The sequence below is a fragment of the Lissotriton vulgaris genome, chromosome 2_1 (genome assembly GCF_964263255.1).
Source record: "Lissotriton vulgaris chromosome 2_1, aLisVul1.2, whole genome shotgun sequence".
In the NCBI taxonomy this organism is placed as follows: Eukaryota; Metazoa; Chordata; class Amphibia; order Caudata; family Salamandridae; genus Lissotriton; species Lissotriton vulgaris.
This window is the reverse complement of record NC_141687.1, coordinates 1436843506-1437131863: the sequence shown is the minus strand read 5'-3', so window position 1 is coordinate 1437131863 and position 288358 is coordinate 1436843506.

The following is a 288358-nucleotide window of genomic DNA, read 5'->3' as shown; positions in this document are numbered from 1 at the left end:
TAAACAGTTCCCTGGCGGAGTTCTCTTCCTCTTGGATTCTGTCGGCATAGTATGTGGCCTTCTCTGTCCGGATCTTATTGTGGTAAGTACGTCTCTTTGCGAGATAGGCCTCTTTCATCCGGACATCATACGCCACTCTCCACTGTCTTTCTGCGCGTTTGCAGTCTCTTTTGGTGCAACGCAGCGCCTCACTAAACCAGGGAGCTGTTCTTTGTCTGTGGACACCTTTTGTTGGCCGACCCAATGGGGCTGTACAGTCGAGGACAGCCGTGATGCGGTCATTGAGCAATTTATTTGCCGTCGCCACGCCATTGCCTCCTGGGGGTCCTTCCACAGTAAGAGCCTTGTTAAACTCTTGCAGGGAGAATTTTGCCCACCTGCGTCGAGAATAGTTGAGTGGAGTAGGGACGATAGCTTTATATTTGGGCAGATAGATAATAAATGGAACATAAAAGTGATCTGTCCAGGGCAGGGGCACTGGGGGAGCAACTAAGACCTCCTCCCAGTTAGCAAATATTGGGTCTAGCAAGTGCCCATGATTGTGTGTAGGAAGCTGCCCCTTCAGCTCTAACTGTAGGGTGTGAAGTTCTTCACGGAACTCCACCGCTCCTTTATCTGATAAGTCTTCCAGGTGTGTGTTTAAGTCACCTAGCAACAGGAACTTATCCCTCCTGATCGCAGCTTCTGTGACACACTCTAAAAGACTGCCTTTGAATCTGGACATAGGTCCTGGTGGGCGGTAGACTAGTAGTCCCTTTATAGTCATGCTCCCATCAATCTTTATGGTAAAAACACCCGCCTCACAACCTGCCAGATTGATTGGTTCAAGTTTACAGGCCCATTGCTGTTTAAAGGCAATCGCAATTCCTCCTCCTCTGCCTACAGGTCTGTCCAGGCGCACCATCTGGTAGTCGTCTGGTAAGGCCTGGACAATATCGGGATCGGAGTTTACCTCCAACCATGTTTCAGTGATAAACAGCAAATCTGGATGTTTATCAGTGAGGAGGTCATATATATCGTGCTTATGGCAGCTAAGCGACCTAGCATTAATCACGCCGCAGGACAGCGAAGAGCAACTAGCCCTGGAATCTGCCAACACTGTACGGAAGCGGAATTGGCAGTGTTTACACCCTTCATTCTCCCCGACCCTTATGCTATGGTGGCAAGGAGTGCATGTGTGAGAGGAGAAACTTACTAAATCACTCCTACTCCAGGTGATTCTGCCGTTAGTGCCAGGGGTTATGGCCCTAGGCCGCGTCCGGTCGCGGACGGGCACAGATGGGCTTGGCTTAGGCGCGGCTTCGGCGCGCCCGCTGCGCCAGCCCGCTGCGCCGTCTGGCCGGGAGGCACATTATATGGAGTGTGAGGAGGGCGGGGGGCCGGCGCGACTAGAGCGCACCCCCAGCCACACCTAAAATGGCGCCCACCGCCGCCAGCGCCGAATCCCACAAGACGGCTGGGCGAGGCAGGGAAAGAAAGTATCAGCGTGTACAGAAATGTCAGTGTTCCTCAATAGTTTCCCCAGTTAAAATTCTAATGAAAAGCCCCCAAGTGAAAATTCATCAAAACGATCTTTTTCAGCTTTTAAAATACAATTACACAAGTATAAATGCCAGCAAGTAGTTTCTGAGTAAAAGCGCTCGCAGCCCTAGTGTCTCTCGCTAGGGAGAGCTCAAGAAAAGGCCTCATTTTCAATATGGGCAAGGAACAATAAACTCATTATAAAAGAATTGTCTATTGTGATAAATTAAAAAACACTAGAGCATGGACGGAAATCCTGTGTAATGTATAGTTAAATAGAATTGGATAATCCAGCCACTTCAAGATGGCAGGTCCTAAATCTTGTATACGTCATCTTTATGCACCTAAACCATGTGGGTGTGGTATGAGTCAGTATGGTTTGAGGGGAGACGCCATAAATACAGCCCGATGAAACGGCAGCCTAAATATTCACCCCGCAAAATAGACCAGCAGAGACCACGGAGAAAACAGGCCTGTACTTCGAGAGAGGTGAGAAAACATTATAGATTGTGCTAGACCGGGAATTTCATATACCACCCGGTGGTACCCTTTATGATATTGCTGAAATGCTTAATTTCACATGGTTAAACTGGCTTTTGAAGTGTAATACAATATGGGGAGGTTTTTTAATTAGCGAAGTATCAGGGTGACGGTTAGAGTAACACAAGTGACAAAACAGACATGACTTTTATTCAAAGTCAAAAAGATCTTTATTTCGGCAAAATGCCATAAAATCACATATATATATATATATATATAAAAACATACACAAAGCCAAATAGCAATTGCACTTTGCTTTGATTGTGTAAAAGCTCATTCAAATATAGTTAGGGAGTACAGAGCTATGAATAAAAAATATACAATATGCATTCTAACCGAGAAGGGCGGATATATCACAATAATGGATAACATTAAGTTCCAAGCAAGAACAGGGCAAATATACACAAGTTTAAAATCAATTAAAAAGCCAAAGGAATAAATAACGTTAAAATCGATAAGAATATTAAAAAGACTAATAGTAAGAAGCCATTTTCAATTCCTGTTTTCTTCATGGGAGATTGTACAATTTTAAGAATAGCAGCAAACTTATTACATGGGCACACTTGGAGTTAGCTTTGTTTCTCTATAATAGCTCTACGCCTATGCCACATTGCAAGCAAGAATCTTGAAGTTGCAAAAAAAATTAATGGGTGTAATTCATATTTTAGTAACCTATATGCCTCAGTATGATCTCTTATTCCCAGGTTTCTACACAACTGGAGCACCCATTTAGACCTTGAACTTCTATAAGCAGGGCAGAAAAGAAGGACATGAAGGTCGGACTCTTGAGTCAGCATACACCCTGGACAGTCCAAATTTAGGTTACCCTTCCATTTATTTGTAAAAGCTCTAAGGGGAAGTACCCATGTCTAAATTGCAGAAACAGTTTCTTAGCTAGAAGTGGTTGAATCATATCGAGCACTGGTTCGAGCTTATATTGCAGTTTGACATCCAGAAACCCAGAGGTAAAAGTGCAGGATCTAGTGCTCTGCAAGAGCTGTACTAGGGTATATTCTTTAATGGCGAGCTGAAGGGATTTTTTTGAGCTTAAGCAACAAGTCTCCTCAGGCAGTAACCACATGTTTGGCCTTCCCATTGCATAAAGTGTATTGCGAATGAAGGCCAACCAAGGGATATTCCCTGCTCCCAAGATAGACATTACATCCTTCAGCTCCTCCCTATAGGGTAATAGCTTGGGCGTACTCCACAAGTGGGGCCAAAATAAAAGCGGACAGGAAGCAATTATATCACTAATAGGGATAATCCCCATATCCATCCTCAATGGGGTCAGGGGTGTACTTTTGGGTAAGTTTAAAAGTTGTCGTAAAAAGGTGTTCTCTGTTGAGGATAGAACCTTTGAGGGGAAAAAGCCCCAAAGCTCAGCACCATAAAGTGTGGCTCCTCTAGCCTGAATTTTATAAATTTCTGCAGGAGACCCTACCACTTTTTGGATGCATTTTTTGTACACTTTTAAAATTCCCCCAATCGATAGTGTGAGTTTCAGATTTGCTTTGTTCACCTGGGTCCTCCACTCCATCTTGTCATTAAGGGTAAGACCCAGGTAATCAAAAATGGACACCATTTCTAGCGGCTTCCCTTCCATTTGTGGCTGTGGGCAGTTGCTAGTATTTGCGTGAAAAACTATATATTTCATTTTTTGGAGATTGACCTCCAAATCCCTATTCTAACAGAATTTGCTGAACTCCTCCAACACCCGCTGCATACCCATTGGAGTCTTGGAGAGTAGCAGCGTATCATCTGAAAACATTCGTGCAGGAATTTTATGGTTCGCTCACCTTGGTGAGTCTATATCTTTTCCAGCCAGCAGAGTCTCAATTAGGCCATTTAGAGAACAGGGTCGGCGCAAGTACACAGCCCTGTCTCACCCCTTTCTCTACCGGAAAGGGGGCTGTCAATTCCCATTTCTTGCCAAATCTAATTCTTGCATGCTTGTTCTGATACAGACACAGAAGCATACAGCATAAATACACTGGAACTCCCATATCATGGACGGTATCCCATAGCTGATCACGCTTCCCCATATGGAATGCAGATTTAAGATCCACAAAGGTAAGATACAAACTGCCACCCTCCAAGATCACTGTTTTCCAGTGGATCATTTGCAATCTGAAAATCTGGTCAATAGTTGAGATTTTACTTCTAAAACCAGCTTGTAAAGGTGTTAAGATGTTGTTTTCATCAATCCATAACTGCAAGCGACCCAGGAGAGCATTTGCAAATAGCATTTGGGTAACATCGATTAAACTTATAGGGCGATAATTCACCGGATTAGGGGGGAAGCCCTTCTTATAAATGGAGATGATTTCTGCACCTGCCCAAGTCGTTGGAAAAGCCATCCCTTGTAGGATGGCGTTAAATAGTACGCAAAGGTAGGGTGCCCACACAGACCCCTCATTTTTAAATAAATCACCAGGAATTTTATCCAGACCTGGCGCTTTCGCTGGAAGCATTTTAGCAAGTGCTGCATTAACCTCCTTTATAGTACAAGAAGGGGGTCTAGTATCCTGGGAAATGTTGTAGGATGTTAAATCCTTAGCTAATACAACTTCTTCCACAGATCTGGAGTATAAAATTTGAAAATGTAACCTCCGAACTTCCTCCCCCAAATTTGGATCAATTGCTGAGTTGCCTTCCAACTTCCCAAGTCTCACTAGGTTCCAAAAGCCTCTCAGATCTCTATTATCTAGTGCCAATTTTATTGCTTCCCATTTATCTGACTCCCATGCTAGCTTAGCTTCAGCTCCAGTTTTTTTGTACACAGCCTGGTCTCTTTGGTACGTTGAGTATCCTTTTCTTTAACCGCTTTCACTAGTGCGCTCTTAGCTTCCCTACATGTTTTATCATACCAGGAAAGAATATTTTTAGGATTTGGTCGATTATTGTGTTCTCCATTATAAAAAACTTGCCAAGTTTAAAGGTCATTTCCTGATGATTCCTACTTAGTTCCTGATAGTAATATATTTCTTGGTCATTTGCTGACGTTTGAAAGGCAAATTCCAAATAAGGAATAATTTGCTCATATAGGGCGGCTACTTTTTCCGGTGATAGCACAAATGTTCCCCACCAAACTCTCCTTCCTCCTCGAGTTGCTACCAAGTCTGTGGGAGATTGTATGATTGAATTCTGATTTTGCCCCGACTGTAGCAGGATTATTTCTAGGACCAGTGGGTTATGGTCACTTTCACAGTGAGAATTAACTGCAAAATCTACTAATCTGTGCCATAATTCCACATCTACTAATATATAATCAATAATAGATGTTTGGCCCAACTTATTATAGGTAGATCTACCTGGGCTATCGGAGGGGCAACAACCATTACATGCCCTTAGCAAATTGGTAAGAATAAGTGAGCTCATTTGCAAGACCAAGGGAGTCCAGCCTCTTACCTGATAAATATTACATTCGGGGATTGACAAGGCCGAATCCTTCTTACTAGTAATAGTGGTACTCAAGCCGTTTAGTGGTTCAAAGTGGCAATTGAAATCACCCCCAATAATTCTGAATCGTGATTCGGGCAAAGCCTGTAATGTCTTTAGGTTTATGCCCAAGCCAACTGACTCTCCGGGTAAATAGAATCTCGGTGTGTGTTGAGTGGGGCAATGGTCTATTTTAATTCAGCCAGTAGATGATTTTATTTTTTAGCTCAACATATGTTTAGGCATGGGCGTAAAATCCGTTCCGCTCGCGGATTTTGCGGATTTTCGGTAAATCCGCAATCCGCGAGATTCGCGGATTTCCCGCAAAATCCGCAAATCCGCGCGCTGCAGATTTTTTGCTTGTGTTCGCACAGCTCGCGGCCCGCGGCGCGGGCAGCAACAATCTCGCACTCGCGAAATTACAAAAAAAAATAAAAATGGCGGAGGAGTGAAGGAAGGAAGTGGCCCAGTCTCCAACTTCCTGTTCCTGTCCAGCAAGTTCCTCCCATTGGGGAGGGGTGAAGGAAGTGCCCTAGTCTCCAACTTCCTGTTCCTGTTTCCTTTCTTGGCCATTTTGGATTCGATCTTGACTGGGAAGGATTACTTTTTGTGGATGCTGCTGGATATTTGGATTTAAGGCCTTTTGGATTCAAAATTTGATTTCACAAGTAAGTTGATAAGTTGATGTTGTTTGTGGTGATTTTTGTGTGTGTTTTTCGACTTTTGGGGTGGTGTTGGGGGCTGGCTATGTTGGTGGTGGGCCATTTGTATTACTTTTGGATTCGAAATTTGATTTCACAAATAAGTTGATAAGTTGATTTTCTTTGTGGTGATTTTTGTGTGTGTTTTCCGACTTTTGGGGTGGTTTTGGTGATTTAGCGGGTATTTTGCCGCGTTCGCGTCGTGAAGCAACAATCTCGCACTCGCTAAATTGCAAAAAGTGCAATTCTGCACCAGAAAACCACCAGCAGGCAGCATAAACCTTCTGAAACTTGATGGATGGCATTGGATTGTGGTGATTTCTGTTGTCTTTTTTGACTTTTTGGAGTAGGGGTTGGGGGCTGGCTATGTTGGGTGGGGCCATTTTGAGGCATGGTCCTCCTGGCCATGTGGATGGGGGTCAAGCGGCCATTTTGAAGGCAGGCAGTGAGCTTTGTGCCATAGGCCTGCACCCATTTTTCCTTGCTTTCACCCCTTGTGCCCAGGTTGAGTCAGTGGTACATGAAACTACAAGCCTCTCTACCGAAAAACGAGTTTTGCAAAAGGAAAAGCTATGAGCAGGTGCAAAAGTTCAACCTCATCATTTGTAACCATTCCCTGTAGTGCTTCCTGAAGGGGCCCTCCAGAATTCGGTTAGGTTCCTGTTAAAAAAAAAATTACATTGCAACAAACAGGAAAAGGAAAGGAAAGGGAGCAGACAAGCAGGTGCCAGCCTTCATTAATGTCAGTTGGGGCAGGGCAGGTGTTGTTGTAATTTAATTATGAAAAACTTAAGGCACTTAGCAGGTGTGCTTTGCTTTGCCACAATAATGTACACTCACTGGTCAACCAGAGGGTGCTGTGATGACACCGAGGGTGGCATGGGTGTGACAGCCAGAGGGTGGCATGGGTGAACCAGAGTGCCAGTGTTGACAGAGGATGGCAGTGCTTTCTTTGCCCCAATAATGTACACTGGTGAACCAGAGGGTGCTGTGATGACACAGAGGGTGACATGGGTGAGCCAGAGGGTGGCATGGGTGAACAAAGAGAGTGCCAGTGGTGACAGAGGGTGGCAGTGATGAAGAAAGGCTTGCAAACAGGCTGGGCACGTAGAAACAACAAGTTCGCAAAACTGGCGACCTGACAAGTAAGTTCGCAATTTGCGAAATTGCACAAAACCCTCGCGAACTTGCAGAAACCCGTGCGAACACCCCAAAAAAAAAATCCGCAAAATCCGCGAGGATTCGCGGATTTTGCGGATTTTCGCAATCCGCAAATCCGCAAATTCGCGGATTGCGAATCCGCAAAATCCGCCCATGCCTACATATGTTTCCTTGCAACCAGGTTCTAGTGGTGGCACTGCGGCTAGTATTATCACATAAGGTGTTGAAGCTGAGGCAGGTCAATAAAGGGGAGAGCAAGCATTGACGGTCTTAGGTTCGGTAGAATTTGGTTTCTATCCGTGTTTGGCTCTATTACAGGTGTCTGGTGGACATCTGATATTATAATGATAGACTCTGCTGCCCTAGATTTCTGCTGATTATCAGGGGAAAGGGAATGGGGGGCTTTAATATTAGAGCTGCTTGATGGTTGACTCCTATCAGAGGAACAATTATTCTTCATACGCGCATTCGCCTTGGGATCGTTCTTTGGACCCTCGGGTAAAGGATACTGCACAGAGGGAGGCTGAGTAATCTGTATTTTTTTATGTTTGGAAATGTCGGTAGAATTCAGAGCAGCATCAATTTTTGATCCCCATGCCTCTATAGAGAGCTTTAATTTGGCAATACTCTATATTGCATCTCTAATTTCTGATTTGATAAGCTGTTCCATATGTGATTTAAGATCTAATATCAATAGCGATACACAGCCCGGGGGCTCAAATGATTTGTTACTACTTTCAACTAAAACCTCACTCCCGGCTACGGATCATAGAAGGCTGTCGCAACACTGGATTCAGGGCGAGAATACTCAAAGAACCGACCTCATAGGAGAACATCTTGTCACTAGCGAGAGCAGAGGCGAGAGCAACGGAACATGCCAAGGAAATGGAAAGAGGGAAGAATGCTGAAATTGAAAACGCACACTTTACAACAAACAGATATCGCACAGGCCGATGGAAGAATGACTGGAGGGAACAAAAAGAGAGGAGACAACCTGAAGGAACATGCTACAAGTGCGGAATGGAATTTCCACACAGATGCCCATGCCCAGCGTTTGGGCAGACGTGCAGAAGATGTGGTGGAAGAAATCACTACGCCAGTATGTGCCAAGGTGCACAATTCAGAGACAACAAGGGAAGAACAGGAAGACAACAGGAGTCGACAACAAGATACGTCAGGTATGTCGACAACGAAAGGAGAAGTTCATCACGAGGGTCAGGCGAAGAAGAGGAAGAAGAGGAAGTGGAAAGACTATACCACATGTCGGAGGTGCACACACAGCGGAGCGAGGAAGATGAAGCAAGAGAAACAACACACCCAGCAGACAAAAGCACCCTAGGAAAGACGGACTCGGCAAAGATAAGAGTAGGAGCGCATGAAGCAGACTTTGTACTGGACAGCGATGCAACATGCAACGTCATGTGTGTATCAGAGTACGACAGAATGGAAGTAAAGCCGACACTGAGAGCGCCCAAGGTAAAGGTTTTTACCTGGGGGGCAAAGAAACAGATAACTAACTTGGGAAAGTTCACAGAGGAACTGAGATACAAGGACAAAATAAACAAGGAGGACATCCATGTTCTAAAAGGCGATGTCCCAGGACCATGCCTGATGAGCAACAGCACCGCTCAAACGATGGTCCTTATAACGATGACATACGAAAAAGACAAAAGACATACCGAGAGCAAGCGAAGAGAAGACGCAGGGACCAAAGAAAGAGGAAGAGAACAAAAAATAATGATTGAGGGAACAAACACAACAAAGGGCGGCAGTAGAAAGAGAGGAGCCAGAAGCAAAACGGAGAGCAGAGAACAACGATCGAGACGAAGAGAGGCTGGCAAAAGGAGAGCAGACGGAGGACAACTGAAAAACAGAAGCAAGGCTGAGAGGAGAGAGGAACGACAAAGACGAAGAGAGGCTGGCAAACGGAGAGCAGACGGAGGACAACTGAAAAGCAGAAGCAAAGCTGATGGCAGAAAACAACGACCAACGAGGGGATGCAAGGGGACAAAGAGACTACGTAGAAAAACGTAGTAGTCAGAGACTGGGGAGAAGGGTCGACGAGACTTACGGTCTCTCTCTCTCTCTCTCTCTCTCTCTCTCTCTCTCTCTCTCTCTCTGTCTCTCTCTCTCTCTCTCTCTCTCTCTCTCTGTCTCTCTCTCCATCTCTCTTTTTCTTTTCTCACCACAACAATAAGCAAATGGGGTCAAGGGTTGAAGAGGCGGAAATGATCAAGAGAACCGTATCATAAACATTTGTTTGCAACAAAGGGGGAGATGTAGTGACCTGACAAGTAGGGACCGAGGACACTAGGACCCTGTGGGTCATGAGGGAGGTGATCAGGTCACCGGACACCACATCCGGTCAGGGGACAGGAAGAGGATGATATAGCCATGACCAAGGAAGAGGACAGACATGCCATGACCTGCTTCCCACTTGGCAAATAAAAGAAGATACAATCACATACCTGTTGTCCTGTGTTCTATGCGCTATAACACCTTGGTCCGGGCTTGGTCCGGGCTGCGTCCCTCACGTGTCCCACGCCACGAGGGGAGAGGCAGCGCTTTAAGCGTGATGACCACGCCTCCCCCTCACTCGCGGCAGCTGCGCTTACTGTGGTGCAGCCTGGGAGTTGAAGGCTCCCTCCTTGCGGCAGTGTTGGTCCCAGCGATGGTAGAAACAGAAAGGTCACTGTGGTAGCTGCAACGTGCTTGGACAAGGCGGTAGAAGAATCCTCACGGTGGCAGCAGTTGGGACGAGGCAAGTAAAGGAAAGAGAAGGTTCCCGCGCTGCGGGGGTAGAGGCAGTGATTTCGGCGCGATGACCACGCCTCCCCCTCACTCGCGGCAGCTGCGCTTACTGTGGTGCAGCCTGGGAGTTGTAGGCTCCCTCCTTGCGGCTGTGTTGGTCCCAGCAATGGTAGAAACAGGAAGGTCACTGTGGTAGCTGCAACATGCGTGGACAAGGTGGCAGAAGAATCTTCACGGTGGCAGCAGTTGGGACGAGGCAAGTAAAGGAAAGAGACTCTTATTATCTATAAAGGGTACGGTTTATATGTTCAAGTCAGTACGGCTAAACCGGCTCTTGTATTTGTATAAAACGACATAGGGGAGTTTTTAAGTAGAAAACATCAGGTGGTCCGTTTGAGCGGCATAAGTGATAAAAAGGCAAGATTCTCACTTGGTATAAAAGACACGCTACATATGGGCTAGGGGTTCTAAAAACATTACTAGTAGGTAATTTAGATACCAAACAATCCCTCCCTTTGTTGACTCAGACAGTTTTATTCTAAATGTGCGATGTTGAGCGCAAGGTAGGGAGCAGAAGAGGGTATTTGATTTTAAACTATTAAATACTCCCAGGTCAAAGGATTAATTGAGCAATTTTCCTTTATAGGTAATAATTTCCAGCTCTGGGTAAAATAGGCAGAAAGAGTAATTTTACGCTCTCTTTCCACCATTGACATAAAAGGACAACCGAAACGTGTTCCGGTTGGGTCACCACATGAAAGTCGTTGACATCTTCCCATAATTGCCTAATTTTATGTGAGGTGAAAGGTAAATAGTTTAAAAATTGATGTGGTAAATAGGGGCAACTCTGAACACTAATATTGAGCTTTCACTTTTATTTAGGGAGAGAGTGTACCGGAATGGAGTGTTAACAAATACACTGCTTATCCATTCAAAATAAAAGGACAGCAAAGGTTTCTTATTAAGTCCTTATGCAAAAGAAATATTGGGAATAATTATTAATAATATAACAGTTCATTGAAAATTATTTCACATTGATTGTCTTTATCAATACATTTAGTTTATGGGACCACGCCTAAAACATTGAAGTGTGCATCTTTAAAATCCAATTGGAACCACACCATCTCGAGTACTGTTGCATGGGTGAGTGTAGACGAGTATGTTCAGTGGGCTGGTGATGAATGCATGGATAGTTGGTTAGGAAGAACATCCTATTTAAAGATATAGTTGATGATAAAAATATGGGTTCATATTTCTCTATGAAAGCTCTTTCAGGGCGTGGTGTATATTTACAAGATCACACATAGAATGGCCTACGAAATGTTCGAATATAGGAAATAATATATATATATTTTGGTTAATATATGAAGTTGTTTTGATGAATAATAACTGCCATCACTATTTAGGCTGGGGAGTTTTAATAAGGCGATACAAATGTGTTATAAAAATGTGTGTACATTACCAGAAAGAAAAGTTATTATTATGATTATTAGGATTTGTTCATATTTTTATGTATGTTTATTTTTATCTTTCTATGTTGGTACATTATAATCATTTCAGAGTGTAATGTGGATAAGGGAAGAAATCTATTAGTCCTGAAGAAGGTGGATTTATAAATACAGTTTTACTGAAACGCGTCAACGCAGAATTATTTTGTTAAATTTTAAGGGAGTTGGCAACTACAAAAAAGACAGGGAAGTTTCTCCTCCGCCTCCTGTGTGCCGTCTACAATAGCTTCAAATTAACAGTGTTAAGACAAATGTTATTGTCTCTTGTAGATTCCTGTCCAGGGAGGTTTTTTTCTGATGAATTGAAACTTATCTGTTAAGCAAGGTGTTTTTTAACTGTTTTTATTGTATTATTGTTCACTATGATATGTATTTGTAATTAAATATTGTTTATTTATGTCTTAGATTATCTATTAAATATGCACAAAATTGCTTACACACTCTGATTAGAGCTTTTATTTTTTATCTGGGTGGTTGGTAGATTATTAGATGTTTATTGTATGATTGAAACATGACAGAATAAGTGTGCCATTCGAGCCCCAACGAGAACATTTGGTTTTAACTTGAATGTTATATAGGTGTCCTGTCCTTCTGGTGTCTGAGCCTCTCTCCTTGGAGTCAAAGGAAATGGTATACTCTAAAGCTCTGTTTTTAGTATAAAAGCAACCTTCGGTGGTCATATATCTGAAAATACAGGATTTAAAAAAATATTATTTTCTAAGGGTGCTTGTTGAAGTCAATATCTATAGACTGGAATCTAGAGAATGTTAAAGTGATTCTGGTATTTTACTGACCTCTGCTGGTCGTTTTCTGTCAAGACAGTTACATAGAGTCTGTTGAACAGAACAAAAAGTGCCAGATGTACAACGTGATTTTGCATGCGAAACGGGTGTGCGAACTCGTTTGTGCATGCAAAATCACTGTTGGCCATGTACAATTCCTAAATAGCGAATCGCAATGCTATGTGTGAATGGTTTGTGACCGCAATTACTGTCGCAAATTAGCACCCTCTTTAAGAAGGTGGTAACGCAGTCGCAAATTGGAAGGGGTCCCAAGGGGACCCCTACCTCTTTGTGACCGTGTCCAAAAATATTTTTTAAGGGCAGACAGTGGCCTCAGGGACCACTGACTGCCATTAAAAAATTAAACGAAAACTATTCATTTTTTTTCAAATGCATTCTGCTTTCCTTTAAGGAGAACGGGCTGTATTTAAAAAAAAAGAAAAAAGCTGCTTTATTAAAAAGCAGTCTCATACGTGGAGGCCGGCTGAGCCGAGCAGGCCACCATCCCTGGGAGGAATGGCATTACCAATGGGCTCGCAAATTGTGAGAGGCTGATTATTATTATTGAGCCTCGCAATTTGCGACTTCATTGGGATTGGCAAAACAGTGTACTAACACTGTTGTACATTTCATTTAGTGCCTCGCAATTTGTGACTCGCAATGAAAGGGTCATACATCTGGCCCAAAGTCCCTAAGCGGAAGCAGACAAGTTCTAGGGCTGATCTCCAGAGCCCACACAATACATACACATTTAGGTATAAACTAAAGTATATACTAAAGATATATACTAAAGTTAATACTAAAGTATATACAAGAGGTCTTGAATGCTCGACCTTAAAAAAAGATGAAATGTGCAAGCCTCACTTCCACATTAACATTTTTTTAAAAGCATACTATATGCACTTCGTTTTTGCTTTACATTTCTCCTTCCCTATCAACTGGAAGTATGGGCTATTTCAGAGAACTGATGAAATGTTTATGGTCACGATCACAATGCACATATTTTGTATAGGGCCCTGCATTGCTATTAATACAGATTTCATGTTTCTATGGTCCTTTTGATCAAACCTTGCCCGATGGCCACGGGAAAGTAGTTTGTCATAGCTGTAAAGAAATGAGTTTTGCAATAGCGAATGTCCTTTGATTAATTTATAGAAACCATGGATCACTTCATGCCAATCTTTGTGGATTGTCAATTGACTGATGTTTCTCCGCAGCGAGTGCCCAGCTTGCCAAGACCTACGTTTGTTTGTAAACAATCAATATTTTTGTTAAAAAAAAAATGCTGAAGGTGCAGAATGATAAAACATATAATTCAACCACATGACAATATGATAACATAAATAAAAATGTTGAAAGCACATACTTCTCAAGGTGATCGTGTTTTTGTAAAAAAAGAAATACTGAAAGATGTTTAAAAGAACGCGATTTTCAGTTGTTTAATTGGGTCAATTTCATAGACACGGAATAAACAGTAAGCATGCCGGTATTATTTTTGCTGTATGCCTATAGGACATCAAGAAATACACGTTTTAGATTTTAGGATGGCTCAATTATTTATAAAACGGTGCTACTTCATGAAAATGATGGGGATAACATTGCAAATGCGGTACGTATCAGCTTTATTAGGGGACGTGCTAAAGTTATTGGGTAGGTTTGAATCGGGACACCCAGTAGTGACATTTCCATCAAAATGTAATGTCATGTTTACAGGATTCGAAGTGGTAACGCTGGAAGGATGCCCGGGGGTTTGAGCCTGATAACTCATTTTGATTTTCAATTTCACATCTAAGACAGGTTTACTAGTCCATTATAAATACGAGTATTTAAAATGCATTTGCTTTATTTAATTTCGAGCTTTAACAATAAATAGAGCACATCAAAGGCAGGGAAGAAATACAGTTTATTTTACTGTTTGCGAAGATGGTGGGTTTTGTACGGTGCAGTACACTGCAAATGTTGTCATTTTACAGCACTGTAGCTAACAAGGGTACTGACACATGCAACTCACCTTAACTTACCTAAACTATGAGCTTTCAAAATGGAAAGCCAGGACTAAAACTGATTGCTGGAGGTAGGTCTAGCCATTTCCAATGAGTAAGCTGACTAATTCTAATTGTTTACTCTGCATGTGAAAGTAGAAAGCATCAGGAGGAGCAATGCGGTGGAAACCTCTATGTTTCTGCGTGGAACCAATCACAATGTGTCAATTGTATGACGTTGTGGACTCTAGCCTGTTACGGGGCAGGGAAGGTGGAAGCCTTACTGCGAGCCCCACAGTTTTCTAAAAGCTTTCAAAGTTGTCTGGCCCACTATAGCATTAACAAGGATTTGGTCCGGACACTGCACAGGTTTGCAGGGAAGCTGCATGTCTAAAAACTAAGTAGCACCACTGATGTAAATGCCGGAGTCGATCAATTTCAGACCTCAGCAATTTTTATGCATGGAAAGTTGACTTGAGGAGACATGTGGCTAAGCATGGGCGAATTTTGCGAATCTCGCGTTCGCGAATTTTGCGGATTTGCGAATTGGCAATCCGCAAAATCCGCGAATTCTCGCGAATTTGCGGATTTTTATTTTTTTGTGTTCGCAAGTGTTTCTACCAGTTCGCGAGGATTTGGTACTAGTTCGCAATTGCGAACTTACTTGTCGGCTCGCAACGGTCGCGACTATGTTGTTTCTACGTCTGGTTCATCATCACAGCCTCCCAGCACCCTCTGTTTCACCACTGGCACCCTCTCTTTGACCCATGCCACCCTCTGTTACATCAATGCCACCCTCTGGTTCATCATCACTGTAGAAAATGGGGGGGGGGAAAGCAAGCCCACCTGCCCTGCTTGAACTGACATGAATTAATTTGGGGTTAGTTTATTAACAACACCTGCCCTGCCCCAACTGACAATAATGAATTAGGGGCTAGTTAATGTGTCACTGAAAGAATTTCAAGTTCCAGCCTGGCACCTGCTTGTCTGCTCCTTTAGCTGTAAATCAGGACCTTTGTGGCATACAGTTAAGGTCAGAGCAGGGTCACACAATAGTTGCAAGCAGGCAACCGAATTCTGGAGGGCCCCCTCAGGAAGCACTACAGAGAATCGTTACAAATCATGAGGTTGACCTTTTGCACCTGCTCATTGCTTTTGCTGAAATCGTTTTTCGGTTTTTTTGCGCTATTCGCGGGGCGCGGCGTCGTGCGAAACCGACCGCGGAAGCCGCCAATTCGTGCGAATGAGCATTTTATTTTTTTGCGGCTTGTTGTTTCGCGAGTTTGTTTGCAGTATTCGCGAGCCGCTTGCAGCGCAACACGCGAATTTACCCCAAGGTCGAGTACGGGCGCGGCCATTTTGTTTGCGTGACGTATTTCCGTTTCCGCCCGCTATGTATAATCTCGCGCAGTAAGCGCATTGCGAGTAGAGGTTCGCACGAGATCGCGCGGGAAATCTTGAGGTTCGCACGAGATCGCGAGGAAAATCTCGCGCGAACTTACTTTCGCGCTCGTGAACGGGCGCCGGCCATCTTGTTTTTCATTCATTTCCTGTGTCTGGGCATGGTGTTTAATCCTCTTGGTATCTTTGCCATCCTTTGATTGTTTTCAGTTTTTTTTTTACGATTTTGCTTCTTATCTATCCCTCTCTTTTCCTAGCTGTATATTTTTGTCTTTTCTGCTATTTTTCTTTACTTTTAAACTACTTTTTTAAACTCTTTTCTTTTCTTCTTCCCTATCCTATTCTTTCTTAATTTTCTACTTCTTCCTACCTTACCTGCCCAGACCATGGTCAAGCCAGGCGCCGTGAAGCTGCCCAGGCACTTGAGGGCCGCAGCGGCGGCGGGGAGTAGTGCTGGACCCAGTGCCAGGACAGCATGCGGGAGATTGAGGGGGGAGCAGGTGACGCGACGGGAGATATTCAGCCCGGAGGAAGTGGGCGCGCTGGTCTACTTCGTCCAGCGCCGCCTGCCCAGGACCATCGCGGGAGGCGGCAGGATCGCGGCCGGCGGCTACAACATGCGGGAGCGCCGGAAGCGGTGGGAGAAGGTGTGCTGGGCCATATCCCACCTCTACGGGGTCCAGCGCACCTACAGCCAGGTCACCCATCGCTGGACGGACCTCCTGGACCGCGAGCGCGACCTGCTGGACCAGCTCGGCTTGGAGATCCCCGGGCTTGGTGAGTAGTAGTAGCCATTTAATCACTCACTACTATGATGTTTTCTCCTGCTCTGTGTTGTTGTATTGCAAATATTTGTTTTTTACATGGAGCAAGCCAATAATGCCGCTGATGACGATTACATTGTAGTTAAATTATATTTCAAAATCTTCTGTGCATTTCAGGTGCACTGCTCTCCTTCTCAGTGGCGTTGCTACTATGCTTATTTGTTTTCTATTTCGTGGTCTCATTGGCCTGAGTAACTATTATGTATGAGTGTACGTTACAGAACTGCGTAATGCTAGACACTAGGGGGCAGATTACATTTACAAGCCCCTTGCGCCACGTTTACGTTGCCTTGCGTGACGCAACAGCGGCGTAAACGTGCCGCATCCCTGCGAGTCATTTACGACTTGACGAATCTTGGGAGATGCGTCACGTTATAAAGCCATGGGCCTGCACCACAATGGGTGCGTTCCTAGTACGCAGGGTGGGCGGTCCGGCGGCTGTGCGCCTCGCAAAATTGCCTGCGTGAAATCTACAAGATTTAACGCAGGCACTTCTGCGACGCTGCTACGTCAATTCAATTCCTTATGTCTGCTCGAAGCAGGCGAAAGGACTGACAAAGCATGTTAAGTATTGGGTGGCCCTGAGCATTACTGGAGTTGCATTGCGTTGGCGACGTGACTCCAGCGATGCGCCGCTCTTACGTGACGAGATGCGTCACGCAAGTGCCTACCCTTGCGCCAGGGTGCGCCGCATTGTAAATGAGGCGCATCTGCCGTGTCGCAAGGGTAGTTTTGCGTGACGCATTTGATCTGGCGCATCTCTGCAGTTGCGCCAGAACGCGTAAGTAAGTATGCCCCTAATGGGCAGAATTGCAATTAACGTCTCATCCCTGCAAAGTAGCAGGGATGCGCCATTAATTGTGCGGGCCGCTACCACCACCAAACATGGTGCGCCGTATTTGCAATGCGGCGCACCATGGGCCCAAAACGTCACCGAAGCTTTACTGCTGGAGTTGCGTCGCAACGATGGCGCAGCTCCAGCAATGCTCTGGGGTACCCTATCTCCCCAATGCTGGGTCAAGCCGTACGTCTGCTTCAAGCAGGTGCAGGGTTTGTGTGACGCATCATTGTCCTAAAGGTGACTGATTGAAATTTTGTAGATTTCCCTCAGCCACTATTAGGATGTGTTCCAGCGCAGGGATGCCCTCCCTTGCGCCGGAACGCCCCCTGATGGCGCAGGGCTTTATAACGGGATGCATCTCCCAAATGCGTCACGTTGTTATAATATTATACGCCGCACCATGGCGCCCTTTTTTGTTTAGCTGCTGCGTCACAAAAGTCACGCAAGAACGGCGCAAAAGAGCCGCAAGGGGCTTAGATCTGCCCCTTCCTTTGTACCCCTGACAATAAGAAAAATAGTGGCGGTGGATTGATAGTTTGACTATTTAAATGACTGGTAATGTAGCAGGCAACTGTTAGTGTTGTCACTGATCTGACTGAAATCACAATGGAGTTTGTCTGTCACTTTGCGTCTTGCCTGCGGACTGCTGCCTGCCAGTCCTAGGTGAACGTTTCAGTACTTTGTTTAGTGAGTTACGTGACTTTCGAAGTCACAGGTCCGCAAATAAATGAAAACTAACCCTAATCAATATAATTTCGCGGAAATATTTTGTTATTGTTCTTTTGAAATGTTTGATTTGGTTGACATTGACAAGCAACAATCATCCATGTTTTCTGTTCTTTCTTTCATGTTGTACGTCAGCTCCCCTCAGGGACGAGAGGAGGACACAGGAGCAGCAGGCGGCGGATGCTGTTCAACAGGGCCAGGATCGGGCAGGCGAGGGCTTCTCTGCTGGCCCCAGTAAGTTTTCATTTTAGACTAGTACCTATTTTTCCTAGCGTTCCTCATTTGACTTTTTTCAAAATTGTCTTTGCTCTTCTTGTAGACTGTATCTAAATTCTTATCCTGCCTCTACTATGACTCCCTGTGGTATTACTAGATTATTCTTATTAGTCTGTCTGTGTAGCTAACTAAGATTGCACGGTTGGCGAAACTCCCATGATTCTAGTCAGCAATAGCTCTATCAACTTAGTGCAGTCCTCTGGGATTGTCCATAATGTCTTTTGAAGTGTTCTATCTGGACTCATGCTTGCAAAAATTGCAAAACCTTTCGCTCAGTCACTCTAGTCTGGACCAAAATACACAGATTGTATTTAAGTTTAAAAGCTTTATTAAAAGTAAACACATTTATTAAAATGAAGTCATAATAAAACTAAACGTTTAACTGATAATGGAAAAGTGGTTAGTGCTGACGATTAATTGAAGACATTTCTTGTGGTCGAGCCGAGCTCTCACCTGGTTTCAACTTGATCTTGTTGTTAGAAGTCCATCTTCTGTCTGTGTGGAGAAAAATGGTGCGTGTTAAAAAAACAGCCTTCATCAGTTGTGCCAAAAAGTGCAGCAAGACAACCTTCCCTGGAAAAAGGGACATTTTTTTTAACTTTAACGTAGACAGTCACAAATTACATTGTTTTCACATGTCTTCATTCCTAGACCAAAGACTAGTGAGTGCTTTATTCTAACATTCTTAAATGTACTTTGTAGGTGGAACATCTGGTGGCGGGGCCAGTGTGGAGGTGGTGGTGCTCGACACGGAGGCGGAGGGCGATTCTTCAGGGGAGGAGGCGGCGGCTGTGAGAGTTGAGACGGTGGTGGTGGCGGCCAGAGGTAAGCTCTTATATATTCCTTACTTATTTAGATTGAAGACTAGCTGGGAAGGCAAGAATATGAGATGCATGGCTGGGTGAATGATGAAGCAATGATGGGTGGAAGGACAACAGCCTGGGTGGGTGACACAGAAACTGTATGTGTCCATATACCTGGATCATGCTACTATCTGACTCTTAGATAGCATATGTGTATCTAGAGCAGGGGTACTCATAGTACGGCCCGCGGGCCGGTGGTGGCCCGGCAAGCCTTCCTTGGTGGTGCGCAGACCTTGCAGACAATCACTGCTCCCCCGGCCCCCACAGAGCAGAGGCTTTTTTGTATTTCACCTGTTAGCGCCCCTGCATCTCCACTCTGACAATCACTGCTCCCCCGGCCCCCACAGAGCAGAGTGGAGATGCAAGGCCACAAAGAGGTGAAATAGAACAAAGCCTCTGTGGGGCCGGGCAAGCAGTGATTGTCAGGGTGGAGAAGCAGGGGCGCTACAACAAACAAAGCCTCAATAATATGTTAATGGTCTTTTAAAGACCTGTTAAGTACTTTGGTGTTGTTGTCTGTGTGTGCGCGTTGAGGAAGCGGTCTCAACCCGGGCTGAAGGCTGACACAGATAGACACACACACAGTGAGATGACAGAGGGGGAGGTAGAGGGAGGGCAGGAGGGAGAGAGAGATGGAGAGGGAGGGCAGGAGGGAGAGCAGGAGGGAGAGAGATGTATGTAAATGCTGGGTCTGGTGGCTCAGTGGGTGAGGGCATCTGCTGCAGGGACCTGTGTGCAACCTCATGGTCACAAGTTATCGTTTTGCTTTAGCCCCGCCTCCTCTGACTCCGCCCCCACCAGTGCGGCCCTCGGCCCCAAACTACACTGTAAATGTAGCCCCTGAGAGAAAGTTTGTGAGTACCCATGATCTAGAGAGAGTAGACGGTCAGTGGATGAACTAAGTGTAACTTTGAAGAGCATGTAACACTGCACCCGCACGTCCGTTCCAGTGTAGGAAAGGCAAGGAAAAGAACTTTTAATTTTGTCCAAATACTACCATCAATAGTAGCAGTAGTTTGTATTGCAAGCACTGCATAGATCCGGTTATTACGGTGGCCACTCCCTACCTCTCTTAATAAGTTTAGTAGTACTCAGTCATTCATGTGTGGATGTATCACTGGTCACTCAATAAAAAGCAAAGCACCTAATGTCATCCCATATATAAGCAAAAACATCCCATGTGAAGTGATAGATAATCAGATTATTTATCTTCTTCAATTTTCCATTTCTAGTACTCATTTCCACTGTAGGGTGAAAGTTAAATTAATTAAGCAGTAGCCCTTGAGTTGTAACAGAGTATTCTCAGTGCCACCCGTAATAGAAAAGTAAGAGCTTCACCACCTGCATGTACTGGACGGGTACAGTAATGCAACGCAAGTCTAGGTCACTCCTCATGGCGTGCGTCTCTTTTTCTCGGGTGCAAGTTTACTGCGCTGGCATTATGCCAGCTTGCAGAAGATAACGTACCAATTTTCCAAAACAAGAGACAAGAAGAAGAATAAGACTGGTGTACTTTCATAGTCGACTCCAATGGAAGTCCATAGTGCTCGTAGAATTTGTTCCTTAAACTCCCACTAATGTTAGAGCAAGGATGAAGAAGTGTGAGGTTAGATAGATACTGGCCTCAATAGTTATGTAATGCCTTTGCAAGTTGCTAGTTGTAGTGCAACACAAATTTCTGCTGAATGATTGAGTTAATCTTAAGGAGCATTGGTTACAGACTATGTCTTTCTTTCTTCATATAGGTTCTCCTTCCAAACGAACAAGGAGGAAGGAGCTGGCTAGAGCGGCCCGGCAACGGAGGATCGATGCCACTGTGGCCGAATATCGGCGGCTGGTGGCCCTGGAGGACGAAGAAAGTGTGCAGTTGACCACAACAACTACGTCGTCTGCATCGGCCTCCGTTCCCCCACGGGCTGCCAGTGCCACCCAGCACAGTGGTCCACCCAGACTGAGCCGGGCTGCCAAAGCCAAACGCCACCGCCGAGTAGCAAGGACAACAGCTACAGCTTCCTCTCACAGCCGTTGCACCTACAAGGCATTGAAGGCACGCCTGCGCCGCAGTACCGTGATGGTGTCCCGCCTCCAGCAGGAGCTCCACCACTTTTCCAACCAGTTGGAGGGGCTCCGCGTAGAGCACGCCTTGCTCCGCCAGGAGCATGATGCCCTGGCCCAAAAAAGTTGACAGCATCCGCCCATAGTGTCCCTTGCCCCTTTTTTAGAGACTTTTGGGGGGTGGGAATTGGGAGTTGGGTTTTTGGGGACTTTTGAAGGACAATCGTTGGGGTTAGGGAGGGTCTTGCGGGAGATTATTTTGTTAGGGATATAAATATACTTTTTCAAACTTTATCTGAGCATACCCATTTCTTACTGCTTGCCTGGTGGGTGGGGGTTTAACGTTGACTTTGTTTTCCTGAAAGTTTAGTTCCATTTTCTTCCTTTAAGTGTAAATGCCCAAATGTTTTCAACACTAAGTGCCTCTCACAGACGAAGTGAATCCAAGAGTCCTAGGACTTTAGTAGTACTACCTTCAGTCTCTCGTCTCTCGTACTAATACTCCATTATACCCCCAAACCACCAAACGCTTATCTTACCTGTAATTTGTGTTTGAAAGTAGGGCTAGACCCAGGGCTGGCTCCACGGGAAACAGCGAATATGGTTGGCAATCTTGGTCGGATAAAATTTCCTCATAGCGGTGGTACTAGTGGTGTGACACAGTGGCAGTTACATGCCTATGAAAAAAAAGAAAATGAAATCTGGTTTGTCCTCCTGAGCAATTCAACGGTACAACTGAGAATATAGCAGGTGACAGAAGTACAGTAGAACAGTGCCACATTGTAGCCTAACAAATGGTAAAGTATAACTACTAATTCGGTTGAAGTTCTTTCACATTAGCAATGGTTCTTTGTCAAGCAGAGTAAGAATATATCCTCGGATTTCTTCACCAGCCTGTTGCTATCACCTTATCCTCCCCAGCAAGTGTGTGGATTTATTGCTGTCATTTAGTCACACATCAATCAAAACCACACAGCCCGGGGGAAGAGGGTTAGGGTTTGAAAAATGGATGGGTACGGGGGTTTTTGGGAAAGGTTTTGGGAGACAAGAAAAAATAGCACAGCATAGACAAACAATTGTGAACATAAACAAATCTTTGGGTACAAACCTATCCATCAATCTTTGAAAGTGCATGCACTACTGCATACATGTCAGTGAAAAGTAAGTAGTACATTCGACAACTGTGGAAGAAAGAATGCGACAGTACAGGGCCTGTGTGGAATTATTGATAACGATATTCAACATAAGGTCTCTGTACTTAGCCAGATACCCGAGAGCCTTGCTGGTCACTATAAATCCATTCACAACAACACTCAATGGGGTTGGTCTGGAAGGTATAGTAGATAGAAAAGGAGAAATTGCTTTTTTTCTAGGTGTCCCCTCACTCACCAGGGTTGCCCCTTGGTGACATGCTTCATCATTGGGGCCATCCCAGTCCTCTACGGCCTGGTACGTGCTGCGACTTGCGAATTACGTAGGAGCACTTACAAATGACTATGTGTGGTGCAGATGTGATAGTGGAGTGGACTAAGTGATGTGTTAAGGGATCAATTTAGAAGCAGAGAGAGATCCAAGAAATGCAGTCACAATCAGAGAAAAAGGCAAGGGATACTGTATCTATGTGGTTGTAGTGGTCCTGTTGGAAGTGGTAAGTAAGTTGCCTGCAGAAAAAAAATCCTCCTTTTAGCGGCACTCCTCCATTGCAGCCGACGCGTCGTCCATCGATGTTGGTCACCAGAAGACACCCTGTAAAAAAAAGCACAGCATAGACAAACAATGGAACATAAACAATTCTTTGGGTACAAACCTATCCATCAATCTTTGAAAGTGCATGCACTACTGCATGCATGTCAGTGAAAAGTAAGTAGTACATTCGACAACTGTGGAAGAAAGAATGCGACAGTACAGGGCCTGTGTGGAATTATTGATAACGATATTCAACATAAGGTCTCTGTACTTAGCCAGATACCCGAGAGCCTTGCTGGTCACTATAAATCCATTCACAACAACACTCAATGGGGTTGGTCTGGAAGGTATAGTAGATAGAAAAGGAGAAATTGCTTTTTTTCTAGGTGTCCCCTCACTCACCAGGGTTGCCCCTTGGTGACATGCTTCATCATTGGGGCCATCCCAGTCCTCTACGGCCTGGGGCGTGCTGCGACTTGCGAATTACGTAGGAGCACTTACAAATGACTATGTGTGGTGCAGATGTGATAGTGGAGTGGACTAAGTGATGTGTTGAGGGATCAATTTAGAAGCAGAGAGAGATCCAAGAAATGCAGTCACAGTCAGAGAAAAAGGCAAGGGATACTGTATCTATGTGGTTGTAGTGGTCCTGTTGAAAGTGGTAAGTAAGTTGCCTGCAGAAAAAAAATCCTCCTTTTAGCGGCACTCCTCCATTGCAGCCGACGCGTCGTCCATCGATGTTGGTCACCAGAAGACACCCTGTAAAAAAAAGCACAGCATAGACAAACAATGGAACATAAACAATTCTTTGGGTACAAACCTATCCATCAATCTTTGAAAGTGCATGCACTACTGCATGCATGTCAGTGAAAAGTAAGTAGTACATTCGACAACTGTGGAAGAAAGAATGCGACAGTACAGGGCCTGTGTGGAATTATTGATAACGATATTCAACATAAGGTCTCTGTACTTAGCCAGATACCCGAGAGCCTTGCTGGTCACTATAAATCCATTCACAACAACACTCAATGGGGTTGGTCTGGAAGGTATAGTAGATAGAAAAGGAGAAATTGCTTTTTTTCTAGGTGTCCCCTCACTCACCAGGGTTGCCCCTTGGTGACATGCTTCATCATTGGGGCCATCCCAGTCCTCTACGGCCTGGGGCGTGCTGCGACTTGCGAATTACGTAGGAGCACTTACAAATGACTATGTGTGGTGCAGATGTGATAGTGGAGTGGACTAAGTGATGTGTTAAGGGATCAATTTAGAAGCAGAGAGAGATCCAAGAAATGCAGTCACAGTCAGAGAAAAAGGCAAGGGATACTGTATCTATGTGGTTGTAGTGGTCCTGTTGGAAGTGGTAAGTAAGTTGCCTGCAGAAAAAAAATCCTCCTATTAGCGGCACTCCTCCATTGCAGCCGACGCTTCGTCCATCGATGTTGGTCACCAGAAGACACCCTGTCCACTGCCTGCCTGATGCTGAATTGTGGCTCGCTACTGTGAAGCCTGACTCCATCCTTTTTTCCCCATTGCAGAGACTGAAACCCGGCCTGTAATTATTCAACGAAAAACAGGAAGTGATATAATATTACAACACCACTGATAAATAAATATAAGGTATGTAGGCTGTGGAGTGCAAAAAGTCACAATTTGATTTTCCTAGTAGACAGTACAATATTTTTGAAAGTGCGTACTCTGAGTCACCTTTTGAAGGATAAATAAGTATGGGCAAATTAATGTAGCGGATCTTGCCACTCAAGCTAGGTGTACTGTAAACTGTGTTTTAGAACAAAATTAGATCTTCCTAGCAGTGCTCCTACCCAGACCCTTACTAAAGGCAGTCGCAAAAATGTAGAAGACCCCCAATCAAATCTCAAAAAACGAGGCCTAGCAGAAAAATGGTGACAAAACTTACTTTGAAAGTAAAAGTAGGCCGAAGTACCCCCTTCCTAATTACCCCTTACCCACCGTGGATTGCATTCAAACCACTTGCAAGCAACCAAGCAAAAGTAGCCATAGCCAGCATCGCTCCAAGACTCGAAATCCCCCCCACTCAAACACATGCAATAGAAATACTGCTAACCCTAACGAACCCTAAGTTAAGAATAGTGGCAAAGGCTTTCTTTAACTATGCCAAATCCCCCCTTTCCCACCATGGATTTTCTTCAAATGACTTGCAACCAAAATTACACATTCTCACGAGTGCTCTAAGACCCCAGAACTCAGTTGGAAAAATCTAGAACACCCCGAAACACATGCAATCCTGCTGCTAGGGCTAACCCTAACGAACCCTAAGTTACAAAAAGTGCCAAAAGGCTTTTCCGCGAGGATTTTGTCCCAACCACTTCTACCCGGTATTAGACCTTCCCAGGAATGCCCCAAGACCCGCCAACCCACCCGCCAAGAAGCATAACACCCCCAAACAGGCCAAAAGCAAAATCTCATACTTGCAATATTTCTGGGCCTTCGGTCCAAACGCACTGCGTAGCTAGGCCATAAGTCGGGGTTGCCACGACGGATTTCCTGAAAAGCAAATGCAATCAAGATTAGAGTGTCCCAGCAGTGCTCCCAGACCACGAAACTCACCCACAAACACCAGGAAGCCCCCCAAACAGGCCCCCGAAAACGCTACATAGAGCAAAATGTCAGAAATAGCCAAAAAAAAATCGGCCTGGATTTTGTCCCAACCACTTCTACCCGGTATTAGACCTTCCCAGGAATGCCCCAAGACCCGCCAAACCACCCGCCAAGAAGCATAACACCCCCAAACAGGCCAAAAGCAAAATCTCATACTTGCAATATTTCTGGGCCTTCGGTCCAAACGCGCTGCGTAGCTAGGCCATTAGTCGGGGTTGCCACAACGGATTTCCTGAAAAGCAAATGCAATCAAGATTAGAGTGTCCCAGCAGTGCTCCCAGACCACGAAACTCACCCACAAACAGACAGAACCCCCCCTAAGAGCACCTCAAAGGCAAGCAAGTCATCAAAAACACAAAAAATTTTCCGCCTGGGATTTGGTCCAAAACACTTTTATCCGGTATTAGAGCTTCCCAGCAATGGCCCCAGAGCCGTCAACCCAGGAGAAAACGAGTAGAAGACCCCCAAACAGCCAAAGAGCAAAAGTACAAAAATGGGGACTTAGTCAATTTTTCACAAATTTCCCAAATCACTCCGCGCGCGCTCTGCAGCTAGGCCCTAACTCCCCTCTGCCACCATGGATTTGCTTCAAACCTCTTGCAAAGTAAAGTATATATAGCCAGCAGTGCTCCCAGACCACGAAACTCACCCACAAACACCAGGAAGCCCCCCAAACAGGCCCCCGAAAACGCTACATAGAGCAAAATGTCAGAAATAGCCAAAAAAAATCGGCCTGGATTTTGTCCCAACCACTTCTACCCGGTATTAGACCTTCCCAGGAATGCCCCAAGACCCGCCAACCCACCCGCCAAGAAGCATAACACCCCCAAACAGGCCAAAAGCAAAATCTCATACTTGCAATATTTCTGGGCCTTCGGTCCAAACGCACTGCGTAGCTAGGCCATAAGTCGGGGTTGCCACGACGGATTTCCTGAAAAGCAAATGCAATCAAGATTAGAGTGTCCCAGCAGTGCTCCCAGACCACGAAACCCACCCACAAACACCAGGAAGCCCCCCAAACAGGCCCCCGAAAACGCTACTTAGAGCAAAATGTCAGAAATAGCCAAAAAGAAATCGGCCTGGATTTTGTCCCAACCACTTCTACCCGGTATTAGACCTTCCCAGGAATGCCCCAAGACCCGCCAACCCACCCGCCAAGAAGCATAACACCCCCAAACAGGCCAAAAGCAAAATCTCATACTTGCAATATTTCTGGGCCTTCGGTCCAAACGCACTGCGTAGCTAGGCCATAAGTCGGGGTTGCCACGACGGATTTCCTGAAAAGCAAATGCAATCAAGATTAGAGTGTCCCAGCAGTGCTCCCAGACCACGAAACCCACCCACAAACACCAGGAAGCCCCCCAAACAGGCCCCCGAAAACGCTACATAGAGCAAAATGTCAGAAATAGCCCAAAAAAAATCGGCCTGGATTTTGTCCCAACCACTTCTACCCGGTATTAGACCTTCCCAGGAATGCCCCAAGACCCGCCAACCCACCCGCCAAGAAGCATAACACCCCCAAACAGGCCAAAAGCAAAATCTCATACTTGCAATATTTCTCGGCCTTCGGTCCAAACGCGCTGCGTAGCTAGGCCATAAGTCGGGGTTGGCACGACGGATTTCCTGAAAAGCAAATGCAATCAAGATTAGAGTGTCCCAGCAATGCTCCCAGACCACGAAACTCACCCACAAACAGACGGAACCTTCCCTAAGAGCACCTAAAAGGCAAGCAAGTCATCAAAAACACAAAAAAAATTCTTCCTGGGATTTGGTCCAAACCACTTTTATCCGGTATTAGAGCTTCCCAACAATGGTCCCAGAGCCGTCAACTCACCTGCAAAGAGGTACAACAACACCCCCACAAGTGCTGAGTCTTTCTTCATTGGGCGTAAATCAGCCCTCTGGTTTGATGGAAATAGGAGTCTGGAGGAGGAGGATAGAGGAGCATGTTCTTCTGAACTTGTGAACCTGAGGAATGCAGACTGCGGCAACGTCAAATCAATTAGCAAACCAGCGAAGACAGTTCTGCTGATGGGCTTAATTTTGTGATTATCTGATTAAAGTTTGAAATATATTAACTGTGCACAACAAAGAAAGACAGACACACAGGAATAAAAGTGAATAGGGACGAAAAAGAAAGTTATTGATTCGTTGTCTCATTTTCAGGGCTCGGTATCACGGTCCAGGAATGAGAATAAGGCTTCGTCATCATACTCTGCGAATTCAGACAGGGTGAGCTCAGTGTCACCTGACAGAGTAGAAATTCCCTCATCTATGTTGCTGGCCACCTCCTCTTCATCCGGCACGCTCTCTCGTACTCTGAAATCTGGTGGTATGAGGTGCTGATTCATCTTGATCATTGTTAACCTCTCCACATTTTTGGGCGAGAGGCGGCTCCGTTTGGGAGTTACAATCCCACCAGCCGCACTGAAAACCTGTTCAGAAGACACGCTTGCGAGTGGGCAAGACAAGTAGTTTAAAGCCAGGTTGGTGAGCTGTGGCCACAATTCTTTTTTCCCATGCCAATACGCCAATGGGTCAGAATTAACATAGACCTCTGTTGAGTCATTCAGATAGTCCTTCACCATCGACTCAAGGTCCTCATCCAAGGTTCCTCCACTTTGCTTAGCTCTTGCTGTGCCTCTGACCTTTTGAGAACCAAACCCACGCAGAGCTAGCCAATCCTCTTCAGCCTCCAATGTTTCTGTTGTGTTTCGTGCAGATGATCCGGTTGCCGGTGTCTTTAACGGCTGAGAGGTCACTTGTGCCACAGCCACAGGTGCAGAAGTGGATTGTTTTGACTGGGGATGGCCTGCTGATGTACTGCCATTTCCTTCAATTTCCAGCCGTTCTGTTTCAAACCTCTTGGCTGACAAGGCTAGCCAACGTTTGTACTTTGGAACATGTTCATCATCAAAAGGAAAGAATGCTTGGCCTGCCAGCGCCTTTTTGTAGCGTGGATCCAGAATAGTAGCACAAATGTAATGCTGTTCTGAGTGGATCTTTTTAAGACGTTCATCACCTTGTAGGAGCTCTAATAATTGCTCAGCCAGAAGCAAAGAGTCTTGGTTTTTGTCATCTTTTCCAAACACAGAACACACCTCCTTCAGTTGGTCCTCCAGCATGTACAACAATGGGATAGCTTTTCCCAAATTAGAGTCCTCCTTGCTGACTGCACGCGTGAAGAACTCAAAAGGACGAAGCATGCGTGTCAGGCTTTCAACTATGTTCCATTGCGGCCCACCCATCCTCAGCTCCTCTGTACCCTCTTTAAGGAAATATTGATCGAGTTCCGTATACTGCTCATACAGACGCTCAAGCATGTAGAAGGTTGAGTTCCAACGTGTTACCACCTCCTGGATGAGTGCTTTCACTGGCATTTGACGTTGATATAGCAGGCTCCTCAGCTGCTTCCGGGCCTTAAAAGAATGGCTGAAATGCTTGCACATTTTTCGGCAGGTCTCCAATACACTGTACGCTGCACTGCCTTTATTACCCAAGAATTTTTGGACAACCAGGTTTATACAGTGCGCCAAACACGGCACTCTGAAATAGTAACCGTCCCTCATGGCCTTAACTATATTGGCGCCATTGTCCGTGGAAACATAACCAACCTTGCGTTTTAGTGGGGACAGCCAGTTAAGGACCTTTGTGTTAAAGACATCCAAAATGTTTTCTGCTGTGTGACGTTTCTCCAAACCAAACATGGCTAGTGTTGCATGTTTCCGAGCAGCTTTAAAAACAATGTTCGTGTCAACACCTGTGTTTAGCTTTGCTTTAGCCCCTGAAAAAGAGACCCAGTGTGCAGTGATGCACATGTAATCAGCGCCTGCGCCACTGGTCCACATGTCTGTTGTCAGATGTATAGTGTGAACAGCACTCTTCTGCAAAGCTGCCCCAATCACCTTCAGAACATCTTCATGTAGTGCTGGAACCGCAACTCGGGCAAAATAGAACCGGCTAGGAACCTTCCATTTAGGGCAGAGCGCTGCCACTAATTCTAGAAAACCAACCCCTTGTACAAAAGAAAAAGGGAGAAGGTCCAGAGCTAGCATTTTAGCCAGCTTAGTGTTATACAGACGGGTCATTGGGTGGTTGCGTTCATATTGCGCTTCTGTAAACAACATCTTTTTAATGTTGCCCTGGACCAAGGATTTACGGGATGATGATGATCTCTTCGACCCAGTTACGCTCGCTGATGAACTTTTCCGCATTGATGTCTCACTCTCTCCCACACTCTTAGTGTGGCTCCCATGGGGTGTGCTGCTGACAGGGGAACTGGGTGTAAGTGAAGTGTTTGAATCGTCTTCTTCCTCCTCGTCATCATCAGATGAAAAATCAACGTTTTCATTGCGTGCAATTCCGGCTTCCTTGATCGCGTGTAGGTGCGCAAACCATTGGACATCGTGCGTTCTCCTAAGATGACCTCTCTGGCCTCCGGTACCATAGTTGGAACCCAACTTACCACGACTAACTCGAAGCTTACAAATGCTACAAATGGCTACGTTTTCCTTTTTTGGGCAAACACTAAAGAAGTCCCAAACTGGAGACTTGAAATGTCTTCGGGGGCCGGAGGAGGCGGCGATACTGGTGGTGGTGGTCCTGCTGCTAATGCCAGATGAAGTGGAGGATGTGGATTGCCGAACTTCAGTACGTTTTGCACTTTCACCACCACGAATTGAGGTCGAGGACGAGGTGGGTACCTTCTTGCGAGGAAGAAATATGGAAGCGGTAGGTTTTGGTGTACTACTTAACTCCAAATCTAATGATTCCATTTCCATTGCCTCCTCGCCGACATCATCATCACGCTCAGCAGCTTCTCGGGATAGGGTCAAAATGTCTCTTTGCTGCATGCCCGGTGGGGCTGCAGTGACCTTTGTGATGACTGGCTCGTCGTCATCGTGAGAGGCTTCATCACCAGCAGTATCTGTCACTTCTTGTTGAGCCTCATCACACTCCATAGGTTTGAGTTTTTGGACGACCTTCCTTTTACGCTTAGGTACCGGTGTCAGATCATGGTGTGCCTCACTGTCAGACCGCAGTTGTGGTTCCCAAGCTGGATCTGTATCATCAGAAGGAGGTGGGCTTGAAGAAGATGTAGACACCCCCTTGATCTTTTCCTTGCTAGGGATGTGGAAGACAATGAATGATCATCAGGAGGAGTGGCTTCCAATGATACCTCAGCTTCATTGTCGATTTCCTGATGTGCCCCTACTTCGGGAGGAACAACTATTGTGGGCACTTGTGAACCTCCATGCACCTTTGCTTGCGCATCTCCTTTTGCTGCCTCTCCTTCCACATGTACTTGGGCGTGTACTTGCACATGGTGTTGTTGTTGCGGCTGTGGTTGTTCAACACTTGTCAGATGAGTTACAACAACCTGTGTTGATTCAGGGACATTGCTGCTACTTTCTTGCGATGAGCCACCATCACTGGTCGATGGTGATTGGAGAAGTACACTGACTGCCTCTGAAGCACTCAAGGGCTTTGACTTAAGTTGGCGTGGTGGTGGAGGCACTGAACCCAATGGAGCAGGGGTGCTGCTCCCAGCTTGGTCCCCAGCAGATCCTGCTGCTGCAGGCGTACTTTTTTTTTTTCTCCCAAAAAACGTGGCGGGTGGCACACCAGCCTCCTTGGTAACTTGCTTCTTCTGCTCCTTACTAGCAACTTTCTTGCTAGAGGAGCTACGGAGAACTTTCTTTGGGGCCATCTTCTTCAGAGCAGGTCAGACAGCAGGCCGCAGTTGCACGAATTGTAGAGTTGTCTGAGGCCAGACGTGACGTCGCGTGACGTTATGCTGCACACACACACCGCTGCAGGACTTCTTCCTGGCACTGGTGGTTCTCTTGAGTCTTGTGCACCTAAAAAAAATGGAAGACAGAGGAACATCAGTTCAGTTATAGAGCACAAAAAAATCGAAAAACACTGCAAAATCAGCACAATCCCATTCCATCCATGGCCTCCATGATGTTTAAATTCAAGACAACCCACAGAAAGACTAGGCCCATGCAAGACTCACTACCCCTGGGCATAAATAAAGGTTGAAAAGTAGGCAAAATGGTTGGAGGCCTAACAACAAAGCCTGCATTCAAAATGGCCACTTGCCTCCTAGCACATGGCCAGGGCCTGCCTGTACCAGTACTCAAAATGGCCCCCACCCACATGGCCTGTCCCCATGAACACCCCCAAAAATCGAAAAACACTGCAAAATCAGCACAATCCCATTCCATCCATGCCCTCCATGATGTTTAAATTCAAGACACCCCACAGAAAGACTAGGCCCATGCACCACTCACTACCCCTGGTCAAGGCCCCAACAACAGGTCAAAAATTGAAAAACACAGAAAAATCAGCACAATCCCATTCCATCCATGCCCTCCATGATGTTTAAGTTCAAGACAGCCCACAGAAAGACTAGGCCCATGCTAGACTCAAATACCCCTGGTGAAAAGGCCACAAGTACAGGCCCAAAAAACGAAAATCACTGAAAAATCTGCACAATCCCATTCCATCCATGGCCTCCATGATGTTTAAATTCAAGACAACCCACAGAAAGACTAGGCCCATGCAAGACTCACTACCCCTGGGCATAAATAAAGGTTGAAAAGTAGGCAAAATGGTTGGAGGCCTAACAACAAAGCCTGCATTCAAAATGGCCACTTGCCTGCCAGCACATGGCCAGTGCCTGTAGCTGCACTCAAAATGGCCACCAGCCACATGGCATGTCCCTCCCCATGAACACCCCCAAAAATCGAAAAACACTGCAAAATCAGCACAATCCCATTCCATCCATGGCCTCCATGATGTTTAAATTCAAGACAACCCACAGAAAGACTAGGCCCATGCAAGACTCACTACCCCTGGGCATAAATAAAGGTTGAAAAGTAGGCAAAATGGTTGGAGGCCTAACAACAAAGCCTGCATTCAAAATGGCCACTTGCCTCCTAGCACATGGCCAGGGCCTGCCTGTACCAGCACTCAAAATGGCCCCCACCCACATGGCCTGTCCCCATGAACACCCCCAAAAATCGAAAAACACTGCAAAATCAGCACAATCCCATTCCATCCATGCCCTCCATGATGTTTAAATTCAAGACACCCCACAGAAAGACTAGGCCCATGCACCACTCACTACCCCTGGTCAAGGCCCCAACAACAGGTCAAAAATCGAAAAACACAGAAAAATCAGCACAATCCCATTCCATCCATGCCCTCCATGATGTTTAAGTTCAAGACAGCCCACAGAAAGACTAGGCCCATGCTAGACTCAAATACCCCTGGTGAAAAGGCCACAAGTACAGGCCCAAAAAACGAAAATCACTGAAAAATCTGCACAATCCCATTCCATCCATGGCCTCCATGATGTTTAAATTCAAGACAACCCACAGAAAGACTAGGCCCATGCAAGACTCACTACCCCTGGGCATAAATAAAGGTTGAAAAGTAGGCAAAATGGTTGGAGGCCTAACAACAAAGCCTGCATTCAAAATGGCCACTTGCCTGCCAGCACATGGCCAGTGCCTGTAGCTGCACTCAAAATGGCCACCAGCCACATGGCATGTCCCTCCCCATGAACACCCCCAAAAATCGAAAAACACTGCAAAATCAGCACAATCCCATTCCATCCATGGCCTCCATGATGTTTAAATTCAAGACAACCCACAGAAAGACTAGGCCCATGCAAGACTCACTACCCCTGGGCATAAATAAAGGTTGAAAAGTAGGCAAAATGGTTGGAGGCCTAACAACAAAGCCTGCATTCAAAATGGCCACTTGCCTCCTAGCACATGGCCAGGGCCTGCCTGTACCAGCACTCAAAATGGCCCCCACCCACATGGCCTGTCCCCATGAACACCCCCAAAAATCGAAAAACACTGCAAAATCAGCACAATCCCATTCCATCCATGCCCTCCATGATGTTTAAATTCAAGACACCCCACAGAAAGACTAGGCCCATGCACCACTCACTACCCCTGGTCAAGGCCCCAACAACAGGTCAAAAATCGAAAAACACAGAAAAATCAGCATAATCCCATTCCATCCATGCCCTCCATGATGTTTAAGTTCAAGACAGCCCACAGAAAGACTAGGCCCATGCACCACTCACTACCCCTGGTCAAGGCCCCAACAACAGGTCAAAAATCGAAAAACACAGAAAAATCAGCACAATCCCAATTCATCCATGGCCTCCATGATGTTTAAGTTCAAGACAACCCACAGAAAGACTCAGTCCACCCACCACTGAGTACCCCTGGGCAAAAGGCCCCAAAACAGCCCAAAAATCGAAAATTCCAAAATTTTAATTGCAGCAACTGTAATGCCCCAAACAAACTTACTTGTAAAATTTCTAATCCAACAGTGATCCAAAGAAAGTCAAAAAGGCCTCAAATCCAAATATCCAGCAGCATCCACAAAAAGTAATCCTTCCAGCTCCAGACCCAAATGAAAAGTGACCAGGAGATGGACAAAGCACTGGGAGGAGCCTGCTGAACAGGAACAGGAAGTTGAAGACTGTGGGGCACTTCCTTCCTCCCACCCCCCTGCCCCCCTCCCCAAAATGGACTCCTCGCTATAAAAGTGCAGGCAAATGTCAAACTAAGGAGTTATTCAGATAAAAATCATCATTTCTAGAAGGTTTATGCTGCTTGCTGGTGGATTTCTTGTGCAGAATTGCAAATTTATATTTTCGCTCGCCGCATCTCAAATCTCGCAATTGCGAAGTACCGCGAGACGTGATCTCGCCGTACTCGCGTTGACAAACTATCGCTGGCAAGCCGCGATGACGTAATCGCGCTCGCCAATTCCCGCGGGATCACACAGCAAGATCCAAAATGGCGCAGCACTCGCAAACTATCGAAAAAAACAACTCGGCAAACGATGATAAACGCCGCGCGCCGCAAAAATTGTATCACCAACGCCGCGCGCCGCCAAAAAAATCCGCTGCGTGCGAATTTGCGGATTTTGCGGGAAATTCGCAAATCTCGCGGATTGCGAATTTCCCAAAAATCCGCAAAATCCGCGAGCGTAACGGATTTTCCGCCCATGCTTACATGTGGCAAACCCTGCAGGAGAGTTCAGAAATCCAAATAGGGCCTTTAGTGGAACAGGTGATTCTTCATGACTTGGGGCATGGAAGATATCAACACCCATGAAAAGATGGATCAACTACTCCTTGGCTATGATCAAAATGTGTATACTTAGACAACCGAAATCTATCGCTACCCCAAGACATAAAGACTCGACCAAGCCATGTCCACCCTGACTGCATTTGAGAAAACGATCACCACGTTGAATAATCAGTCACAGGAGTTGGCTGACAACTGGGGCTCCTAACGCCTCCCATCACCATAATTGTCCTGCCCAACCGAGGACCCACAGATTGACTATTTTTTTAAATACCTTTATTTTTACAGTTTTATACAAATTCACAACTGTACAGCAGCTGTCACACAGATTGAAAATTCTTAGCATTTGCTGAAAAATGATTATCTCATGTCATTATGCTTACAAGTTTTGTACATTTTTACTGACACACGTGTTATTTACGTTCTGCAACACGCATTTTGATTCCTCAGAGGGGTGATCTTCTTCCCTTCCTCTCTCCCATCTCCACTTTCTTACCTAGCAGCAAGCCACTAAAGAGCTTAAGGACTACGGTTTAATGACATACGCCGATTTATGTTTCTCCACCCCACCCTCCTTTTCTTTATATATTCAACATTTCTTTGGGATAACATCTGATGCTATACTGTTGTTCAAGTTGCATCCATATTGTGAAATCCCAATACAAATAGCTAAAACAAAAAAAGCAAAGAAAGTTAACTTAATCACTTCTCCAAATCCCCTTGTACCATGCACAAACCAACCCAAAAGTGTCTTTATGGAGTTGGAACAGTTAAAGCACTTAGGTTTTCATGTAAAGCCAGATCATCTAAGATAGCGTGAAATGATTTTGCCTGCAAACATAAGATCAAATAAACCAAGGTGCAAAGTAGGTTCAAGCAAAATATCATGTGATTTTCCCCTATGTAAGACATGTATTTGTTTTCAAATTACACATCTTACACTGTTTACTTTGGGGATGGTTGCCTCCAATGAAATTTGTTCTTGACTATTCACTTCAAGTGCATATTTCACATAACCCATTGCTTGGTTGACTTTACACGTTGATCCAAACCCTAAACTAGAGGCATAGGGGTCTCAGCATTTGCTCCTATGCGGATGATACCCAGCTGATGGTAGCGCTTGAGGAAAGGCATGATGACACCAAAGCAAAACTGAAAAATTGCCTTGCAAAGATGGTGCAATGGATGTCAGAACATTGCCTGAAATGAAATGCCGGGAAATCTGAAATCCTGCTCTTTGGTGGAGCTAACTTGATTTGGGATGCCACCTGGTGGCCACAAACCCTGGGAGATGACCCAGCACCCAGGCAATGTGATAAACACCTAGGTATCCTCATCGACAACACCCTTTCCATGAAGGACCATGTGCGGGCCCTATTTGGAAGGTGCTTTGCAACTTTGAAAATGCTAAGGAGACTATTTCCCTGGATCCCATTGGAGTGTAGACAAACAGTCACACAGGCCCTGCTCATTAGTAAACTAGATTATGGCAATGGCCTGTTCGTAGGCATGGCAGATTACCTCTTTTCTTGCCTACAAGTACTACTAAACTCTGCAGCAAAACTGGTATGCGATAAAGACAGACTGAGTTCAGCATCCTTGTGCATGAAAAAATGCCACTGGCTGCCCATGCGACAGAGGGCAGTGTTTAAGCTACTTAGTCATGCACATAAGGCACTACACCGCAGTGGACCAAGATTTTTACAGAATGAAATTGAATTTTATGGCCCCACAAGGTGCCTACGGTCACTTTACCAAGCACAAGCTAGGGTAAAGCACATAAAGAAAATGAGGACAGGTGGAAGTTCATTCTCATACCTGGCAGCAAAAAAGTGGAATGAACTACCTCAAGATCTACGCCTTACAACAGATTATCTGTTTTTTAGAAAGAAACTTAAAACCCACCTATTTCCTAGATCCTAGTCCCACCACTCCTGCCAATAACTGTACAATGAATTCCTGCTACCCAGCACCGTGATATCCTTCGGGATGATTGTTAGCACTCTATAAATACATAAATAAAATAAATAAATAGCAAGGGGGTAATGAGACCTAATACAAGCATTAAAACAACCTCCATGCATTGAACATGGACCCTCATGTTCCACCGTAGTTGTTAAAAAGAACAGCCACATTTTGGATACAGAGGACCACCAACAGTTCTGGACCCCAGTACCACTGCACTCTTGATAGCTACACTCCTTCAGCCAGATTATGAATTTGACAGAATGTGTTGCTGGAATACCAAGGTTCTTCACCTTCTAGTTTCTCTCATTTAGGGAACAAATGATATTTCCTCTTGCTCTGATCAGGTAGAAGATATTATCAGAAGGACCAGTGGGGTGTAGACAGGCGGAGGATGAGGGAGGTTAGTCGGGGATTGACATGATCATTAAAGAGGTTTGTGTGCTTCCTCCATGTTGTAGTCTGGGTGAGGAGGAGGATGGATGAAACAGACATGCAGTGTTCAGCACTGCCATCATCTTGGGCTGTTTATGATCCATGGTGGATAGGTGGGATTGAGTGTGAAAGTGAATCGGAGCTCTTTCGGCCCTGGGCTGTAGACTGTGGGCTGTGCCTCTGAAAATGGCCAGATAAGTCCTTTCACCTGGCTAGGACTGGGGAGCATGGCACATTCCCTTGTGGCACTTCAATGTTGGGTGGGGCCAGGCTGTGCTTCTGCCCACAGCCTCTGCCCATCTACTAAAATGGTTTCACAGGTTGCACATCTGCACATGGAGAAACTGAGCGGAATTTGTGAACCAGGTAATTCCAGACATGGAAACATCCAGTTACTTAGTATTGCAAGAGGAAGAAATCCATCTGGAGTTTCCAATGCTTGTGAAATATCATCATTCATAATAAGGGCCTTGACGTTGCACTAAAACAGCATTTTTTATTGTGAGCATAACTGATCACAACGTCAAGATGTGACTCATGCTAAATCTATCAATGCCCATTATTTACTCTTTTCAGCGATGCAACTCTTCCAATTTTTCAAGCAGTCCTGAAATGCGCGAACAATAGTAAATTTAGGACTTCATTCTGAAAAATAATAAAAAACAATGTCACATATGCACTTTGAGCTTTTTCAAGACATACATTGCAGTCATCAACAGAAAAAACTGCGTTGGAAGGAATGCCCTAGACAAGATGATCATTCTGTCGCATGGCAATGACAGTCGTGTGATAGCTAGCCCGCTGAAAAAGGGGATTCTGTGGTGGTGGCAAAGAGTCTCCCATAAGAAATAATGTGGCTTTCATACCGCTAAGGCAGAAAATTGACATTTGAATGGATGTGATATCACAAGCACATCGGAAGGGTGCATAGGGGCGTATGGACGATACTATCACCACATGCAACCAACCTAAACCTCTATTTTATATGACTGAAATTAGGCCCATACCTATAACTGCTCCTCCGACGGATCTGTACAAGAGTTTACAGGGATTTGGCAAAAGATTAAGATGGTTATCCCCCTCATGAGGAACCTACAACAAAGGGAATATTCTACAAACTAAACTATATACATCTATATATATATATACTTTATTATTTGCAATAATCAATAATGACAGACTGAGTTTACTATTTACTTTTCTTTAACTATTTCCAATCCAATCCAAAATTTCTTTATTTCGGCCATTTAAGACCATAAATGATACAGTAAAATCATTTAAAACACATGGAGGCATACAATATAAAAACAGTGCAGGAAAACAAGGGACTAATTGAATCAGTTCATAATAGACTCTGGAATTAAAACCCAATTAGCTACAGTTCAGTGCAGTTCATTCCACACTTGCACGGGCAGTGAATGGTCGTGCTCCATCGGATAAGCTAGGGGAACCAACCTTTGACAATGGGATTAGTGTTAGTCGTATTGACTATATACTGGTCAATATTGAATCCTGGTCACATGTGATGGATATGGTAGTAGAGACCAGACCAGAGAGTGATCATAACCCCCTCTCTTTGGGGCTCAGGGTTCCCGGACTGGGTGCTCCCCAAATAGAAACAGCCTGTATAACATCTGATTTAGTCTTGTGTGATAATAGAAGACGGGTCACATGGACTGAGGTCATAGCCGACCCTGAGCTTATTTGCAAAATAGAGGAGTTGGTTTTAGACACAAGGAACAGGATGACTGTATTATCCCCCGATGGTGGAATCGATTCCCCTATCATTGATCTTCACGAGAAATGTTTCGCGGCCCTCAGAAATCTTCTCACTAGGCCATCTAAAAATAAGAAAGTTAACCCTCACAAAAGATGGTATAACAAGAATTGTAGAGAAGCCCACAGTAAACTAATAGCTGCTGTTAAAACCAGGATAACCCCTGATATTAGGAAAGCTAGGCAGTTTTATAAACATACTCTTTGGGCAGCTAAGAGGGACTGGGACGACTCCTACTGGTTAGATCTTTTTAAAGCCTGTGAGTCGTCTAATCAAGTAAAATCCCTGTTAACCATGTTTCCGCTTCGGATTGGGTGAAATTTTTTTCTGCCCAATTCAAAGATACAAACGCTGAACAGGAATTGGCAACCGAGCCTGCAGTGGGGATAATACCAATGTCTCAGGGGGATAGGCTCTCATTTTCCACTTCAGACACGGTACATGCCCTAGGTTCTGTCCAGTCTGGTAAAGCCCCAGGTTTAGATGCCATACCGGCGGACCTTTTTAAACTGAACCTTGACTTATGGGTTCCATATATTACAACACTAGCCAACTCTATTGCAGCAGGGGCTAGGGTACCCCAATCCTGGAAAGGCGCTGAGATACTCCCAGTATATAAGAAAGGGGACAGATCACTACCCAACAACTACCGCCCCATAAGCCTGATCGACTCTATCCAAAAAATTATATCAAGAATGGCCCTAGCAAGAATCCAGGGGTGGATTGAGCAGAATAACATACTCTCCCCCATGCAGGCAGGGTTTAGATCAGGCACCAGCACCCTAGATCAGGTGTTCCGTTTTATCATGTTGTATTGGAAGGTGGTTTTTTTGGGCGGTGGGGTTATCTTTGCTGCCTTTGTTGATCTTAGGTCGGCTTTCGACTTAGTTCCTAGGGCAAAACTATGGGAAGCCCTCAGATCTATGGGTTTCCCTCCTGAACTCCTGGAACTAGTCAGGCACTTACATGAGGATAACTTTGCCCAGGTAAGGTGGGGGAGACAGGGTCAGGTGACCAACGGCTTTCCTGTCCAACGAGGGGTGCGCCAGGGCTGCGTGTTGGCCCCCACCATGTTTCTCCTGTTTATCAACCAGGTAGTTGCATTTTTTAATAATACAACAACTGATGCACCTACCTTGGGTGGATTAAAATATCCTATGTTAATATTCGCCGACGACACCCTGCTCCTTTCTAAGACCCGGAGCGGGTTACAGGCAGCCCTGAATAGGTTTTCTGAGTTTTGTACGAACAATGATCTCCAGATCAATGTTGACAAAACTAAATTTATGGTTTTTAACAAAAACAAACCAGTTAAAAGTTCGGTTACCCTTAACAGTGCCCCAATTGAACAGGTTAAGGTTATGACATATTTAGGTGTGACTCTTGATCATCAATTGAGTTGGAATCCCCAGTTGGAGGCTCTAAAACTTAAATGTGTTCGCCTTACGGGATGCTTACTGCAGGAACAGAAAAAATCCCTGACCAAACGCATTGCACCAGTGGTAAAAATTTATGAGGCCAAGGCTAATGCTGCTACCCTGTATGGTGCTGACATATGGGGTTATAAGGACTTGTCAGCATTGACCACGGCACAGAATAGGTTTCTACGGAACTTGGTCGGGCTTCCACAATCTTCACCAATAAAACCTTTGCTCTTAGATCTAGGTTGTAGACCTCTGGACGAGATGGCACAGTTTCGTCTTGTGGCACTCTGGCGCCGCCTTTGGACGACTCCAGAGCTTAGTCTCTTCGCCCACGAACTGGATGAGGTTAAATCATTGTGGGGTGCCCATAGAATTCCATGGCTCCGGAAAGTAAAACAAACATTGTATTCAATGGGCCTCTCTGAGCTGTGGTTGCATCCTGAAAGCTCTAGGTTTCCATCTAAACAAGAGTTTAAGGATCTTTTCTGGGCTACAAAAAAATCCACACTGGTTACCCAGTCTTCGGACAATAGTTTAACGGGACTCTTTTTAACACACAAGGTAACACCGTCCCTTGAGCTTTATTGGGACTTGATCTGTAAGACCCTGGACCGTAAACTGTATCATCAGTTTCGGGTAGGTACACTTCCTATCAACTCCTTTACTGCGAAGTGGGCGAAGAAAACAAGTAACAAGTGTTTTTTTTGTCCCGACCAGGCAGAAAGCATTGGTCATCTGTTTTTTGCATGTCCAGCATATCGATCTCCTCGATTGAAATGGTTAAAACCTATATGTATAACCTTGAATTGTGGGGGACATCGTGAAGCCCTGTTGAAATTACGTGATATGCGGACCGAAATGTTTGTGATCTGTGTAACCAAATTCTTGGGGTGGGTGTGGATGATCCGTACAATGAAATTGAAAACCCTTTTAAACTAATTGTTATATCATGTTTGTATGTTGCTTGTGATACATTTATTTTATGAAAACTTGGGGGTATGTTTGAAGTAGCTTTTTAAAGATTATGTAATGTATGTCGTCTTTTATGAATTTTATTCGAAATAAAGACAAAACGAAATGAAAAACCCAATTAGCTACAGTTCAGTGCAGTTCATTCCACACTTGGGAGTTAAAAGTTACCCTTTCAATATTTTTCCCCTTATCTGCCACATGGCCATTGGGTACTTGGCTACGGCAAAGACGATAAAGTGCAAGGTGCTTGTCTTCAGAATTCTGTACGATTGTAAATAGTTTCTGAAGTCCAGATTCCTACATAATGGCACTAGCCAGTACTTTCGCGGTTTGCTGTAGGCAGGGCAGAAAAACAGCACGTGTAGATCATCCTCCACATTCATGCTGCACCCAGGGCAAATTTCGTCGTCCAGCGTTGTCCATTTGCTTGTGAAAGATTTGAGGGGCAATGCACCAAACCTCCACTGGATAAAGAGTTTCCTTGTGGTAATAGAGAATATGATGTCCATATATCCTTCAAAGCAGAAAGAACTTTTGGTGTCCAGGAATTGTTCGGTGAGGGAGCCAATTTTCGGGGCACACACGAGCGAAATTAGGCTCTTGTCTTTAAACGTCTTAGTGAGCCTTTTGCGGGACAGCCCTAAACAGCCTCCTTCAGGGTTATCCCACAGATCAGACAGACCCAGTCAATAGAATTCCCGTTTCACGTATGCCCCCCATCGAATTCTGTCGCAGGTGTTAAGACTCAGGACGTGCTTCAGATCTTGCCTGTAGTGGGAGAGTTCGCTAGTGGACCACAGTCTGTGCCAAAACCTCAATGGCTTTAGAGCCAGTTCATCTCCTATCGAAGAGAGCCCCAAATCAAGTCTCAGTGGTAGCAGGGGTGTGCCTTGTGGTAGAGCCAGCAAACGCCTCAGGAAATATTTTTCCACCTTGACAAGTTCTGTCTCAGCATTGTGACCCCACAACTCGCCACCGTAGGTTGAAGCTGCTCTGGCTTGGGTTTTGTACACCTCCAGGGCTGGACTAACTGGTTTGAAGGTTGATGAGTTCGAAACCTTCAGAATTGCCCCCACCATTTGGGATAACTTTAGACGGGATCTTGCTATCTGTGGACCCCAAGATAGATTTTCGTGTAAAGTTACCCCCAAGTACTGAAATGTTCTAACCCTTTCCAGCCTATCAGATCCCAAGGTTGGATTTGGCCTGGTGGTTGTCGAGGGGTTGAATACCATGAATTTGTTTTTTTCTGCGTTGATTTCAATGCCGTGCGCCCTGCAGAAATCCCCAAATCCATCTAGAATCCGTTGAATTCCCCTCTGGGATTTGGAAAGCAGGAGCGTGTCATCGGCAAACATGATTGCCGGAACCCTCCTGCCTGCCAACCTGGGGGCATCGTTATTCCTGACGTTATCCAAGTAGGATATTACCCCATTTACAAAAAGGCAAAACAGGGTCGGTGCGAGGACACAGCCCTGTCTTACCCCCCTGTGGACAGGAAATCTAGATGACAACGCCCCTCCCTCCCACACCTGACCTGGGCAAAGTTTCCATCATGGAGCCTGGTTATTGCCTGTAGAAGCTGTGGGGGAACACCCAACTCCCTAAGTATCGCCCATAGTTTCGCGCGGGGTACCAGGTCAAATGGGTACCTCAGATCCACGAACACCATGTACAGACTCCCCCCTCGATCCCCACCGTTTTCCAGTAGAGGAGAACAAGGTGAAAAATCTGGTCCATGGTGGACGTGTTTTTCCTGAAGCCCGCCTGGAGTGGACTAAGGATCTCATTGTCCTCCATCCAGTTCAGGAGTTGGTCTAGCAGGAGACGGGCGAAGAGTTTCTGAGGTACGTCTATAAGGCTAGTCATCCTGTAGTTGACTGGGAGCAGAGGAGAGCCCTTTTTGAAGATCGGTACTATATCTGCCCCCAGCCAAGTACAGGGGATTTCTATCCCGTTTAGAATGGAGTTAAAAATAATGTACAGATAAGGACCCCAGATCTCTGGTTGATGTTTAAACAAATCTCCAGGGAGTTTGTCAAGGCCGGGAGCCTTACCCGACGCTAGTCTCCCTATAGCATTTAATACCTCATCCAGTGTCAGCACTAATTTTTCATTGGGATCAGAGGGGCTGTCAGGAAATGGCTCTGTGGGAATTACAGAGGTGTCTTGATACAATTTGCTAAAATGGGATTCCCACATTGAAGCAGCAATGTTTGGCTCCACAGCCGATTTAGGTTCCCCCGCACCTGTATGGACTAGTGACCAGAATTTTCTTGAATCCTTGGTTTCTAGTGCCAGTGATAGGTCATGCCACCTATCCCAATCCCAATCGAACTTCGCTTGGGCGATGGCTTCCCTGTACTTCCGTCTCATCTCTGATAGTTTCATTTTATTGGCACCGGACTTGACCATAAAGATCAACTCTGTTTTTATCTTTCTGCACGTGGAATTATACCAGGCAGAGGTAGGTGTCCTCTTCTTCCTGTTCGCAGTCTCAGGATAGAAAACCTCACCTAGACTTCCCACTAGGTCTGCATGAATTTGACCCAGTTTCTCATTAAAATCAGTAGCTTTGGGTTTATTAATCAGTTCTTCCATTTCAACTAATTTGGGGAGCGCCAAATCATAGATTTTTGTAATGCACTCTGTTGAAATGACTATTTTTCCTCATCTCACCCTTCGTCTATTATTTGATAGAGTTAGGGACCCTGTATCCTGCCTTGGTTCATTGGGTAGCGTGCCTTCTTGAGGCCCTGGATGTACCATGTCCAAGCAGAGAGCATTATGATCGCTATCTGCTCTTTCAATCACCCTGAAATCCAAGACCTTGGGCCACATGCTTGTAACAGCAAAAATGTAGTCCAAACGAGATTCCTGGTCCTTCCTATTGAATGTACACACTGAAGGGGCATCAGATGGTGAGCGCCCATTACAAACCCTCATAGAGTGGTTCAGGGTGAGGACAATACTCACAAAGGTAAGAGGAACAAGGTTAAGGAGTCGGGATCGGACAGCTCCACCCATAGATGAGCTTTAGAAATCAGTTCTCAGCTCACACCGAGAACCTCGACCACGCGCAGAGTAGATTCTAACACTAATAATTATACCCTAATGCTAAGAGTCCATCCCTATTCTAGTAACAAAATCCAGGAAACTCTCTCTCCTCATTGGTTCAGAAGCATAGGGTGTTAACTCACACTTCCATCACTCTTCACTCTCAAAAGTTCTTTGTTTAGACTCATGCTGTCATCATCGTCCTTCAGCAAAAGAAATCAACTTCTTCTCCTTCCTTGACTCGCTCACACTTCATCCTTTTCCCTACGTGAACAACCTGCCTTGATCCAAATTCCTTTTTCCAATTTAGTCTTTATTCGATTATAAAAAATCATAAAAGACATATACACAGCAAAAATGTATAAAATATATTTTAAAAAACTAAGGTATCTTATTAAACAATTAAAATATCACTAGATAAAACTCGATAAAATTAATTTAAACATATCTAATTTGGAATGCATATAAAAAAGCTTTTATCATTAAAATAAATAAAATTCATAAAGGAAAGGTAAAACCATGATTATGTGTAACAAAGAGTTCACAGTCTTATAAGAATATAACACATTTGAATTAGGTAATACTAAAACACCAAAACTCATTAACATCTGTTGTATGGCAACATAGTCATGTAATTGGGTAATTACATAGTGCCCTGCAACCTGTTCCTTCTTATGGCCCACGTCCAACTCCAAAATTTAGCCATAGCGATAACTATGAATTCACTGGTATCAGATTTTAGAATACGCAAAGCCGTTGGGAAGATCTTGTTCCTATTTTAGCACAAACTGGCTTTAGCCATCCATGGCGCTGCGCCTTATATGCAGGGCAAAGAAAAAGAATATGCGGCAAGGTCTCTTCCACACATGGACAAGAGTGACAGTATATATCTTGCTAAGTCCCCCAATTTTTTGTACACAATTTTATGGGAAGACTTCCCAATCTAAGTTGGTGGTAAAGCTTCCGATCACCAAAACTGGAAAATGGTGTCCCAATAGGCCTCCAAACTATATGCAATTTTGTGACCCAGAAAGAGGCCTGTTAAGGAATCACCATTCACCTTGGAAAGGAACTTATGCCAGACCAAGTCCCTGTATAAGGCTTTGAATTCTATTTTTGAGGGGGAAGAATTCCCTTCTGTGTCAAGCCACAAATGGTTGAGACCCATATCAAATAAAGTAACCTTAATCCTAGATAACCATACATATTTGTTAGATTTGTCGGTTTCTCTAATATGCTGAAGAGCTTGTGCATAATGAGCTGACTCTGGGGTTGTCCAAAGCCGTCGCCAATAGGCAAGAGGTCTAAAACCCGCTGCCTCCTCAAAGGAAATACAACCAAGGTCCAGCATTAACGGACTAAGTGGTGTAGATGACGGGAGACCAGTCACTGCCCTTAAAAAACTTATTCTGTGCTTGGACTAAAGAATCTAACTTTTGGAATCCCCAGAGTTCAGCCCCGTAAATTATTGAGGCTTTAACCTTTCCTTGATAAATCACCAAAACCGGAGCCACTGGTTTGGTTTGGGATAGACAATGTTCTTTTAGGAGGGCCCCTGCTAGTTGGTTGTGCTTGAAGACCAGCAAATCCATCTATGGCTTCAAATTCAATCTTTTGCCCATAGTAACCCCTAAATAAGTAAATGAGTCAGTTTGTTCAAGGGGCACATTATTCATTTCTGCTCTGGCTTTCACTACTTTGTTTTTGTGCAAGACCATTACCTTGGTCATGGGCATCACAATAATGACTAAATCGGTCAAGGGCTATTTGCAGACCAACTTGTGTTTTAGACAAAATTAAGGTGTTGTCTGCAAACATTAGTAAGGGAATCCTCGAGCCAGCAAGAGTAGGAGCGTCCGTGTTATAATCAGAGTAATACGAGACAACTTTATTGATGAACAAAGAGAAGAGGGCAGTGGCTAGCACGCACCCCTGCCGCACTCCCTTGTCTACCGGAAAATGTTCTGTTGTCTGACCCTGTTGGCCCCACCTGACTTGGGCATGGGTAGAATCATATCATTTGATGATGAATGAAAGGATCTCAGCAGGCATCCCAGCTTTATTAAGGGAGTCCCAAAGTTTGTTACGGGGCACTAAATCAAAAGCAGACTTATGATCTAAAAATGCTGCTTAAAGGGCGCCCCCAGCTAAGACCACAGTATCCCAGTACAACAGCATAAATCTAAAAACGTGATCGATAGTGCTAACATGGGAGCAGAATACTGCTTGATAGGTGGATAGTATCTCATTATTATCAATCCACCTATTTACTCTGGTTAGCACTAGTCTAGCCACCAGCTTTTGGATATTGTCTATAAGGCTAATGGGCTGGTAATTGGATGGACAGGCTCGATCCCCCTTTTTGCATATGGGGATGATTTACGCCTCATGCCAGTATGCTGGAATGGGGGTTCCTCTAGCCAGAACATTTGCAGGAATAAGAATATATTTTAGCCAATTCTCCCGGTCAGATTTGAATATATCCACCGGAATGCAGTCCGGTCCCGGGGCTCTGCCTGCAGCCACCTCATCAAAAGCACATTCTATTTCCGATGGAGTCAATGTTAGTACTGCCTCTGAAACTACACATTGGTACTGTCCTGAGTCATTTGTGTGGGAAGAAAATGGGGTTTGATAGAGTAACCCAGGCTTCCGAGAAGACATTGTTAACAGGTGCCGGACCGACTTGGTCACCGCCCCACTTAATTAAGTGCCAAAATCTGCACCAATTTTTCCTGTTGCATGCGGCCAACATGTCCTTCCATCTATTTGCATTGTGGGCCTTTTTTGCCCGTAATTGGATAACCTTATAGTCAAATCTAATTTTCCTTACCTCCTGGACAAAACCTGCCCTTATTGCGTTAAACAGAGCCCTATAGGCATTCCTGCATGCCCCATCATACCATTTTGCTGCCTTATGCCCTAGGCACCTATTGCTTCGCACTTTAGATTTTACAAAATAAGATCTCAGCTTGGCAAACAGAGTCTCATGATGTGCTGTGAGGGCTGGTAAGGTGTCCTCATTAAAGGCAAATTGCGAGAGGGCAGCGAGGGAATCTGCAAGTGTTAACTTAATTTGAGTCATGGTACCCTCATCCGCGGAAACCAGTGCCCATTTTAACCTGCAGGAGTCATTAGACATGGCCTTATCTGATGTTACCGTAGCCGGATTGCCACTCCGATTCTGGTAGCATTTCACATCTATTGTCAAATAGAGGGGTTCATGGTCGCTCTCTGGCCTATTCACGACCTCCATATCCATCACCCTTTGCCAAAGTTCTAAATTAACAAAAAAATAATCCATCCTGCTTTTCCTTGATCCACTACAATAGGTAAAGTTACCTTGAATATCTGATTTTGATCTCCCATTAACTGCACAAAGCCCCCTCTCCATTGTTAGACTTTTAAGCTGAAGGGCGGCTTCAGTCCAGTTCTTATTGGAGTAAGCAATAGTGACGGGACACCCCAGACAGCGTCTTAATTGCTGGTAAGATTAGAATGGTGTCTTCCCTGCAGCCTGGAAACTGGCCATTGTCAAGCCTCTATTAAAAAAGCCCACCTTGGACCCTGGGATTTTAAAACATTTTTGACCCATATCCCTCCTCCCTGCCCCCGCCAAGATGCTTGAGGCCCACCTCAATCACCATCTCAGCGCCTTCCTGGACAAAGCCAGCCTGCTAGACCCTTCTCAGCCTGGCTTCAGGAAGGCGCACAGTACCGAGTCGGCCCTGACAGTGGTAGTCAACAACATCCGTGCTAAGGTCGACAGAGGTCAGTCTACTATTCTTATCCTGCTCGACCTTACAGCGGCTTTTGACTCCCTGTCCCCCTCCATCTTGGCCATGCGACTTGGTGAGATGGGAGTGGAAGGACCAGTCCTGGGTCTCCTGAAATCCTTTCTCAACCAGCGTGCTCAAAAGGTCAAACTGAGTGACTTCCTTTCCTCTGCCAAGTCTCTGCATTGTGGGGTCCCACAGGACTCATCCCTGAGCCCCACACTTTTTAACATATATGTGGCCCCACTTGCAAGACTTGTTAGATCTTATGGACTGGAAGTCCTGTCGTATGCCGACGACACTCAGATAATGGTCTCCCTATCTCATTCTGTGGAGTCCATGGCCTTAAATTTTAAGAACTGCATGGAAGCCATGGCAGGTTGTATGACCTCAAATTTCCTCAAACTTAATGGGGAAAAAACTGAGGTCCTCATATTTGGGGGCAAACAAGATCTCTGGTCGGAGGACTGGTGGCCGCCTGCCCTCGGTACATGCCCCAAGCCTTCTCTTGTTGCTCGGAATTTGGGGGTCACTATTGACACTACTCTTGCTTTTGACAAGCAAGTTGGCAGGACCGTCTCCACCTGCTGTGGGGTACTAAGGATTCTTAGGAAACTCGTTCACTACCTCTCCCCTGACCCTCGGAAACAGGTCTCAGTGGCCCTCATTTCCCCTCGCCTGGACTACTGCAATGCCCTCTATCTTGGCATAAGCAAAAAGCTAATCCATCGCCTCCAAATTGTCCAAAATGCTGCAGCCAGGTTTGTTGTGGATGCCCCCAGACGTGTCTCCGTCTCGGGGATCAGAAAAAACCTCCACTGGTTGCCTGTGCAGGCCAGGATCAATTTTAAGGTTCTTGTCCTCACCTACCGTGCCTTACATGGTCTGGGTGCTGAGGACATTGGGTCTCTTGTATCCTTCTACACCCCGGGCAGGGCCCTGCGATCAGCTCACAAAAATCTTTTGACTATACCCCGAATCGCTAAGGCTAGGTGGGGAGGGAGAGCCTTTTTCTCCCTTGCCCCCAAACTGTGGAACACGCTTCCAGCCAACCTTAAGGCCCAGCCGTCTCTTGCCCTCTTCCGAAAAAATCTAAAAACCTGGCTTTTCTCAGAGTCCTACCTGTAAGTTGCCTCTCTTGGGAGCCCCCGACCATTCAGCTGTTTCCATCATTTGAGCCTTGATGCCTCCGGGTTAAGTAGCGCCATACAAATCCCAAATTCATTCATTCATTCATTCAAGATTCCCGTCTTCTAAACCATGAGGCTCAAATGTGCAGTTAAAGTCCCCCGCAATGATTTTATTACAGGGCCCATTTAGGGATTTCAAAAAGGAGTCCAAACTGGAAATGGTCGGAGAAGTCTTTCCTACTACCTGCCCTCTGGCATGGACATTTATAAGTATACACTCGGGTTCTTGCGTGGAGGTTATTCTAATGGCCTGAATATCTGGGTTCTCAATCGCTATGTCTTTAACCTGGAATCCCGCCTAATATCTAACCCAAATGATTAGACCACTGGATGTGCGCCCTTTAGTACTAGGAATTGCAGGCTTGCCAAATGCCAAGTAACCTGACCGAAAAATCGTACTCAGAGCCCAGGTTTCTTGAAACGCAACTATGTTGCACGCCTCGATGAAGTTAGACCAGTCCTCAGATGTAGTCTTCGTAAGCAACCCAGCAATGTTCCAAGATAATATATTTAGTGGCCTGTTGGCTAAACCTACAGTTTTAACGTAACCATATTCTCGATACCCTGAATCCTATTGGCAATAACTGGCTGAGGATTTAAGTCCAATGGGTGGGAGGTGACAGAATTGTTGGGGATCTTCTCCATCCCTGGTGGGTCTGGAGGTATCAGTCAGTCGTAACCATCTAGACCGGACAATGGGGCAATTCTGTTTGCTAAATTTAGCTCAAAGGGGTACACTGTAACCCCTTGGTGGGCACTACGGTATTTACTACCGACTCATTCTCCTGATAGGGACTTATGATGAGGGCTATAGAAAAACACTAAGGGGTACACAGATATTTTACCATGACAAAGCCCTTCATTCCTACTCCCTAAGCATTCAAGTATGAGCATGACTACACATGCATTATTAAAGTTAGCAACTACGCAGTCACCCCCTCCATCCTTCATAGAGTACCCAAACCAGGATGAACGTCTAGCCATTATGCATTGGGTAGGTGACGCTGACCGACGCTTGGATACTGAACTCCAGCTTACATAGGAGCAACGCCCTGTGTTTTGACCACAGGGTACTGTTGATGCCTGCACATATCACTGACTTAGATCCAGGCTACCACAGGTATTTCACCCCAAATAGGATAAACCTGTCATCTGTTGTAATAACTGAGTTATCAATAGAATTTTAAGTGTAGATAGTTTTTCATTTGTTCTGGTCCTGAAGAATCGCAAGTAAGTACTCAAGACACGAGAAACATGTTGACCCCTGATGAATAAAACACGGACACTCTACGTCGAGACATTACTCTCAGATGAGTGCTGTGTCCACTGTTTTTAATTAGGACAGGAGACTCCCAGAATAAAGTTGTTCGATGCCAGGTATCCCAGTCCTACCTTTTTAAAATCACGTTTGCACATCTACACGCTTCTGGGCCAATACCCACACTTCACCATACGGCTGTTGGATAAAAGATCGATAAAGTGCCCCTTTTTAAGGTGAGCCTGTTCGGTATTGCACCGCCGACCCAACGAGGAGCAGCCCATATGATGAAGCATGACACCTGAAAGGGTGTGTGAGGGCATTAAAATCCAACAAATGGATTTCCAACTATAGACCCTTGGTGGGCCTAGCTGGACACAGCCACACCTTGACTCTGAATTCTACTATCAGAGGAACAGCAGAAAAACATTTTGTTGACACATACACATTGATTACAAATATCGCAGCCCCATACCCCCGCTTCTTTCAATTGTGCATTTAGCCAGTGCATTGTTTTTGCCATTAGCTGTTTAGGATATTCTATCTGGCCTTCCTGCAAGATTGGTACATTTCTCAGGACCACAACCAATGGTGCTGCAGCGGGGGGAGATTTACTACCCTGGGATTATATCTAACCATGGTGTTCCCTGCCCTGTATGGGTTGCAGGGAGAACATAACCAGTATCCCCTGGGGCAAAGGTTAGTCGGTTATCCAAACCAAACCTGCAGTTATTTCCTACTGTACTGCTAATGGTCTTAACATTAGGTCTAGCTCCTTCCACCCTAGGGGAACTCGGGATGAGCTGGGCAAATTCACTAGATGTATTCCCTTCCTCACTCCCGCTAACTTCCTGACCCACTATACCAACATCAGAAACAGTTACCACTCCCCTATTTCTAGTGGGTACAATAGATTGAGGATTAGTTATTAGTGGGATGGCAGGTAGTGGATTTGTGATTATGGGGTTACTTATCACATTAGGTGTCAGCTCATATAACCGGTTTTTCCCCAAATAAGGCCATGACCGAAGCATGATTAGACACAGCTAGGAGTTCAAGATTGGTTATTTTCTCCTCTATTACAGTCAATCGTTCTAGGATTGGAGAAAGGTATGCGGATATGAGGGGTCTCATTCTAGCCCCTAGTCTCTCTTCGTTTTCAAGCGATGGATTTCCACCTATAACCGGGTTCTGAGTACCGGCTGTGAAAGTAGTAGGTTGTAGCTCAGATGTTGTTGATAATGATGATGACTCCAGCCCACCATTCTTAGTCACTTTGGGCATTTTTGCGTTTTTTGCCTCTGAGGGCCTTTTCCCCGCTTCCTCTTTGAGGCCGGCTCTGGTAAGGTTTCCAGAACTTGGGTTGTTGTTTTAGGCACAGACCTAGTATTGACTCGTTGCAATGTGGGGATTGTTGGGCCCTTTTGCGCTGGATCGGGCGAGGTGGAACTGGTTGGGGGCTCCATTATTATCGGGATGCCCAACGGTAAAGATGGAGTCTGGCTGCAACCCCCTACATAGTTCGGTGAGTCTGAGCTTATGGTCAAACAGCGTTCTGGCGAGCCTACAGGTAGTACACCACCCAAAGAGGACCGTTTATTTTGCTGGGGTTCAAGAGAGAGCCGCCGTTCAGTCAAGGCGATTTCATGTGCTAATACCGAACTTGCTCTTACTATAAATTGATCCAGAGTCCCAACAACACTTCTGCCCGTGAAGGCATTCCGCCCCCTCCCCTCCCATGAATTCATCATTGTTAGAGCACAGTATCTGATACTCACGTGGTGTCAGCCCAATAGCCACAATAAGTAATGAGAGACTGACCTTACAATACTGGGCAACCAAGAGGGGGGCCCAGCCCAGCCTCATCCGGTCGCGAACAGGCTCAAAGGGGCCCGCCCTTGGCCTGGGCTTCTTTTGAGCGGCTCCTGGCGCTTGATTTCCACATCGGCGGCGTGCGCGCCGCAGGTGATGCCGGGAAATGGAGTCCCTGGGGTCCGCAATATAGCACTAGCGGTGACGGCCCCCGAAAACCAAAAGAGCAGTGGCAGCGCAGGTTGGTGCCTGAGTTAGTGGCAGTGTCTCTGATGCAGCAGCGAGCTCCCGTGAGGCGGGAGCCCAGGAATCCTTTTGAGCGCCTCCTGGCGCTTGATTTCCCCGTCAGGAGCGTGCGCGCCGCAGCTGATGCGGGGAAATGGAGTCCCGGGTGTCCGCGATGTAGCACTAGCAGTGGTGGCCCCCGAAAACCAAAAGAACGGTGGCAGCGCAGGTTGGTGCCTGAGTTAGTGGCAGTGTCTCCGATGCAGCAGCAAGAACCTTTTTCTTCCGTACTTCCTCTTGAAGCTGTCTAATTTCTTCCTGTGTTTGAACAGATGAGAACATCAGAATGCATTATTTTTCATCCGCTATCTGTATCTTTTTATTGATTGAAATCGAATATACCACACAAAAACACGCAACATCATCAGCATACTTGTTTCCAGCTGTGATAAAATCACTGCCAGATCTGTGTGCTGAACATTTCACAACCCTGACTGCTTTGGGCAATTGTAGTGACAACAGTAGTTCTTTTACTTATTCTCTGTTTCAAATTGGTGAACCTGATGAGGTCAAGAAACCACGTTGAGACCACTATTGTCCAAAATCGTGCACAACCCCAGAACCATATTGACTATCAGTAAATATGGTTACTCTCCAATTCTTTCCAAAGTAGCATGCTTTCATTAGTCTACCAACTCCAAACTTTGAGCAGATTGTGTTCCTTTTAAGCATGACGTTTCAATTACATTAGCCACTGTATAAACTGCATAGGAAGCTCGCATGGTACCCATTTCTTCCTTCAAGCAAGATCCATCCACTAACATCCCACAATCCGATTACGATAATGGAGTATCTTTTATATCAGGTCCTGGCTTTATACACAATTCAGTCACATCCAGACAATCATGGTCTGCTTCATCCACCACCAGTTCCCAATCTGGATTTGGCAACAAGGTAGCTGGATTTAAATTCATACATCTTGTCACTGTCGCATTTTCAGCTCCCAATATCACACGTTCATATTTTGTCAACTGACTACTCGTAAGATGCTGTGTTTGAGTTCGTGTCAACAAAACCTCAACAGAATGCAGTACATACACCTTCAATGGTTGTCCCATCACAATTGCTTCACTATGTTCTAAACTCACTCAAGTAACAGCTACTGCTTTCAAACACCGTTGTAAAGCTGCAGCTGCACAATCGTGTGTGACTGAAAAATATGCCACAGGACAATGTGCTGTTCAATGCATTTGCGTTGGAACAGAAAGTGCACAACCATCTCTTTCGTAACAGAATAATGCAAGACCCTTGTTAAAAAGTAGTATTCTTAATGCTGGTGCACAACAAAGGCTGTCTTGCAACTCAACAAATGCCTTATGCATTCCTCATTCAACTGAATCGGATCTGACACGTCTTTGTGAGTCAGTTTCTGGAATGGTTTGGCTGTCAATTAAAATCCATTGATCCGTTGTCTGCAGTATTCAACCATACCCAAAAACATTTACATTTCTTTCTGCGTTTTGGTTGGTTTCATTTGCAAGATCGCATTTATTTGATCCTGTGCCACATTTCCGACTTCTTTTTCAGTTTTGCACCCCAAATAAAGAACTTCTTTTTGGCAAAATTGCAATTTTGCTGGTGAAACCTTTGCCCACCTACTGCCAAATGGTTCAGCAGAGCAATGGTATCTGTCACCCAAGCTTCTTTCGTCTTTGAGGCAACAAGCAAATCATCTATATACTGTACCAGCACTGAGTTATTGGGCAATACCAATGACTCTAAGCACCTCTTCAAAAACAGATTGATGGGTATACCCTTGAGGAACTCAGCACCATGCCAAGACACGGTCTCTGAGCCAGAACGCAAGCAAGTATTGTCTATCCGGATGCAAGGGTATCAAGAAAAATTCTTGACACAAATCAATCACTGTGAACCACTCCGCATCACATGGAATTTGATAAAGAATTACTTCTGGGTTTGGCACTATTGGCAAACAAGGTACTACTATCTGATTAATTTTCCTTAAATCTTGGACAATTCTATATTTCCCACTTAGTTTCTTAATTCCCAATATAGGTGAATTAGGAGGACTGCTCAGTATTCCTTTAAAGTACCTTGTTCAATCATCATTTCAACCACAGGCGTTAGTCCTGCAATTGTTTCAGGACTCATTTTGTAAGGTGGGGTTTTTTGGAAATTCTGCACCTTGTTTTACTGAAACTTGAATAGGATCAACTTCTTTCATCAATCCAATGTCTTTCCCTGAAGAATCTCACACATCAGTCAACACAGTTTCGTTCAATTCAACAGGCAAATCATTTGCTGTAAATAAAGAATACAAAGCATTCACCTCTGTCCCTTGTCTTGCCATTTTGAATACAACGTCCTCATCCTTTGTATGGAAGGCTACTCCATCTGGTGTACAGTAGATAGTGCAATTCATATTGCACAACAAGTCTCTACCCACAAGGTTAACTGGACTTGTATCACACACCACAAAACAATGCAAATCTCTGAAATCTCCAATTTGCACTTTCACTGGTTTTGTTACTGGAGTTTTGATCAATTGATTTGAAACGCCTACAACTTGGATATTATCTCCTAAGAGTGGTAGGTTAGAAATTTCCACAGTTCTCACGGTACACAGTCAAAATATCGAGTATTAAATATCGACCTACCATAATATCGTGTATGAAATTTCAAAGGAGCAGAATATCGATGTCAAGAATATCGTTGGACAGAATATCGACCCTAAGGTAAGTAATATCGAAATTCTTTATATCGATGTAAGTAATATTGAAGTTAGTAATATCGATAGCATATATCGATGTCACTAATTTTGATGACACTAATATCGATATTTGTATTATTTTATAGTTTTTTATTATGTATGTGTTATATGTTTAACTTAAGTATTTAAAATATTTAATATTATATGTGTATTAATTTTATATAATAATACATTTATTTATAAGCAAATTATATGTTTTAGTACCGGAGCGGGTTGTGGGTTTATAGGGGAATAGGGTGGGAAGTAATTTAATTATGGTAAATTGATTATTAATTAGTAGGATTTATTAATAAATTATAATTAATTGGTAATTATTTTTAATTAATTGGAAATTAATTTTAATTAATTGATTAATTGATATATATGTTCTGTAGCGGGTTGTGGGTTTATAGGGGAATAGGGTGGGAAGTAATTTAATTATGGTAAATTGAATATTAATTAGTAGTATTTATTAATGAATTATAATTATTTGGTAATTATTTTTAATTAATTGGTATTTCATTTTAATTAATTGATTAATTGATATATATGTTCTGTAGCGGGTTGTGGGTTTATAGGGGAATAGGATGGGAAGTAATTTAATTATGTTTAATTAAATAATAATTAGTAGGAATTATAAAATAATTTTAATTAATTGGTAATTAATTTTGATTAATAGTTAATTAATTTTAATTAATTGGTAAATACTTTTAAATAATTCATAAATGAATAAATGTGTTCTGTTGTGGGTAGTGGGTTTATAGGGGAATATGGTGGGAAGTAATTTAAATTTCATTAAGTAATAATGTATTAAAAATAATTGTATTGTTAATATAATTGTTAATTAATTATTAATTGGTAATTAAATATTATAAAATAGTATTTTTTTATATTTATTATTTGTTAAATCTATTTAGCTAATCATGTTTTTATAATTATGTATAGGTATTGTATATGGTTTATATTTATTTAATTGTTTATATTTTTATTATTAAAAAAAAAGCTTTTATTTATAAGTCTGTTATTTTAACCCCTACGCTATCCAACACTTTCCCTACTGTTGCACTCTCTGGAGTGGGAATAGTAATTTTTACCCCTACAATATCCAACGCTTTCCCTACTGTTGCACTCTCTGGAGTGGGAATAGTAATTTTTACCCCTACGCTATCCAACGATTTCCCTACTGTTGCACTCTCTGGAGTTGGAATAGTAATTTTTACTCCAACGCTATCCAACGCTTTCTCTACTGTTGCACTCTCTGGAGTGGGAATAGTAACTTTACTCCTACGCTATCCAACGCTTTCCCTACTGTTGCACTCTCTGGAGTGGGAATAGTAATTTTTACCCTTACGCTATCCAACGCTTTCCCTAACGTTGCACTCTCTGGAGTGGGAATAGTAATTCTTACTGCTACGCTATCCAACGCTTTCCCTACTGTTGCACTCTGTGGAGTGGGATTAGTAATTTTTACTCCTACGCTATCCAACGCTTTCCCTACTGCTGCACTCTCTGGAGTGGGAATAGTAATTTTTACCCCTACGCTATCCAACACTTTCCCTACTGTTGCACCCTCTGGAGTGGGAATAGTAATTTTTACCCCTACGCTATCCAACGCTTTCCCTACTGTTGCACTCTCTGGAGTGGGAATAGTAATTTATACCCCTACGCTATCCAACGCTTTCCCTACTGCTGCACTCTCTGGAGTGGGAATAGTAATTTTTACCCCTACGCTATCCAACACTTTCCCTACTGTTGCACTCTCTGGAGTGGGAATAGTAATTTTTACCCTACGCTATCCAACGCTTTCCCTACTGTTGCACTCTCTGGAGTGGGAATAGTAATTTATACCCCTACGCTATCCCACGCTTTCCCTACTGTTGCACTCTCTGGAGTGGGAATAGTAATTTTTACCCCTACGCTATCCAACGCTTTCCCTACTGTTGCACTCTCTGGAGTGGGAATAGTAATTTTTACACCTACGCTATCCAACGCTTTCCCTACTGTTACACTCTCTGGAGTGGGAATAGTAATTTTTACCCGTACGCTATCCAACGCTTTCCCTACTGTTGCACTCTCTGGAGTGGGAATAGTAGTTTTTATCCTTACGCTATCCAACGTTTTATATAATCAATTTAAAAAATATTACAAGTATATTTAATTTTTTCTATTTTTTAATTTTTATTAATGTTATTGTTTTATGTTTGTAAATGTGTTTGTAATTTAGAATATGATTTATTAATTAATAAATTAGTAAAATAATTATAACAACTTATTTTTCAGTACATATATATTATATATTTACTGTATATATTTAAATAATGTCTTATTATTATATATGTCTTATTTATTATTTTTAAACATTATTAGATACTTTTAACTATGTAGATTTTATTTATTAGTATTATTTACTTTATTTTACATTTATATTTTATAAGAAAAAAAACGATATTTTTAACATCGATATTTTTAACATCTATATTATTTTTTCGATATTTTTGTACTTACCATGTTGTAGATAGGATGCCGATATTCTTGCCCTCGATATTTTTGACTCTATATTCCTGTAGGTCGATATTTTGTAGGTCGATATTTTGTCAGTGATCCAGTTCTCACAGTCGAACGGGTAGCACCAGTGTCCACAAGGAATGCAATCACATTACCTTCTACTTCTCCATTCACAAAAGGACCACACTGATCTACCTCTAGGGATGCGCCAAGCACACACTCCTCCTCCCCCTCAGGCACCGTCATTGAGATGTATCTAATTCACTCCCTTGAGACTGTAACCAATATTGTGAAGCCGCTTGTACATTTTGTTTTACTGATTCATCCGTGTGAAAACCCATATTTGTACCGTATCTCTGTATTTGACCATTCATATTCTGATTTGGCATAGGAGCTTGAGGTATATGTAAACCCTGTCCTCTCCATCTGGTAGTTGTAAATTCAGATTTTGCATCTGATTTAACTGATTCATATAATTAACACCTGTATCACCACCTGTATTTGTCAACAAACTCCTACACTCATGTCTCCAATGAATATACCTCTTTTTCCCGCAGTTTTTCTTCCCGCATGGAATCACAACGCAGGCATTATCACGACCGTGTTGTGATTCCGCATACCATTACTCCGCAAGTCGGAACAACGACTTGCGGAGGGGGGGCGCTGGATGTTGGAATAGTATAATTTACTATTCCAACTCCAGTCTGTGCGGACACTAGGGAAGGTGATGGATTTTAAATCCAACACCTCCCCCCCCCGCATGTCGTTGTTCCGACTTGCGGAGTAATGGTATGCGGAATCACAACGCGGTCATGATAACGACCGCGTTGTGATTCCATGTGGGAAGAAAAATTCGGCATTAACGTTGTTTACTGTCTCCAATATCCATATTTACCACAAGCATGACACAGATATTTCATCGTTAAATCCTCTTTATTATTTCTACCTTTTCCACCACCTTTTGTATCAGTAACATTCTGAGTATCTTGAACAACCTGATCTTTGCCCTGAAAACCTGAATCAGAAAAATCTAGAAATCCACCTGTCTGTGTGAGTCCACATTAGTTTCTCTTTTAACTTTTTATGTTTCAATATCATCACTACAATACTTTGCATAACGCAATATCTCATCAATAGAATTACTCTGCCAACAAATTAAATGTTGTTGAATCATCATGCTAATTTCTGGTCTCAAACCAAACACAAACCTATATACAAAATGACAAATGTCCTTCCCAGCAAATTTCTCAATGCCACTATAATGTTTAAACTCTTGAAGAAGCCGTTCGTAGTCAGCATGCACTGTCTCTTTTGTTTCTTGAGTGGTTCTGTCTATTTTAACCCAATCTGTCTCTTTTGGCTAAATCTGCTCCTTCAAATTGGTTATAACTGATTATATTTTTCATCACTTCATCAGACGGTGCTCCAGTTTTTACATCTCCTGGATATTCTTCTTTCAGCCAATCTACTGCAATTTTACACTCACTCCACTAATCGGCTAGAACCACAATATCAAACAAACCGTCTTAGGGGCAGATTTATGTTGCCTGACGCATCTCTGCAAATCGGCAGAGATGCGCCAGGAAAGATACGGCACGCAAGTTTATCCTTGCGCCACCCATGATGCGCCGCATTTACAATGCGGTGCACCATGGCACAGGAATAAACAGATGCGTGTCGCATCTAGGGCGTAAAGTTGGCGCAGTGCTGAAGTTGTGTTGCGTGCGGCACGCAACTCCAGCACTATTCCAACTTGCCCCATCTCTAACGTGGTGCGTCAAACCTTACGCCTGCTTCAAGCAGGCGCAGGGTTTTGACGCATCAGCGTTGGGAAAGTGACTCAGTGAAATCTTGTAGATTTCACTGAGTCACTGAGTCACTTTTCAGGGGCGTTCCTGCGACGGAACGCCCCCCCTGTGTGGAAACACCCACATGAAACCTGACGCAGGTTTCATGTGGCGCAGGGTTTTACACCGTGACGCATCTCCATAGATGCGTCACGATGTAAGTATGTCGCAACGTGGCGCAGGGTTTACGCCGCGCTGCGTTACAGAAGTGACGCAACGGCGGCGCAAAAATGCTGCAAGTCCGACATAAATCTGCCCCTAAGTCTTTCCACAAAACCTTTGAAACTTTCACAAACCTCTCTACTTGTTTGTACCCCTTCACTGGTTTTTCTCTCAATCTGGGAAATTCATTTGTAAAAAACAATATATCCTGTCTCCACCAAGGGACATGAAAATATCCACCTCCTGGTACCTCTCTTATGGGACATATCAGTTGCTTCTGTACCTGTTTCTCTCACTGGAAACATTGATAAGGCCCTGTATTCACAGCTATTTCCTCCTTCTTTTTAGCCCAACTTACTTTCCAACGATCCAACTCACCCCATCATCTCAATGTGTTAATTAACTCCTTAATTTGCAATTGCTTCCGTGAAGCATTCAAACTCTCCAGATCTTTGTCACTGAAATCCAATTTATATGTTTTTTTGTAAGGCCTTTGACTTTTCTATAACCCCTCTGTATGTCTGTGCAACTTTAGCAAATTTCTCATGAAGATTTCTCGCTCTCATTGAGATATTTTTACACAAGAGTAACAACTCTTCTTCCTGATACCTACTCAATCTCTCTGGACTAATCATACCCAATATCATTTGTTTCATATCCACTTTTAATCCACCTAATCTACCTGCACCCATGCTCACTTTATTAGATGTCATTCCTCTAATCCACTCATCTAATTCCTCTGGTGAAGGCCCTAAAGACCCTCCTGATGTAGGCGTCACTCCCTTCGTATTCTGTAATAATCTCCTTGGGTCAATCTTCATTCCACCTTTTGGAGTTTCCACTGACCTTTCAGAAATATCAATCAATGATTCTGATTCACTTGCACCATTACTTGGATTTTTCCTTTGGGAATCTTCTATCTGAATCAATGGAGCACCCCCAAAGATCTCTTGTGTTCTTCCTGATACGATGGAGGTTTATTCATTAACAACTCATCCAACAACTCATCGTCTATCTCATTTGGATCTAATTCTGTTTCTGGAATATTCTTCTTCTCTTTACATTTTCCTCCTTCATTATTCTCCACTAATACAACTGGATAACTTTCTTCACCCATTGCCACTACATCTCTCCTCCATTTTTTCATATGTGCATCCCATTTTGCCTCTGAGTACCTACTCACAGTGTTTCTATATCTATTCTCAGTTCTATCTTTATCCCTTTTGTATGCCTCATGTTTCTACTCTTCAAGCGCGTGGTACTGCATTGGTATCGGACTTGGTTTTAACTCATTCATCTGATATCTGAAATTCTCTAAATTCCTTGTGTTAAAAGTACTGTACTCTGGAAATGCCATAATACCATCTCTCTCTGTATACTTTACCCAATTTTCCAACTACGTACATGTATGATAACCCCTTTTTAATGACATAAAAGAAGCATGCGTACCCTAAGGAGCTACAGGGATTCCCGCTCTTATGGGTATAGGCTCATCTTCTCTGAACAAGGTTTTCAACAATTTCATTCACTTAATTTTTTGTTTTGATCGATCGCTAAAACTCTGTTCAAGAAACTCCTTCTGTAACTATTTACAAAATCTTTTTGACAAACAAGATTAAACACATAGACAATTCAGCTTGTTTGGTCCACTAGAAGAAGATAGATAGAAACTCTCCAATAATTCTCTCGCTACTAGTAAAATCTTGACCAGCGTGATTGTACTCTCATTCACGTGAAGACCTTCGGTACTTCTCCAGATGCGTTTTCTAAAGGCACCCAAATAATTCTCTACTATACTAACTCCAAAGATCCCTGTGCAATACTGACAATATGGCTATTGCTCAATACTTGCATCTACACCAGACAACGCAATTCTACTAAGTGTATGCCACACTAAGACAAGCCCTTGAGCTTATCCTGGGATCTTAGGCCTACTTCGGACCTGCTAACAAATTCCTTTAAGGTCAACCGGTCTGACTACTACATGTAACAAAAAGTACAAAAGATTAATAACAAATAATAATTTCCATCTTAATCAATTGCCAATATTATCATCTACACTAACCATCCTAATTCTGCTACCAAAAACGGATAGAGTGAGCACAGTGGAATGGTGCATAAGGGCGTATGGATGATACGGTCATCACATGTAAGCAACATAAACCTCTATTTTATATGACTGAATTTCGGCCCATATCTATAACTGTTCCTACGATGGACCTTTACGAGAGTTGACAGAGATTTGGCAAAAGTTTAAGATGGATATCCCCCTCATGAGGACCTACAACAAAGGGAATATTCTACAAACTGAACTATATATATATCTATATATATATACCTTATTATTTAAAATAATGAATAATGACAGGCTCAGTTTACTATTTACTTTGCTTTATCTATTTTCTTTGAAAGCAAATTAAATGGTCAAACAAAGGTACAACATCGAAATTCAGAACCATCACACAAGATAATTCAGAACAGTAAATCACAATAACATCTAATTTTAGGAGCATGAGTTGAGTGGATAGAGAAAGAGACAAAAGAGCATTATAACAAGTTCATTACAAATACACATTTTCATAGAAACCTAAGGAAACTATAGCACAAAGTGCCAATAGTCGGAAAAGCTAACCCTCTGGCTCGAAGGGGAAGCTGGGGCAATCCTCACAAAGGTATGAGGAGCAAAGTTTAAGGAGTCAGGATTGGACAGCTACAGCCATAGCTGAGCTTAAGAAATCTGTTCTCGGAGGGAGGAGCTACGCCATTAACCAAGATGGCCGTATAAGCTCCCGGCTCCGCCGACCTCCGCCGGCGGCCCGTCTATCCTGTCGTTTATCCTCTACCCACGCCCTGTGCCTGGATGTATGAAGGTTGCCTGATGCCGGCGGTGCTTTCCCGGATTTCCTACCTTATTCAGCGACGAAGTTATGTCGTGTCCCATTTTTGGCCTACTCCCGGGCTGCCGCCGGGACCTCGATTTTTGAAACACCCGAGAGGGACCTGATCAACATCGGCTGTGGGACCGCGATTGTGGCCGGTCTTCCAGGTCTGAATAATTCTTTCCGCTCTTGACTCTTGTCCTCGTTGATGGATGGTACCGGAGAAGAGACACTGTGACGTGCTGCGATCCTCCTGCACCGCGGCTGTGGGTTGTGTGCCTGACCCTCGTTTCCCGGTCCGGGGGCTGACGGGCTGCACCCACGGCCGGTGTCTGTGCTGAGTGTGCCAGTTCGGAGCGCCCTTGTTGTTGCGATCGCCAAATGTGTGCCCGGAGCCCGGCGATGTGGGCTGGAGATTGTGTCCCCCTCCGTCCTCTGGACCCCGGGATGGAGGGGATGGATGGCGCACATTCATTGAGATCCGTAATGGCGGCGATTGGGGCGCTCCGCTCGCAATTCACCGGCGCATGTGTCTCCCTGGCGGCGAAACTGGATGATGTCTGCTCGCGACTGGCCACGGACGCTGCAGCGCCTGCACAGAAGTCTGCGGTCCGGACGAGCGATTTGACCCGCCATCTGCAGGGGCCCGAGCGGCAGCCCGACTCTGCTCCTTTGAGAGTCGGCCTCACCTTTCCTTCATCTGCTACAGTACATGGTCTCCCCTCTACGTCTCCTATCCGATGGTGTGTCGTCGCTGGATGTCCTGTTCTTCATTGCCGAGTCTCAGGGTCCCGTCGAAGGGGATCGCCATTTTCCTTTGTTCCGGCCCGTTTGCATACCGGATGCCGCCATTTTGAGACCGGACTTTGCTCCACCTTCACTGCCTTGGTCCGCCATGGACGCTTTGACTGCCTCTGGTCTGATGTGGCTTGGTCGGGATGTGCTCCGGAACGGATTCGCACTGGTCAGGGCTGACTTTGACTTTGAGGTTTTCTTGCTCCTCGCCACTGCTTTGGACCATCTGAGACGCTCCCTTGGTTTGCAACTGTTATGACTTTGGTGATAGATCTCCTCGTGAGGCTTGCAGGGTTGACTTCTATTTCCCTGGGGTTGCTCCGTTTATTTTTGCCGGGACTGCACCGAATACCTCACCTGGCCGGGGGTAGGATGGGGGGGGGTTTCTTGGTGACTGTCCTCCCCGTGATAATGCTGACTGTTTTGCTTTGTTGATGATGATTGTGCTATGGGGGGTCACCGCCGGCGGGGGGTATCAGGTGTCCGGGGGCTTGTTTGTTTTTCTCCTCCTCCACTTCTTCTTATACTTTCCCTTCTTTGGGGCAGTTCCGGGGCGACAGGCACGCTGTTAGTGGGTTAGGCCGTAGCCATTACAGGGGTGCAGGGTGGCGGGTGCGGGGGGGGGTTTGTTATTTTAGTTTGTTTTGTTCTATGGTCCCTATCGCTCTTTTCCGGCTTTGGGAGGGTTCTTTCCTCTTTTGTAGGGTTGGCTGTCTCTTGGTCTTGCACCTTTCTTTTTTCTTTTTTCGGCTTCTCGACAAGCCTCTGTTTTTCTGTTCTTGGGGGGTAGGCTCTCTGGGGTGATTTTTAGAAATGTGGATTATTGTAATGTGGTTTATTGTCCAGTATTATCGCTGTGGCTGCCCTGATTGCATAGTCGCTTTAGTCATAGCCTATCTCCGACTGTAATTGGGGTAAGTCCCAATCGTCTCCTTTGTGCTCCTATCCTGTGAGGTGTGTTGTCCTTGTTGTTGCAGCCCCTACTCTTTTTCTAAAATTTAAAAATGAAAACCTCATATCCTGTTTGCGAGCCCCGCAACCACACCTGGTATACTTTGACATATCCTGTTTACTGATTGGCTTCAGTTTCTCCTGTTTTCATTGATTGTCTTTGCGGCCGGCCATGATGGTTGTGGGCCTGCGCATGTATCTCCTTCTTTTTTGAATAAAGGTTTAAAAAAAAAAAAAAAAAAAGAAATCAGTACTCAGCTCACACGGAGATGACCACCCATGTCACGCCTGTCTATGCCACACCCCGGGCAGAGGGGATTCCAACACTAATAATTATACCTTAATGTTAAAAGTCTATCCCTATTCTAGTAACAACATCCAGGAAATTCTCCATCCACATTGGTTTAGAAGCAAAGGGCGTTAACTCACACCACTTCCGTCACTTTTCATTCTCAAAAGTTCTTTGTTTAGGCTCATGCTTCCATCATCGTCCTTCAGCAAAGAAAATCAAAACTTTCTCCTTCCTTGACTCAAGCACATTCAGAGAGTTTTTGTTACATTTTACTAGTACAGTTATCCACAAAACAAAATATTTCCTCCGACAATAGGAAGTTCCGCTGATACTCTGAACACATAGCCATCAACAAGAAATACCATAATAGTCACTATGAAGAATAAAACACATTTTTCTACATTTCCATGTTTTAAGGTAAATTAACCCTAATGGTAGTTTTAGGCCTTCTTTGTAAAGCATGTTGTTTTATCTAGGAGAAATAAACAGACTCATTTATTTGTTCAAAATAAAGTTCAATTTTAATCTTTCATTAATCTAATATAAACACAATATTTTATACTATCATTTGTAATTTGTAATTTGTGGTGGTATTTGTAGAGCGCAACGTTCGCTCCGGAAGGAGCATTTTGGCGCTAATTTCATGGTAGGCAATCAGATACAAAGTGAAGATTAAAATTAAATGGCGGCCATGGTGTAATCATCTGGAAGGTTGAAAATCCAGGTTTTTAGTTGCTTCCTGAACTGGGTTTCTTGGGTTTGGGACCTAAGATTTTTGGGCATGGTGTTCCAGGCTTTAGAGGCCAGATAGGTTAAGGTTTTGCCACCATTGGTTTTGAGATTGAACTTAGCTAGCATTATTTGATTGTCATTGGAGGATCGCAGAGTTCTGGTGGGGTTGTAGTGGGGGAAACGTCTGATGAGATATTTAGGGCCTGTGTTATTGAATGCCCGGAATGCAACAGTAAGAATCTTAAAAAATATTCTTTTATGCAAAGGGAGCCAATGGAGAGTTTTTAAGGCGGCTGATATTGAGGATTTTCTGGGTAGTTTTAAAACTAATCTGGCTGCTGAATGAAGTACACTTTGAAGTTTTTTGAGTGTGGATTTTTTTGAATCTGCCAGAAGACCATTGCAGTAGTCTAGGCGGGCGAGAATTAGAGCCACTGCTACAGCTTTTCTTGAGTCAGTTGGTAAGAAGTCAAAGAATTTTTTAAGAGATTTTATGATGCCAAGGCAGCGGCCTGCCACATTCCTGACATGTTGGTCGAAGGATAGTTCGGTGTCAAACAAGACTCCGAGATTCTTGGCTGTTGTTACGGTCTGAGGGGGAGCTGTGGAGTCTTCAGGCCACCATAGGCTGGGGCAGAAATTGGCCTTTTTTCCCATAGGGAGGATTTCTGTATTGCTGGTATTACATTTTAGGTGGTTTTTATCCATCCAATGGAAAACGGCCTTCAGACAGTTTTTAAGGTTTTGTTCAGCCTTAGTGGAGTGATCATCTAGAGGTACAATGAGTTGAGTGTCATCGGCATACGATGTTACAAGTATGCCGAATGATTCAATCAGGGATATCAGCGGGATCAGGTATACATTAAAGAGTAGAGGACTCAGGATGGAACCTTGAGGAACTCCAGACGGAACCCTCTTCTCTTTAGAGAGGAACGTACCCAGGGCAATCGTTTGGGATCTTTCAGTTAAGAAGGATGTGATCCACGCGAGAACCACATCTGAGATACCGATATCTTTCAGTCTGCTTAGCAGTATGGAATGCGAGATTGTATCGAACGCTGCTGTGAGGTCCAGAAGAATTAGCACAGCGTTCTTCTTCTGATCTTGCAGCAGTTTTATAGCGTCTGTCAGTTCAATCAGTGCAGTTTCCATAGAGTGATGGGGACGAAAACCTGACTGTTGGGGATGGAGTACGTTGTATGCTTCAAGATGACTTTTAAGTTCTCTATAGACCATTTGTTCCGTGATTTTTCCTAGAACTGGGAGGAGTGATATCGGACGTAGATTGGTGAGGTCTGAGGGGGATTTGTTAAGTTTTTTCATCAGGGGTTTTACTATTCCCTGTTTCCATTCACGTGGGACGATACCTGTACTGAGGGAAGAGTTAACAATCTTGTTTATGATTGGATTCACCACATCGATTAGTTGATGAAGAATTCTGGGGGGGCATGGGTCTGAGGGTGATCCTGATTTGCATGCTAGAATTACTTCCCTTGATTGGTCTAGGCTGACCGGTGTGAAAGTGTTAAGACTTCCGACTGGGTTAACTCCCTGAACAGACAGGGGTGAAGTCTGGGCCACTTGAGGTGTAGGAAAGTTTTTTTGAATTGCGTCAATTTTCTCCTCAAAAAAGTCAGCTATTTGGTTGCAAAACTCTTGGGATGGGGGAATTTCAGGCTGTAACGCTCTGGGATGGGTGAAAGTCTTGACTATCGAAAACAATGTTTTTTGTCTCTGTTTGGCATCAATGATGGCACTGGTGTAAAAGACTTTCTTGGCGGTTTTTATGTTGGAGTGATATGCCTTCCTCAGCAGAATATAAGAGTGTCTATCTGCCGTGTCGTACGTTATACGCCACTTGCGATCGCCTTTTCTGCATAATAGATGGGCTTTGGCTAGTTCTGTAGTAAACCAGGGGGCATTTGTCTTAGGTTTTTTCTCTGTTCTTCGGGAACGTTTGGGAGGTTCAAGTGCTTTAATCTCCTGCTGTATCCAGCTCTGGAAGTGTTTAGAGTCATGTTCAGCGTCGCCGGTAAGATTAGGGATCTGAGTTTGGGTGATAGGCTTAAGCTTGAAATTTTCCTCTACTATTTTCCAATTGACGTAGTTATCCGAGTGTGAACTAGGTTTAATTGCATTCTGGGGGCGGGAGGTATTGATATAGAACGGGATCAGACAGTGATCGGTCCATAGTTGTGGGACAGGAGGTTGGGTTGTTAGCAGGGGGAGGTTCGTACATACCCCGTCTAGTATGTGACCAGCTTGGTGTGTGGGCTGTTTGACCCTTTGTTGAAGATTGAAGATTTCTAGGGTCTGTTGAAAATTAAGAACCTGTAAGTCAGTTTTGGATTCGAGGTGCAGATTAAAATACCCCAAGAGAGTGAAGTGTGGGTATCTTATGAGGATGTGGCCCAATGAGTCACTGAGGGTGTCAAGGAATCTGGTTGCATTACCAGGGGGGCGGTAGATCAGTCCTCCCGAGAAGGAGGAAGTTGCGTTCAGTTTGATAGAGAAGCCAAGTCCTTCTATATCTTTGAGGGGGTCTAGGTTGAATGTGTGGCAGTTAAAACAGTTTCTTAACACCACGGCAACTCCTCCACCTCTCCCCTTCAATCTGTCCTGCCTGAAGATGGTATAGCCCTGGGGGAGGGCGATGGCTAGGTCAGGGTTGCTATTATCAGTTAACCAGGTTTCGGTTATAAGGAGGCAGTCGAGGTCTAACTCCAGGATAAGATCTTTTATATCTTGGCTGTGGCTACACATGGAGCGAGCGTTGATCAACCCTCCTTTAAAGTGCGACATATTATCTACTGGGTTGGTTAGAGGGATTGGAGTCTTGGCTGGGTGTCCTGAGGAGGTCCACCTGCAGAGTTTACAGCTGAAGGGTCCTTTGATGTTCTTCATTTCGATATTACAAGTGCAACTGTTTCTTATGCGTAGACTGTGTAGGACGTCGGGTTGATACCTCAAGGACAGGGGTGCTTGACCAGAGTTTCCTGCGCCTGTCGCGTTCTTGGCTAAGGGGGTGTGGCCTCGAGGGGGCGTGGTCAGCGAGCACGCCGGCGATGGCGGCCGCTAAAGTAAACAGTGAGCGCTACAGCGTTCAAATCGGCTGTGCGCTGACCGAGCAATGGGCTTCTATCCCTAATGAGGATTAAGGGAGGTAGGCTTCGTTTTTTGTTTTCTTTAAAACACAGAAATATAAGTGACAATCAAGTTATAAACAGTGAGCAAGAGTAAAAGAAAGCGTACCGCCAGCTCCCGGCTTCCGCCTCAGGAGTGGGTTTAGAAATTGGTAAAGGCGCTAGTATTCAGCGTCTTATAGGTTGGGCGGGGGGCGTGGCCTCGAGGGGCCGTGGTCAGCGAGCACGCCGGCGATGGCGGCCGCTAAGGTAAACAGTGAGCGCTACAGTGTTCAAATCGGCTGTGCGCTGACCGAGCAATGGGCTTCTATCCCTAATGAGGATTAAGGGAGGTAGGCTTCGTTTTTTGTTTTCTTTAAAACACAGAAATATCATTCTATGTAATTGATACTGCCTAAGTGAACATGTTTTCATTTACATTTGCTCATAAAAATAAAAAAAATATTCTCCTTCTTTGCTGTCTTTCGTGCAGAAATTATTTGAGGCTGTTATAAACCAATTGTCATTTTCCCACATGTTTCTTATTTCTTTTCGAAAACAAAAGTTTATGAATATTTTCTCGGTTAGTCAATGATTTTCACACAATGGGAGGTTTAGTCCGAGCAGGTTTATTTATGGGAAACCCTGCTCCAGCAGATGCAACATCTCTGAATTTTTGACAGCTACCGTGATAACATCTAAATCTAACTTCAATTCAATTGACAACTACCCTTGAAAAGGTAGCATTGTGTAACCTCATCAACAATACTAAACTTTCAAGGCTATTTGTGTATTGTATTGAAGCTGTGCTTCTGATTTAGTGGAGTTGGCTTCCTACCAGAGTTCACTGGTGTAAGATTTAAATCACAAGTGGATGAATCTATTCAGAACAAAACCTGTAACTGTGGAATGTGCTGCTGGCATATTGAGTTTTTTTTAAATGATTGAAATCACGTGAACATCGTGGCACCACACCTACCATCTACATGGGACAGGTGTCGGGAGGTGATGCTCCTGAAGAGAGAAGTTTTTGCAGTTAGCACAACAGAGGTAATGCTCTCAGACAACTGTAGTATACCACCGTCCTGCAGATTTAATTTTAGGATCATGTGCTGTTGTATTGTGACTAAGCAATGCTTTGCAAACCAGTTTCCTTGTGTGAACACACGCCAGCCTTCCACCTCACATAAGTAAGTAAGTAAGTAAGTAATCTTTATTTGGCATAGTTACTTAAAACCATTGCAATATAAAATGGATTAAGAACAGAGAAGATAAAACTGCAGTTTTAAAAGAATCAGAAATTACAATGTTCACATTTCCTTATGACAAATGTGCAAGTTTATATTACTTCATTTCCCCTTTTTTTTTTTTTAGGCAATAAAGATTCAAAAGGGATATTTGGACTTCGTATTTGTAAAGTATTGCTCAGTGTCCTCATAAACTCATGAAGTCGGTAAAACAGTCAGCAGAGTGATGTCAAATCAGTTGAACTGGGACAGTTGTGGGTTAGGTTTTTTGGCATCTTCTTTTCAACTGCCTTCAGAAATTTTATAAAGCTGCAATTCAAGCCAGGGTCATTAGGATGAAAACAGGCAAGGACCGCCGTCCTTCTTGTACGGATCCCTTGCCGATTGAAGTGGTGTTTTAGCCAGCGTTTCCGTTCGTCCCGTAGTTTTTCACAAGAGCATATCAAGTGCAGCATGTCCTCTTGTGTCAAGCCGCATAGCTGACAAAGGGGGTCAGCTTTGATTTTGAGCCAGCGTGGAAGATTTTGAGTACAAGGTAGCAGGCCCAACCTGTGCCTTAGAAAACACATCTTGACACTTTTGGAGTATCCCTCGGCCAGGTAGTGCTGTTGTGCTTTAGTTGTGTACGAATTCAGGGTCAGCCAGCCATGTGTTCTTTTCGAGAGGGCTTCCTTGTCTTGCAACCATGATTGTAATTTGATTGATTTTTTAACCAATTTTTTTAATATTATGTGATTTGTTGGAGTGTTCCAGAGCTGTTCTAGACCTGTATTCGTCAGGCTGCCCGTGAGGTACCTAGCTGCTGCTGAGGAAGGATGCTGTTCTAACTCCTTCCACAGGTGTTCATTCAGAGTTCCTTGTTTTGATTTCCTCACTTTATCCCAGGCTATCATATAGGCTCGGTGCCTTGCCAGGAACTGTTTGTCAATGCCGAATTCGAGCCTGATTTGAGCGGGTGAGGTTTGCTTGGGTAGACTGAAAATGATTCTGTATGCAGCTGTTATAGTATTGTCAAGGGTCTTGGCATCCCTTCCTCTGAGTGCCTCACTCCCGTAGGTAATTGTTGGGAGAAGTATAGCACAAATTACTTGCGTCAAGGGTAGGAGAGAGGGGCCGGAAAGTTCTTGATTTAGCGACTTCAACAAAATTGCTAGCGAAAGTCCTCTCCCTCGTATACTTGTTCTCTGGACCGAGAACTGCCCACCGTTGTCGATCTTCACTCCTAGGTATTTGTATGTGGGGGTGTCTTCAATTATTGTCGTATTCCAATGCCATGATGTTGGTTTCCTTTTTTTCTTGCTAATGGTCATTGTTTGGGTTTTCCCCAGATTTATTGTAAGATCGTTCTTACTTGAATACCTTTGTGTTGCATCCAAAAGATGTTGAAGTCCTACCTTAGTGTGGCTTATTAGGACGATGTCGTCTGCGTATAGTAGACAAGGTAGCTGGAGCCCTCCTAGTTTGGGGGCGTGGGAGTTACAACCATTTAGTATTGGGACAAGGTCACCTAGGAACAGGTTGAAAAGCGTGGGGGCCAGGACTCAGCCTTGCTTTAGGCCCTTATTGGTCTGTATGGGCCTTGACAAGGCGGATCCGTCCCCTATTTTTATCTGTACCCAGGTCTCTGTGTGCAGGTTGATGAGCAGGTCCAACAGGGGTCTCGAGATCCCCCAGTCATTCAATTTCTACCACAAAAGCTTCCGGTTTATGTTATCGAAAGCGGCCTTGTAGTCGATGTAGCAGAAATGGATGGGCATTTTGTTAGATTCTGCTTTGTCTATGAGCATGCCCATGCTCAAGATGTTCGTCATCGTGCCTACTGACTTAGCGAAGCCTGTCTGGTTGGCTGGGATTAAGGATCTCTCTGTAGCCCAGGCCGTCAGCACTTCGAGTAGGGTACCTGCAAAGTATTTTGCCTCGTTATCAATTAAAGCCACCAGTCGATAGTTAAGTGGGGAAGCCTTATCTCCTGCCTTATAGATTTGGGAGATGATAGAGCCCCTCCAGGACCTTGGTATGATGTTAAATTGTCTTATTTCCAAAAAGAGGGGTTCCAGGGCTGCTGCCCAGCCTGGCACATCTTGTTTGTAAAGAATAGGAGGTATACCATTTGGCCCTGGCGCTCCCTCCTTTCTTCCTTTTTTGATTTGGCGCTGGATGGTGCTTTGTAAGTTCGGCAAGTTCTCAATATCATTTGGAGTATAGCATTCTGTGGGCCTAGTGTCGTTAATTGTTGTATGATTTTTATAAATGGCAGGCTCGTAGTGCTGGTTATTTCCTTCAGCCTGACTAAAATGGGTGCCGAGAAAGTTTGCCCAGATGTCCTCTGAGATGTTTGATGAGACCCCGTGGTGCGCAGATCTTATGAATGCATTTATTGATTTCCAGAACCTTCCTCCATCGTTACATTTGATATCGGAGTGAAGTCTCGCCCATAAATTGTCCTCAGCTGATTTGTTTGCTTCCCATTTTAGTTTTTTTAATGTTGATTTTAGTTTTCGTAGATGGTCTTGTTTTACGGTGTCCATGGGTTTCCGTTGGAGTGCTCTCATTGTACGGTAGATTGAAGTCTTTATGTCTTTAATTTTCCCTTTTGTCTTCTCGAGAGAATTTGCAGAAACTTACAACCCCCAATTGTGACTGAGGCTTGGGTCTTGTAGCATACATAGACATAGTACTTGTAAAGTGTTCCCATTTCGTGATTTCACTATGTCCGGAGCGGCTCTCGAAGTGCTGTTTTGCCCTTTCCACTAGCGTTCCATCTGTTGCTGATGAATATTTAATTTTTTTAAAGTTGATGGTTTGAGTTGACTCTTTTGGCATTTTTGATCGCTCAAAGTTAGGCTTTATGGTCTTGATGATAATTTCTTGGGGGCAGTGGTCGCTATCCCCACTGCAGCCGATCCGGTATGATTTTAAGGACTGGAAAAAGGGTAATGATATAAAAGTATAGTCTAGAATGCTGCTTGTTTTTGTTGTGTGAAAAGTTGCGGCTGGAGGATTATCTCCAGAGGTCCTACCGTTGAGGGCCCTGATGTTAAAGTATTCCAGATCTTCTAGTGTCCTGTTACCTAGTTTGGTTTTTTTGGATATCTGAGAGGTTGCTTGTTTTGGGATGTCCCAAATTGCATTTTGGATTAGTTGTACGTCTTCCTGCGTCGCACCCATGAGGTTAAGGTTGAAGTCCCCAGTAAGAACAACATTTGGTGTAGGTCTTTCCCTTATATGTGTCTCCATAAAGCTACAGAGGTCTTTAGGTGCTTTCCCTTTCCTTCTTGGGTTAATGTAGGCATTTATTAGAAGGAAGTCGGTTTCAGTAATGCCTTGTTTGAGTTGTGGCAAGCGAATATTTACAGCCAGGACGGCTGTAGAGGATGTCCCGTCTTCTTTTGCCGTCAGTACACTTGTAACCAGTATGTAGGTTACTAGGCCGCCTTTGGAGTGCCCATATTTTGCCGTCCTATTTGCAGCTGAGTAAAAACGTAAGTAACCATGGAGGTTGGGGGGTCTGCGAGCCATGTCTCTTGGAGTGCCACTATGTCAAATTTTCTGATGTAATTCATGAAATCTGAGTCAGTTAATTTGGAAGCCAGGCCGTTGATGTTCCATGAACATATTTTTAGTGAGTCGTATACGTCTTCCTTTGGCTTGTGGCCGATTTGTCATTCGTTATTGTTTAGAGTTCTAGCTATCCATCCTTAGTCAAGCACTCCAGGTATTTGTGTGTATTCATCTGCAGTAACTCTGGTGCTATTAGTGTGTTGATCAGTTTTGTTGCTCCCTGGTCCTACCGCTCCTCTGAGGACCGAGTTTTTTAGAGCTTTCATGATAGCTGGAGCTGCCGCTTTTTCCACCGGGACAAGAATGTCAGGGTACCTTGGCTTGACATAAGGTTTTATTGTGATCCCCCAGCTTTTAAAGATGTCAGCTTCGGCAATTAGTTTTTGTGAAATTGCCAGGGTTCTCCAAGTTGCTTTTGTTTTTTCTTTGCCTGTATCCTCATCGGCTACAAATTCGATGGATACCAGGTCGGAGCTTTTTAATTCTGTCAAGGATGGAATATGGGATAGCAGCCTTAAGATGTTACCTCTGTTGAGAGTGTCGTGTCTTCCTTGCGACGTGCAGTCCGGGTTAAACCAGACGGCGCCTGTTGAGTTTTTTCGTTCTCCTGCTGTTGCACTCTCTGTTATTGGTTGACTAGATCCCATGACCTCTACTCGTCGTGTTAAAATTGTTTCTGGTTGACTAGAGATGGGTGCGGTGACTCTTAACCGTCGGCCAAGTATATGTTCATTTGGTACAAACGGTTCAGCGTGTGATCGTTCGTCTGACCGTCGCTTAACCTCTACTATATGCCAGCCCACTGACATAATAATGTGCTGCCCTCGCTATCTACAAAAGAGCGATAACTACCGAGAAAAGCCACTACTATATCACTCAGATAAATCTGGCAAAAAATTCTTCAGGAGAATTATTCAGGGTAGTCACCACATTATCCAACCCCCCGACGCCACCCTTAGAGACTTCTCAAGCACTGACAGATGCTTTGGCCAGTTTCTTTGAGGAAAAAGTCTGCTCCATCTTCCAGACTTTCTCGAGATCCACCCCTTCACAAGCTGTGACTTCTCCCTCTACTAGCAATTCACCAACTTTTCTATCTTTTAACCCTGTAGATAAAGAACAAATTCAACGGCTAGTAACCAGCACCAAATCAGGCTCCCCCCTGGACCCTTGTCCTCCTTCCATTCTCAATCGCATACCGGAAGCAATTTCCCCTTCATTATCCACAATTTGTAATGCCATGTTCGCTACGGGTACATATCCTTCAGTTTGGAAAGAAGCGATCATAAAACCACTGCTGAAAAAACCTACGTTAGACCCTCTTCTTCCAGCAAGCTATAGACCTATCGCTTGTCTCCCATTCCCAGCAAAGATTTTTGAAAAATCCATGAACCTGCAGCTGTCAAAATACATAAACGACAACAATCTGTTAGATGACACGCAGTTCGGTTTTAGGCAGGGACACGGGACTGAGACGGCACTACTGAAAGCCGCGGACGAAATTAGAACAACTATGGACAAGGGAGGATCAGCTGTCCTGATACTCCTAGATCTCTCCGCCGCATTTGACACGGTCGATCATATTACTTTGATCGACCGTGTCGCGGCCCTGGGAATAGGAGGAACAGCCAAGGACCTGATCGCCTCATTTCTCGCCAACCGGCCACAGATTGTCAAAATGGGCAACTACACCTCCCAGACTTTCTCTCTCCCCTGTGGAGTCCCACAAGGATCCTCGCTAAGTCCGACGCTTTTTAATATCTATGTATCGGACTTGGCGAGGGTGATAAAATCCTATGGCATTGCACTGACCACATACGCCGATGATACGCAATTAGTGCTATCGGTACATGATAACGGAGCTAGCATAGCAGCCAACTTCCAGGAGGGTATGAAGGCAATAAGCTCCTGGATGTCATCAAACTGCCTCAAGCTTAACTCCGACAAAACGGAGGTGATGACATTCGGGAGCTTGAAACCAGCATGGTCCCCACAATGGTGGCCACCGGAGCTGGGACCCCCCCCCGAACCGGTGACTAAGGTTCGTAATTTGGGAGTTATCTTCGATAATAAACTGACCTTCCACCATCACGCTAATGCCGTGACATCATCTGCTTTCTTTATACTGAAAAAAATTAAGAAACTTCTTCCATATTTACCTCAGTCAGCTGGCAAAACTCTCATCAGTACTCTTGTGTTCTCAAAAACGGACTACTGCAACTCTCTGCTTCTTAATGCGCAGGAAGGAGTCCTTAACAAATTCCAGACCGTCCAAAATGCGGCTGCAAGAATTTTCCTTTCAATCCCCAAATTCACTTCAGTATCACACCGTATCAAAGAGCTTCACTGGCTCCCAATTAGGAACCGAATAAAATTCAAGGCTCTTTGCATAGCTTACAAGACCCTTAACTACCCAGGGCCTAAGTTCCTAAAAATAGCTCTCCATCCTCTAGAGCATCGCAGAACACTTCGATCCTCAACTACTTGCATGCTGTCTGTCCCTCGGACAAAAAAAGCCACTTGGGGAGATAGATGCTTTACTACAGCTACTGCCAAATTATGGAATACCCTCCCACTGCATATCAAAACTGCCCCCACACTCATCAAATTCCGTAAGAGCCTCAAGACATGGCTTTTCTCCTCTGTCTAACCACCCTCAAAGAGCAAGGAGTTCTCTGATCATTAGCGCCGAGACACCCGTATGGGTATTTGCGCGCTTTAAAAATAGCAATAAATAAATAAATAAATAAATAAATACTAGTCATGCTGCAGTGGTTTTGACGTTGTTTGTGCTACTTGGGGTTATTCTTTTTTTTTTTTTTTTTTTTGAAGTTCAACAAAATCTTTATTGTCGTGATTTAGGCACAGTTGACACAGCCTTAGGCCTACAACCCTGGGGCCGTCCGCGTTCTGTAAAATCGTAGTATCAGTACACAACACAGCCTTTCAGCTGGCAACCCGGGGGTCCAGCGGCGTACCTGCAGCAACACAGTAGTGATGTATCGCATTAGTGCGGGGCCAGCTGACTGCTACTTCACATGCAACTTCATTTTTGAGGGTGTTGAGCCCCTTTTTGTAGAACATTCAAAAAAAATAAACCTAGGAACCCCTGGGCAATTCTACACTCTGACATCCTCCGTGTGTAGCATGGTGAATGTGCGATAAATACAGGCCTAAATCATTGAGCAGTGTAGATAACATACTAGACCTGTTGCTTTAAGGGCAAGTCACATAAGGCAATACCAATCTAGTCCTCCATTTCTTCTCCCTCTAGAGTCAGTAGATAGTCTGTCAAATAACACCAACAATTCTTTGATCGCGATCTTCTGGGCAATTCCTCTTCGTATGTGAGCAGCATGTCCCTACAATACGTCAGATCTGTTAGCCATGCTTTAACATTCGGGACCTTTTTCCCTTCCCAACACCTGCAGACTTGTCTTTTAGCAATTAAGAGCGCCACAGCACAAAACTTCCGTTTCCCCGCTTTAACATTTGGCACCAGACCCAGTAGAGAGTTTTTTATAGTACATTCCACCTCGATCCCCACCATTTTACTCAGAGTGGTTGTGATCGTATCCCAGTATGCGTTTATCTTTTGGCAATACCAAGCTAAATGGACGAAATCCGCCCCGTCACATCCACAACGTCTGCACCTGGCATCCTCCTGTAACCCATATTTATGCAACCTATGTGGTGTATGGTATATTTGATGTAGGTATTTAAGGTGTGTAATGCGCAGGTTTCCATTTGAAGTGAGTAGTTTGAGGAGCGTGCAAGCAATAGACCATTCACGCTCTGTAAGCGCTTCCGGTAGCGAGTCGTTCCATCTTTGCAGGGCCCTGTCAGTGTTGTGTGGGATTTCGCTTTGTGCCATCCTGTATAATCTAGAGACCAGATGGGATGTGTTCGATGAGGTGATTATAAATTGCAGTAATTGCAAAGTTGGCGGTTCTTCTGGGTAGTTTGTATACAGTCCCTGGATTGCCCTCTGTAGTCTAAAGTGTGTGAATCTGAAAAGTAGGGTTGGGTTGCTGACATATGTACATAGGTCAGATTGTCGGTTTTGAGAAAAGTCCCCTCGTGGTATAGATCCCCAAATGAGTCTATTCCTATATTTTTCAGTATGTCCATTCCAACTTTCTCATTGGTCACCGATATGTTTTGGTGGAAATGTAGTGGGAGCGCCGGGGCATATAGCGGAAGTTTGTGAGTCATCCTGCCAAGTGTTCTCCATGCGTGAGCCGTGGTATCAACCGTGTTAATATCTTTTGAGTGTAGCCGCGGTCGCTTATGCGTTACTATCGCATTCAGTGGAACCGGTGCTGCGTCGCCCTCTTCCACAGCTGTGTGTGTGAGATATGGGGTGGGATGATACCAGTGTGTCGCGTATTGGGCCTGTGCACACAGATAGTAGAGCCGAAAGTCTGGTACACAAAACCCACCTTTTTCATAGGGCAATGTTAATGTACGCAGGTCTATGCGTGCCTGCTTACCTGCCCATATAAGTTTAAGCACCAGGGATGTTATGTGGGTGAAGACTGCTTTAGGCGGTGTGATTGGTATATTATTGAATAAATACAAAAACTTCGGAAGGACATTCATCTTAACTATTGCTATTCTGTCCGCCAAGGACAGCGGCAGCTGTATCCATCTTTCTACTTTACCCTCCAATTCTGTGAGCACCCTCCCATAGTTCGTCCTGATCACTTCTTCAGGGTCCCGGCTGTACCATATGCCCAGGTAGCGCGTGGGGTCAGACTGCCAGTCCAGCGGAAAGTCAGGTGAATGTGGAGTGGTGGAATCAGTGAGTGGGATGATTATTGACTTCTCCCAGTTAATCTGTAACCCAGAATGGCGACCGAATTTCACATATTCACGCAATAATGGGCTAAGATTCTGTTCGGGGTCTCGCACGTAGAGAAGCATGTCATCCGCGTACAGCGAAATATGTAGGGGCCTCCCGGGGAAATGTAGGGTTGAGCGGTTATGTGTCTGCCTAATTGTGCAAGCGAGTGGTTCCAGGGCTAGGGCGAATATTAAAGGCGATAGGGGACACCCCTGTCTAGTCCCTCTAGCAATATTAAAAGGTGCCGATATGTATCCATTTACCCTTACTCTAGCTACCGGTCTCGTGTATAGCAGAGACACCCAGGAGATATACCGTGCCGGAAACCCCATTCTCTGCAATATTGTATGTATGTAAGACCATTCGATGGAGTCGAAAGCTTTGGCTGCGTCAAGCATGACGGCCGCCGCTTTTGTCTGGGGGTTGAGGTGGTGAGATAGTGCAAATAACGTTCTCGTATTATGGGAAGTGGCTCGTGTAGGGATGAACCCTGCCTGATCTGGAAGTACTAGGTTCGTCATCAGGGGCTGCAAGCGTTCAGCTAAGAGTTTCGCTAAAATTTTAGAGTCTACATTTAAAAGGGACAGGGGACGATACGATTCGCAGTGTTCTGGCTGCTTATCAGGCTTTAGGAGAGTGATGATCACCGCCTCGCGCAGCGATGGCGGTAGCACCTTCTGGTCAAAGGCCGCACCATACATCTCAACCAAGTGGGGGGCAAGGATATCAACAAAAGCTTTATAGAATTCACATGTATAGCCATCAGGCCCCGGAGCTTTCCCGTTTGGTAATGCGTGTATAATGGTGGTCACCTCTTCTACTGTAATCGGTTGTGCCAGGTATTCACGCTGGTTGTCGGACAACCACGCTATTGCTATGTCCTGAAGGTGGTCGCGCGTTTCCTGTGGTGGAGCAGGTTGACGGGAAGTGTACAAGTCTGCATAATTACGAACAAAGCTATCAAGTATTCCCGCAGGTTGCGTACATAAGTTGCCGTCTCTGTCTCGCACTTGTGTGATTAGTTGCGGCTCTTGCCCTTTACATATTTTCCTCCCCAACATCCTGCCAGGCCTCCCACCCTCTCCGAACCGCCTAGCTAGTGGCCGTTTGTTCACATATTTCAGTTCGTCTTCCGCATATTTTTGATGTTCTATGAGGACAAGCTTAATTTTCCCCAGTAGTTCCACATTACCTGTGTGTGCGTACTCCCTCTCTAGGACAGATACCTCACGTTCAAGCCTGGTTATTTGCGCCCGTATGTCTTTGAGTATCCCAGCTGTCGTGCTAATGCAAGTGCCCCTGAGCGTCGCCTTGAATGCCTCCCATAGAATGCATGGGTCGTCATTCAACTGAGTCCTCATTCAACTGGAAGTACTCCTTTATTGCTTTTGTTATGGTAGTCACGTACAAGGGGTCTAACAGTGCCTGTGCGTGGAATCACCAACTGAATGGAGGGGGAGTGTAGTGCGGGATCTGTAGATTAAGTTCTACTGGATTGTGATCGGACAACGTACGTGGGTGTGTCATTATCTGTGTAGTCCATAGCACCACATTATCTCTCCCCAGCCAATAATCTATCCTCGACCAGCTACCGTGTGACATGTTAACATGTGTCACACCCAGTGTTGACGGGTGCTTGACCCTCCAAACATCTTTGAGTGCAAGTTCTACCAGTATATCTCCCAGCTTTTCCCTGGCTTTCTTGTGTGGTTCCATGGAAGCGGTAGAGCGATCTACAGCGTCTTGTAATGCTACATTAAAGTCCCCTCCCCAGAGTATAGTCGTATCAGTAAATTCCAGCAGGTGATCCCATAAGTCCTGAAAAAAACCTGGAGAATCAACATTCGGACCATACACATTCACTATCGTCACCCCCTGTCCTCGCAACACTCCCGACACAATAACATATCGTCCATTTGTATCGGCAATTGTACGTGCTATTCTATAATTAGTGCCCTTTTTGACCAATGTCATCACCCCTCTGGAATAGGATGAGTATGCCGCCGAGTGGTTTGATTCCGCCCAACGTGTACCAATTGGTCTATGTACTTTGGGGTCCATGTGAGTCTCCTGAAGCAATGCTATGTCTATGTGGTGCCTGTCAAGACATGCAAAAATGTGTCTGACCTTTTTAGGATTGGTGAGGCCTCTCACATTCCACGTTAGTAATTTCAGGCTATTTGTACTCATATTAACAGCATTACACTCTGGTTGTACCACATGTAACCTACCCCCTTCTCAATTGTCAGCTCAACATTGCACAGTATCCTTATTTTGGATGTCAACCTGTTTACAATGATCCTACGTCGGCGTGCAGCAGTGCATCTCGATCGCCCAGGTAGTTAAAAAAAAACAACAAACCCCAACTTCCCCAGTACCCACCCACTCCAGCAACCCAATTCTGCTGAAGCCATTGTACCCACAGAACTGTGATTGTCAACATAACTTGTCGGAGACTGCCCTAGTGGAGGTCCGCCGAGGACGTAATACTCCATCCTAGTGAAAGGATGTGGGCGAATCTACGATCTGTATACAGAGCGCCTGGGCCCTGAAGCAACACCAGTCTCATTTTGCATCATTGAAGCAATAGGCATTCAGAACAGTCTTACAGTGTGTGACAGAAAGTATGTTATCTTTCCCTCAGGTACATATAAGTGGTATATTACGGCAGTACAACCAAGTCTATACTCTGATAATCTGTTATGTTCCGCTGCCATGCGAACCACATTGCATTTCTCCCCAAGTAACCAAGCTGTGCCCCTCTCTGACATGTTACCCATACCCAACATTGTCTCATTATACATTACACCCTGTATGGATAGGAGTCACTGGTTGGGAGCCGTAGTTCATGCGGAGCCCAGCTTTACCCTCCTAGAACCGTAGGTCCGTCAGTTGGGTAAGTACAGCGCAGCGTTCATCAGTAGGTCTTACCTTTCAATCTGACTCGGTGTGTCTGTCTCTGCGATGGGACCGTTTACCTTTGGCGATTGTTGTTTTGATGAAATCCATTGCAGCTTTCGGGGTCGAGAAGAAAATTGGTTTGTCCTCCCACGTGATCCGCAGGCGAGCGGGGTACAACATGGCATACGGGATCTGCAGGTCTCGAAGTTTGGTTTTAGCCTCGTTGAACTCTTTGCGTGCCTGTTGTACTGCGAACGTGAAGTCTGGGAAAAATTCAAGTTTGTTTCCCTGATGTTGAATCTCACCTTTTTCCCTCGCCAGCCTGAGCACGGTGTCCCTGTCGCGGTAATTCAGAACTCTTGCCACAATTGGTCTAGGCATGGCTCCCGGTTTGGGTTTTGGCGCCAAGGATCGGTGCGCTCGTTCAATAATGAATATTGAGGATAGATTTTCAGGGCCAAACAGGTCTTTGCACAGTTGTTCCACATAGGTCTCCATTCGGCCAGTGTTGGTTGATTCTGGCAGACCCGAGATACGTATGTTGTTACGTCTCGACCTGTCTCCAACTCCTCGGCCTTGGATTTGATCACCTCAAGAACTTTCTCCACTCCTGTACATTTGGCCGTCGTGGTTCGCGATTCGTCTTCCACCGTCGAGATCCTGTTTTCCGCCGTATCCAAGCGTTCGCCCTGTTTGTCGAGTTTGGCCGCTATGCTGTCCACTCGGCCCGTCAAATGATCAAGTTTGCTATTGATATCCTGCAGGTTTGCTTCTATGGATTTCAATATGTTTTCCATGACACTACCATCTTGAAAGTCAGTTTCCAGTCCGTCCTCTGCAGCACCAGTCTGATTTTTTGGCGCCTTTCGCACCACAAACGTTAGTTTTGGCTGTTGTTTATCTGGTTTGCCCATGTTGTGCAGTAGAGGGATGTTGAGCTAGCAGTCCCTGGGGTCGTTTGCCTTTGCGGTGTGTTGTGTAGCGCCTAGATCCGTAAGGAGGGAATGTGGCACCTATTCTCTATGCACACTGAGTGGTGCACAGATCAGACCCCACAGCCGGAATGTGCCTCGTGGTTTCAGTGGTGGTGATGTCTCAGTGTTGCATCAAGGCTTCGCTGACTGTCACTCGAGAATTGACAGCAATGACTGGTGTCGGCAGGCGAGGCACACTACCCCACGGCTTCACAGGTTATGTCGGTAATGCCTTTCGCCGTTTATACACCCATTGAAAGAGCATCTGGCATCAGGAGTAGGCACCTCTCCGTTTTGCTGGTGAGATAGTGTCGTTGTCAGCCACCCGCGAGGGAGCCCAGCGCAGGGCGCACAACCCACAGAGAACTCGCTCTTCCCACTAGGTCCACCACCGCATGCAGGCAGAAAGAGGACGTTTTTATTCCCTCGTTGTGTGACGGGCTGAAAGGCAGCAAGCAACCCGCCCTCCGGTGTGCTGGGTAACCCCGATCCTACTTGTGCAGGGGCGCCGCCATTGTGCTTCCCACCGATTCTCGGCAGTTAGGAACAGTTCAAGGGGAGTTGGCGGGGGGGAAACGTTGTTATCGATGGCATTGGAGTACCGTTCCGTTTTTCCTTGTCTTTTTCCAGAAAAAAAACAAGCTAGTTCCGATCTCCCCCCTTCGCTAATAGTCCTTGTTCATGCACAGCGTGGATCGCGTTATTAGTTCAAGAGCCAGTCAAGCATTCATGAAAGGGGGCGTCCCGCCACGCCACGCCACTCCGGCTCCGTACCTCCATGTTCGCCGTCTCCTCTCCGTAGTGTCGTGCAGGTCCCACCGGTAATTCGCCGGGGGCGGCACCCGCTCGGAGCAAACGCCACTGTTTTCTAGTCCATCGTCCGATGTGAATGCTCACGCTCGGTGGTGCCGGCGAGCTCAGTCTCCGAGGGTCTGCAGCCGATCGCCGTCCGCCATGTTGGATCGTCAACTCCGCTGGGATTCACGGCTGTTGTCGCAACTCTAGCGTGGCAAGGCTCAATCTTTGAAGGTCCTCGCATGCACGACTCTTTCCCACGCTGAATGGTGTGCCTGTTGGCCCACGGCGATCCGATTTAGCGCATATTATCGGAGCTGTTTAGATTCGCCCGGCGGAGCTGCACAGCTAGGCAGCCATTCCGCTATGCGCCCCCTAGCGCCTTACTTGTGGTTATTCTTAGTTCTTGGCCAGAGGTGTGATGGTTCCTTAATGGTGACCCGGCTAGATGGGGAATTTCGCAAGGTCTAGAGATGTTACATGTGAGACCCGGTGTCCCCATAATAGCAGAGTCTACTTCTCTCCTTGCAGTCAGCGCACCTTCCATAGTCATTACTGGATAGCTTTCTGGCAGACGTTTGCCTGTCACTGCGATAGCCGGTCCTCGATTGATCCCAAACTTTGTTCCCCTAGTGGGTCCATGATTTTTTATTTGGTGGCGGACCGAGCTAGGTTGCATGCTACTTTTTTGTGCTTGTTTCACGCAGGAGGAAGGGGTTATATTGCTGGTTTCATCGAGTTGGAGACATGAATTTCGTGTTCCTCTTCCGGGCTCTTTTTGAGTGCAGATGCTATGTGGTACTAGATTTGTTTTTGTTTTGCTGTTGCACCCCAGCCCTTTGGTGATTGTTGCCTTGATCGGGGTCTCAGGTGTGCCGATGACTTCATCGGATTCTGATAGATACGTGGCACCCTTGGGATGTACTGTGCTTTGTTTCATGTTCGGTATGTTGCCAAAGAGTTGTAGAAAACCATTACGTTGCAAATCGATTTTATGTTTCCTGCCTTTGCGTTTTTTTGCTCGTCTTTGTTTGGCGTTCATTTTTGGGTTTGTTTTTTCTTCCTCTGCAATGTCAGGGAATTGAGGTTCTGTGTTTCCTGTTTCGCTGACCACGGGGGTTGATGGTTTTGTGGGTGTGGGGGCCATTGAATTAGGGTTGATTTGTCCGTTGCTCCCCAGCACCTCTTTGGTCATTGGATGGTTAGTCGCAGCCCCGAGAGGGCTGGTACAGGAGTTACTTTGCCTGCACTTGGGTGTTCTTCTAAGTTCTGTGCACAAATCGCTCATTATTGTTGGTAGTCTCGACAATTTGTCGATTATTGGGCCGCATCCGCATCCTTCCTTATAAGACCCAGATACTTGGTTCGTCAATGGCGATTTATTCTGAAGAAGCGTATTAAGCGTGCCCAGCTTCCCATCAATGGCCACCACAAATACAGCCAATCTGTCAAGTAGCGACAGTTGGGTGTCCATTTTGTCCGATTGGTAGTTGAGGGCTTCTACCAGGAGTTGTATTGTTTTGAGCAGACTACTCCACGCGTTTTCCTGATTTGTTTGCTTCGAGGTTTTGTCCTGATTTTCCGCGGACAAGGGGCTTTTTTGGCCCACCTCTGGAGCCCCCACGTCCATCACTGGGTGATCTAATGAGACATCATTTATGATGATCGGTAAGGACGTATTCATACTTGTTTCACTGCTGCATTTGTCTTGGGAATATGCTGCTAGGAGGTCTTCCCACTCTTCCTTACCCAGGTATGAGGATATTTCTATCACGTCTAGGGGCGAGGTTGGTGGCCTGTGTGAGTGTGCAGTATCCTTCCCTGGCCTCATCGTACTGTTGTGATCAGTTGTACGTTCAGAATGTATTAGAGTTTGATTCCCAAGAGTTGAGACATTCTCTTCCCAGCACTCCTTTACGTCTTTTCCACTTACCCCATTGTGGTTGTTGGGGTGTTTTTTTGGTACTTGGATTTCCGGCGTACAGTTCGTAGTGCGATGCGGACGTTTTTCGGCTTCGCTCCCCTTACCAGATGTTATCCTCTCACACAGTTTGTTGCTAGCAGTTTTGCCGGGGGCTGTAAGGCATTTTTGGTGACATGTGTATAGGCTCGCTTTTGTTATTGTTGTTTGCCCTGTGCACTTGGATAAGGTTTGGTTCTAAAACGATTTTCATACCGGGCGTTGCCCCTTTGGTTGTGACAGCCATTGTGAAATTGTTTTTGTCACCCTGAGGGGTTAATGTCACTTGTAGTGGTTCTCTGGCTGTAGAGATAGGGCTTCTCTTGCTGTTGTCGTCGGTTCCTGAACCTGTGTTGTGCACAGACACTGTCTGACAAGTCTGGGAAGGTTCAATGGGTTCCTGTAGGCCTGAAGATTCATTGGTGTTGGAGAGTAATGTATCCCCCGCATTTTTTAGGAAGTGAAATTTTGTGAACATTTTTGATTGGAGCATTGCAAAGTTGGGTTTTGTTTTGCTGCTCTTCTCTGTATTTGCCGGTTGTTCACTGCTCGCGCTGATAGAATCAAATTTGTTGGTTGCTATGTCGATTAGTGAATCTTCAATCTGAGTTAATTGCCTGGATTTACTTGTTTGATCTTCTCTTGCCCCCTCGACTGCTTTCGGTGATCTTTTACGTTTGTTTGACCGATTGTTTGTCCCTCCTTTGCTAGTGGGGCATCCACGAACGCGCCCTGATCTCATGTCGCCTTTCCCTGCAGCCTGCTCTAACTCCGAGCCACTGCTCCTAAACGTGCTCCCAGGCCTGCCTCCCAAGCCCGTCTTCCCCCCACTAGAAGGGCGGCTGCCGTCAGGGAGGGAGCGGGGCGATATCGAGGAGTAGGGTGTTGTCCAAAACGTCGATAGGTGCAGGTTTTGCTGGGGCAGGGTCAGGGACCGGGTAGGCTCTGCGCCGCAACCTCCTCTTTAGGCAGTTCTATAGTTCTTGGCCGACCTCTTGTACTTCAGTGCTCCAATGCTGGCCTGTGCTGACTCTGCCCCCCCCAGCAGGCTCCTGCTGATGTCGAAAGCCCCTAAGGGAGGGGGGCGGGTGTCTTGCCAGCCCGATGCACAATGCTGGGCCGTGGAGTGAGCTGCTGGCTGTGGGGCGGGCGGGGGACAGCTATAACAGTGTCTCTATCAACCCCTAGGCACCCTTGCTGGTTTCACTCACCGTTGCGATGCTTGCTAAGGGGTGTTTTGTTTGCCGCTTCACCGCTCACTGCTTCACTGCTTCCCAGCTCCACGCGAGCCTGCGCCCAGGCGGGCCCCGAGGCGGCGTTTTTACTTCGATTTTACTGTGTCCTTTGCTGGCGTTTAACCGGCGGGTAGCTCCTCTGCTGCTCGTAGTTTGTGATCTGCAGCTCTACTGCTCCCAATGCAGGTGCTCACATGACTTTGCATGTATCTGCTAAATGGCAAAGTTCTGCAACTTTCAGAGGCAGGCCCATCAGACAGCCACGAGCCCAGAGGGGCAAAAGAAAAACCCAAAGAGAAAGAACATCCTCAAACCCGAACAACCACGGGCAAGTAGGAGAGAAACAAGAAGACAGGTCAGAACATAACTTAGTCATCAACATCTCTGATTACACTTTCTCTGACATAGAATTGAAAATCTTGCAAAAAGGCACATTTGACCCTACCGGCCATACCAACTCTTTGGAATTGGAAGTAAGTGTTTTAAACTCACCAGGAATATACGATTGAGACTTTTTTTGGAGAATGTCATAAAAGACCGACAGGAGAAGGAGGAAGACCCTCTCCAAGGTTTGAAAATCAGAAACACCTATATGGCGCCAATTAGTCATAAAAGTTTGGATATGTTCGAAGCCCTGGTGAAACAAGATATTCAAAAACTCAATTTCAGAAAACGATCCAAAGAAAGAAATTTAACACAAAAAGAATACAGCACCTAATAAACATCGCTCAAAACCAGAGAATTATTTGTCAATAAGCAGACAAAGGGGAAGCGTTAGTGGTTATGAATACCACATACTATGAATCCCAAGTGGAATTACACATTTGATAAATCTTTATTTCGACCAAAGAAAATTGTCATAAAAGAACACAGCAATAAAACAGTTAAAATACTACAATAAAAATTATTTAAAACAGTAGAAATAAAACCAATCCATAGCAGTGACTATTTCTAGTACAAACAGTTTGACCCTCCTACCCGGGTAGAGTTAGAATGCCAGGCCCAATGCAGTTCTATAAATGTACTCCCTTTGTCCTGATTTATAAATTAGCCACAAGTGCCCTTCTAATAATCCACATTGCTGCTAAGAACTTAGTAACAGCGAAGACCACAGCCGATGAAAGATCCCTCTTTAAAATTCTGAACGCATGTAAACAGTGGATTATCCCCAAGATTTTACATATTGGCATGATCCACCTCCGTCTCGGATTTAAATAAGCGGGACAAAAGAAAACAACATGGACCTCATTTTCTAGGTCTGCAGTACACCCTGGGCAATTCTTGGGCGATAGAGCACACCATTTAAATGTAAGTGATCTAATAGGTAGCGAACTGTGCCGCCATTGGAGAAAGAGCTTCCTCGAGACAGCAGGGCTAATATCATCCAGGACTTGCTCCAGGTGATAGGAATCCTTAGTCAGTAGAAACGTGGCTGTAAGTGTACCCGGTTGGGCTCTAGATGATAGGAGAGCCATTTTATTATCCGACCAGTATTAACAGGACCAGTTTTTTCTGTGACATTCCAGCACAGGTATGTTCCGGGTCTGACCACATTGCTGCAAGGCCGAGCTTCTCGAATTCCACTCTAACATGCTTGAACCAGGGAAGTTTACCCACATTAGGCAACCCCAAAACTTCGATTAGCTCTTGCCTATATTTACTCAGCTCTGTGGTAACCCAGAGTCTCCTCCAGAAAGTTAGAGGTCTGAGGGCCAGTTCTTCTTCAATGGGTCCAAGGCCAAGATCCAGTCTTAGCGGCACTAGTGGGGTACTCGAGGGCAGGGCTACCAACTGTCTTAGGAATCTATTCTCCACAACAGTGATTGCTGAACCACTCTTGTAACCCCACAGCTCGGCCCCGTAGGACACTGCCCCACGCGCCCGCAATTTATAAATTTCCAGTGGTGGACCAATCGGCTTAAACGATGATTTATTCAAAAGTTTCAAAATTCCCCCGGCTAGCTGGGTCATCTTGAGTTGCATTTTCAGCTGGTGCTGGACCCAAGTAAATGATTCATTAAGGGTGAGCCCTAGATAGTCAAAGGTGTGTTCCCTTTCTAGCCTAACTCCATCTATCATAGGGTTTGGGCGTGTTGTTGCGGGGGGATTAAAAATCATAAATTTGTTTTTTAAGGTGTTTATTTCCAAACCCCGCTCTTTACAGAAAGACACAAACCCATCCAAGACTCGCTGAATACCCATTGGTGTTTTAGAAAGTAATAAGGTATCGTCCGCGAACATAATCGCGGCGATCCGGTACCCTGCAAGCTTTGGGGCGTCGCTGTCTGGTATCGCCTCCAGGTGTGCGATTACCCCGTTGACATAGAGGCAAAACAGGGTGGGCGCTGAGACGCACCCCTGCCTTACCCCCTGCCAACAGGAAATCGAGCTGTCATTGAGCCATTGCTACCACACCTAACCTGTGCATAGTTCTCAGCATGAAGTCGGATTAGCATATTCAGGAGTGGAGGTGGAATGCCAAGCTCCCCGAGTACAGTCCACATTTTCAGACGTGGGACCAGATTGAAAGCCGCACGTAAGTCGATGAAAACAGTGTAGAGTGACCCGCCCCTGATCTTGACGGTTTTCCAGTAAAGCATATATAAACAAAAGATCGGATCCGTGGTGGAAACATTCTTCCTGAATCCTGCCTGAAAGGGGCTCAGGATAGAATGTTCCTCAATCCACTCTATATTGCTGGGTCGTCTACTTACACAAAATTAGAATCCAACCCCACAGATCAATACATGAACCTCTTGAACACCATCATTATAGATGAGAAAACCAAGAACCACATCCTAAAAGTTCAGTTCTAAATATGCTTCCGAAAATTCATAAAGATCCACTCAATTCACCTTTCCATCCTATTGTTTCCACTAAAGGCAGTCTACATGAACCGGTTGGAAAATGAATTGACAGATATTTACAGCGTTACACAGATGAACACCTATATAAAGGACACCAACGAATTTTTTTAACAAAATCAAACAAATTTCTCTTTCTGAACAAGAATCAATCCTATTGTGTACCATAGATGTAAAATCTTTATATACATCAATTATATACATCAATTCCACACAATTTGGGATTAGAAGCCATCAAATATACCCTTCTACAATAAAATCTGGACTTCGATTTGAACATTTTCTTGATGGAACTGTTGGAATTCACACTGTACAGAAGTTATTTCAGATGGAAAGATCTATGGTTTTCCCAATTAACAGGGACTTCCATGGGAAACTGCGCCACTCCCACATATTCTAGCCTCTTTATGAACCGATTCGAAGAGGAGCCACATTTTATCAAACCCAATTTGGAAGGTCCACCTGAAATTCATAGTGCATTATATTGATGATATCTTCATTCTATGGAATGGTACCCAAAGAGACCTTGACCATGCATTAACTGCACTCAACAACGTGGATGAAAGAATCCAATTTACGCATGAGGTTCAAGAACAATCAATCACCTCCTTGTATGTCAGAATCACAAAGAGAGGAACTAGGTTGAACACAGATATTTACAAGAAGAACACCAACAGAAACAACACGTTGCGCTTCACTAGTTTCCATCAAGAAACTCTGAAACAACATCTTCCATACTCCCAACTATTAAGGGCAAAACGTATTGTATCAGATCCAGAAACAGCCACAATCAGACTTAATGAGATGACACAAAAAGTTAGAGATTGGGGCCATCCAGAAGAAATCTTACAATCGTCAAACACCCGCTGCCAACAAGTAACACGGGATGAATTACTACAAACCAAGAATACGTCCACAACAAACCGGATGGTGGTCATTTCTAAATATTCAACAATGAGAACAACCTATAAAAGGATTATCAAATGCCATTGGACAATCCTTAAATTAGAGAAGGACTTTAATCAACTATTTGACTCTCCACCAATTTTCGCCCAAAAGAGAGGTAGAAACCTCTGTGAAATTTTGAAAAATCCACCAATCACGGATGAGTCACTTGCATACAAAGGAACAGTACCATACTGGAATTGTATTTAACAATTATCATAACATCATCTCTGGATCATATACATTACCCACCCCATGAAAGGGCACACAATTAAACTTAGAGTAATGGCCACTTGTGACACATCTAATGTAATTTACTTGCTGACATGTCCCTGTGCGAAGGTATACATAGGGAAGAAGGAAAGAAAAATCTAAGTGAGATTAAATGAACACAAAAGCAATATTAGAACTAAACAACTCAAATCGACTGTTGCGAGTCATTTCCTGAAAGCACAACATAATATCAGTCAGTTAAAATTCCAGATTTTGGAAGTGGTTACCAAAATAGAAGGAAGATACAACCATCATCACCTATTACAACGTGACAACTTCTGTGTAAAACACTTGAACTCTCTCAAACCACACAGGGAATGAAAGACCGTATGGAGTACCTATGTTATTTGTGATAACCTGATCCCTAAACTCACAGTAACCAGATCACAGACTTGCACCAATGACTGAGTCACCCTTCTTGTTTAATTTTGTTTGTTTTTGTACACAACAACTAATTTGTCTTTAAATTGTAAAGCTTTTGCTTCACCATTGATTTATCATCACACAGAACACTTTGGGAGTTTGATCACTCAGGGAGTTTATTATCATTCCCATTAAATGCCTCACAATATATGTTATTCCAACCCATCATTTTACATGATTTAAGCTCATATAGGGGGCTGACATTTTTGGAACATAATACCAATGTTTTCATTTTATTGATTCACAAACATGATAGTTTTATGATATAACCTATGTCGACTTTCCTTCAGTTGAATGCTAACAGTGGGTCTTATAGTCAGAAACTCATATTGTTTATTTCACATTATATTGTGTCTGAGTACTTTCGAATCAGTATACTATCTTGGCATTACCATTCCTGTTAAAACCATGATCCGACATGGAATAGTTCCTTTTCACTCCCTACCAATATAGCCGCCACACTTTCTTTTTTGTGTTCAAAAGTTTTTATTAGGAGCTTAAGAGATACACAGCTGTACAAAAGTTATTAACAGAAGAAAGAATTTGAAAAATACACATATAGGGTAAACAAAACAATAAAAGAAGTTGGCATATGGAGAGTACACAAGAGTCGTATCAACATTGTACAATAAATTAAGTAAATTATAAGTTATACATTAAATTATACATAAAATTATACATAGGAGAGTTGCATCTATTTTCTTACATGACGGTAGGCATACAGAGTCATAGAGTGATAACATTACCACAACAGCATGTTAATTAGGAGGGTGGATGTACGGGGTGGTCGCGAGGCTATCATGTATCAAGGAGGCTTGTGTAGGTCAAAGTATTCGTCTAGCGAGGACCAGAGTTTTCTGAGTGGGGGACGCCACGGGGTAGAGGCGAGGGCTATATTGTCGGCTCCTCTTAAATTGGACACCCAGTTAAGCCAATGGGGGAAAGAAGCCTTGTTTGTGTTTTTCCAATGATTGAGTATTATTTTAACCGCAGCCGTCAGCAATAGGTCGAGTAGGGCTTTATCATTATCATTGAGTGTGGCGGCTTTGGCGAATCTGAAGACGAGCGTTGAGAATTCCCTTGGGAGGGCGATATGTAGGGCTTTGGAAATGAGATTCTGTCCCAATAGGTGGTGACGCATGGGCATCTGAAAATTAAGTGTTCAAGGTCCCTTCCCTAACCTTTGCAGTTCCAGCATGTGTCATCGTCCCTGATTTTATGCAGAAAGAGCCTCCTAGGTGTCCAGAAGGCCTTGTGGAGTAGCCAGAACTTGGTTTGTGAGAGTGTGGGGCTTATTTTTTGGCGAGTGGTGGACTCCCAGGTTCTGGCCCACTCTACCTCTGAAGTAGGTGTGGTTGAGAAAGAATCCCAATAGAGCTGGAGTGGTTTGGTTAGGGAGGATGATTGTGGACGAATTAGTTTATATGTTCTAGAGACTTGATGGCCAGGTTTGTTTAGTGAAGTGAGGAATCCAGGGAGGGAGGGGGTGACGTCCTTCAGTTCGCTTTCGCTAGCGCTACTTTAATATGTAGAAAGTTATAGAATTCTATGTGATGGAGGTGGAATCTGTTCTGCAGTTCACTGAAGGAGAGTGGTAGTGACTTTTCAGAGAGTTGGTGTGGGAAGAGTATACCTCTTTCTTTCCAAGGAGAGTATTTTAGAGGTTTCCCTTTGTATGTTAAGGCGTATTTGTGCCAGAGCGACTCCCAATTTGAATGCTGGAATTGGTGTGGTAAGTGTTTGCTGACTTGGAGAAGAGCCATTTTGGTGTTTTTGAAGATAGGGCCCGAGCCTAAGTTGGGACGGAGTTTAATGGTGAGCAGAGCGCAGGTGTCGAGGCCTTGTAAGATGGACCTTTCCACAGCAAGCCACACCGGGGTATACTACGTCTGTGGGGTTAGCCAGTATGATCCTTGTTTTACCAAAAATGCAGTTTGATATAGCTTGAAGTCTGCCAAGTTGAATCCCCCTAGGCTTTTATCTAATCGTAATTTCTTTAAACTGATTCTGGCTTTCTTGCCCTGCCAGAGAAAGGAAGAGATCAGCTTATCTAATTTACTGTGGAACTCTTTGGAAAGTATAAGTGGAAGCATTGTGATGAGGTAGTTGACTAAGGGGGATATCATCATTTTTATGGTTTCTATACGGCCCCACCATGTGATGAGATGGGGGGACCAACCGTTGAGCAGTCGTTTGATTTTGGCAAGGGTCGTGGCCTCATTGTGTTTAAGGGTACTTAAGAGGTCATCAGTAAATTCTATCCCCAAGTATTTAATCACGTCAGTTTGCCAAGTTAGGCCAGAGTTGCCTAAAACTTCTCTAGAGGTGTGGACGTTGAGGGGTTTTACCTCGGATTTATCCCTATTTAATTTGTAACCAGATAGGGAGGAGTATTTGTCAATTGAGGACATAAGCCCAGCAATGGAGTTAGTAGGGTCTTCTGTTGTAATTAAGATGTCATCAGCATATGCTGCTAACTTAACTTGTGTGTCCCCGAATGAAACACCTGCTATGTCTTTATTATTTTTGATGTCTGTAAGGAGGGGTTCAAGGGCTAGGAGGAAAAGCGCTGGGGAGAGTGGACAGCCTTGTCTGGTTCCCTGGTGAAGTCGGAACGGGTTGAATAGGGTTCAGTTTATAGCTATCCTGACAGATGGGGCTGAGTATAGGGCCATCATCATCTTGGCAAAGGAGTCGCCAAGGTTGAAGGTGTGCATGCATTGCCGGAGGAAGGACCACGAGACCTTGTCGAAGGCTTTTTCCGCGTCCAAGGTTATCGCTACCATTGGGGAGGAAGAGGCCTTTGCTTTCTCCAGAAGGTGGCACAGTAGTCTTGTATTGTCGTTTGACATCCGGTGTTTTAGGAAGCCAACCTGCGCGGGCTAGTTAGTTTATGAAGGACGGAATTTAGTCTGGTCGCCAATATTTTTGCGTAGATTTTGCAATCAAGGTTTATCAAAGAGATGGGGCGGGAGTTTTTAGTGAGGAGAGGGTCTTTCCCTTCTTTGGGTATAACTATGATCGTAGCTTCACTCATCCATGGGGAAATACTTCTGCTGGATGCTGTAGAGTTAAAGAGGTTAACGAGCGGAGGGCTAAGTTGGTCCGTGAAGGCCTTATAGAATGACGCCGTGAAGCCGTCCGGTCCGGGGGCCTTATTATTCTTTAGTGTGTTAATTGCTGCCCTGATCTCTGCACATGTGATGGGGGAACCTAGTTGAGTCTTATCTGTTTCTGAGAGTTTGGGGAGGTGAAGTGATTCAAGGTAGTCGGTGCAGGCTGATACATCTAGTGGTTTTTATAGAGGTCTTCGTAAAATGATTTGAACGTGTCAAGAATATTAGATTGTTTTGTGTGAGTGTTGTTTCTAGAATCTTTTATGGATGTTATGGTGGACAATTTCTGTTTGTGCTTAAGATAGGAGGCAAGGAGTTTCCCTGCTTTGTTGCCTTCACAGAGTTTTAGGGCCTTGAAACGGTTGATCCACACCCCCGCTCGTTTACTGGTAATGGTGTTGTATTTGTACTTCTTTTTGGTTAGTATTTCTAGTGTTTTAGTGTCTAGTGGGTTGGACTTATGTTGGGTTTCTAGGGTTCCAATTTGTTGTTCTAAAGATTCTAGCTCTTTATTTAGTGTCTTGTTCGTCTTGGCTCTGATATTGATGATGACCCCTCGGATTGTGGCTTTCAGGGCGTCCCACAAGGTGTTGGGTGTAGTGTCTTGGGTGTCATTTAAGGTTAGGTATTCATCAATGGCGTTAGCTATTAGTAATTTGTTTGCGGGGTCGGATAAGGTTTCATTGTTGAAGCGCCATCTCTTGGGTGGGAGGATCGATTTGGAACCAGCAAGCTTGGTGCGAATACAGGCGTGGTCAGAAATTAGTTTAGGGGCTATTTCAGTTTCCTCTATCAGGTGTGTGAAGGGGCTTGAGATCAAGATAAAGTCGATGCGTGAATATGATTTGTGTGGGGCGTAGTAAAAAGTATAGTCCCTTCCGTCTGGATTTTGGAGGCGCCAAGAATCTTTTAGACAATATCTGTCACAAAGGCGAAGGAGGGCTTCATGCGAACGGGATGGGTGGAAGGTGCATTTGGATTGTCTGTCTAGAATCGGGTCAAGGGGGAGATTGAAGTCGCCTCCTACTATCAGCAGGTCATCTGGAGGGATGGGTTCTAATGAGCGGGAAACCGAGTCCCAGAATTCCAGGTCATCAGCATTTGGGCCGTAAATATTTATTACATGTATGGTGTCATCTTCCCTTAGTAGGTGTGTAACGGATAACCTTCCTTCTTTGTCATGAGAGTGCGAGACTAGTGTTAGGTTGGCTTTTTTTCGCCAGTAAGGTGATTACCCCTCCTTTTTTGTGAGTCGCTGGTAATTTCAATATGTGTAACGCCCAGTGGATGTTCTGGAACTGTAGATCTTCCTCGGACAGTTTGGTTTCCTGGAGTAAGATAATGTCCCCCTTTGATTTGGCGAGATATTCAAAAACTTTCCTCCTTTTTACCGGATGGTTGAGGCCCTTAACATTAAGAGAGATTATTGTGAGGTCATCGGCTAATGATTTTGTGTTAGACATCGGAGTGAGTTTTTATCGCTGAGTAGTAACATGGCAATCGAATGATACCGGTAAATAATGTCGTGAGCTGGTCATATTGGTATGGGTCAGTGTGGGGAGATACAACTCTAAGGACAGGGTGTAAGATATACCATTGAAATAAGATTTGGGAATGCAGCGAGAGATGCATGCCATACCTGTAAGAAATGAACATAAGCAAAAGGCAGTACAAAACATAAAGAAAAACTGTTATTCTCTGAACTCTTTTAGCTCCATTTTCTCCCCCCTGTCAAAACTACCCTCAAGCCCCCCCTCCCCCCCCTCCCTCCCCTCCCCTCCCAAATCGTACATAGGGAGTACGACGGCAGTACCGTGCTAGGTGGAGCAGGAGTAATAAACTGCTAACTAGTATAATTCCCTAGACATCGAAGATAGCGAGGTAACAATAAACATGAAACTTGTCTTATCCGACAAACATTTTTGCGGCTGAAAAAGTGCCACTATATATAGCAGTAGTAAGTGGTAGTGGAATGAGAACATAAGCAATTTACGCTAAGGCATTAACGAATAACATTAGTGTATCATTGTAGTGAAGCACGAGACCTGCATATGTATAGATGGCATAGTCTTAAGAATTGCAGAGTTGTAAACTTTATGGATAACAAATGACACAACTTTAAGAGCATAAACTCACGATACAGGAGAGTGTTCAGGTGAGATGAAGGGCTTCGGTGTTGAAGCGGACGTTATCAGACTGAAGAGTATGGCGCTAGAGCCATATCAAGCCCGTTTGGGAACAGGTAAAGGCTTGTTGGCATTAATACCAGCAGACAATATGAAGACTTATGAGCTGGAGGAGTTCACGTTTTCATTTTGTTCGAGAGGCCGGTCAACAGATCCATTTCTTGTTCGCGACGATCTTCTAGTAGGTCTGCAAGGGCTCTGGGGTCCGTGAAGACTCTTGGGTGGCCGTTCACTACAATTCTGAATTTCTCCGGATCAGCGAAGGAGAATGTAATGTTTTTGGATCTGAGTTTGTCTCTGAGTTCCAGGAAACCTTTACGGATCGCCACCGTGTCTTTTGAGAAGTCCTGCGTAAAGGTGATTCTATGACCTTCCCACGTGATGGGGTGGTTTTTCCTTGCGAATTGAAGGATCATCTCTACATGTTGAAATCTGAGAGGTTTGCATATCAGCGGTCTGGGGCCTTTGGAGTTCCTGGTAGCGAAGGTGGGGATCCTGTGTGCCCTATCCAGTTCAAGGCCGTGTAGGAATTCTATGTTGGTGATCATAGGTATCCATGATTCAAGGAAGGCCACGCAAGAATCTGCATCTTTTTCGGAGTTCTCCAGAACGCCAAAAATTCTGATGTTCCCTCTTGTGTTCCTATCTTCTAACTCCGCGTTATGGCGTTTAAGTTCGTCCGTGGTGTTTTCTAGACGTTGGATCTTGGAAGCTGATTGTCGTGCCAGGTCCTCCACGTCGCTAATATGTTGCTCGGCTGCTCCCAAACCTGTGTTTATTGCATTCATAGCGGCATGAATCGCTGTGAGTTCTAGTTGCATGGAGTCGGTATTAGATTTGGTAGATTTTGAAAGTTCGTGGAGGTCTGCCAGTTTTCTGAGGATCATTTCCATCGTGGCAGCCATGTCCGATCTGCTTTTAATGGGGGAGTCCAGGATAAGTGGGTCTGGCTTCACCTTTTTGGTGGTATTTCTGTCCTCTCTGTTCGCCATCGGAGCGCGTTGTCGGTTAACTGCTATAGGAAGCAGGGTGGGCCCGTGCAGGACCGGTAAGAAGACACTGTGGGCTGCTGATGCTGGTCACTCACGGAAGTAGGACCAGGCTGCTGTTCGTCTGCTGTGTTTGGTGCTTCGTGAGCGGCTCTGACACAGGAACTAAGGGTAGTAGGGCAGTGGCACACAGTCTTATGAATGTGCAGAGAGATTACGGAAGCGCCGTACCTGTGATCGCTTACAGCGATAGGCGGACTCCGTGGCACATTAGGGGGTGGTCTGTGTCTCCGACCATGAGGAGACGCTCGGTAGTGGGGCAGATCTTGATGACCGCGTGGCCGGCAGCACTGGGCATGAGCAGTCGCACCTACACTTGGTAAGGCAAGGTGGAACCGTTCTGATGTGTTAGAATCCCTCTAGGTCGGTAAAAATGGGCATTGAGTAAGAGGCAGGAGCTCATCTTGTGTCCATGCAGTGTGCTTTCGAGGAAATCGCCACCGCCATTTTGGGGTCAGGCACGATGTGCCGGTTAACAGCTGTCGGGTCGGCTACTTGGCAACTCTCGCCTCATGGTGTCCTTAGTGGTCGATTCCAAGCGCCTGTTTTGCTTCCCCGGCATGTGGTGGGCGGCTGTTGGTTGTGGAAGAGTTGTTTCGGCTCTCGGCGTTAGGCGTTGGAGCCGCGACCGGGTGCCGCCATTTTGTTTTCAGCCCGGGTCGGAGAGCGCTCGGCGAACAAAGTCCGAAAAAGACGGCAAATGGTCAGCTGCAGGCGGATTTCATCCCACTCATGCTTCCAGGCGCAGGATCCTTGGCTTTGGGTCGTGTACCTGTGGGGAAAGCAGGGATATCCGAAGGAGTCGCTCTGCCGATCCACGGAGCTCCCGGTTCAGGCGGCCATTTCCACTGCCGTCCAAGCCACGCTTTCACTACTAACATACAGGACATGTTGTGAGTCCACCTTTCCACTTTACCGCTGCTCAGTGTTCATTTAGCACCCCACTTCTGTTACGTCGGTTACTTTGAAAACAACTCAAGCCACAAGCATGAAAACTCCTGAGTAAGTACTAGATTGTAATCTCACGAATTATAGATAATTATTAGCACTCCGGTTGATCGTGTTTATAACAGAGCACCTTCTTGACCTTTAGCTTCGATTTTGCACAAAATTGCAGATTTGCGGCATATCACCTTAACCGCCAGCAGCACAGCACTGTTCCAGTTTTCTGTTGAGCCTGTTTACAAAATTGTTGTCTCGCTGCACATTATTAACCCACCTCAACCTCTTGATATTTAATAAGAGTCAGCCACCCAAATTAGCATTGGCCTTTCACTTATAAACATGGGTGTACTATCCTGTTAAATTACATTTTTTGGGAAGGACATTCTTAATCACATTTTCTTACCGACGTCACAACATAGAGTCTCAGGATATCAATGAACCCGCCTTGGGATCACCTCACTGACACTATTCATTTTATTTTATTCACATTTCACTTCACTTTGTAAAGGTCATAAGAAGCATGACACACCCTTGCACTTTGGATTTTTGATTTGAGTCACGTTTATAACCACTCACTTAAACATAGCAATGAGCGTTGTTTTCCTCATGGTAATTAGCCTTCGCATTACATTTATAGATTCCATCCCCTGATTAAGGGAAATTTGCCCGAAATGCATTGGGAAGACTAAAGGGAAGATCATTATTGTGGAAAAACGTTATGATTGATCAAGCAATAATTTCAAGCATCATGGAACTTGTATGCTTCTTGAATCAAGTTAATTCGTGTCATAACGGCAAAAAATACATCAGATAAACTTTTGAAAATGAAATATTGTAACTTTTTTTAAGAAAAAGGATTTCAAAAGTATTTAAATCCTCAGCCAAGGATACATTTGGTGCTTAGGGGGACATTCCCCTTGGGGGAAGTTCTACTCAAAGTTCTGCAACAACATGGCACTATGGTCAGGCTTCCATTGAAAGGAGACGGGACAGCAGCGGACCATGTAGTATCATCTCAACAAAATATGCTGCACTTTTTGCCATTTGTGATGGTTTTAAATTTAAGAAAACATTAATGTCCTGCCTCCAGTGTTGGGAGATGGGGAAACGGAGGGACGCACTCGTAATGGGTATATATTTTTACTTCCAAGGCAGTTTGGGATTAGAGTGACAGGAAAGACAATGAAGAGAATGTGCAAGTTTTGTGTCAGTGTTGTAGGTAGAACGATAATGGTGGGACCCAGAGATGTGTGTCAGGAAGAGAGCTAATATACTGAGATGGGTTACTGAGGGAGGTATGATGATAATGGTGGAGCTTAGGGATGCTGTTGTGTAGAGTAGGATGTAGGATGAGAGATGCTGTGTGTGAGTGAGGCTGGGTAGATGAACTGCAGTTTTGGGAAGCAAAATGTCCTTCTTTTGTCAGTAAAATAACACCTGAGAACTAGGCTTTAGTTTTCAGTCACCGCTTCAGTGAATGTCTAAGCAACATTACATTAAATAGTCCTGTATGTCCTGGTATGCCAGCCATTTTGAGGGTTTGCCTGTGATTCATTGATCCAGACCAAGGGTCAGGGTTTTTGATATCATCCAAAAGTGGAACCCTCAAAGGCCTTCCCCCCTCCTCTTCCTACCTACTGCTCTATTGGGCTGAATCTTGCAGGTCCAAACCATGTGACAAATAAAGGATGGTTTGTCCTGAAGTTCGCCTCGGCCCATGGAAGCAGTTGAACCTGTGCTTTAGTAGTCCTATGTCATGTTCTAGAATGGCAGTTTTGGAGATGTGGGCATTGTTGTTATGTTTTTCAGGTAAGTTGTCAGGAAACATGGGGGTAGATGTATCAAGTTATTTTTTGTCGCAAACGCTATGAATCGCAAAAATGCAGCGTTTGCGACTAAAAAATAGAAATTTGCGATGTATGTAACAAATCGCATCGCAAAATAAGTAATCGCAATTTTTGCGAATATTTAATTGCGATTATTTGAATTCTGCGAATATTTTTACGATTTCTTATTTTGCATCGTTCCTGTTTTGCGATATTCGCAAACAAGAAATCGCAAAATTAGAAATCGCAAATAGATGTATGAAAAAATCGCTAATTGCGAAAACATGAAATTCGCAAATTAAGAAATCGCAATTAACACTAACAGTCAGGTGGTAACCAAGTTGAAAGTATAAAAAAGACCCCACAATGCAATTTTTGCTGTCACAATGGCTGGACTTTACCTGATAGCTAGGAGGCTGCGCATTCAAACCCTTGCAAAGAGGAGACAGAGGCAGGAGAGAATCTTCAGACTGCGTGTTACGCTTTTCCAGCAAACAGAAGAGGACATTTTTGAGAAATACAGACTGAATCCACACACCATTTTGGACCTTATTGAAGAATTGAAGAAATTTTTGGAACATGAAACAGCCAGGACACAATCAATTCCTACACATGACAGGTATTGTGCTCCCTGCACCTTTTGGCATCTGGTTCTTTTCAAAGGGTCATTGCAGAGGTTAGAGGTGTGTCTCAGAGTGCCCTGTCACTTTTTTAAAAGTATTTCTGGAAGGAATGATGAGTAGACTTCAACATCACATCTACCTCTCCAGCAACCAACAAGACAAACAAGATTCAAAATTGGAATTCTATCAAATTGCACATTTTCCACATGTAATTGGTTGCATAGATGGCACCCATATTGCCATCACTCCACCTGCTGCCACAGAATATGTGTATAGAAATAGAAAATGTTACCATTCCATCAACATTCAAATGGTGTGCAATGCAAAGTACATAATCACTGATATTATGGCTCAGTACCCAGGGAGCACTCATGACTCCTATATATTTAGGCACAGTGGACTTCATAGACGTTTGAGTGCTGGCCAGGTTGGAGAGGGTTTTCTACTAGGTAAATATAATTTCATTTCAGTAATTATTTTTTAACAATTCACTTTTCACATTTTATAAACAGTCTTTCAACAATTCTTATCATGCAGGTGACAGTGCCTATACTGTACGTGATTTCATCATGACCCCATATCTTAATCTATCAAATGTACATGAAAGGAGATATAATAAGGCACACCGTTCAACACGTGGTTTTATTGAAAGGACTTTTGGAATTTTAAAAAGCCGTTTTCGACGGATTCACAACAGTGGAGGTGCTTTACAATATAATCCTGCAATGTGCTGTAAAATTGTAACTAGCTGTTCCATGTTACATAACATGGCCATGAGAAAAGGAACTAAATTTGAAATGACTGACTCAGATACATCTGATGATGAAAAAATATCCCCCTCCCCCAAGAAGATTTGTTGCAAGAGTAGGAGCTGCTGCAGGACGGCAAAGACATACTGAGATAACACACAATTACTTTTAGGTAAGAATTAAAAACAACAAACATAAATGATGTTTTAAAGTAGAATCTTTTTATTTTACAAACAAAAGGCATACTGCTATTCTGATACCAGAACTGTTACTGCACAGGTCATTCCACATATTCAAGAAATGTAATGCAAGTGTAAACTTTAATTTTAAATTCTGACTGTCACAAAACATTATTTCCTGCGCTGCCTGTTGGTAGAGCGCTGTACAAATTCCATACTTCTACTTGTTGTAGCATGGGCTGCATTCCTTCCACTCCTGAGCTGACTAATTTCAGATGTAGGTGTAGGATTACTACTACTCCTACTTGATGTCTCCTCAGTGTCAGCAGCATCAAAAAGTGCACGTGCTCCTGAGTTAGCAGTTTGCAGTAAATCTACTGCAGATGTCACTTTATCCAATCCTTTAGCAACACTCCTTGTGCACTCACTAACCATGCGCTGCATAGTGACACTACACCTAGTGAAATTGGAAGTTACACTGCACAGCCTGTTGATTGCTTTTGAATATCCAAGCATCCTTGCGTGCTGCCCTGTTTCTTGATTCTTCAGACCGTTCTATGGCCAAACAAAGTTATCTATGGAAGCAGCTATTGCCCTCATACCATCACCCATGCCTGCATTACTTTTATTCAATTTACAAAGCTGGCTGTTAATGGATCGTAGGGCCTTGTGCTGCTAGCGCTGCACGTGCAACATGTCCTGCTCCAAACTAGCAAACAGACTAGGAGTTTCCTCTAGTCCAACCCTGCTGCTCCTTGACCTTTCCAATGTATAGGCTCTTCTTCTCTGTGCCTGAGATTGCTCTGTATGCACTGGTCTAACTACAGCTTCCTGTACACTCTCTCTTGACCCTTCAGGTTCCATGTCATCTTCTTCTAAAGGAGGCAGAGGGGCCACATGTCTTTGTTTTTGCCTGACAATGGGAATGGTTTCTACTTTCTCATGTGTACTTTCTTCAGCTGCTGACACATCTTGAAAAAGAGCCTCATTGTCTTCACTATCCTCCCTGGAATGTCCTGCATGTGCTGTGGATGTAGATAGAGACATATGAGATTGTTGTGTGCTTTACTGTTTGTGTTAAATAAAGTGTTCCTAATTTGAAAAAAACAACTTTGGTGCTTTTCAAACCAGTACTAAATGAATTAAATTAATTTTCAATTACAAAGTAGGGTAAAAAACAAAATTGAAGTGCAAAAGCTTTTGGAACTCAGGGTACCTCTCTTCATTGGGATCAGACTGTGTACAGGCACTAAATTGAACCACATGCATGACCCACAACTGCACATACATACATACATGCTTCTTACCATCTGCTCCTTGTCCAGGCTCAGAGCTGTCAATTTGCGCAACCCCACTAACACTCTCAGGCAAGAGAGTTGCCTCTACAAGCTCCTCATCAGGAGTGGGCTGCTCAGCAGTGGATGTCCGCCTGCCTGTCTTGCTTGATTCCTTTATCCTTGCAGCAAGTTTTTCCTTGGACCGGAGGCGCATGTCATACCACCTTTTGCACAGTTCTTCGATGGGTCGTGGCGTAACTCCAACAGAATTAACTTTTTCCTGGATCTCTAACCAAATTTTTCTCTTGCGAGCCTCTGGCACTTTCAGTGCTTGCTTCCCAAAAAGCAACTCATGGTTGCAAGCCATCTCTTCAATTAGAGTTTCCTGTTCCCTTTCAGAAAATAGCGGTTTTCTTTTTCTTTTCTCTCCAGAAAAATCTCCTTGAGAATTTTCAGGCTCCATGATGCAGTGAAGCAGGTCTGCACAGCTGCCAAACAATCTTCCAACTTCCACTGGGTGTGGCTCAGGAAAGCAGGTGCAGGTAATCAACCAGACTTCCTGACTGTGATGTCATCAGCTTGTTCCTGCATTGGCAGATTCACGTTGTTTGCGATTTCTTATTTTGCGAATTTCGCAAAATAAGAAATTGCACAAAATTTGCAGAATATTCTGCGATTTTTAGGAAATCGCAGAAAATTCAGTAAAAAGTACATACATCGCATTTTGCGATTCTTTATTTGCGACTCGCAAAAGATCGCAAATAAGAAATCGCACACGGGTTTCTTGATACATCTACCCCATGGTCACCAGAAACATTAATTTTCATTAGCTCTCAAAAATGGGCGTGGGCATTTTTGGCATCACATATTTCATGGGAGTTATGCTTTTCCCTGTGTCTTATTGCCTCATTTACATTTGGTAGAGGTGGGATCCAGCTGCAGTTTAGAAATGCTCCTGCCCCACCAACCTGTCATTGTGAAACACTAACCGGGTGCCAATGATTCCACGGGAGCAGAAGAGGCTTTCCCAGAACCCCCTAGTGAACGCCCCTGATTGTACTTATTCAAATTTTAATTGGGAGGTATTCATCGGGAGGAAGGGGAATTGGGATGAAAAGAGAAGAGAGACTGACTTGAAACTTCTGGATAATCTTCTAGAACTCCTCCCTGTCAGTCTAGGTTAGATTGATCTTCAGCCAACAGTAGGGAACCTCTAGACAACCACCCTATAACAAAGAGGGTTAGGCAATAAATCTACTGTTCTAACGCATTGATAAAATGCATTCAATCAGACTCTCCAGGATATCGCCATTTTGTGGTTTGGCGCCAAATCGGCACTTTTGTGAAAATGCGGCGATTTTTACAAAAGTGACCGCGATATCTAGACATCCAGACCCCTTTCAAGGGGGCTGCGGAGGGGTGGGGGCCCGGGGGGGGGGGTGGAAAGAGCCATCAGGAATGAACTGGGCACTGTATCAGTCACAATGAAATGGTACATTACCTTTCTCCAGTACCACATTGCTTGTAAACGCTACTCAGACTGTTTCCCTATCTATTTCATAATAAAAGGTTAGCTTTCGTCCCTTCTCGAATAGTTTGCCATACTGTCTCCTTTGTATGCCTCCATATCAAAGTAACGAGTACCGAATGGGGGGGACGACTGCAGAGCTTACTCTCAGACAGGGCCGGACTGGCAATGCCGGGCACCGGGCAATCCCCCGGTAGGCTGCCAGGGGTGGGGGCCGTTTTTTGGCCGGGGGCCGGTTTTGTTGCTGGGTGGGGCCGATTTTTTGACACACTGTACAGCGGTCACTTACTACTGTACTCTGCTGCGTGCCTGCGCGCATCTTACCATCTCCTCGCTCCCTGTGGAAAAATGCATAATTTAATTATTCTAATGCATTGTTGAGCAGCAGTGCCATTTCAGGGTATAGGTCACGTGGGCACGCGGCGCGCAGTCTCCACCGCCGCGTCTGCGCGGCCTGCTCTTAGTCTGAGTTCACAAACTTTAGAGGGGAGGGGTGGGGCGAAGCGGCTGTTGAAGGTGACACATGCACATTGGGGCTCGCGCAGGACCATGACGACGAGAGGCTCTCTCTCACCACCCCATAATTTTATTATTTCTAAGTTCTAGCCCCCCTCCCAACCTCCCCCCGCCCATGCCAGTGTCCCTGCTGCCGAATGTCTGCCAGTGCCGCCCGCCGCCAGGTGAGTGTTGTTCCAATTGCCATCCCTCCTATGTTTGTGTACTCCTCCCGTGCACTGGACTTACACTCGACTTTGAAGGAGGCAAAGCAGCCACTGGGGCCTGGGCAAGGGGTCATGAGGAAGAGCTCGGGCAGGCTGCAAGCTGACGTTTAACCCAACCCTGGATGGTGGCTAAACTGAGCACGGCTAAATCACGACCGAAACCGCATAATCCCACCCACATAAGTGTGCGCAAATAGGAAGGTATACCAGTGTGAATGAGGGTGCGGGCTAATGTAGACAAATGCTAGCATGCCCGAAAGCCTCCGTGTGTGCGCGTGTGAGAGAGGGATTGTCTGCATGGGCGCAAATGTGTGAACGTTAGTGTTCATGAATGGTACTACAATTCATGAAAACCAACGTTCACACATTGTGGGTACTGAGTGCAAATGTATGTGTAAACATATCTGCTTGTGACTGCTACAGCCTGTGAGTGGACGTGTGAGCAAATTGGAAATGTGTGGGTGAATGGAGGTGCGATTGAAGTGAAGTGTGCTCACAGTGAAGGGTAGTCATGTGTAAGACAGCTATCGAGTGGGAATGTGAGTGCGTCGTGTGAACAAATGCAGGCGTGAGAAAGTGATATATAGCCAGCTCTTTGAAGGGTCTATCACTTGACCATTGTCACCGAAGTCGGGTCCATTCTTCTTATTCCTAGCCCCAGGATGCTGATTGTCTGCTTTTCTAACCATTGGAGAAACTGTATGCTTTTCCGACCGAGTTTGGATCTGGTTTGAGCGAGATTCTGCTGCTCTAATTTGTATCTCAGGAATTCATACGGCCCATCCCAGAACCTGACGTGGGTGTGAAGTGGTTCTTTGTAGTGATTTGTAATTATCATTGACACAGACAAGCTACACGCGCTAAACACACGCCTGCACACACATGTTGTCGGATTTTGCTCCACAGGTTGTTTGGTATCAGTGCCCGAGATGTTTTCTTCACATGATTATTAAAGGAGAAGGATGTGTCAGTGCCAGGTCAGGTCACCACCCTGGTGACGTCCTCGGGGCAATGGGCGTGACTTTGGTGATGGACAGTGCCCCTGAATGTGAATTTACTCCACAAAGCTGATCCTCGCGCTGTTTTATTTAAGTTTGTATAGCGCTTGATTACCCGAGGGTACCTGGCGCTAGCTCCTCGCCTCGGCATTTCCCAGGTATCTACGGGGCTACCTTGATGAATTATAAGAAGCCACTCTTCAATGTAGAAGAGAAGCAAGGAGATGGTGTGATTTAAATTTAAAAAAAACTACACTTGAGACACATCAGTAAAGTTTATACAGAAGAAGACGTCCTGGATGCATTGTCAGGCCCACCTTACTCTGTCACCGGACTGGTTTAGTCTGTTTTCACTATCCCTTGGGCTTTAGGGCCGATCTATGCTGCCCCCTCCATTTTTCACGTTTATTCGATAGTATGCCTATAAGGAAGAGGGCCATGGGGAGGAGGGTCTCTCTTGTGGTCGTTTGTATCCCGACCCCCTGCTTACTTCCCTTATTCCCATTATTTTTACAGCTCTCACTTAGTTCCAACGCGTATCGTAGTTAGCCAACCATCCATCGTCATTCTGTCTACTGTGATTTCCAGAGTCATACCGAGCGACGTCCTAGGCAGATTCAGTCTCCTAGTCCTTATCTCCACTTATTAAGGTAACTTTTCACCTCCTTTAGTCAGCCGCATTAGCAGCAGCTTTTAATATGGGCTTGCCATGCATTCCGCCCCCGTTTATCGTTACTCTACTTAGACGGAGCCGTGTGTCCTGGATACCGACCTACCGGTGTTACTTCAATCTTCTGCTTATTTAGAGGGACTTCAAGTATGTATCCAGCAGTGCGATAGTCCCTCCTATGGTTCCACATTGGTATCCATTCTGACTGGACTCAAAGTAAGTTATTGGGGCGATATGTTTGCTTTTAACCATCTTGGCACCCGTATCTTTCTATAGCAGTCTCTATGGCTTCCTTCTGTGTGCATGGACTTGGTTTGATATATCACTTTGGGTCTCATTTCTTCTCGATTCTATTCACAGGTACCTTGGTGACTTACTCTATTGGAAGAATTAGTGATATAAATCTCACTTTCACCATCTTGCATTCTTCTATGTCCAATTAAGTGCAGACACTGGACCCTCTTATCCTTTCTATTCAAGGTTAGATTTTGGTATTTATCTCCAGGGGAGAAATATATACATTGTTATATCCTCCTATTCTTTCTTTTGTAGCTTGAACTCGGAGCTCCTGACCTAAGAAGTGCCTATTTGCCTCTTAGCCTAGTATGCCATTATTTTCTTTTCTCCTCCCCGTCCTAGTGATCCTTTGCCTGATTATTTATTCACCAATGCCCCCGCGGAAGGTGACGGCTATTATTTAGCCGAAATGCGCGTCGGCACCGTAAAGACAGAAACCATAGAGTGGTACATACCAAACAATATCAAATGGATGTATTCTTACCAACTTGCCACCCCTACTTGATTATCCTGATTTGGTTTTTGTCTCAGTTTTATTATCTTGTACTCAATTGGTTACATTGGATATGTGAGTATGTGGAATGCATGAGTTGGTTTGACTGTTGGACTTATATGTATATGTTCTGTTTTTGATTTTAATTGAGCTCTATGTCTATGGGGCGGGGGATTATTATATTTATGCATCTGATTATTCTATGTTATATGATCATCACACATGATTTATTACTTTTTTCCTTTGGTTCCTTTGGCTCCGTATGTAATTTTGAAAAGTAAAAAAGAATGAAAAATATTAAAAGTTTAATAATAAATATTCTTTGTATATCTTGCAATCACTTTCCGATTTTTCAAGTAAATTGTCATGTGTATTTTTGTGTATTCACTTTTGTCAGAACCTTATCCATTGCTTGTGTGCCCCCTTGGATTTATTTGCTTCCCTTATTATGAGTTAGAGACATAGTTTTGTCCATACCTATCCTTTTGGCAGTAGACACCTTCCTTCCTCTGAGGGTTGGCTCTTGCTTGTGAGAAAGTGACCTGTAAGAACGCAGGCATAGTGCCTGCGCTTAGGCATCAGGGAAGCAGTAGGAATCAGGGAACAGGAGAACGGGGTCCTTGCACTGGAACCGACATAAGGGGGCTCATGAAGGGCTCTAACAGATAGGATGCCCTGCTTGCCCAGGTGCATACCTCAGGAAGGCAGTATCAGTTGTAGCTGAAAGGGGCCCCCTGTCGAGGCATGGGCGTATTAAGGGCTGCAAGATTCAAAGGGTATGAGCACCAGAATACATGGGTGGTGGTGGTTAACGTATGAATTGGACTCTTGCCCTTCTGCAGCATCAGAATGCCTTTCTTGCCTAGGCTGATGTCCCTTTGTGGTGCGTGTTTTCCGGCGCTCAGCACGTGTCCCTTTCGGGGCAATCTCTCAGCACGTAGATCCTGAGGCTGCTGCAGGTAGAGCGTCTTTGCCCAGGTACACTCATGTATGGACACCATGGAGACCTACAGCCGATAAAGGGAATGGAGAGTTCTTGCACAGGTATGGGCAGCAGCAGCGCTGCAGCAGAATGGGGCACACAACCGTATACTGGCCGTCTATGACACACTGTGTTGCCCCCCATTCTCACGTACACCACCAGGTTGGTGCTTTCTCTGACTGCCCTCAAAAGAGACCTCCCCAGTAGATGTACTACCCTCAGTAAACGCTTGCCCTGCCGAGGCTGCAGCTGACCCTGCACGGGCGGATACGCGCTCGCAGCGCCTGCCTCCTGTGGCTGCCTAGCCGGTCTGAGGTACACTTGGCATGCACCCTCCGGACGCTCGAGCTGTGACAGGGCTGTAAGGAGGAGTTCTGCGGGCAGTGCCGCGCGTGCGAGGAGGGTCTCAGTGCCGCTCTTAGGTCGCTCGCTCTCTGTAAATAGAACAGGGTGATTGTGAGTGTTGTGTGTGTATGTGGCTCCTGTGTGTTGCCACATGCGTGAGTGAAAGTGCTTATGCTCATTTCTAAACCTGTGTAAATGTGAAGTTTTTTGTTGTTTTTGAAGTTTCCAAAACATTTATTGTATTTTCAAATTATACATCATAGAATTATCATTAGGCAGTCATTAACCCCTTGGCCGTGGCGCTAATTTTGCTGCGAGGGTGGGGGGGTGAGCGCGGCGCTGTCATGCTCGTGACGGAACCACGCCGTCCTGAGTCACGGGCGGCCTGTGCTCATGACGGCGTGGTTCCGCCACGGCCCCGCCCGCTCATTAATTCACCCGCACAGGCGGGGAAATAATGCCGCGTGGGAGGAGCGGCAGCCACATGACGGAACCACGCCGTCATGAGCACACGCCGCCTGTGGCTCATGACGGCCTGGTTCCGTCATGAGCAGGCAAGGGGTTACATTTCTAAGTAGCATCAATCAGTTCCTTCTGGGTAATAAATGAGTACAGTACAACAAAACATAAAAGAATACCCCCCTGCCTAGCCCCATACACATGCACAGCCTAGATAAAATAAAACAAGGAGAAAGTAGAAACCTGGGATTGCATCACAACTCAAGTCTGAGGCCTGAGGAATATGACTTCTAGTGCTAATGAAGCAGTACGCCCATTCAGAATGTAACAGGGTAAACTTTACCCCCACGTGTACAGATAAGTCTCCACCCCACCCAATATGGATCCCTCACCACTCCACCTCTATCAACCTTCAGGAGTAAACGTTTTAGATTATGATGGTCCTTGGTCCATGGATGTGTGTGAACGTGTATGTGTGCAGTGCAGGTGTGTGTGCGTGAGGTTGTTATAGTATGTGAGAGTGTGTGTGTGAATGCCACCATCACTGTGCGCATGGTTGTTTTCAAGGAGTGTACGTGGTGAATAAGTGTAAACGCAGGAGAGTGTGCTGCTGTCATGTAAGAGTAGTGAAGTGTGAGAGACGAGTGCCGCAGTGCCCATGGCACACCTTCCCACCTGTCACCGCTGCTCTGTGTCTCCATCACTCACCATACACCTCTATGGCTCGCTACTAGCAGCAGCCACCTGCTGCTGGCCCTTCACGAGGCAGCTGGTCCCTTGATTGGGTACAAGTTACTCCGGCTCACCTGCTCAGACAGGAGTGGGCAACCAGCTGCAGGCTGTTGCTGCTCCGGACTCCGGCCACTCCAAAGGAGTTGGGGCGCAGAGGCAAAGCAGTCCAAATGCAGGGGCACATGCAGGAAACTCAGCCGGGACCAGCATGGACAAGCTCGCCCCTTCATACGTCTGGGCCGCTCGATCTCGCTCTCCCGTTCCCTTGGGGGCAGGTGTTGACTACGAAGGTATCTGAGCGGCTGCCTTGCCCTGCCCTGCCCTGCACTGGTGTCTCCCACTCTATTGGCTGCCCTTGGCGATTCAGCTGCAACGCCCGCTTGGCTACTGTACCATGCCACCTGCTATGCACATCACATCATCATTTCACACAGGGTGTTGTTACAGTGGGTGAAAGGGGCCTACCAAGGGTGTCCATGGCTCCATACAGGATGATGCATGCATTCCATATTGTTGATCTTTGGGGGATACATTCTTGCATACAGCATTTAGTGCTCCATGCGGGGTAGTAAGTGCTTCCCATAATACACTGGTGCTTTCCCTGTGCATTCTGTGTCTCCTCTGGGATGCTGAGCCCGGTAAGTGTTTCCCACAGTGCACTGGTGCTTCCCCTGGACATTCTGTGTCTCCTCTGATATGCTGAGCTCTGTGGGACAGTAAGTGCTTCCCACAGTGCGCTGGTGCTTCCCCTCAGCATTCTGTGTCTCCTCTGGGATGCTGAGCCGTGCGGGGCAGTAAGTGCTTCCCACCCACAGTGCACTGGTACCTCCCATGAGCATTCTGTGTCTCCTCTACACCAGCAAGTTAAAGCCGAAATAGTTTGCTTCAATGTTAAAGGGGAGGAAAGAAGTAATACCTTTCCAGGAAAGGTATCTTTGTCATGATGAAACCAATTGCTATTGGACACTTCTCCAAGTAGACGGCCGGTATCTCGAAAGTGCACCCGAAAAGAACCCCAAACGTGTCCAACCTTCGTTTGAAAGGTCGAAGAGCTCAAATCCTAAACGTGTCTCCAAGTGCCACTGTTGCCACACACGCTATACAAATAAATGCACTGAGCTTGGCTGCCTGAGGAGTTATTTCTTAATAAGTGCGATAGAAAGCAACTGTTTGTTCGTACATGGCCCCTAGTTTCTGGATTTAAATACATCTTAAACAAGGAAGTTTAAGTAGTTGCCTCTTTAATCAAGATCAAATTAGCCTTAAGTTACATAACATAACCGTTACCCCATAGCTGGGTCTCGATGAGTAAATAAAACCTTTAATTACAGGGCTATTTCCTAAGGAGCGCGTGTACTTTGTATACCACTCCACTCTCTCCTGAATGAGGAAATGTAAATGTATTTACATAATAAAGCCAATGCTTATTTCATCGAATGTGCCACATAATTTGAGATTCCATGCAGCATAAATAATTCAAACTCTCCTAGTAATCTTCGATACGCTTCAGATAGCAACTCATTTCACTTGGTGTGCTCTCAGTAGCTAGTTAAAAAAAATGTATTGTTTCTATACCTAGAATAACCACACAGAAGCAAGAGCGACTGGAAGAAAATGCAATATTCAAATTGTTTCAGACTACTGGTGCTGCACAGCAGTATCTAAAGAGGAGGGGGGGAGGGACCGCATCGTGCACTTCCATACGATGCATCTTTTTATGCGGTTGTATATGTTGAAGCAGTGCATTGATTGATTCAACAAGATAATCTGTGATCTGCCCTGAAACAGTGGCTTCTATTTCCGCACTGTTGTTTATCTCATCAGTACTGCTACCTCGCTCAGGCCGGCAGTTAAATATGTAATCAAACAAATATGCGAAATCTATCGCAATTTTTACACTGACTCACTACACTTTGCCTGCCACTACAAAATGATATAAAGAGACCATCATGCTGCAGTAAGGAGAGCCTGAGGCCAGAGCACATTCATCATTTAAGAGTTAAGAGGCATTGATTGGTATCGTACAGTAGCAGAAAACACGCAGCCTCATAGACATAACACCGTCCTTACGCGTTGTATTTTCTATCTAACTTTTCAAAACATTCCCATTACAGTTTGCATTGCATTGCCTGCTCGACAATCTCGTTGCTATCTCTGAATAATTGTAATACTGATCTGTTGAGAATGGGACCAGATTTACCGTACCACACTAAATGCCCACCACTGCGACTCCCCCCCACACACAAGATCACTGAATTGTACTGATAAAGCAGGAGATAATTGTATGTTATGGTTACAAGGCCGATGTCTTGTCTAAAACCCTGTGACGCCATTAAAGCCAGGAAATGCTGGAGAGGAGGGTAAGGAAAGGGGTGAATAATGGAAACTTGGGGGGAGAAAGAAGGGGGAGATAACAAGAAAGACGTCCTGTTCACTCATAAGCTTGATAAAGGATCAATTTTTCCCTTTAGGAACAGGTCCATGTACACCATTGCACAGTAACCCAGGTCTGTGAGGTGCAGCACTCGTAGATATTTCGGGCAAGAGTTCTCAAAATGCATTTGTGAGAAAATTCACGCAGGGGCCCAACAGCTTCTCAAACTGTTGCGGCTTGAGGTTTACTGTAGCTGAGATCTTCTCCATGATCGAGGTGTGGTACAGCTTGTGAAGCCATTCAATATCTTCCGGCATGTCGCCCATACCCCAATCACTGTTCCCTGTTTGCATGTGAATTACAGATGCGCACATTGTAGGCGTTGAAACCGCTGGGCGGAAAAGGAGAAGCTACAGAAAAAGTCCCATTGCCATTAGCACATGTAAAATGTTTTTTAGATACATATTGTTCATACTGACTGCTGAGACATGGTTAGATAAGTCCCTGTCGGCCTCATTCCTCCAAATTAAAATCCGGTTTCATCTGCTTAATTACACCAAAAAGGACATTTTTGTTGGCTCTTAGGGCTCAGTGCACTTTACCACCACTAACCAATGCTAAAGTGCTTGCGCTCTTTCCTTTCAAACATGGTAAAATTGGCTTAAACCGAATTGGCAATTTTAATTTACTTGCAAGTCCCTAGAAATGTGGTTCTACATGTACCCAGGGACTGTACATTAAATGCTGCTAGTGGGCCTGCAACACTTATTGTGCCACCCATTTAAGTAGGCGATTTAAACATGTGTCAAGTCAAGGTCAGGGCCTTTGTGTTAATGTTTCATGCTTTCTGGCAGGGTGCCATTTGAGAAATGTCCATGCCTTCTGTCAGCCTGGGTGCTTATGTGTGACATTTCCATGCTTTCCGGCCTGGGTGCTTAATTATGTGAGCTATTTCCCTAGTTTCTGGCCTCAGTGACCTGGAGCTGGAGGCTCATGTGTGACATTTTCATGCTTACAGCCTGGGTGCTTATGAGTGACGTTTGCATGCTTACTGGTACTAGTAGTGGTTGCTCACTGCGCTTGCTCGCTATACACCATGTGGGGGGCTGGTCTCACTTTTACTTTGTTCTCACTGATTCACTACTTGTGTCTATTTTTGGTGCTCCCTGAAGGAATGTCTATGGGTACATATGACTGGGTGGGTAACCTGGTGCTCTTTAAGGTCATCATCTACTATTTACTGAACTTTGAAAGTTGATACAATTGAATATGTAATGAAAAATGTGCTGTTAAATTCACCATTTTGGTATGTCATTTTCCAAAATTTTCTTGGGGGGAGAACCCCCCCAAACCCCCCTAGTAGTGGTCGAGCTCGCTCGCTGCGCTCGCTACGCTCGCTCGCTACGCGCCGGACGGGGGCTGGTCTGCTAACATTTGCCAGGGCTGCTTTCAGTTCCCAGTCCGGCCCTGCTCTCAGACAACACCGAACCGAATTATCGTCCGAGTCGAAGTTTACTAGACACTGGTAGTGAGAGCCTAATTAGAAAACAGGAATGCTTCAGATGGCATCTTATAATAATGTCTGGCCTGCCAAGATGTGTAGGGTGACCCTCATTTAATTTGTACCTATCAGAAAAGTATATTTTAAGGGATTTATCCATGCTCCGAACAACAGGCCTGTCAGTCCAATGGTTTATTCTTGCCTGGATATGCTGGGGGGATATGGAAGTACAACATCGATCAATATTGAAATATTCTTTGTCTTTCATCTGAGTTCTGTACAGAAACAAACGTTCGAAAGCGAAACTCAAACGGCAGCAACTGATGAATTCGAAGCCTCATTTGGACCATATGGATGAAAGCCGAAAATTACTGGCAGAATAGCGAGCAGCACTTAAGTGTAGCACCAGGTATACGTGTCAGGACAATATAGTTAATGCAAATAATACCACCGCTAAAGAGGTGCATTTCTTTCAGCACATAAAATGCCACATCTGCCCGAATGGCGGCTTGAATGAAGTGCCTGACTGAATTAGCCGAGCTTTTGATTCAATGCATTTTTCTATTACTTTCCTATTTTCAGAATTGCTATCAGTCTGTGGGGACAAATGCATTAAAAATATGCATCATCTGAAGAGAGCAGGTTTGACACTGTTATATACTATGAATATGTATTTAGGAAGCTGTGATTATCGTATTTTTTAGTTTGGGTATTTAATTACGCTCTCTGATTTTTAAAAATATTGATTTTGTTATTTTTGCAATAAAAATGTTTTTTAACAGTAATGTTATGTATGTTAATGTTAAATTATATGAAATCATATACGAAATGCTTATACTACTCCTATCAATGGCTAGTGCACTGAACCAAACCAGTCAATGACCCTTAACATATCTACAAATACATTAATGTTGATAGGTTAACCATTTGATTATTCAAACTCACGAGGAAATGATAATGAATGGAATGGTGACAGTAAGTAAATGTCCATATTGGTTCAAAGTGCAGGAAACCTGGGAAGTGCAGTACAGTAGAGGTGTTGGCCCGCTCAAGTAAAAAAGAAAGACTTCTCTTAAGCAATGGCTAATGGCCAATCTACACTCACCTCTTGCTCACCCCTGAATGTCGCATGACTTTGGTTCCTTCGCGAATCCGTGGCACAGTAAATGCCATACCTTGTTGCTTTCCCTACTGGACTAAGAAAACAATGCTCCCCATATTCCAAATTTCAGACATAAAATAAGCATTTTTGTTGAGGGTGAAGTTTCCACAGTAGGCAGCGTTAAGGTTTTTGGATCTGCATTTGGAATCTGAATAAATGCCATCCAGAATGGTTCTGACAATGATGGCTCTTTCAAAGAAAGCTGTGTCTTTACTGGAACATTTAATGCAGCTGCACAAACCAGGGGATCCGTCCCTGCCGGAAGCCTGACTTTGCCCCAGCCCTTCTGGGGGCTTCCTTCACTCTCCTGGCATCCGGACGGGCCCTTGTCTGGAGACGTGCACTGCCCGGGCCCCTGAGGGCCATAGGGGGACTTCAGTGTCCGTAGACAGCAACAGCTTCAGATAGTTCAAGGACAATAGGAAAACATCAGTGCCCGGCGGCACAGGCGTCAACGCACTACAGACCAACACACTGGGAACAACACACACAGACCACAAACACACCAGGGAACAACGCACACAGACCACAAACACACCAGGGACCAACACACACAGACCACAAACACACCAGAGACTAACACACACAGACCACAGACACACCAGGGACAAACACACACAGATATCTGTGTTTGTTGTAGGAAAAACCGCCAAATAAAATGCTGCTAAATTGCCGCTAAATTTCCATATTTGTGCCGCTAAATTTCCATTTTTGTGCTGCTAAATTTGCTAATCCATGCCGCTATATCCTATCCTATCCTATATATATATATATATATATATATCCATATAACAGTTTGCTATACCTATTTTACAAGGACTAGCCTCTCTCTTGTTATTATTTGAGATGTATTCTCTCGCATCTTTTCCCGGAAATGAAGAGTCTTTTTAATATGTATATATATATATTCTTTTGGGGTAATTGTTAGCCTTTATCTCAGAATAGTAAGGGAAGGTCTATAAACCAAGAGTTTTGCTCCCTTAATTGGCGTTTGACCCCTTAGGGAAATACATTTCAGTCTCAGCTAATATTTCTCCTTACTTGCGTTTCTAATGCTTGTTGCTCTGATACTCTTACTTGCTTTTCTGGCCAAATACTCTGGGAAACCGAAGACAAGCTTCAGTGGAATTCTTTCTCTGGCTTTGGAGATTCTTCTCCTCAGAATCGAATGACGCAGAAATTCGGAAACTCTAGTTACACAAAAATTCATATGAAAAAAGAACGCTCCTCAAGTGTGCACACCTGCCTATAAACAGGTGGGGAACAGGGAGGGGTTTTATTCTAGTCAACTAAACTTCTCTGTGGTAATACTCTGGTGCAAAGAAGAGATGCTGATCTCTCGGGTAAATCACTGTTGAAGAGCGTCGCGCAGCCACACTAGTATCTTGAGGCTTCAGGTAGTCAATTTGTGGCGTAGAGCACTGACCCATCAGAAGCTTGTGGGGGCCATATTGAGTTTCTGTGATGTTGCTGGTTCTCGGAATCTTCAATACCATGTTCAGGAGGAAGTGTGCAGAAGGTAATCGAAGTCTCCAATGGGGATATTGATAGATTCTGGGTCTTTTTCTGTGACCTTTCCTTATTGCACAAGATATTATATTAGTATTCCTGACAGTCGTTCCCACGCTCAGTTTAGGGGGGCACAGGTTTTGCACAGAGGAGCCTCACCTAGCTCCGCGGGTGCAGTCACTGGCGGCATCAGTTCTGGTGATGGAGGCTTTCCCAGCTGGATTCCCCCAAGTACTGCAATGCGGACAGGGACAGGAGAAACAAACACCAGGCCAGATCCTGTGCAGCCATATTTTTTACTGTTTCAGAATGAACCCCCACCGTCAGGGTTTCTCTCTGTAAAATAAAAGCGCATTCTGAGTGAGTGGACATGACATGGCAGTCGGACTAGAATTCATTTCTCCTGAAAGTTCGCCAACCATGTTGCCTGGAGAACCTTTAATCAGATATAAACTGCCAATGTGGCAGTACTCTCTAAATAGCACGGGCATTGGCGTAACGAAAAATAATGCCCCCCTGCAGAATGTGAAGAGGGGCCTCTGAGTCTCTCATATCTCACAGTTATTCGTCGACCTTGGGCTGAATGGGGCTCCCCTCGAGGGCCTCTGTACGGTCGAGGTGGCCCCCCTACCCTGAAAAGTCTACAGGGGCTTGTGTTATATATCTAACTGTTCTTATAGGAATAGTCTGTTTAGAATGGCATGGTGGCAGGGCCGGCCTTGAGCATGGGTGAGATCCAACATTCCGAGGGGTGCAGCAGGGAGTTGCCTGACATAGTGTCATGCAAACATCAGGTCTTCCATCCCAGTTGGTCTCAACTGGGTACCGTTAAAGACTATATAATCAGTCTTTAATGTACCTCAGCGTAATTGTTAGCACTCCATCAACCCCCTGCACATCTCCCATCTTCCTCACAACTCCTGCCGACACACCACAAAGATCCCCCCTCCTACCCCCACAAGAAACACATTTTTTTCTTTCTAGCCGGGGTGCTGCCCTGGTCAATCTGATTTAGGGCCTGCCCTGAATGGTGGGCTGGCCCTAATTTGGCTCCCTCTACCCCTTGGTCCTGATTGCAGCTCCTGCTGCAGGCTGAGTGGTTCAGAGGTACAGTCCCAGTCCTCCAACCTCCTGGCATCAAATTTAAGCGCCTAACCCCCTGCAATGCTGCCTGCCTTCCCTAAGTTTTGTAAGCCCTAATTGTTTGACATCGAGTGACATGGATACATGTGATGAAAGCGGGTCTGCATTAATATCCACTGGAAGGCAGATCTATAAACTGAACAACTTTTTTCTTTGCCCTGACGATGACCTCCTCAAAGAGTCCTTGCATACCCCTACAGTGTATGAGGTTGAAACGCATTGGCATTTTCCGATGGGAATTTCTTGGAAGTACCTCCTCGAATATACAACTATGATTCTGAGATGAATATTTCCATGGAAAGGGACTATTAAATCTTTCCCTTTTTTGGACAATGACGAGTGTGGAATATCAAACTGGCTATATAACCCCATGCCTGTATATGAGGGGTAGGATAATTCATTGGAGTGAGTTATCTTGGATTCATTGGCAACAACTCGCTACTGTTCAATGGAAAAAGTATTTTTTTAAATTTCTATTGTTTTATGTCATTTTGTGTTGTTACCTGTATTGATAGATTTTTCATGTTGTTTTTGTGTATAGTGATGCTTTGATTGTACCAGATGGATATGATTGCAATTAAGACAATGGCTAACCAATATGAAATATTTCTGAGATGAATTCTCAAGGACACGAGATTGATGTGAATATTGTGTTTTTTTCATACTAATATTGATTAATGGCCGAGTGGGGTTCTAAGTATTCTTGTGTATTGTCATTGATCCTTCCCTCACATAATAGGCCTTACTGGATCAAAACCCTTTGTGTTCATAGATATCTAATTGTTTGTTTTGACATCTGCTGCCTTAAACTGTACTAATTGTTTGCCCATTGTCGAGCATTCCATCATAACTTGTAATTGTTGTAATTGTTCTGCTAATTGCTAGTATCATGAGCTCTGCTCTACTGTTCTATTCTTTGTGTTTGCTTGCTAACTTGTTTCAGCCCCATCTGGTTCTCGCTGGTACCACCTACTCTGTGTTTCTGTCCACTCCCTTACCCTCCCCACTCCCCGACAGCCACTCCCAACTCCCAGGGCTACTTAATGAAGGCTTCAATGTGGCAGCACAGCGGATGCGCGCAGTGGGTGTGCCGTCGGTGCACCAAGGGCAAGCTAATCTGTGACCATTCATGCCTGGACCGTGCCCAGCTCATGGAACGCTGGCCCCCAGTAATTCCACAGGTACTCCGCCTCAGAGCTCCATGCCCCGCACACAACAACTGCTGCTTCACTTCACTATGGACCACAGCGGGACCATTCACCTGTATCCACTGCTGTTTTAACAGGATCACCACCCCGCCCATCAACACCACGCCGATGACAGACACTGACACAATTCCAGTTCAACTCAACTGCCTCATGATCAATGCCAGATCACTCTACAAACACACCACTGAGATCTGGGACACCATATCCACCCTTGCCTTGACGTAACCTTCATCACAGAGACCTTGCTCAGCCCCACATCAGCCCCTGAGAGCGCCACTGCAACCCCCAATGGGTACAAGATGAAACACCAAGACCATGCCCACAGACCAAGGAAAGACATCGCCATCGTACACGAGGAATCGATCACCTGAACTATCACCAACAACAATTCAATGCCCACAATGGAATGCATGAATTTCAATCTCCACGCCAAAGCCAAGACCACTATCAGATGCACCCTTGCATACAGACTGCCAGGACCATGAACCAGCGTCAGCAATGCCATAGTTGAATTCATCACCTCTCCCGCTGATGTATCTGAACACTACATCTTCCTTGGGGACCTCAATTTCCACCTGGAAAACCTCATCAACCCCAACACAACCAACAGTCTGGAAAGATTAGACAACATTGACATCAAGCAGATCATCACCAACTCCACACACAGAGCAGGACACATGCTTGACCCTGTCTTCACATGCAGTAACAAAATCAGATACAGCCACACATCAGAACGCACCTGGACTGACCACGCCATTGTACACTTTACCCTCAATGGACCTCCTCACGCTACCCCCACCAGAGACAACTCACCCAACCGCAACTGGACCAAAGTAACTCAGCAGCAATTGACAGACGCCCTCAGCGCCTCCCTGCCAAACATCACTACCAACCTAGACCAAACAATAGATGACTTAAACGCTTGGGTCAACAACACTGCCAACCAAGTGGACCCCACCAAACCACCCAAGAGAAACAGACACACAGAACATGCCAGTTAGTACACACCAGAACTCTGCATATCTAAACATGAATGTAAACAACTATAAAGAAGATGGTGAACCAGCAAGAAAGATATCGACCGACCCACCTACAAAGCAACCCTCAACATCTACCACCGCCAGCTCAAAGCTGCAAAAAAGGAGTCCCTCACACGCTGCATCACAACGAGCACCAACCAAACCAAGGAACTCTTCACCATTGTCAAAGATTTCTCCTCTCCCTCAGCCTCGGAAAATGCAAACTCTCCCTCACAAGACCTCTGCTGTGCCCTGGTCAACCACTTCCATAACAAGATAGCAATCATCAACACAAACCTTGAACCTCAACCCTCCGACATCCTCAGCTATCCGCCAAGCACAGCCAACAAGCACTCGCTCTCCAAATGGAAACAACTCAGCACACCAACCACTACCACCCTGATTAGATCCATCCACCCTGGAGCACCCAGTGACTCCTGCCCACATCGAATCTTCAACCTTGGAAGCAACAAGATTAGGCACCAGCTCACTACAATCCTCAACCCCTCCGTCACTACAAACCTCTTCCCTGATGCATGGAAGCCCAAGGAGGTCATTCCCCTTTTCAAGAAATCATCAGCAGACCCCAGAGATCTCCAGAACCTCTGACCCATCTCCCTCCTGCCGTTCCCAGCCAAAGTCCTGGAGAAAACCATCAACCTCCAAATCACCGATCATCTGGAAAGAAATAAGCTACTGGACCCTTCCCAGTCAGTCTTTAGAGCCAACCACAGTACAGACACAGACCTGATCGCAGCAACAGACAACATCTGAGCCCTATTTGACAGAGGAGAAACAGCCACCCTCATCCTCCTTGAACTCTCTGCGGCTTTCAACACCGTCTCTCACCACACACTCATCCAGCGACTCCTCCAGATCGGAATCACAGATGATGCACTCATATCAGTGGCATCCATCTTTACAGTTCACACCCAGAAAGCCCACCCCCCTACATATTGCACCCCAAGCACACCATCTGTAGAGTACCCCTAGGCTCATCTCTCAGCCCCACCTTCTTCAAAATCTACATGATACCACTCGCAGGCTTCGTCAGAGCACACAACATTAACATCATGTCCTACGCCGATGACACCCAACTCTTCCTCTCACTCCCAGCGAACCCCACCCAGACAAAGACCAACTTCCACAACTGCATGATGAACGTCACTACATGGATAAGAGACAACTGCCTCAAACTGAACATAGACAATACGGAAGTCCTCATCCTCGACAGACAAATCGCCCTTTGGAATGACTCCTTGTGGCCCACGGCGCTTAGCCCCACCGCCACACCGAAAGACCATGCCTGCAACCTCCACATCATACTAGACAATGAATTCTCCATGAAATGCCAGGTAAACACCATTCCCTCAGCCTGCTACCACAAGATCCGCATGCTCCAAAAAATCTTCATGGGGCTCCCCATCGGCACCAGAAAAATTGGGATGCAGGTCCTCATCACCTACTGACTCGACTAGGGTAACACACTATGCCGGTACAGCATCTAAACTCATGCAAAGACTCCAGACAATCCAGAACGCAGCAGCCAGGCTGATCCTCAACCTGCCCAAAGGGACACACAAAACCCAACACCTGAAGGACCTCCACTGGCTCCCTGCTCAGAAGAGATGCCAGTTTGAGCTCTTGACCCACACCTACAAAGCTCTCCACAATCTAGGACCACACCACATGAACCACCGCCTGACCTTTCACCAACCATCCAGAAATCTCTGGCCCACACACCTAGCCCTCGCACAGACTCCATGCATCCACCGCAGTGGCAACCGGGTATGCTCCTTCTCTCACCTCGCCGCCAAAGCCTGGAACACCCTCCCTCTCCTCCTCCACACCTCACCCTCCCTGAACCACTTCAGGAAGGAACTCAAGACCTAGCTCTTTGGCTGAATACTGCAGCACAACGCCTGGAGACCCCCCCTCCGGTGTGACACGCCACACTCTGCAAATACCTTTTTGGTTGGTGGATAGTGGGTGAAAAACAATAGATTGCAATGCGGCCTGATCGATCGCCAGTCAGCGAAATAAAGGGTTACATGTTCATGTGTGATATGGGTGAAAAATTATGGACTGGAATATGGCCGAGTTAATGTCAGTGGTGAGATGAATGCAAGCATTCCATCTATCTCCTTATTTGCTGTACCTGACAAATGGCCACATTATAGGAGTGTCACCTTGGGCAAACATTAACCTTTTTTTAGTCAAAAGCTTTTTGCAGGCTTGGATTTTTCAGACCATAATTAAAATGTTTTAAAGTTGAAATGAAAATCCCTGGAACGTAGAAGCCGTTGACTAAAATGTCAGGACGTGATGATTACTTGACATGGTACTTGGCATATCTTTTCTGGCTCTTCCCTGCCGATTTCCTTCACAGACATATCAGTATATAGATTCGTTTATTTTTGTGAGGCGTGCTTTGTCATGCTGCTCAGATCCTATCTGTCAGCTGCCTCGTGTAAAATGAGCCAGAATAAATGCCTTGTGCAGAAAACACAGCAGGGTTTTGTTAGCTTTAGGATTGCGCAATGCATGCTCTCTGCCTCAATGGAGCAACTTTTTCAGCAACTGATAATTTGAGCACTGTTTTATTATTTCCTATGATTGGACAAAACGTCCAATCCTGATAAATGTTCAATAGATTATAAAAATTGAATGAAGTGCCTTAAAGAGCAGCTCCTAGCTGGATAAAACCAAATGATATAAGAGAGCACTATTTGAATAGCTGGGGATTAAGATGTAAGCTACAGTTCTGGCACATGCAAGAGTCTTTGCAAAGGTTGCTTTTTTATGGCACCCATGACACTTAATCACAAGAAATACATTTTGCTTTATTGAGCGGATGGGGAGCACTCCAGCAGCAAAACTCAGTTTTACCTCTGAGCTGTACATCTTTGCAATCTCCTGACAAATTAATCTGTTCTGCATCAATAATAAAATCTCTTATATTATTTGCATACTGAGATAGTATTGGCCACACAAAACACAGATTTTTATAGAAAGTAGCTGACCAGTCAGATCCTTGCTAATGATATTAGTCAGTTTTTAAAAAAAAATCCGGATTCCCTTAGTATTATTACGGACACAAAATTAGCTTCATTCTCATCTCAGTTTGTCATATAACAGTCTGTATATTGTTATTCCACATTGAAGCTTTCAGGTTTTGGCAGATATAGGCAAGAGGCGTTCGAGTCTCTAGCTGTTTATCTGCTCTGGTGGAGGATATAAATGTCAGCTCTTACATTATTTTATTTTTATGAGAGCCTTTTAAGGTAAATTAATATGCGAAGATATTTATTTAAATATCTTAAAGGTGTTTTTTCTTACTTGCCTTTTAGAGGCAGCATTTTAGTATTTGTTCATAGCACAGCAGTGGTTGGACCTGGAAGAATATAAGGAAAAATGATTGTGTGCCTACTGCACCTAAATACTCAGGAAAGGTAAATGACGCACACAAATGCAGCAAACTTACCTGACAGAAAGTTAAAACGAAAGGTTGGCAAGATAAAAAATCTTTATTTCAACCGATCGCTAGTTTGACTGAAAAAATGTGTAGAAAGATGAAATAGTACAGCAAGTCAATGGTCGTAGTACACCAGACCACAGCAATGAATACACTTTAGAAACTGTGGAGCACAACCGGGGCATTGCTGAAAATGAGCAGGCTGTAGGGAAATTAAAAAATGCAGACCAAATCATATAAGAATCACAAAAAAGTAAAAACATAGGATTAGGATAGTCCAAGTTAGAATCAAATGTTTCCCTGAGACCATGAAACAAAGGGGCATATTCTCAAGAACGTGTGATAATCATCGCAAAAGTAACTTAACGCAACTTCCAACATTGCAATCTATCACAGCAAAATTACGCTGTTTAAAACGAAGCATTCTCAACACGGCGGTACCATGAGATAGTCACCAGATAAGCGTCAAATGACCGTGTTAAAATCAGCACCACGCCGCAAAAAGACGAAACGCAAATGCAAAAAACTTGCAATGAGGCTAATTGCGGTACTAATGCAGCAAAAACCAGCTACAGGCCTGCAAATCCCACGTATCTGGTAGGGAAATGCACTATAAAAGCTACAGACACAACACGCCTGAAACAATCCAAAGCGGGTAGCAACATGGATGCACCCTGACCAAACGCAGAGGCCAACACGAACCCCACAACCCCCACAGACCACCAGAAGGCCAAGGAGAAGAGGGAGAGGAAAACAGGGTGCAGTCCGCGCAAAACCAGATCTGTGTCACGGAGGTGACAGAACACTACCATCAACTGACCCAAAGTAGACCACCGGGAATGCAGTTGAAGTGTTGAGGAGGCCAATGGAGGAGGTCAAGAGGCGCTTGCATGATGTGATAATCTGAACCAGGCACAAACCTGCTGCCAACAGGAAGACTGCAACGGCAACAGGAGGTGGTAGTCTGCGCCACAGGAGGAGCTGTAGGAAATGGAGACCACAGTCATCAGTGTGGAGACAGTGCAAGGAGTAGGGAGTACGGACACAGCTCGAGAGTACCTGACACAACATCAACAGGGTGAGTAACGACCAAGGACTGGGGGCATGGGGGGCGATGGGCACAATGGCATACATGCACAATGATGTGTAGTACACTGCAACACACATAGCAAGAACAGCACACCCACATTGCTAACAATGTGGTACAATGCGCAAACCCGACACTGCAGAACAGAGGACAAAACTGGCTCCGCACACGCGCAGATACATGCCTACTACATCTGACAGAGCTGGAAACTGTGAAATGGAAATGTACGCGTACAACCTCACATCTGTCATGTAGTCCAAATGTACACAGTCCCGCATCTAAATCCTGCACCTCCCAAACAGTCACAATGTACATTGTCATACAGTCTGCATGTAAACAACAACAATGCGCCAACATACATGTCAACACAATGTCAACATGCATCTCCCCATCACATTACAGAGGGGCACACAAGACCTCCAGCAGATCACAGAAGACCACACATCAGTGATGCCGGAGAGGACCACCACACCTTCGACATCGACGCCCTACAACAGCCAATGGACATTCCACGCAACCCACCACCAGGACCAGGGCAGCCAATCTACTTAGAGGAGAACACAGACTCTGCAACAGACCACACAACAGGAAGCACCCACAAGCACGGCTAGCTCACAACACTTCACTGACCCACACATGGCACCCCAATGTCAAGTGTCAGAACACCCAAATTAGGTGGCCGGACAGGTGCGGGTGGGGTCCGAACCCATGGAAGGCGAACTGGATCCCATAAGTGGGTGTCTATTATCCATCAGGGACCACCTACACGCCACAAAAGAGACCCACACTGCCATAGAAACACATGTAGATGCACATTCCCAGTACAGAACCACGCCCAGGGCCACACAAATATCAGTCACACACCCATGTTGGCTCTGAGTATGATGGCCCAGTCCACTCCCCTTACGAATTGAGTGGGTGACGACAAAGCCACATGTTCAAACTATAACCCACTGCCTGCGGTGACATGTCTGCATCTGCAGGAATTGATTTGATGTGTGAGCACTGTTGGTCCGTAGGTGAGGTCAAAGGCAGCGGACAGCGCAGGGCCACAGACACATAACGTTGATGACCCAAAGGCCACCGTCACAGAGGTCAGCCAATATTCATTCAGTCTGGGTCCCTGACTTGAGCTGCACAGAGTTAGTTGCCATGGATGAACAGCAGCCGGCACAGGCACACCGCCATGGGACGGTGACGTCCGGTCCACTGAGGTAGGGCTGCACGGACTGAGCAGGTCCTAGTCGATGTCGAAGGTGAATGTGGCGGAGGATTGCGGGGGACAGTGGAAGGTGTACTACAGGGCATGATGCAGAGGGCAAAAGCTATCCAGAAGCAGCAAATGGAGGAGTGGAGTGCCACAGCCTCGTTGCCACCACCATTTCGGTATCAGCTACCCTAGTCCATAGACTCAGACGCCCCCAATGTTCGACCAGAGAGTGTCCATGAATGTCAGGGAACAGAATTAGTGGCAGCGGGGCTGAGAGGGTATGCAGTCTGCGATTATGCCGGTACGCTGAAATGAACTCCACCATTGCTAAATCAAGACTCTGTTGTGAGAAGTTGGCCTGATATATAATGTTCACTATTCTAGTGAGCACTTTGTATCAGTGCAAACAACCCTTATGCTGATTGGTTGTAAGTCAACCTTATAGACCAGCTATCCTAGTAGCGTGGATACGAGCAGTCTTCGGGCTAAACTCTAGAGGGAGTGTTAAGCCAGCTGTTATACCATCACATATACCCCTTGAACACCGAGTGAAAGGACACCACACAAGTGTTATGAAAATAAACAGTGTATTTATTTAGATCACAACAGCCCTGTACTCTTTATGAGGACAGGGTACTAAGCACACAACAAAACTCTTACGAAAATACTTTAAGTTGCACAATTTACACAAATGCCCGAGGGGCATGAAAAACCATATACTCTTAAAGTGGAATGCGAAATTACTAGCAGGTAAGTACTGTACTAATAGGCTTTGGAATCGCTAGGACTACGTTACTGAACCTTCAGATTACTAGTAGGAGGCCTAGGGGACTCGGGTGCAGAGTGTGCACTCTCACGCGGGATGCGGGACAAAGTCTATGGGATCTAGTAAAGACAAAGGTAGTGTTCTCGGGCGAACCCGATAAGGTAGGTCGAAAACGACAGTGACTCTGGACTCTTGGATAGTGAGGCTATGCTGGGGCACCGAAATGCCGAAGTTACCTAGCCCAGGGGCTGCAGCTGCATAGGTCTCAAAAGACGTCGGGAATCCTCGTTGACGGACCAGGAGCCTGAAGAAAGAAGTTGCTGGCAGGCGACCAGTGAAGATAGTTCGAAGTGATCCAAGCCTGGATCGAAGATGGATGACACCTGAAAGCAGAGGGGACCAAGTTCGTGACCACTAGCCAGTGATCATAGGGCACCAGGAGGGCACCGGATGGTAGTCACCTCGACTAGGTGAGTGGGCGACGCTGGGCTCTGCAGTCTCACGGACCAGGAGGCGTTGTCGGTGACCAGGATGGAGGTGCGAGCTGTCCCACGATGGTTGATGCTGTCGACGTCGCTGGACCCAGGATTGGGGCAACAAGTCTTGGCAAATTCAAGCCCACGCGGTGGACCTAAAATGGCGTCTGGAGTGGACCAGGAGGGTCCGGGGTGCTCCTCTTTTGGAAGGGAGCAAGGGCCAGTCTGGAGCAACCAGACCAGCAGTGTTGTTGTCGTTGATCGTCGTCGGGAAGGCCACAAGCCAGCGGGCTAGTAGCCAGACAACGCGGTGAGCAGGCAAAAGCAGAAGGGCCCCACGCAGGTCGTGGAGATGCTGGGAGGCTGGACTTCGGTGCTGGAGCTGCTCAGGGTCAGGGCTTCTCGGACCCCAAAGCACTCACCAGAGGATCCCTCGGCGGTCGTGCTGGATTGAAGTCGTGCAGTTCTGATGATGGCCGGTCCCTCGAGGTCTCGTCGCACCTACGGTTCTCAGCTTAGCTGTAGAGGTAGGTAGAGGTCAGAGGTGCCAGGGAAGCCGGGTCTCGTTGTGCTGGTCGGTCGGATTCCTGAGGAAGGACGTGCAGCAAACCGCAGAGTTCTTAGATGGTGCATGCGGATGCAGGGTGACTACTCCTTAGCCACAAGGGAGAAATCTTGAGAAGAAGTCGAGAGTTCCTTTCGTAGAAAGTAGTTTCTTGATTCAAAGATGATCTAATTTGGAAGGGTCCCCGCTCCTGCCTTTATCCTAAAGAAAGGGGTGGGTACGCGACTAGGTCCTGCCCTAGGGGTGGGACCAGGAAGGGGGGTGGTTACACCCCTCTCCCATGCCGGACTTTCCCCAGGCCAGGGGCTGGTGTGCCCCTGGAACTGGTTCTAGCTGGCAGATGCGTAGTGAGCACCGGGGTGCCACTTGCAGTCACCTTCCTGTAAAGCCCTGCCTACCCAGGATACACAAAACCCTGTCTGGGATGGTGCTAGCACCGCCCCTGACAGGAAACCCTTTGTCCAAGCTCTCCTCGCTGGAAGGACTCCCAGCAGCAGGAGGTCAGACTCATGTCTGTGGTGGCAGCATCCATTTTGAGGAGCTGAGGCTTCAGTTAACTTTAACCGGGGTTCACAGTTACATACATGTCGTGTCCCTCTAGAAGGGTGGAATGCTAACCCCGTCGCCAGAATTGGCGAGGGGTTAGTATTCCAATTCGTATGACACCTTACTCGACATGTTTTGATAAAGCGATACCAAAGATAGCATTTAACCGCGAGGATTATAATGCACTTAAGAGTATATGGTATGCGTTATCATGGAACAGCTATTAGGACTTGGTTCCGCAAGCTGCAAACGGGCTCAGCTCATGCCAGAGCACCATCTCACACGATTCCAAGCACTCTGCCTTCAGGATTGTCAAGGCCTGCCATATGAGTGACTGATAGGAATCTGTGTGTCCATTTTTAGGGTTAGATATAGGTATACTATATCTAAAGCAAAGGGTGATTACACCACCTTGCCCCAGCTGTCGTGCAGCCAGTTGTGTCAGATTTAGATGGCCATCCAGGGGTGGCATAATACATGCTTCAGCCCCTGGTAGGCCCTGGGTACACCTATGCCCTGAGTTACAGGGTCTGATAAGGTGGCCCAGTACCAATTGGAGAATGCACCTAAGGTACACATGTCAATTTAGTGAGAGAACAGCTAGGCTGTGGGTCTGATTGGCAGGTCCACAGCCAGAGAAAGTCGTAAACCAGTGAAACAAAAGCAAAAAATCTGGGTGATCATAGGATTGCAGACCCTACTCTCCTACATCTGTGACCTACTGGACTGCAGTTTAGACCAGAGGCAGCGGTCAGCAGTGGCCCACAACCACGTGTCATAGGCTCACGATGCACAGAGTTAGTGACACCAGGGCAGTTATTGGTAGTGTTCGATCACCTCAGTAACGATGATCCTTTATTCCTCCCAAATGCAAAGCGTCATCCTCTTACAACTCTCCTTGCATGCAATGATATGTACTCTGCTTTTGAATAATCAATCTTTAGTTCCAATTGTGTGACCTACTCGAGCGCAGCATAGGCCGAGAGCAGTAGCCGGCGTGGGCCCACAGAATCTTGCGGTTGTGATGCACTAATAAGACCTGGTGGCACCACATCGAAGAGAGTATAGTGACATAAAATCAGCCATAATTAATGTGCTCTGCCATGGTGTAATCAAGACTCAGTTCCAAATGTGTGACCTACTTGTTCTCTGTGTCTGCCGGTAGAATACGTCAACAAGAAAGTAGTACTGCAGGCCTGTGTCGTGCAGAACGTGATGGTCTGAGGAGGCGACGAAGGTCACGGCCCTCGGGCTTGGAGATTGCACCGGCACGTGGTGGGCCCTCTTTGACACAGGCCTGTGTCAACAGGTGGGCATTGATGCCTGGATGCGGATGGGCGGGGAGGACAGGTTCGGGGTGCAGCAGGCGCTCAGGATTGCAGGCGACCCCGCTCATGGCGACGCCATCAGCCGCGCGGCGGGGTGAGAGGCACCTTCCTGGCAGAGTTACGTGCCTTTATTCACACCCCTACGCTGGTCTGGCGTACGCCGTGCCAGCCCACTCTGCTCACGCTTGTGGGGGGACGTAACAAGCTAAATTTCCACTATATGCCCCACTGGCTGGGGTGACATGGTTGCATCCACTGTCCACTACACTATAAACCCCAGCGGTGTGTGTCGACATGGATATGAGTGTGGTCTTCATGCTGCAGTCTTGCCAGCACATCCATGCCACACTTGGCATTGTGTACATTCTCATTCATACGTCACTTGCCTCCTTTGCAAATCCCTGGTCCCCACCTCTTCCGACATTCTGCTATTGTATGGCTGAGGTGCTATGCCATTGAAGGCTAATGCACATGGCTGGCCCATGTTCCCACAGTGAGTTGTGCTGTTGTGTCTGGTGGGTGTGCGTGTTGTATGTGAGGTTGTGACGTGTGCACTTCCTGTGTTGTGAGTTGCATGATTGTGGAGCTGATGTGTGTTGTGTGTGCATTTGGTATTGGCCAACGAGCAGTGGATTTCCATGGGGGCCATCCTGGTAGCGCAGGTTGACGATGGACTGTCAGAGGTGTAGGAATTGATCATGGGCGTAGTTTGCAAAGTAGTGTTACGCGTAGCTACGCAAAGTGCACTTCGCACTTAGCGAGATACGCATAGTGCTACGCGAACTGCGTAGTGCGCTGTTCGCGATGATTGAACAGAGCCGGATGCTTGTCCGCACTGAGCAATCATTAAAAACGGCATCTTGCACAGTGTGAGCTGTCTTTTACTGCCGCTCGAGCAGATTTTTACTCAAGCTGCAGCTTTCTCTATGCGGACTGGTAGTTTCTCATCACGAGCGGTCGCGAGCAGACTCAACCACTGGCAATGAGAAACCTGACCTCCCTGCATTGAGAAGCTCGCCAGGAGGTTTATTTTCCACGCTCACGATTGGCAACTTGATGTTGCTGATCGCGAATGAGGAAAAAGTCTTGTAGGGATGTCATTTTGCTTGCTCGCGGTCGCCAACTTGACGTTGAGGACCGCGAGCAAGCAAAAAATGACAGCTGCACTACGCTACGTGTGTTTGCACTGTGCTACCTGCAATTCACGTAGTGCGAAGTAGGACAAACTTCGCAAACTACGCGAGCGTAGAGTAGTGCTTTGCCCAGGCTTAGTAGGAATCATGAACACTGCCTCGGTGGGTGGCGGAGACGTTGGCGGAGATTCCACGGTGGTCCACTATTGCCTGCACATTGGTGGGATGCGTGTGCTTTCTGTTGCACTGTGTGCAGTGCTGCCAGGGGCCACTAGTAGGACATGTGTGCAGTCAATTGCTCCTGACATGTGCAGGAAGCCAGCTGTGGTGTGGAAGCCTTGCTTGCTCTGCGGCTGTTCCTGTGCAGTATGTGGGAAGTATAGATAGTGGAGTACCAAGCTGATGGTGTCATCCTATACCGTTGGGAGGGACTTGGATTGGCCTGGCTGTGTGATTCCTACATCTCAGGCGAATGTTGGTTGGAGGGTACCAGAGGCCAACACATGCAGCACGGCCAGCATCTTTTTTCTGAGGTGGGATGTTGGTTGTCTGCAGTGTTGGCACTGTCAGCCTGTGGACAATGGGGGTCAGGATGCAAAGGAGGGTTGTCCCTTTGAGCATGTAGTGGGAAATGACGTTCTCTGGTGTTGGGTCTGTGAGGTTGGTGCATTTTCTGAGGGTCTCTGTCTTTTTCTGCGCTACCTCAGTGTTGGTCCGGGGGAGTGGTGGGTGTCCGGAGGGGTGCGGGGGTTCTGGGGGTGGTGGCGGTGGGTGTTGTGGCCCTCTTGGGTGTCCGGCCCACCTGTTTAGTGGCTCAATGGCATCTGTTGTTCTTCAGGTGTGGCTCTGGGCTGGGCTCCCTTTTCTGGTGTAGGCTGCCGTCCAACTTTACACCAGGTCAGAGCAGGTGTTAATTTCCTGCTGCTAACATGCCTTATCGCATGTTTCCTGGTCTTTTCGCCTATATGGCTGGTCATTGAAAATGTTGCGGAGTGGTGTTGTGGCAGCTTTTGGCACGGAAGCGCCTACTCTGCATCTCATTAGCGATAGTTGCTGAGGTCGTCTGTGGCGATGTTTTTTGCGGCTGCTATCATGGGTAAACTGGTGCTATGGGCTGTTTGCACCAGCTTGTGAATGGGGTGATACATTTATCGCAACTTAGACTGCGATAAATTTCAGTTAATTCAGCAATAACTCATTGAGAATATGCCCCAAAGACCTTTAAATAGAGGAAGTTGATACTGAATGTCTAAACCCTTCTGTTTAAAGTTCTATGACAAATACTTCTGTATGAACCTGTATGTTCAAACTAATTATTTATCTGAAAGATTCCAAGTCATTGATAAGAACCCACCTGAGAAATCTCACCTCTTTCAAAGACAATCAGACCTTTTTCTGGAGGTGATTACTGTGTTTTATATATGCTGCTATGTGATCATACAGTACGTTAGCAGAACTTGATCCATTTAAGTGGTAGCTGTATCAAACCAGTCTATTGCTGTTACAAATGCACAACTCTGCCCACAAACCTCTGTAAATTAGCAATTAACCCTAGCTACTGAGGCTTTTCACCCCAATTCTGGGTCCTTTAGAGCTTCCCCCTTAAGGTTTAGTGCCGTTTTCCCCTCAAAAGATATTCAGGCCAAATGTACGTCATTTTGTACTACATGTTTGGGATTCTAAAGATGCCAATGGTTTGTGGAATCCCCTGGAGCAAACTGAGAAAATAGTCAAAATACAGTAGCATTTTGTTTTGTTTCTTTTTTTGCAAAGATGGGGAAAAGTGTTGTGCAAGAAAGCATGTTTTGTTTTCGAAAAATTACATTGCCACAAGTTTTGCTGTTCTCAGATGACCATCTTTTCGGCTTCCATGAACAGTTTTTGCCTTTTTCTTTGTGGAAATCAATTTTTCCTATTTTGTATGGTTTCTACCCAATTGCAGACTGTGAAAACAACAGATGTGAAACCCACTGGTGAACCTGGAAAGCCAGTAATTTCTGAAAGGTAGGTAGCATTTTGAATTCAGCAGGGGTCATTTGTGTAGATCACTCCTGGTATTCCCAATGAAACCAAATGTTGAAATAAAAAATAATGTGAAAAAGAGAAAGTATGAAAATAAGTATCAAAAGCTTAATCTATCATTTTTTGCCCACACTTCTATTTACAAAAGTAATGTATAGTTATGCCCACCAGACCATTGTGCTGCAAGGGATGTATAGTGTTTGTTTGGTGCATTATAAACCTGATACCCAGAGCCAGCAACGAAGCTGCAACTTACAATGATATTTCACTGTGTATGGACTTGCAGCAATGTAAACAGCAACATTGTGAAAAATAGATAGGAAAGAAATCTATGCATTTGTAATATGCCAAAGATACTGAGCTTAGGTATAGTGGGGATTTGATTAGCTCAGAATTTGGGGTTACCCATACCCTCACCCACACCACCAACCATCTGCTAGACACTATTTTAACCAACTTCGCCAACATCATGGAGAATAAACCCACCCTCCTCACCAGGACCAACCATTCCCTCATCTGCCTAACTACCAATGAAGAATAACCCCATCAAAAACTATGCATCACAGTCTCTGAACAGACCTGGTCCACACACCTCTGCTGCTCCATCGGCAATTTCAATGACTGGATCACCTCCTGCCCAGGCATTCTGGCCACCCCCTCAAAACCATGGAAACCCTCAAGGACCAGACCTCAAGCAAACGGGTACACCAACAACCTACGACTCACCAAGCAGCTCAAGCACCACTAGAGACTCACTCAAACCTAGAAAAAGTCCCATGGCAATACCACTTACAATAAAAAGCCACCAAGCTCTTAGAACTGACTGAGCAGATAGAAAAAGGCACCAACAACTCTAAGGAAGTCTTCTTCATAGTGTAGGAATTCACCCCCTCCCCCCACACTGCCAGCTCCAGTATTATCACTCCAGCACAAGAACCACCCATCCTGACCTGCTGGTGACTATCACCTGCATCGAAACCCCCCCTGCCATGTACTCCATCCACTCAAGAGTCCCATCAGACCTGTGCCTACACTTTGCCTTTGACAGAGGACTCAAGCCATCTGCACTGCCCTCTGCCCAATTGGCGATGACTCGCTAACCACAGCTACCTTCTCAGACTCCTAGAAACAGGCCACCACCCTGCCGCTACTGAAAAAACATACAACAAACCCATCACCTTGCTACTGTTCCTAGTGACAGTGCTGGAGAACCTCATCAACAAGAAACTGGAACACCACATCAATGACAACCACCTCCTGCAACCATCCAAATCAGGCTTCAGACCTAACTACAGCACTGAAGTAGATCTTATCACCACCACCTACTACAACTGCACCATCAAGGACCAAGGCAACACTGCAACACTCATCATCCTCAAACTTTCCATGGCTTTCAATATCATCTTCCACCTGGTCCTCACCCAACACCTTCACAAGACAGGATTTTGAGGAAAAGCCTTTCAGTAAATCAGCTCTTTCCTCATTCAAAGCAGACTTAAAGTCAGACAAGTCCTCTACAACTCAGAACCCACCAAGCTGATCTGATGTGTCCCCAAGGGTTTAGCACGCAACCCCATGCTCTTTAATGTCTACATGGCCCTGCTCACCAGCATCATCTGAAGCTATGGGCTCAAAATCATCATCTAATTCGATGGCACACAACTCATCTTCTCCATCTCCAAGGAAACCACTAGTATGCAAGTGAAGTTTATCAAGTGTATATCAGAAGTCGCCCTCTGGATAAAATCCAACTGCTTTGAATGACTTTCACTTTATTTCCAGAAAAAAGATTTTGTGCCGGATAAGTGACGCAAACACGGCGTAAAATCTTAGTAAATATCCCCCTATATCACTGCCTTGACAGAAACAGAGGAACAGGCAAGTGAATGGCTTTGCTTCCCCTTCATGATGGCTGGCTGCATTACTCTTACAAAGATGGTTTTCCACCCCAAGCCCCTATTTATGCTTTCAAACATTCCCATACAACGAACAAAACACTGTTTCATCCACCTGTGAACCCTAATGATGAATCTGGCGTGGGCGAGGAAGCAGCCTAGATCGAAGGGTACAGTTATTATAATTCCCTATGACCAGGGCAGTTTTTCAGCCCCAGACTTTGGGGCATATTAACAAGCCCCTATCGCCACCACATCGTCATTTTTTACTACGTTGTGGTGGCGATAGGGGCACACCTTATTCACAAGGCAGCGTTAAGTCACTTAAAGTTGCTTAATGCTGCATTGTAAATTGGGCACCTTTTCACACGTAAAAGGGGAGGGCAATGGGTTTTGCAGTGGGTGTTCCATCGTAACACCCACTGATTTTGATGCTGCCCCATATTTACAAGGGTGGCATAAATATGGGGTAGCGCTAAAATTAAGACCAGGAAAAGCCTGGTCTTAACCTGGCACAACAAGTAGAAATGTTTAATTTCTCCTCGTTTTTGCTATTTCCATGTGTGCTGCATAGTACAGCACACATGAAAAAAACAAAACAGAATGTATTGTTATATGCAGGAAGGTGTCCATGACTGCACATAAACAATCATGAAAAAATGATGTTTTGTAACTTCTATGTGTGCTACATTAAGCAGCACACACAGAAGTTACACCTACCAGTTGCAAAACGGCATTTACAGATTGTTTATGAGCGGGAAGGGACACCTTCCTGCACATAAACAAATCTTCCCCTCAACAGAGGCACCCTTGCACTATGGTGCAAGGGTGCCTGTGTTGGCTCTAGGCATCGAAATTAGTGCCAGAGCAAGGTGAAATGCAGGGCTCCACCATTTTGTTGTAAATGTGGTGCAGCCCTGCGTTTCAGAAGTGGTGGAGTGTGGCGTTAAGCCAAGGAGGCTAACTCTGCGCTCTGCCAATTCTATTATACTTATACGCCTTTAAGCTTTATTATTATGCACACACTCTGAATGCTCCTTTTCCACCACCATCCCATACACACTTGGGCTTCAAAGGAAAATGTTGCCGCTGCGCTGCTAGAGCAAACCGTGCTTCACCCAAACAACCCACCAACACCAGAAATAAACACTGTATTCTGCACGACACGAGCCTGGGAAGAACTCTATTCTAGGATCAACCTGAAGTGCCTAGAAACACCAGAACCCACCTTCTAAGCAGCCCTTAACTTACACCAATGCTCAAACAGAAAGCATTGGCACAATATTATCTCTTAAACTGACCAAACTTGGCAACATTTCTCCTTAGAGCCAGTTCCTCACTATACTCACCCATTCCCTCTTGACAAAATTTTGTATTACAGACTCAGGGCAGCAAGTCAATCAAGTGAAGTTCCCTACTCCCAGAGGCATGGATTCTGAACAATATAACTCTGTACTCGCTGGTTGTGTGTGTGAAACTCTGTTCATTGCCTTTAAAAAAAACGAATTTTCTTTTTTACTTACTGATCTTATTTTGCTATTTGTACTACCTTGGGGGGACTGTTGCTGGGAACTGTTTTTATGCTGCTTTTAAAATTTACCTGCCATTGTCTTGAGTGTGCTCGATCCCTGTAGAGGCTCTAGCCGGTGTGTCTTCTTTCCCTCACTTCCTGTTGAGACACTGGGTGAGCGCCATTTTGGTTGGTGCTCTAGCATTCTAGCGCAATAGCGATCCTTCCCTCTTTAAAAGGGAGACTCATGCAAGCCCGTCTGCGCCCATCCGTGCACCGACCATGCACAGTTCCAGTCATACTGCCGGACCGCTCTCCCATCCCCCACGCCATGCTAGTGTTTGCGACTCCAAGGACCAACTCATGAGGCTTGGTGGGCAGAAGTCTGAGGTAGGGGTTAAGGCTGGGAGGGAGGGGGACCAGGCCTCGCGTACTGATGGCTTGCTGATTAAGGTAATGTGCAGTTTTGTGAATGCCAGATCTCTAGTTAAACATTTTCAGGAAATACACATCCTGCTGGAATGTCACGACCTGGAAGTACTTTTTATCTCTGACACCTGGACCCGCACTGATTCTTTAGTTGAACTAGGACTCGCCTGCCCTCCTGGGTATAATATTTTTCACAAAGCCCGTATATAAGGGAGAGGAGAAGGGTTGGGAGTATTCTTCAAAGATAAATGGAACTTCACCCCTCCTGAATTAGATGAGGCCAAAGGGTTTGAACTCCTGGGGTTTTCCTTAAGGGAAGCTCACGGTTATCTATTAACCCGTATGCTCTGCTACAGATCCCCAGCAGGACCTAACTCTAAGTGCTCTGCCTTGATTGATGTGGTGTGTAATCTGGCCTTGACACACTCTAAACTGATCATCCTGGGTAATTTCAACTTGTGGGCTGATGGCCCGCTGGACACGGTGTTTAAGGAATTGTCGGAAGCTTACGCAAGCTTCAATATGCCCCAGCTGGTGTTGCAACCTACGCACCAGGGTGGACATATATTAGATCTACTGTTTGCTAATTCCAACATGGCTACAATCACAGATGTTCTACCACTGTGCTGGACTGATCATAGTCTGGTAAATTTTAGGCTTACTCTGCCTAATGTGTGTTGTAAAATTTATCATCAGAGGCAATATCGGCTGGGCAGAGAATGGGCCACATTGAGTAAGCTTAAAAATCCCTTGCATTGGAATGACTTAGACAGTCTGGACCCCAGTAGGTCGGTGGACTGGAATTACCAACTCCACTGTGTGCAGATCCGAGACAGGCTTGATAAGCATATCCCTGCAAGGAAGCTAAAAAAAGAAAGAGAACCCCTCAGCCCCCTGGTTTAACGAGGAATTGCGAACACTCAGGTTGGGTTGTAAAGTGGACGAAAACGCCTGGAGAAAAGGATACAGTGATTCAGAAAAAATGCTTTTAAGAATCAACTTAATCTGTACAAAAACACTATAGCGAAAACTAAAGCCGAGTATTTTGCTCATACCATTCTTCTAGCAGCTAATAGCACCAAAGCTGTTTTCAGCTTAGTAAAGAGTCTGTCTAAACCTGACTGTGTTAATAACAAAATTCCAGTTACTCAAGATTTATGCGATGAGTTAGCTTCCTATCTGGAGGATAAAATCGACAAGATAGTTAGGGATTTTGATCCACCAACAGTGGTGGAGAAACCTGATCCTCAGTTGTCCAATGCTGAGCCGTGTTCTCTGCCATCACCGACTCTAAGACCAGCAACCCTACCATTTCAAAACACGGCCAGCATACTCTGGATTGCATTTGAATTCCGGACGAGGAAACATTTGATACCTTAGCCAGGGGTATCACCTCTGGGTCCCCCCTGGACCCCCTTCCCCACAGAATTTGGAAGGAATATGGGCCGTGATCTTTCCCTACTTACGACAGATCTGTGGTCTATCTTTGAGTACAGGGGAGGTCCCAAAAAACTGGAAGGACGCAGTTGTGACTCGTCTTCTAAAAAAAATCGCCGCTTGACACCGGGTGTGTGTCCAACTATCGACCAATTTCTTTACTGCCATATCCTGTTAAAATTCTGGAATGCATCGTCAGTAAGTCTCTATCCCAGTATCTTGAGGAGTATTCGCTCCTTGACAAGATGCAATTTGGCTTTTGGCCCAAGCACGGTACTGAAACAGCACTTGTTACCGTACTTGATGATATGAGGATGCGGGCGGACAGTGGCCATTCGGTGATCTAGGTGCTGTTGGACATGTCAGCAGCTTTTGACACTGTAAACCACGGTATACTGTTGGAGAGACTTAAAGACCAGGGTGTGACCGGTCGCGTCCTTGACTGGCTTTGCTCCTATCTAACAGACAGGACACACACAGTGTGCCTTCAGCCGTTCTCCGCTAACAAGTCTGCCTTACGACAGGGGGTCCCGCAGGGCTCAGGGATTAGTCCTGTGCTCTTTACCATCTATTTGCAGCCTCTCATTCCGCTTATTAGATCTTTTGGAGTGGAGGTGATGAACTATGCGGATGACACCCAGCTCGTGTTTTCCTTGGAAGGGAATGATTCCATTTCCTTGGAAAGATTTCACAAGTGTATGACTAGCACCACGAAGTGGCTTAAGAAGAACTGGCTACAATTTAACAGCTCTAAAACGGAAGTGGTCCTATGCTCTTCCAGAAGATCTGATCAGCCTGTTTTACCCATCTTTCAGTTGTCCCCTACTGGCTCACCTATTACCCCTTCTAGCACAGTACGCAATTTGGGGGTGATGGTGGATCAGGACCTCCAACTGAACTCTCAGGTTAACAAAACGGTTGGCACTTGCTTCTCGCCAATCCGAGTGCTGAGAAAGATGCTCCCTTTTTTGCCTAACTCTGCTAGAACGCAGGTTGTGAGATGCGTAAATCTCAGCAGACTTGATTACTGCAACTCTCTATATCTTGGTGTGCCTAACACCCTTATCGGGAAGCTTTGCAGAATACAAGCCATTGCAGCGAAACTTGCTTTAAATAGACAGCGAGGGACCTCAACCACATTAGCCTTGCGAGATTTGCATTGGTTGCCGATCCACCAGCGCATTTAATTCAAAGCTCTATGCACTGTCTTTAGGGCAGCTCATGGAATGGGCCCTAAGAACCTGCAAAGAAAATTCAGCTGGTATTCTCCAACTAGAAACCTTTATTCTGCTTCTGCATTTCTGATTGATGTAGTCAGGTTCAGGCGGTCCAGAACAGGTGGCAGATCCTTCTCTGCCATTGCTTCTCAGCTATGGAACACTCTCCCTTTGGATCTACGTCAGGTCCAAATTCTTATGGATCTCAGGAAAAAGTTGAAAACGTTTTTATTTCCTGGGCTGGAGTAATTTTTCCTTCTGATATCCTCTCTTTTTCTCCCTTCCTGTATCACACCTCGGCTGCCCCTATTAACTTCTAGTGGTGACTCTCTTTTTTTAAGCGCCAGGATACCCGTCGGGTGGTAGAGTGCTATATAAGCACCTCATTACATTACATTACATATACAACATAGATGCTAGCGGCTTCTCCAACCGGTTGGGATAATTAGTGCACCGACGTAATCTGCCAAATAACAGTCTGAAACTCTGTTGTTCTCTGTCTGAACAATAGACTCAAATTTATACATTTCAAACATATACATGGAATATACCATACCCCTGAGAGTTTAGGAAGATGAGGGCTGGGAAAAGACTCCTTGTGAATTAGGTGCCAGACCCCAGAGGCGAGGTTCTTGCACCTGGCCTGGACATGACCCTAAATATCTGTATACTGGCATAAGATATTTGCAGAAATATCAAATATAACTGGCCAGATCCCAAACCTGTCTCCAAAAATGACCTCGCTATGATGCATTTAAATTATTCGTAGGGTGCCAATGGGCAAGAAACAGACTGTGCTACATTGGGGGCATGGTCTCATGCCAGGTGCTGAAAGCTGATTAAAAGACATGGGGTACTGCAAAGAACAAAATCTTTGCGAAATCTCTAGGCATCACACTGGACGCCAAGCTCAACATGCAGCAACACATCAGCAAAGCCACAAAAGCAGCCAATTTCCAAATAAACACACTGAGGAAAATCAAACCCTTCCTTCCAACTGAAGACTTTCGAACTGCTGTACAAGCGTTAGTCATCCCTCGAATCGACTACGGAATTGTGACCCTCAGTGGACTCCCGCTATCCACAACAGCACCCTTAAGAGCCTCCCTGAACGCTGCCGCAAGACTCATTACTGGCTCAAGAAAACATTCACATATTTCCCCAGATTTAAAGTCCCTAAAATGGCTGCCGTTTGAAGCCAGAATACAACTAAAAATTGCTGTTATGACACACGCGGCCGTGCACCACAATGCACCCAACTACCTCGCTCAAAAACTGTCCATATCAGGAGGTTCAAGGTCCAATAGAAGCTCAAAGAATCTACTCCTGAAACCCCGTAGATTCAGGAAAGAGAAAACCTACAAACGCTCCTTCTCAGGAATGGCACCCAGGATCTGGAATGCGCTCCCGCCTGAAACTAGGCGTATCTCCTCCGCTGCACTCTTCAAGAAAGAGGTGAAAACCATCCTTCTGGCCAAGATCTCCTGAACATTATAGGTATTGGTTCAGAGACTCTACATTGCCTGGTATCAGTGCTCACCTTGTCCTTTGGCATTATACCTCTACCTGATGGTGACACTACTTCGCCTCATTCGTCCTACCGACCAATATATGAGATACATTGGTCACAGATTCACCCTCCCGATGCCCTCACTCAGTGCGCTCTCTATACTAAAACACTGTTATAAGCTTGCCACACACCCAAGGTGTACCTCAACACCTATATAATGTGATCCATGACTTGTGCAGTTTTATTACCTGTTCACCTGACTGTATATTGATTTGTTTATGTATGTTGTTTTCTTATTATCCTTCATGTTGTGACTACTACATTGCTCCCATTACCACTGTTCTTTCCTACTGCCACTACCCTGCCATTGTGAAGCGCTCTGATATCTGTAAGGATCTTGTTCGCGCTATATAAAACTTTGAATAAATAAATAAATAAAATAAATAAACAACTGGAGTTATATGAACTATCACTGCTGTCATCCTGAAGACCTCAAGACATCTGGGGACATTTAGACCCTTTCTTCTGCAATGTAGTATCACTGACAATCAATGATGAATAATGGGAATAATCGTGGTCCATTGGAATTTTGCAATTCGGCGGGTGCTGCATTTTGTGCACATTCATGGATTTGCCACATAATCCATCATTTGCTGCATAATTTACAGATTTTAACAAAAATATTGTTTCTAGCTCAAGCAGACCAAAAGTTACTAAAAATAAGGTCACACGTTCCTGCGCACTGAAAGTCCCATCGCAAAGATTGACCGGTCGTCTTTCAGTTACTTATTGCTGTAATTGGTACTAAAAGCGTGGCATCATTTTCCAGACAGTGTTACCAAGTAATACCATCAGAAAATGTGCCACATTATGTTGCATAATTTCCAGTTTCCTGACACATAATTTTGTAAACTCTGCAGCATAGCATGATCCCCCTCTACCCCATAATTCCAGTGGTCTTGGTACTAGCCCCTTTTGATGGGCAATCCATGAAATGCCTGTATAGAAGGTGGGAAGATATGGGGCGTGTAAATCGCACCTCTACTCGTCCATCTTTTCATGAGGTACATTTTAATTTGTCGTTTACACTTGTTTCTCTGAATTTTCCAGTGAGCAGTTTACCACTGTGTTATGTACATATCTAGAGTTAGGAAGTATGAGATGGTTTTGAACATTTTTCTTCCCTACTCAAATTACTTTCTCATGACTTTCTCAGAGAAAACCTAACTCCTGAAGTGAAAGCCGGGAGAAACGCTGCTAACATTTTAACTATTTTAACTATTTGCTTGTGATACTGTGTGTTTTAATCGCCACTTCGCTCTCCCTGGTAACTGACACTTGACAGGTCACGAGCTGGGCTACACGCGCAGCGGACTTTAGCGCTGCCGCGGGTCACATTTCTCTTTGCCGCCATCTCCCCGGGACACGCCCAGGCCACGCCCACTATCGCAAGGCCATGCCCCGTCTCCCCCTGTAACTATGTGCATCTTCAGGACGCGCAGCGGCCGAGCGCAGCGGGCGCACCTAAGGCAAGCCCGTCTGCGCCAGGCCGGGCCTAGGGACTAGGCAGAATGGGGAAAATTACAGCTATACCTCCCTTGAACTTTGCTCCCTACAACACCCTCGCCTCCCCTGCCTCGACTCCGCCACACGCTCCTGCCTAACGGCTAATAACATCTGCCGTCCCCACTTAATCCAGGCCACCTCTGATACAACTCCCCAAGGCTCTTACTCTACTAGTAATACTCCTAGGCCTAATGACCTCACACTTCACTGCCTATACTTAAACAACAGGTCTATGGTAAAACATCAACTACATATCTTCCTACTGCTCAACTCTGATAGACCGGACATGCTACTTGTTACCGAGACCTGGCTTACCGAGGACTCTCTACCGGATGTCCTGGTAGCTCTCCCGGCAGACTACTACATACTATCAGTGAACAGAGAACCAGGAAATCCTGGGGGTGGCGTCGCCGCCATCATCCACAAAGATCATAATTTCACCACATTACCCTCCTTGGATCTACCAGATACCGAAAACCTTGTAATTAAATACGACACAGACAAGGGAACTATGGCATTGGTATTGATCTACCGTCCACCTAAAGCTATGCCCACCTTCCCGGTCTCTCTGAGCGAGCAAATGGCCGGCCTAGCAGTCAACTATGACAAGGTAATGCTGATGGGGGACTTAAATTACTGGTACAAGGACCCGGCAGCAGGCCCTCAGGCCATGGAACTCTTTGAGCTCCTCTCCCATCTGAACTTATCCCAATCTGTCCTGACCCCCACTCACGAAAAGGGACATATTCTGGAACAAATCTGGTCCTACAATGTCCCATTTTCCACCCCGACGGCAACGCCTTGCATATGGTCCGATCACCATTTACTGCAATTCTCCTACACCCTCCACGGCCATACGAAGACCTAGTAAGGAAATGGAGATCATTAAACAACCAAGATTTTCTGTCCACCTTGGCTAATTCCATCCCAGCACCCTCCCTAGACATCAATCTTATGGAAAAAGATCTTACTGACTGGCTCTTGGCAGCCTGCAACGAGCATGACCCACTCACCAAATTTTCACTTGCCCGCTGCATGGACGCCCACAGGTGGTTTACGGCAGATCTAAAATAACAAAAATTAGAATTGCGTCATTCGGAGAGAAAGTGGAGACACGGGTACTCAGACGAGGACAGAACATCATATACAACTGCCCGCAGGAACTACAAGAACTCCATCCTAGCCGCTAAGGCAGCTTTCTTCTCCGAAATTTTTTTGAATGCCCAATATAAATCTAGAGAAATCTTCATGGTCGTGAATGACCTATGCAATGATACCAGAACTTCCCCCTCTCAAGCCCCCACCCAAAAGCTGTGCAATCAACTTAATAATTTCTTCAAGGACAACATTGCCATCATAAAAGAAAGCATTCCTATCAATTCTATCACGGCGGACAGAGAGGACATCTGCAGAAACCCGTCCGAATTTGAGGCCTTCCCTCCGATAGACCAATTAAGGTTAGCAGAACTGATGAACCATGTGAAGTCCGGTTCTCCCAATGACCCTTGCCCCCCGTATGTACTTAAGGAAGTTTACTCAGTACTTCCGCTCGGCATACTTCCTCTCTTGAATGAGTCCCTAGCGCAGGGAACAGTCCCCAACTCATTTAAAAATGCAACGCTGGTCCCATTAATTTAAAAACCGGGTGCCGACTCATCCAATCGGTCGAACTACCGGCCCATATCCCTCCTCCACTTTGGAGCGAAGATTCTGGAAGCCCATGTGGCCAGCGGCATTTCCAACTTCATTGAAACATCTGACTACCTGAAGCCCAACCAAGCCGGCTTCCGCCAGGCTCACTCCACCGAGGCAGTGATCCTCACGGTCCTGGACACAATGAGATCTAATGCCGATAGGGTCATACATCAGGCCTTGGTGCTTCTGGACTTATCGGCAGCATTCGACACGGTGGACCACACCATCTTATTACACCGTGTCGAACAAGCCGGCCTGCGAGGCTCGGCCCTCGGCTGGGTGAAGTCCTTCCTGAGCGACCGGTCCCAGGCAGTCAAGCTCGGGAACTTCAGAGCGCCCAAATTATCCACCACCTGTGGCGTCCCGCAAGGCTCGTCATTGTCCCCCCTTCTGTTTAATTTGTACCTTAAACCCTTATTACACTCTCTAAAAAACAGGAGGGTTACGATCTACAACTATGCGGACGACCTGCAGCTAATTTTCCCACTGGACTCAACAGACTCCGTTGCGGAATTTCAGGCTACGATGCTGCACATTCAAGGGTGGATGGAGTTGAACCACTTAAAACTCAACCCCGGGAAGACCGAGCTGGTACTCCCGGGTAAAAGTTCGATCAGCTGGGGCCCTCATTTCTGGCCTTCATCAATGGGATCTCCGCCTTCTCCCTCTCTATCGGTGAAAAGCCTCGGGATCACCATCAACTCCGATCTCTCTCTGAAAAGCCAGGTGGGAGCGGTGATCTCGTCCAGCTTTCTTCAGTTACGTAAGATTAAGAAATTTGCCCATCTACTCACGCACTCTGCCCTCATTCAGGTGGTTCTCGCCTTGGTCCTCTCCCGATTAGATTTTTCTAACTCGATTTCTTTAGGCCTTCCCCTGTTTTTGTCTAAACGCTTGCAAATTGTGCAAAATCAGGCGGCCAGATTAATCTTCAAAAGCCACAGCGCGTGGACACGCCGGTGTGCGTAAGCGCAGCGCTCAACAAATGTCCCAATAATAATAATAATAATAATAGGAGCTCGGCGAAACCACTGCTGGGCACTCTTCACTAGCTACCCATAGCCCAACGGGTAACATTCAAGGTAGGTTGCTTGGCCTTTAAGGCTCTCCACGGAAAAAGCCCTATGTTTATTAACAACCTTATAATCAAACATGAGCCGACCCGCAATCTCCGCTCTGCCCATTTGTCCCTCCTCACTCTGCCCTCCTTCAAACGGAAATGTCTGGGCGGGTGTCGATTTGCTCACCTGGCGCCTAAGGTTTGGAACTCTTTCCCCCTGTCGCTCAGGAGAAGCACTAATCTCATGGAATTCAGGGGCGCACTGAAGACCTGGTTATTCAAGCAAGCGTCCGGTTAGGTTAACTGTTTTGTCATCTCTCCTCACCACTAGCGCCATGAAACCTCTGGGTGCCCGTGCGCTTAACAAATTCAGAATAACATAACAATAACATGACATGTCTCCCCATTCTGCACACAACCTTTTGTATTTACTCAGCATTTTCACCTGAATCTTTCAGATGTAACTGAAAATGTGTTACAAATGTGTGTGAAATGCCATTAAAAATGGTGGTGAATTACTAGTAAGTACAGAATGAGAAAGTTTGCATCACATTTCCATTGGATGTCCTAGACTCTCCTCTGGTACATCTCTGTGAATGCCAACAGATGAAAATTAAAAATGTCTATTGCTGGAAATAGCCCTCTTTGCAGAGTCACCCCCAAATGTTTTGCCTTCCTCCTTCTAGTTTTCGCTGAATACATTTGGTTGGCCTTATGAGTCGGTGCACTTTACCACTGCTAACCAGTGCTAAAGTGCTCTCTCCCCAAAACATGGTATAATTGGTTTACACCTATTTGGCATATTTAATTTTTTTGTAAATCCCTTGTAGAGTGGCTTACCATATGCCCAGGGCCTGCTAATGAAATGCTACCAGTGAGCCTGCAGCACTTATTGTGCCAACCATCTAAGTAACACTTTAAAACTTGTCCTAGGCCTGCCATTGCAGCCTGAATGCAGTGTTGCATTGTCATGTTGACTTGGCATTTAAAACATATTGCCAAGCCTAAAGTATCCTGGCCACATTCATGCAGCTTCTAATTGGATTATTAAATCCCCAACTCCCCACCAATTGAATTTGTTAGGAGGGACAGGAAAAGGGGGATGTCAGGGGGGAAGGAGAGTAACAGTTGAAGGAGTCGCAAATCATACAGATACAAAGCAGAGTCCTATAATTGAGGAACAGGCTGCATATGTCAATCAATTTGAAGTCATTATTTCTTGTTCCTGCTCTCTTCTGTTCACTATTCTGCCAGTACCTCAATAGTGAGTGATCTGCATTTTAGCAAGTCTTATTGGTTGAGACTTACTTGGCTTTCAGGCAGGCAAAGAGGCCTATAAGGTACCCTTTTGAGGTAAGTGTGATATCAAGTACTGTCACAGTTTAAAGGGAGGAGGCTACCGTGCCACAATAATCCCTAAATTCAGGGAATTTCCATACCATTAGGAAAAATGTCACATCTCAGCTTGTGCACATAGGCCAGACTGCCTGCAGACCAGGGTATATCCTGTTAATTGTCTTGGGTGTCATGTATGCCCTTTACTTATGTGGTCCAACAAAATCATGTGGTGGATAAGTTTAATTCTGGAGAAAGTTGGGGCAGATTGCAATATTCTGCTCCATTCCTCCTGTGTTATATTCCTACAGATGTCATCAGCATATTGCACTCCCAAGTTATTGATGGAACTCTTGGCCTGATAAACGTCAGGTGCATCAGTGTTATAGCCTTAAATTTCCTATTGGAAGCGGCGCTAATTCTACTTGACTTGAGTGCCGCTTTTGACACTGTGGCACACCATACCTTGTTGCAGTGTCTTAGTAGAGGAGGAGTGGTAGACCTGGCATGGAAATGGCTGGAGTCTTTCCTCCAGGACCGCAAGTTCCAAGTGGCACAGGGGACCTTCCGTTCTGATGCCTTTGCTCTGAAGCAGGGGGTCCCTCAGGGGGGAAGCCTCAGCCCAACTATTTTTAATCTTTATGTGGCACAGGTGGCCGTGATCACCGAATAATATGGGGCAGAAGTTATGACATATGCCGACGACACTCAGCTGGTTGTGGCCCGTACACAACCAGCAGAGAGTGCCGCCAGTAACTTCTCCTCCTGCTTTTAAGACCTGGCGGTCTGGATGGCTAATAACTGCCTCCGACTTAACGGTGATAAAACCGAGGTACTGATTGTGGGAAAGGCTCCCTCTGTCTGGACGTCTGCTTGGTGGCCTCAGACACTTGGGCCTCTCCCAGTACCCAGTGATCAAGTGAGGAACCTAGGGGTATGGATAGACTCCAGGATCTCATTTGACTATCATATCAGCCGTGTAGCGGGCATCTGTTTTTGCATCTTGCGGGGCCTAAGAAAGATCTTGGATTTACTCCCTATAACAGCTAGGAAATCATTGGTCCACGCTCTGGTAACTTCCAAACTGGACTATGGTAATGTCCTTTATTTGTGGGCCAACGTGAGATGCCTACAAAGGCTGCAGCAGATTCAAAATGCTGCCGCCCGGCTGGTTTTGAAGCTACCCTAGAGAGCTCCCTCACTCAATGCTTTGGAGACGTTACACTGGGTTCCAGTCACGAAGCGGGTACAGTTTAAAGCCTTATGTGTCAGCCACCGGATTATTCAGGGGAAAGGCCCTCGCTTTCTTCTTAATCTTTATACGCCCCACAACCCGACTCGGCAATTAAGATCCAGCGGGTCGGGCCTTGTTCAGGTGCCCAAAAATAAAAGAGCCAGAATGGGGGGCGCTCATTCCGGTTTTTGGCTGGCCGATTGTGGAATGGACTGCCCCCTAAGCTGCGGCTGGAAACCTCGGTAATGGTATTCCGTAAAGAATTAAAAACCTACCTTTTACCTAGAGGCTGCCTTTAAAGTCTGAGTATGTGGGGTGGGTCGCCTTGGGATGTATGTGAGTCGACACACTAGCGCGGGGACACACTGTTAGTGTAACCAGGCGCTTTAGAAGCTCAGTTTACTTACTTACTTACTTTACATATGGTTATCATAATCAGTCCTCAGCTGGGCAAAGTCTTTGAAGGTCCCCCCACCCGCATTTAGATTACACAGCATTTCTATTCCTAGTACCTTCAATCTGCTCAGATTATTCCATCTGTTTTTGTGCTTATGGGTGTATAAACTCACAGTCTGGAGTCCTGATGCATGAGGTTGTTTGGTACATGTACTAATGAGTGCTCTTTACCAGATAAATCCGACAAGACATGGACACCACAAGCTGTGATTCCCAAACGATGGGTGAGAGACACCAAGAACCTTGACCATGGGAAATTGGCTGCACGCTGTGAGACCAAACTCCTCCCCCCTCAGTGCACTTTGGTTAATAGCCTCATGGATCGTTATTCCTCAACTATATCCGACATTCTCGATGACCTTGCTCTGCTAAAACTAAAAAGAATCCAGATCAAAGACAGGAATCCCTGGTTCAACGGATCCCTCAACAAGGAGAGGAGATCCCTTCGGCAGACTGAATGTAACTGGAAAGAGCACCTGTCAGCACCCCATCTAAAACTTCTCCGCCAGGCCAGAAATGCCTAAAATAGGAATATCCTCAACTCAAAAAAAGAATTCTCCAGAATAGAACTAGAGAGCGCCAAGAATAGACCTCACACGCTATTTTATTTGGTCAAACACCAATCCAACAAACTAACAAAAACCTCAAAAGAAACCCCTAAATCCCTAATATCATGCAAGGAATTTTCCACCTTCTTCTGCAACATAATCGCTGCCCTAGGAAACAAACTTAAATCCCCAACTTACTCCCAAACTCCGTTGGCTCTACCTCTTTTCTCCGTGCTGCCCTCCTAGACTTCACCCAAAAACCAAGCACGCTGGTCCATCTTTAAAGTCTATGACGAACACTTTATCTCAAAAATTCTAGCCTCCTTAAACCCGAACAATCACTTCAATTATCCGCTCCCCTCGAACTGCCTAGCCGCCGCCTCTCAGGCTATCATCCCTTCCTGGACTCCAATAATCAACGCTTTGAACCCTACAGGGTTCCATACTGGACTCTCTTAAAGCCGGCCAAGTCATCCCCATCTCAAAAAAACCTATGGTGGATCCTAATTCTGATGACAACTATAGATCTATATCAAACATCCCTTTCCTAGTCAAAGTTCCAGGAGAAATGTGTGCAACAGCAGCTGAGCCTACACATCACCTACTTCCACCTACTATATGACTTCCAATCTGGGTTCAGACCTGGACACAGCACTGAAACCACCCTCCTCCACATCGTGGATGATGCCCTCCAAGCTCTAAACCAAGGCAAAACCTGTCCCCTAATCCTCTTGGACCTATCCTAGGTGCTCAGTACGGATAACCACGAAAACACTCCTTGACGCCTCAAACTCAGGATGGGTTTGGATGGCACTGTCCATGAATGGTTTAGGTCTCTCCTCCAGAATCGCTCACAGAGAGTCCTAATCAATGGTAACCTATCTGCTTCTTCTCCGATCACGGTTGGAGTCACCCAAGGATCAACCCTGTCCCCTACCCTCTTCAATCTTTACCTTAAACCACTCACAGAGGTGCTACACACCGCCAATATCTCCTACCATATGTATGCCAATTATACACAGATCTACATTAAAATCTCTTCTCCTGAGGACATCCTCTCCCTGAATGAGGCCTTGAAGCTGACTGTTCACTGGCTCACCTCTAACCAGCTCAAACTTAACGCAAATAAAACTGAGTTTCTTCTAATCTCCTCACCCAAAACCAAACCAGACATCCAGGAATGGATCATGGCCATCACAGCGCTAAACTGCCCTCTTACCATTGTGGACCCTGCTTAATCCCTTGGAATAACTCTAGATGGCAGTTTGAACATGCGGGCCTTATCATCTGGATGGCCAAAACTGCCAGATTTCACCTGAGTCACCTAAGAAACCTGAAACCCTTCCTCAACACTTCCGACCCAAAAACGTCAATCCAGGCACTAGTCATCTCCAGACTAGAATATGGATGCTCTACTCTCACAGGTCTACCCAAGAACTCTCCGACCCACTTGAATGCCTGATTCAACGCCGCAGCCAGACTCCTAACAGGCTAAAGGAAATTCTGCCACATCTCTCCCCACCTCAAAGCTCTGAACTGGCTTCCTCTCAAGGCCATAATCCAACTTAAGCTGGCCTGCATTACCCAAAAGGCTCTCTACTCCAATTCCCCTGCATTTCTCGCCCAGAAACTCATGATATCTGGAGGAGCCAGAATCTCCCGATATGCCAGAGACCTTTTGCTCCAATCAGCACGCTTCTGGAAAAAAAACGACAATCTGGCCTTTTCTGGGTCAGCTCCAAGAATATGGAACTCTCTCCCGCCCGTCATCAGAAGACTTCCGTCTTTGGTCCGCTTTAAAAAGGAGACCGAAACTTTCCTAATGGGGAAATTCCTCACCTAAAGACCACATTATAGTCACCTCAGCGTCCTGTTCTACCCACCATTACGTCATTATCCATGGCTTTTCCGTATGATACCTTCCCGGCACTTCTGGGCATCCCAACCAAGAGTTGAGACTGCGTTTTGTCGTCTTGTATAATGTATCTACCTGTTTTTATCACAATGGTATCCTCCCCTCCTAAGTCTTTTGTATACCACCCGTCAATCCTGTAAAGCTCTCTGATACCCTCACAGGTCTGGTTTGCGCTCTATAAAACTTTAAAATAAATAAATAAACAACTCTCATTTGGTTATCCTCCCTTCTGTCAGTTTGTCTGGGCCTCATTAGCACTCTCAGCACATCCATGACACTTAGCTTATCCGGCCACCCTTCCTTCCCTGCCAAAAATAAACTCAAGCACCCATTTTATGACCCACTGCAACTGTGCTCCCAGGTAGTATAGATCAAAGTCTGGGACTACCAAGCCCATAGCCTGTACTGGCAGGCACAGTTTTGATAGGGAGTGTTGGTGTCTGTTAGATTCTAGGGATCAATCTGAGTCCTACATGATTTAGCTGACCTAACAACGGTGGAGGCCAATAACAGTTGGTTGGAATTTTTTAGATATGTATCAGTGATACAATTAAAGTCTCCCTCAGCGACTTGTGGGTAGTGTAGTATGTTGGCTATGTGTGTTGACAACTCATTGAAATATGCTGTTTGCTATGAGTTAGGGGCATAAGCATTATTGAGCACTATGTCCCTGCATTCAAGCCTGCCACCCATGATTAAAGATATCCCTTCTGGGTCTACAGTTATAGGAATCCCCTTAAAAAGGAACCCCCTCCCCCGGTCACCACTCCCTGGCATTGACTGAATGTTATTTGAAATGCACCTGCCCCTACCATCTCCTCTGCCAAGACAAAGCCCGCCATTTTGGTCAAGGGTATTACCTGCAGTATTACTATGTGATCCCACTTCGTATTATGTACGTCTATGTGTCATATTAATTCTTCATGCTTTTGAGGCCTCATACATTCCTTCTCAGAACCTTTACAATTTCCATGATGACTGGTTGTTGGAAGGTATAGAACTGTTACCACTTATCAAGCAACATCTCAATTCCCCTATCGCACCACCTCTGTAAAGGCTCAAGTGCCGCCTTCAATCTGCCCAGGTCATGACTCTCTGCATGCATATCTCCTTAAGTAACTAAAACATTCACAAACTTTAAACTTTTCCCCAACATACCCACCCCTGGACGGTTGAGTAACCACTTCCTCCCCAAACTGTGATAACCATTGATGTTTAACTCATATCCTATTCCCATGTCTGGGCTACCTCTGGGATGAGATTAGGATATGAACACCAGCGGTGCTCACCAGCAGTGTCCACCGAACTTCCCAGGGCAACAACCTCAGGCCCCACAAATGCCTATGAAGAGTCATGAAAATGAATCACTGATACGCTGATATCCACTGTGATTTTACAGGGAACCCCTCTGTTTTCCAGCAATTATAGGAGTTTATCAGCAGTGCCGGGGGTCACCATTGTCCTCTTCCGAGTTTAGAGATAAGTTGTTAATGGAGCTTTCAGTCAATACAGTTCTGAAGCACATTAAGCCCTTCCCCTCTTGTGAACCACTTAACAACATTGTGGCCGGCAGGACTGCCTGGTCCCTTTCCCATTTGGATTGTGTTCTCGGCATTCACCATGAATGGATCATCCTTATGGCATCCTTTCCAGGCCCTTTTACTGGAGCGATTGACCATTGATCTTTCCAGTATGGAGTTCTATCTAGTGCCACTACTCCTAAAGATCTGTGAAGAGTCCATCATAATTTTCAGGCTAGCCGGGAATAGTATCGCCTATTGAACTCCCATCATCTTAGCCATCGCTTCATTGCAACAAATGAGGCCCACTGCTGTTGCACAGCTGCAGGAAAATTTGGGAAGATCATGACCCTATTTTTCTCAACTTACAGTTCACCCAGCAAGCATGCTAGCCTCAAAATGTGATCGTGATCACAAAAAGAAGCAACCACACCAGGACATGTCATTGTGGGGCCCCAAGCAGCCGCCACTTAGCAGGCATGTGGCAAGCTCTTTCCAATGCATCCGTTTCTGCAAGCCAGCCCTTACCAGTTGCATTCGGGCAATTGCAGCCTCATTTTTTAAACCTGGGCTACCATCATCCTGCAACAAGTGTAAGTCCAATGCCACAGTATTTATCTTGGATTCTAACGAGTCGTTGGTGGATGCTATGGCCGCTAAAATGTCATACAGTTTATCAGAGCTCTCGGAGATGCACTTCCCTCTGCATCTCTAAGGTCCACCATCCACCTGGTCACCAAGCTCCTCTTGTGGCTGATCTGTCCCCCCAGAGTCCTTAGGCGTAATAATCTGCCATATATTACTTGTCACAGACAGTTGTAGGGATCACTCCAGGTAAGGTCCAGGCGATATGCCCTAGTTATGGCTGGTCCTGTGGTGTCCTTCACCAAAATAAGCTACAGAGGGAAATAACACAGGTTGCCCTCCATTCACAACATTCTGATCATAAAAACCTGCTTTATAACTCAGGATAAAACATCATGAGCATCCCCACACCTCTTAATGGGGACAATACCTTAGGTACTAGCTCAACAATGCTGTACACTCTGGGTGCTCCTATCCTATTTAAAAAATGTTCGGGTGTGTTTCTCACTTCCCACAATTTCTCCCTTCCACCACCAAAAAATGTGTGAAAGGTTAGGAGGCACCTCACGGAAACACCCTCCAGAGAGCTACTGATAGGTTTTCATCAGTGTGCTCCACTTATCATCATCAGCAGCCTCCACACCATAAAAAATATATGTGAAGAAATGTGCACAACAAGGTTGAAACAAAAATTTTGAAAAACCTGACCCCCTACTGTAAGAGCAATTAAGAAGAATTTTTCAAGCTCCTACACTGTAAAAACGAGCTAAACAACCACTGGCACTACTTCCAATTTTAATTGTTGCTGTGTGTTTGCTCACATTAAAAACAAGACCTACTGTTGTGCTCCATCTTTTTAATAAAGCTTCTTTTTATTGAGAATGTTAAGGGATAATTATAATAAAGACTATTTCTCTCTTTGCAATTCTCTTTTAACCTTGCACTCACTGTTTCTGCACTGCACTATTTCTCATGATTACTTTTAAAACCATTTGCGATCACTTTTGAAGAACATACAAACTGTTCTTCCCTTGTTTCTGCTTCTCCTTTCTCAACCCACTTCAGAGATTGTTCCCAAGGAGATAGCCTCTATGATCAAGAGGTATATCGGTTAGCTGGGAGGATACCCAGATGATGATACTGATCACCAAGGTAATTGATGGGAATGCAATATCTGATTAAGGGTCCCCTTCTGTTTCTTTCATAGTACTCCCACTTCTCACTTTTCTCGTTGGCACTTGGTGGCATTCTGTGGGACCCCCGGTTTAATGTGTATTTGAAGTGAGAAGCACACACAGTACAGTTCCTGGAGCTGGTAGACACAATTTTTGTTTTAAATAGGAATAGGAGCACCCAGAGTTTACAGCATTGTTGAGCTAGTACCTAAAGTATTGTCACGATTAAAAGGTGTGGGGGATGCTCATGATGCTTGGTCCTGTGGTGTACCAGTCATGATGTGTCTGTGAAACAGCCCCTTAATGCGAAGGCACACCTACCTCATTACTCTGCAGGACAGTATCAGATCACTGCTTAATAATCAAAGGGCCCGCGGTGTCCAGTGAGGTAGTTGAATTTAACAGGCAAGTGCTCCACTGCCATTTTGTAGATCCCTAGCTAGGTCAGGCCAGGTAGCAAAGTGCACACTCATTCCCCACTCCTAGGCCCTAGTTATGCCTTAACTCTTTTCTCTGTGGTGCAGATTGACTATTTGCAGAGGAAAGTAATATTGCAGCAGTGTGGGAGGGGGAGGAAAGTATTATACCCTACTTATTTGTATAACATGTATTCTAGCCCTGCTGCCTCTAGCTGCTCAGACAGAGTGTGAGTTGGTCATTGGAATGTTGATGTGCCTGTGATGAGTGGAATGCCTGGGTGTCTGAGTGGATGAGTGTTGGCAGTTAGAGATGGGCTGCACAGCTAGGGAGGCTGCTTCTGGTGGGGCTAGTATCAAACTAGGCTGGCTGGAATCGAGATTGACGTAACTTGGACTGAGAGAGAATAAAGAAGACTTAAATATACATCCTGGCTCCTGGTGTCTATCTTCGTAGGACACAACAGAAAGCTTTCCTTAGGGGTCCACATTTGTCTCTTATGGTTCTGAGCCGTGTTCTTCAGCCTACCAAAGGTCAGTCTCTAAGGGCTGGAATGCACCTGTGTCACGGGTCGGGGAATTGCTCTGCCACGCAGTGGCAACCCCCAGCTTCACCAGACTTCAGTAGCACTCCCCTGTAGTCTTTCATCATTGTAGGGTATTTCCTCGTCTCCCTTCTCCCTCCAGAGTCGGCCGCTAGCTCATGAGAGTTTCAGTGATTGGGTGGAGGAAACACAAGGGCCCAACAGCACTCCCCTCTCCTTAGCATGCCTTGCTAGATTTCATCAACATGCTCCACTCCTGCTTTTCTGAGGTTGGGATGCAGTGACGCCCAGTCACATGGGCCACTTCAGCTCTATGCTTCACAGGATGCAGATTTCTCAGCCTCTTGCTCTGCGTTCCTTCCAGGATTTCAGCTCCTTGGGTGCCATCAACCTGTTGGAGTTCTTTTCCCTACCCTACAGCCCTTAGGAGCAGTTCAGGCACAAGCTCAGACACAGGCTGTCACCAACTTGTGCAGGCCGCTCAGCCCAGTCCACTCTCTCGACTTGGTGGTAGCTGTTCTCCTCACTGCTGCAATCATGTCAGGTGACATCACTGGGGGTCCCCAAAGATCATGTGGGTCCATTGGTGGGCTTAAAAAAACCCTGTCCCGCTAGGATAAATGAGTCTGCAAGATTCAGAAGTCGGGGAGCCTGGTTTCAAGCAGCGGTCACCATGCTCGTCCTAGCCACACCCCCATCCACCTGTTTTGTTGTCTTTTTTATAGTGCTTTGTTAATTATTACTTTGTTTTGAATTGTTATCAGTTTTCACTAGAATGTAAAGGGCATTTCTAAATTTTGGAGAGTTTTCCTTCTATGGAAAATGTCAATAAAGGTGTTTGTAAGTTTTTTAGGGATATTTAATTATTTTGGTAATGTCTATAGTTCCATAGAAATGTATTTTAATATTTTGTCATTAAAATATTTATCAATATTTTATTCCTCGATATTCTGGCATGTTTTCATCATTTAGTTAGATACCACACTAGCATGTGCTTGTATAAATTGTCTATCAATTGTTTGCCAATGTAGATATTTAAATATTCAATATTATTGTATGCAATATTGTTGTCATTTCTTTATGCTCGTATTAGTGTCAATATTGTGGTACCCAATATATTGAATCAATATTTTTAAACCACATTGTTTTAGTGGTTTGTTATTAGTAATACAAAACATCCTTTTTTCGCCTTTGACTTTCCCCTTCTGCAATCTCCAAGAAACGTTGCAAGACTGTCCTAGATAGACAAATGGGGCAAACAAGCAAACCAGTACACCTTCTATGAAGACTAATGGATTCAACCAAAGCTACTGAGTTGCTTTCATTAATGTAATAAGTGAAAGAGATATTTGATCTAAACGAAATGCCATGGACGTCAAATGATGCCAGCCAGGGGAAGCAGCAGCTAATCCTGGCTTGTGCTATTGTATTCTTGGCATTGCCCAGGCTAACCCTGGCTCGGGTTCATTAATACAAAGTTCGGATGGGAAAGTAAAGATCTTTTTAATGCCTTGGGACGCCCTTTACATTCCCTAGCCCCCCCTCCCCCCCCTCCTCCCAGCAGAAAATCTGAACAGGCATTACAGGGTGTTGAGGGAGTGGGACACGAGTCATCCCGTATCCACTGCAGACTGCTATTCTACATTAGGATATGGATGCGTCTCATGTCCAGTCATGTTTTCTTTACTGCAAGAGGTCTTTTTTCATTTGTAGGGTTTCCAATTTCAGGAAAGATATCAGTTCCAATCTTCTGTTCTATTTATTGACTTCAGAAAGCTATAATCTTCTAGGTAAACGACGTGGCACCACTCGATGAGTACGGTCTACTCGTTCCATTACTGCCCAATAGGGAAAAGGTATTTGGCATGCCAAATGCATGTAGAAAAAGCAATCAATACAAAAGAACTATTGAATCGACCATTGAATAGCACCAAGTCCAGAAAACAACTTGATTGCATTTTTAAAACCACCAGCGTGCTAACATTCAGTGTTTTTCTTAGCTTTGAGTGAATCAGGTGTAACATCAGTTACTTATTAAATTAATGTTTATTGTGGACGACAACAACATAAACAAAAAAAACTAAGACACTGCCTCTGAAACGTAGTTGGCATTTGAAGACTGAATTTTTAGCTTTAGCTGGCTGCTCTTTCTTCAGGGTTTAATTGATTTTCTTGAATTCTCTAGCCTGGCAAATTGCCTGCCTAAGTACTTTGTACGACCCTTTGGCTGGTTGCCAGCTATTGATTTCCTGCCTACAGTAGCTATGTTGTATTTGTTCTTCCAGCTTCGATAGAGGCTAATGCACCAGCAGCACAGAGACAGGAAGTCAATGATCCTGAGATTGTTATTAACCTCCCTGCGTTGTCTTATGTACAAGTTGTAGAATACTTTGCCATAACATCTTAAGTATGTATGCTTGCTGTGCAGGTATTTCAAACATTTAGTAAGGTTTTTAAATAAATGCTTAGCAATGATAAGGCCGTATTTCATCATTTAAGTAATGCATCTGAATCAACCAAATAATAAAACATTTCTTTGAACAACATTAGATTTTTATCTCGAGTAATGGTAAACTGTAAAATAATATGCTATTTCCGGGTTTTTAAATAAAAACAAAGCTGCTATAATTAGGATGCTGTGAAGTGGACCCCTGACACTTTCAGACCCCAGTGCCAATGCACCTGCTGTTCTATTAAATTCTGACTGGGTTCATGTATAGTTTCACATTATTTCCACTAGAATATAAATGTGAGTGCACTTTCTGCTTCAGCCTATCGCAGTGAAATTTTCGCCCATCGGTTGGCGCCCATGGTAATTGTTCAAAGTAATTTTTTTAAAAGTGTACTTACCTACGCTGGCCCTGTCCAGTCCCGCGTTTTCTCTGCTTCTTTGCTCCTCACAGGAAGCAGGCAGCCTCCTTTTGCTCCCCTAAGCCAATCACAATGCTGCAACAGCAGCGTTGTGATTGGTTGAGATGCTGACCACACAGGTGTCTATGGGGATGCCATTTTCTCCATGTAGGCTGCCTACCCGCCCGCCCCCAACCAAACCCTTCTGCTTTCTCGCAGTTTCTCGCATTTATAATACCATTTTATGTTTCTGCTCCTCGCACTGTGAGAAAGCAGTGAGGCGACGCTCCTCCGCCCAGACGGCGGAGCCGCCCCTGTTAACACAGTTGCATTCTGATGTCACAATGCCTGTTTCCAGAGCCAGAAGCTGAGGTGAAAGGCAGGTCAGGTCAGAGAGCATGAATAAAGCAGCTGTTTAAAGCAATAAATGGAAGTTGCTTTTCTTTATTCTTCACTATTTTAATAGCTTACAATGACCAGCAGAGAGAATATGTTTATTGTTTGCACTCATTTGAGAAGCTTGAATCTTTCTGTGTTTCTACACATTCCAAGATACTGCAACTTTTTTTAACTGACTTGTATTGATCTGTTTCTAATATCTGTTTGCAACAAATATCTAATAGGTTTTTGATGTGTTTATTTTTGAACTAGAGGTTTTATTTTTATTCTTCATGCTTGCAAGCATGCCCGCTCTTTCATATGAAAAAGCTATGCACCTGTGCAAGTGATGTAGACAGGTTTAAGAAGTGGAACGATCCAAAATCACTCCCATTGTTTGATGTGCAAGGTCTAATGGCCAAGTGCTCAAAGGCATACATGGCTACAACAGAGGGATCAGCTAAAGTCCTCCATCTTTGACCCCATAAGACACCAGTGCATCTGTTATGTCTGGGAGTCCATGAAGTGGCCTGACAGGTGTAGGTGCAGATACATGGACAGCTCACTAAACAGAAAATGGTACTTTGCAGATATGAACATCTGTACTAATGCAGTGTGAATTCTTCATTCAATTCCCCCCACAGGTGACCCAAATATTGCCTTCAATGACACCTCAGAACCCCTGATGACCTAGAATAAGGACATGCTCCAAGGGCAAGAGCAGTATCCATAAATGTGCATATGAAATCATTGGTACTTGTATAGAGCAAACCTAGCTGGTAGCAACAAAAGGCCACTCAATGCTCCTTCGGGGGCAGGAAGTGTTCCAACTCAGCTGGTGGCAGGACTCTTTCACGGTTACCATGCACAAACACACACTGGAAAAGGCCACACAAAGGCCACACAAAGTGCGAGACAGCCAAGAGATTGCGAAGGACTTGGACATAAATCCAAAGATTGAGAGCTCAAGGCCATCAAATGTAGACTAGAATAGTATACTTTATTTATTGATTGATGTCTTTATTTACTTGATTATTTATTTATGTATTTATTTATATGTAGCATAAAACATTTCAAAGAGAAATGTAGTAATATACATTTTTATCGCCTCCTATCGCTGGATTTTATCGCAGAGATAACTCAGTATTACCAACGTTTATCTCCACAGTGATAAAAAATCCAGCGATAGCGGCGAATCCCATCTATAACATGAGATTTCTAGTGATACAAATCCTATCGCTAAGAAAAATCTCGCTAATAGAGGTGGGGACTTAGCCATAGAATCCACTTACCAATGACTATTATGGCTAAGTCAGGTTTTTACCAGGTGTAAAGTCCTGGCGCTAATCGCAGTTAGCGCGCATTTTTTTATCGCATCGCGGGTATTGCTCACAGGTGATAGCTGTGTTAGCGACTGAAGTCGCTACCTGTTTGGGTATGCCCACTTTGCATGTCTTTAGCGATAAATATTGCTGACATGCAAAGCGGGCCCCAAACCGGTTGCTATTGCCTGAAAGTTGTCGCTAACTGCTGTTAGCGACAGCTTGGTAAATGGGCGATAAAAAAATCGCAGCTTTATCGGCAAAAAGTGCCGCTAAAGCGACGATAGCGCCCTTGCTAATATGCCCCTCATTTTCTTGGCTGATTGACCTAAAATCTTTTTGTGCATGTCCAGAAAATGGCTCATGGCAGAAAGATATACAAAGCTCTGAAACTAGACAAAAATGTTCCTCTGAATACTAGGCAACAAGAAGAACATGCCAAGTGAAATTTTATGTAAGCGCCAGCCTACTCTATATTCACCATTATGACCTATGAAAAACCTATATTCAAAACAAGAACAAGGGGGGAGTGAAAAACAAGGTATATGGTTTGGCTCCACTTACATTTGCTTCAATACACAACACCAAAAGAGAGAGAACTCATGCTGCTATTTAATCTAGCCTCTATGCAAAGACGTTGGTGGTATGAATTTCCTCTTTGTTTAAAAGGACCCTCTGCCACGTGTTACCCTAGTGGCATGCTTAAAAAAGCAGAGCTTAGAGAACACACTTAGGTTTTCAGCCGGTGCACACTCCTGATGAAAGTGTGATAATAGTGTCAGCCCACCTCTATGACTCTGTGAAGCTCTAAAGTTACCACAAGAAAATATCCCAAAGAGCAAGTTCGCTAATAATGGTTTGTAAGGCATGCATAGCCTATAACTTGAAAAAGGTTCACTGATGGTGGAATTCACTGCACAATTTCTTTTTGGACAGGATGGCATAGTAATTAGGGATCTATACTCCTGGTCCTGCAGGAAGCTACTCAACCTTTTTTGGTGATGTATCATGACTGAAACATGTACCCCCTTGATGTAAGAGTGAATCCAAATTCCATTGACATCATCTTGTGTTTATAAACTTTTCAAGGGTTCCCTAAACAAAGATGTTTCTCAAGATATGGGATACATGCAGGCAATGTTAGCATGGATCCCACACTATTTCTAACAAAGAGATCTGCTACAAATACAGCATACAGCCGACCCAGATAACCCTAGGAATCATGGGCGAGGACCGGAGGATGAAGCATACCACTGGTGTGACTAGTGGTTGAGGGTCCTTTTGACAAAGATGGAACCCCCTCAGTAGCGTCTTTGCAGGGAGGCCATATGAGTTATCTCTCTATTGATGTTGTCTATGAAAAACCTAGAAAGCTCTAGAAACCTCATGTGCCAAGCCTCCAAAATAAAATAAGAAAACACATTAAGAATCTAAAAATAGGGATTAGATTACACGTAAAATGTGTTCCACATTAGAAATTGAGCATTCAAAGATTACAATACTTTTGGGATGGGTGTGATAACGGGGAATAATAACATTTCATAATGGGATAAATGCTAAGGATGGACAAAAATATGAAGAAATAAGTTAAAAAGGAATGTATGATGTAACCACAACCACAGTTCTGCGAGCTAGAGGAAAAAGGGAACGCCCGGAACAAAGCAGCAAAGTGTTGCATAGGGGACTTTCATTACATGAGCCATGCCGCCTTTAAGCTTCAGAAGAGTCTCACTCATTATGCGTCTCTAGGCACAAGTATGCATCGACATGTATATTGCGTGGAAGGGAGTGCAGGACACCTTAGTGCTCCTTTACTGTCCTCTAGAGAAAGTGCATCAGAACTTTGTCACTGTTGTTCTTGAAGCAGGAGGTCCACCGACCTCCCTCTGTCACTGCACTGCCCTGAGGTTACCAGGCACACTGATGTAGAGACCAGAGAGAGAACAGTGACACCTCCCCATGAAGGAGCTCATTGGGAAAGTGAGGTCAGGGAGTGGGGGGAGGACAATGGGGGAATCCTGCAGACTGGGCTTGGTTTCCATCTCAGCCCATCCGGAAGGCCAATCCAGCCCCAAGTCTACGAGTGCATTACTTTAGTTCCTCATACCCCCTCACTGGGGCTGAAACAAGCACAGGAACACATTTTTTTTACATTGCAGCCAACTGTACCTTAGGTACGTTGCATTGTACTATAATCTGTTAACAAACTGTAGCATTCCCAAATTAGAAGTGTTACAATCGTTTCCAAGACAACGAGTTATCCATAGTAGTAGTTTATGATTTTACAAGTATTGACAGGTTGGAAGTTGAGCCCACTTTTAGTGGGCCCTGTTAGCACCTTGTTGACATTTTACCACGCATTTCGAGTATTAAAATGTCTGTCAGCAGTGCCCTGCAGGTAATGAGAATTCAACGAAACATATTTTGAATATCAATGGCATTGGCTTCAACTCAAATCTCAAAGCACACAAGCTAGAAGGCGCCTAGAAGTAAAAGCAGACGCTAAGGATAAGAATAGTCCTCTGGATCAACCGAGAGAGCAGGATGTAATGATACTATAAACATTGATTCATTGAGGTGATGGAATTTCAAAGCAGATACTAAAATTAGAAGAGGCAAAAAGTAGGTTCAAGAGGGAAGTGGGAATAAGAGAAAATAATGAAGAGACTCGTTAAGAAACCCCTTTCTCTTAAAGTTTGATTCCCTCTAGAGGACACATATGCAGTTAGGAGGGGTGAGGGGCTACTAAAAATCCCAGACACCAACATCCTATCTTCATTTCAATCCTGACCGGAAAATCTAGGAGTAAAGTATAGTCGAGGATATTCCTGAGCCAGTTTTAGACTTTATTTTCTGCGCAAATCTTTCTATTTTTGATCCCTATGAGTTTATGTTTATATTGTCTTTCCCCCTCCCTTTTTCTCCACCCCAGGCGTTGGTCTGCGCATGGGTGTTGTTTAGCAAGCCCTATGATGAAACATGTCACAAATTGTGGTTGGGGCAGTTTTTAAATACTAAGTATATGCCACTAAATACAACTGTGTAAATCTTAATACTCCTACGTCTCTTTTGTGTATGGATATAGATTTCCGTATCAGACAATGAGATCTTTAGAGCTGTGTATCAAAAACTCATAAACATGCTACGAAAAGAGCTAGCAATGAATATACAATTATAGATCACAAGGGCTGTTGCTGAAAAGCAAGAATGAAGGATTTTCTTTATTAATGTTTAAAATAGGGAATTCAAATGGGAAGGGATTTCCTTTATCAAGTATTTAAAAAAATTTAATTATTGAGGTCTGAGCATCTGGAATGGTAGATCACTTTTGCTGTGGATTTTATTGCCAGCATTACTACTCATGCTTACATGGGATTGCAGTTGGTAGACAATTATGCAACATATCATCGGGTTATAGCTCAAATTATGCATAAAATAGCTGACTGTAATGGAAAGTGAGGGTTAGACTAGCTAGCATGGCCAAATGTGACTTTAGCAAATGGTAGATGCCATTAAGAAGGAAGTAATGACCCACCAAACAGGAGAGGACATTGTTTATTCATTTATTTATAAAGTTTATATAGCGCGAACAAGATCCCGAAGGATATCAGATAGCTATACAAAAAGGATGGAAGGAAGAACATAAAAGCAATGTTGACATCAAGTAAGAATACAAAAACAGGAAAAATTGCTTAATTCCAAGGCAAATTAGACAGGAAGAGTAATACAGTAAACAGGTATATAGCAGGCTACGCAGGGAGGCACACTATGCAGGAAGGAAGAAGAGCATCAAGTGTTGGTACAATGGATGAAGTATCAATGGCTTCGAGCAGGTGAACCTAGCCCAATTAAGGTAAGAATTTATTCATTAGGAATCTTTTGGTTTCCACTTTGAAAGCAGTCGTTGAGGAGATTCTGCGTACTTCCGGTAGAAGAGAGTTACATATCTTTGGGGCAGCGCCGGAGAAGGCTCGGTGACAAGTTCTATTTTTGCTAAGGATTAGTGGTTTCAGGAGGAAAGTGTTAGCGCTTCTTGAGGCTCTACCTCCACAGAATAATTCAAGCTTTTGCGCTAGGTACCTGGGAGTTTTGAGATGCAGAGCTTTGTGTGCCAGAACTGCAATCTTTAACTGAATTCGAGATTCGTAGGGCAACCTTTTAAGAGATGTTAGGACTGGGGATATGTGCTCATTTCATTTGGTACCAGTCACTAATCTAGCCGCAGCATTCAGTGATGCCCTTATTAGAGCCAGGGTGTATTTGGGAAGGCCACAGAGTGCAGCGCTGCCGTAGTCAAGGCTCTGCAAGACAAGCGCTTGGACGACCTGCTTGAAATCGGTTTGTGGAAGGAATGGTTTGATATTTCTAAATGTCCTCATCAAGGGATTAGCTCCCTTACACACATTGTTGATTTGATTTTTCATATTCAGGTGCTTGTCCAGGGTGAATCGGAGGGATTTAGCAGAGTCTATGATGAGAGGGGTGCAGTGTTAAGCAGTGAGGTGATTTAGCCAAAGGTCTAGCTTGGGGACGTGGTTCGTAGGCGGGATGAGAAGGAATTCACTTTTAGAGGTGTTAAGCAGGATATGGTTCTCAGTTAACCAATTGTGCGTATATGTTAGGGTAGAGTTGAGTGAGAGGATGTCATCTGGGAATGAGATTTTCAGATAAAGTTGCATATCGTATGCATACATATGGAAAAGAATGTTCGTGGAAGTTAGAGAATTAGCTAATGGTTCCAAGAAAAGGTTGAAGAGGATAGGAGACAGGGCTGAACCTTGGAGGACACCCATGACTACTGGAGAGGGCTGGGAGAGGGAGTGGTTTGCCTTGACTCTTTGTGATCTGTGGTGGAGGAAGGATGAGAACCATTGTCGCACCCAACCAGTGAAACCCATCCTATTCTTCAGAATGGATAAGAGGTTGTCATGATTAACCGTGTCGAAAGCGGAGGAAAGGTCAAGGAGGATTAGGAAGCATGAATCATTTTGGTCAAGCATTTTTAAGATGTCATCCATAACGTGAGTGAGAGCCGACTCAGTACTGTGCCCCTTCTGAAAGCCTGATTGTTGCTGGTCTAGGAGTTAGCCGTTTTCTATGTCAGCACAAAGTTGGGATTGTAACCTTTTTCTAGGAGTTTGGCTAGGGTGGGGATGTTGGAAATAGGGCGGAAGTTATTGAGGTCAGCTTTATCTGTGTTAGTTTTTTTCAGTATGGGGGACACCTGAGCTGCTTTTAGGCAGTCAGGAATCATGCCTTGTGATAGAGAAGCATTTACAATCCTTGTCCAAGTGGGGATGAGTAAATTCTTGATTTCTTTGAAGATGGCCGTGGGCAATGGGTCATTGAAATGGTTAGATGAGTTGATATTCTGAAGAATCTTGTGATGTCTTTTTCACTGAATGGGGTAAAGGTGCCCCATGACGCGTTGTTCTTAGTGTTAAGGCTGATAGCTTCACATTTTTCTAAGCGGTCAAGGTGAGGAGCGGACCCTGAGGATGGCAGGAGAGCCTTCTTAGAGGCCAGATCAATGGATATGAGTCTTGATTTCTGAATGAAAAAACAGCAAGATCGTTGCATGAGGGTAGGCTGCTTCCGACGTCAGAGAGGTTTGGACCTACCACTGATTGCTGTTTGACCAATTCAAAAAGTTTCTTCAGGTGGTTAGCAGCTTTATCAAGTTGTTGTCTGAAGTAGTCAGCTTTAGCACACTTGATTTGTTTGTTGTAGAAACACCTAACCTCTCTAAGGAGTTTTAGTTGTTCCAAGGAGGGTTTTGATCTCCAGGAATGTTCAACTGCCCTGAGGTTGTGGGGTTCCGTGTTTAAATTGTTATTGTACCACGGTTTGGATATTTTTGTTGAGGCATTTTTTTGTTGGAGTGGTGCAATGTCATCCATGATGTTGGAGATGGTCAAGTTGTAGGAGTCGGTGAGTAGCTAAACCTCACTCAAGTCGGCTTGGATGAAGAGGGTAGATTTACAGTGGGCTGCTAGATCAACAGAGTTTATTGATCTGAGGTCCCTTTTCCAGATCTTTGATTTTGTTGGTTGACCCTTCGTCATCGACACCTCCCTTTTAATATAAAAGAGGATGCAGTGGTGGTCGGACCAATCGCAAGGGGTAATGGTTTCAAGAGTGTTGGACCGCCCTTTCGAGATAAGGAGGTCTAGAGTTTCTCCTTTATTATGAGTTGGTTGGTCACAGTGCTGAATCAGTTCTTGATCATTTAAGAATGATTTGAGGCAAGTTACCACAGAGTAATTGGGGTTGGACCAGTGAAGGTTGAAGTCACCAAGGAAGATTTGGGACACAGTTGATTCGACATTACCAGAGATGATTTCCATTAGTTGCTCGATGAAGGGGAGATTGTCTCCCGGGGGTGCTAAAAAGTGTGAAGTTTGCAAACCGGCAGGTTATTACTTGGGATGCTGAGACAGAGGTATTCACAGGAGTAAGGCAAAGAGGACTCCATGTGAGAAATCGAGAGTGTGTTCCTGTGAATACAAGCTCGGCCAACACCCAGCTTCCGAACTCTGTCTAGTCTAATTATGTTGTGAGTAGGAGGTACTAGGAGGTCTAAGATAGGACTGGAGGCGGGATTTAGCCAAGGTTCATTGAGGATGATAGTGTCTACGTCATTGTGTTGGATAACGTTGAAGATATCGAAGGAGTGTTTATTGGCTGACCTGCAATTGAGTAGAGCACATTTAAGTCATAACGGATTTATAGGGGAAGGAGTCTGGATGACTTTTCCTCTCTTGAGGTTGTCTTTATTGGTTGACTCTAATTTTGTGAGGAGGTTCTCTGTTCGGGTTAGAATGAATGTTTTTTTTGTTTCGGCTGGATCATGTTGGAGTTGGAGCTATTAGAGTACGAGTTGTGAAGGTCATCTGGGGCTGGAGGACACATTAGGTAGGGGTATGGATTTTGAGACAGAGGGGGCCAAAGGCTGGCCCATATGATCTCTAACCCTTGGGGGAATTCTGAGCAGAATTGCGGAGGTGAGAAAGGAGCTGATCTCGGGGAATAGATAATTTGAGAGGGCTTTCAGGTCATGTAGTTCAGTAGTGAGACAGTGCAACTCGAGAGATATATTATCCAGGTCTCACATTGACTGCAATCTTTAACCACTCAATTCTAATCAATTAATAGAAGTTAATATGTCATCTAATACTTTTGAAAGTGGTCAGGAGCACATTTGCTTCTAGCTTCTAGCCTTAAACACCCAGAAACATCCATCCTGCACGTACACCCTTACGGGCGACAACCCTTTCACCAGGTGCAGCCTCTGCAACCCTGCCGGCCCTGATCCGGCACCCGGTGGACTTCAATTAGGCCTACTCAACTGCAGGTCGCTCGCTAAACACGCGCACAAAATTAACCTCCTGATCTCAAACCACGCTACTGATATCCTGTTTCTCACGGAAACTTGGCTCACTCCCAACAATGGCCCTGACATAGTCCTTGCACTCCCTCCTGGATACCTAATATGCTCGCTGAATAGACCAGAGGGTAGAGGAGGTGGACTAGCCATAATATACAAGAACGTCTTCACCTGCAGAACCTCGGACGGCAACGTCAAGGGATGTGAAAGCTGTCACTTCACCATCCAAATCTCCCCAGTGACATCGCTGTCGGGAATGCTTGTATATCGCCCCCCTGGCCAACTTGCTGAATTTCCTAGCAAACTCATCGACCAGATCACCATTAAGTGCACGTCTTCCTCCAACTATCTTCTATTGGGGGACCTCAATGTCCACTTTTTGGACCCGGTCGACAAGCAGGCGATAGAACTGCTACAGGATATCACCTCCACTGGCCTCGACCTAAAAAACCCACAGGCCACTCATGACAGAGGGCAACTACTCGACCCCATATTTACCAACATCCAAGACCTGAAAACCCGTGCCCAGGTCCCCATCCCTTCGACCGATCACTTTCTGGTCCCCTTTGAATGGGCCATCAACATTTCGCCTCCTCAACCCCCCAAAATCAGAACCCTTATAAGACGTTGGCATAAACTGGTCCCAGACGAATGGGCAGCCAAATTAAATGAAAACGTCCCCCTCCCCTCTCAAGACACCATCGCCGCTGACAATGAATTTAATACTTGGGTTACCCAATCTCTGGATGACATCCTTCCGAAAACTAGCACTCTGAAACGCATCAAGAGAGTCAACCCGTCCCCTTGGTACACCCCCGAACTTAACCTTTTACGAAAGGAATGCAAGAGGAACGAACGCCTCTGGAGAAAGGACAAAGCGGCAGATAAAAAAGACACATTTCGGGCCTCCGTAAAATCCTACAAAAGGGAACTACGCAATACCAAAATCGCCTTCTACGAAGGCAGAATCAAAAACTCCGCCTGTTCCGCCCACGAAACCTTCGCCATTCTCAAGGAACTCCTTCACGCCCCTGACCCCCCTGTCAAACCACTGGACCCCAAAGCAGCGGAAAGCAAATGCACTAAACTCGCTACCCTTTTTGATGAGAAAATACAGAAAATTCTCTCTGCCCTTCCCCCCAGCGATTCCAGTCATATGGACAGGGATCATGCCATCCATCCCAGCCATCTCTCCCATCTTCCTGATGGCCCCTCACCCTCCCTGGACGCCTTCGGCCCAGTCTCCACGGAAGAGGTAGCGGCAACACTGGCCTCAATCAAAAGTGGGTCCCCCCTCGATCCTGCCCCTCTCCGCTTTCTGAAAAAAGTGACCAGCACCATCGTCCCCCCTCACGGCACTTATCAACTCCTCCCTCTCGCAGGGCCTAGTCCCCCCTAGCTGGAAAGCGGCAGCGGTCAAAGGCCTACTAAAGAAACCTTCTCTAGACCCCCAGGACCTCTCCAATTATAGACCTATCTCCCTCCTCCCAGGTAACAGCAAGATCACGGAGAAGTTAGTGAACAAACAACTTTCACTATTCCTGGAGAACAACAACTTACTCGGGGTCTCCCAGACAGGGTTCCGTCCAGGTCAGGGCACTGACATCGCCCTCCTGGCAGCAGTGGAGAAGGCCAGAAGCATTCTGGACACGGGAGGATCAGTGGCAGTGATCCTCCTGGACCTCAGTGCGGCCTTCAACACTGTGGATCACCTTACCCTAATCCAACGACTGGGAGAAATCGGAGTAAGGGGTACGGCCCTGAAGTGGCTAAAATCCTTTCTAGAAGGCCGCTCCTTCCAAGTCTGGGAGAACGACAGCCACTCACCCGCTATCCCCCTCCGCTGTGGAGTACCGCAGGGCTCATCCCTTAGCCCAACGTTATTTAACGTGTACATGGCTCCGCTGGAGAAACTGGTCAGTCCGTTCGGCGTATCAATCATCAACTACGCCGACGATACCCAGCTGGTGGTAACCCTCTCACACCCGCACCAATCCCCCTCTGATCTCCACAGCTGTCTCACTGAAGTACACAGCTGGATGAACTCCTCTTCACTAAAACTGAACGGTTCCAAGACCGAGATCTTGCTGCTCGGACACAAAGGGCCCTCCCTGCCGCCACACCTCTGGCCCAACTGCTTGGGTGACCCCCCGCACCCAAGGAAGAGGTCAAGAGCCTTGGCGTATGGATTGAAAACGACCTGAGCTTCAGAACACAGGCAAAGAAGACTGCAGGAATCTGCTTCGGACTTCTCAGGGCCTGCAGAAAGTTCTTCCCCTTGCTCCCCGCGACCGCCAAGAAACTCCTGATTCAGGGCCTCATCCTGGCAAGACTTGACTACTGCAACGCAATCTATCTGGGAGCTCCCGAAGTCACCCTCAACACCTTGCAGAAAGTTCAAGATAGTAAATGATTTCGAATTGACTAGATAAATATTACACAGAGCCGACTATATATTATAGAGAGGAATACTATCCATGAACCAATAGATGGTAACAACTACTTACAGAGCATTTTAATGAGTTGTTACAAGGCACATGTGGCATTCCATTATAATGAAGGCTGCTTTAACTATACATCCTCTTAGTTTCAAATAATTGTTGGTCAGCACTGATCTAAATTCCATATGTCAAACATTCAAGTAGAAGTTTTAGGATTATCAAAACATTATCAGAGCCCCAAACAGCAACTAAGATCAGACTCAATCTAAAAAAGTGTTTATATTTTCCTATACAGGCATCTTGGAGTTAAATCGATTTCCAACCCAGTAAAGTACACGGTTATGCAGAGGTAACTGAGAAGGGCCAAACCAAAAAAAACAATGGCAGCTCACTGTGCAATTTGTCACTGCATCGAGTACAGAGCATTGGTGAGTTGCTAAATTGATCTTAACACTAGCCCTAACCGCAATTAATTTGCATTAAAATACAAAGCTACATTTTTAACCTGAACAAGCCCAAGTATAAAGCCTACCCCAAACCTTTGTTAATTGACATTACAACTTGATTAATTTGATTTAATGTATATCATTCTTTTAAATTCATTACATATTATTTACCCTTAATTACATAATTAGTCAAAATATTTGATGTAATGGCTTTATTACTAGTTGTCATCTCTACAGCTTCAAAATCAAAGTCGAGATATTGTTGTAGTGCCTGACTGCTGAAGTGCCACTCACGTAGAGGGGGTATGTGTAACGGGAAACAGCATTTAAAACGCAGCATGAACCACCTGCTGTCATTACAATTCAGTCATAACAACACATGTGTCTTTCCCACTCATTCCTTTACCACGCATATCGTTACAACAACATGCCTTAGGGAAAGCGGCATCAAAGTTTATAGTCGAATGCATACCCTACTGTTGTGCAAAATGGAGTTATAATAGTAAATTATACCACTTCAAAGTCCAGCGCTTTCCTTAAGGCAAGTCGTTGTAACAATATGCATGGTAAAGGAACGTGTGGTAAAGACGCATTCATTGTAAAGACTGTGGAGTAACTGCATGCATGGTAAAGGCATGCGTTGTTTCTATATACAACCATGTGTAACAGTTAATCAACTTGACTTCAGTCCAATTCAATTCTTAATATTTCTCGAGGAATTACATTTCTTTTAGCCAGCAGTTTCTGACTGACAGACCTTTTCATTATATCAAGACATGCCATTGAAATAGGTAACCACAACTGTGAGGAAAGTGGTTAATTATATGGTTTGGTTGTGCACCTTGCTGTGTAATAAAGGCACAATTCTGAATTGGTCCAGTCAGGTTACATTGCTAAAACTTAAGCTCATTCTTGAGTAGCTGTCACTCAGAGTAGTCAGGCTTTATCAAAGGAACATGTGCAAAGTGTTTAGAAGTACAAAAACAGTTGAATATGAAGCAAATTCAACATCATAAAAATAATCTTACACCAATTCATAAACACAGTTTGCACTTTTATCTTTAAATAGGCACCTCAGCAACAAAAATCCACTGGAGTTAACCAGAGATATTAATTTTTAAAGATTCTTTAAATATTAGTTTAATTGAAAACCCTCCAGTAAGGTGTCTGTTTAAAGATTTAAAAAAACCTATTTTTTAAATTTGTGTCAGATTTATATTGTGCTGCGTTTTCTTTTTATTTAACTGATTTGGTACTTTGAAAAGGTTTACACTTTTTGATTTGATAAAACCTGACTGATATGAGCCACAGCTATTCAGGAGTGAGCTATGGTTTTGCAAATGAGCTTTAATGAATTTTTAAAGAAATAATAAATCATAGGTTTTCACTTACTGCAATTAATCATAATCTACCGCAACTCACAGTTTAGGGCTAGCAACCTTAAAAACTGATTAATAGGCACTCTTGTGGCAGCTAATTTTGGCAGGAAACCATCCACATGAACCAATAAGATACAGTTGAACAGTTATATCTCAGCCAAAGCAGTCTTCAGTCCAGCTTCAGGATTTATGGTTGAATCGCCGTAGACATCAATGTAGTGGTTCTGATGTAAGGGATGCAGGAGGTTGAAGATACTCAAGAAGGCAGAGCATGCTGAGCCTGTGTAAGGAGTCTTCCTCTGGCCAATCGTCAGTCCATGAACACAGCGGGGTGACTTTGGCCACAGCGGTCGATGTCCCTTAAAGTGTGTGTGAAGTCTAGCCAAAAAACTGTTGCCACTGGTATACTCGTTTCCAGTTACTGGGAAACCAGCATTTTCCTTTAATTGACAGTAACTTCTCTGGTGGACAGCTAAACTGCACTGTGATGACTTGCCTGGGTCCGGCAGGCTCAGGTGCTACTTTTGAGGGTTGGGACTCAAAGTCCCAGGCTGCACTTCAGTGGCAATCAGACGTTCTTGGATACCAACTCAGCAAGGTAGGCTTTTTCAGCTGTTATGGCCCTGAGGCAATAACAGAGATTCAGCTAACTGACTCTTGGACACACCTTCCCTGCCTGGGGCTTAGGGATACCTTTTCCTTGAGCGGGACACCACATACACACTCCTCTCCTTGCTAGCCCAAAGTGCTGCTTCTGCAGTATAGTTTGTGGTGCAGGCTCCCTTTTCTGGGTCCAGGGAACAACAGGGAAATCCTTCTTTGGTCCTCTCTCCAGTACTGAAATGATCTGAGTTCTGGGTGCCAGGGATGCCGCCTTTATTATCATTGTGCGCTCAGGGGGATGGGGCAGCTAAATAGCAAATCTGGGTACCAGAACTCTCCCGCCTGATTATGAATTCTTGTGAAGTGTAGCATCTAGTCATCCCTAAGTGTGGAATGCCTTTTTCTGGATAATGCAGTTGCCTTAGCATTTCTAATCCCCGGTTGAAGTGCCATCACTAAATCAAATTCGCCAAAAAAGAACATTCATCTCCTTTGACGAGAAGTGGGGGCCTAGGATGACTTTAAGAACTGAAGGTTCTCATGATCTGAATAGATAGTCATGGAATGCTGTGTTCCCAACAAGTAAAGGACCATTTCTGGAAAGCATTTATGATGGCTAATAGTTCTTGATATGCTATTCTATAATGTTGTTCTGATGGTAGCAGTCTCTTTAAGAAGAAGGCTATTGGGTGAACCTGTCCTAATTCTGGGTTTGGTTGGGATAATGTGTCTGCCATTCATATTGAGATGTGTCTGCTTCCTGAAGGAGGGCAAAGCTGGGTGTCATAAAGTGTGTGCATGTTGTGAAACTGTTTAAGTGATGAGAAGGCTTGCTCAGTTTCAGCTGACCAGTGGAATGAGACCTCCTTTCACAGAAGTCGGTTGATGGCCGTGACAGTTTCTGAAAAGTGGATTTAGAACTGCTGATAAAAATTGGCAAAGTCCAGAACACTCTGAACTTCCTTGAGATTAGTGGGATTTGGCAAATTTAGGATCACAGTCACCTTTCGACATTCATTTTAATGCCTTCGGGGTTATTAAAAAACAAAAATTCTACAGAGGGGGTATTAAAGGTGCACTTTTCCAGGTTTGCAAAGAGATGGTTGTCATGCAAACTCTGGAGTACTGCTCCGACTTGTTTTATATGTTCTTTCTACTGGGAATAGGTTAGGATATCGTTGGTGTATACTACAAAACAGATGTCCAAAATTTCCCTGAGGATCTCATTTATTTTTAAAAACTGGATCGCCGCTGGGGAATTGCAGAGTCTGAAAGGCATAATGCACTACTCATAGAGACTGTACTTCATGCAAAATGGTGTTTTCCACTCTTCTTCCTCCCAAACTCTTATAAGGAGATTTGCCCCCTGAAGATCAAATTTTGTATAAATGGTGAAGTCACGCTCTAGATTTAAGAGAACCGGGATTAAAAGCAGAGGGTACAAATTTTTAATGGTTACCTTGTTTAGAGTGCAATAGTTGATGCACGTTTGTTGTTCCACACTCTTTTGTAAGGAACAAAATATAGGGGCAAAGACACTAAAGATGTAGATTGGTGATTTAAACGATTGGAAAGCAACTCTTCCTAATTTTCTTTTAGGTGTAAGTCTCTTGTTCTGAAAGAACATATGTCCTACTGCATGGCAAACTTGGCCCAGGTAATACATAGATTCTACAATCATAACTCATGTGAGGGGGTAGTACCAAAGCCTGGACTTTATCAAACACATTTTGGAAACCTGCATGACATTCAGAAAGTTGGATCTCGTGCAATTGCTCCATGGATGCACAAGTTAGAGTCATTCATAATTCTATGGGATTGGGGTAACAGAAATGAACACAGTAGTGAGAGCCTAGCATAACTTTACATTTCTGCCAGTTTATTCCTGGATTGTGGAGTTGGAGCTAGGGCACCCCTAAAATCATACCAAAGAATGGTTTGTCAATATGGTCAAACAGTATTTTTTTGGGGGACTATTGTCACATAGCATTGTTAAGCCTTGTGTTTGCCACACAATAAGGCCTGAGGTCAATTTGGAGCCGTCTACGGCCCAAACAGGTTCGGGTATCTTCTTACTAGTAATCAGCACACTAAACATCTTCGCTTAAGAGATATCCAGAGAATTCCCAGTGGCGCCTGAGTCTAGCATAATATTTAAAGTGTTTCTCCATTGATATGAGAAAATGTGTTACCAGAATGGTCAAATGTTTTGAGACGTTTGCCAAACTATGTGAGGACTCTAGTTGTTTTGATTATTACCTATATGAGAAGGTACATTCTCAGGTGAAATTGGCTGATTTTCTGCAATACAACCATAAGTTCATTCACCGCTTCCAGTGCTTCTCCTCTTTTGTCCGGGGACCTCAAATACTTCTTACTTGCATGGTTTGAGATTTCTCGACAACTTTAGGCTCTACTATTTTTTGTCTGTTATGAAGATAACCACCTTAGGAGTCCTCCTCAATTTTTCTCCTTTTTTCTCCTAACATATGATTGATTTTAACCGCGAAGTCTATTAACTCTTCCCAGTCATCTGAAAAATCAGCTATCTGAGAGAGGGCATCCTTTAGGTCGTTGTTTAACCCACAATAATACAAAGTCTCCTTTTGTTCTGGCTACTTTGTTTCAGCTATCAGACATCTAAAATTAGGCAAAGCGGTAATACATCATGTTCTCCCTGTTTTAGTCCTAGAAATTTATCATCCACCGCCTGCAAGTCTGTTTGGTGAAGATTTTATGTATGGCCTCTTTAAAGGCAGTAAATGTATAGAAAATTTAATATTTGGCTTCTACGAGGGGTATGGACCATAGGGCAGCATTCCCAACAAAATAGGAGAGAACAACAATGACTTAGGCAGAATCATCTGGAAAAACAGCTGGCCAACAAATAAATTGTAGCTGGCATTGGTTAAAAAAAGAGAATTTGCCACTATCCCCATTAAACCATTCAGGTGCAGCTATAGGTATCGGTTCTGGGGTGGACACTGAAATGTTTGCTGGTGGACTAGTGCCTGAATTTGTGAGAGTGATGCCACTTGGCCTACTTGTGAAGGATTTGCATCAGGAACTGCAGACATGGCTGGATGCAAGGAAGTTTTGATTATCAAACTTCAAGGGTCTGGGAAAGGGAGAGCCATTAACACAGTCTCTTGGTTTAAACCTTTCTAATTCTGCCTTCAACTCATAGTTTCCCTCTTGAAAAGGCTGTTACTCTGTTTGTACCAAGGACAAGGCTCAAGCTATCTCAGCCATTGAGGAAGCTGCCTCCTGGAGATTTCCTGACAAATGGTCAGCTCCTTTAGGGTCTAGTTTCAAACCCAGGGCCATGTCAATCAGGCAATATAATAGTTTGTGGGCTTGGCTTTCTGTCTGGGCCACTAACTAGTAAGTTTTGCTTGGATTGAGGGAGCGACTCAGGTTCAACCACTCATCAGATAAGTTATACCCAACTACCGAATGATTAATTATTAACCTGTGATGGAATGCAAGTCCTCAGGGAAATGGGGATCAGGGTTGTGGAGGTGATCTTGTGGTTCTGGCTTGTTGATCAGAGGATCTTTCTGAACCAGATCAGGATTCTATCAAGTGTGATTCAGCCTCCTTGCTTGTCACCAAATCCCTCTTTGCTTTTCATTAGTGTGAAATAACCATTAGGAATTGAACAGCTTTTATGTGGTTACCATTTAACACTAAATTTTCTTTTGCATTATTTTGTAAAAGTTTAGTACTTACTCCTTTAAGGTTGGTAGAGTTTCGTCTGATGGGTTTCAACAAGAATCACATGTCTTTTTTTGCTTTATTCCCTTTTGAATCTTTGTCAAGGGAAATATACTGTTTTTCTGGAGCTATACTCCGAATGAATGCTGCTTTGCAAACAATATGTTGGAGATCTACAACTATTTGTAAACCCAGAAATTAGCGCAGGGTCGTTTTACTCCTCCACAGTACATTATAATTTGTCGAAAGTCAAAAGATCCATAGCGATTTCTAGAATCCAGAGTTATAGTATTGGTTTTCTATCATTTTGTCCTATGATTATCTGGAATTCAGAGTGCTCACTTTCTGTCTTTTTGTCGTGCCTTTTCTATTAGCAAGTTAAAAATGCTAACCTTTATTTGTTTCTTTTCCAGATTCACTTCAATGGGAACTAGAGTCTGCTACAGAAAAAACAACAGAACACTTGGCGATCATCAGGAGCCACTAAAGCAGGATACACAGGGTAAACAACTCCATCTGAAGTAGAGGAAAGCCAAACAGTTGGCACATGCGAAGGTGGGGTTTAAATCAAGTTTCAGACAAGATGTCTGCTGTGCCACTTGATCCCAGGAACTCCCTCAAGACTTCTTGTGATCAAGTGAAGGCAAAAAGACTATATGACCATCAGGATATCTCAGGTGGTTACCACAGGGTGTTAAAGTATTAAAAAGATATTGGGTCCAAGGTATGAAGGGGTGTGTGGGGACTCTTGGCAATCTAACACTATTTTGGGAAGGCTGGCCAGGACAGAGGACACCTAATCCTGGAAGAGGGGGTCGCAAAGAGGTTGACTAGGTGTGAAGTGGGAGTGATTGTGGAGGACATGACACACTGTACGGAGTCAGAGGCAAGCATATACGCAAAGAGTCCTGGGGGTGGTAGCTGGATTGTGGATGGGCAATGCATTGTGATGTAGTGTTCTTGAATGTGATGAGTCCCCAACTCTTACCTAAATTGGAGCCACAATGAGGTGGCCCTGGTGTATACAGGGATGCTTTTCCATATTTTAGATAAATAGATGGAAAAAGTCTACTACCATGGTTTTTCTCTTTTACACTTCTTAGTCTGGTGATGTCCTTGCTGCAGGTGTGCTGAGAACCACCAGAGATGGTGAGCTTATCTGCAAGATACAAGGGTTCTGGTTCTGATAGCTATGTAAATGATAATATTTCATCAGTCCCTGGATGAGACATGCTGAGGCATGTAGGATAGGATGCCATAAATGGGTGCCAGAATGGAGTCTGGCCATGGATCAAGATGTTACCACCAACCACACAGATGCAAGAGTATAAGGACTTCAAAAAAAGTTGTGAAGTTGTTTTCTGCAAAAACAAATCACTTTATTTAGAAGATAGAGCTGATGCCTGGTGATTTTTTTTGGCAACATGTTCATTGAGGGTGAAGTTGGTGTCCTGACCCCAGGACACCCCCCACGCCGCACGGCTCGCCAGCTGTAGTGCGTCTCTGACCCGGCGCCACAGGCTCGTCCCTGGCCTCGGTGCCCCTCGCTGCTGCTCGTTTCTTCTCTCCCCGCTGTTGCCATCATTTTGTGTATTTTGTGATTGTTCTTATCTTTATTTCTGTTAAATAGATTTTGTGCCTTCGTTAGTATTGTACCCCTGGTGTGCCCCCCCGCTCCCCGCTTCCCGCCGCTGCTCCCTCGTGGCCCCGCCCCATTTTTCTTTCTGTAACCCCATTGGTCGCCCCGCTCCCACCTCCCAGCTGCTTCTTCCCCCCCACTTCACCTCATATGGAGCCCACGCGTACGCGCAGTTGGCGCGCCGATTGTGTGCCAAAGGTGCGCCAAAGGCAAGCCCGTCTACGCCCGTCTGTGCCTAGACCGCGCCCAGGGCCAGGACCCCTGGTCCTCGATGACACCAGCCCACCCGACTGACTTACGCCGCTGCCACCCTCCACGGACTCAACGCCGGCCGAAACCCCGCCTGCTACCGAGCCACCCCGAAATGCACCCACGGACCCTTCACCTGCCAAGCCTGCAAATTCACCTGCCTCCGAACCTGCATTGCACCTGCCAAGCCGAGCACCAACAACAACCAACTCAAGTGCAGCCTGCTCAACACCCGCTCCGTCCATAGGCACGCCGTCGAACTCTGGAGCCTCCTCGACACAACATCACCAGACGTTGCCTTCCTCACATTAACCTGGATGAACGCATCCTCAGCCCACGACATCGCCATAGACATCCCAGAGGGCTACAAGATCACCCAGAGGGACCGCGTCAACCAAACCGGAGGAGGCATCGCCCTCGTCCACAGAAACACCATCCGCATCATGACCAACTCCGACAACACCCTCACCGCCGCCGAGCACCTTCACTTCCAGATACACACCGACCCCAAGACCACCCTCAGAGGCACTCTCATCTACTGACCCCCAGGACCACGCACACAATTCAGCAAAGCCATCGCAGACTTCGTCAGTCCGCACGCCCTCCCCTCCACAGACTACATCCTTCTAGGGGACCTCAACTTCCACCTGGAGAACAACAAGGACTGCAACACCGCCGCCCTGCTGGACAACCTCGCCAACCTCGGACTCAAGCAACTGGTGAACACCCCCACCCACTACGCCGGCCACACACTTGACCCCGTCTTCTCCTCCAGCAAGCACATCTCCTTCAGCCACTCCACCGGACTACACTGGACAGACCACAGCTGCGTCCACTTCAACTTCAGGAGAACCACGACCCACCACCACCCGCAACAGGTTCCCCTCAGAAGCTGGAGCAAGATCACCTCCGACCAGCTCACCACCACCCTCAAGCCAGAACCCGCCCACCAACACGACGGACCCCGACGAAGCAGCCTGCAACCTCACACAGTGGCTCACCAACTGCGCCGACAAACTCACACCACTGAAGAATCATCCTAGCAGACCCGGCAGCAGGAAAGCCTCATGGTTTACCAATGACCTTAAAAACCTGCCGCACCCTTGAGAAAGCCTGGCGCCACGACCAAACAGCAGAACACATGACAGCCCTCAAGAAAGCCACCCGCAAACACCACCAGCTGATCTGCACCACCAAGAAGACAGCATTCAAAGAACGACTGGACAACAATACCCACAGCAGCAAGGAACTCTTCAGCATTGTTAAAGAGCTCTCCAACCCCAGCACCTGCAACAACGACATCACACCCTCGCAAGACCTCTGCGACTCTCTCGCCTCGTTCTTCCACTGCAAGATCACTGACATACACAACAGCTTTGGCGCACTGACCACGCACCAAAAAACTGAACCAGCACCCCCCACCACCACCCTCTGCACCTGGACCCCTGTCAGCACCGAAGACACCACCTGCCTGAGGAACACCATCCACTCCGGCTCTACTACCGACCCATGCCCACACCACATCTTCAACAAAGCCGACTCCATCATCGCACCCATCTCTGAATCATCATTAACAGCTCCTTCGCCTCCGCCACCTTCCTGGAGAGCTGGAAACACGCCGAACTGAGCGCCCTCCTACAGAAACCCACCGTGGACCCCACGGACCTCAAGAACTTCCGCCCCACCTCGCTCCTCCCCTTTCCAGCCAAAGTCATCGAGAAGACCATCAACAGACAACTCTCCGCCTTCCTCGAGACCAACTGATCCCTCGACCCCTCACAGTCCGGATTCCGAGCAAACCACAGTACCGAGACCGCCCTCTTCGCAGCCACCGACGACATCAGGTCCCTGGTCGACAACGGGGAAACTGCTGCCCTCATCTTCCTGGACCTCTCAGCAGCCTTCGACACTGTATGCCACCGCACCCTGATACAGCACCTCAGCAACACCAGAATTCAAGGAGCGGCACTGGATTTGGATCATCTCGTTCCTCGCCGGAAGAACCCAGAGAGTCCGCCTCCCCCTTTCCTTTCCGCGGCCACCGAAGTCATCTGCGGCGTTCCGCAAGGATCCTCACTCAGCCCCACCCTCTTCAACGTCTACATGAACCCTCCCACAGCCATCGCTCGCCAACACAGCCTCAAAATCATCTCCTACGCCGATGCCACCCAGCTGATCCTCTCCCTCACCAACGACCCCGCCACCGCCAAAGCCCACCTCCGGGAAGGAATGAAAGACGTCGCAGAATGGATGAAGATCAGCCGCCTGAAACTGAACTCAGACAAGACGGAAGTCCTCATCCTAGGACCATCTCCCTCTGCCTGGGACAACTCCTGGTGGCCCCCTGCCCTGGGCATCGTACCCAAACCAACAGACCACGTACGCAACCGGGGCTTCATCCTGGACTCCTCCCTCACGATGAACAAGCAAGTGAATGCCGTCTCGTCATCCTGATTCAACACCCTGCGAATGCTCCGAAAGATCTTCCGGTGGATCCCCACCGAAACCAGGAAGACGGTCACCCAGGCCCTCATCACCAGCCGTCTGGACTACGGGAACACCCTCTACGCTGGAACCATAGCCAAACTCCAGAAAAGACTCCAGCGCATTCAGAACGCCTCAGCACGACTCATCCTGGACATCCCTCACCGCAGCCACATCTCTGCCCACCTGATTAACCTGCACTGGCTCCCCATCAACAAGAGGATCACGTTCAGACTCCTCACCCACGCACACAAGGCTCTGCACTACACGGACCCGAAGTACCTCCACTGCCGCCTCACTTTCTACACACCCACCCGCCAGCTCCGATCCGCCAACCTCGCCCTCGCCTCCATCCCACGTTTTCAGAAATCCACCGTCGCAGGTAGATCATTCTTCTACCTGGCAGCCAAGACATGGAACTCCCTCCCCACTCACCTTCGGCTGACCCTGGACCATCTCTCCTTCAGGAAACAACTCAAGACCTGGCTGTTTGAGCAGTAGCGACCCCCCCCTCAGCGCCTTATGATCCTATACAAATTTTGTGATTGATTGTTTGTCCTGAGTAAATTCAGTTGAATTGGAGTTTGGTGAAACTTGGCGTTCGAAGCCATCAAGGCTCATGTTGTGGAGTGAAGTTTGTACTATTTCTTGGTTGTTGTTCTTGGCAAATAATAGGAATGCTGTCTTGGATGTGTTGACTTTCAGGTAGGTGCTGGACAACCAGTTCTGAATGATGTGCAGACTGTCTTTGAGGTGTTGGATGTTTGAGGCAGAGGATACTTGCAAGTAGAGTTGTACATTATTGGTATATTGGAGAATCTTCATGGTGTTATCTGTGAGTAGACCACCAAGCAGCTCCATATAGAGTCTGAAAATGTCAGGATACAGAATAGAAGCCTGGGGGACACTGCGGATCTTTTGAGATCTTGAGGTGTGAACAAGCTGCTGTAGTGTCAGAAATCGGGTTTCTGGATGGCTACGGTATGCACCCAAGCTAGGCGGAGCCCACAACTCTAGTCAGGGTAATTCAGACGAAGATAACCTGTGCTCCCTTCTGGTAGCTTTGGCACAGAGCAGGCAGTCTTATCTACAGAGACAATGTGTAAAGCATTTTTCCAACACACTCATACAGTAACACAATGAATACACAACAAAAAAGAAGACTCCACATAGGGTTTGGAAAAATAGATCAATATATTGTAAAGACAAAGGGCAAAACAATTAAGACTCAGTATATATTATTCCAGATATGTCTATCCATACTCACTATCCTGGTCCAAAGAAGATCGGAATGGTATGGGTTACATAAGTAGTGCAAGTTATGCAGGGTTGTCAGAGAAAAACACATAAACTGCAATATGTAACAATAGGGCACATAAACTCCTATTAGCTGTTTCCCACTAATTTCCGAGGAATCACAATGGTAGCAGTCACATAGATCAGCTTAGCTTTTTGGAGGCCATCCCACATCTCCCTCGGGGTCCTCCACAGAGGTTCCATCTCACAAAGTAGTAAAGGAACATACCCCCAGGTTCTTCAACAGTAATGCTTTCTCTGCTCAGGTAGAACGACCTCTGGGTGGCCCATTGATACCCGAGCAGCATATGCACTTCCCTCTGGGCCCACCGCAGAGGCTACCACACAGACCACTAGAAAAGGATGCCTCATTCTGCAGCATGTACCTGTCTCCCTTGGGCCTCACTCACCCTTAGGCCCGCCGTGGGGATCAGGCCAATCTCAGTAAGTCCGCTAAATCAGGAAAGGTCAGCATGCACGATGATCCTAGGGACGGGCCAGGGCGGAAGAGCCTTGGAAGTCTGGCATACTCCATGGTTACAAGGACCATGTATCTCTTCAGGATGCCTCATGGGGTATGATTACAGCAGCTGTTCAGCGGCGGGCTGTGCCGGCAGGTCCCCAGGCCAGGCTGGGAGGCACATCATCTGCAAAGGGAAGACTGTTTTGGCAAGCTCCCTGCATTCCGGGCCCATACCTCAGAACTGTAGGGGTCGGCACAAGGCGACCTGTCTCCCCATGTGGTCGGACTGTAGACACATCACCTAAACTGTGCTCCTGATGCCACGACAACAGGCGGACCGTGCTGGCATGGCTTGCCTCGGTGCTGCAGTATCTATGTGGAACACAAGGAACTCGCTCCAGACAACAACACTAGCACTCTGACTAGCACTTCAAAATCCACCACAACATGCTGGGGAACTCACAAGATTATTTGTGCGATCGAGCACGAACAATTGTAGTCAGGCTGATGGACTCACCAGTGGTAGGGTCCCGCAGCTGAATGAGGTTGCGAAAGGAAATCTTTTAGGTCCCTAAGATTCCATCACACCAGGGGGACAAGCCAACAAGCACTTGTACAACACTTGCTGAGGGGGCACAAAGGAAGGTAGCAGGCTGCAGGCCAGCACATAAGGTAAGTTGCAAAGTGGCAGTATGGCCGGGATGCCTGTCACCCCCTCCCAACACAATCCCCAAGGATGGGAAGACGGACGCAGTTCTGAACTTTTGGAAGGCGGGAGGGAGTTACCCTCCCGGCCGTATTTATTAAAATATGAAACAAAATTAAAACATTAAAATAACAGTTTCATATCATGTACAATTTTCCATTTATGACATTACGATGCAGACACGTTTATTGGCTAACCTTAACAAATCTCTAATACAAAGGTTCTCCTAGCCGAGTCTAAGCATCCTGCAAATGCATACTTTCTAAATAAAAATTGTACATCCTAACATTACGGGCCAACGGCAAGGTCGTAACCGGTGTCAGGTCCCTACTACCAGAATTCCCCCCTCACGGTGTGAGGGGCAGGCGCACAGAGGACTGTACCTCTGTGCCAACTTCCAATTTCCCTTGTCTTAGCGGGGGCCCCTTATTTAACTCAACGCCATCTTAATGGTCGTCCGAGGACTCGTGTGAGGTGTCTAGAAGGTAGCGTGGACCCCCCTCCCACCCCACACTGTTTATCACATCCGCCGTCGCGGATATCCTGGCCCCTGGAAATTCGTAGGAGGGGCATCTAGCCACCTCCTCCCCTGGGAGGGGCCTATGACCGCCTTCCCTTAGGCGACCCCATACTTAGTGGGTGCCGCCTCCCCGTGTGAGGGGCCAATGGCCGCCTCCCCCCGGCGCTCCCATCCATAATGGGTGGCGCCCCCCCTCTAGGGACCTTGAAATTACTGCTCACGGATCATGACCTTACCGCCCGACCAAAAATAAATACGACGTTTTATATACCTATTGAAGAAAGAAAATAAACTTTATGTTGCAATATTTATCCTCTTAACTAAACATTCAACACATCTTTTAAGTAGACTGTGATACTCCGCTTCACTGGGGAAGAAAATGTTATCAAGCAAATCATTTTATTGCAGAACAAACATTGACATCTTTATTAACCACTAAACCAGGAAGAAAAGATATTATCAAAGCAAACCAATTTTATTGCAGTACTAACGTTGCCATAAGGGGCTGGTGGGTGGGTCAAAAATTGCTCCTTGTTCCGTCGAGGGCTCACGTGCAACGAGAGGGTGCAGCTTCCAAGCACAGGAACAAGAGGATGCTTCTTTGGATTGTTGCTCCTTTTATTCCTCTTCGGGAGGGCGTGTACCCTCCTCCGGTACGCCTACGGGGCGTGGCCAACGGTGTAGGTGTCTAGGACAACCCTTCTTGGGCGGGAAAAAGGCGTGCCCCGGCTACGCCGCTTCGGGCATACCAGCCGAGACACGCCCCCCGCCCAAAATGGTTTCCCGGGGGGATCCGGGCCCCCTACCATACATTCGGGGGGACCGAGTGGTCGCCCCTTTCCATATGGCCGGGATGCCTGTCACCCCCTCCCAACACAATCCCCAAGGATGGGAAGACGGACGCAGTTCTGAACTTTTGGAAGGCGGGAGGGAGTTACCCTCCCGGCCGTATTTATTAAAATATCAAACAAAATTAAAACATTAAAATAACAGTTTCATATCATGTACAATTTTCCATTTATGACATTACGATGCAGACACGTTTATTGGCTAACCTTAACAAATCTCTAATACAAAGGTTCTCCTAGCCGAGTCTAAGCATCCTGCAAATGCATACTTTCTAAATAAAAATTGTACATCCTAACATTACGGGCCAACGGCAAGGTCGTAACCGGTGTCAGGTCCCTACTACCAGAATTCCCCCCTCACGGTGTGAGGGGCGGGCGCACAGAGGACTGTACCTCTGTGCCAACTTCCAATTTCCCTTGTCTTAGCGGGGGCCCCTTATTTAACTCGACGCCATCTTAATGGTCGTCCGAGGACTCGTGTGAGGTGTCTAGAAGGTAGCGTGGACCCCCCTCCCACCCCACACTGTTTATCACATCCGCCGTCGCGGATATCCTGGCCCCGGGAAATTCGTAGGAGGGGCATCTAGCCGCCTCCTCCCCTGGGAGGGGCCTATGACCGCCTTCCCTTAGGCGACCCCATACTTAGTGGGTGCCGCCTCCCCGTGTGAGGGGCCAATGGCCGCCTCCCCCCCCGGGCGCTCCCATCCATAATGGGTGGCGCCCCCCCTCTAGGGACCTTGAAATTACTGCTCACCGATCATGACCTTACCGCCACAGGCCGGATAGTTGACCGGCTATCCGGCCCCCCCACACTCCTACTAAAGGTCATGTTTTTACAAACCCCTTAACCATGCTATGAAGTCTCCTATGAGTAAGACATTTCCCTCCCGGGACAAATGGACCCCATCTTCGAGATACATGTGATCCCCCCGAATACATCCATGCGGAATACAATGCAACTGTCCTAAGCGAAACAACCTACCAAGCTTGTTATTGACTTTCTTTACTGAATGATTCAAAGCTGATACAGAGAGGGCCCCACGCCACACCTTCCTGGGAATCATGTGTGACCATGCTATCGTGCACCCCGGAACCCTTCTCGCCAACCAGCTAACAGTAGATAGAATTCGCTCGAGTAGTACTCACCGACCGAGTGTCACCAAATCATTGCCTCCCAGGTGTACTACGATTACAGACGGCGGTGACCTTGTCCGCTCTAACAGTCCCTCAACGAAACATTGAAATTGGTCAATACAGAGCCCGCCCCTTCTGTGGAAGGTCACCCTGCACCCGTATTCCCCAGCCGCGTGAATCATGTCACCTGCTTTGAATACGTCCCCGGCACGCCTCACGTATGATTGGCCCACGACCCACACCACTCTCTCCTCAGTCGGTGATCTTTGACCGCTGGTCCCCAGGTGTCGGGTCGACTGCACAGTCCGCCCCGCATAGCATGCTTGCGAAACTGTAAACCAAACAGAAGACAGGAAGCGTGAGTGCATGACATTGGCTTCACAACATGTGCAACCGCACATACCTTTTATAACAGTTCGAGGACCATCGTCCCAATTGTTTCACCTTTTCCACACTCAGACCCCTGGCTGTAGCCTCTGTAGCAGCCCCTATCCTAAAGGAATGGGTCCCAAAATCGCCCGGGTCCAAGCCCGCTGCCGCGATTGCCATTGTAAGCACCCGCTGAAACTGAAACCTAGTCAGTGGGGTGGCGTCGGTGTGTCTCAGCAAGCTTCCCCCCCATGCTACCGCCCTTTGCGCTAAATATTCCTCAACGCATTTCACCGGGCACATGGGGGAGCCTCGCATGCGCTGGACAACAATACTGTCCCCCATAGCACCCTGATCGGTCTTGGACCTGGCTATTGTGACTACCATTGAATCACCCTTGATCAGAATGTGTTCCCGACACAGACCTCCCCCCATATCCTGCTTATTTTTTGCCACCAGCTCGCTCACCCGCATAGCCCCATGGAATGCTAATGCGAAAGCGGCCCGGAACAGCACTGCCTCGGACTGGGAGGAACATGTCGCGGGGAGTACCGACATCAGTAGGGACAACCTTTCTAACCCAATCGGGCGCCACTCGTCTACTCTATGACCCTCGAGGCGTTGCCACCCACGCAGTGCCTTCTTTACCAGAAAGGACGATGTGGGGTCCTTGATGCCATGCGCCTGTGCCATGAATGCAATGGCGGCCCGGTGCCTATTGGCCGTTGCCGCTGATCGGCCTGCCTTGTGGAGTGCTACTAAAAACTTTAGGACATACTCCTCCTGCCCCCAATTATCCCCTCCTGCTGGACCCAAAAATGCACAATAGGAACTAAACGCTCCTTCGTATGCCTTCCTTGTCCTGGGGGCTAGGCTTGCTCCCACGAGGTCCTGTAATCCGGGGCACCGAGTAACCAGAGAGCTTCGGGAAATGGTGCCGCCACTAGGTCCGCGGAAGGTAGATAACCCCTGAAGGCCTGCATGTGGGAACGAGAGAGTGCATCAGCCGCTTGATTTAGCACACCCGGCACGTGCCTCGCCCTAAACTGCACGTTCAGTCTCATGCAAAGTAGTACAATTTTTTTAAGTAATATCAATATCCACTTGCAGCGTGCTGCTTGATTATTTATACATTCGACTACGGTCATGTTGTCGGACCAAAACACCACTGTGCGATCACGAAACTCATCCGGCCACGCCTTCAGAGCCACAAAAATGGGGAACAACTCAAGAAACCCAATGTTACCTGTGAGCCCACTGGTGTGCCATCACGTCGGCCATGTTTGTGCCGACCATCGGTTACCGAAGATGGCGCCAAATCCCACGCTCCCTGCCGAGTCGGTCCACAAACCCAGCTCGTCCGAGGATGCTGGTGACTTGCTCCACACCACTCGACCGTTGAAATCCGCCAGAAATGCCAACCATATGCGCATGTCCTGGCGAACCTCTGCAGACAGTCTCGTGCGATGGTGTCCTTCCTTGAGACCAACCATGGCTTGTGCAATAGAGCGGGAAAAGGGGCGGGCCATTGGTATCACTCTTAGGGCAAAGTTAAGCTGGCCCACTGCTTGTTGTAACTGATGGAGAGTAACTTCCTCTTTGCTAATGCACTGTTCCAGGGAAGCCCTGAACTTCCCTACCTTCCCCACCGGCAAACGGAAACATCCCTCCACAGAATCAAGCTCAATTCCAAGAAACTCGAGTGAAGTAGATGGTCCAACCGTCTTACCTGGTACCAATGGCACCCCGAACCCCTTCATGAGAGTGCAAAATTCCTGTAACGCCTGCGCACATTGTGTGTCGCCGGCTGCCCCCAAGAACAAAAAATCATCTAGGTAATGCATAACCTGGGTATGGCCAGTGGCTTTGGTGAATGCCCATTGCAGAAAACAACTGAATTTCTCAAAATAAGCACAAGAGATGGAGCAACCCATTGGCATACATCTATCCATGTAGTAGCGTCCCTGAAACACAAAACCTAACAGACGCTGATCCTGTGGGTGTACCGGGAGCAACCGGAACGCTGACTCAATATCCGATTTAGCCATCAGCGCTCCGGGCCCCAGGCGATTCAACATGGCGACAGCCTCATCGAAGGATGCGTACCGCACCGAACAAATTCCTGGATCAATCGCATCGTTCACCGAAAGACCCCTCGGAGCCGACAAGTTATGAATTAACCTAAACTCACCTGGGTCCTTCTTGGGGACTATTCCCAAAGGTGAACAAACGAAATTAGTGACTGGCGGGTGCCTATATGGGCCAGCAACCCGGCCACGGGCAACCTCTTTTGCAATCTTACTTTCCACCACCGCCATATTCTGCTGCACCGACAGTTGGTTTTTACACAGTGATTCCCCCCGAAAATCCCCCGCCGGGATGTGGAAACCATACGAGAAGCCGTCCCGCAACACCCCAGCGGAGACTTGATCAGGGTATTCATTTAGCCAGGGGATCATTGCCATGACATCTACGGGGGTAGGTAGCGGTACCCCCTGGTCGACATTAGACCTGTTTGGCCCCTCCTCTACCCCCTGTATCACCATTCTTGGCTCTGCACGAACTCTCAGGGTGTGAAGAGTGTCCGCACCCTGCACACTCGTGCCTGAACTTACATGTCCCTTGTGGCCTCGTGCACTTGCCTCTGTTAAAGTTCCAACAAACCCCTTTTTTACCCCCGTTCCCACCACTCCTCGGTTGGTGGTCACCAGCGGCGCCTGCTCGAAAGGGCGCCGCCGAATGATGGCGGGAGGGCGCTGACCCATTCCCGCCAAGCGAAGACGACTTCGTCGCGCCCGGCAGGAGCTGCTTCTGCCAAGAGATGGAGTCGAGACAATCCCACGTCAGAGATGAATCGTGCTCCTTGGCCTTACGAAACTTACTATCATAACCCAACCATTCGTTGCCTTCATACGTTTCATAGAAATCCATTATACGTGTCTGATAGCAGGCCAATTCGGTCAAAACCTCGGGCTTACGTTCCCCCATGATCGCTGTAAACATCGCAAATGCCCTGGCCCAATTTGAGATCGTCTCATCCACCCTGAATACCGCCATTTTTGCACGCCACACACTCGGGTGCCACAAATCCTTCTGACTTTTAACATACTCCACCTCGTGGTGGTCAGTCAAGAGAGAAAACATATTCACATACTTATCAGCCCAAATCAATTCTTTCGTGGCCAGCGGAATATGTTGGACCACCTTTTCCCTTCTTGAGGGTAACGCTCCCTCCCTCGCCATTGGCAATGGCTGCTTACCCGAATCCATAGCTGGTCCCGCTGTGTTTCCAACGCCAGACGCCGGTCGTTCTGAGGGAACCTGTGGGGGACAAGAGGGAGATTCGCCTTCGCGGCATCTCTCGATTGCCGCAACTGCTTCATTAGTAACCTGGCCTCTTGGGCCGTGTCTCCTGGTGCCGTAGCACCCTCCGTATTTTTGCCGAGCCATGCGGCTAACTGGGCGGCCAACTCCGGAGGCATATCCTCCTCGTTAGTGGGCGTAACTACAACCGGAATCGGTTGGCCTGCGTCCAGGATCGGAACCGGGGCCTCCACTGGACTAACCGGGCTTGCCGGGGGTGACTCGGGAACTGGGGCCTCCCCCCCTGCTGCCCTATTCCTGGCCCTTTTACCTCTCTCAGCGGGGACTACTCCCGGCAATGCTGGCCCGATTACTTTCTTCGGTCTGCCCGTATTGTTCATTGCCGCCATCTGTTTTTTCATGCTCGCCATATCCTTCATTAGCATGCGATGCATCTGGTCAGTCCCTGCCTTCTTTCCGACCTTCTTGCCAGCCATCGTTGTCGGATATTCGATCCTCGATGCTCACGAGGTCCTGGATCCGAGGGTACGGAGTCGCTGAAAGAGAAACACAAAAATTACAAGTTCTCAAAAATTGCTCCTTGTTCCGTCGAGGGCTCACGTGCAACGAGAGGGTGCAGCTTCCAAGCACAGGAACAAGAGGATGCTTCTTTGGATTGTTGCTCCTTTTATTCCTCTTCGGGACAGCGTGTACCCTCCTCCGGTACGCCTACGGGGCGTGGCCAACGGTGTAGGTGTCTAGGACAACCCTTCTTGGGCGGGAAAAAGGCGCGCCCTGGCTACGCCGCTTCGGGCATACCAGCCTAGACACGCCCCCCCCGCCCAAAATGGTTTCCCGGGGGGATCCGGGCCCCCTACCATACGTTCGGGGGGACCGAGTGGTCGCCCCTTTCCATAACTCCTGTATTCCAGCAGTCAACAAGCAGCAGGCCAACACAGTAAAGCAGTTAGCAAAATGGCTGTTTCTTCTGGCAGCACAGCAGTCCTCCTGACAATGTGCAGATGTAGAGTCAGCAGCGTCGGGTTACAAGTCCCACGCAGTGTCTGAAAATAGGGGGTCAGAGCCCCAGTACTTCTACTCCAAAAAATCCTTTGATGTAGGTGGTGACTTCAAAAGAACCTTTAAAAGTGTAAAATAATCCCTGTCAGCCCTGCACTGACTCTAGATGATCAGTAAATCAGCCCTTTATGTAGGGGCAGGACACAACTTATTGAAATGCAAGTGTTAACCACCAGTCCTTGGCCAGGAAGACTATCAGTTAGCAGATTTATCCCTGTCACATCCAGTCCTTCCTGTGTTTTGGCTTTCTGGAGAGAATGCACAAAGTGTAGCTGTCACCCAGCCCAGATGTGTATGGAAGATAGGCTGCAAAGCACAAAGAGTCATAAGCACAAAGGCCCACTTTCTATAAGTGGCATTTCTAAAGTAGTATGGTGAAATTCAACTTCACCTGTAAGTAGGATTTATCACTACCATTCTAAACATAACAAACATGGCAATGCCACTCCTTTCTGATCAGGGCTTACCACTTATAAGTATATGCGGGCATTACCAAGCAGGCTATGAAAGGAGTAGGCCTCACAGTAGTGAAAAATGAAATAGGCTGTTTGTCACTACCAGGGCATGCAAAACATAAAGGTGTATGCCCTACCTTTTACTTACACAGCACCCTCTCCATAGGGCTACCTAGGGCTACCTTAGAGGTGACCTATGAGTAATAGAAGGGGAGTTTAAGGCAGGGCAAACAATTTTAAATGGCGAATTGAAGTGGCAGTAAATTGCACACACAAACTCTGCAGTGGCAGGCCTGAGACAGGTTTGAAATGCTACTTCTGTGGGTGGCAAAAACAGTGCTGCAGGTCCACTGGTAGCATTTAATTTACAGGCCCAGGGTATAATGTATACAACTTTACAAGGGACTTACAAGTACATAAAATATGCTAAAGAGGTGTAAACCAATCATACAATTTTTAGGGGAGAAAGCACATGCACTTTAGCACTGGTTAACAGTGGTAAAGTCTCAAAGTCCAAAATGCAACAAAAAGGTCAGAAAAAGGAGGAGGAAGGCAAAAGGTTTGGAGATAATCCTGCTAAAAGTGTCAGGTCCAACATGTAGGTTGGAACAGTAGAAGGAGAACCAGTGATGGACATTCCTAGTGAATCAAATGAGAGACTTTAGGGTGTGCATGAGGGTGGGATGTCAACTGTGTCGAAGGCAGCTGAGCAGACCAGCAATATCAGGAGGCAGGGGTTATTTTCATCTGTTGGCAAGCGGGCATCAACTAATGTGTAATCTAGTGGTCTTCATGTATAGCATGATATAAAGCCAAATTGTCAGTCATGCAGGAGATGGTTAGCACTGATGTGATCTTGGAGTTAAACATAGACTGGTGTTCCAACAATCTTGCTGATGAATGGTAGGCAAGGGATATGCCGGTAGTTGGCAAGGTCATCAGGGTCTAATGTAAGGTTCCTTAGTAGTGGGAGGGGTTGACCTGTATTGAGAGCTTCTGAGTGGCCATAGAGGTTTTTTACCTGGAGGATTACAACTTTAATTTGAGAGTGCAGCCTCAAATGGATTTTGTGAATTTTCTGCATAAGTAATTCTGAGAGGTGTAAAAGCAGTTGATGGTATGTTTTTGCCCAAATTTTTCTAAATGAGATTAAGATATTGTCACTAAGTTACGCTGAAATCTATGTCTCTTTTCATTGACCCCATGGTGTTATTGGGAATCATGCACAATGATGAGATCTATTTAGTACAGAAGGCATTGTGATGATTGCCAATATTGCCTCTTTCACTGATCATGCAGTGTAAAATAGAATACTTTTGTACTTGAATTTCCTGCATGCAATAGTCAATGTACATGCACCGCGATATCGAAGAAACTGCGGTAGCCACTAATCCCCTCCCTCTAACATATTTTTGGCTAATAATTTTTTGGGTTAATTTATGGGTTTAGAATCATGCTCATGAGCAAAATTGAGGTCTATTTGGTATAAAGGTGTTGGGTGGCTGCTAGGGGGAGGGATTCGGAGCGGAGATTCCTGGTAGGTTTGTGGAAATTCATTCAAGGTACATTGGTTCTTCGTTGTGTAGTGCCTAGTAGGCATGAATGAGCAGCATGAACTGGCATCTCTTCACTCTCTACTGGTAGCGAGTAGGGTTTCCTGATGTGAGGGGTGATGTGCGTCTGCCTGAGCAGGTCAAGGATGAGTCTGGCTACTGATTTTTGGAAAGTCTGGAGTTTTCTCATGAGTAGGGGGCATTGACAGAAGATGGTCTTGCCCAGTGATATATTGGAACTAAATAGTAGCATGGGTGATACGGGCGCTGCATTTACTCTTGGAAAGCCCCTGCTTAGGAAGAATATTGTGCCAGAAACTAATATAGGGTCATAGAGAAATACGCTTTGTCCCAGTATATGCCATTCTGGTAGGGCAGTGTGGGAAATATGGCTCTACCCTTGGCTTTAGAATGGCTCCCACGCAGGACGGCAATATACATCTCATGGACTTGAATGGTTATGTGGTTGACCTGAGCACAACATAGGTTTTTCAAATTTGATTGGAGATCTTGATGTTTATGAAATATGTTGTACCTTTTCCAACATATCTGCCACGACACACAACATTCTTGATGCAGTTGTAACTTTTTCTACGGCACTCTCATTGTGTAAATGCAATTGAATAGGGGGTAGTCCTTCACTCCCTCTTCTTTCAATTAAATGGATGATGTGCCTTGTATGCACTTCATCATTCACAATGGTATGTGAAGTATGGTTGCAATTGGATGCATGAAATATGTTTTTAGGTGATTCACCGTTTTAGATTATTCTTTAAAGATGCTTATTTGTCTGTGGGGCCGTATTCATCAAGGTGTGATCAGACTTAGGTGACAATATATGCATTTGGTATTTATCAATAATTGTTGATGGAGGTCAAATATTTAAATATAAACTCAGCCTCCCTAGGTGTCAACATTGGGGATATCGCCACCCTATAGCAATATGGATGACTATCGTGTTGAACAATGAATATGTGGCAACTGGACAAAGGGACTTCTCATGAAACCATGTACTGAAGAACACTTCTCCTTTATTTACAGTTAAACTGTACGGTGGTTCTGTACCAATACATGGGATAATATGAACTTCATTTTAATGTGTACTGATTAAGCAAAATGTACTCCTCTCTTCTATGCTATTATATACGCTCATATTTAGGCTGTGCTACTTCCTATGCTCACATTCAGGCTATGAAATGTGCTTGGAATGTTTGGGATACTGTTTGGCAGGACCGGTTCTTTGTGGGGTTTCCTGAACAAGTTAACATATATTTCTGATTGCACTTATAGAGTGGTTCTAATTGCAGGACTGTCTTTTAACTATTCATTTTATCATCAAAGGATTTATGATATATGTAGTTTTTTTTTTTACATCTGCTTGATATACTTGTTTGTTTAAGAATGTCGTTATGTATTATTTACAGCTCTGAGGAAGTTCAGTTCTTTTGAACAAAATTCGTTGGCTGTTGTCTTGGCTATTTATATGGAAAATATCTAAAATCAATAAACGATGCTGTAAAAAGATATAGAGCTATGGGCTTTCCGTTTCTTGGGTGCACCATTCTGTTATAATTCTGTAGCTTCTGGAAGATGCCCTGATTAATGGAGGCATTGACGATGGTAAACATGAGTAAAAGCACCTTCTGCAAGGGAATTATAACCATACATTTGAGAAGAAATGTGGCAAAAAGAAAGCATAAGTGATTCATTGAGATAATGAGTATGTCATATAGAAAGCATGATAGAAGTAGAAAGAGTGAGCGACAAGGGGAGATAATGAGGGATTTATAAGAAGAATGTCTGCGCTACAAATCAATAGAGGTAGAGTGAGTGAGAAAGTGAGTTTGTGAAGGATTGGGTTATATTACAATAATAGGCTAGTGACACAGAGAGGGTGAGTGACAGACAGAAAGAATCAACCTTGAAGAACTGAGAGTCCAGCTGATAGGGTGAAGTCTGAAGAGAGCGAGTGCGAGGAGGGAGATATATGCTAAAGGAGTAATAGTGGGATGGATGAAAGTGAAAAGGAGGCAATGCAAGACAGAGAAGTGGAAGGACAAAGAGGATAGGAATTGTGTAACACAGTAAGTGCTAGCAGGCATTCTGTTGCACAGTAACTTGCGGAGCAGTCGTAAATGAATGACACCAATAGCACTGCATCCACGGCGCTCCAGGCTTGTTGGTGGGACCATGAGATCCAGAAACCTCTGCTGCACATCCCCGCAGTGAGGCAGCCAGGCAACGAATGTTGACCCCTGTGGCTTTCACCCACCATCTCGAAAGACCAAGGGGCCGATTTACAAGGCCTGTTTGCATCACTTTTCCCATGTTAAAAGTGATTCAGCACATGGGGGGGAGTAGCACCCAATCATCAATCTATATTTGCCCCAATAATAGTGCCATAGCAGTGGACAATGTGGGCAATGTTGAGGCCAAATTTGTATCAGGTAACCCCCCCAGTGCCGGAGCTGGCCCCGCCTGCTGTGGTGAAGCAGAAAAGGCGACCAGGGAGGAACATGGTTTCAAAGAGTAAGAGGCTCTCCCCTAGTAAAGGAAACATGAATCAGTTACTCTCCTGGATTCAATACACAGCAGCAACCCCCACACCAGCTCCTGCATAACCGGCAAACACTTGGGTATTTCAGACCCCACGATTCTTGAAGCACTGTGTACAAAATTTGACAAAATCTTGGAGGGCAAACTGAAGCCACTGATTGACTGCCTGGATAAGCTCGAGGGCCTAGTGGCTAGCACTCTTAAACAGTAAGCCACAGAACACCCAGGGGCTAATGAAAAGGGCCTTTCTGCCCAAAACAAATCCCCCCCTGAACAACACGGTTAACTTTAAGCAGCTGGTCATGAATAGTACTTCATTTCTCTACGTGGGGAGCCCCATGGACCATCTCTTAACAGCCCGACTAGGGCTTCGAATATAGCCCATCCTATTGCTTGTTCTCAGTCCATCACACCCCTCTATCAATCAATCAATCAATCAATCAATCAATCAATCAATCAATCAATCAATCAATCAGGACACTTGTAAAGCGCACTACATACCCGTGAGGGTCTCAAGGCGCTGGGGGGAGGGGGAGATGCTGCTACTGATCGAAGAGCCAGGTCTTGAGGAATCTTCGGAAGGCCAGTAGGTCTTGGGTCTGCCGTAGGTTGGGTGGGAGGGTGTTCCAGGTCTTGGTGGCGAGGTGGAAGATGGATCTGCCACCGGCGGTCGTTCTTCAGATGCGGGGTACTGTGGTGAGGGCGAGGCCAGCGGAGCGGAGCTGGCGGGTGGGGGTGTAGAAGCTGAGTAGTCTGTTGAGGTATGCTGTGCCGGTGTTGTGGAGAGCTTTGTGTGCGTGGATGAGGTGCTTGAAGGTTATCCTCTTGTTGACGGGGAGCCAGTGCAAGTCTCTCAGGTGGGGTGTGATGTGGCTGCGGCGGGGGATGTCAAGGATCAGACGTGCCGAGGCGTTCTGGATGCGTTGCAGTCATCTCAGGAGCTTGCGATGTTCTTGCGTGGAGGGTGTTTCTGTAGTCCAGCCTGCTGCTGACGAGGGCCTGGGTGACTGCTCTTCTAGTTTCGGTGGGGATCCACTTGAAGATCCTGCGGAGCATTTGGAAGGTGTTGAAGCAGGATGAGGAGATGGCGTTGACCTGCTTGGTCATGGAGAGGGTGGAGTCGAAGATGACCCTAGGTTGCGTGCGTGGTCGGAGGGAGTCTGTGCTGTTCCTAGTGTTGTTGGCCACCAGGAGTCGTGCCAAGCTGAGGGGTAGAGCCTAGGATGAGGACCTCCGTCTTGTCTGAGTTCAGCTTTAGTCGGCTGTTCCTTATCCATTCGGTGACGGCCTTCATTCCTTCGTGGCGGTTGATTTTGACGGTGTGAGGGTCTTTGCTGAGGGAGAGAATGAGCTGCTTGTCATCAACGTAGGAGATGATGTTGAGATGTGCTTTCGGGCAACATGGGCGAGGGGTGCCATGTAAATGTTGAACAGCGTTGGGCTATGGGATGAGCCTTCTGGAATGCCGCAGATGATCTCAGTGGCTTCGGAGCAGAAGGGGGGGAGGCGGACGCTCTGTGTTCTGCTGGTCAGGAAGGAGGTGGTCCAGTCCAGAGCCTTCTCTTGGATCCCGGCGTCATGTAGGCGTGTTCGTAGTGTGCTGTGGCAGACCGTGTCAAAGGCGGCTGACAGGTCCAGGAGGATGAGGGACGCTGTTTCTTTGTTATCTAGCAGGGTCCTGATGTCGTCGGTGGCGGCAATGAGGGCAGTTTTGGTGGTATGGTTGCTGCGGAACCCAGACTGAGACGGCTCCAGGATGCTGTTCTCCTCGAGGAAGTGGGTTAGTTGTTTGTTGACGGTTTTCTTGATGACCTTTGCCGGGAACCGGAGCAGGGAGATGGGCCGGAAGTTCTTCAGGTCCTCGGGGTCCGCCTTGGGCTTCTTGAGTATGGGTTTGATCACGGCATGTTTCCAGATTTTCAGGAAGGTTGCTGTCTCGAAGGAGATGTTGATTACTTTCCAGAGATGGGGTGCGATGGCTGTGCTGGCTTTGTTGAAGATGTGGTGTGGGCATGGGTAAAACAGTGATCCGGAGTGGATGGTGTTCATGATCTTGCTGGTGTTGTTGATGCAGGTCCAGGAGAGCAGGCGATTGGTGCGGGTGGCGGTCGTGGTGGCGGATGTCTCAGTGGTAGTCGGGGCGGTCTTAACGTTGAAGCTGTGGTGGATGTTGCCGATCTTGCGGTGGAAGAAGGTGGCCAGCGAGTCGCACAGGTCTTGCAAAGGTGGGATGTCATTGGTGTTGGAGCTGGGGTTGGAGAGTTCCTTCACGATGTTGAAGAGCTCTTTGTTGTTGTGTACGTTGTTGTCTAGGCGGTCTTTGAAGGAGGCCTTCTTGGCGGCTCTGATGAGGTGTTGGTGTCTGCGGGTGGTGTTCTTTTGGGCTGCATAGCTGTCCGGTGTTCGTTCGCGGAGCCAGTTCTTCTCTAGTTTTTGGCATGTTCCTTTGGAGGCCTGGAGGTCTTCGGTGAACCAGGTGGATTTCTAGCTGGTGTGGCTGTTGGAGGGTTTCTTGAGCGGGCGAGGGTGTTGGCGCAGTCGTCGATCCACTGTCTTAGGTTGCGGGCGGCGGTGTCTGGTCGGTGGTGTCGGCGGGTGGCCTCTGGGTGAGGGTGCTGGTTAGTTGGTCTTCGGTGACTTTTCCCCAGCTGCTACGAGGCATCTTTTGGGTGCGATGGTGCGTGAAGGGCTTCCTGAAGGTGAAATGGTTATAGTGATGGTCGGTCCAGTGGGGTTCGGTGGTGTGGTTGAAGGAGACGTGAGGGCTTGCAGAGAAGATGGGGTCAAGCGTGTGGCCGGCGGCGTGGGTGGGTGTTGTCACAAGCTGTCTGAGTCTGAGGTTGGAGAGGTTGTCGATCGGGGTGTTGGTGTAGTTGTTGTTCTCGAGGTGGAAGTTCAGGTCCCCGTGGAGGATGTAGTCCGTGGAAGTGAGGGTGTGTGTGCTGATGAAGTTGGCGATGGAGTCGGTGAACTGTGGACGGGGTCCGGGAGTGTCTGTAGATGAGGGTTCCTCTGAGGGTGATGTTGGGGTTGGTGTGGATTTGGAAGTGCAGGTGTTCAGCAGTGCTGAGGGTGTCATTGGTGTTGGTCGAGACTCTGAGAGTGTTACTGTGGACGATGGCAATTCCTCCACCTACTCCATTGGTGCGGTTCCTGCGAGTGATCTTGTACCTGGTATTTTGTCGGGCAGGTTAGAAACAGTTAATGAGTATCTGGTCCATAGTACCCTAGTGTTCCCGGAACCAGCAGTACACGGAGGGCGCTCTTTCAACTCGAAGACGCTACGAACCAGATACTCATTCATGGTCTTTAACCTGCCTGACGCTTCTACCCTTGAGGTTCCCTATCCTGGAAACGTGAAGCTCAACTAGCCAGCAGCTCGCAGAGAATGCTGCCTGTAACGTGAGGCTACTATGGACCAGGTACTCATAAACTCTTTCTAACCTGCCCGACGAATTAACGACAACGTGTTAAACATACCCATGGCAGTGAAACGGCTGTTCCTGCTATACGTTTGAAATATTTAGCACCCACCCTGATGTAATGCGGATGAGGAATTCCATACCACAAGTTGGTTGCCTGCTCCCATTCACCCCTGTCCTGAGGAAGACTCGCAGGCCCAGGTGCAACCAGCCTAAGTGCCACAAGTCGAGTCGAAACGTCGATGAACATCCCCTTTTACCTGGACCCTACCAGTGCATATTCCTTACGTGCCATACAAGATAACAATCTGTGATATAAACAATATAAATAGACCCTGTAAAATATTTAATTGGGCCATACGAATAAGATTGATATGTTTAATCAATCTCACATCAACCCTTCTACTTTTCCTTTTTACTTCACTCTGGGATCATTTCCCGCCCACTGAAACCTTTGAGCACATCTCTCCTTTGCACACTCTCCTCGGAGCAACCTCTTCTTAGATTGTTGCAAATTTGAAAAAGGTAAATATTTTTACTACCTAATGAAATAAAACAAACAGTTTTTTCATTTGACGTTTGGCTGCCGCACACTTCCCTTTTTTTCCTGTGTAAATTATGGTTTACCTAAAAGAGCATGGTATTAATTTAGCTCTGATAAAGTAAAATTGATGTATTTTGTGCTTACCTTGATGAATGATTGGTTTGAGGACCACTTCTCTATACCGTTCGGTGCGTCAGTGGCGCACCTGCTGCGCGCGGCCGCCATATATGGGGATGTTGGAGGGAGTAGCAGCTGGGAGGCGGGAGGCGGGAGGCAGGGACAGTGAATAGGCAGTGAGGAGGCGGGGACGCAGCTGCGGGGTCGGGAGCGGTGAGGGCACAATCCGGGGCAGTGAGGGTGAAAGAGAAGGCAAAAACCGGGCAGAAATCAGGGAGCAGAAGGCAACAGGAAGACACAGAGAACAAAAAATGGGCAAACATCAGGGGCAGCAAGGGGGAAACAGAAGGCAAAAACTGGCACAAATCCGGGAACGGAAGGCAACTGAAGGACACAGAAGGCAAAAAACGGGCACAAATCAGGGGCAGCGAGGGGTATGCCTACTGTTGCCCCTATTACCAAGGTCACAGTCAGTCCTATAGCTGCCCACGCCGTGATATTTTGAGCCTTCCCCAAGCACCCTGTCCCTAACTATTAGTCCTAACTGGGGTTCCCCCTTTAAATGCTGGGTATAGGAAAGTGCCCCTTTTTGCTTAGGTTACCCCTTAATGTTTTGTAAGATACCTGATGCCAACTTGCCTGAGTTTGTGCTGGGATACTGCTAACCAGGCCCCAGCCCCTGTGTTCTTTCCTAAAACTTTACCTTTGTACCCACAATTGGCACACCTCGGGCCACATGTAAGTCCCTTGTAAAAGGGACCCCTGATACCAAGGGCCTTGTGACCAGAGAGGGCCTCTGAGGGCTGCAGCATGTATTGTGCCACCCTCAGAGACCCCTCACCTCCACACCCCCACCCTGCCAATGCAGACTGGATGTTTTGGTGCAGACCAAACTAAAGAGTCAGGTAGTGTAAAACCTTGGTAGATATACATAGTTATTCACATCCAAGTTACTTTTGCAGAATCAATCTCCAATTTAGTGTGCTAATATTGTGAATAGCAACCTGTTGCATCAATTTTCATGGGATAATACTCAAGATATATACAAATATTTATATAGTGTGGTGCTTGGGATAAGGGAATCGGGGAAAGGAGTGTAGGTGATACTTAAGAGTTTGTGAGGGTAATGGACACGGACAAAGTGGTGTGACATATATTCACCACATGAACATTGTGGTAGTAATCCGGCCTAGACAATAGGTCAATTGTTCCAAATAATATACATAGCTCAACACGGACACTGTTATTTTTTATAAAATTGCCCCAGCTTGTAATCTTATGGGTGTGTGTCAAATCTGTCCAGCATCAAGCAATTACCTGACAAACAAGAATAGGTGCTCCACCACAGTCCGGAGGAAGACCCCCTCCTAAGGCTGGATTCACCTAGTTCGAACTACCAGAGGTCAAAACGTCGACACACACCCATAAGATTACAAGCTAGGACAATTGTATAAAAAATAACAGTGTCCGTGTTGAGCTATGTACATTATTTGGAACAATTGACCTATTGTTTAGGCCGGATTACTACCACAATGTTTCTGTGATTGTAAGGGCATCAGAAGGAAAATGCAGTAAGCTTCTTTGATGTAAAACAGGCTTTATTTTTACATAGGTATGCTTTTTGCGAGTAGCCAGTCTGAATGATAAGTAGGGGGGGTTTCAAGTCTTTTCTCTTCTCTGTGCAATTCCTAGCGGCGTCCTCTACTGGTGCTGTCCAGCAGCTATTCCACTGGCCAGGCGTCGGTTCAGGGACTCCATAACCCCAAAAGAAAAGGATTCAAAACAAAAGCAGGAGTCAGTGTAATGTCCTGACTTAGCAGTGCGGGGAAGGGAGTGAGGGAGCAATCCAGTTTACCCAGTGTCAAGACGGCAAACGGTGAGGAGTGGCTGTGAAAAGGGGGGTATTTACACTATATACAACAAGGCGGAGAGCAGTCAGTAGATGTTACTGGTCTGGCCTCTCCCGCCCAACCCGCAAACCGACCCCGTACCTGTGTCAGCCATGCTCCTCCTGGAGCATGGCTTGGTGAAGCGTGTTCTCGGTGGCCTCCTGGCTTTACACTCCACTCTCGTCTCTCCCTCTCTCCTTCAGGGTTGGATGTTCTCTACTGGCACTGTTCATCGTCTTGCACTCGGGTCTTCAACTCTCCGGTCTCCTTTAGCTCCTTTCGTCCTCCGGTGTCAACACACACCTTGTTACGGGTATTGTTGTCTCTTATTGGAGCCCGGCTTGTGAGCTCCAGTTAAAGGGATCTAGCAAGGGGAAATAACATTCCGGGTTTCCCGGCAGTCTTTTGTTAGCCCTATTGTTTCCCCGCTCAAGTCCGCCTTGTGACAGTGATGAATATATGTCACACCACTTTGTCCGTGTGCACTACCCTCACAAACCCTTAAGGATCACCTACACTCCTTTCCCCAATTTTCTTATCCCGTTATCCCGAGCACCACACTATGTAAATATTTGTATATATATTGAGTATTATCTCATGAAAATTGATGAAACAGGTTGCTATTCACAATAATAGCACAATAAATTGGGATTGATTCTGCAAAAGTAACTTGAGGGCATATTATCAAGACAGGCGATAAAATTATCGCTGCTTTAGCAGCAGAAAACTGCTGCTAAAACGGCGATAATGGGTTTGATAATGTGCTCTATGGAATTCCAATTGAAGCCCATGTTAGATGTCCTTCACATCTAACATGGGCTTCAATTGGAATTCCATAGAGCATATTATCAAGCCCATTATTGCCGTTTTAGCTGCAGTTTTCTGCCGCTAAAGCGGCGATAATTTTATCACCTGTCTTGATAATATGCCCCTTGGTTTTTTGGATGCAAATAACTATGTTTATCTACTATTGGTTTACACTACCTGACCATTCCTTACTGTACTGAACTACTAACCCGGGTCTGGTAGGTGCCTGGGTCCCCCCATTGATACGCAACAAACTAAAGAGTCAACATGGCACATATCCCTGTTTGCCATGCCCACCAACACTGCCTGTGGCATAGGTAAGTCACCCTTCTAGCAGGCCGTACAGCCCTAAAGGCGGTGTGCACCATGTCCAAGTGAGGGCATAGCTGCAAGAGCAATATGCCCCTACAGTGTGTGTGCCATTCACAGACATTGAAAGTTCAATGAAGCCACTTTGAGTACAAACTGCTGCTAAAACGGCGATAATGGGTTTGATAATATGTTCTATGGCATTCCAATTGAAGCCAATGTTAGATGTCCTTCACATCCAACATGGGCTTCAATTGGAATTCCATAGAGCATATTATCAAGCCCATTATTGCCGTTTTAGCTGCAGTTTTCTGCCGCTAAAGCGGCGATAATTTTATCACCTGTCTTTATAATATGCCCCTTGGTTTTTTGGATGCGAATAACTATGTTTATCTACTACTGTTTTACACTACCTGACCATTCCTTACTGTACTGAACTACTAACCCGGGTCTGGTAGGTGCCTGGGTCCCACCATTGATACGCAACAAACTAAAGAGTCAACATGGCACATATCCCTGTGTGCCATGCCCACCAACACTGCCTGTGGCATAGGTAAGTCATCCTTCTAGCAGGCCGTACAGCCCTAAAGGCAGGGTGCACCATGTCCAAGTGAGGGCATAGCTGCAAGAGCAATATGCCCCTACAGTGTGTGTGCCATTCACAGACATTGAAAGTTCAATGAAGCCATTTTGAGTTCATGGGCTAGGATCTGTCAACACAAACTTCACAGCTCCATGATGACTTTACTGATGTCTGGGAAGTTTGGTATCAAACTTCCAAGAACATTAAACCCACAGTCATGCCAGTGTTGGATGATTTAATGAAAAATGCACACAGAATGCATCTTAGAGATGCCCCCTGAAAAATGACAAACTGGTGTAGTTCTAGACAGTCTCACCACCATCTGCCACCACCAGACAAGTTTCTGGACCCATGGGTTGTGAGCCCTCCACTCCCTGGGTCTGGGAACAAAGCACAGCCTGGGCAGAGATGTCATGCATCCTCCCTCAGGATGGGCAGGTTCCTCGAAAAGGAAGCAACCCACAGCCTTTTGCTGCTATCAGCAACTGGCTCTCACCAGTTCTGACCAAATGTCTCTCGGTTGTTCACCTCCCCCCTGCACAATCAGCTCCTCTTCGTCATCAGATGCAATATTAATGTCTACATTTAGATTTGTACTTTTGGCTTTCCGGATGTTACTTAGGTGCGCCTCCCACTGGATAATGTGGTGTTTTTTTAGATGACCTCTCTGGCCTCCGGTACCATAGTTGGTACCAAGCTTACCCCGACTAACTACTTGTTTACAAATTGAACAAACGACTAGGTGTTCCGCCTTTTTGCTAATACTAAAGAAGTCCCAAACTGGGGACTGGAGATTTCTGGTGGGTGGTGGTGCAGGTGCTACTTTCAATGCCAGATGAAGTGGAGGATTGGCTTGGCTGAATTTGACTCTGTTACAGCACCACTACTTGAGGTAATGGAGGTCGAGGTGGATGGAGGTCCCTGACGGCCCTTCTGATGAGAAAATATGGAAGCTGTAGGTCGTGTTGGTGTAGTAGTTACCTGTGTTGGTGGTGGTACCACCAGTGGTGCCACGCCACACACATCCTGCACAGCAGCATTTTTGGATAGGGTAAAAATGTCTGTCTGCTGCATGCCCGCTGGGGCTGGAGTGACAACTGTGATGACTGGGTCGTCATCGTCAGACTGTTCATCAGCAGCAGAATACACCACTTCTTCTACTTCTTGTTCGTCGTCATCACCCGTAAGTGAAAGCCTTGCGTGAACCTTTCTTTTAGCTACCTTTGTCATCTCATGGCGTGCCTCCCTCTCTGACTGCATTGGTGGGTTCCAATCAAGATCTAGATCATCAGAAGGAAGAGGGCTTGAAGAAGAACTTGTACTAGCCCTCCTTGACCTTTTCTTGCTGGGGATCTGGAAGACAATGGATCATCAGGAGGAGTGGCTTGCTCGGATGATACCTCCGCTTGAATCTCGATTTCCTGATGTGCCCCTACTTCTGGAGGAACAAGCATTGTGGGCAATTGTGCCTCTCCATGCGCCTCTCCATGCGCCTCTACTTACACCTCTACTTGCGCCACTCCTTGCGCCAATCCTTGTGCCACTCCTTGCGCCACTTCTTGCGCCACTCCTGCGCCCCTCCTTGCTCCACTCCTTGTGCCACTCCTTGTTGAACCTGTGGTTGTCGTTGCGGCTGTGGTTGAACACTCCTTCGTGGAGGTTGATTTTGGCGGTGTGAGGGTCTTTGGTGAGGGAGAGAATGAGCTGCTTGTCGTCGACGTAGGAGATGATGTTGAGATGTGCTTTCTGGCAACATGGGCGAGGGGTGCCATGTAAATGTTGAACAACGTTGGGCTATGAGATGAGCCTTCTGGAATGCTGCAGATGATCTCAGTGGCTTCGGAGCAGAAGGGGGGGAGGCGGACGCTCTGTGTTCTGCTGGACAGGAAGGAGGTGGTCCAGTCCAGAGCCTTCTCTTGGATCCCGGCGTCATGTAGGCGTGTTCGTAGTGTGCTGTGGCAGACCGTGTCGAAGGCGGCTGACAGGTCCAGGAGGATGAGGGACGCTGTTTCTTCGTTATCTAGCAGGGTCCTGATGTCGTCGGTGGCGGCGATGAGGGCAGTTTTGGTGGTATGGTTGCTGCGGAACTCAGACTGAGACGGCTCCAGGATGCAGTTCTCCTCGAGAGAGTGGGTTAGTTGTTTGTTGACGGTTTTCTCGATGACCTTTGCCGGGAACCGGAGCAGGGAGATGGGCCGGAAGTTCTTCAGGTCCTCGGGGTCCGCCTTGGGCTTCTTGAGTAAGGGTTTGATCACGGCGTGTTTCCAGATTTTCAGGAAGGTTGCTGTCTCGAAGGAGATGTTGATTACTTTCCAGAGATGGAGTGCGATGGCTGTGCTGGCTTTGTTGAAGATGTGGTGTGGGCATGGGTAAAACAGTGATCCGGAGTGGATGGTGTTCATGATCTTGCTGGTGTCGTTGATGCAAGTCCAGGAGAGCAGGCGATTGGTGCGGGTGGTGGTCGTGGTGGCGGATGTCTCAGTGGTAGTCGGGCGGTCTTAACATTGAAGCTGTGGTGGATGTCGGCGATCTTGCGGTGGAAGAAGGTGGCCAGCGAGTCGCACAGGTCTTGCAAAGGTGGGATGTCATTGGTGTTGGAGCTGGGGTTGGAGAGTTCCTTCACGATGTTGAAGAGCTCTTTGTTGTTGTGTACGTTGTTGTCTAGGCGGTCTTTGAAGGAGGCCTTCTTGGCGGCTCTGATGAGGTGTTGGTGTCTGCGGCTGGTGTTCTTTTGGGCTGCATAGCTATCCGGTGTTCGTTCGCGGAGCCAGTTCTTCTCTAGTTTTTGGTATGTTCCTTTGGAGGCCTGGAGGTCTTCGGTGAACCAGGTGGATTTCTAGCTGGTGTGGCTGTTGGAGGGTTTCTTGAGTGGGCGAGGGTGTTGGCGCAGTCGTCGATCCACTGTCTTAGGTTGCGGGCGGCGGTGTCTGGTCGGTGGGGTCGGCGGGTGGCCTCTGGGTGAGGGTGCTGGTTAGCTGGTCTTCGGTGACTTTTCCCCAGCTGCTACGAGGCATCTTTTGGGTGCGATGGTGCGTGAAGGGCTTCCTGAAGGAGAAATGGTTATAGTGATGGTCGGTCCAGTGGGGTTCGGTGGTGTGGTTGAAGGAGACGTGAGGGCTTGCAGAGAAGATGGGGTCAAGCGTGTGGCCGGCGGCGTGGGTGGGTGTTGTCACAAGCTGTCTGAGTCTGAGGTTGGAGAGGTTGTCGATCGGGGTGTTGGTGTTGGTGTAGTTGTTGTTCTCGAGGTGGAAGTTCAGGTCCCCGTGGAGGATGTAGTCCGTGGAAGCAAGGGTGTGTGTGCTGATGAAGTTGGCGATGGAGTCGGTGAACTGTGGACGGGGTCCGGCAGTGTCTGTAGATGAGGGTTTCTCTGAGGGTGATGTTGGGGTTGGTGTGGATTTGAAAGTGCGGGTGTTCAGCAGTGCTGAGGGTGTCGTTGGTGTTGGTCGAGACTCTGAGAGTGTTCCTGTGGACGATGGCAATTCCTCCACCTACTCCATTGGTGCGGTTCCTGCGAGTGATCTTGTACCTGTTATTTTGTCGGGCAGGTTAGAAACAGTTAATGAGTATCTGGTACACTAGTGTTCCCGGAACCAGCAGTACACGGAGGGCGCTCTTTCAACTCAAAGACGCTACGAACCAGATACTCATTCATGGTCTTTAACCTGCCCGACGCTTCTACCCTTGAGGTTCCCTATCCTGGAAACGTGAAGCTCATCTAGCCAGCAGCTCGCAGAGAATGCTGCCTGTAACGCGAGGCTACTATGGACCAGGTACTCATAAACTCTTTCTAACCTGCCCGACGAATTAACGGCAACGTGTTAAACATACCCATGGCAGTGGAACGGCTGTTCCTGCTATACGTTTGAAATAATTAGCACCCACCCTGATGTAATGCGGATGAGGAATTCCATACCACAAGTTGGTTGCCCGCTCCCATTCACCCCTGTCCTGAGGAAGACTCGCAGGCCCAGGTGCAACCAGCTTAAGTGCCACAAGTTGAGTCGAAACGTCGATGAACATCCCCTTTTACCTGGACCCTACCAGTGCATATTCCTTACGTGCCATACAAGATAACAATCTGTGATTGCGAACAATATAAATAGACCCTGTAAAATATTTAATTGGGCCAGACGAATAAGATTGATATGTTTAATCAATCTCACATCAACCCTTCTACTTTTCCTTTTTACTTCACTCTGGGATCATTTCCCGCCCACTGAAACCTTTGAGCACATCTCTCCTTTGCACACTCTCCTCGGAGCAACCTCTTCTTAGATTGTTGCAAATTTGAAAAAGGTAAATATTTTTACTACCTAATGAAATAAAGCGTACAGTTTTTTCATTTGACGTTTGGCTGCCGCACACTTCCCTTTTTTTCCTGTGTAAATTATGGTTTACCTAAAAGAGCATGGTATTAATTTAGCTCTGATAAAGTAAAATTGATGTAATTTGTGCTTACCTTGATGAATGATTGGTTTAAGGACCACTTCTCTATACCGTTCGGTGCGTCAGTGGCGCACCCGCTGCGCACGGCCGCCATACATGGGGATGTTGGAGGGAGTAGCAGCTGGGAGGCGGGAGGCGGGAGGTGGGAGGTAGGGACAGTGAATAGGCAGTGAGGAGGCGGGGACGCAGCTGCGGGGTCGGGAGCGGTGAGGGCACAATCAGGGGCAGTGAGGGTGAAAGAGAAGGCAAAAACCGGGCAGAAATCAGGGAGCAGAAGGCAACAGGAAGACACAGAGAACAAAAAATGGGCAAACATCAGGGGCAGCAAGGGGGGAACAGAAGGCAAAAACGGGCACAAATCCGGGAACGGAAGGCAACAGAAGGACACAGAAGGCAAAAAACGGGCACAAATCTGGGGCAGTGAGGGGTATGCCTACTGTTGCCCCTATTACCAAGGTCACAGTCAGTCCTATAGCTGCCCACGCCGTGATATTTTGAGCCTTCCCCAAGCACCCTGTCCCTAACTATTAGTCCTAACTGGGGTTCCCCCATAAAATGCTGGGTATAGGAAAGTGCCCCTTTTTGCTTAGGTTACCCCTTAATGTTTTGTAAGATACCTGATGCCAACTTGCCTGAGTTTGTGCTGGGATACTGGTAACCAGGCCCCAGCCCCTGTGTTCTTTCCTAAAACTGTACCTTTGTACCCACAATTGGCACACCTCGGGCCACATGTAAGTCCCTTGTAAAAGGGACCCCTGATACCAAGGGCCTTGTGACCAGAGAGGGCCTCTGAGGGCTGCAGCATGTATTGTGCCACCCTCAGAGACCCCTCACCTCCACACCCCCGCCCTGCCAATGCAGACTGGATGTTTTGGTGCAGACCAAACTAAAGAGTCAGGTAGTGTAAAACCTTGGTAGATATACATAGTTATTCACATCCAAGTTACTTTTGCAGAATCAATCTCCAATTTAGTGTGCTAATATTGTGAATAGCAACCTGTTGCATCAATTTTCATGGGATAATACTCAAGATATATACAAATATTTACATAGTGTGGTGCTCGGGATAAGGGAATCGGGGAAAGGAGTGTAGGTGATACTTAAGGGTTTGTGAGGGTAGTGGACACGGACAAAGTGGTGTGACATATATTCACCACATGAACATTGTGGTAGTAATCCGGCCTAGACAATAGGTCAATTGTTCCAAATAATATACATAGCTCAACACGGACACTGTTACTTTTTATAAAATTGTCCCAGCTTGTAATCTTATGGGTGTGTGTCAAATCTGTCCAGCATCAAGCAATTACCTGACAAACAAGAATAGGTGCTCCACCACAGTCCGGAGGAAGACCCCCTCCTAAGGCTGGATTCACCTAGTTCGAACTACCAGAGGTCAAAACGTCGACACACACCCATAAGATTACAAGCTAGGACAATTGTATAAAAAATAACAGTGTCCGTGTTGAGCTATGTACATTATTTGGAACAATTGACCTATTGTTTAGGCCGGATTACTACCACAATGTTTATGTGATTGTAAGGGCATCAGAAGGAAAATGCAGTACGCTTCTTTGATGTAAAACAGGCTTTATTTTTACATAGGTATGCTTTTTGCGAGTAGCCAGTCTGAATGATAAGTAGGGGGGGGGGGTTCAAGTCTTCTCTCTTCTCTGTGCAATTCCTAGCGGCGTCCTCTACTGGTGCTGTCCAGCAGCTATTCCACTGGCCAGGCGTCGGTTCAGGGACTCCATAACCCCAAAAGAAAAGGATTCAAAACAAAAGCAGGAGTCAGTGTAATGTCCTGACTTAGCAGTGCGGGGAAGGGAGTGAGGGAGCAATCCAGTTTACCCAGTGTCAAGACGGCAAATGGTGAGGAGTGGCGGTGAAAAGGGGGGTATTTACACTATATACAACAAGGCGGAGAGCAGTCAGTAGATGTTACTGGTCTGGCCTCTCCCGCCCAACCCGCAAACCGACCCCGTACCTGTGTCAGCCACGCTCCTCCTGGAGCATGGCTTAGTGAAGCGTGTTCTCGGTGGCCTCCTGGCTTTGCACTCCACTCTCGTCTCTCCCTCTCTCCTTCAGGGTTGGATGTTCTCTACTGGCACTGTTCATCGTCTTGCACTCGGGGCTTCAACTCTCCGGTCTCCTTTAGCTCCTTCCGTCCTCCGGTGTCAACACACACCTTGTTACGGGTATTGTTGTCTCTTATTGGAGCCCAGGCGATGTCGTCCTCCCTCAGGGCGGGGTCTCCGGCTTGTGAGCTCCAGTTAAAGGGATCTAGCAAGGGGAAATAACATTCCGGGCTTCCCGGCAGTCTTTTCTTAGCCCTATTGGTTCCCCGCTCAAGTCCGCCTTGTGACAGTGATGAATATATGTCACACCACTTTGTTCGTGTCCACTACCCTCACAAACCCTTAAGGATCACCTACACTCCTTTCCCCAATTTCCTTATCCCAAGCACCACACTATGTAAATATTTGTATATATATTGAGTATTATCTCATGAAAATTGATGAAACAGGTTGCTATTCACAATAATAGCACAATAAATTGGGATTGATTCTGCAAAAGTAACTTGAGGGCATATTATCAAGACAGGCGATAATATCGCTGCTTTAGCAGCAGAAAACTGCTGCTAAAACGGCGATAATGGGTTTGATAATGTGCTCTATGGAATTCCAATTGAAGCCCATGTTAGATGTCCTTCACATCTAACATGGGCTTCAATTGGAATTCCATAGAGCATATTATCAAGCCCATTATTGCCGTTTTAGCTGCAGTTTTTTGCCGCTAAAGCGGCGATAATTTTATCACCTGTCTTGATAATATGCCCCTTGGTTTTTTGGATGCAAATAACTATGTTTATCTACTATTGTTTTACACTACCTGACCATTCCTTACTGTACTGAACTACTAACCCGGGTCTGGTAGGTGCCTGGGTCCCCCCATTGATACGCAACAAACTAAAGAGTCAACATGGCACATATCCCTGTGTGCCATGCCCACCAACACTGCCTGTGACATAGGTAAGTCACCCTTCTAGCAGGCCGTACAGCCCTAAAGGCGGTGTGCACCATGTCCAAGTGAGGGCATAGCTGCAAGAGCAATATGCCCCTACAGTGTGTGTGCCATTCACAGACATTGAAAGTTCAATGAAGCTACTTTGAGTACAAACTGCTGCTAAAACGGCGATAATGGGTTTGATAATATGTTCTATGGCATTCCAATTGAAGCCAATGTTAGATGTCCTTCACATCTAACATGGGCTTCAATTGGAATTCCATAGAGCATATTATCAAGCCCATTATTGCCGTTTTAGCTGCAGTTTTCTGCCGCTAAAGCGGCGATAATTTTATCACCTGTCTTTATAATATGCCCCTTGGTTTTTTGGATGCGAATAACTATGTTTATCTACTTTTGTTTTACACTACCTGACCATTCCTTACTGTACTGAACTACTAACCCGGGTCTGGTAGGTGCCTGGGTCCCACCATTGATACGCAACAAACTAAAGAGTCAACATGGCACATATCCCTGTGTGCCATGCCCACCAACACTGCCTGTGGCATAGGTAAGTCATCCTTCTAGCAGGCCGTACAGCCCTAAAGGCAGGGTGCACCATGTCCAAGTGAGGGCATAGCTGCAAGAGCAATATGCCCCTACAGTGTGTGTGCCATTCACAGACATTGAAAGTTCAATGAAGCCATTTTGAGTACATGGGCTAGGATCTGTCAACACAAACTTCACAGCTCCATGATGACTTTACTGATGTCTAGGAAGTTTGGTATCAAACTTCCAAGAACATTAAACCCACACTCATGCCAGTGTTGGATGATTTAATGAAAAATGCACACAGAAGGCATCTTAGAGATGCCCCCTGAAAAATTACCAACTGGTGTAGTTCTAGACAGTCTCACCACCATCTGCCACCACCAGACAAGTATCTGGACCCATGGGTTGTGAGCCCTCCACTCCCTGGGTCTGGGAACAAAGCACAGCCTGGGCAGAGATGTCATGCATCCTCCCCCAGGATGGGCAGGTTCCTCGAAAAGGAAGCTACCCACAGCCTTTTGCTGCTATCAGCAACTGGCTCTCACCAGTTCTGACCAAATGTCTCTCGGTTGTTCACCTCCACCCTGCACAATCAGCTCCTCTTCGTCATCAGATGCAATATCAATGTCTACATTTGGATTTGTACTTTTGGCTTTCCGGATGTTACTTAGGTGCGCCTCCCACTGGATAATGTGGTGTTTTTTTAGATGACCTCTCTGGCCTCCGGTACCATAGTTGGTACCAAGCTTACCCCGACTAACTACTTGTTTACAAATTGAACAAATGACTAGGTGTTCCGCCTTTTTGCTAATACTAAAGAAGTCCCAAACTGGGGACTGGAGATTTCTGGTGGGTGGTGGTGGAGGTGCTACTTTCAATGCCAGATGAAGTGGAGGATTGGCGTGGCTGAATTTGACTCTGTTACAGCACCACTACTTGAGGTAATGGAGGTCGAGCTGGATGGAGGTCCCTGACGGCACTTCTGATGAGAAAATATGGAAGCTGTAGGTCGTGTTGGTGTAGTAGTTACCTGTGTTGGTGGTGGTACCACCAGTGGTGCCACGCCACACACATCCTGCACAGCAGCATTTTTGGATAGGGTAAAAATGTCTGTCTGCTGCATGCCCGCTGGGGCTGGAGTGACAACTGTGATGACTGGGTCGTCATCGTCAGACTGTTCATCAGCAGCAGAATACACCACTTCTTCTACTTCTTGTTCGTCGTCATCACCCGTAAGTGAAAGCCTTGCGTGAACCTTTCTTTTAGCTACCTTTGTCATCTCATGGCGTGCCTCCCTCTCTGACTGCATTGGTGGGTTCCAATCAAGATCTAGATCATCAGAAGGAAGAGGGCTTGAAGAAGAACTTGTACTAGCCCTCCTTGATCTTTTCTTGCTGGGGATCTGGAAGACAATGGATCATCAGGAGGAGTGGCTTGCTCGGATGATACCTCCGCTTGAATCTCGATTTCCTGATGTGCCCCTACTTCTGGAGGAACAAGCATTGTGGGCAATTGTGCCTCTCCATGCGCCTCTACTTGCACCTCTACTTGCGCCACTCTTTGCGCCAATCCTTGCGCCACTCCTTACGCCACTTCTTGCGCCACTCCTGCGCCCCTCCTTGCTCCACTCCTTGTGCCACTCCTTGTTGAACCTGTGGTTGTCGTTGCGGCTGTGGTTGAACACTCGTCAGATGAGTTACACCCTGCGTCGATTGGATGCTACTTTGCTATGAGTCAACGCCAACTTCACTGGTCGATGGTGAAAGAGCAATTAAAGAGGCTGCCTCTGCGGCACTCATGGACTTGGGCCTAACTTGGCGTGGTATATTAATAAACAGGGGACCGTGGACTATTTCTTTTCAATCCAACAATTAGTCAGTACTTGGTTATCAATTGAACATCTCTTGAGCATGTCATATAGATCTGCTCCATCCAATAAATGCATAAATTTCAAAAAGGAAAAGCAACAGCATCCATATAAACCAAGAGCAATTTATTTATTCATTGCCTGTAGGTAAAACTGTAATTAACTGACAATTAATAAGAGTCATACTGGTTGCCCCGAAGTGGAGCATGCAAATAGAGAAGGGTGAACTAGATAGTGTTGGGTGATCAAAGAAAGAGAAGAAATCTCAAGAAATAGTGACAAAAAATATTCATAAACAATTTATACAGAACAGTACGAATCCGTAATTATCCGTCCTGTTAGATCTGGCCATATATACAAATCATTTCACAATTTTTATAGATTTTCAAAAAACACACATATGTATCATCAATGATTTGCATGTGAATGTAGAGGGAAAACATATGGGTCCAGGTTCAATATCAAGGGCGTCGACGTTTCGACTCGACTTCGGGCCTATCGGTAAATTATGCCTGGGCCATGCGAGTCTTCATCAGGACTATAAAAACAGGGCAACCAAAACTTTATCGATGACCCTATGGGGAAGGAGAATAAATATAAATGTATATGTATAAGCTGTTGCAATTATAGATCTAAAATGAGGGTTGAATGGGCCAAAATAGCCCTAATGCTTACCCTCAAGTAGGAGGAGGTAAATTTATTATACTCCCATGTTCCAATCAGTTCCTAAAATGTAATAACAATAAGGTCATGTTAAAAACCTGGTCCCAAAATTATGCTCCAGGTTATATATTTCAACACCGAATTGGCAGTACCTTGACTCTATCATGGTGATAATGCCCATGGAATTTGGTCAGCTAGAAGTCCTCAGTCCTCTATAGTGGATGTTATTATCCCTAAAAGAATAAAAATCCTTTTATGTATAAAAAAAACCTTCCATTCTCCAAGGGTGTTAAATACGGGGTATGGGGTAATTTAAGTTACCTGTTTGACTAATAGCATTGATTGCAGGGCTTCTCTCATCAAAATGATGGTGTTCTGAATGTTAGGAAGCGGTGGTCCTATCAATGTCAGGCCACTGCGAATAAAATTAAGGGTCGAATATTAGGAGCTATAGGGCGTTCAATATTCATATTTTAGCAATGTTACTCTACCAAACGGCTTACCGTGCTCAACAACCACTGTTCAGTCAGCTGGGTTGGTTTCTGGAAGCTCGTTCGTGTACGCGTCAACCGGCATTCAAAAGCACTCGGCAAATGAACACGACAGAGAGAATGGACTAGAGTGTACGCCCCTCTATGTTCGTGAGTATGTCCCTAGATCATAGATAACAGTAACCATAAGGAAGTAGGGTATACCACAATACTCACTGGTAACCATTTAGGAAGAAATATTTTTTTTAAATAAAATTGACCCATGAATTCGGCAATCGAATACCTCCGTGGCCGCCATTTTGGATTGGGAAGTCACCATTGTCCTTCTATAGTCTTGCCATTGAATCACTGATTAAATCGCTTTTAAACAGTCGAAAGGGGGCAAAAATGGAAACAATGCCAAATAACTTCACAAATCATGTGCGGTACCCATAAATGTGGATAATCTAGTTTATAGGCACAGGTATTAGAAAATCCCAATGGGGTATTCTTGATACAACATGGATCCTATCCCCTCAAGGGAATAGGTACATAACTTTATATACAATGTTCACTAACAGACATACAGTAAGACATTTTATACATATTACACTTAAGACAAAAAAATTGGTCCAGGGAGAAAGTCATAGAAACCCACAACATAACTTATTGGGTTGAATCCATATTGGACCACTATACCAATATTATACAGACTGATATATACCACAATAGGTACAAAAGCTCTATACCCTCAAGAGGGACACCTGTCTGTTGATCTCCTCCATCTCATTCAGTTCTTTATTGACAGTGTCCAAAGAATGTATCCATTTAAACTCCCTTTTGCTCAAAATGCTGCTGAGGTCACCACCTCTTGGATTCGCTCTCACTTTCTCAATGACCCACCAGTTTAAACTATTTGGATCATGCTCAAATGTGGTGAAATGCTCCACTAAAGGGGCCCCTGATGTTTTGCAGCGTATCCTACTGATATGTTGTAAAATCCGGCACTTGATTTTTTCTGAATGGTTTGACCCACATACATGAACCCACAGGGGCATAAGATGGCATAAATCACCCCTGTGGTATTACAATTGCTGTTTTTTTTTTCAGTGTATGTACCTGAATATTATAAGTGAAAGTAGTGCATTCTGAAGTAAGCGGACATGCCTTGCACGTCCCACATTTAGTATGTCCAATCACTGGTGGGAGACCCCACAGTGTTGTTTGGCTTACTTGCTGTGTGGTTGGCAAAAGGGATTTTATTAAGTGGTCCCTGATATTCTTCCCCTTCCTGAATGCATGTAGGGAAGGGGGCATTCCCCCAAGTTCCTCCTTGACTAAATGCCAATGGCGATTTATCGTTTTCTTTATTGCACTGCTCTTTGTGTTAAATGTGGTCACACACACTAATCGTTCTTCGATCGTCTCCTTTGGTTGCCCATTCAGTAGATGTTCCCGGTGGTTATGCCACGCTCGTTTACGAGCCTTTTTTAAAAGACGTAGTGGGTATCCCCGTTCACTCAACCTCGCGATCAGAAGAGAAGACTTTTCAAAATAGTCCTCTTTTTTCGTACAATTCCTCCGTAACCTCAGAAATTGGCCAAACGGCAAATTATCACTGAGGTTACGGGGATGGTGACTCGTGTATCTAAGGAGTGTATTCCACTCACTACTCTTTCTGTATAGGCTTGTGTATAAAGTGCCAGCTTCTGCTTTTATTTGGATATCAAGAATGTTAATCAAAACATTATCAGACTCAAGTGTAAACTGATTATATTCTGAGCAAGTGTTGAGCCAACCATGAAACTGTAGCAAAATCTCCTTGTCGCCTTCCCAGATTAGGAAGACGTCATCAATGTATCTAGCCCACAACGAAAGTGGTTTTGATACGGATTATTCTGGTTCAGCACATTCTCATGTTCATACTCACCCATAAATATTATTGCCAGATTAGGGGCAAAACTTGCCCCTATTGCTACGCCCTGGGTTTGTACATAATATTTATTTTGAAACATGAAAACATTTTTAGTCATAGCTATGGTGAGTAATTGAATGATAAACTCTGTTGGGACCCTTTGGGGTGCTGTTCTCCGATTCAAGATTGTCTCTATACAGGCTAAAGCTGCTTGTTGTGGAATGCTCGTATAGAGGGCTGTGATGTCCATAGTGGCTAACAAGCAAGTAGTCTGATCATAAAGACGTCCATCAACCAACTGAATTGTTTGCGTTGTATCCCGTAAATATGTAGGCGTAGATGTAGCTATAGGTTTTAGAAAAACACCTATATATTTACATAAAGGTTCCAAAAGTGAACCACAACCCGAAATGATGGGTCTCCCAGGAGGGTCCACCACCCGTTTATGTACTTTCGGGAGGGTATATATTGGTGGCATTCGCGGATGTTTATTATTCAAAAACTCATATTCATGTTTCGTAATTAGCCCCTCATTCAATGCTGTTCTTGTTATTGTATTAATGGTTTGACTAATCTCTTTTGTAGGATCTTTTTTCAATAAGGTGTAATTACCTGCCACTGCGAGTTGCGAGAATATTTCACACTTGTATTTGTCAATGCTCTGGACAACAATAGCTCCACACTTATCAGCGGGCTTTATTACGATGTTAGTGTTGTTCTTTAGAGCGTATAGGGCCTCTTTTTCCTGCTTACTCATATTATAGGGGACATATTGCCAACCGGCAAGCACATCCTCCACATCTCGTAATCCCACTTGTTCAAATGCTACTATCTTGTGGTCTAATAAATTGGTTGGAGGATTGAACCCGGATGGGGGTCTTAAACCACTACCAGAAAAGGCAGGGTTGTGAGGAATTATGAGGAAATAGTGCTTGAGTCTCACTTTCCTGAAGAACTGTTGTAATTCAATTCTTAGGTTGAAATTATTGGGCATGGATGTAGGGACAAATGATAGACCCTTTGATAGAACATCTTGTTCTAGGGAGGTTAGCTCATAATCTGACAAATTGATAACAGGGTTATCTGGTTTATGTACTACCATCTGTAGTGCTTGTGTCGCATACGAATGTCGCCGTGGGAGTCCTGTTGGAATTGTGGTTGTTTCTTCCCTCTCCCTGTTCCCTGGTTCCAGGTAACCCCACGTGATCCCCTGGGTCTCCCCCAGGGGTGGCCCCTTCCTCGTGGGCCCCACCATTGGTCCTCGCCTAAAAAAGGTTGTTGTTCAGAGTAATTCTGGGGAAAGTTGTTCGAGGCTGCACCTGTACTGGTGCTAGGATATTCAGAATCGCTGTCTGAGATACTCCCAAAAGATGACCCTGAGAAGGTGTTATATTTCCTGTACCCTCCTCTGCCTCTGTTTGATAGACCCCCTCGTTGGTCTCTCACGTAGTACCCTTCTTGGAGATAGGGATAAGTCGTTTTTTTATCGTATATTTTGATGTCCCTCGATACCTTATCCAGCTTAGTGCCCTGAGTATATATATATCAAATTCTCGAATAGTTTTTTCTAGTCTCTCCAAAACCTCTTTTGCATTTACCAGGGCCTTGTCATCATTGATCTCTTTTCTGAGAGCCGCTATCTCCTTGGTCAGTCGTTCTACCTCTTCTACAGCTGTTTCAATACCCAAGACCATCCAATGTCTTGAACAGGTATTGAACACACAACTAAAATTCTCTTTGAACTTGGGGTTCTCTAAGAAAATCGCTGGTTCATTCCGAAATTGTAAGCCAATTGGAATAACGTTAGACCTTAGGTACTTGGCTAATGTATGGCCATGTAACCTCGTTCTTATTAGCTTCTTTTCCAAGCGCTCTAATTTCAGAATTTTACTATTTAAAGACAAATCACTGCTGGTGGTGTTGTCCGCCAAAAAAGTCCCCCCTCCCTCTTCCTGAAGGAGTTTATCTATATAGTCTTCACTATATAACAGGGTCTCTTTCTCAGACATCATACAGTATTGTCATTAGAGAAACTCAAACTATTAGACAACAAATATACATTGTACAACATTCAACATTACAAAAAACCCTCGCAAAAGAACTGCACTAAGGTAACCATTAATACAATGGGGTAAACCAAATGGTCCTGGACCTGGGTATCGTAAAATATTAATAAACAAGGGTCCGTGGACTATTTCTTTTCAATCCAACAATTAGTCAGTACTTGGTCAGCAATTGAACATCTCTTGAGCATGTCATATAGATCTGCTCCATCCAATAAATGCATAAATTTCAAAAAGGAAAAGCAACAGCATCCATATAAACCAAGAGCAATTTATTTATTCATTGCCTCTAGGTAAAACTGTAATTAACTGACAATTAATAAGAGTCATACTGGTTGCCCCAAAGGGGAGCGTGCAAATAGAGAAGGGTAAACTAGATAGTGGTGGGGGATCAAAGAAAGAGAAGAAATCTCAAGAAATAGTGACAGAGAGAGTTGTTTCATGCACCACTGAGTGAGTACCCCTGGGCATAATGGATGAAAGCAAGGCAGTATGGGTGCAGGCCTATGGCACAACAAAGCACACTGCCTGGCTTCAAAATGGCCACCCTAGACCCCCACCCACATGGCCAAGCCCTGAACCAGGCCTCAAACTGGCCCCCACCCACATGGCCAGGCCCTGGACTAGGCCCCAACAACACCCAAAAAATCGAAATACACACAAAAATCACCCCAATCCTATGGCATCCATGCCCTAAATGATGTTTAAAATCAAGAGAACACACAGAAGGACTTGGCACATGCACCACTGGCTGCCCCTGGGCATAATGGATGAAAGCAAGGCAGACTGGGTGCAGGCCTATGGCACAACAAAGCACACTGCCTGGCTTCAAAATGACCCCCCTAGACCCCCACCCACATGGCAAAGCCCTGGACCAGGCCTCAAAATGGCCCCCAACCCACATGGCCAGGCCCTAGATCAGGCCCCAACAACACCCAAAAAAATCGAAATACACACAAAAATCACCCCAATCCAATGGCATCCATGCCCTAAATGATGTTTAAATTCAAGAGACCCCACAGAAAGACATGGCCCATGCACCACTGACTACCCCTGGGCCTACTGGCTAGTGTGGCTTTAACACGCACCCCAAAATTAAATAAAAAAATCCACATATAACAGTGAGTTACTCAACATGCCATAAATGATATTTAAGTTCAACAAAACTCACAGAAACAGTTTGTGGGTACCCAAAATATATATTTTTTAAAGTTGTGAAAAAGTTTATAAATTGTAGTTGCAGCAACTGCAATGCCCCAAACAAACAACACCAACTTACTTGCAAAATCTCAAATCCAAAAGTGATCCAAATGAAAAGTGACCAGGACAAGGAAAAAGCACGGGGAGGAGCCTGCTGGACAGGAACAGGAAGTTGGAGACTGTGGGACACTTCCTCCCTCCCACCCCCCCAAACAAAATGGACTCCTTGCACACAAAAATGCAGCCAAATGTCAATATGAGGAGTTTTTCTGATCCAAATCATCAATTTCAGAAGGTTTATGCTGCCAGCGATAGATTTCTTGTGCAGAATTGCAATTTTTCCTATTTCGGGAAAGCGAGCTGTTCAAATCTCCCGCCGGATGTCAGCTGCGCGGCGCATCTACGTGATCGTGGGCCCTTATGACGTATTCGTGTTCTGAAAGTCTTCCAGTGCAAGATGGCGGGACGCTATGACGTACTCGCGGTCGAAAAGTCTTGCGCGATCACGTAATGAAGTACTCGCGCTCGAAAAGTCTTGCGCGATCATGCAGCAAGATCGAAAATGGCGCAGCGCACGGAAACCGGGAGGAAAACAACTTGCCGAACTCAGAATCACAGTAAGTCAAAGCCGCGCGTGCGAGATTGTATTTTTGAAGCGCGACCAAGCAAAATAAATCCGCCAACTCACGAATTGCAAATTCTGTGACAATTTCACGCGATTCGCAGACCGCAAAATTGTCAAAAATTCACAAATTCAGCGAGCGAACAGATTTTCAGCCTATACTTACTGACCACCATTTTTTGGTGTGAGAACCGCTGGGAAAACCTAGCCAGGAAGGGAGGTGTGCCCACCTTTGCCATCCCCACCTCTCAGGTGGGGGAGGGGACGTGAAGCCCACATCTCAGTCCTCGCCATCTTGTAGATGGGGGACCCCTCCAATCAGGAAAAGGCTTATGCTCCCCTCTCACTGGAGGGTGGCATACTAGGGTGTAGACACCCCAGGAAAGGGACCCATTGGTCCCAACCTGCACATCCCTGTAAATCCACTAAATCTAGTATTCAGGGCCCCCCTGAACCTTCCATCTTCAGATTCAATGTGACAAGAAGAAGAAGGACCAAAGTGCCGTGCTGCAGAAGAGGAAGACAACAACAACTGCAAGCTGAATCCTGCGTGCCCTGCAGCCAGCAGCCTCCAAGAACCCCAGAGACCTGCCCTGCCTTCACAAAGAACTCCTATCTCCTGTGGACACTGAATTTGTAGCGGGCCCGTTATGATTAGACAATATGCAACATTTTCATTTACTACAATGATCCACTCTGCTCAACTACACACAGCTATTAAAAAAACTGCAATCTTAAGCAAAGGCAATAGCAACACGCATCCCTATTAACACTCCCACTCCTTCGCTGCTTCTTGTCGACTTTAACCAAAACGATATCCCATCAGCACTCCATCAATCCTTCTTTTTGCTGAAACTAAAAATTGTGGACTCTGAACTTGGGCAAAAGACTATTTTTGGCACCTAAAAATCTCATTTCACTAGGCGCAACCATAGCTCTGCTACAAATATTTTGTTCCAGTGCAAGCGTGGAAAAATATTCTGTTCTCTCACTCTACTTACTACTCTAAACGTACTGGGTCCTTTTTGATTAGACAATCTGCAATATTTGCATTTACCACAGAGGTAATGGTCCTCTGATGAATCTTTCTCCGCCAACAGAAGGGGTGGAAATTAGGATGACCAAAACACCATGGTAGCTGTCGAATGAGGGCCATAAATTGACATCTAACTCACAAATTTGAAATCAGGTCTAAGTACACCAACCTCAAGACCATGCTGTAGAAATAAAGAATTGCAATAAAAAGACCCAACCTCCTAAAGAAGTTTAGTCAGACTAAAATTATGTAGAACAAAAGTTCTGCTACGGCTACACAGAATAAAAGAAGCAGAACTTGATATTCCGTAAAAGCGTGCAGATTCTCCCTACAATGCATTTAAATCATTAGAGAAATAGCACAGTTTTAATGGAAGAATCAACAAGACTCAATAATAGACTCAGACAGATATTACATACATTTGGTCATTGTCTTAAAGATTGAAAATTCATGGCAATAAAAGGTCTTTCAAGCATTCTGGTTTCAAAGTAGGAAAAACCAGAATAGAGTCTCGTTAATCTTCTTATAATGTCTCTGGTACAGTCCTAGTGATGCACCACCACACCACTATTGTACGATTGTCATGTGCTCTGATTCATACAATGTCACCTAGGACATTAGTAATATAAAATGGGGTCTTATTGTAGTCATGAGAAATGAGGAATTTAGGCCAAACAACATTGAGAAAGAATACAAAGGACCAGTGTTCAGTAGCAGCCGAACACTACGAGCGTTAAAGAAACATTTAGGAATGGTGAATGTTTCACATCTACTTAACAAATAAAGTAACATTTACTAAACTGGCAATGGACCATTGTATTAGGCTTAGGAATAAGGCAGCATTTAGAGAACGATCATATTTGAAAAAGGCCTTACGTTTACATGTGTCACTTCTAAATGAAATAAACTCTAAATCTATATCAAATATAATGCACTAAAATATAGGAATTAAAGTAGAACTTTCACCATGTATTATCACATAAAAATAATTAATGTTAAAAATAACCTCCTACCCCAATTTGTCTCAACTTTCACGAGTATATAATTTTCTACGCTCATGTAACAAAAATCGTTTTTAACTTTTTATAAACTATAGAATCTCTTGTATTATCAGTCTAAATTTCAAATTTACATCTAGTATTTTCGCAGTTTTGCACTGACCTTTCTACATGATGCATTCTAATGGAAATCAATAGAAACACTTGGCCATTTTATTAATAGCACATTAGTTTATCATTAAATGACAATAAACAACATTTTCATAAGTAATCTTAATATTGCAACTAATTTATAAGTATTAGCATTGTTTTGAATATATGTTTCTTCATCTTTTATGTCAAAGTACGCTTTTACGAAGCTTCTACTACACTTGTTTCAGTTTCATGCATTACTGCGTCTAACGTGTGCAAGATGCACTTTCAACTTTTAGGGGGTCATTAAGATAGAGGGCGGATCGCCACCGCCCGTATGGCGGGGGCGATCCGCCTGCCAAAATCCACCACCCACATGTAAATTTCCCCTGCCACTTTACCATGGCGGGGGGGCCCAGGGGGACCGAAAGACTGTCCACCGGTTTTGGTGGCGGTGTCTGGGAGACACCGGCATCCATATTAGCATACATGCAGAGATATGCCTTTCCGTGGCGGCAACAACGTCACGGAAAGGCAGGCGGTTCCCAGCATTAGGGGCCCGTAGTGGGCACCCAGGGATTCTGGGGGGCGAGGGATTCACATGGAGGTACCTATGGTACCCCCTTGCATTTTACAGTACAACGAGGCAGGCACCGCGCGGTACCTGTGACGTTGTACTGTCGAATGCACAACTTGCATTTCTGTCAGAAATGCGGGATGTGCCCGCCAGTGAGCCGGGAGCATCCTAATGAGATGTGCGGGACCACTGCAAGCCTTTCGGGAGGTCCCATTTCCCGGGGGTATGGCAGGCGGACAAAGTCCGCCCACCATACTAATGAGCCCCAACTGTCTTAAATCAGTAAGTGTGCAGAGTACTATGACATTTTTAAATCTTACCTCATTAAAAGCTAATCTGATCCTTGTAACTTTTTGTTGTTATTTCCTGTATATTTTAGCAAAGTTACTTTGTCCCTCCTGCTGTGACCATTTTCAAAACAATAGAGAAGCCCATTCACCCACACCAGAGTGCAATCACGACCTCGTGTGTGAGATCAGGATGACGCCACGCAGCCACATGGAGGCACGCCAAAAAGACATCAATCTACAGACAGCTGAAATATCAGCTACTTCAAAGCATATGGGAGAATAATGAAATAGTTTTGACTGAAATTAGGCTGCACCCCCAGGACATACTTTACGTGTATTAACTCACACCGAAGCCATTAGTACTAGTTAACAAATCACTATAGAAGCAATTTAAAAATCCATTTTGACAAGTTTGTATGCGTGGAAAGCGGCGAGGGAGGGGTGTTCGCTGTTTCCCACTGCTCCAGGGAATATTAAAGCATTTTGGCAAACCACATCAATGTTTTCATGCTTGCCTTGTGTACAGATAGCGGTGCTGGCCTTGTTCTTCCAGTCGGTCTATTTAAATTAGTTGACTCTGAATGATCCACCTAACATGGCTTATTGAATAAAACCAGTCATCATTTCATTTGACCCTCTAGATACATTTGTCTTCAGTAATATTAAGCAAAGGAGAAATGAAAACTCGCAGCAGTTTTCATTGGAGCAGAGAGCATTCCAAATGGATGGCATTTCACTTAGCGTTCGTGGGGGGAGGGGGGGGGTGTACATTGCAGCTGGAGGATTCCTGCCTTTCTCCAGGAAAATTCTCTACATAAAACGAGAGGCGAGCTTGTTCTTTCTACTTTACACATCGCATCAGAGTTCTCAAATTCCCCAGCTCCAGGGGTGAAAGCTCATCCAATCCAGGTTTTTGCTGCATTCGGGAGGTTGACTTCTGTTACTGCTTATCAAAATATAATACATGGGACTCTGTAATCCCTGTATAAACACCAGTCTTCACTTAGGTGATAATTGATTTCTTGTGACGCACCCAATTGCCGAATATAAAGAAAATACGTCAGAACTCAACTACTATAAGTTATTATAGTCGAATTCTTGCGTCACAATACCTGCTGACCGAGCAAGCAGCCGATGTGAAAGGCATGTCAGGTCATGCAGCATAATCGAAGTAGCTGTTTAAAGCAAGTAAAACTTCTGCCCTATTTTTCTAGCTTACAGTGCACATCTTTATTGCTTCCACTTCGTAATTAGATAGGGAAAAGATAGAATATTTTTGCATTTTTCCACACATTCCGAGCTACTGCCAATTACATTTAAAAAAAAAACATACTAATATCTGCTTGCAAGAAATATCTAACACGTTTTTGATGTTTTTAATTTTGCACTAGTGTTTTCATTTTGATTTTTCATGTTTGCAAATGTGCTTTCATATGAAAGAGCTACTCACCTAGGGGCAGATGTATCAAGATTCCAATTTGCAAATTCTAAATAGCGATTATTTGCAAATCGCTATTTAGAATTCGCAAAATGGAATGTATGTACGAAATCGCTATTTTTTAGCGATTCCTTATTTTTCCTTATTTGCGAATTCGCAATTAAGGAATAATTCCCATGCATTCCTATGGGCCAGGAGGCCCATAGGAATGATAGTGCAATAATTCTCAAATTGCGAATTCGCAATTTGCTAATCGCAATTTGAGAATTATTTCAAGGGTGCAGGGGTGTCTCAAAGACACCCTGCTGCACCCCTGAAATTTACATGTGTGTGCATGTGGCGCACATACATGCCCTATGGGCATGTATGTGTGTCACATGCCACCCTCACAAATGCCAAATAGGGCATTTTTAAAAGAAATCGCAAATTACCACTAACTACAAATTGGTGGTAATTTGCGAATTCTTAACACAAATTCGCTATTTCAAAAAGTTACATACATCTCATTTAAGGAATCGCAAAATTTGCGATTCCTTAAATGCTCAAGCAAAGTAAGGAATCGCAAATTTCTGCGATTCCTTATTTTGCGATTGTTTGATACATATGAAAAAATGCTAAAATGCCTTTTGCGAGTCGCAAAGGCCGAAATTCTGCAAATTTCGGCCTTTGCGAGTCGTAAAAGGCTTGATACATCTGCCCCCTAGTCTTTTTAATGGTTTGTGGGAAAGGTGATGATGTGATCAAGCATTAAATTGGATAAAGTTGCCCCAGGTGTACATAATACGAAAATTTCAAGTCACCTCAGAGTTCTAAAACCATATAAGGAACTCGGCCTTGTGCCTCATTCCTCAATATGGTTATGGAACTCCTTGGTGACATGCAATATCGCTAGAATGTATGGTGTAGAGAAAAAACCTGCCCTGGATAAACTACTCATCTCTGGACCTGGGTAACTTGAGAATTCTATATATGTTTCACTGTTAGAAATTGGGTTGTAGGTTGACTGGGTATGCGACCTAGTCAAGCAGCAACCACAATCCTAGTCAGGGTAAGAAGTAGGCAAACCCAAAATTACCCTGTAGTCACCCTCTGGTAGCTTTGACACAGAGCAGACAGGTTTAACTTAGAGGCAATGTGTAAAGTATTCATGCAACACTTCAAACAGTAAAACAGGGAAAACACTACACAAAAAGATTCCACATCAGGTTAAAAAAATAGCTCTTATTCGAGTAAATAAAACAAGACCAGAACGACAAAAACCAATAAGTAGAACTTGAGATTTGAATTTTTAATGGTAAAATAGAGGTTAGACTCAATAAATGTTTACTTGGGACACCTGGTCACGCACAACCGGGACAAATGCGCTATGCAAACAAATGATGGACGGAATGCTGAATAAATTATACATTCACCCCCAGTCAATAGAAAAGGCAAAAGTTCAGGCTGACCGCAATGGAATGCCACAGGACACAGGAACCCTGGGAGGCCCACTGCAAAAGTACCTTAATCTTAGCTGCATCGGAGTCGAAGATACAGGGTGCAACCAAAGTGATGCGTCAGTGTTGATCCATGCAGTGGCAATGATGCACCAGCCCTGACCTGCAAAGCAGCAGTGCACAACGATCGCTTACGAACTACGCCCTCACCCTCGGCAGAGGCGTACATATTATTCAAACCAGGCAATTTAATTGTTAAAGTCCTGAAGATGATCCCTTTATAACTAGAGCACGGGATCGAAACGTCGACTCCTTTGAGTAGACATACGTTTAACCAATGAACATTAATGTGTGTATGTGTTACTCCAGGAAACACTGATAATATTAATTCAAAACAGTGCCCTGATTGCTCACTTTCTTTGCCTGGAGCACTTTTTCCTTCTACTACCTTTCTTTCTATTTTTCCAATTACCTTCTCAGTACGGTACAGGACTGTGCCTTCCTGCAATTAAATGTTTTGTTGCCAAATGTATCTGAACCTTCAATACTTGATCTGATTAATAAATTCCCTGTCCGGCTGGATAAGGAAAGAATATATGGTAGCCTATTGTGGTCTATATAATATTACTGTATGATTTTGCTTAAGCTTAGGACCTGTGTTTTCCTTAACTTAACTGATACCCATGATCCATAGCTACCTATTGGGTTCCCCTTGTTTATTTAAAAAGAGGTATTTTTGGGGCTCAGGGTGGGTTTAGGTTTTGGGGTGCTGGGGTAATTTTAGGTGTCAGAGTGGGTTAGGGTTTTGGGAATTTGAGGGGGTAAATTTAGGGTTAAGGGTGCGGTGAAGGTTTTGAGGATTTGGGGTAATTTTAGGAGTCAGGGTGGGTTAGGGTTTTGGGGTAAATGGAGTATTTTGAGGGTTCAGGTTGTGTTTAAGGTTTTGGGGTGCTGGGGTATTTTTAGGGTTGAGGGTGCGTTTAGGTTTTGGGGTACAGGGGTATTTTTAGGGGTCAGGGTTTCAGGGTGTAGGGGGTATTTTTAGGGTTCAGGGGGCATTTAAGGTTTTGGGGTGCTGGGGTATTTTTGGGGTTCCGGGTGCATTTAGGTAGTAGGGTGCTGGGGTAATTCTAGGGGTCAGGGTTTTGGGGTGTAGGAGGTATTTTTAGGGTTCAGTGTGCGTTTAAGATTTTGGGGTGCGGAGGTATTTTTGGGGCTCAGGGTGGGTTTAGGTTTTGGGGTGCTGGGGTAATTTTAGGTGCCAGAGTGGGTTAGGGTTTGGGGTGTAGGGGGTAATTTTAGGGTTCAGAGTTCGCTGAAGGTTTTGAGGTGCTGGGGTATTTTTATGGTTCATGGTGTGTTTAGGTTTTGGCGTGTTGGGGTAATTATAGGTGTCTGGGTGGGCTAGGGTTTTGGGGTGCATGGAGTGTTTTGCAGGTTCAGGGTGCATTTAAGGTTTTGGGGTGCTGGGGTATTTTTGGGGTTCTGGGTGTATTTAGGTGTCATTGTTGGTTAGGGTTTTGGGGTGCAGCGGGTATTAGGGTTCAGGGTGCATTTAAGGATTTGAGGTGCGGGAGCATTTTTGGTGTTCAGGGTGCGTTTAGGTTTCAGGGTGTAATGGTAATTTTAGGGGTCAGAGTTGGTTAGGATTTTGGGGTGTAGGGGGTATTTTTAGGGTTCAGGGTGCATTTAAGGTTTTGGGGTGCTGGGGTATTTTTGGGGTTCGGGGTGGGTTTAGGTTTGGGGGTGTTCGGGTAATTTAGGTGTCATGGTGGGTTAGGGTTTTGGGGTAATTTTAGGGTTCAGGGTGTATTTAAGGTTTTGGGGTTCTGGGGTATTTTTGGGGTTCAGGGTGCATTTAGGTTTTGGGGTGCTGGGATAATTTAAGGTGTCAGGGTGGGTTAGGGTTTTGGGGTGCATTGGTAACATGGGGTATATTGAGGGTTGAGGATTCAGGGTGCATTTAAGGTTTTGGGGTGCTGGGGCATTTTGGGGGTTCAGGGTGCATTTAGGTTTTGGGGTGCTGGGGTAATGTTGGGAGTAGGTGTTGGTTAGGGTTTTGGTGTATTTTGAGGGTTCAGGGTGCATTTAAGGTTTCAGAGTGCTGGGGTATTTTGGGGATTCAGGGTGCATTTAGGTTTTGGGGTGCTGGGGTAATTTTAGGTGTCAGGGTGGGTTAGGGTTTTGGGGTTTAGTGGGTAATATCAGGGCTCAGGGTGCAGTTAGGTTTTGGGGTACTGGGGTATTGTAGGGGTCATGGTGAGATAGGGTTTTGGGGTGTGGGAGGTATTGTTAGGGTTCAGGGTGGGTGTCAGGGGATAAGTTACTATTACGATTAATTTCTTGTTTTAAAGTGCCAAGAACGCATTGTAACTGTATGCGTAATAATTCACTGCGCAGCAAAAGCATTTTAAATGTTTTTGTATATATTTGCAAAGTAAAAGCATGAGCACTACAATCATGCGTAGTAAAGGTATTTGCGAAGTAAAACTTTGAAGTAAATACCTGCAGAGTAACAGTATGTTAAGTAACATCATATATTCTGGTCAATCAGGTAAGCCTGTGAACATCGGTTTCTATATTATCATAGCTAATAATTGTTCCTTTCTCAGCATATTTGCATGCTATTTAAAATATCAGGTGTACATAAATGTATATTTTGTTATTGTATATTGATTAACTTGCATCTATCTCTCTGCAATGACATAATTTAAGTCCAATACACTGCTCCCTTTGGTTTATAATACTGTAACTCACTTTTTACACTGATCTTCTCCCCAACTGCTAGATCTGGAGATACCTTACCAACACCAACTTCAAGAACCATGGGTAAGCATCTGATATCAAGAGGCCCATTCACAAATAATGGCCGTAGCAGGTGAGCTGACATTATAAATTGCTGGTAATTATATTCAAGGGTCAACTCCTACATTCATGTTTATTTATGCTCTCATGTTAGCACCTCAAATTATTACTTATTTCAGAAATCTATTGTGAAACAAGTCTATTGAAGTATTGATCTAAAAAGCAAAGATGATGCACTGTGAACATCTTCGTAGCTTGTGAGAAAAGAGTGAAAGGCAATGTGACTTGATCATGAAGATGATAGAAGCAATAACAAAACAGTGCCAACGTCAATCTGCAGAGCAAAGGCATGCACAGAAGTCAACTGAAGTACCACAATAAATGAGTCCAATTACACCACCCTCAAATCCTGACGTTAATTCCCTTGCAACAGGTATAAACCTACCACCTCAACCACAATCACCTAAAACCCCCTCACCTCAACCACCATCACCTTAATCACCACCACCTCAACCAAAATCAACACAAGCACCATCTCCACTACAAGCACCTCAAGCACTATCGCAAGCAGACACATGACAAGTATTGCATAGGTGGGGACATAGATAACCCCAGGGATAAAAGAAAATAACGAACAAATCACAGCTCTTTTAACAACTCACTTACTTAAACAAACAGTTAAAGTAACTTTTGTGTGTAACATTCTCACATCTACTTTAATTAAAAATGTATTTGTGAGATATGTAGCTGGAAGTCAAGTAACGATGGGTGTACATCACAGAAGATCTGGTGCAGCAAAATCCGCTCACCAACTAAAAGTAGCTCTGCAGGATAAACACACCCTCTACCTTGCAGGCCCTGAAAAACGAAGTAGGGGGAAGTCAAGCCAGGGGCCGAACACTTGGGGTGCCGGCTGTGGCCCAGGGTATGGTCCTCTGTGGTTGGTGCAGTGTGGTGTGGAATGATGGCTTCTTCAGCCATGGGAGGTGGAGTTGCCGTATCCGAGCAACCCAAGGTCCTTGACCACCCCTTACAGGTTTGCGCTCGTGCATTAGAAGACTTACCTAGTTAGGGCACCTGCCGACAGGCCTGACATTGGAGGATTTACCCAGTGCATTTTAAAAAGTAGCCCAAGTAACCTAGGGCCAGTGGCTGCATAGCTGCTGGACCTTGATTGTTCCAGAGACCATGGAAGGTGATAAAGGCATTTCCATTCCTGGCCCTGAAGAGGAAAGCTAGGCTCTAACAAAGGCTCATACTATATCTGCCTTCCCCATTCAAGCATATCTATGAGGAGAATAGCAAAGACACTACAGGTTTTAGAGTTAAGGGGTGCAAAAGGCACTCGGGCATGATGGACGGCTATTCCTGGAGGATGCTATGTTAAAAAAAGAATGGTCCCTGGTAGCATGGAAGTGCACCAGGGATTGGTTGATCTTGACGTCTGGCTGATGCACTGATGATCAAGATACAGATCGCAGAAGGAGCTCTGAAAAGAAGTATCCAGATAACAACCTTCAAAAACAAAACTAGCTAAGATTAACAATGACATCTCAGAACACAAGGAGTATCTGTTGAAACAGAACATTTCAAAACTCACAAAAGACATCACTAAATTCAGTAAATAGAAGGTATACCCATACCTCAAAGATGATTATACACCTATGAGTGGGGATGTCTCATCTGAGGAAAGCCTACCACCAGAGAGAAGGAACTCTGCAAATAGCAATTCCAGTAATGACAACTGGGGCAGCAATAACAGCTACAATAATAAGAGAGGTCAACACACTCCTTTCTATAGACATGGAGGCCCACCATACCAGGGTTCTCCCACTTGGCATTACCCTATGTTCCCTCAAGGCCCCCAACAATTCTATCCTCAAGCACCCACACACTCTTTTTAAGACAGATGATGGGGCAGAGGAAGAGGACGCAGAAGCGGAAACAAACATGTGCAGTGGCAAGACCCACCAAACCAACCTGTACAGACCCGTAGTCAGACCGGGAAACCAATATTCTTCAGAAAGGGCTCAGCTTTGTACCCACCCGAAAACAGGATAACTTCGGGAAAATATGTGAACTTCACAATTTCTTCCAAAAAATATGTCTCAAGGCCTTTTTCCATGACAAACCAGAATACACATCGGAGGATACAGGCCTCCATAACCCCTCCCACTTCACTCCTCAAGCAGGACAGGTCCCACATGAAATACTCACTTTCGAATGGGCCATCCTCCAGGAGGTATCTCAGATGACCAGCACTTCCTCTTACCAGAATCTATCTTCTGCTGAAATGATGGCTGTAAATTCTTTTGCCAATGATACCACTATTACAATCAAACAAGCAGACAAGGGCGGTGCCACGGTTATCCTATCAACCGCCGACTGTGACAAGGAATGTCTGAGACAGCTAGCGGATCGACAATACTGCACCCCGTTAATACAGATCCTACCGGAGTATTGCAGACCAGGATCATGTCCATGGTCACAATGGCGGAACTGGAGGGATGGGTTACCTAAAAAGAAGCAGATTTTTTGGTTAAAAAAACCCAAAACTCCCTACTTCTACATCCTCCCTAAGATACACAAGGGGCTTAGCCCACCCCCAGGATGACCCATCATCTCAGGGATCAACTCTCTCCTAGAACCTTTGTCACGGTTCTGCGACCACTTCCTGCAACCACTAGTACACAAAACTAGGTCCTATGTAATCTATGTAAAAGACACCATGGACGTTCAACGACTAATTGACAACTTAAACTCTGCCATGAAAGTCAACCTACTGGTTACTTTGGATGTGGAAGCCCTTTACACTAATATTCCCCAGATGGCTACATGGGAAGTGATTGAGGTGGCCATTCACTCAGAAACATGGGACTCACCTACTCCAATACACTTTATCATGGAGTGCGCTGTGCTAGCCCTGGCAGAACACGTCTTTCTCTTTAAAACCCAACTCTACCATCAAACACAGGGTACTTCCATGGGAAGCACTTTTGCCACCAGTTTGGCCTGCCTCTATATGTCAGCCTTTGAGGGGAGGGAAATCATCCTGGGAGAGGAGTTGGCCTAACAGCTAGAATGATCAACCTCAATTCTGGGAAACCGGGTTCGAGTCTTGGCAAGGACATGCAACTTCCTGTGATTCTGGGCAAATCACTTATTCTCCCTGTGCCTAACAAAAAAACAAAAACATGAATGTGTCCTCATGTATCCCAACTGGTGCTCTTGTTAAGGGCTCTGTTATCCTATACCTTTGGGTCAAGTTTGAGCTATGTAAAACTCTTTTGCTGTGTGTTGGACTTTGTTTTGCTGGTGTAGATGCTTTGGGCACTTTACCGCTGCTGTTCAGTGGAACTGTGTTTGTATCCTGCTTGACAAAGTAGCTCCAAGGGCTTGAAAGTGGAGCTTGCCCCCTGTTCAAGAGGTCTCAAGAAAAGCAAAGACCTCACCATCCTTCTTGGCACCATTCCTGGAACCGCTGGTTTCAGTCGCCACAGAAGAAAAGGGCTACCAACTCTGTCACGAGTCCGTCGCTGTATTCCGCTGTCCTTAAGGCCCCTCAGAAGGCACCGTCACACTTCGCACCTCATCCTTGGTCTTGCCATCTGGATGATCGCCACTGAGCCGCTGCTTGCACCAAGTCCTGTGGGCACCCTACTCTGCACCGCCTCACCTCACCCGGCTTAGACATCACTGACACTGTCGCTGCCCGCCCAAATATCGACCAGCTCTGTTGCCTGCATCATGACCTGCCAGCACCGCATCGAGCCCCGGACGGAGCTACCTACTTGGAAATATTGTGTTTTGCAGCTATTTTTGAATTTTAAAGGTCATCTTTCAAAGTAACTACTTTTCCAGTGTTGTATGTTGGTATTTTCGTAGTAGTTAGTCTTGTTGGTTTAGATAAAGTTTTGCTTATTTTTCTAAGCTGGTGTGGTGCCCATTTGCAGTGTTCTCACTGTGTTACTGTATGTGTTCACAAATGCTTCACACACTGACTCTGAGATAAGCCTGTCTGCTCAAGCCAAGCTACCATGGGGGTGAGCTGGGGTTATTTTAGAAGTGTATCCCCCTTACCCTGACTAGAAAGAAGGGTCCCTGCTTGGACAAAGGTGCAAACCCTTGCCAAATAGAGAACCCCATTTCTACACTACCACTCACAGTACCGATTTGGAATTGCCTTTGTGATCCAACAAATCTCACCAAATTTCCCAGATTTCAAAGGTAGTGCAGATTCTGGGTCTACAACAAGAAGGTTCTCTGGAAACTACATCCAAACTAGCCAAACAGACAGCTCCTGAGGCGGGAGAAATGTCGGAGAAACGCTCAACATTTTAAAGCATTGTTATTTTAAAAACTGTCCTTTTTACCTGTGTTCTCCACTTTGCCCTGAGCACTCCCCCTCTCTTAAATCTCTGACATTACACCGCGCAGCCGATGTGAACGCTGCCACGGGTCTTAACAATCTTTCTGCCGCCATTACCAAGGGAAGTGAGGCCACGCCCACAGTCCTGAGGCCATGGCCCCCCCTGACTGCTACTTAAGCTGCGCTATTGCTCAAGCATGAATTAGCCAAACAGACAGCTCCTGAGGCGGAAGCCGGGAGAAACGCTCGACATTTTAAAGCATTGTTATTTTAAAAACTGTAATTTCTACCTGTGTTCTTCACTTTGCCCTGAGCAATCCCCCTCCTCTTAAATCGCCGACATTACACCGCGCAGCCGATGTGAACGCTGCCGCGGGTCTTAACGATCTTTCTGCCGCCATTACCGAGGGAAGTGAGGCCACGCCCACCGTCCTGAGGCCACGCCCCCCTGACTGCTACTTAAGCCGCGCTATTGCTCCAGCACGCATTAGCCAAACAGACAGCTTCTGAGGCGGAAGCCGGGAGAAACGCTCGACATTTTAAAGCATTGTTATTTTAAAAACTGTCATTTTTACCTGTGTTTTCCACTTTGCCCTGAGCACTCCCGCTCTTCTTAAATCGCCGACATTACACCGCGCAGCCGATGTGAACGCTGCTGCGGGTCTTAACAATCTTTCTGCCGCCATTACCGAGGGAAGTGAGGCCACGCCCACTGTTCTGAGGCCACGCCCCCCTTTTCCCAATAAGAATGTGCCTCCACCAGACGCGCAGTGGATGCGCCGCCAGCGCGCCGAAGGCGCACCAAAGGTAAGCCCGTCTGTACCCGTCTGTGCCCGTCCGGGCCCAGCCGGCCCTAGGGCCAGAACCTATGCCCGATTCCATAGGGGGCGCTTTAGCTATACACGAGGAGACCTCATGTTACTCAGATCCTCTAAAAATACGAACTGTCATTATATACATAAAGGTGAAAAGGTCTTCCTCAACTGCGACTTATGCAGCTCACCCCCCCTACTAAGGAACACTACTCCCTCCAAATGGCCCTCCTGAATTGTAGATCCCTCCCGAAACACTCCCTAGAGATTAACCTCCTACTGCAGGACCACAAGTTAGATATCCTGTTTCTCACAGAAACGTGGCTGACGCTCAATTCTGAGGCCAATATCGTACGTGCCCTCCCCCAAGGATTCCTAATCCACTTTCAGAATAGGCCCGTTGGTAGAGGAGGCGGTCTGGCCATATTATATAGGGATAAATTTGTATGTAGGGCAAAAGATAGAGGCATCTCAGACTGTGAGAGCTGTCATTTCTCTTTACAAATATCACCCACAGTCTCCCTCTCTGGCCTACTCGTATACCGCCCACCAGGATGCCCTAACCACTTAACTAACGCCCTGATAGAAACTATTACTGTACTAGCATCCTCTACTCCTAAATTCATGATTCTGGGAGATCTCAATCTCCATTTTAACGACCCTCAGGACTCGGTGGCGACTGACCTCCACCTTGACCTTACTTCCTATGAGTTGAGATGGTCAATACAGGGGCGACACACAGCAGAGGACATTTGCCTGACCCGATTTTTACCAACGCTCATGCATTAAAAGCTATACCACCCTACCCTCTCCCGTGGACTGACCACTTCCTGGTCTCTTTCTTCTGGCAAATCGGAGCCATGCCACCACAACCCCCACAACCCACCAAGACCCGCGTCATGGATAGGACCTGGTCCAAACTCTCTGTCGAGAATTGGACCTCCAAACTCGAACATTCCTACCCCCTCCTGCGCTTGACCCTGTGATTGCAGATACAAACTTAGAAAACTGGCTTACCAACTCACTTGACTCTATTCTCCCCAAGAAAATTATTCAGAAAAAGGAGAAGAGAGCTGACTCAGCCCCATGGTATACACCCAAGATGAAACTCCTACGTAAAGGATGTAAGAAACTGGAGCGCTCCTGGAGGAAAGACTGGGCGGGATCCAGGAAAGATGAATATCGCACCGCCATGAGAGCATACAATGCGGCCTTGCGCAGCACTAAGAGACAATTCTTCGACGAAAGATAAAAAAATTCCTCTAACTCTTCTAGAGAAACCTTCCTCATCATTAAGGAACTGCTTAAGGTGCCGGAACCCCCTTTGGCTCAAGACATTTCTGGGGCCAAATGCAACAAATTGGGGAACTACTTTGATGCTAAAATTCATAATATCTTAGCCACCCTGCCCCAAGTCAATCACGGAATAGACATAAGCTGTCGGCCAGCAACTCCCGCCATTCAGCTCGATACCTTTGGTCCAGTGTCAGTGGACGAGGTACTCAAAACTCTGGCCATCATCAAAAGCTGCTCTCCCAGCAACCCGGTACCCATGTGGATCCTGAAACAGATTGCGTCCACCATTGCTACACCAGTTACTGACCTTAACGCCTCGCTTCTGCAGGGAGTGGTTCCACCTGGCTGGAAGGGAGCTATTGTGAAAGCCCTCCTTAAAAAGCCTCTCCTAGACCCGGCAGAATTGCCAATTATAGGCCAATCTCTCTACTCCCTGGACTTAGTAAGGTTACGGAAAGGCTAGTTATTCAAAAACTTTCCCATTTCCTAGAGTCCAATGGCCTTCTCCGGAACTCGCAAACCGGCTTTCGCCTTAGACAGGGTACGGACACCGTCCTTCTGGCAATCGTTGAGGAGGCCAGATGCATTTTGGATTCAGGAGGATCAGTGGCAGTGATCCTCCTGGATCTAAGTGCGGCATTCGATACTGTTAACCATCAGGTCCTTATTCAACGACTGACAGACATAGGTGTGGTAGGGACTGCCTTGTCCTGGCTTACGTCATTTCTTAGCAACCGCACATTCCAGGTTTGGGAGAGTAACTCACGATCAGCGGCAATTCCCCTCCAGCGTGGGGTACCACAAGGCTCATCCTTAAGCCCCACACTATTTAATGTGTCATCCAGAATATCAGCTAAACCAGCACTTAAGCTGCTGCACTGGCTTCCGATACATGAAAGGGTAAAATTCAAATCCTTATGTATTGCACACAAACTGTTGCAGGATAAGGGGCCCCTATCCTAAAGAACTTAATCGTACCCTACAAAGCCAACAGACCACTCCGTTCAGATCATGAACGTCTGGTCACTGTGCCCAGAGTAAAAAAGGCACGTACAGGAGGATGGCGATTCTCGGTTAACACAGCTAAACTGTGGAATTCCCTCCCCTTGAAACTACGGGCTGAACCCTGCCATCTGCGATTTCGGAAACTCCTACAAACCCACCTCTTCCCTTAACCCTTTCTTTCTCTTTCTCTGGTACTCGCACTGGTCTCTCTGTTCTGGTTTAGCGCTGGGATGCTTCCGGGTAACTATGCGCTCTATAAATCCCCATTCATTCATTCATTCATCTGTGAGCAGTTCAGGGGATCAGAATAATACCTCGACCCCTGAACTTGCTGGATGGAGAACTCCTCAGCCATGGGGTGCAAGGGGCATCAACAACAAAATAAAAAAGGCTGTTGCTCAACTGTTGTGGAAAGGACTGACCTTCCAGGGGGCTGGGCAGGAAACCTCAAATATCGGCAAACCCTGCTTGAAAAATACGTAGATCCTGTTGTCAGCAAGCTAGTTGATAATGTTTGGTATTATAGATCGACCTGTTGACCACCCCAACACTATTTTAGGTAATAAGTATTGCAAGGGTGATCCCGAGAATGACAATTGGGGAGGAGTATTCTAATCCCTACTGATGTATCAAGGGGCCTCTACAAAGTGTATCATGTGGGTGGGAACTCATTGATGTCTTGAATTTCTTATCTTATTGTTTATATGTTTATATTGTTGCAACCTATTAGGGTTAATTTTTTGAGGAAGTGCAGAGGCATATACTCCATGATGTCGGTTCACTTTAATCCCACAGACTTCCTTTGGTTTAACCAACTTCAGGGAAAACACTATCGCTTCACAACCCATAGAGCCCTAATGAGAAGACAGGGTTTTAGTAATACTTACATGTAGCCCTCTATAGTTTGGGTACTCACTTTTAATGCTAGGGTTGTAAACTCCCCTAATAAGAGGGCCCGAGCCTGGAATTACATCATAAATTATGGAATTGATATTGTGGCATTCCAGATGACCCACCGAAGGAGATCTGAGGAGATGCATTTTAGGAACAAAAAATATCCACTTTTTGTACTCTTCTCATACTTTGAAACACAATGGGATTGCCATATTTGTACACAAGTCCTTACCCTGCGCACTGAATCAAATCCAAAAGAACAGGAAAGGGAGGCTATTAATGGTAAATGAATCCTTAGATGGTAAGAAAGCAATTGGTGTTTCAGTCGATGCCCCAAACTTTGATCTAATTTGCAGAAGGAGATCTAATCCACATTACAGACTTTAATATGGTTCGGGACCCCTACTTTGTCGGGACAAAAACACATTTCCCAAAGAGGTGCCTTCTCCAAGGCACTAAAAATGTCAAATAGCTATTTTGGCCTATGCAATATCTGGCAGTAACTGTGCGAGGAGATTAAAACAACACCTATTTCTCACATGTGTATGGAACCTACTTGAGAATCAATTGCATATTTTCAAGCAATGCCTTGGCATCAGTGGTAGTACGCTCTGATATAGCTCAAATCTACCTACATGACCAAGCCTGGGTATTGGTAGACATAGATTTGCAGCATGAACCCAGGGATGGGGGTAGATGGATCATTCTTAACTCATTGCTTCAGGACTCTGTTCTGAGGTGAAACTCTGCACTCATATTCAAATGTATTTAAAAGACAGAAATATAGGGGGGCTGTCTCAGTCAGCCTTGTGGGATACTCCTACGGTAGTCCACTGGGACAATGTATTGCTTTATGGCACATGTTTAAAGACCTAGGGGCTTTATAAAGAGCGGCTAAGCCAAGAGAAAAAGGCTGCAGGATCTCATTATAGGTCTGCACAGTAACCCTGTCTCCTTTGAGTAGTAACTGCTCTTATGGAAGGACCAGAACTCTAGCTGCTTAGCTACGGCCGGATTCCCCCGCGGTGCTGAGGAATTCCACGTGTACGTGGTTCGGACGGCCCACAGCCGTCCACCGCACATGCCAACCGTGATGTCAGACGACCAGGGGCTGTCCGACGCACGGAAGAGGCTAGACTTAAACAGAGCAAAGCTCCTTATTTTATGCTTATAAAGTGAAGGCTAGATGTACAAAGCTTTTTTGAGGTTGCAAGCGGCCAGATTCACAAAATCGGGCTGTTTGGGACCGCAAAAATAATTTTTGAATGTACAAGGCCCTATTTGCAATTTGTTAACCTATTACTAAATCACAAATTGGGTTTGCAAATCAGTGTTAGGAAGGGTCCTATTTAGGACACCCCTTCCTAATATCAAATCGCAGTGGCATGTGTGAATGTTTTGCGACTGAAATGCGGTCACAAAACATTTTCATTTAACCACCTACTTCAAGTAGTTGATAATCCATTCACAAATGGGAAGGGATCCCTTGGGGACCACTTCCTCTTTGTGAATGTTTGTAAAAACATTTTTAAGAGTAAGCAGAGGTTCCACAGGCCACTGCCTACTCTTAAAAAAGGAAAAGAAAACTTTTCATTTTCTTTTTGAAATGCATCCGTTTTTCCTTTAGGGAAAATGGGCTTCATAAAAAAAAAAACTGCTCTGTTGAAACTAGTCACAGACATGGTGGTCTGCCACCATCTTTTTTTGCGATTCACAATCGGTTGTAAACTGAGCTCTACCTCATGAATATTAATGAGGTAGGTCTCTTTGCGACCCACTGGGAATCATAGCACACTTTCGCACAAGGGTGTTTGCGATTACCCAACAGCGAATGGCAAACATTTGCTATTTGGTAATCACAAACCATTCCCTACATAGATCTGGTCCTAAGTACCATGCCAAAGGAAATAGTATAGGAAGCCTTTTAGTGAGGCAATTGCGAGAAAATGCAAGAAAGGAGCTATGTTAAAAAGATACTAACAGGCAAGGGTGAAGTAGTGACTCATGAAGGTAACAAGATTATGACTTTCACAGGTTCTACACTACACTCTATACTTCAGACTCATTCTCCTTTATGCTGCAGGGTCAATACTTAGAGCGTAAGTGCTGCATCTAATCCCTGACCAAAATGGCTGTCTCAAATCAGATTACACAGGTGGCGATAAAATCCTTGAAGGTCAATAATACACTCAGCCCAGATGGCTTTACAGGGAGATTATAAGACTTTCACCCATCTTGTTGTCCCTCATCTCACAAGGCTGTTCAACTCCTTTGTACAGGGAACTGGTGTGATTCCCTCAGTGGCCGAGCCACAAACTCCATTTTCCATAATTCAAAAGTAGGGTGAAGACCCCAAACTTTGCTCCTCATATAGGCAGATTGACTTAATCAAAGTTTATTTCCAAAATTTCCCCAAAATCCTGGCCACGCGGTTGGAAAATATTCTTCCACAGCCTGATCATTCAGATTCTATTAAAAATCATCAGACTCTTGACATTCTCCACGGGGTCATTTACTCATTTGAGAAGGAAAAGAAAAAGGTGGTCCCTTTGGTTTTATTTACCCTAGATGTGGAGAAAGCCTTTGAATGGGTAGATTGAGTTTTTATGAGGCAGTTCATTGGTCAAGTGGGCTTTGGCCTTCCTGGCTATCAGTCACTGTTTGCTAGAAGTATACTGAATGGTAGACTCTCTATCTATTTTCCTATAAGCAGGGATAATCGATAAGGGTGCCCACGGCCCCCTTTAATATCCACCCTACCTATAGCACCCCTGTCATGAATTAACCAACAAAATGGGGCAATACAGGGCTCATGTTAGGGGCGAGACATTAATACAATTATCTAATTCAAGGACAATGTTTTACTGCCTATGACAGACTCAGGAACTCCTCTTTTTTTCCTAGGAGCTTCAGATGGACTATGAGGCAGCCTATGGGTTCAAAGTTAACCTGGCCAAATCTTAGATATTGAATCTTATTCTCTCAAATACAGACACCGGTACAACCAGGAGATTGGGGGCCCTTCTTTGTGGGATCTGCTATGGACACCAAAGTGTGACCGCCCTATTAACACTTACCTTAGCACTCCCACTTCCACAACAAGACTAAACATTTGGCACTTTGATAACCAGAAGCTCCATTTAACATCTTACCACGCGTCATACACACTGGGACACATAACATTCATGCCTGCTCTCCAGCCAATCCTTGTTTCGCAGGTTGACGAGGTGGGGAATTCCACATGATTTCAGATTTATTTCGTAACTGCACAATTATATCCTTTCGTGGAATACAAGGTAAACTTTAATGTAGGTAAGACAGAAAGGTTTTATTAAACACAACTCTAACATTAGGTGCTACAGCTTGGGTGAGAGATGTGGCAATAGAGACTCAATACCTTTTATCAAATGTAGCCGCAAGCTATGGGCTCTAGGGGTGTAATATGGGAGTTATACAAACTCCTTCTAGATGCAAGCTCATATATATTCTGCATCCCAAATGGCTAGACATCTGAGATGGAACGGGTGAAATTTACAGATGCTAAATAATTGTGGATTTAAAGGGATTTGTGTCAAAGCTGCAAAACACGTTAGGGAAGAAAGCTCACTATAGACTTCCAGTAGACTGGTGTAGGTACCCAATTAAACTTTATAAGATTTACCCAATTATGGACCAAAATTGTTGGATGAGATGTGGTATTTTCAGGCATGTGAAGCATATCTGGTGGGAGTTCCCCATATCCTGCCTTTCTGGATCAAAGTGTTCAAAGCGCTTAAATGTATTCTTGTATAGCCGCTCCCTCAGGATCTTCCTACACCACACCTCCCGTGAGATCACGACTCCTGAAGTATTAAAGCAAGGCAGACAAAATATTACCGCAGAGCTGCTTGGGGCAACAAAGACCATAATAGCAGCACATTGGCAGAAAGCTCTCCTAATGACAGTCTCGATTACCATGGAGAAACTTAACACGAATTTAGTTGGGGGGAAGCAGTACTTTGAGTCAATTTGGGGACCAGTACTTCCCTATTTATCTGAGGGAAACCAGCTTTAATGTATCCATCAAGGTTTAAAGCTCTGAAAGTATTTATGCTCTAGCAGGTAGAGTGAAATGCAAAAACATACTCCGTGTTCCCTTAGAGCTTATTTTGGAGGGGAGATATATGCAAAAGCTGTTTTGCGGGCTACACAGTACCGTAAGGGGTATGATAAGCGGTGAGGATTATTTTTATGAATAAAAGGCTCAGGGGGAGAAGGGTGTTCGTGGTTTTTAGTTATAATGAAGTGATGCTGCATTGTACAAAAACATAATAAAGTTCCCCCATGGCCTTATCATACTTTCTCATAAGGCGTAGCTCCTATATTTAATCTTTAGGCCTTCAGATTAAAACAGGTACACACATATTTTTTATCTAGTTTTCAGTATTTTATTCATTTTTTCTGTAGTATATCAAAAAATACTTTTTTCTATTTTTACTATTTTTCCATGTGTGTTCATCAATTCATCAATAATACTTATAATCATTTAGACATTACAATTCGATTAACAGTTCCTTTACCTCTACAATTCAATATATACATAAAAAGGAATTTTTACAATAGAAAGTAAGCACCCTGTCTAACACACACTTATCAACATTCACACCTGCTCATTCACACAATTACACACACTTCTTTTTACACCCCAAAACAATTTCTACGGTTGAGGTAACACAGATATTAATCCTGAATCTCCATGCAGGTCTAGGTGATGCTGCATTGTACTCTTAAGCGAGGGCACTCTGGGAGACTATTTCCTCATTACTGTACCAATGCTGTACGACCATTTTGCATATTGTTCTCCTCAACAACCTTGTTCTTGATTCCTTGTATGTAAATACGTTATTTGCAAAATCTAATAATATGTCACTATTAAAAAAACGTATTTTGCAGCAACTTTGATAACAAAACAATAGGGCCAGACGTAAAAAGCATTTTACAGGTCGTAAACAGCCCATTGGGTCATTTGCGACTGGTAAAATGCTTTTTGTCATGTACTTTTGTTCATGTACAAACAGTACTTTGCGAGACAGTAACCTCTTACCGACTCGAAAACTAGGGTTTGTGAGTCGCTATTAGGAAGGGTGTTCCTTCCTAATAGAGTGTGGGACTGGTATGTAGGAATGTTTTGCGACCCAGAACTTTGATGGTTGTTAGCCATTTGAACATTCTGAGAGGGAGGAAGGCCAAAACAAAGAAACAACAAGTGCATATGCCCACCACTTATTTTACATATGCAAATACCTTTCATGGATATTACAGCAATCAATAAGAGAAAGATTGACATTGTGAAGATTTTGACTACCCTTTTTCATAGTAGTAGGGTGTAAGGTAAACCCAACATCTGTCACACTGGTAAACATATTTTGACTAATTACCAAATTAGTGTGCCATGAGTCACAAATTTTAAAGCAGGCAATCCAGGGATAATGATACATGTAGTAATGACAAACAAACTTACTGTGCCAAGATTACCGATAGCATACTGCCCATGATAGAATTGATGTAGTGGTGCAATTACCTCGTTGGTTTTCCTAGAATTCTATGTAAAATTCTAAAGAAAAAAAAGATCAACTCAAAATGTTGTAGGTCTTTGATGGCATCAAAAAAAGTAAAGCACTGTGAGTTTAAGTTGCACAATGTCAACCCTGTGTAGGGAAAATTGAAATGTAAAAAAGTGGTACATCACGGTAAATGCACCCAAACGTGACCCTCACAATTTTTCATTGTGCCAACACAATTCATCCATCATATACCAAAACAACATATGTTACAGATAAAAAAATCCACAAACTAAAAAGTAGCATAGATTTATGCACATAAGTGTCATTTCATTAATCCACAAACTTATACTGTTTCAAAATAATCGATCTAATGTTAATGATTCAATGCATTGTACTCATTCAGGAGTCTTGTATATCTTTTTAATCAAACTTTATTCAATATTTCAATTCACATGAGTAGTTCATTCAGTTCAGCGAATGCGTTTCGTCCCTTTACGACTTCATCAGGGTTTGAATTTCATCCGTGTCATTTTACTGAGTGGTGTGTGGTCTTCTTCTTGATCCAATATTCTTCATAGAGAGACATTAATGGTGAAGGGTGGTGTATTACCCCCAGTTCAATATTCATCCTTCGTGCTTTCCAAACGCGTAATGCCGCAGAATTAGCATGTCTTCCCTCATCTCATTTATTAAAAGCCCATGGTGCATGTGTAGACGTAGGGGGACTGCGCACAATTATGACCATGTATGCTGTCCATGAAAATGCACAATTATGTACAGGTGGGCAATTAAAATGCAAGCATGTGCAGTGGCATTAGTAAAAGTGATTATTAAGTCAGCACTAAATGTTTATTTACATGGGAATGATTCTGTAACAGCTCATTTTGTTGTCTCTGCATATGGCTATGTGCATGTCTGTGTGTGCAGGTGTGTGTGCTGTGTGTGCATGCGCAAGTGTGCAAGCACATTTTTGGAAGCCTTACCGCCAACTTAGAAATTATTTTATACCTCTCTCAGGGGGCTAGACACTATGACTTACTTTTTTGCAGCATTGTGAGGGCAGCCAGCTGAGAAAAGCAATTTGTAGGGCCTGGCCTGCCTGGTGGCCAACCGCCGCAATGGTAGGCATTATGCTCGGCTCAGCTAGGTAAAGCTGTAAATTGAATCAGGGGTCCCGGGTGTGATCTGGGCAGCTGAGTTGCGGAGTGTGAACAAACTCCAACTCCAGCCGCCGCAGTCTGTGTTCAGTCAGATGCCACCTACTGTTGGGTTGGGTCAGCGTCACAGAATTAATTACTGCGGCGAGTTGGATTACATTGCAGCCAGTGGCTAAAACAAATTCTTCTTGATTCAACTGCTGCCCGCTTACGCCGCAGGTGGCAGGATCCACCCTGACACACCTATTACTGTGAGTCTGACAAACTTACTCCTAACCTCACTTGCAAACACTGTAGCCATTTTGCAGGCACTGACTCCTGATGCCAATGAAATGTATCATATTGCCCCACAGTGATTGAATCCTAATATAAATACTGTGTTACATTGTAGCAGTTAGAGCTGAGCCAGCCTCCAAGCTTGCAGAGCAGCGCACACGGCACGCTGCCACTTCAACTTCACGAAATGGTATTGCAAGTCTAACGCCTGGTGTGTGGTACTTGGCAGGGCGTGGTTAGTAGACAATAACATTTTCTTAGAATTCCGTGGAGGAGAGCACTGAATAAGATGGTGAATAAATTGGAGATGCAGGAAACCATCTCGCAGGTCAAGTCAGGGGTGCTGTCAAAAGCTATCCTATGTTAAAAAGTAAAAGGAAATTGGCAAATTATGAACTTGCGAAGAAGTTTAAACAAAATCTGAAAAACTGAAATCAACCCCATTGAAAAATATTGTTTCCCTTGATAGGCTTTTGCACTGCACTATATGTTGATGGCAACAAGAAGGAACAATTTGCGAGTGCAGTGAATGCCACTCTCAGAAGTTGGTGTTCAGCAGCACTCGAGAAAAGCATCTGCACAACGGAACCAAGGAAAACACATTTATTGTAATCTGTCCACGATGTGACACAATTTATAGAAGACTAGCTTGCCTGTCGCGCGTTGCTTTGTTCTCAGAAGAAAGGAAATTTAAGGAAACTTGTTATGATAACATTCTTTTTACATTGTGTCATTTTTATTGAAACTTATTCATTTTAAAATGGAAAACATTTTAAAGTGCTGTTTTAATTCTGTTTATTGATTCGAGTGCTTGTGGATACACAGTATTTTTTGTTTTCCGTCTGGTGCGTACACGAATAAATCAGAAGGTTTTCCGACGCATGAGCTGGCCACATACAGTTGTCCATGTGAGAAGCACGGATTCTCCAAATCTAGTCCACACACTTGCAGCGATTGCCCTTGTGCTTTGTTGATGGTCATTGCAAAAGCGAGTCGCACCGGAAACAGTAAACATTCAGTATTGGAAAGATTATGAGGGCCATGGGGGGCCGGGGGCGATATTTAACACATTTATTTAATATTTATTTATTTATTTTTGACAGAAACCTTCGTGGGAGTGTACTCAACAACTTTTAACAAATGTTTTTTTTTATTATTGTTTTTTTTTGTGTTTTTGCCAGAAACCTTTGCAGGAGTGTACTCAACAACTTCCCAAAGTTTCATGCCGATCGGATGAATGGTGTTGTAATGCATAAAGGACAAACAGACAGACATACTTTTGTTTTTATATATATAGATGGAAAAAGCATGTTATGATAGATAGAGGCACAAGCGATGTAGTTAAAATTACAGTTTTTCTTTTCAGGGACCAAAATTCAGAAGTAACTGCAAGCCTGGCCATTTATCTTTATAAGTCTTGGGAATTATCAAACATGGAGTGTAATGTCATTGTTTTCTAACATATCACATGTGGGGACTTTTTCTGAACATTATGTTATATAAGCGTAGCTCCCTACACAGTAATATTTTCATGCTTGAATTTGGCTCATGCTTTATAAGTATGTTTTAAATATGGGAATTCTTGAAAGTGGTTTTACCTATCTATGGCACGAAAGGCCTTCAACTAAAAGTGTTTAAGAAGGAGAAAAAAAGAGGGAGAAACGTAGTGAGTGAGTGAAAGATGGAGACCTAGAGAATAAGAGTGTGAGTGGAGGGAGTGAGATAAAGTGACAAAGAGAATGGAAGAGTGAGAGTGTGACAGTCATGCAAGGGTAGAGACTGTTCTATGGAGTCAGGACCCGGGGAGACAGCCGAGAGGATCAAGGGGGCCAGTGAAGAACCTACAAATGTATTAAGTGGCAGGGAACATAAGGTGTTCTGAGACCCAATAGCAGATGAAGTGAGTGTTGAGAGGGATGGAGACTAGAAGGTGTTAAGAGGCTCATAATTTTGATGAAGGACTCGAAGGGAGTCTCACTCGATAAGGGGCATAAGATGACAAGGAGTTAAGAGACTGTAATACACAATTTAAAGTGGACTGATTAGCTCAGAGAGATTGAGGAGCACACAAATGTGCCTCTCAAGGTAATGAAGCGTACAAGAGCGGGGAAGGGTAGTGGTGCTAAGGATCTTTAACAGTACAGAAAGGAAACAGGAAGGAGCCTGAGGAGGCTGAAGAGTAAGTGGGAGGGGATTCAGCAGGACTGAGGAGGAAAGGAACTTAAGGGCTGCAGTTGATAAGCCTGAGAAGGTCTATAGGCTTATTTATGAGCCCTTGTAACTCTTTTGCGCCGCTGGTGCATCACTTTTTGTGACGTACTAGTAGCATAAAACATGAGCTATGTTGCGCCCTATTTTCAAAGTGACAGTTTGTAAACCACTGCGCTACATTATACCTACGTCAGGTATAATGTATGCCAGGTGGGTGTTCGCCAGCATCAAAGCCTCATAGAAGTGGCGCATTGAAATCTATAAGGTTTCAGTGTGTCATTTCTAGGGCGCCATTGCGTGAAAATCTTATGCCTGCCTCATGGCAGGCGTAAGACTGATGCTGCCCCATGTGAAAGGAACATTGCTGGAGTTGCGTCAAGCTTTCAACACAACTCTAGCAATGCGTCCGTTTTGCGCCGACAGATGCATCAGTAGTACTGAAGTATCCGTCATTCCTTGCGACGTGATGCATCATACAGTAAATATGACGCATAAATGGTGTCACAAGAAGGGTGCACTGAGAAGTGTTGCATCGCTGCTTTTATCGCAGCGATGCAACACTTCTCATAAATGAGGCCCTATGTTTTTTAGCACATGTATTTGAAACATAAGACTGTTAAATGTACTACTTGACACCATTTTTGAAGCATTTCTCTAGGATAGAACCCTCTTGAACTCCTCCTATAGCCAATCTAAATCGTTTCCTTAGCTTATTCGTTCAACTTCGTGAAAAGGTTTTACACCCTACAAATTTCAGAGATCACCAATTGCCACTGGTACACACCTCTCAGTAATGATTTGTAAAAAAAACATCTGGAGCATGGCATCCTTGGTGATATAAAGCCACTTGGTACCCTTAAGTCTGGAATATGAATTTCCAAAGGTTTCAATCATATGCCTAACACTGTACTGATCAGCATCATATGCTCCTACCAGCTGTTTCCATGTGCTCTCCACCTGTGACCCCAAAGAAACAGATTCAGTTTGTAGACATTTCTTAATATTTCTGTGTGTTCCAAAAATTGTTTTATCTGGGTTTTTTGCAATAAAAGCCCATCAACATGCTCATCCCACTAGGGTGTAAAAAGACCCTGTTCGGATTATATTTTTAGTTTTCCCCAGAGTTTTATGTAGCGCAGACTTGACCCTAAGGTATCAGAGCGATTTACATGATCACCAGTTGCGTTACACAAGGAGACATTAATTTTTGTTAGGCATCAGGAGATTAACCGCCATATTCATGAAAATCGGCATTTGCGATTCTGAAATAGCGAAAAATAGCGAATCGCTATTCAGAAATCGCAAATCCGAATTCATGAATAATTGCGATTAAAAAAAGCGATTCGCACGCGATCGCAAAATCCGATAGCGATCCGATTGAAATAGCGATTAATCCAAGATTAATCGCTATTTCCGCCTACCCGCGCCTGGACTGCGATCTCGCAAATAGCGATATCGCTATTTGCGATATCGCTATTTGCGAGATCGCAAACTCGCGAGATCGGGAAAACGGGAAGTCGCATTTCGAGCCCAATGATGACATCACAACCAGGAAGCTGCCGGTTCCCAGCACCATTTTGCACATTGAGGCACAGAGACAGGGAGCACATTGGAAAGCTGCAGCACATCTTGGCAAGTAAACTGCTCCACATATCCACAACCCATACCATGGCTGAGGAAGCAGCACCTGGGACCAGCAGCTCCACTGGGAGAAAGCTCAAATTCTCTGAGCAAGAGCTGGAACACCTTATCGAGGGGGTTGTGGCCAACCACGACCAACTGTTTGGCGCTAACTCACAGAGGGTGCCAGAAATGGAGAAGCGGCGCATATGGCAGGGGATAGCCTCAGCAGTGAACTCGGTGGGAGTGGCGGCCAGGTCCCTGGAAGAACTTAAAAAGCGGTGGTACGACCTCCGAGGCCGTGCCAAGGAGAAGGTGGCGGCGCGCCTTGGGGAGTCCTCGGGCACAGGAGGAGGAGGACCAACGGTACCACCGAACACCGCAATGGAGGACCAGGTTGAGAACACCCTGGAGAGGGAGGCCTGTGTGGGTTTCACTACACTGGACTCATCCTGCCCCACACAAGACACCCAAGGTAAGTGGCATGCGACTGCGACCCTGCCCCCTATGGATGTCCATGACCAAATAGGCTCCCCCAATGTCCCATAGGCATGCCATAGTTGCACATCAAGGAATGTCCTGAAGCATTGTGGGAGATGTAGTCTGGCCACAATGTTGTAGTACCACAATGCAGCCAGTCAGGTCCCAATGCACACAAAGCCACTGCCATTCAGGGAATGTCACCCAGCATGCATGTAGCAACTGCACGTCTGCCAGATGCATGCAACTAATGGTCCACCACTTACCCCCACAGGTGGCGATACCAGTGACAGTGACAGGCTGGAGATTGACGAGGGCGTCCAGGAGGATGAGGTGCCAACACCTACCCAGGCACCAGCCCATGCCGCTGCATCTGCACCAGCAGCAACCACCACCAGCAGCGTCCCCCCTGCAACTGGTGCAGCGCCCACATCCGCTGGCATGGCAGCCCCCATTGTGCCTCCTGCCACCGCTGCTCCTCCCAGAGCCGCAGCCAGGGCAGTCACTCCTGTGCCCTCTGCATCAACTGCTACTGCCACACCAGCAGGCACACCCCCTGCGAGTAGCTCACCTGCAACACCGGCGGCATTACCCCCAGCAGCTGTCGCCTCAACATCCGGGGCTGCGCCACTGTCCACTCAGCGGCCACCCTCACAATCAGGCCAGCAGGGCAGGCGTGGCAGGTCACGCCAGCGCTCCACAGCAGCTACCAGGCAGGCCAATGCTGATGGACAGGCGCGGCTCAGCATCGAGAGACGGATGGTGCGCATACACCAGCGCCAGGCTCAGCAGCAGGGAGCTATTCAGCTCCAACTACACAACATTGGCCGCAACGTGGCATCTGTTGCTGCCCACATTGAAGGCATGAGGGCCGACCTGGCCGGTGTGGGAGATGGAATGGCCCGCATTGCTGCAGCCGTGGAGGCCAACACCCGTGCCATGTATAGAATGCGCGGTGGGCAACGCCGGCACCACCGCCAACTGTTGACCCAGCTTGGCACTTACAGCAGGGCAAGCTATGTGTCGGCAAATGCGACATCTCTTTTGGCGCGGCGCTGTCTCACCCAGCAGCACACTATCATCCAGTGCAGTGTGGACATGACGAGGGTGCTGGAGACCCTCACCACGGCTGTCGTGGCTCTTCACCCTCCACCTATTCCATCTGTTGTGGGGGGTGATGATGCAAGTGAGGGGGCATCCAGCCAGAGCTCACAATCTGCCTCACATGCCCCACTACCCACCCGCAGCACCAGGACCCCCCCATTGCCTGAAGCCCCGGAGGAGGAAGCCCCTCAGAGGCGTTATGGAGGAACACGCACTAGGCACACCTAGAGAACTCTACCTCACGAATGCCACAGGCTGAGGTCAAGCCTGCCATGCACAGCAGTATGGCGTAATACTGTTTGTTGGACTAATTTGGCACAGAACCTTATATTTCATTTTGTGAATGTAACAAGTACTTTTATTTTGCAATTTGGCACAGATCCTTATATTTCATTTTGTGAATGTAACAAGTACTTTTATTTTGCAATTTGGCACAGAACCTTATATTTCATTTTGTGAATGTAACAAGTACTTTTATTTTGCAATTTGGCACAGATCCTTATATTTCATTTTGTGAATTTAACAAATACATTTATTTTCCTACACACATTAGCGTTGTGTCATCATTACATTTTGCATGCATTGTTGATTTGTGGGGTGATGGAAGTGGTTGTACTAGAAACTGTTCACTGTGATGTGGTTGCGACATCTGTGCCCTTCTGCTGGGTTCTCCCCTTGTGCATGGCGCGCATGTGCAGGTGGCCGGTTGTCCCCCTCAGATTCACTGCCAGAGATGTCAACAGGTATCCGGCGCTTGGTTGCAATGTTATGTAGTATTGCGCAGACAGCCACTATGCGGCAGCACTTTGCAGGACTGTAATACAAAGCCCCACCTGTCTTGTGCAGTATGCGGAACCTGCTCTTGAGCAGGCCAAATGTCCTTTCTATGCAATTCCTTGTCCGTATCTGTGCAATATTGTAGCGCCGTTGCTGGGGTGTTGCAGGGTTGAGGTATGGGGTCAGGAGGTATTCACGGAGGGCGTAGCCACTGTCACCTGAATGAGAGGAGCAGATGGTGATTGCCTGTGCTGCGCTGTTACATCTTTGCAATGTGACTTTTAAATCAAAGTGTACTTACCAAGTAGGTGTCCTTCCCCAAACTCTCCCCTGACCAGTCGTGTGTGGAGTCCGCTGTGCCGGAAAATGAAGGAGTCATGGGTACTCCCTGGGTACCGTGAGACGATGTCAGTGATGTATGTCTTGGCATTGCAGACCATCTGGATGTTGAGGGAGTGGTAGCACTTTCTGTTGCGGAACATATACTCCATGCCAGCTGGTGGGCAGACGGCGACGTGGGTACAGTCTATACATCCGAGCACATGTGGAAAATGGCCTACATTGTAGAATTGTAGCTTTGTCATGTCCAATTCCTGTTGGCTGGCGGGGAATTTGATGTGACGGTGTAGCTGGGTGAGCATGGCGTCAACAAAAGTGTTGAGGCAGCGTGACATGGTGGGCTGGGATATTCCCCCAGCAGCCGCTACTACCCCCTGGAAACTTCCAGAGGCCAGGAGGTGCAGGCTACACAATACCTGCACATGTGTAGGCACAGCATTGGTACGGCTTGTTGAGTGCTGCATCAGGGGGTCAAGGTCCTGTATTAGCTGCATTATCATTTCCCCATTCAGCCTGTATTTGGCATATATCTGCTCCCTGGTTTGGCCCAGCAAGGTGACCCGCTGGCGGAATATCCTGTCCTGGATCCTGCGTCTCCTCCGTGCTAATCACTGTAGCCTGCGACGCCTCACCACCATGTACATTCCTGGCATTGTGGGACTCCTAATGCTGCTGCTGCTGATGGTCCTTATGTGTGATTGGTCAGGCCAGTACCTGTTGGTGATAGGTCAACGGTTTTTTGAAAGTTTTTTTTTCCATGGCTTTCATGGTTACCACCTGCTTTGAGTTGTCCTTATTTTGCGTGGTGCAAATTGCGATTTTTGGGTTTTTCGCTAATTGCGATTTTTCTTGAATACCGATAGCGATTATTTTGCGATTTCGCTATTATTATCGCAGAATCCGTGGTGTGTCGCTATTTCGGATTCGCTAATGCTCAGCGGCTGGGATTCTGCGAATTTATTAGCGATTTCGCAAAAATGTGTTAGCGAATTCGCTATTTTGTTGTTGAATGCCGATAACGGAAATTGCGCCCGCTTTTGCGATTTCGCAGCGATTGCGGGCGCAATTTCACTTCATGAATCAGGCTGTAAGTGATTTGCCCAAAATCACCCAATGTTGTGCGTCGTTACCGAGACTCGAACCCGGTTTTCCAGATTTGAGAGCGACTGCCCTAGCCATTAGGCCATATGTTGTACCATGAACTTAATTTTGCCATTATTTTAAATCTGCAACATTTTTCATTACAATGCAAGAGATAGGGAAGGTTATTGGTTGATTTTCTCCTTTAGAAGGCTGACATTCTTCTACAAACTTTTTTATTGAAGACCTTTTAGACTTACAATGTAATATAATCTTTAGTTGGAAGGAAAAATAGCTGGTAAAACCTGGTGGGATATTGGTGGTATTTGTAAAGATGTATCACAGTGCAATTTCAGTTTTTAATTAGATGCACTTTAGGTAATCCTCTCAAAATTGCTATAAAAATAATAATGTGCTTATAATGTTCTTTGAACCTATGGGCACCCTTGAAAAATAATGGATGTTTTACTTCGGCATAATAAATCACTTTAGAATTAAAAAAAGGAATGTCTTTTGGGCATTCAATTAACTAAAGATGAATAAACATCACTTGTACTTAAGTCTGAGGTTTAAAATAAATATTACATTCTTTTTGACTTCATCATAAAATAGTTTAAGGTGGAGATGAATTAGTGAGTAAAAGTTTGCATCAATCGGTATTATTCGATACTTTGAAAAGATACCATTTAAATAGGAATTACAGACCTAAAGTTGAAAAAAATCGTACCTTTCATTCAAATAATTTATAATATGCCCCTACATGCATGTGCTTCCTTTATTGTATCTCTGTAAATGGGTTTGTTGTGCTGTCAGTTTAAGCTACATTGCAGACGTCTTATATATGCATTTTCAATGCTATTAACAGTGGTGGTTTCTCCATGAGGGCATTATGGACATTGCTCTTCTAAATGAAGGAGGATAGAGGAGGATGAGACTGGTTCACTTTTTCCTGTATTTATACCTTCACTATTAACCGACAGCAGAGGCAGTCCAGAATAGCATTACACATAAGCTACATAAGTGCGGTGGGGGGTGGGGTATCAAAATGTTTGCCTTCACCTTGCAAATTCATTCAGTGTGTCTGAGGTCAGGCTAGAGGGCGGAGGGCTCTACAGAAAGCAGTGGCTTTTGCCATCATTTTGGGTTGTAATTTCATTGGCTGCTAGTGCTGGTGTAGTGGTCAGCACACCTCCAAGTTCCTGACTCTTTCCCTTATTGGTTGGTCTGACTGGCTCAGCCAATAAGGAAGGAGATGGTGAACAGGATGATACAAGAGCAAAGATGCGTTGTCATCCTAGCTATTGAAAGGAGGCTGTCAAATTATGGTTTCTCCAAATATTGGCTAATTTATGGTTTGGCATTAGGACAACTCATTTGGCAGTGCAGCTCCGGGGGGTTTTGCCTCACTCCACCACACACAGTGTCTCCTCTCCCACTAGGGTGGCTTGCCCTAAAGCAAAGTCTATCAAAAAGTAAAAAATATAACTACCCTCAGGGACTGCTTGAGGTAAATGAAAAAATCAGAAAAAGGGCAACCTGGCCTCGTTGATTTAAATGCTATGACTGAGTGGCCTGAAAGGTGGGGAGGTTGGATGAGTTCTATTCTCAGAAGAACATACCCTCAAATCTGGAGTGGACCTCAAGGAGAGTGGATGATGAACATAGCATCTATACCAATGTGTGTTACTACCTGCGTGTCTGCAGAGACACTAGTAAGGTAGGGCTATATTTACGAAAAAGTAACTCAGTTATGTGCAGGAAGTCACCTTGCTGTGCCAAGCTGTGCCAAAGGGAAAGGGCATTCCTTTCCTTGTCCCTGCACTGATGCTCTTGTAGTTGCCTAGCCCCAATGCAGAATCATCCCATGTACCACAGTGCAAGGGTGCCTGTGTTGCAGACAGGATGTTTTTGTGCACGATGGGGGATCATTCTGAACAAAAACAATACCAGGAGGCAAATATCTCTTTATATGCATACTGCAGAATGCAGCACACACAGAAAGTGGAAGTGATGAGGAGAAATAAAGATATTTCACCTCTTAAGTCACCCCTGGGAAGTCGTAAGATTTTGGCACGTTCTTGTGAATCTGGGAATGCATCAGAATCCATGGGAGTTGCATGGGAACACCCACCAGACACTGAGGAAGGAGTTGCGATCCTGGTGCATTCCACAATCCACGGCCGCCATGTCAGCATGTGCAATGTTCAATAAACACCCAATGGTGATATTCGTGTTACTAGATGATATGCAAGTATATAGTACCTGATTAGGTTTGCCACATGCAGGTAGTCCATATTAAGTTCCTACACAATCCTTGCCTAAATTATGCTGCCACTCGTGCACCAGGGAGTAGTTTTTAATTGTAAAATGTCACTCTCATTTTCAGGTGCCCATTACGACTTTGGTGTCACCTTGTAGGGATACCATTGAAATCATCTATTTGCCCCTCGTCTGCCCTGGGTGATGTTCTATAGAAAACTTTGACTCACAGCCGCAGGAGTTTGGCCCGATGGCCATGATTCCATAGGTTTAGTAACCTCCGGCAGTCACCAGTGTAAACGTGAATCAAATGTCATTCCCTGGCGGCAGTTCCGGAAGCATCTATTTAAAGTCATCCTGCAAGTTTCATCACAAAGCTGCTGAACTCTTAGTGGGGGTGCTCGGATGTGAGGGTGAACTCACACATGAGTTTCAAAAACTCCACGAACAACGCAGGTAAGGCACTCTCGGGGTTAAGGATCAAATCATATTTCCCCAATAATCATGGGCAGATATATACATGTGCAATTTAAACGAGGCCCTCTACCCCTAGCTGAGGTATATGACACCACAGCTCAAGTGACCCTCTCTCCCATCTGTCGTGCTGAGTGGAACAGTCTGCTGCTTTACTTCATGCTGGGGGAAGATGACTGTACAACTGGAGCACAGCTGATATTGGTGGCCCTGAAGGGAGATCCTCCTCCCTTGGGTTGAGGTGACGCCACCTCTCCCTTTCTGAGGGGACATATCTGAAAGGCTGAAGTGATTCCCTTGCTCATGTGTTCAAGAGAGAGATCCACACATTTGAAGCAAGGTCATTTCCTCAGTGCAGAACACATGTTGTAACCAAGGGTGGGTGGAACACCACAAAATTGTGTGGAGTTTTCATATAACTCTGTGGAATTCTGAGAAGGAATACTCTGCGAGTTTCACCCACCCCAAGTCTTCTTTCTCCCCCTGTGAAATTTTAACAGGGAGCCTCTCCACTTTTTGGCTTGACCTTATCTGGGTGAGGAACCATCGCCTTCATTGCCATTCCCGCATGGGAGTAGCATCTCCAAGGTGTAGAGGAAACACTAACAGTGAACCATTCCTGGCATAGGGTAAGGTCAGGTAATGGGGCTGTAAATTCTCTCATCTGTGCTATGGTGTGCTTATTCATTAGTTTGTTATTTAAGTTTCTTGTGTTAATTTATTGTTTGTTTCCAAACCCCCTTCCCTTGGGAGTATCAGTCAGCACACAGTTGACTTTCTACCAAATGCAGTCATAAAAACAATGTTAAAAGAAAGACTCACAGACATGTTAATTCCTTTTGCATTAAACATTTTTATAATAGTCACTATTATTAAACATTGCATTGTGTGAATTTCTGAAATATAAATTTGATAAAAATATTGGTGATTTTGGATAAAAGATAGTAGATCTGCTTTAAATATAGATTGATATATTCACCCCTTGATAAAGTTAATAAGCCCACTTTTTCCCTTTTTGTGTTTTGGTATTAAGAATGTGCATGGTGTGGCATTGCCTGCCTAAGGGGGGATTGGATGCCTTTGCTCACCTCTTTTCTTTACCTCCTTTTCAGATCTTGTGAAACCTGAGATTGCTGCACTAGGCTTAACTTGGTTACAACCTTTCAAATACCATGCAGATTTATTACCAATGTTAAGGTTATTAGCAAATGAAAATGTTTGCGCTCTCCTAACTATTTTTGCTCTTTCTTTTGGATTTGCATGAAACTCCATATATTAAGTTTAAGCTAAATATGCCACATTTTGAACATGTCCATGAAGAAGCACCAAAGATACTAGCAAATCAAAATGCTTTCCCCTCCTTTAAATAGCCCCTTTGTCACACCTGTCTGAAACCTGTGATTCCTGCACTGGGCTTTTTTACTATCAGTCTGTCACATATCATTCTTATTCATTAAGCAGTGCCAAATATATTAGCAAATGAACAATTTTTTACCCACTCCACTTAACACTGCCCCTCCTTGATAAATGTATATGAAACTCAACATTTTAAGAGTAAGCCAGGCAGGATGAGGTCTCCCAAATTTCACTGTTAGAATTCAAACTCTTGAGTGGTAGTCTCCCAAACATTTTTCCTTCATTCCTCCTATTTATTTATTTTTAAAGTTTTATATAGCTCGAACATGATCCCGAAGGATATTCGAGTATCTAGCTGAATTTGTTTTTTTGTTGGCTTTAGGACTCTGTGCACTTTACCACTGCTAACCAGTGCTAAAGTGCTTGTGCCTGCACCTTAAAACATGGTAAAATTCACCTGCAACTAATTGACACATTCTATTTATTTTCAATCCCCTGGTATTACCCGTACCCAGGGTCTGTAAATTAAATGCTACTAGTGGGCTGGCAGCACTCACTGTGCCACCCACTAATGCCATTGCAGCTTGTAGTGCAGTTTTAGGATCAAATCTTTTTATTAGCATCAGCAACAGTCTTTGTTTTACACAGCATGCCACCTACAACCCAGCGAAGGCCGGCCGCGTAATTAAGCAAAGTGTGACAAGAGCAGAGGAAGCACACTAAGTCACCTACAACCTCTTTGGGCAGACTGCCTTCATGCTGCTCCTTAAAATACTAACAGCATGTAGCAGTGAGCCATCCTGAAAGCCAATTTTTAAATACGAAGAACCAAAGGAAATGACAGGAATGAATATAAAAATGGAAAAAAAATACCCCCACCCCCCTCCCTGTATCCTTTCGAGTGACAGGCTGTTAGGGAAGTGTGTATGTTTTAAGTGAACAGTCTACTGGGCCCCTCCTATCGGATAGTCAATGATCCCTCAGTTCCTTCGGCTCCTGTTGGATACAAGAGCCATCTTGTAATGCGCAGGGACATTGGGCAAGTCAATTCCCTGAATTCCATAGAGAGGATTGAGATATATGAGGGCCCATATTTTGGCATATGCAGTGTTATCAGTTGCAGCTGCCATAGACAGTCACTCTATACTGAGTAGGAACCTTAGCTGGTGCAGCCACTGTCTGTGGTCAGGGGTTCTATCAGTGCCCCAGGCGGCCAGAATCACCTGGTGCGCTGCATTTAGAGTCAGGGCTATCTGTTTTCCTCGAGTGGATTGAAGTGGAAATGTCAGCACATTAGGGAGACCTAAGATTGTGTGGGCTGGGAATCAGGGAATCGTGGTCCTGTACATGGTGTTGATGTCATCTAGGATTTGTTCCCAGTATCTCGTCAGATTTGGGCAGTGCCAGAGAAAATGGAGCAGTGTCCCTTGGCTGCCATAGCTGTGCCAGCAGTTCCCAGTGCACTGATCGTTCCATTTCTGGATGCAGGCAGGGGTGTAGAACCAGTAAGAGATGACCTTGTATGCTGTTTCTGTGTGCCCCGCGGTGTGGGCCATGTAGTGTGTTCCGTAACAGATGTCTTCCCATTCATTGTTCAACAGGGTTCTGCCTAGTTCTGTTTCCCATCACATCTGCCCAGGAGTCCTGTGGTTTCAGGCTGTCTCAGTAAAGTGGCGATATATCTCTGTGATTAGCTTCTTATCTGCTTTGAGAAACAGACATTTCTCAAATTGAGTCATCGTCTGGCCAGCCTTGGTGGGCATTTCAGACCTAAGCAGCCAAAGCTGTAATTGTGTGTGAGTGAACTGGTCCATTTCTAAGAGGGAGTAGTCAGTTTTGAGTTGGTCAAATATGACTAGCCCTTCTTGATTGAAAAGGCAATCCATGCGTTACATTCGCCTTCACTCCAGCATTTGAAATTACTGAGCATCATGCCGGGTGGAAAGTCTGGATTAGCAAGAAGGGATGTCATGGGTGATGGAAACGAGGTGAGTCCTGTAGTGGTTGCTACCTCATTCCAGATCTTGTGAGTCTTGCTTGTCACAGGTGAGGAGTAGAGGTCCCAGGCCCTACGGTACCGGGGCAGCCATGTGGCTCTCTATATATATGAGCCCGCCACTGTTTGTTCCATAAAAACCCAATGTTTCAGGGTGAGCAGAAGATTCCACTCCACTAGATACTTTAGTTGAGCTGCTTGATAGTAGTGCAATAGTATGGGCACCACCAGACCCCCATCTTGCTTGGGCATTGCAAGAGTTGTCTCTGCAGCCTGAGCTTTTTACCTCCCCACATGAAATTATCAATGTCTTTTTGGATTGTGAGATTTGTAATGGCTGGTCGGGCGAGCATCTGAAATACATAGAGAGTGCGTGGCAAGATAGTCAGTTTCACGGCTGCAATGCAGCAGAGCCATGAAAGGGGTAGTCATTGCCAATGCCCCAGATCATTTGTCTGAGCAATCAGAGATGAGTAGTTTGTTGCAGCGGTTTTAGTAAGGTTGCATGCCAGGCCTAGATACGGGAGGCCTTCGTTGGCCCACTGGAAGTCAAATTGTGACTGCAAATAACCCTCAGTGTCGGGAGCTATGTTAAGGGTTAAGATATGTGACTTTTGCAAGTTCACTCGGAAACCCGAGATCGCCCTGTAGTCGCGTAGCTCTGAAATAACCGTGGGAAGAGACGTCTAAGGCTGTGTAATCGAGAGAATGACATAGTTTGCGTATAAGCTACTCAGATGATGGTCCACCCGAAATGGGATGCCTACAACCTTAAGGTTGTCCCTCAGTCTCTGTGCTAAATGCTCCATGTAGAGCACAAAGAGAAGCAGGGAGAGTGGGCATCCGTGTCTTGTACCCCGTTGGATAGAAAACCCACTTGACCTGACGCCATTCACTCGAAATGCCGCACGGGGAGCACTGTAGATGCTCCATATCCATCGCAGAAACGGTATCAGATGCCAAACTGTTTGAGAGTCTCAAATAGGTATGGTCAATGCAGGGCCGGTTCTAGGAATTGTGAGGCCCTGGGCTAAAAATCAATGTGCGAGGCCCCTCTAATGTAGATAAGTGGCCCCTGCAAGGAGACCATTCACAGACACTGTGGGAGGCCTATTGTCCAGCATTTTGTCGCCCCCCACAGTTTTAACTTTGAGCCCACAAGCATTTCTCACACCTTCAGTCCGATAGGTATGAGAATTGCTTGTGGGCTGAAAGTTAAAACTATGGGGGCGCCAAAATGATGGACAATGGGCCCCCCCACAGTGTCTGTGAATGGGTCTCCTTTCAATTGAAGGGAGCGTCTCCCTGCCTTATGTATCCAGATACCATCCCTGAGAGGCCAAGGGAGGGGGGGTCCTCCATTTCAAAGAAAGGTGACACCTTTCTTTGAAATGGATTGCCAGGGAACCGACAGGACACATCACCAGTGCGTGGCCCCATGCTGGTGGGCTGAGTGCGAGGCCCTGGGCAGCTGCCCACGCTGCCCATGCCGAGCGCCGGCCCTGGGTCAATGTACTTGGTCAAATTACTTTTCTGCATCAATGGCTAGCAGTAAGGCCTCTTTGCGTGACCAGTGTACTTTATCTATTAGAAGGCAGATGCACTTTGTGTTATCACTGCACTGGCGGGAGGGAATAAACCCGCTTGGTCTGGGTCGATAAGTCCCGGCATGAGGGGTTTAAGACGAGGGGCTAAGACTCTGGTGAATAGCTTCACATCAGTATTTAATAGCGAAATGTGTTGATAGGAGCCACACTGTTTCGGGTCTTTCACTTGTTTAAGTAAGACTGATGTGGAGGCCTCCAGCATAGATTCCATTAAGGAGCTCGTGTCAGCAAAGGAATTAAAAAGCCGAATGAGTAGCAGGGCGAGGTCCGGGCAGAAGGTCTTATAAAATGCTTTACTGAATCCGTCTGGGCCAGGTGATTTTAGAGGCTTCAGTCAGGCTATCGCTGAGATCACTGCTTCCATTCAGATGGATTTATCTAGGGCTTCAGATTCTCCTAAGGGGAGAGGTGCAATTGCTGCACCACTAGTAGGCCTGGAACGTGGCTGCAATGCTGTCTGGGTCTTTCACCTCTGTCCCTAGCTCCGATTGGACGGATTTTATTGAATTTGCATATTGTTTGCTACGAAGCCGGTGTGCAGGCATACGCCCACCTTATTGCCCCCTAAGTAAAATGTATGTTTGAGGTGTAATATAGCATATTCAGACCTGTCGAGATCAAGGTGCTTCAATTGCTGATGCTCTTTCTTCTCCAGTTCTGTCCAGATCCTGGGTGCGCCTGTACGTTTGTGAATGGTTTCTAGTTGTAGGACCCTTTTCTCAAGTGCCTCTCTTTTGTCCTGCAAACAAAACAGGTGATGGACCGAATGTGGATCAATGTCACACATTCACCCCAGTCAAAAGATCTGGGCCCAAATCCATCGTTTTTTTGCACTCCACACCACCCTGGGTTAGACAATGGCGATATGCAAATCAGCTCTGACCCTGTGCCCCATGGGAACAGTCCAGTCCGAACTACAAAAGCCATGTCCTTCCCAGAACGGAATCAAGCATCCGAGGACCGGACCGGTTTCGAGGTAACACCTCTCATCAGCCCGGCTAGCTTGACTCCAGTGGTGTGGAGTGCCTGGGACCCACGTCTGAGCATCCCCAGCGCACTTATGGCGGTATTGCAAACAAAACAGGTGATGGACCGAATGTGGATCAATGTCACACATTCACCCCAGTCAAAAGATCTGGGCCCAAATCCATCGTTTTTTTGCACTCCACACCACCCTGGGTTAGACAATGGCGATATGCAAATCAGCTCTGACCCTGTGCCCCATGGGAACAGTCCAGTCCGAACTACAAAAGCCATGTCCTTCCCAGAACGGAATCAAGCATCCGAGGACCGGACCGGTTTCGAGGTAACACCTCTCATCAGCCCGGCTAGCTTGACTCCAGTGGTGTGGAGTGCCTGGGACCCACGTCTGAGCATCCCCAGCGCACTTATGGCGGTATTGCAAACAAAACAGGTGATGGACCGAATGTGGATCAATGTCACACATTCACCCCAGTCAAAAGATCTGGGCCCAAATCCATCGTTTTTTTGCACTCCACACCACCCTGGGTTAGACAATGGCGATATGCAAATCAGCTCTGACCCTGTGCCCCATGGGAACAGTCCAGTCCGAACTACAAAAGCCATGTCCTTCCCAGAACGGAATCAAGCATCCGAGGACCGGACCGGTTTCGAGGTAACACCTCTCATCAGCCCGGCTAGCTTGACTCCAGTGGTGTGGAGTGCCTGGGACCCACGTCTGAGCATCCCCAGCGCACTTATGGCGGTATTGCAAACAAAACAGGTGATGGACCGAATGTGGATCAATGTCACACATTCACCCCAGTCAAAAGATCTGGGCCCAAATCCATTGTTTTTTTGCACTCCACACCACCCTGGGTTTGACAATGGCGATATGCAAATCAGCTCTGACCCTGTGCCCCATGGGAACAGTCCAGTCCGAACTACAAAAGCCATGTCCTTCCCAGAACGGAATCAAGCATCCGAGGACCGGACCGGTTTCGAGGTAACACCTCTCATCAGCCCGGCTAGCTTGACTCCAGTGGTGTGGAGTGCCTGGGACCCACGTCTGAGCATCCCCAGCGCACTTATGGCGGTATTGCAAACAAAACAGGTGATGGACCGAATGTGGATCAATGTCACACATTCACCCCAGTCAAAAGAACTGGGCCCAAATCCATCATTTTTTTGCACTCCACACCACCCTGGGTTAGACAATGGCGATATGCAAATCAGCTCTGATCCTGTGCCCCATGGGAACAGTCCAGTCCGAACTACAAAAGCCATGTCCTTCCCAGAACGGAATCAAGCATCCGAGGACCGGACCGGTTTCGAGGTAACACCTCTCATCAGCCCGGCTAGCTTGATTCCAGTGGTGTGGAGTGCCTGGGACCCACGTCTGAGCATCCCCAGCGCACTTATGGTGGTATTGCAAACAAAACAGGTGATGGACCGAATGTGGATCAATGTCACACATTCACCCCAGTCAAAAGATCTGGGCCCAAATCCATCGTTTTTTTGCACTTGCACTTTTTTTTTTTGTTCTCTTTTGTCCTGCAGCACTCTGTTCTTGTTCGCAGCTTTCGCAATGAGTTCCCCTGTACCATCAGTTTCAGAGCTTCCCACACTGAAGAGAGTGCAGTGGAGCCTCTGTCATTAAGGGTCAGGAATTCCTGCAAGGTTTTCCGGAGCGCAAGGACCATAGCCAGCGAGTGTAACAATGTCTCGCAGAGACATCAGAACGATGTCTGTGTGGGACAGGGGGGCGTTTGGAGAGTCAGAGTGACAAGTGCATGAGCAGACAGTGTGGGGGCTTGAACGTGGAAGTAGTCACTCAATCCCATGCTGATGGGGAGCCAAAGAAATGGCCAAGTTGAGGATATGTCTTATGGGCCGCAGAGTCAGAAGTATAGTTTCGCTCCCCAGGGTGTTGAGAGTGCCACACGTCACATATGCAGCATTCAGCCAGCCAGTCCAACCAAGCCCTCAGGAGAGAGAGAGCCCTAGCTTGACTTGACTTATGCCTAATCAGTCCAGCCCCGTGTCCATCACAATATTGAAGTCTCCCCGACAATTACAGCTGCACGTGGGGAGTAGAGTACTCTGGCTAGGGAGTCAGTTAGAAAGGATCCTTGGTGCTCGTTCGGGTCCTAGATTGATGCCAATGTAAGATGGAACATGCCTATCTGTAGGCTGAGGGCCAAAAGACGCCTCTTGATTTGATACAGGTCCCAAGACTGACCCAGGAAAGTGTTTAGAGAAGAGAATAGCCACTCCACCTATTTTTCCTTTCCCTGAGGATCAGAATTGTTGTGGGAATCGTTTAGATTGCATTCAATGTATGTCTTTGGGGCATGGGTGTGTTTCCTGTATCAGGCATATGTCCCCCGTGAGTTTTCAAGCAGGGGGGTTGTTAAGGCCTAGAACATTGAGGCTGACTACCTTAATCTCTAGGGTAAGTGGGAGAGGGAAGCCAGCTATGGACCATGCATGTAGTCTGCCATTGGCACAGAGAGGCCTGCGGGAGCCAGTCAGCAGAGTGCAGCCACAGCCATGAGTATTCCCTTGGTTGTGAGTCTTGTGTGTGAGAAGGCATGCCTGAAAGCGAATCCCTTAAACGAACCCTAAAAATAAGAAAAAAAAGAACATGCATTTGGACACAATAGAGTGGAATGAAGTTCATTGAAATGGAGAACAAGAAAGGAGGGTAGCCGACCATGGCCATGTATGTCATCTGTTGGGGATAGTTTCCTCCATGCCCTTCCCCACCCCACAAGTGCCATCCATCCTATTGAAGACTCTCAACGATACCTCAGGAGGAAGGGCCAGCTTTTTCCATTTCATCTACAGAGAGGGAACGGAGGACCGCCAACCATTTTTTGGTGATGGTATCTGGGTCTGGGCAATGGTTTTCTGACTTTGATTTGTGGAGTGCCCTGTGACAATTTCTGCCACGCGGTCGGTCATGTGAGGAAGAGGTGTGGGATTCTCGATCATTGAGCTCCAGGTTCAAGACCTTGCATGCCTCAGCCAGGGAACGTATCTGGTAGGTTTGCCCGCCCAGCGAAAGATGAGGCAGAAGGGGTGGCCCCAAGAATATGAAGTGCCTGTCTGTCTCAGATTACTTGTGACGGGCGGAATTCCCTTAGTTTTGCAGAGTGATAGCTGCAAGATCCTGAAAGAGTTGCGGGGAGTGGTCTCAGAATTACAGTCTCTGGGCATCTCGTGTATTCCGGAGGATTGCCTCCTTGGTTTAAAGTCATGTACGTAGACGAAGATGTCTGCGGGGGGCCTATGCAGTGGCACTGATCTAGTGTGATTTCTCTCTCTGTGGCGTTGCCCAGGACTGCGTGAAACAGGGCCTGTACGTATTCCTCCAAGTCCGAGCCCTCCAAAGCCGTCGTAACCCTGCTATTGCAGATATTGTTCCTTCTGGACCTGTTTTCAAGATCTGGGGTCTTGTAATTCAATCTGTTGGTCCTGAAAAGGTAGGATTTCTTGCTGCTAAGTCTCTATTTCTTCATTCCACGTAGTATTACCATCTTCCAGGGCTGCCACTCTCTCTACGACCTTGTTGATGTCATGTCGGGCATCCCTCGACTTGAGTGCTAGGTCCTTCTTGACAGTTTGTAGGTCTTCCCGAAGGGAGGCAAAGAGCGATTCTAGAAATTGTCACCCCCACTAGCCGATCTTGGGTCCCCCATTCCCGCTCTTTCACCAGGAGTTTCAAGTGAGTTCTTAGGGACATGTCCCAGATGTTGGGCTCTTTTTTAGCCTTAGCAAGGCCATGTTGCTCCGGGTAGGCCCTCCCAAGCCCGGCTCCTGTAGCCACTGGGTAGAGATATCCATTGCGGAAGCGGGTGGACAGGTGTATTCGGGCGGACGCTCACCCTGCTATCTTGGTACTGTTGCAGTAGAGATGGGAAAGCGAGGGAGAGGGGGCGATGTGGCCGTCTGCCTTAGCCATTATTCAATCCTGGTGCAATCCGGGTGCTTCACAACTATCAAAATGCCCACTGGAGGCTTACCTGGCAGGGCTCCAGGTCAGATCCGAAATCTCGGCACTAGTGTGATCTCAGGTATCAATGGGGGACCGCCATACACCTTGTGGGGCTTTTGCTTTTTCCAGTGTCAACAACAGTCCAGGCACCGCTCCAACGATACAGTGAAGAGACAAAAAAAAGGGGGGATCACCCAGTCGAGGACAGCCAAGGCTAAGGTCCCCGCACCAGATGGGCCCCTCCATGTGGCATTGCCCCTAGGACTCTAAGCTCCTGGTGTGTGGCATGACAAGGCCTACTGGCTGAGCACCACCCATTGCTGGGGCTCAACCATGTTGGAAGGTGCAGGGGTGCAGGAGGGGCGAGACCTGAGCTTCTCTCCTAGCTGAGCAGGGCCCACAGCATCTCAGGGCACCAGGCCCACCAGTAGGATTCCAGGCCTTCCTCTGTCATTCTCCGTCATTCAGTGGCTCTGGCGCACTCTCTGGTCAAGGAGCAGTATTTCCTCACTGAAGTCCCAGCCCCTATGAATCCTCCACTGCACTCCTTGCACTTTGGCGCATTGGGTCCACTCGGGAGTCTCAGATCGGGCTGGGCTGATCACCGATGAGGTGTGGGCTACCCGGCCCAGCTTGTTTCACACAGCTACGGCCTTTCTAATGGTATGGGTAGTCCGCTTGGTGGACCAGGACAGCAGTCTCTAATTCATTCACACGGGAGACCCTTCCATCACTGGTCTCCCGCTACGGCCCTGTAGTAGCACCTTGTCTTTCAGCCTGGCCAACAGCATTGGTGGTATGAGGCCTGGGTGGGTGTAGTTGGGCCCAGGGAAGTCTGTCACAGCTCCACGATGGCGTGACCTGCCCCCACTCCGATCCCGTAGTGGCGGTAGACAGGCAGCAGCTGCACCACATCTCTGAAGCCTCCACTGCAGTCTATGCTCTTTGTCGTGCTGGGTCCATTCGGGAGTCTTGGAGTGGACTGGGGCTGATCACTGATGAGATCAGGGTCGCTGTGCCCAGTTCATTGCACATGGCTGCGGCCCTCATGATGGTATGGGTTGTCTGCTGGGTGAGCTGGGGCAGCTGCATATATTCCATGCACATGGGAGGCGCTCCTGTCATGGGCCTTCCACTACGGCCTGAGACTGCACATTTGCCGTCGGCTTCGATGGTATGGGACCCGGTTGAGTGTTGTTGGGCCCAGCGGAGGCATTCCCAGCTCCGCCACGGTGCGGCCCACACCCACCCGATCCTAGAGTGGTGGTAGTCCAGCAGTGGTTGCGTCAATAATTTGTCCTGGACCTGCTTCTTCGCCCCTCGGACTCTGCTGCAACTCTCTGCCATTCAGACTCCACCACAGTTCTTGACCGATTGTGCCCATTCTCTGGGAGCGAGGAAGGGGTTGATGGGGCCCTATTGTGGTGCTACTAACCGGGTGAGGATGGATTTATGGAAAGGTGTGTCCAATCATGCCGCCATCTTAGTCACGCCCCTCCTGTAGTGCAGTTTTAAAACTGCCATTTAGGCCTGGCACAATAAACCTTTTGCAAGTCCTAAACCTCCCTTTTTAATACTTATGAGTTGCCCCTAAGGTAGGCCTTAACAGCTCAGAGTGCAAGGTGTAGTGTATTAACGTAGGACTTGTGTACTTAAGTTTCACATGTCTTGGCTGTGATAAACTCCTAAAGTCATTTAATACTGTAGTATTTCCTATCTTTCCCATTGACTAACACTGGGCTAACTTATCACATTTAATATGAGCTAACGTTAGATTGGGATCAGACAAGGAAGTACCATTTAGACAAATGAATTGTAGTTACAAATTTTCTTATAAATTAAAATTTTAAATCACAGTTCTGAAAATGCCAGTTTTAGCAAGTTGACATTTTCTTGTCCCAAATATTTATGCCTTCTGTCAGTAACCTGGGTTACATGACTGTGAATGGTTCTGATGATACGGTTTGTGTATTCCTTTCAGATAGTGATGCAAAGTAGACAAGATATGGAAAGCATGGGCCATCCTGTGAGGATGGCTAAAAAGTGTTGCCGTACCCTGGCCCACTTACACTCAAAGGGCGTTGCCTCCACACAAAGGTACCTGACACCAGCCATTTGGCACTCCAGTCTTGGAGTCGTGATAGGGGCAGGGAAGATCTTTCGAGAAACTGATGTGGGAGTGGATCATGGTGTACCCCCACACACAAGAGTTGGCTCCAGGTATAAATATTGAACTGCCACGGTCGATATTTTGATCAGTTCTAGACCTGTGGAAGAGACAGAAAAAGGACTGCTTTGCAGCCCTGTGGAATGATAGATGGCAAGGAGGTTGTACACATCTTAGACGAAGTGGAGAAGTGTGGCTCAATGGTTAGAGCGGCAGACCCTGATGCAGAGGTCTAGCCCAGGACCAGGGTTCAATTCCCCGCCTTGGCGGGTCTTGGGCTCAAAAATTCCACGGAACTGATAATTCTCGCCTCGGTGCCTATTCCAATCATGGAGTCCCACTCTGCAACTCTGGGCAATAGCTTGCTTAATCTCCAAAACGGCCCCCACAACGCTAAGGATGCCTGGCCTCCACCTTGGGGGTGCTCAGGAGTGGACGCCTCACAGGGAAAGCCAGGATGGGTTCCACAGCGGTATTCGTACAAGTGCCTTGAGACCCTTACGGGTGAGTAGTGCGCTATACAAGTATCAATTTACATAATTTACTTTTACATATCTTTATTTATCAGTACTACCTCACAGAATGCTGCTAGTGGTTCCAAAACGCTCACCAGTTGCCAACATTCTAGAACCTGCTTGCAACTCCCCTGTGCACCTGCACTCAGGAGGGTGGTCGGGAAGGGGATGGGTAGGCCAAACAAAAGGGTTCTATTGCACATGTTTTACAGAACAGCATATATTTTCCCATCCACCAATAATTATTTCAATACATAATCTTTAAATCTAAGGGGAAGAATGATGGTTCTTCTGAACAAAAATTTAACAGTAGGATTGGTATCGCTCTTAGATGAAGATACGTTGACAGAATTTTCACCATTCGTGCCAGCATTACACATTTTACTTTGCTCACTGTTGGTGGAATTATCAACTAACACTGTTACACTATCTTGAATGGTTTTGCTGTTGGCCCACAGGTTCTGGAATCCTAACACTAATAACATTTGACCCATTCCACCGTTGGCCATTGTCCAATAAGACGGCAATGCCATTGGTTTTAACCACAACTCCAGGCTAACTGTACTTCATGTTTGCTTGTTTATTTGGATATTTCCCTCTCACCATGTCACCAGCCCTCACAGAATTCGCTTGACCTTATTTCTAGTGGCATAGCTACTGCTTACTGTTTAATCTTTTAGTGCTTGTACACCAAACTTCTCATTCTGATTTATTTATCCTTAATTTTCTCAATTTCCTATTTCTTCCTCCCTAAAGACCAGTAAAACTGCAACTGTGTAATGGCTAAGTTACCTCTAAGTAACTCAAACAAGGTTCTATCTGTGGTGGTGTGTGGAGTTGTGCAATAAGACCACAATCTGGTTCTAAGGGCTGCTTCTATAGGAATGTGAGACTTTAACTCCATAGGAATAGTGTAGTGTAGTTCCTATATTCCCAATAGTCTCTGCGCATTAGAATAACATAAATGATAGTTTAGACGTAGGACTGAAGTCGACTAGGTCTCTATTGAATATGTTAGACTGAATTGTGAATGCCAGCTAGCTCAGAGGTCACTAGAAACTTTCTCGAATACACAAGAAGGGATTAGTTTCTGACAACCATATAACATGACAACTTTGTTCCCCAAGAATAAGGAATATATCTCCAGAGTCGCGGAAACACTAGATGGCTATTTCACTCAGTCAATCGTGCATGTTTCGTTTCACCAGAAGTGCAGAGAAATAGAGAGACGGGCGTTTTCAATAAAAAGGTTATTTATTGAGCAGTCTTCTTTCTCATGCAAGAGAAGGTAATTGCTACAATCATAATACTTGCTATGAAGTAAAGTGCGTACAGTAAGATGAGTATCATGAAATAATACTGTAAAAGCATTTGTATGGTTTCTAAGCCATAAGATACTTAAAATAGATAAAATACATACAATGATAAATAATGACTTAAAGTACTCAACTGGTGCATCTAAAATACACCTACACCGGTGTACCTAACCTAAGCCTAGTACAAGGGAAGAAGTACGTGAGGTGTAGCTTGAGTTAAATAGTTTCTGCCAAGAATCTATCCAAAAATTCTCTAAGGGTCTAATCAGCTCCGTACCTTGGTTATAGAATGAAGGAGGTCTTGTATCTCTCTCTCAGGACTCGATCATCCAGTAACCCACAAGGGTAGAAGGGAAACACTGGAGCTGGATTTCTCGGCAGGAGAAAAGACAGCGTCTCTCTCAGTGCGTCAGCAGGGAGGGTCGGCTTCCTTCGGCACTCGCATACAGCAAGGCGTCGAGCAAGTAGTTAGTCGATCTGCTTCAAAACCACTGTGTGTTTTGATAGGGCAGATGTGGGCAAATTTATACCTGGAAGGTGCCGAGTTTGACGTAAGGGTGGACATAATAACGTCACTAAGAACTCGAAGTTCTTTACACACTCCAGGAGTTCTGGGACAAATAAATACTGAAGCAGGGGGAATTCCCGTACTGCTGAAGGCTGATTGTCTTCAAGAACTCGTTGTACTCTGGGAGCTTAGTGGAAGTAGCCATGCCGCATTTGGACTGCGTGTCTAAATATGGTTATGATTTGTATGCCTATATAAGGATATGATAAGTTATATCTATATAAGGGCATGAATCGGGATAATTACACTAGAGCCCTAGATACGTTACAACACCCACTCCACGTAGAATGTCCATCTTTACTAAATACTAATCAGTTATATCATTTCTAAGCATGTGTTTACAATCCCACCCCAAAAATACATAAAATGCATTTGAAATGATTTGTACACGAAAAATGAGTATTGTGCTGTACGTTTTCTAAGCAGTGTTATCATTCAAAATAATGCATGTAGATTTTATATTTGAAATGCTGGCTGAATGATTCACGAAATTTACATTTATGAAATGGCTCCTAATACAGAAGAGAAGGTCGAGACCATTTCATCACAGATTTATATAATACTGTACATGTGCTAGAGGCTAATTTCAAAATATTGTCTCTAGGTATCAAAAATAGAAATCTTGTTCTCTAAGAATAGTTCTACATTAAGCAGATTACTCTGTGCCAAAAAGGGAAAAATATTTTGGTATTGAGAAAAAAAAGTTTCTTTGTAGTAAAAAATAGTTCCACATTTTTAGAAGTTCTGTTTATCAAAACTGAAGGCCGAAATCAAAGTTCAGGGAACGATGTGTGCTTGTTTCTTAAGAGTTATTCTTGTTGTTAGGGGAAAACATTAACTCAGATAGGCTGGCAAAGAATTTGTCTACCACAGTAGGTGAAAGTTGGGCCATTTCCGAAAAAGTGGAAATAGTGCATATGTGAGATGCATTACCGTCAGAGTGATCTGGATCAGTAATGTTCACAGAAGGTTGTACCTATGTGCCGCTTTCATCTCGTACCTCACCGCCACCTATTCGTAATGGTGAGGTCTCAACGAATGCCATTATCAGAATTGGTAGCCGCTGGGGACAACACGTTGCATGAGCCGTTACCGAACCAAGCAAAGTATTGACTTCCATAGGTACTGCTGATGGGAGTGAGAGACAAATGTCTAACACACATTCTTCTCAGCAGAGCAGGCATCGTAGAACAGGTAAGATGCAATCTTGCCAGATTGGTCTGAATGATAGAAACCATGTGGTAGTCAAATCTCTTAGATGAGCCAAGCCGAGAACCTGTGTTATCCTATTTCGGTACCGCAGTGCCTGGATCGCTTGTTCCATGGTAACCTGGGTATCGCTGGTGACTGGACTTGCCATATCGGAGCAGAAGGAACAAAAATAGAATTACTGCTACGAGTCCCAAAATGAGAGGCAGACCGCTGAACACAGAGTGCACAAAATTCGTAAAAATACTCAGGACTGCTTCAAACGGTGCTAATAGTCCCGAGAAAATTGTCTTAAATACATGTGCGATGCCACTGGTATCTGACATGTTTAAAATTTAACCTAACATTTCTACAAAATGTACGGGGCAGTTTGTTGATAATAATGTATGTATCTCTGCTGAGGTCCTTGCAACTTGCAGATCATACGTTTCTCTAGACGAGGTCAAAGGCACAGTTTTTTGTAAAAGAATAGCTTTCATTCTGCTTAATGTATCAATTCGAATAGAAGAGATGTTCAATGAAGGCCAAATTGTTGCCTCCTTGTCTGGCTTGCTGTTTGGATACAATACTTGCATACAACAAGTGACCCTGGATGTAACACTGACGAGATAGGGCAATCCTGGCAACATGCCACAACAGCTGTGGTCACTTAACATATCGTTGGTAAGCTGACTGAAAACAGGTTCTATTTGTGTTGCTGGAGTGCCGTGCAAGTGTCAAGAAAGATCATTAGATGAACCCTCACAGGCTCCATGTCAATTAATTTCTTGACATAGAAGTATACCACTTAGTGACTTTTCACAATTTTTTCCACTAAGAAATATCTCTTTGTTACCCCCACTCCAACATCTATGTGTGTAAGGTAAATTCCAGGTCGAGTTAATGTATCCTTTACCCAACCTTTCATACAGGCCCGCTGGCATATGCTGTAGGCAGTATTGAAACTGGAATCTCGTTATTGGTATTGTTATGGTACCATGTATTATCCATTCAATGACAGGTTTCTCAGAAACTGTTAATGGTAATCTTTCTAGTTTTTCAATGCTCAGCACCGTATAGTCTGCTGCTTTTTGTGCCAAAGAGATTTGTTTATCTGTAAGGTTAAAGATAGAAAATAATGACGATGTGTTGATTAGACGCCAAGGCACGTAGCCTGAACGCAGATTTTGTAGCGTCCAGCCTAACTGTACAATAGAACGTAATTGGGACTGGCCATGTTGTAACATTAGCATATCCTGTTCTATTATATCAATAGCAGATGATACAATGCTGTCCAAAGAATAAATTCTGGAAGACAGAGTTGTTAACCCATTGTCCACTACAGACAGTGATTTTTCTAAATTAATACAATAAATTTATATGAAACGTTTTTGACGCTGTTTGCGAGGTCCCAATAAGAAATCTCGCAAGTCAGCACCTTCTTTAAATAAAGTCAAGTGTTGCTTAATTTCAGGTAGTGTGGATTTCTGTAGCCATTGGAGGCATAGCTTTCCTACACTGTATGTTGTTATTATCCCTGGATGTTGTCTCTGAGAATATCTTGGGTCTGGCCTGTTCTGTTTGAACCCCTGTGTTTTGTCCAGGAATCTATCTTGACAGTTGTTAGTGTCTGTGGGCCAGATCAACCATTTTTCCAATCAGGATTAGTTCTGTTTTGGTGTAAAATATGGGACAGGTCTAACCCCTCATCTGTAGTGCTATTTCTATCAGGCATAGGCTTTGGTATAGACGGGTTGTTTAAATCTTTTATCTTAGCTAGGCCAAGACAGGTTGTTTGTTGAATGGAGTCATTCAGGAACATTATTTGTTCTGGGATCATGCAGGCTCTGAATAATGATTATAATCCCTGTTCTTGCCAATCTTTTGAACCCCAGATTGATTTTATTTCAATGTTATCTTTCCAGAATTCAAAACCAAATGTTGACAATTTTTCATACAATTTAGCAGAATAAATCAGTTTTGTATTGGTTAACATATTTTTCGTTCCTGTCTTATTCACATTTTTTAAATACAACGTTTCTGGACATTAAACCCTGAGAAGTATGAAAATCTCTCATAAACATTTTTTCGAGCTGCCTTTTGGCGGTGTTGGACAATGTTCCCATTGATTAAAAAGTTAAAACATTTCTAGGTTTTGCAGATTTATGCAAATAGTGGTGCCCAAAATGATTAAAGCAATACATTTTTTTATAATCAGATGAACCTTCTAAATAATCATGATTGGTAAATTTTGCTGACATTTCTAAATCAGACATCATATTATTAATAGTCTCAAAGTCCCAATCATCAGAGAAACTGCTCAGTGAGACAAAGTCACTTAATGAAACCTTGAACTGATGTGGATACTTCAAGAGTTCAACCGGGCCATAGATGTCGTAATCAGTAGCGTCCCATGCTACACCACCAGGTATAGGAATGGCTGTGATGTTTACTGATGACAGGTCTCTTTTTTCAACATGAGATGACTTGTGTGGCTTTAGGACCAAGTTGATGTTCTTACTTGCTGTGTCCATTGTACTGTATTTTCCATCAATCATTCTTCCCAAGCTTAAAACCAAAATGAGCCAGAGCAGGAGGAAAAGTACACCTAACACAATCCACAATTCAATCCATGGTGAAATCAGATATATTTCTCCAAGCTGATGAAAGAGTAGTGTTATTTTTTCTTTGAGTGTCTTGTTTGCTGGCTTTTCTTCATGTTCACTAGGATCTTCAGAAAAGTCATCGAAATTGATGAAATTGCCAGAGGCAGTTCTGTCAATTGTTGGAATCGCATCAGGATTGTTATTAATCTTTGTAGTTGCTTCTTCCTTTTTTCATATTAGTATAGTCAGAGGCTACATCATTGTAGACAGGTGTTTCTTGACGAACTGTTGCAATTTGGGTTTCAAGAGGCACAAGTTCCATGGCTTTGTTGCATAGTCCTTTTTTATTCACTGCAGGTTTATCAAATGTATTTAGTCTCTCAGTTTGAACCTCTTGAATTGTAGCAAGGTTTGGTCTTCTGTTACATCTTGGGAGTTCACTGGGCCTACTACTTATTATTAGCCACATGGTTGTGGTCTTACCAGGTCGGTTGATACAACTCTGTTCTCCTTTTTACCAGCAAGGGGTGGTAGTACTACTGTTCTCGTTCCGTTGATTGCTAAGACATGTACTGCTTTTCTGTAAGAAGGCCCAAATTCCTTCTTCACCGCAATCTTTTCTCTGACCAGATCCCCAATCTTTGGAATCCGGACAGGTCTTGCTGGGACAGGTGGTTTTTCTTCAGTGGCCGTTGGCTTTTGCTTTATGTTACTCAGACTTCTTCTCGTTTCATTTAAGTCCTGTAAAATAGCCAAACGATCTTTGATATCAAATGTTTTTTGTTCCACCACTGAAGTCTGACGATCGAGGTCTTCAATTATCATTCTAGTACCAAACAAAAGTTCATACGGAGTGATTCCACCCAGAGAATTTCTTGGCAGATTATTTAGACTACGTTGGACACTTATTAGATGTTTGACCCACCCATCACCCGAACCTAATACCCTCGCTGTTATTGATTGCTTTATGTCACGTTTTTTTCTTTCCACTACCGCAATACCCTCAGGATGGAAGGGACTAGAGTACCGCAATGCAACGCCCAAGCTGGCCATGGCCTCCTTGTAAGCCCGAGAGCTAAAAGCAGGACCCTGGTCAGAATGTAGAGTGCCAATTGCGTATGTGCCGATAAAGACTCGCAAATCTTTTATAACAGTTCTGGCGTCTGCCGAGTGCTGGGTCCACATCCAAATGAATCTTGTCCTAGTAGTTGTGGGGCCGCATCCGTCCGTAGGGACGCTGCGTGTAGACAGTCTAATGCTATCTAACAGAGGTGTCTGGGCTGGTCTGACTGTGCTAATTTCAGACCCCTGGTCCGGTTCACGACTTCGATCTCTGTTGCAGTTTTGACAATCCATTGCAAAGTTATAAATTTGCACGCTCATTACCGGCCACCAGTACTTCAGTTGTAATTCTATTAGGGAAGTTAAAATCTCTTGCCTCAGACCCACTCCCATGTGTGCTTCTTGAATTAAGAAAACTCTCCGCTTCCTGTTTGGAATTACTCTGTCCCCCACTCCAGGGATTTGAGCAAAAGGAACGGAGTTTGCATCAATTATGTATGTATTTCCGAGTGGATAATTTAGAGGTAACACCGCATAATTGCCTTCCATTGAGGCTTTTACTGCTAGTAGCGTTTCACCGTCTATTCTGTTTTTAGAATGCCTAATTGTAGCTACGGAAGCCGTGTGGACAGTGTTAGGAATCGGGTCTAGTCCTCTTTCAGTGACCATGGACTGTTATCACATGACCTACCAGCTCGGGGATATAGGTCAGTCCTACCTTTCTTTCATTGCTTGTTATTGCTATTGTGTGGGTTCCTGGTTGCTGGCTCCTGGTTCCTGTGTTTCCTGGGACTCGCTTACTTGTTTCTCACGGGCTCGTGAGGACTTTTCGAACCCACCTTTGGAGTTCTTGCCTTCCTGCAATCCTTCCCCAATTCCCTGTTTCCTGCTGTAGTTAGTCAGTTAGTTTCCCATTGCCTATTTCCCTTCCGGTTTTTGTTAATTCCCGTCACTCGTTGTACTTAGGGCTTCTGTTTCCCCCTCCCCTTGTATAGCCCTTGTTATATTCCGTACATCGTTTCGGAGCATAGAGGTGCAGAGGTCATGCATTGATATTCGAAACGACCTGTTTCGTTTCCTTTTGCGCATTGTATTTCTTACCCCGCTCCATGTCGTTATGCGCGGAAATGACGTTTTAGGTCATTCCGCGAGTTGGTTTAGGATCCGAGCGCTGGGATAGCCGGCTTTCCTACTGTAACTCTTCCTGTCCCTTTCCTCAACAAACGAAAACGGATAGGGGTTTTTGTTCATGCCGGTAATGAGGCATGTTTTTCCCCTAATGCCCTAATGACACGAGGGACACCTAACTCGCACTAGTACATTCCTGAATCCGAGAGGAGTTATCTTGGGTCAGAATTGTCTGCTATCCGAAGTCTCCACGAAACAAAGCCTGCATCTTCAACTGGCAAGAGAAACGTGATTGTTTTGACAGGACATGGTCACTGGTTCTGGAGTAATTGGAACGGTACCTGAAATGTGAAGTGTATTCTTTTTGTTTGTTCAGGTGCAGAAGCGTGGAGGAGGGAGCAGTGATTTCTTCATTCTAACTAGGGTGGAAGGCTTGGTGTCTCCTCATATTCCACCCTCTTTCCTGGTCCATCGGTACACTCATAGTTGATACCTTGTGAGTGGCTTATGGGCAGGGGAAGTGGATTGGAACATACTTCGTTCCTGCAGTGTGTGGGCTGAGTGGACGGAATCCAACAGAATAACAAGCCCACGAATTATCACACTGCCCGGACGGGTATGAATGTGGATACAAGGCATCCCCCGGGTGGGGGCACTAGTGTTACTACCATGCAAGATGTAATGGGGGCTCTAGCGGCTTTACAGGCTCAGGTACAGGATTTACGACAGGAGAATGTGGGCCTAAAACAAGAACTAGGGACTGTGAGGGCTAGGGAACAGTCACAACATAGGGGGCAAGGACCTGTTATACAGCCTGCAACATTCCAGTATAGAGGTGGGTCGGGACAGAGTACCGGTGGAGGTGGGGCTTCTATAGCGGTTACCGTGACATCCCCTGTTGCTGTACCTTTGGCTCCCCCTGAGAGGTTTACTGGGGACAGTGATAAGTTTGGTACGTTTATGAACCAGTGCCAATTACACTTTATGTGCAAGCCTGGTGCCTTTCCCGATGACTCTGCCAAAGTCGCTTTCACTATATCATATTTGGCTGGCACCGCTGCTCAGTGGTCTATTCCCTTAGTAGACAGCAATGACCGCATGCTGTACAATTATGCGGCTTTTAAGGAGTTGATGCGGGGATTATTCGCTAAGCATGCTTTCATGCAAGCGAGCGATGCGGAGCTTTTAAAGCTACTGCAGGGCAGGCAGGATTTATAAACGTACATAGCCTTGTTTAACCAGTTGGTGTCCGAGACTCATTGGCCGATGGAGAAGCGGACTTCTTTGTTCTACCAGGGTCTTTGTGAGGATCTCAAGGACGTGGTATCACAGGTGGTGGATCCACCAGACGACTGTGCTGCGTTCATTGATCTCGTAGTTAAATTAAACCATCGATTGTCAGAGAGGCGTGGAGAACGTAATCGTTTCCAGGTATCCCGGGGAAGTTATATTAAACCTGAAGCAAAGCCCATTGGGGAGCATAAGACAGCACCTGAACCCATGGAAATAGGAGGGGTAAGAGGACCATTGACTCCGGAAGAGAAGAAAAGGAGAAGGGAGTTGAATTTATGTTTGTATTGTGGTCAGGGAGGCCATTTTGCCAGGGAATGTCCTGTCAAACCCTCAGGTGTTGGGTATGGTAAGAAGGTAGCGTTTATCCAGGTGGATGGACGCTCAGAGCAGGAGGAGGAATTGAAGGGAAAGTATGATGTACTGGGGGCAATAGATTTGTCACCTAGGCATTTCATTATCACTGCCCATCTTTTGCTTTCTGTGCACAATCGAGTACCTGTGTCAGTTTTGCTGGATTCCGGTGCTACCGGAAACTTCGTTGATATTTCTTTGGCGGATAAACTACTGATTCCCTGTCACTATAAGGAACAGCCGGAGCCGGTGGGAGCCATAGACTGGACAGAACTGACTTCAGGTTGTATCACCCATCAGACTGTCCCTTTACGGTTACTGTGCGAGAATGGACATTCTGAAACAGTGGTTTTTGATTTAATAGATGCCCCTTCCTTCGGTTTGGTGTTGGGAGTTCCTTGGCTGCAGGAACACAATCCTAAGATCTATTGGGTGCAGCGTTTGGTGTCGCTGGATTCCACTTATTGTTTGAAACATTGCTATAAAGTGGCCAGCGAACGGATCCCCCCTTTGTCTTGTGCGGTGGCTGAGGTGGGCTCTGTTCCACTGCAGTATTCCGCTTTCAAAGATGTTTTTGATAAAGGTCAAGCTCAGGGTCTTCCCCCGCACCGGTCATTCGATTGTAAGATTGATTTGGTGCCCGGTGTTCCTTTACCATGCAGCCGCATATATGCATTATCAGAACCTGAGGAACTACATCTTAAGGAATGTCTAGACGAGATGTTAAAGTTGGGTTTCATCCGTCCCTCCTGTTCGCCTGTGTCATCGGCTATTTTCTTCATACCGAAGAAGGAGGGGACGTTGAGGGCCTGTGTGGACTATAGGACCTTAAACAAGGCCACGGTGAAGAACAAATACCCTCTTCCACTCATCCCCGTGTTGCTGGACCAGCTCCGCAAAGCCACAGTGTTTACCAAATTGGATCTGCGGGGCGCTTACCATCTTATCCGTGTTCGACCCGGGGATGAATGGAAGACGGCTTTTAAGACCAAACATGGTTTGTTTGAATACTGTGTAATGCCGTTTGGCTTATGTAATGCGCCAGCGGCATTTCAGTTCTTCATCAACGAGGTCCTTAGTGAGTACTTGGATAGAACTGTCATCGTCTATCTGGATGACATTCTCATATTTTCGGAGACTGGTGCTGAACATCAAGAACATGTGACACAAGTGCTACAGAAGTTGCAGCAACATCATCTGTATGCCAAACTAGAAAAGTGTCAGTTCAGCACCTCTGAGGTGGAGTTTTTGGGATTAATTATCTCTGCAGAAGGTATTTGGATGGACCCAAAAAAGATACAGGCTATTGTGACCTGGCCCATACCATCTACTGTTAAGCACATTCAGGTGCTTTTAGGGTTTGCCAACTTTTATTGGCGTTTTATTTCTAATTTTTCCGATATAGTGGCACCTATGACCCGCCTGTTGAGGAAGGGGGTTCCCTTTGTTTAGTCTATTGAGGCTCAGGACGCTTTCCAACTGTTACTCAGGAAATTTACGTCAGCTCCTGTGTTGATGCATCCTGATCCTGCTCTGCTGTTCTTTGTCGAAACAGATGCTTCATTGTGTGCGGTGGGTGGGGTGTTATCCCAAAGGGAGGAAGATACTGGCCATATGCATCCCATTGCCTTTTTTTCTAAGACCTTGCTGCCGGCGGAACACAACTATACTGTGGTGGAGAGGGAATTATTGGCAGTGAAGCTGTCCTTCGAGGAATGGCGCCATTATTTATGGGGCGCCCGGCATACTGTTACGATCTATACCGACCACAAAAACCTGGAGTTTTTTCAATCTGCTCGGGCTTTGACTCCGCGTCAAATGCGGTGGGTCCTATTCTTTAATGAATATGACTTTGTTATAACATACAGACCTGCAGCACAGCAGATCAAATCTGATGCTCTTTCCCGGATCCATGTTGATCTAAGAGAAGCGAGTCCCTTAAAGGAAGATAGACCTATGATTGATGGTGAGAGGATCATTGGAGTCGTAGCAGCTGATGACTTCCCTTCTCTGGTGAAAGAGCGGTTACGTCAGATGGATTTGGCTCCTTGGTTAGCATTGCCCCAGGTTGTATCTCAGGACGGGTTGTTGTATCATGAGAATTGGTTGTTTGTTCCCCCAGTCTTGAGGGAGATGGTTTTGGAGTGGTGTCATTCTTCTGCATTGGTGGCACATCCTGGGATGCGGAAGACGAAGGAGTTATGTTTGAGATGGTTCTGGTGGGAGACTTTGGCGAGAGATATTCAGAGTTACGTGACCGCTTGCCCTGTTTGTGCCATTAGTAAGCCTTCTCACTGTAAGCCCTCTGGTCTTTTGCAGCCCTTAGAGGTCCCTCCTACTCCTTGGCATACCATCAGTATGGATTTTGTAACTGACCTTCCATCTGTGTCTGGATTTACCGCCATTTTGGAGGTGGTAGATTTATTTACGAAAATGGTGCATTTCATCCCGCTATCCAAAATCCCTACAGCGAAGGAGATGGCTTTGGTGTTTATGACCTCGGTTGTGAGGATTCATGGCTTACCATCTGTAATTATATCTGACGGGGGGCTCAATTTGTGTCCCATTTCTGGACAGAGCTTTGTTTGGTGCTCAAGATGGAAATACGGTTGTCATCAGCGTATCATCCGCAGTCCGATGGTCAGACTGAGCGCACCAACCAGACCATGGAACAATACCTGAGGTGCCTGATTTCGTCCGTGTCATGTGAATGGGTGACTGCTCTTCCCATAGCGGAATTTGCCTACAATAATAGTCTGCACTCAGCCTTGGGCATGACTCTTTTTTAATGTTCACTGGGGTACCATCCTAGAGCGTTAGCAATCCAAGCCACTGGGCATGTGCCAGCCATAGATGACGTGTGTAAGAGGTTGAGTGACATCTGGGGTGTGGCAAGGGTGCGGATGCAGGAAGCTAAGGCTGATATGAAACTGCAGGCAGATAGGCATCGGGCCCCTGCCCCCTGTTATCGGGTGGGAGATCGAGTTTGGTTGGCTTCTCGTAATCTGGGGATGCAGGGGTCCCGTAAATTGCAACCTCGGTTTGTTGGCCCTTTTCCGGTTGTTCAGGTGATCAATCCGGTGGCTATGAAGCTCCAGTTGCCACAGGACTATAAGGTCCATCCCGTGTTCCACACGTCATTGTTGAAACCCTACGTACCTTCTGATCAGGTGCTGCCCCCTCCCCCTCCATTTGTAGTCAATGGACAGGTTGAGTTTGAGGTCTAGGCTATTCTTGATTCCAGGTGTAGGAGGGGCCATCTTTATTATCTGGTGGATTGGAAGGGATACGCCCCTGAGGATAGGATGTGGGAGCCGGCTGGGGGGCTGCATGCACCTCGCTTGGTCAGGTTGTTCCATAGACAGAATCCCTTGAAACCCCGCCCGGTGGGGAGGATCATTGGGGGGGGTACTGTTAGGAATCGGGTCTAGTCCTCTTTCAGTGAACATGGACTGTTATCACATGACCTACCAGCTCGGGGATATAGGTCAGTCCTACCTTTCTTTCATTGCTTGTTATTGCTATTGTCTGGGTTCCTGATTGCTGGCTCCTGTGTTTCCTGGGACTTGTTTACTTGTTTCTCACGGGCTCGTGAGGACTTTTCGAACCCCCCTTTGGAGTTCTTGCCTTCCTGCAATCCTTCCCCAATTCCCTGTTTCCTGCTGTAGTTAGTCAGTTAGTTTCCCATTGCCTATTTCCCCTCCGGTTTTTGTTAATTCCCATCACTCGTTGTACTTAGGGCTTCTGTTTCCCCCTCCCCTTGTATAGCCCTTGTTATATTCCGTACATCGTTTCGGAGCATAGAGGTGCAGAGGTCGCGCATTGATATTCGAAACGACCTGTTTCGTTTCCTTTTGCGCATTGTATTTCTTACCCCGCTCCATGTCGTTATGTGCGGAAATGACGTTTCAGGTCATTCCGCGAGTTGGTTTAGGATCCGAGCGCTGGGATAGCCGGCTTTCCTACTGTAACTCTTCCTGTCCCTTTCCTCAACGAACAAAAACGGATAGGGGTTTTTTGTTCATGCCGGTAATGAGGCATGTTTTTCCCCTAATGCCCTAATGACACGAGGAACACCTAACTCGCATTAGTACATTCCTGAATCCGAGAGGAGTTATCTTGGGTCAGAATTGTCTGCTATCCGAAGTCTCCACGAAACAAAGCCTGCATCTTCAACTGGTAAGAGAAACGTGATTGTTTTGACAGGACATGGTCACTGGTTCTGGAGTAATTGGAACGGTACATGAAATGCAAAGTGTATTCTTTTTGTTTGTTCAGGTGCAGAAGCGTGGAGGAGGGAGCAGTGATTTCTTCATTCTAACTAGGGTGGAAGGCTTGGTGTCTCCTCATATTCCACCCTCTTTCCTGGTCCATCGGTACACTCATAGTTGATACCTTGTGAGTGGCTTATGGGCAGGGGAAGTGGATTGGAACATACTTCATTCCTGCAGTGTGTGGGCTGAGTGGACGGAATCCAACAGACAGCTGCCTTTTCGGCTTCATCAGACAATGAATTACCTGCAACGTGAACGCCATCACGTTGATGACTCAGTGTATGGATCACGTGAGTCTTTCGTAGTTCTTTCTGTAAAAGAACTACTTGTTCCCAAAGCTTTTCATGCTTGATTGTGCCCCCTTATGCATCTTTGAAACCGTTTTGAACCCAGCTCTGCAAGTATTCATTGTAAGACTGGACGCAGTAATACGAATCGCACACTATGAGTGTGGGGAATTCGCGATCAGCATTTTCAAGCGCCATCTTTAATGCCTGTAGTTCAGCTCGCTGAGCTGTACAGTTTCTGAGTGATTGAGTTTTAGTGACCATTGGTCTGAATTTACCTATGCGCCAGCGACCTTTTACAATCGCACATGCTGAATTGTATACTTGTTTTTCCACAATCCAATGTTGCGCAGATCCGTCTGTGTAAATTACGCAGACGTACTGTTCGAGAGGCAGAATTTCGGTCGGCAGAGGAAATTCATGTTCATATTCTAGATATTCTAGTTTTTTCATATTGAGATCAAAAGCATGTTCAACGTCTGTTGCAGCAAGAGAATTAACCCATTGTATCCATCTTGGTTGTAAAGCTTTAGCATTTGGAATGCTCGCTCTTGTCACTGGCTCTAGGGCAGGTATAGGTGTAACGACTGATATGCGTTTTCCCTGTGCCAGGGCTCTTTCTGTTGCTATAGCAGTTTGAACCGCTGTCAGAATTTCCTCAGTTGAAGTGAATTTTATTTCAGCTTGTGTGTACAAGTGTGATTTGTAAGCTATTGGTACCGTTTCACCTTCGTTGTAGGTCAGGTACGTGAATCCGCATCTTCCTGGGATTACTCTGATTACAAGGTTGCGTTCGTTTACGCGTGTTTGCAGCTTTGTTTTAACTAACATGTCTGTTTGTATTGAATGTAAAATTTCTGTGTGTTTATGAGTCCAATTAGTTTGTTTGAAATCAGGTTGTATTAATTTGTAGAGAGGTTTAACCCCCTCTGCGTAGTTCAGAATGTAAGTTCTTCCAAAATTCAGGAAACCTAGAATTGATTGTAGGTTTTTCAGCATTTTTGGTGCTTGGAGCAGCACACATTTCTTTAAGAAATTGGCTGCTAGGCTTTTCCCTTCACTTGATAACTCATATCCTAGAAATAGAACAGTGAGGTGGGCAATCTGTGATTTTTTAAAGTTGAATTTGTACCCTTCAGATGCGAACCCAAGTATAATGGTGTTCACTCTTTTCAAGTGCCTGTCCAAATCATCGTCTGTTAGATAGATGTCATCGACATAACATAATGCCTCATCATCATATATTTGTAGTAACTCTGTTACTCTGGCTGAAAATAATCCTGGGCTATTCTTGAATCCCTGGGGGAGACGGCAAAATTGCCCCTGGGCCCCCATACTTGAGAAAGCGGTCAAATCCCTGCTTTCTGGTGCAATGTTTTGACAGAAGAAACCATTTAAAATATCTAATGTAGTTTTATATTTTTTGCGCACAATGTTATTCATCAGTGCTGCACTGTGTGAATTTTGTACTGCAAATGTTTTGCAACAAGAGTTTAAATGTCTGTAGTCCAATACTAGACAATATGAATTGTCTGGTTTGGAGACAGGAAACAAAGGATTGTTCATTTGTGAGGTGCATGTTTCAATCACCCCCTGGTACTCAAGTTGATCTAAGATCTCCCTGACTTGTTTTTTAGCTTCTTGCTTAACAGGATACTGCCTTTGTGCATTAGGTTGATTTTTTAACTGGATTTTATGGTGAGGGGATTCCTCATCCCATCCTACATGATTTTTATATAATGCAGGGGCTTGGGCCACTGCCCATTTTCTTGCATATGTGTATTTTGTATGAATTGGAATATGATTTGAGAAGGCAGGCATAATCATTTCTTCGCCATGTGGGCACTCCCTAACAAATTCTGGTTGCCAGTCTTTCTCAGCTAGAAGAATATCATAGCCTTTAGATAACTTCTCCCAAAAGAGAGTTCTTATTTTCCTAGTTATGTCCCCTTCTATACACAATGTTATTTCATATAGTTTATGGGGTACACTAACTCTGGTGTCTGCAGTTTCCACCTGAATGTATTCATTCGTGTCCACTGTCTCCAGAAGATTCATCAGGATCTTGCGAGCTATGGTTACTTCTGCTGCGATGTCTAGCACTGTTTGGGCCCACTCCCCGTTCTTGAGTTGTTTCCTCAGGATCCCCGGCATGTTTTATCTTTATGCTTGCTACCTTCTTTTTGGGAAATTGAGATTTTTTACTTTGGTGAGCGGGTTCCTTGTCTTTGGACTTGACGCGCTCTTCTTTATGTTCTGACCGTCCTCTTCTTTCCGATTTCTGTGAGGAAGTCTGAAAAGATCGATAGGGCCGTGTATCATTATCTTGATATCCGTCAGGTTTTTTCAAATTATCCCTATTTCTGAGGTTATATCTTTTCTCAGAGGGCTGCGTTGTGGAGACCTACCCCCCCCCCCCCGTTCTGGAGATCTATCTCTCCTTTGGGGAGACCTTCATCTGGACTGAAACTGTTTTTCTTTGGGAATGGTCTGTTTATTACCCTCCCACTTCTTTTTAGGAGTTATTAAATTATTTTTAATAAAAGTTTTTTCAGGATTTTCTGTTAGTTGTGGTTTTAGTGGTTTCCCACCCAAACTGTCTCTACCTAATTCTTCATAGGATTTTTCAATTATTCTGGCAAATTCAAAAGGCTGGTCTGCAATTTCTGTTTCTTTTCATTTTTGGCAGATCGCCACAGATGCTGCTTCTCCTTTTATGTTGGCTAGTAGTATAGCCGAGACTTGCTTAAAGTCTTTCAGTAATTTCATACCTAGATTTAAAGCAGGCTCTGGACCGTATTCATTTTGAATCTGTCTTAGTACGTCTGGTATAACCGCCATAGACGGAACACCATGTGTTTTTGTGAAGATTGAAGCAAAGACTGTTCTCCAAGTGTCACAGTCCTCCACATGTGGTGCGATCCCCATTGGTAAACAGATTTTCAGAATTCTGTGTTTTTCATGAGGTGTACTATCAGGGAATACTGCCTCTATTTGAGTAATCTTTTGAGCCAGCCAGAACGGAATTTGTTCCCGTTTTGCGGGTAATTTACCAATGACTGATTGTATAGTCTGTGGTGTCATTTTATTTGTATTCCCCTGGTGAGAGGTGTGCTGTGGAATTTTTATAGCTGGTTGGACTGTTAAAATCCGCATGACATATTGGATTAATTGTCTATGTATTTTAATAAATTGTTTTAATTGAACTAATAGTTCTCTGTCTGACATTTCTTCAATGTCAGGATGTGGTGTATAGCTGGCTAGAACCGTCCATGTGGCTCCTGGTCTACCTAGTGGACCGAGCCTGGTAATGTGATTTTGATGTTTTAGGGTGCCATTAAACCAGAGCTGATGCTCCTGGTAAGTTAGTGGAATTTCAACGTCCTCGAAGGGAAAGTATTCCGCTGGAGTTTCCCCTGCTTTGTAGTAGTGGAACTTGTGTGTTACAGCATTTGCTACTGGAAAACATGAATAGAATACCTCTATCTGCCGATACTCATGTGCCTCTACCACAAATATTATTGTACCACCTCTCGATGATACACCACTATTTATTAGTTTGTAAGTTACACTCTTTCTTACATTTACCGGAATGATTACTGCATCCGAGTTGTTTTGCTGAAGACTTGTGTCCTCTGCTAATAGGTCAGTTGCTATTCTAGCTCTCTCCCTTTCGTCGTCTCTCTCCGTCATTTTGCTGACAGAAAGTTTGCAGAGCAAGTTTCATAGAAACAAAGATTAGGTGCACAATATTTTGGAACACTGTATCCTTCAACGTTAAATAAACCAAAAAACGAATACATAGGATTCTCGTCCTATTTAGTTCTGGCGGATACTAACCTTTTACCCATTCCAGACGTCTATTGGAGTTTATACGGAAAAAGGGGTCTGTGTGAAAAGCACGACTGAGTTACTCTAGTATCTAGCGTTTAATTATCGCCTTACCAAACGTTGGGCGCCATGTAGTGTAGTTCCTATATTCCCAATAGGCTCTGCGCATTTGAATAACATAAACTATAGTTTAGACATAGGACTGAAGTCGACTAGGTCTCTATTGAATATGTTAGACTTAATTGTGAATGCCAGCTAGCTCGGAAGTCACTAGAAACTTTCTCGAATACACAAGAAGGGATTAGTTTCTGACAACCATATAACATGACAACTTTGTTCCCCCAAGAATAAGGATTATATCTCCAGAGTCGCGGAAACAATAGATGGCTATTTCACTCAGTCAATCGTGCATGCTTCGTTTCACCAGAAGTGCAGAGAAATAGAGAGATGGGCGTTTTCAATAAAAAAGGTTATTTATTGAGCAGTCTTCTTTCTCATGCAAGAGAAGTTAATTGCTACAATCGTAATACTTGCTATGAAGTAAAGTGCGTACAGTAAGATGAGTATCATGAAATAATACCGTAAAAGCATTTGTATGGTTTCTAAGCCATAAGATACTTAAAATAGATAAAATACATACAATTATAATAATGACTAAAAGTACTCAACTGGTGCATCTAAAATACGCCTACCCCGGTGTACCTAACCTAAGCCTAGTACAAGGGAAGAAGTTGGGGCCCGATCGGTAACGGCCGAAAATACCGATTTTGGGCCCTTACCGATCGGTATACAGCCATCGAGATGTAGGGCAAAGAAAAACGTCCAAATCGGTACAAATACCGAATCGGAATGACTACCGAATTGAAAATAATCCGATTCGGAAATACCCCGATTCGGAAATGTAACGATTCGGTAACATACCGAATCGGATAAAAATACCGAATCGGTCCATGTACCGAATCGGTAGTGACACCGAATTGGAAAAAATCAGATTCGGACCATGTACCGAATCGGTAGTGACACCGATTCGGAAAAAATCCGATTCGGTCCATGTATCGATTCGGTAGAGACAGCGATTCGGAAAAAAGCCGATTCGGATAACCTACCGAATCAGTAGAATCACCGATTCGGAAAATCCACGAATCGGACAGATAGGGAGATGTAGGGAAGCACAGAAATACCGATTGTGGCTCTAAATCGGTATTTCTCACTCGGTATTTACCATGGATTACAATCAGGTGGTAACCAACTCCAACCCATAAAAATAGACCCAAAATGCATTGCAACTTGCAGGATGGCAGCTTTTTATGTCATTGCAAGGCGGCTACGGCTACAGCAGGAAGGACAGAGGGAATGGCAAAGAGAGGAACAGGTCTACAGACAGAGGATCACCCTGTTCATGCTCACAGAGGCAGAGATCCTACAGAGGTACAGGCTGGACTCAGACACCATTCTGGAGCTCATCAGGGACCTCAAACCACTGTTGGACCACACCACCCCAAGGGCACACGCCATCCCAGCGCACGTCCAGGTGCTATGCAGCTTACACCTGCTTGCGTCTGGCAGCTATCAAAGTGGAGTTGCAGCGGTAGGAGGGGTGACCCAGAGCAGCCTGTCAAGGTTCTTCCACACATTCCTTGACGCCATGATACACAGGATGGACCAATACATCTCTTTCCCTGCAACCCACGCAGAACTGGTACAAACTAAAGCTGACTTCTACCAGATGGCACAGTTTGCCCAAATCATTGGCTGCATAGATGGCACGCACATTCCGATTTGCCCCCCAGCTGACACAGAATACATATACCGCAATCGGAAGTCTACGCACACCATCAACGTTCAGGTGATCTGCAATGCGAAGTGCACCATCACAGACCTGGTAGCAAAATTTCCAGGGAGTACCCACGACTCATACATTTTTCAACAGAGCGGCATCTATGCACGGCTGATGGCTGGCGAATTTGGTGAAGGATACCTCCTAGGTGAGACACATCATCAGACCCCCATAACACAAAGTAGCTAAGTGTAATACATGTATGCATGTGAGTAATGTTACCCCTTTTCCTTCTAGGCGACAGTGCATATGCCCTCCGCTCATTCATACTCACCCCCTACCTCAACCCCTCCACACCCAGCCAAAGGAGGTATAACCGGGCCCACAAAAGCACAAGGAATGTAGTTGAACGGACCTTTGGCATCTGGAAAAGTAGATTCAGATGCCTGCACAAGAGTGGAGGTGCAAGGCAGTATACCCCCATCACCTGCTGCAAGATCATAGCTGTCTGTGCAATGTTGCACAACCTTGCGGTGAAGAAGGGCACTGAGGTGGAGTTGTCTGACTACGAGGACCATGACGACGACGTTGCTGTGCCACAAACACAACCTGCTGGGGTGTCTACGCCAAGTGATGGCAGATACAGACGTGAGGAGATTACAGAAAACTATTTCTGAGTGAGTACAGATGCACAGACAGGTAAATGGTTGTGAGGAAAAGCAAATTTTAATAATGTTGCAACACCGTTACTGCACTGATGTGCAACAAAAGAAAATGTCAATGTAAAGAAAATAAATGTCAAAGGTCCGGGTTGCCTCACCCGCCCTGGCAAGCCTACTTTTTGCTGCGCTTAGCAGCCCCACTGGGGTGTGCCTCTCCCCCTTCCGCATGTCCAGCGGCTTCTGCAGAGCGCCTGGTGCTCCGGCGCGGCTCCGACACAGCGCTGGCCGGGCTGCTGCGGCTGCTGCGGTCCCCAGCCTCCCCCAGGTCCAGGGCTGGATTGGCCGCAGTGTTGGAAATAATCATTGCCTCCATGGCTGTTGTTATGCGGGCCATGCCACTGGTGACCTCAGCGGTGTTCTGTGTCAAGCTTGCCTCCATATTAGCCCCACGTTGGCACAGTTGCGCGGTAGCAGCAGCAAGGCAGCTAATAGATCTGTTGTGCATGCGGGCATCCCGCCGGCGCGAGTGCTCGTGCTCGTCAAGTCTGCCGCATAGCTGTGTGATGGCTGTGGTCAGACGGCCAAGACCTGCAGCAACTTCCTTATTTGTGTCAACGAAAGCCTTAAACCCTTGCACCATCTCGCCCATCTGCAGGTTGTGCTGGCGAAGCTGGCGCTGGCAGGCCATGATGGACTTTGCCTGCATGCGCTGTATCTTGACCATGCTGCCCTCCAGCCCCTGGAAGACGCTGCCCTCCCGTGCCGGAGGTGCAGTGCTGGAAATGGCACGCCTCCGGGAACTGCTGCTGCCCTGCTGTGTGGGCTGGGGTGCCACTGGTGTTGTTGTGGTGGTGGCTGGGGCCTGACCCGCTGCTCCCTGGATAGGGTTGAGTGGAGCCACAACCATACTCCTGGCAGGAGATGTGGTAGGTGCAGGGTGGGCCGTTGTTGGAGAGTTCTCAGGGGAGAACAGCAATGGGGGTGTGCCAGACATTTGTGGGGAGTGAAGAAATGTGTAGTCAAGTCCTAGGTCTCCCTCATTTCCCTGGCCAATGGTGTTGTCCTATTCCTCCTCCTCCTCCAGGGCAGCCTGACTTGTGCTTGGCCCTGCCACCGCACTGGAAGTTGTTGCTGGTGCTGGTGCCTCAGTTGCTTGTGCTCCTCCGCCTGATGGTGCCCCTAGGTATAAAGAAGCATTTGTGAATTGAGTGCCGATGTATTACAGTCACTACAATTAAAGCATTGCACATGTCCTTGCATATACTTTGAATGTGTTCCACTGTTATCTATATTGTGGTTCTGCACTGCCATATTTTGCCTACTTCTGCTGACTACATTTACCATGATGCTTTTCTCTTGTATGTTGGTTACAGTACTGGGCTGGGGTTTGGCTGTGCATTGTGTCTAAAGGGGAGGTGTCTGGTAGGGTGTGTCATGATGCGCATGCTTCTTACCTGTAGCTGTAGCTCTGGCTGAGCTATCCAGGGTCCCGATTCCAGTCACACTCTCCCTCTCGATGGTGCTGGACACCAGTTCCTCCAGCTCAGTGAGGGGTGGCGCCGGGTTCCTGCCTCCACCAGTCAGTCCAGCTTGCCTCTGCAGCTCTGCCATTTTGCGTTTAGTCAGGCTGCGGATGTCATAAAATCTTTTTTTTAGGTCATCAAGGGTCCTGGGGGTGACACCAACTGAGTTGACCTTCTCAGCAATCTCGCTCCAGAGCCTCCTCTTCGTGCTGTCCGGTACAGTGAAATCGGAAAACGAGATGTAGGGAAAAAAAACAGAAAAAATACCGATTCGTTCGTCATCGGTATTGTGATTCGATACGTACCGAATCGGCATGGACCGATTCGGAATGTACCGAATCGGCTACCACCGAATCGGAAATTGCCGATTCGGCAAATACCGATGCCAAAATGCCCATAGGAATGCATTGAACAATCCGAATCGGCAAAATCCGAATCGGTAGAATCCAATTCGGTAAAATCCGATTCGGTAAAATCCGAAACAGCCAATGAGGTGGATCCACCCTCCCCCACCAAAGCAGGGAGTGGCTACCCAGGCAGGTGCAGCTCATTAAGAACTTTCTGGAGAGGCAGCCTGAGCTGAACATTCACAGTGAGCAGCAGTGGAAGCAGGAGCCAGAGCACTGTGAGAGAAAGATGGCTAGCAGCAGTGAGAGCCAGAAGGCTGGCCACAAGAGAAAACCCAAATTTAGTACCATGGAGCTGCAGGTGTTGGTGGAGGAGGTGGTGAGGGTGCACAGGCAGCTCTTTGGGAGGCTGTCCCTCACTGTACCGGACAGCACGAAGAGGAGGCTCTGGAGCGAGATTGCTGAGAAGGTCAACTCAGTTGGTGGCACCCCCAGGACCCTTGATGACCTAAAAAAAGATTTTATGACATCCGCAGCCTGACTAAACGCAAAATGGCAGAGCTGCAGAGGCAAGCTGGACTGACTGGTGGAGGCAGGAACCCGGCGCCACCCCTCACTGAGCTGGAGGAACTGGTGTCCAGCACCATCGAGAGGGAGAGTGTGACTGGAATCGGGACCCTGGATAGCTCAGCCAGAGCTACAGCTACAGGTAAGAAGCATGCGCATCATGACACACCCTACCAGACACCTCCCCTTTAGACACAATGCACAGCCAAACCCCAGCCCAGTACTGTAACCAACATACAAGAGAAAAGCATCATGGTAAATGTAGTCAGCAGAAGTAGGCAAAATATGGCAGTGCAGAACCACAATATAGATAACAGTGGAACACATTCAAAGTATATGCAAGGACATGTGCAATGCTTTAATTGTAGTGACTGTAA